The 288,358-nt window shown below is 42.4% G+C and overlaps 6 protein-coding genes, 1 long non-coding RNA gene and 2 pseudogenes across 17 annotated transcripts; 6 read left to right on the top strand and 3 right to left on the bottom strand.

Annotated features, from left to right (window-relative positions):
* Positions 1-16,375: 16,375 nt before the first annotated feature.
* LOC101976956 (ewing's tumor-associated antigen 1 pseudogene) lies at positions 16,376-17,997 on the top strand (annotated as a pseudogene).
* A 1,264-nt stretch (positions 17,998-19,261) lies between these two features.
* LOC144377929 (alpha-1-antitrypsin-like protein GS55-LT) lies at positions 19,262-26,710 on the bottom strand. Its single transcript, XM_078050781.1, has 5 exons — positions 26,583-26,710; positions 22,695-23,329; positions 21,730-22,000; positions 20,354-20,501; positions 19,262-19,537 (listed from the first exon to the last, which is right to left on the bottom strand). The coding sequence occupies exons 1-5, from the start codon at positions 26,693-26,695 to the stop codon at positions 19,346-19,348; spliced, it is 1,359 nt and encodes a 452-aa protein (XP_077906907.1). The 5' UTR covers positions 26,696-26,710; the 3' UTR covers positions 19,262-19,345.
* An 8,301-nt stretch (positions 26,711-35,011) lies between these two features.
* On the top strand, positions 35,012-38,171 carry LOC144377928 (alpha-1-antitrypsin-like protein GS55-LT; annotated as a pseudogene). Its single transcript, XR_013439244.1, has 2 exons — positions 35,012-35,647; positions 36,735-38,171. The product of XR_013439244.1 is annotated as an alpha-1-antitrypsin-like protein GS55-LT (transcript).
* A 12,805-nt stretch (positions 38,172-50,976) lies between these two features.
* On the top strand, positions 50,977-55,404 carry LOC144377571 (alpha-1-antitrypsin-related protein-like). Its single transcript, XM_078049003.1, has 4 exons — positions 50,977-51,732; positions 53,069-53,339; positions 54,260-54,407; positions 55,213-55,404. Exons 1-4 carry the CDS (start codon positions 51,063-51,065, stop codon positions 55,402-55,404), a joined length of 1,281 nt encoding a protein of 426 aa, XP_077905129.1. The 5' UTR covers positions 50,977-51,062.
* A 54,111-nt stretch (positions 55,405-109,515) lies between these two features.
* Positions 109,516-115,652, top strand: LOC101976399 (alpha-1-antitrypsin). Its single transcript, XM_013364685.3, has 4 exons — positions 109,516-110,134; positions 112,322-112,592; positions 114,431-114,581; positions 115,461-115,652. The coding sequence occupies exons 1-4, from the start codon at positions 109,516-109,518 to the stop codon at positions 115,650-115,652; spliced, it is 1,233 nt and encodes a 410-aa protein (XP_013220139.3).
* Positions 115,653-130,523: 14,871 nt separating this feature from the next.
* Positions 130,524-137,010, bottom strand: LOC144377927 (uncharacterized). Its single transcript, XR_013439243.1, has 2 exons — positions 132,032-137,010; positions 130,524-130,850 (listed from the first exon to the last, which is right to left on the bottom strand). It is a non-coding gene; the product is annotated as an uncharacterized LOC144377927 (long non-coding RNA).
* Serpina6 (serpin family A member 6) lies at positions 132,461-143,497 on the top strand. Of its 3 annotated transcripts, XM_078050780.1 has the most exons (7): positions 132,461-132,605; positions 132,707-132,735; positions 136,239-136,308; positions 136,696-137,324; positions 139,627-139,897; positions 141,693-141,840; positions 143,178-143,497. In XM_078050780.1, exons 4-7 carry the CDS (start codon positions 136,715-136,717, stop codon positions 143,358-143,360), a joined length of 1,212 nt encoding a protein of 403 aa, XP_077906906.1. In that variant the 5' UTR covers positions 132,461-132,605; positions 132,707-132,735; positions 136,239-136,308; positions 136,696-136,714; the 3' UTR covers positions 143,361-143,497. The 3 variants fall into 3 exon arrangements, with proteins under 3 accessions (XP_077906906.1, XP_021591533.1, XP_077906905.1); XM_021735858.3 differs by lacking the exon at positions 132,707-132,735; XM_078050779.1 differs by lacking the exon at positions 132,461-132,605 and having other exon boundaries at positions 132,707-132,773.
* Positions 143,498-154,862: 11,365 nt separating this feature from the next.
* Serpina10 (serpin family A member 10) lies at positions 154,863-163,160 on the top strand. Its single transcript, XM_078048917.1, is given in 10 exon segments — positions 154,863-154,913; positions 158,195-158,386; positions 158,546-158,576; positions 158,579-158,608; positions 158,611-158,758; positions 158,760-158,809; positions 158,812-158,845; positions 159,985-160,248; positions 162,719-162,790; positions 162,792-163,160. Coding segments are annotated over 10 exon segments (984 nt in total). The 3' UTR covers positions 162,904-163,160.
* A 2,047-nt stretch (positions 163,161-165,207) lies between these two features.
* On the bottom strand, positions 165,208-278,811 carry Ppp4r4 (protein phosphatase 4 regulatory subunit 4). Of its 8 annotated transcripts, XM_078050774.1 has the most exons (25): positions 278,513-278,805; positions 277,187-277,260; positions 243,285-243,387; positions 219,360-219,507; positions 218,805-218,878; positions 217,191-217,297; positions 216,289-216,396; positions 212,964-213,085; positions 211,721-211,843; positions 210,537-210,709; positions 210,104-210,223; positions 207,870-207,947; positions 206,887-206,970; positions 205,384-205,566; positions 189,768-189,873; positions 188,267-188,414; positions 184,808-184,952; positions 182,418-182,459; positions 182,257-182,331; positions 180,515-180,584; positions 180,114-180,200; positions 179,748-179,841; positions 178,577-178,647; positions 168,832-168,979; positions 165,208-166,616 (listed from the first exon to the last, which is right to left on the bottom strand). In XM_078050774.1, exons 1-25 carry the CDS (start codon positions 278,633-278,635, stop codon positions 166,592-166,594), a joined length of 2,631 nt encoding a protein of 876 aa, XP_077906900.1. In that variant the 5' UTR covers positions 278,636-278,805; the 3' UTR covers positions 165,208-166,591. The 8 variants fall into 8 exon arrangements, 7 of the variants coding, with proteins under 7 accessions (XP_077906900.1, XP_077906901.1, XP_021591532.1 ...); XM_078050775.1 differs by lacking the exons at positions 277,187-277,260; positions 278,513-278,805 and adding an exon at positions 265,187-265,327; XM_021735857.3 differs by lacking the exons at positions 243,285-243,387; positions 278,513-278,805 and having other exon boundaries at positions 277,187-277,249.
* Between the last annotated feature and the right edge of the window lie 9,547 nt (positions 278,812-288,358).

Genomic DNA, 288,358 nt, shown 5'->3' with positions numbered 1-288,358 from the left:
GGTAGAGAGTCCTCCTCCTCCTTGAGGCTTTGGGAAACAAAGCCAAGATGGAGGCGAGGAAGGACACATGGATGAGTCTCAGACCAAGGAAGATGACATTGAAATCCAGGAATTACCAGAAAATTTTAACAGATTACGTCTAGCAGGACCTGCTATAGCCATTCAAATCTGGCTACTTCCAGTTAGGAGGACAAATTTTAGCATGTACTCTGAGCTAGCAATGACTTTTCTCACACCATTACAATGTGGATTTAGGAAGGCTCAGGAAGCAGGGGAAAACTTTAGTGGATTTCAGTTTTCCCAGTTTTTGAACAGGTTAACAACCAAGACCAACATGTCTGCTTTTATACTCTAATTCTGTTTAACACTATTAAGGAGTCAAAAAATGCTTGTAATGTATATGGACTTAATTTGCCATTTGTGCAAAGCTTACTCTAAACAATCTGTCATCAGCCACTTCCTACCAGTGACTGGGTGTCTATCATGTGTTCTTGCTTAAGCAGTGGAGATTTTTGCTTTGGAGGTCATATTGGTCCAATTATTGTTCAGAGCAAGCAGAAAGAAATCAAAGGCAGGTTATTCAAACCTCCATGAACATGTTTTTGGGGACAGGTGAATTTGTGCATTTGTAAAGACAGTTGAAATACGAATTTGCAGTCTGTGTTCAAATAACTGCATGTGTTAAGCATGCATGGTGTCAAATTAACTCCGGGCACCAGTCTAGTTTAGTTCTACCTAAGGTTAAAAAATGTGTAGACGAGTTAAACTCAGACTTTATAGACAGACTATATCAAACGGATAACTGATCCATCCGAGACCCAGGTGCTTGTGAATTTATCGTTAAACAGTTAGCATTTGAAAATGCAAATAAGCTTTGTTAGGATGTTCTGAGACCCAGAGGAAAAAAAGGAACAGTTCAGAATTTATTCGCTTGTGTTCAGATATTGGCCCAGCTCAATTACAAGTTTTTACCCTTGCAGCTGCCTTAAAACAAGCATTTCAACTGCCATAGCCAGTACACTAATCCTTTGGACAGTGTTTTAATTCTGGGATAAATGGTCATTTTGGGCAAGACTTCAAAACCCAGCACTATAAGGCCAGGGCTCTTCCTGCTTCACATCATTGCCATTATAGGGCGAGAGACCATATGGCAGGGGAGGAAATCAACCAAGATGGTGTTGATCCACCTCCATTTTAGCCTTCAATGCATGATCAATGCATGGTGAAAGATCAATTTTCCACCAGGACTAATGGACTCTTTCAACCTCTAAGATAGTTCTTACACTCTAATGCATGGCCACCCCTTGCTTCTAATATATACACAGTTGTCTATTTTGTTTTTGCTACTGGTTTGATAATAGTATCTTTTACCAAGTGGACTCTATGTAAAAAATTTTGTTTATACTTATTTTTTATCTTGCTTAGATAAGTTTTCTAGGATTTGTTGGATGTTATTAGTTTGGATTTGTTAATTTATGCTGTTTAACCTATGCTAACCAAAATGGTATTCTATTACTCAGTTTGATTTCTTTTGAAAACCTTAAGGGGTTATGCCCTACTCCCATTCCATCCACGGAGATCATGTGAACCATGTGTCAAGCCAATCTACTGAAACAAAGTGGTGGTAAGTGTATAGGACGATGGAAAATCTCTGTAAACTCAACAAACCAAAACAACTTTACCTGTCTGAGATTTTATTAGCAGGACAGTAGCGGCCAGTTGCAGAAGAGAAGGGAGGAGAGAGAGAGAGAGAGAACAGGAGCAGGGTGTTGATTTTTATGGGCTTAACCCAGGATGAGGAGGAGCAAGGCAAGTGAGCTGTTACTTCCTCATTGGCCAAGAGTTCCAGCCACTTCAGGGATTGGCGATGAGCCATTCAAAGTTCACGCCATTCACAGGGATTAGAGGTGGTGGTTTGTACTTGGTGATTGAATAGGTCGGGACAGAAACCCAGGGCCCCGTCAATCCTCAGCTGCTAGGCCCAGCAAGTCACTGGCGGGTGACTGACCTCAGCTTCCCTCCGGGAATTAGGGCTTTCTGATCCCCAGTGGCCAGGATATCTACATCTGTGGCACGACCTTGGTGGTGCCCTGTCGTTAGGGCAAGCTCTAGTCCAATGTCCTTCATCACCACACTTAAAGCAGGGCCCAGGGGGTTCATGTTGGGGGGTTGTTGTCTCCCCCTTTCCATAGTTTGGAAGCAGGGGCCAGAGGGTCCTCATTGTGGGGGTTGTTTTCTCCCCCTTTCCATAGGTTGGAAGGAGCCCTGTAACACCTGGGCCAACATCTCGCATTTTTGGCATTTTGCTCTTTCATCTCTGTTGTGGTAGACCTTGAAGGCCATGGCCAACACCTCCGTCTGATGAGTCAAGGGTCCACTCTCTAATTTTTTTAGCTTTGCCCAGATGTTGGGGGAGCTTAGAAAATGCTGCAGTCTGGCTGGGCACAATTCAGGAGCCACTTGTCAAAAGAAATGAACATTATTTTTAGAACCACATACGCCAAACAAAAGAGCTCTTCAGGAAAAACCCTCAGAGCCCAACTACCACAACTGGCTTGCCACAAGCCTCTCTCCTCCACAAGCCTCTCCAGCTCCCACAATCCTCCTGCTCTTGAGGCCGATTGGCTGGGTTGTGTGGGCGGAACCAAAATAGTCCCCCAATGAGCAGCTCCGTGGTCTGAAAGGGCAGGGAAACAGCCCAATGAGCATCACCACAGAGGAACCAATCAGCTAGATGTTGCTGGGGCCGCTGTGAGCCAATCATCAGCTGGCAGTCTGAAAGGGCAGGGAAACAGCCCAATGAGCATCACCACAGAGGAGCCAATCAGCTAGATGTTACTGTGGCCGCTGTGAGCCAATCATCAGCTGGCAGTCTAAAAGTTTGCTGGGGCCCCTTCAGCTGAGGCTCTCAACATCTCCCCCTCTCAGTTTAAACAACATGTGGCTTAGGGACTGTGCCTGCCTTAGGTTGTCCAATAGTACATATGGTCCTTACCCATTATCGGATGAGCTGACCTCAAGGTGAGAGCCTCTTGTCTTAGGTTGGTACCACTGCAATTGGATCTTACCCATGACTGACTATCGGTCCAGTATACAGCCAACCTGTGGAGAGGTCTTTGTACCAGCAGGGGGTGAGGTTGTTTGCCTCACCTCTGTTGGCCCCCAAATTTTAGCTGAAGGATCATGACAAGCAAAAGGGAGGAAGATACACCAAGCCAATTGACGGCTCCTTTTGGGAAAATTGTACCACCGATAACATCATCAGCAAAAATACCCAACACTACCACAAGTCACTGCACCAACAGATAGTTCACAATGCATACAGGTGAGTTCACAATGCATACAAGTGATACATAGTCCAGGCTAGATCTGCAAGCAGTTCAGTGATGGCTATTGCAGAAGCTGTAGATTCGTTTTATCTTTGTCTTTGCCAGCACTGGGATGAAGATAGGAATTCTGGCAATAATGGATAAGGAAAAAATTATGTAACATTCCAGAAGGCACTAAACAAAAACAATTTTCTTAACAATTTACATTGTCTTGAAGAGAATTATTAAATATAATGAAAAGGAAAGGTGAAAGTAAACAAACAGATCTGTTAACCTCCTTTTTTGTTCACATATTAAAACAATCCTCAACAGCTGTTTACCCAATTTAAATTAAACCACTTAAATCACGTGAATAAAAAAAATATTTGGATCCATTTTTTCATGAGTGCTCATCATATATGATATATGGACATTCAAAGTACATTCAAACATGTAACAGAAAACACAAGTGTGCACACATAATATAATACATACAACACATAACATAATAGTAAAGGCCTTATAACTTTTTACAGGTGAAATCTCCATTGCAATGTTTAAAAACTCTATAGTCAAAAAAATAGAACTGATCAGCAAAACATTAACTTAGGTCTGTATGAGCTCAAAAAACAAAATAGAACTTCATGATATGGCAAAGGGCAATAATAAAATAGATATTGAAAAAAGCATCATGGTTCATCCAGATGTAAGGATAGCCAAACTGGAGTTTTGGATATCAGTTGTTATGGATTTGAGCCAAATCATCTTCTTTTTGGTCTGTAGAAATCGCTTTAGTTAATCTCTTGGGAATCCAAATCAGCTGCTGTTCTCCCTGTGGAAACACTAAACAGACCCCTGACTCCAGACAATCACTGAGTCAGGACCTTACCATTGTCCTCTTAGTATATCCTTCCAAAGTACCTTGGGCTTATGTACATTTTTTGGATACATATGCCTTTCCACAGCACTAAGCCCTGATGAATCCAAATTTAAAACTTTAGAGTAAAAAGGGTTATTTTAAGTTTATCTTTGGGGAATATATACCCCTTCCCAATTCCATCTTTTTGCTTTAATAAGTACATTTTAATAGTTTGATGAGCTCTTTCAACTATGCCTTGTCCCTGTGGATTGTATGGGATTCCTGTTATATGAGTAATGCCAAATGATGAGCAAAATTGTTTAAAAGAGGTAAAAGTATAACCAGGACCATTATCTGTTTTTAACTGTTTTGGAACAACCACAGTGGCAAAATTTTGTAAGCAATGAGCTATAACATCTTTAGTTTTTTCTCTAGCATGAAGGGAGCCCATCAAAAATCCAGAAGAAGTATCAACTGTAACATGCAAAATATTTTAATTTTCCAAATTCTGGCAAGTGTGTGATGTCCATCTGCCAAATATGGTTAGGTATCAATCCTCTAGGATTGACTCCAAGATTAACTTGTGGTAAAAAGGTCACACAATTTTGACATTGTTTTATTATTTGTCTAGCTTGTTCCTTAGTTATTTTAAAACGCTTTTGTAAAGTATTAGCATTGACATGGAACTTTCTATGAAAATTTATAGCTTCTTCTAGTGTAGAGAAAATATGTATGTCATGTGTAGTTTTATCTGCTAAATCATTGCCTAAACTAAAGGCAACCGTGTATGTGCCCCGATATGTCCTATAAAGAATGGATCTTTTCTGTCCCATATTAGACTTTGTATAGTGGAAAGCAAAGAGAAAACAGTAGAGGAAGGGGAAATCCTACCAGCATCTTCAAGGGATAGTATAGCATTAACTATATATTGACTATTGGAAAATAAATTAAATACAGAATCTTTAAACATCACAAAATCTTGTAATACTGCATTAAGCTCTACCTTTTGAGCTGATTGTTTGGGTACTAAAAATGTAAAAGTTTGATCAGGTGTAACTATTGCTGCTGTACCATTATTTGACTCATCAGTGAATGTATTTGGAGCATTCATAATAGGTGTTTTTCTTGTCATTTTTGGAAAAATTACAGGATGCAATGACCAAAAAGACAATAAAGGATTAGATGGTAAGTGGTTATCAAATGAAACATTAGACTTGCACATGATTATTGCTCAAGTATTTAACTCATTAGCTAATTCATCAATTTGATTCATAGTATATGGAGTAATAATTTTATTGGGAGAAATTCCAAACACTCCCTTTGCTGCTTTTATTCCTTTGAGTATTAATTGTCCTACAGCCTCAGGATACCTAGTAAGAATAGTGTTAGGAGAATAAGATACATGTATCCATAATAATGGACCTTCTTGCCAAAATACTCCTTTAGGAATATTTTTTGTTGGTAGTACAATAAATAATAAAGTCAAACTTATATCAATTCTATCCAAATGCATATTTTCCATATATGTTTCAATGATTTTTAATGCATTTCTTGCTTCAGGCGTTAACATGCGGGGTGAATTTGGATCTGATGGACCTTTTAGGATATTAAATAAAGGTCCCAACTCTCCTGTTGGTATACCTAGATAAGGCCTTATCCAATTTATGTCTCCTAATAACTTTTGAAAGGCATTAAGTAGTTTTAGTTGATCTACTCGTATTTGAATTTTTGGTGGATGGACCATGGTTGAGGATAATAGAACTCCTAAATAATTAATTGGAAAATCTAATTGTACTTTATCTATTGCTATCTCTAGATTATAATTTTTTAATAAGTTTGTAAGTGTGGCATACCATTCTAGCAATGTGATTTTAGCTTTGTGTGCTAATAATACATCATCCATATAGTGAAATATTTGTAGTTCAGGATTTTGATTTCTAAGTGGCTGGATTACTTTGTTAACATAAATTTGACACATAGTTGGGCTGTTAGCCATCCCTTGAGGGAGTACTTTCCATTCATATCTCTGATCAGGAACTTCATGATTCAGTGCAGGGATAGTAAATGCAAAACGTGGACTATCCTCAGGATGAATTGGAATTGAAAAAAAACACAATCTTTAATATCTATAACTAAAACAAACCACGTATTTGGCAAAGCAGACAATTGAGGAATCCCCGATTGAGCAGGTCCCATAATAACCATCTCATTATTAATGGCTCTTAAATCTTGCAATAATCTCCATTTACCAGATTTCTTTTTGATGATAAAAATGGGAGTATTATGGAGAGATACAGAAGGTTGTATATGTCCTTCCACTAATTGTTGTTTGACCAGATCATGGGCTGCTTGTATCTTCTCTTTAGTCAGGGGCCACTGAGGAACCCATACTGGTCTTTCTGATTTCCAAGTAATTTTTATTGTCTCAGTGGCCTTTCTGAAAATCCAACCCATGTCTGTATGTTCCTTGATCTATTTGTATTGGTGCTGCTATACCTTGTTCTTGTTTTTCTAATCTTTTCCCTTTCCTAAAACCTTGTCTAGTCATAATAGTGGGTGCATTTTGGTTGATGTTATTTGTTAATGTCAAACCTAATTGATCTAGGACATCTCCTCCCCATAAATTTTCAGGAAGATGATTCAATACATATGGCTGTATAGTTCCCTCACATCCTTCAGGATCCTTCCAAACTAATACCATTTCAAATCTAAGGGGACTAGTCACCCCTCCCAGGCCTCAAAGCTTTTGAGTGGCTTGTTGTAATGGCCAATGTTTTGGCCATTCTTGACGACAGATGATGCTAAATTCTGCACCTGTATCCAGTAGCCCATTAAATTCATGTCCTTGAATGTTTAGTTTTAGCATGGGTGAGAAACTATATTTAAAGAAAGCATAGCCCAATCTACACCTGTGTAGCCTAATCCCTTGGAACCTCTTTCTACAGTATGACTAGAAAATTTATCATGTAGTCTGGGTATTATTAGTAACTGTGCTATTCTATCTCCTGGTGAAATTACTGATATACCCTTTGGAGAACTGGCTATAATTTTTATTTCACCTTCATAATCGGGATCAATTATCCCAGGACTGATTAAAAGGCTGCAGTCTGGCTGGGCACAATTCAGAAGCCACATTTCAAAAGAAACAAACTTTATTTTTAGAACCACATGCCAAAAAAACAGCTCCTCAGGGAAAACCCTCAGTGCCCAACTGCCACAACCAGCTTGCCACAAGCCTCTCTCTTCCACAAGCCTCTCCACCTCCCACAATCCTCTTGCTCTTGAGGCCGATTGGCTGGTTCGTGTGGGCGGAGGCAAAATAGTCCCCCAATGAGCAGCTCTGTGGTCTGAAAGGGCAGGGAAACAGCCCAATGAGCATCACCGCAGAGGAGCCAATCAGCTAGATGTTGCTGGGGCCACTGTGAGCCAATCATCAGCTGGCAGTCTGAAATGGTGGGGAAACAGCCCAATGAGCATCACCGCAGAGGAACCAATCAGCTAGATGTTGCTGGGGCCGCTGTGAGCCAATCATCAGCTGGCAGTCTGAAAGTTGCTGGGGCCCCTTCGGTTGTGGCTCTCAACATCAAAAAATAGGTCATAAGAAGTTGCCTCCCGTAGATTGGAAGATGGCTGCGAATAGAGTGAGTCATCCCCATGTACCGCATCACTGGGCAGGTGATTAGGAAGTTTAGAATGGCCAGAAGCTATCTTGTTAGGAATTTCCAGCAAAACTGGGGTGCACTGAAACCTAGAGGAAGGATTTCCAACACCCAAGGATCAGTTTCTGCGGCTCAATCGCAAGTGAACTGTGCACCTGGAGATTCAGGCTGATTGATCAGTGGCCAGCCCTGCAGCCAGAGCCTTCGCACTGACGTGCCAGCAACTCAGAGAAATAGTGCTACAAATTCTGTGGGGTCCTGACAACTGTGCCCTCACAATGCTCCAGGCTGAGTTCTGGGTTTGAGACAGAGGGGAGAAACAGTCCAGATCTGTCCTCCACACCGGACACCCCACTGAGGAAGCCAGCGGCCACCATCTTGGAGAGCTGACGTCACCATCGCCAGTTTCCAACAGATATGACTGCATCATAGCAAGTTCAGCAACAGAACTGGTGTGTGACATTTAGCCCTTCTCCCATAGAGTGGGGAAATCGCATAAAATCTCTCCCCGGCTTTCTGGGGGCGTGATTATCAGAGTGAGCGTGAATAGAGGTGTGGGGAAAGGTAAAGGCACCTGACCTCCAACTCCCCCCTACCACCAGTGGCGAAACCAAAACCTGTCTCACCCGCTCGCGAAGGAGTGGCTATTGGAGGGAATCGAAAGAATAGGGGGCTGGTTCCTATTAGCCGTGCTCCACATCCAGGGAACTGCAGGCCCAGAGTGTAGCTTGAACTGCAGAGAGGTATCACATTGGGAAAGGCCTCTCTGGCGGGAGAAGCGAGGAGACTAGAGGCCAGGAATAAACCAAAATGAACAGGATGGAGAGACACCAGGTGGAGGAGGAGGGAGCGGCCTCATATGGATTGTTTCCTAGAGCCAGAGGGCAAAATCTTGGTCCGGAAGGCACAGCACCACCTACTGGAAGCAAAGAAAATAGAAGCCTAACATGCTTTTTTTTAAAAATTGTAATATTTATTTTACTTTATTTTATTATTTTTTATCATTTCTTCTTTTTTTCCATTTTGTCTCTTTCTTTCTTCTCTCCCTCTCTCTTTCTTGGTTTGCTTCCTTACCTTTTCCCTATCTCTCATCCCAAGCATGACCACTCCGATTACACGTAATTTACTAAATGTAAATATATGAATATTATGAGATGGTCATAGGTCGCCTAAGCCTTTAACTATCCCCAAGTACTCCTGTCTATTCTCTTGTTAATATTCACCTGCAATTGAGCAACCCCCCAAAGAAGCTAACATATACTAACCTCCATACCATCAAATCACCCGACCTTAACATAAAATCCTAAGTTCAAACCTCAATTATCTATATGTCATCAAAAGCTGTAGGACTTTAATGAAACTAATGAATTTACCTTAAATCACAATTAAATCCAACATCTCTAAACATTGTCTCCCAACACAAAGGAGAGATCTTGGAACTATACAAAACCAAAACAAATTTATAGGAGAAAACAAACACAGCAGTCAAACAGAGTTGGAAAGTAATGTGAGCACCATGAAAAAACAAGGGAAAAAAGGATTACAAACAATGCAAGACAACTTAAATTTACAGGAGACCTAGAGGTATCAGAAATATGGACAGAGAAAGAACTCAAGGCATACCTGACTCAGATGAAATGGAATCTTAAAGTCATTAGAGAGCAAGTCCAAACAATGAAAGAATACTTTGAAAATAAATTACAAAAGCAGAATCAAGTAGCAAAAAAAAAATGAACTCTACCAGGAGATAAAGATTTTTTAAAAAATCAAACAGTAATCCTAGAAATGCAGGAAACCATAAACCAAATCAAAAACTCAAATGAGAATATTACAAATAGACTAGATCAAATAGAAGTCAGAACATCAGATAATAAAGACAAAGTTTATCAAATCAAAAAGACTATAGCCAACACAGAAAGGCTGGTAAGAAACCACGAGCAAATCACCCAAGATATGGGATGTCATAAAAAAACAAACTTAAGAGTCATTGGGATAGAAGAAGGTATAGAGGGCCAAACCAAAGGAATGAGCAACCTATTGAATGAAATAATCTTAGAAAACTTTCCAGAAATGAAAGATGGAATGGATTGCCAAATTCTGGAAGCCTACAGGACCCCAAACATACAAAACCATAATATACCAACTCCAATACACATTATGATGAAGATATCCAATATACAGAACAAGGAAAGAATATTAAAAGCTACAAGAGAAAGGAGGCAGATTACATTCAGGGGTAAACTAATTAGTTTAAAAGCTGATTTTTCATCACAGACATTGAAAGCGAGAGGATCCTGGAACAACGTATTTCAAACGCTGAAAAATAATGGATTCCAACCAAGAATATTGCATCCAGCAAAATTAAGGTTCAGGTTTGACAATGAAATAAAAATGTTTCATGATGAACAAAAGTTAAATGAATTCACAGCCAGAAAACCAACACTGAAAACCATTTTGAGCAAAATACTACAAGAAGAGGAAACAAAAAACAGCACCCAAAACTAACAGTGGGAGGTAACTCAGTAAAGGGAGGGAAAAAAATAACAAAAGAGGAAAAACAAGCCAAATTAAAATAAGTAAACAAACAAACATGACTGGAAGTACAAATCATATATCAATAGGAACTCTAAACGTTAATGGCTTAAACTCACCAATCAAGCGACATAAGCTAGTAACTTGGATTAAAAAACAGACCCAACAATATGCTGCCTTCAGGAGACTCTTCTGACAGGAAAAGACATAAATTGGCTGAAGGTGAAAGGTTGGGAAAATCATACCACTCATATGCTCCTCAGAAGCAAGAAGTAGTGGACGTACTCATATCAAATAAAAGCAACTTCAAACCTAAGTTAATCAAAAGGGATGAAGAAGGACACTATATACTCTTAAAAGGAAACATTCACCAACAAGACATAACAATTATCAATATGTATGCACCAAATAATGGTGCTGCAACGTTCATAAAACAAACTCTCCTCAAGTTCAAGAGTCAAATAGACCACAACACAATAATTATGGGTGACTTCAACACAGCACTCTCACCATTGGACAGATCCTCCAAACAAAAGCTGAATAAAGAAACGATAGAACTCAATAACACAATCAATAACCTAGAGGTAACTGACATATATAGAATGTATCAACCATCATCAAGTGGGTATTCGTTCTTCTCAGCAGCACATGGATCCTTCTCAAAGATACACCATATATTATGCCATAGGGCAACCCTTAGTAAATATAAAGGTGTGGAGATAATACCATGCATCTTATCTGATCATAATGGAATGAAACTGGAAATCGATGATAAAAGAAGGAAGGAAAAATCCTGCATCACCTGGAAAATGAACAATATATTACTGAATGATCAATGGATTACAGAAGACATAAAGGAGGAAATAAAAAAATTCTTAGAGATAAATGAAAATACAGACACAACATATTGGAATCTATGGGACACAATGAAAGCAGTTTTAAGAGGGAAATTTATGGCCTGGAGTTCATTCCTCAAAAAGAAAAGACCAACAAATAAATGAGCTCACACTTCATCTCAAAGCCCTAGAAAAAGAAGAGCAAAACAACAGCAAAGGTAGCAGAAGGCAAGAAATAATTAAAATTAGAGCGGAAATCAATGAAATTGAAACAAAAGAAACCATAGGAAAAATTGACAAACCTAAAGTTGGTTCTTCGAAAAAATAAATAAGATCGACAGACACTTAGCCATGCTAACGAAGAGAAGAAGAGAGAGAACTCAAATTTACTAACTATGGGATGAAAAAGGCAATATAACAACAGACTACAGAAATACAGAAGATAATTAGAAATTATTTCGAAACCCTATATTCCAATAAAATAGAAGATAGTGAGGATATCAATAAATTTCTTAAGTCATATTATTTGCTCAGATTGAGTTAGGAGGATACACACAATTTAAACAGACCAATAACAAAGGAGGAAATAGAAGAAGCATCAAAAGACTATCAACTAAGAAAAGTCCAGGACCAGATGGGTATACAGCGGAGTTTTACAAAACCTTTAAAGAAGAATTAATACCAATATTTTTCAAGTCATTTCAGGAAATAGAAAAAGAGGGAGCTCTTCCAAATTCTTTCTATGAGGCCAACATCACCCTGATCCCTAAATCAGACACTTGAAAGAAAGAAAACTACAGACCAATATCTCTAATGAACCTAGATGCAAAAAAATCCTCAATTAAATTCTGGCGAATTGGATACAAAAGCATATCAAAAAAATTGTACACCATGATCAGGTAGGATTCATCCCTGGGATGCAAGGCTGGTTCAATATACAGAAATCAATAAATGTTATTCACCACATCAATAGACTTAAAAATAAGAATCACATGATCATCTCAATAGACGCAGAAAAAGCATTCCACAAAGTACAGCATCCCTTTATGTTCAAACACTAGAAAAACTAGGGAAAACAGGAACTTACCCCAACATTGTAAAAACCATCTATGCTAAGCCTCAGGCTAGCATCCTTCTAAATGGAGAAAAACTGAAGGCATTCCCTCTAAAATCTGGAACAAGACAGGGATGCCCTCTCACACCACTTCTATGCAATATAGTTCTCAAAATACTGTCCAGAGCAATTAGACAGACAAAAGAAATTAAAGGCATTAAGATAGGAAAAGAAGAACTTAAATTATCACTATTTGAGGATGATATGATCTTATACCTAGAGACCCAAAAGGATCTACAAAGAAATTACTAGAGCTAATAAATGAATTCAGCAAAGTGGCAGGATATAAAATCAACACGCATAAATCAAAGGCATTCCCTGTATATCAGCGACAAATCTTCTGAAATGGAAATGAGAAAAACCACCCCATTCACAATATCCTCAAAAAAAAAATACTTGAGAATCAGTGTAACAAAAGAGGTGAAAGATTTATACAATGAAAACTACAGAACCCTAAAGAGAGAAATAGAAGAAGATCTTAGAAGATGGAAAAATATACCCTAATCATGGATAGGCAGAACTAACATCATCAAAATGGCGATATTACCAAAAGTTCTCTATAGGTTCAATGCAATGTCAATCAAAATCCCAATGGCATTTCTTGTAGAAATAGATAAAGCAATCATGAAATTCATATGGGAAAATAAACGACCCAGAATGGCAAAAGCATTCTAAGCAGGAAGTGTGAATCAGGAGGTATAGCGTTACCAGATTTCAAACTGTACTATAGAGCAATAGTAACAAAAACAGCAAGTTACTGGTAGCAAAACAGGCAGGTGGACCAATGGTACAGAAGAGAGGACACAGAAACCAACCCACAAAAATACAACTTTCTTATATTTGATAAAGGGGCTAAAAGCATGCAATGGAGGAAGGATAGCATCTTCAACAAATGGTGCTGGGAAAACTGAAAATGCATATGCAACAAAATGAAACTGAATCACTTTCTCTCACCACGCACAAAAGTTAACTCAAATGGATCAAGGAGCTTGATATCAAATAAGAGACTCTGCATCTGATAGAAGAAAAAGTTGCCGGACACTCAACGGCCAATTCCCTCATTCTGGTGAGTTAGGGTTCAGGCGCTCATGGGATGGGGGAACTCACCAATCTGCACGCCGGTGGTGGATGTCAGGCAGGCAATCAGAGGAGTGGACTACCACAAGAATGGTTGGGCTCAGAGTTTGGGAACGGGGTTCCATCATGAGCGATGGGGATCCCCATCCCAGGTTTTGGCATCAATATAAAGGACTATGGAAAAACTCGGTAAACTCATCAAGCAAAAACAACCGTTTATCTGTCTGAGATTATTAGCAGGACCATAGCGGCCAGTCGCAGAAGAGAAAGGTGGAGAGAGAGAGAGAGAGAGAGAGAGAGAGAGAGAGAGAGAGAGAGAGAGAGAGAGAGAGAGAGAGAGAGAGAACAGGAGCAGGGTGTTGATTTTTATGGGCTTAACACAGGATGAGGAGGAGCAAGGCAATGAGGAGCTGTTACTTCCTCATTGGCCAAGAGTTGGAGCCACTTCAGGGATTGGAGATGAGCCATTCAAAGTTCATGCCTTTCACAGGGATTGGAGGTGATGGTTCATGTGCCATGCAGTGCATCATGGACCTGAGGTCTCGGAAGAGAAGCAGTCTGGGCACCATCTTTACCAATAGTAAGACATATATTTAGGACTTTCCTGCCAGAGGAATGCTATAGATGGATGACTATTTGGAAAGAACAAAGAGGTCCATTGGGAAGGAACTTGATTCAGAAGGTCACCAAACTTGAGGTGAAGGTAACTGGCCACCCCAGAGGAATATTGCCACTTATGGTCCTGCTACCTGGGCACAAAATGGCAGTTGGGGCTATGAAACTTCTATTTACATGCTAAACAGAATTACTCACTTACAAACTGCACTAGAAATTATTAGTAATCAGAATGCCACAGACTTGACCTCCTAACCACACAACAGACCCAGATGTGAGTGGCTAGCTATCAAAATTGCTTGACATTAATTACCTACTGGCTGAGAAAAAAATATATATATATATATAGAGAGAGAGAGAGAGAGTTCAACAGTGCAGATTGTTGCATCTAAATGATGACAATAGACAACAGTTAAGGATATACCCAACAACACAAGAAAACTAGCACACATGCTAGTTCATACCTAGAAGGGCATTAAAGTTTGGGTCCCAACCATGCTTTACCAGAGATGGTTTTCACTCTTGGTGGATTTAAAAGCTTAACTGGTGTAGTGGGTATTCTGCTGTTAACCTGTTTATTGCTCTCGTGTTTGGCTCCACTATTGGGTCCACTATAGAAGCTACTATTGAAAGGATGACCACAACTAAGGTTTTGGCATTATGTAAGTGTCTAAGCCAAGATAATGGTAATAATGCTCTGAATTTATTGGATTAAATTATGGGGAGCATCATTAAAAGGGGGAATTATAGTGGCACACCCTTTCTCCACAGAAAAGACTTAACTAGACTTCTCCAGAAGTCTTCACCATAGATGATGTTGGGACTCTTAGCAAAAGAGTCTCTGCAGAAGAGTTCAATGTAGATAAACTTCCTATTTTTGTGTCGCCCCGTTTTTCTTGGCCACTGCCTGGGAAGATAACCAGCACCCCGGGTGTTAGACTTCTGCTTTCTAGATTTCAAAAACATATCCAGTATAATAGTTTGTAGAAATGTGCAAACAAGGCCTCTGGCCTTGAGCTGGTCTTCACAGAGATGTCTACATTTTTAAGATAAGTTACAAATGGGCTCCATAGTAACAGCTGGCTGGGGGAGGAAAGAAAGAAGAGAAGACCTCCCCTTCTCAGGTATTGTCCTTGAAGGGTTAACTTGCTCAAAAAAGTTAAAGAAAAAGCGGCTTTTATGTGAACTTCTGCAGACTGTGAACTTCTGAGCCCCTCCCCTTACATGCTGGGTATAAAACTCTGAAACTCCCTGAACTCAGGGTTCAGGGGATTCATTCATTACAGCAAAGGCTGTGCCCTCTGAACCTGGCTGCAGCCAAATAAAAGGGTTTCCTGGTGTCTTCGGTGCCTTGCCTCATTTGTCCCTACAACAAGTCCATCAGCAAGAGACCACACCAACCCCAGCACCCAGCTGAGGACGCTTGCTGTCAACCTGGGTCAGTGTCCACAGGCCTCACAGCCCGTCCAGCGCACAGTCAGACATGCAGCCAGACACGCGGCCTCTATGGGGACCTGAGTGGCTTCCTGGGGTCGCTTGGTGGGTCTTCAGCACAGGAGTCAGAGGAAAGTGCTCTCCCCATGGGCAGCTCCCTGCCCAGCAAGGTCACAAGTTGCCAGAAGGCAGGTGACTATTGTAGTGTCACGTGGAACAGAAGGTAAAGGAGACTTTCAGTTTGACTTTGATGCCTCTGCCTAAAAGTCCTCATCAAAAACGGGAAATATCCATTCTGCTTTCTGGACCCCTGCTGTGCTGCAGGATCAGCTCCATGTCCCCAGGGATGGGGTGAGGCCCAGGGGCCTCTGCTGAGGCCATACTTGGACCCAGGCTCGGGGACCAGTCCCAGGCTGCCTTGTGCTTATTTCCCAGTGTGGATGCAGGGACCTCATGAGGGTTGGGTGGACCAAGTGTGGTGACATAGGTGCAGTTTTACCTGCATGTGAGTGTCACATGTGTCTGAAGTGTGCCTCCTGCACCAGCGCCCAGGGCTGGGCTCATTGAAGCGCAAGCATGCCCTGCTCTGTGCCACGTGCCCCAGCTGTGTGGCTCCTGGGTCCCAGTGAACCAGCTTGAGATGTGACAGAGAAATAGAGCCTGCAGAAATGTGCCCTGAGCTTCCAGTGCTGGCCCATTCCTATTCTGGGCCTTTCCACCAGAGTTCCCTCAACTCTGCTGTTCAAGTTCTAAGACCAAGATGAAATCATTCTCAGACCCAGAGAAAATTGGGGCTGGCAAGGGATGGAGATGGAGGGCTCCGGCCTGCTTCAGAAAGACCACAAGATGTTCCTCCCATCTTCACGGTACCTGTGGGCCTCTCATGGATGCACACACGAGACAGCACTGCCCCAAAGAACATGCCGCATAGAAAGGCGGCAACTGAGACTGCAGCTCTGTGGTAGAGCCAGGGAGCAGGCAGCTGAAGTCCACCCGTGGATTGGTTCTCCACTGGGCTTGAGAAGGCCCTCCCAGGCCGATGTGGCAGCAAGAGCAACGTCCAGCATCCGCTCGTGCATTAACAGTAACCCTGAGGAAACACATGAAGCACCAAATAGAGTGCTGAAAATGGATTTGTTATCATGTACCTTCAGTTCTCCAAATGATCCAGATGGACAGAAAGATATCTTTTGGGATCAGAATTCTCCCGTGACAAAACAGTTAGGTAAAGAAGAAAAAAACAGATTTACACCACAGGTAGTGATGAGATATCAGACGTCTTTAATCGTGTTGCTCCTCAGGATGAGAAGCCAACAAGATCTGGCAGATGCTTTTTTGAACACTAGAAACTCCCATGCTGGGCATGTGGATTGGTGCAGCTGCTATTCCTTATACTCTAAGTGTAGGCAAAGAACAATCAAGAGTAAAAATTAGCCATACAAAGTTAAAAACAAATATCGAGAAAAAGAACTTATGAAATTGGCTAAACAATTTGATAAAAATATGCAAGAGCTAGATGTGGCTCAAGAGCAAAACCAGAGGAATCATGATTTTATCCAGGAGGTTTCAGAAGCAGAGACTTCACATAATTGTAATGGTTATGTACAGATGCATCCCTTACATGACATAGTTCCAATTATAGATAATGCCTTAATAAAGAAACCAATGAAAGGATACACCAGAATATCTGTGCAAATGATCAAAGCAGCAGTCAGAAGCCATTTGACCAAAATGCTGAAGCAGCCTTTAATGCCCTTTTTGATGGTTCTACCCAGAAATGTAGTGAACGGCTAAGCCAAGATCTGGCAGATGCTCTTTTGAACACTAGAAAAAATGCTTTGAAAGAGGAGAAAATTTTTATTAATGGTACTCTGGTCACTGAAAAACTGCCAAGGAAAACCCAAGATTCGCTATATCTACAGGTAGATCCTCCCATAATGACAAAATCATGCGTGACTCCCTATAGTAAAGAGCCAGAAGCTTCTAGTAAGCCCATTGGTACATTTACCACCAGTGATTTTGAGGACGTTTGGGAAAAACTACTAAGAAATGAACCTTTTGTTATGCAAAAATGTTGAAGCTGAACTTTGCCCTTCTAAAACTGCCCAGGTGACTGATCATAAAGGAATTTATACCTTTGCTAGTGAAAATGGTAGAAGTACATCAAGAACAAATAACAGTCTCAATGCCAAGTTAGGCGATTTGGAAGTATTACAAAAACACATAACAGAGAACTAAAAGATGCTGGAAAAGACAGATTTTCATCAAATCCAAATGATAAATCAAGCAAATTATCATCCAGTAGAAATAAAATGAAATCTTCAAGTAAAATGGTTTTTCAAGACAAAACTCAAGATTGTGCAGTTACATCTAATCTGACAAAAGGAAAAGAAGATATCTGTATCAATTTTACTTCTAATGTAAATACTTTTGAAAAGAAGTCTGCTTTGAACACAAAGCATTCTAGTGAATATAAAATAAGCCCATTTTAATCAGTCTTTCAAAGCACCTGTTAATATTGATCCCTTTGGCTCTTCAACTTTGGACTGTGAAGCAGTTGTTAATAAACCAGATTGGACTAATGCATCAGAGTCAGGTTCTTTCTTTGATGATTGAAATGATCCATCACTTGCCAATGAAATTTTTGAAACATGTTATTGATTAGAGACTTCTTGGGAAGCAGATAATGTGGATGATGATTTGTTATATCAAGCATGTGATGATATTGGAAGACTAACTCAGCAACCGGACATTTTAAAGGACAATGAAACATCAGAAAGTTTACTTGAGATCAATGATAGTTCCAAACATGGGGACCCCGAGCCCTGGGCTCCACACTACTTCAGCCCAGCAGCCTTGAGGGTGGAAGGGGCCAGGGCACCCCATGGCAAGGCTGCTCCAGGACAGCCTGGGCCACCCTCCAGACCTCCTGCTGTCCTGAGGACCTGGGAGACCCTGCAGGAGGCACCAGGTGCACGTGCCCCAGTGAGAGCCCAGGCAGGGCAGGAGGGCTGGGGTCCCAGGGGGGCTGTCCTTGCCCTGCCACAGCCAACGCAGCCTGCCGTGACCTTTAGGAGCCATCCCTGGGGCCATGGCACAGGACTAGGGAGAGGGGACATAGGGTAAGTGGCCTGGGGCCTGGGGTCTGGGGCCTGGTGGGCTTGAGGGGGAGACAGTGACACAGAGCCCCTCCTGCTCACTGGGGACAGAGGCTCTTCCAAGAGGGGACGTGTGAGCCTCCTGGGCAGCTATGGAAAGACAAGGACAGAGGTCAGTGTCCTGGCCCTGCCCATTGAGGAAGGCTCCTCACCCCTCCTCCAACCCCCCTAGGACATGCCCTGGGAGGCCCAGCGGCCAGGTCTGGGGAGGGGACAGTGTGGTGAGATGGGCCATGGTCACCTCCCTGCTGTGGCTGTAGTCACAGCTACTCCAAGCCAGGGTGTGAGTGGCCAGGTCTGGGCACAGAGGGTCATGGTTGGATGTGAGGTGTCCCCAGAGCTCACGAGGGAGACACTGCAGAAGGTTCAGAGGAGAAGTGAGGGTTGTGGGGGCCTAAAGCCCATCAGTGAGTCCTCCCTGAGGGGTTCCCTGGGGGTCACTGAGGGAGGTGGGGTGGCTGGGGGGGAGGGCACTGGGGACATGGCCACTCCAAACAGGACAGCAGTTCTCAGCATGGACATGCCCAGGCCCACAGGACTTGGCCTCAGCCAGTCATCCTTGAGCAGCACCTGAACCTCGCACACATGACACAGTGTCACTGAGAGCTGCTGTGACCAGGAGCCCTCACAGACATTCAGGACACAGAGGGAGACACAGAGGCCACAGCGTCAGGGTTGGCCAGGCCACCCATTGTTTAATGTCATCTGGGAGGGGCCCAGCAGGGCAGGGACCAGGTCTGGCACCCGAGGTGGCTAATGTATTGTGGGGTTCACCACCCTCCCCACAAAGAGGAGGCTCTCGGTGGAGTGATCATAGAGGGTCACGAGGAAGGGCCTGTCGAATTTCACCTCAGGGGCAAGAGTCAGGGCCATGGGTCCCTTAACGGTGTCCCCTTCATCCTCTGTGCCTCTCTCATCGATGGTCAGCACAGCCTTATGCAGGGCCTGGAGGGCAGAGAAGCAGAGGGGCCCTGAGGTCCTGCTGCGCCACCCCAGGCTGCAGCCAGGCCCCACGTGGGAGCCTCCTACCAATATGACCTCACCAGGGCCTTCCTGCTGCACCAGCCTGTCCTGTCCTAGGCTCCATGTGGGTCACTCAGGTCCCCCCAACCCCATCTCAGCCTCTGCCTGACTCAGCCTGGTCCCCTCCTGTCCTTTCCTGACCTCCATCTTTTCTGCCCTGGGATAGGACCTTAGGAGCCCAAGAGGAAGACCATCGTCCTCCATGTCACCTGCACATGTATCCCCTCCCCCTGTAGGGCTACGAGGTCCTCAGCACAGGGACTCTGATGGTGACCTTCCCAGTGCCCAGACACCTATAGGAAGCCACCAACATGGACCTGCAATTGCCCTTGTCCCCTCCTGTTTTCCCCAGCATGTGGCCCACAGAACTGAGTAAGAATTCAGATTTGCTGGTTCACAATTATCTCTAAATGTCACAGATGGAAGATTCCAGAACATTCTATGAACATACTGAGCCTAAGCCTCTCAGTGTTAATGTGGGTAAACAGAAGCCCAAAGATTCCATGGCCCTGGGAAAGGAAAATGCAAAGGTCATTGGGCCACTCAGGGAGATTTTTGGAAGGACACAGTAGGCCACCTCCCTGGCTCTGTCCTCCTCCCTGTCAGAGCTGGTGAAGCTCTGCATCCTCAGGAGGACTCCTGGCACTTGCTGTGTCCCTTGGCACCTACCTCAGCCTTAGGCCTGAGCAGGCCCCCACCACCCTGGCCTGCAGACCCCTGGACCATGGCCATCCTCACCTGGGAGACCCTTAGGGGAGCGTCCTCCGTGATCCCAGACAGGTCAGCCTCATGGCTGAAGACCTTGGTGATGCCCAGACGTGTCAGGACAGACTTCAGATCCATGGTTCCAGAGATGATCAGTTTGGGGAAGTGAACTGTGGCTTTGCTGATATGAAGATAGGAAATGAGGGTGGTCACAGAGTCTCTGTGGTTCTGCTGGGCCACATGGTGCTCTGAAAGTGTTTTCTATCCTGATTGGTTATCTTGCTTCATGCCCTGACCCACCCACAGCCATCGAAGTCCTTTGACTTTTACCTTTAAAGTAAGAAGTCCCTTTACCTTTAGCTTCCTGGCTCTTGGCATGGAGAAGGTTCCCGTCACTGGGAACACCTTCTCCTGTGGCCCCTGCACACCCCTCCCCCAAGGAGCCTTCCAGGCAGTTTCCGGGGGTCCTCCCAGAAGCAGACGTCATCCTGTAGCCCGTGGTCACACCAGCCTGCCCAGCCAGAGCCTCCCCAGGGCCTGTGGCCCAGGGCATCATGGGTCAGTACAGCAGGACTGAGGGACACAGGCTCAGTGAGGGAGAGTTTTGTCACGTCTAAAACCCAAGGCTGCAGGCTCATCTGGTGTCCCCAGGGACCTGTGCGAAGCCCAGGGGCCTGTGCTGAGGCTGCACACTGGCACCAAGACTCAGGGACCAGTCCCAGGATGCATTGTTCTCTGTTCCCAGCCCGAGTGCGGGGACCTCAGGAGGGTGGTGGGCCAGCAATGGTGACCATCCAAGTGCACCTTAACCTGCACATGTGTGTCACATCTGTCTGCAGTGTGACTCCTCCACCAGTGGCCATGGCTGGGCTCAGGACAGTGCACCTGCTCTGTCACATACCCAGCTGTGTGAATCCTGGGACAAGTGAACCAGCCTGAGATGCGACAGAGAAACAGAGCCTGTGGGAGCGTGCCCTGAGCTCCCAGCGCTGCCTGTTCCTGTTCTGGGCCTTTCCATGCAGGTGCTTCCCCTGTGCACCTCGGCCGGTCCTACAGGAAGTCCTCCCTCTTGCTGCCCTAGCCTGCAGGACAGGACTTCGTCCTTGATTCTGCCACAACATGTGCTAGTGTCAGTGCCCCGGCGAGGCCCTGGATATTGATTGGGAGGGGACAATGTACTTTCTTGGAGGGAAGTCCACCCTCCAGCTGGATCTGTGTCCTACTCTTCAACCACTGTCCCTTCTCAAGTGCTACCTGAGCTGAGCCCTGGCATTTCCTGTAGCACAGGGTCATTCCCAGTAGCTGTGGCCCCAGGGATGGTCCCCCCTGCTGCCCATGCTGTCTTCTGACGCATTGGTCCTGAGGGACCTTGAGTTCTGTGCCTGTCCCGTCCCTCGGCCTTGACTCACCCGCTGTAATCTTTTTTCAGGAACTTGTCGAGGAATTCCTTTGTGAGGGTGTCCTCCACATACTCCATTCTCCCCACCTTGGGCATGATGAAGATGGCGGTGACATTGCCCAGGTATTTCATCTTTAGCACCATGCTGGACAGCGTGGGGCAGTAGTGCAGGTCAAACATGCCCAGGCGGTTCATCATGGGCACCCTCACGGTGGTGGCCTCGTCCACATGGAAGTCTTGCTCCATGGTGTGATCAGCCTTGAAGGGTTCCTCCAATGTGCCTGGACAGAGGGTACAGAGGCAAGGTGGATGGCAGCAGGTAGGATGGAGGCTTGGGTGTGAGAGGAGAGCAGAGGCGCCCTCAGCCTGCCTGGTGGGAAGCTCCTCACCCACCTCTGCTCCATCCTGGGTGATGGGGTGAGTGTACTTCAAGACTAGAAGATCAGGGGGGATTTCTAGATCCTGACAGCATTGTCCATGACAAGATAGGACAGTCACATCCCAAAGAGGTGAGATGGCTAGTCCTATGTCAAGGCCATGGAGTGGGGGAGGCAGGCTGTGGACCAGGTCCTGCACACACCCAGCTGCCACACTCCACATCAAGAGTTGTTCCAAGGCCTTTCCCTGGAAGGCCACTCCCTGCCACCACCTGCCACAATGTGCATTGGTGGCTCTCTACTCAGGAAACATTACACGTGCCCCTCCCTGCTGGGGTCCCCAGTGAGCAGGAGGACAGTTAGGACTCGGAATCATCCTGCAGAAACGTCAATGATTTTGAGGGTTTTACCAACTCTTCCCTAACTTAACTGATGGTGGAAGACATTTCAGGGCTTAGGCATGGAAGACTGAGGAGCCACTGTGAGAGGCCCTGCCACAGTGCAGACAGTGCTGCCAAGGAAAGTTCCAGAACTGGTGGAAGGAAAACAGCTTTGGGGTTTCCATGGGAACCCACTCAGGCTGATTGACTCATCTTACCTTTAAAGAAAATGTAGTTCACCAGGGCGAGACCTGAATCTCTGTCCAGATCTTTCACCAAATCCACAATTTTTCCTTGGGTCCCTTTCTCCACATAAGTGTTGATCTGCTTCTTGGCCTCTTCGGTGTTTGTGAAGTCGGTGGAGAAGGCCTCTGAGTGGTACAGGTTCTTGATATCCTCCAAGAACTTGTCCAGCAGCTTCAGATTGTGGTCAATGAAGAGGCCGTTGCCAGTGGTCAGCTGGAGCTGGCTGTTGGACTTGTTGAGGTTTTGGAGAAGATGCTGGAAGCCCTGGTGGATGTCAGCCTCTGAGATCTCTGTGAGGTTGAAGCCCAGGCCCTCCATGATCTGGGTGTGAGTGTCAGCCTTGGTGCCCAGCGAGAGCGAGGCCAAGGCCGTGGCGATGCTCACGGGGGATAAGAAGATGTTGGTGGTGTTGGACTCATGGGCCAGCACACGGTAGAGGCTAAAGGCAAACTCCGCCAGGTTCGCGGCGATCCTGTGGGAGGCTGAGTTCTCCTGGTCATGCTTGGGTGCATCTGACTCCTCAGAATCCTCAATCAGGCAGCCAGTGGCCAGGCAGCTGAGGCTGGCCAGCAGCAGGAGGCCCCACGAGATAGAGGACGGCATCATCCTTCAGGGCAAAGAGGTCAGAGGCCTGAGTTCGGCACAGAATGACTCTCTCTGACTTGGACGGACACCATGCAGAGCCACCAGGTGTAGTGAGCTCCAAGATGGCCCAGCCTGTGCCAAGCCCTTCCTCCAGCTGCATCACTGCAAACCCCCAGGGAGATGCAGAGCTGCCCTGAGCCCTAAAGGGTGTGAATTCTCTGCTTCCTTCAAAGTGCTGTTGGGACAACTGCTCTCCTCCAAAGCCTAGAGGGGTTCAGGTGCATGTCCAGGGTTGTACAGCAAGTGTTGTAGGGGAACAGCTCAGGCACTGGCAGGCACTGGCACTCCTTGACCCTGGACATCTTCCCAGCCCGCCTCTCCTTGGCTGTCCCTGTGCTGCCCGATTGGGCTTGGCTGAGCCCACACCATTTTTCAGAGCCTGAGGTCAGGAGATGGTGGGTCTCAGCAGGGTAGGGCCAAATGGTGAGTGGCCTCAGGGCCAGAGGATTTGGCTTCATGTCTCTGCAGGGCCACTGCTATACCCTTGGCCTTGAGCAAGGATCTGAGAAAGCACTGACCTAGGACATGACTCTTAATTTGAATGAAGGGGCGTTGAGAGAGACCCAAATGAAAGATGTCCTCTTTGCACAAACCTTGGACTGTACATTACAGGGGTGTCTGTCAGGAGGTGAGAGGATGCAGGGGGAGGTGGGGGAAGGTGTCCAGCCCAGGTGAGAACCTCCACCCACCTCACATGTCACATCACTTACTTGGATTTTTCCCTTTAGAGTGAGGGTTTGAGGCCCAAAGAGGGTCAGGGCCTGGCCAAGAGTGCACAGAGAAGCTGAGGCAAAGGTGGAAGAAGCCTTGGTTTCCTCCTCTGGGACCAGGGACTGACACACTCCTGCCCTTGGATTCCAGGATTCATGGATGTCAGACCCGGGCCCTGACAGTGACCCCAAGCTTCCTGCTGGGTTCACTCTATTTCCTGGTCTGTTCCTGAAAGCCTCGGGGGCCCAAGACCTGCTCCCCCTGGGCTGCTACTGCAGGCAGCATCCTGCACCCCAAAGCCTTGAGCTGGGCAGGCCAGCTGTAGAGGGTGGACTGGAGCCCTCAGGTACAGACATGGAGGCCAAGCCTTCAGGAAAGGACTGGAGGTGGCACCCTGATGGTTCTGGAAGGGGATGTGGGTGGGAGTGGTCAGTGTGAGGCAGGGAGAGGGAGATCCCCCAAACCCAGCTCATCTCAAACCATTTCTGCTCCTTCTTGTTGACTCAGAGCAACAAGGTGGGGTCCAGGAAGGAGCCCTGACCTGAGGTCACAACCCATGGAAAGCACTAAAGCCCAGCATGAGCCAGCCCTCCCTCTGGTGACACTGGCCTTGGTAAATGACTTCCCTTCTTTGAGTGTCACTTGCTGTCCTTACAGTGGGGAGGAGAACCTCTGAAGGAAGAAGTGAGGTTGACTAGCAGGTGGCACTTGCCCTGGGGAAGTGCCCACTCCTGCAGGGTGCCTGCAGGTGGCCACTTGCCCCAGGCCAGTCAGGGGCTCTGCTCAGCAGTGAGCTGCTTCTGAGGGGGCATTTCCTCCTGTCCCCACCTGTCTGCACATCACCTGCCTGCTCCTCACTCTATGCCAGAGAAGATTGAGGCCCAAACTGGTCAGGAAGCATACCGAAAACCACAGAATCAGTTGCTCACAGAACTGGGATTTGTTCCTAGATGTATTGACTCCAGAACTGGTGTTTTAACCCTTTCTCTTGTATAAAATTGAAACCAGAAGGAGGAACAGAAAACCTCAAGATATCATGGTCATGAAAACAGGAAGCTCCTTTGGCTAAAATGAGAGCCTCTGAGGCCAGATGCTAGAATTCTATTCTGTATTCACTATGTGACCTTGGACACGTTACTCACCTCTCTGAATCTCAGTTTCCTCCAGGTCATAAGGATGCACTTCTTTATAGCGCTATTGTGCAAATTAAACATGCATAAAATGCTAAGAAATACTGCTGCACAGTGAGCTCTGAAGGAGTCCTGTTTGGCAAGGTGTAGGGACACATGCCTATAATCCCAGTGGCTCAGGAGGCTGGGACAGGAGGATCACAAGTTCAAAGACAGATTCATCAACTTAAGCATCCTAGTGAGACCCAGTGTTAAAATAAATTTCTTTAGGAAAAAGGCTGGAGATATGGCTCAGTATTCCAGTGCCCTGGGTTCATTCCCGCAGAATTAAAAAAAAAAAAAAAAAAAAGGAGCAGCAAATTGATATGGTTTGGCTCCTTCCAAGGCATTGTATGGGAATCTGGCCTCTTTGGCCCAGGTCATTTTACAATCCCTCATCTGCAAAATCCAGTGCCTTAAAAATGTAACCAAACACGCCAGAATCCAGGCTGGTGATGATGAGGTAAGAGAAAGAAAAAGTTTTCTAGGCTTTGCTTAATGGTCCAGAGGCTGAGCTACAGTCCAAGGTCACAGAGCAGCTGAGAGGCCTCCAGGCCAGACCAGGCTTCCTATTCTCCAACTAGGGCCCGAGCCCCAAGAGAAGCATTCAACAGTAGGCCCAGGTCAGCAGCATGGGCTCTGGAGCCCAGTGCCCAAGTTTGAGTACTGGACACTGAGTGATCTGGAGCAAGTTTTCCACCTCTGGGTTCCCAGTTTCCCATCTGTAATGGGAGTGACCACAGAACCACCTCAGAGGGGCTGTGAGGCTGAAATGTGTTCTCATGTGCCCTGAGCTCAGCGGCGGCTGGCTCAGAGTGGTCACTGGGGAAGGTCAGCTCGAACCCCATGAAGGTGGCCTTCCCAGGGCTCCCCTTCCCCTGGGTGCACAAGGTGGGCTCAGAACCACGGCCCGTGGGGGGGTTGTTCTGGTTCTGTCCCTGGGCGCATCTGGAGTGTGGCCTTCTGTCCTCATCTGCAGAAGGGGAGGAAGGTCCTCACCCAGGCAAAGGGGATACAGAGGCTGCCAAGAGACACTGGCAGGAAAGGCCAGGCCACCAGAGCCAATGTCCCCATGACTTGCTGTGTCCACACATTAGGTCCCCAGGACTGTGAGTTAAATGCCCTCCCCCACTGCTCAGGAGGGCTGGTGACCCACCAGAGGTACTGCCAGGCTCTGGGGTGGCTGGGGGAGAAGAGGGGACCTCTGTGGCTATGTGGCTAAGACGACAGGAGGCCCAGCTGCAGCCTGCCCTGTCCAAGCTTCCTGCGTCCTGCCTGTACCTGCCCAGGACCCAGAGGCTCCCAGAGGCTGTCCCCAGGGAAAGGCATACTCACCACTCACTGTCCCAGGACCAGTGTGGTGAAGGGGGCTCATGAGGCAGAGCCCTGTCCTTGTCCGTATTTAAGCAGTGGCACAGAGGGGCGATGGGGGAGGCTGCAGTGGGCATTAGCCAAGGTCACCCTGGTTATCAGAGAAGCAAACAGACAGGGACTAAGTCCATCGGCCAGATCCCCAGCTGCCACCCATGCTACCATGGGTGCTGCCTAAGGGGTGCACAGCCTCTGCAGTGTGACCACCTCTTGGCCACAGTGCCATGAAACATGTCTCTCAGGCTCCTGAAGCAGAGAAGGGAGGTGACAGCCCAGACCAGGTGGAATGGGGGCCCATGGGTTCGACTGGGGAAGGATCAACTTTAGAGTCCCACAAATCCTCAGGAGATCCTGAGCCTCGTCGTTAATCTTACATCTGTTCCCAGTGTCCACCTAAAGACCGAACGGACACTCTTAGGAAACAATGAGTGTCCTGCAGTGCACGGGGCCTTGGAAAGGGGAACCGCCTTTCCTGGGGGCCACAGGAGCCTTGAGGCCCAGGACTTCAGGAGGACACAGAGGCTGTCAGATCCAGAGAAGGTTGTCTAAGGTCACGGCAGGGTCAGCAGCCGTGGTCACAGAGCCAGGGAAGAGCTCCAGTGCCCAGGACCCTGTCCCTGTTGACCCATGAAGTGAGATGTGCTTTGGAAAATATCTTGTGAAATTTCCAGTTGTCACTCAAATAAGGATTGAGAGCCTTGGGGCCTTCCTTGATTTGGTTCACACTTGTAAACCACACTTAGACACACACATGTGGAGACACACACAGGAACACGTAGACACACGACCCCAAAATCTGTCCTGTCTTACGAGCCCACACAAGCACCACGGGAGGCCACAGCTAATGGACTTCCGAGGCTGGGGCTGGACTGGAGAAGCCAGCCATGACCTGGGGAAGGGGTGCTCTGCACAGGGGGAAGAGGGAGATTCTCTCCTCATGTTGGTAGGGAGGGCTGCAAGGCTCAGGAGGGTGACTTGTCCTTCTTCCTGCAAGACCACAGCATCCAGCCTGCTTTCAGGCCCGGGTCAGTCCCTCCCTCAGAACTGACCCCAGTCTGCCCCTCCCAGCAGTCCCTGAGCTCCTGACCCTCTGTGTCTCTCTCTGAGCCCCAGGTTCCCACACATGAAGAAAGGATACTGCCTGCCCGGCCTCCCCTGCCGAGAGGGACCTGGTGAGTGGGGAAGAGTTATGAGCCTCAGCCCCTGTGCAGGGTCATTAGCACGGCCCTCTGCCTGCCTTGGGAGGGGCCCCATGGTGTCACATCAGCCTCCTGTACTTGGGCATGAGCAGGGTTCCAGCCCCTTTTGTGTGTCCAGAGAGGAGCCCACAGAGGAGAAGCCCAGGAAGCTGGGGTCAGGGGCAGGGAGAAGCCAGCTTAGAGCAGGTGGCTCTCAGTCAGTGCTTCCTGCTCTGGGACCCCAGGCCTCTCTCTGCTTGGAACAGACCTAGGAACCATGGCCAGTGTCCAAAGAGGGCCTGAAAGTGTCTGTGCGCCCACAGCCCAGGCCACTCTGAGACCACGTTTGATGCCGAATCTGCCTGTTGGCCAGGTCTGTGTACAGGTCTCTGGTCACCTGCCACCTGAGTCCCCCCACCTGTGTGGGCTCCTATGGGGAGTTGTACCTCTCAAGGAGGTGAACCTGCCCTCCAGGTCTAATGGCCCCTCTGTGCCCACTCCCAGAACAAAGACCGAGTCATTTCTCCCCGTCCCTGGAGACCAGGCTCCTCAGACACCCGCTCATCAGGTCAGTCAGGAGTGTGTGCAGCTCAGGGGGTTATTTCTGAGCTGGTTTGCTCCCGAGTGACCAGAGACAGGGAGCAGGCCAGGGCCAGAACTTTCCTAGGGACACCTCTGTCTAGATGTCAGTTTCGAGGTTGGCTAAGTGACAAGAAGACAGAGCACATTGAGGACACCTGACAGGTGGGTCTCCTGCTTCCATCCTGCCATTGGGAGGCTGGAGAGGGGAGGCTTGGGCTCCTCAGTGTCCTGGTCAGTGGGAGGCGGAGTTGGGGCTCTGGGGTCTCAGTCCTGTCACACCTCACTTAGTGACTTCCTCCTGAAAACATAATGCTCAAGGTCACCTTGGAAATCCAGGCAATTACATGAATAACTCTCAGGGTTTATTCTGAGAGGATGGCTGTGGACTCAGCAAGATGTTTTTACTTAATATGTGCCTCTAACTCCTGTTCACTGGGATCTTTGTTCCAGTAGCACAAAGAAATTTCTTAAAAAAAAAAAAAAAAAACTTTGTTATCTCTGATCATTATGTTGATTCACAGTGTTCCCAGATGACATTGAGTGAGTAGCAGCCCTGGAACTATTGGTCAAGGACAGGAGGGTGAGGGACATCCCCTGCTGGCCTTTCCTTCTCTGCACCTGTGTCCCCCACATCCTCCTGGTGAAGACTGAGTGACGTTCACGAACTCTGGCTGCACTGGTCAGAATGAGAGGGTCCTGCTTCAGCCACCAAGAATCCCCCAGCTTAATGGCTTGACCCATCCAAGGTGGACTCCTCCTCTCTCTGCGGCTCCTGTGGGAGGGAAAGGACCAACATGGAGGACTTCAGGTTTTATTGCAGTGTGGGCATGCGGTTATGCTCCAGGGGCTCAGGGATTCCAGTGCTGCACCCCCTCAACACAGGTGGGTGAGCCCCACCCCGCCTAGCTCAGGGCCCCAGGAGGCTGTCTGGGCTGGGCATGGCCAGCGAAAGGGCCCTGTCACTGTGTTTTCATGGAGGCACTGCAGAATAGAGATTTCCAGTGTCCTGGCCTCTTGTGACCTGGCTGGGCAGGGAGCTGCCCTGGGGAGAGCAGTTTCCTCTGACTCCTGTGCTGAAGACCCACCAAGCAGCCTCCAGGAAGCCACTCAGGTCCCCACAGAGGCCGCCCTGGCTGCGTGTCTGACTGTGCACTGGTCAGGCGGTGGGGACCCTGGACGCTGACCCAGGAGGACAGCAAGGTCCTCAGGTGGGTGCTGGGGTAGGTGTGTTCTCTTGGTGATGAGTCTCAGGGCTCTGGAGGGCTCTGTGATGCCCACTGATCCCGTTCCCGCCTCTTCACCTACCAACGTCCACCATCACCGAACAACACTCCCATGGTGACATTGTCCTCATGATCTGTGCCCAGATGGGCATGTGTGTGTTTGATGTTTCAACAGGCCCCCTAACCCTGGGCTTGAGGGGTGGACTATTGAACAACAAGTAAGGAGGGACTTGTTCTGGGCTGAGCTCCTGCACCGGGTCCCAGGAGGCCACAAAATGGTGTCACTCATGAGGGGGTTACCTGAGGGTCACTGAGGGAGGTGGTTGTGGCTGGAGGAGGAGGGCACTGGGGACATGGGGTGTGGCTGGAGGGGGATGGCACTGGGGACTGTAAAGTTGATCCTTCCCCAGTCGAATCCATGGATCCCTGTGCCACCTGGCCTGGGCTGTCACCTCCCTTCTCTGCTTCAGGAGCCTGAGAGACATGTTTCATGTCACTGTGGCCAAGATGTGGTCACACTGCAGAGGCTATGCACCCCCTAGGCAGCACCGTGGCAGCATGGGTGGCAGCTGGGGATCTGGCCAATGGACTTAGTCCCTATCTGTTTGCTTCTCTGATAACCAGGATGACCTTGACTCACATTCACTGCAGCCTCCCCCATCGCCCCTCTGTGTCCACTGTTTAAATATGGACAAGGACAGGGCTCTGTTTCGTCAGCCCCCATCACCACACTGGTCCTGGGACAGTGGGTGGTGATTATGCTTTTCCCTGGGGACAGCCTCTGGAGACTTATGTGTCCCAGGCTGGCAGAGCAGGATGCAGGCCAGGTGGACAGGGCAGGCTATAGCTGGGCCTCCTGTCATCTTAGCCACAATAACCTCAAATGTCCCCCTCCTTCTCCCCCAGCCACCCCAGAGCCTGGCAGTACCTCTGGTGGGTCACCAGCCCTCCTGAGCAGTGGCAGATGGCACGTAGCTCACAGCCCTGGGGAGCTGAGGTGCGGCCACAGCAGTCCGGGACATTGGCTCTTGTGGCCTGGCCTTTCCTGCCACTGTCTCTTGGCAGCCTCTGCAGCCCCTTTGCCTGGGTGAGGACAGAAGGCCACACTCCAGATGCGCCCAGGGACAGAACCGAACAACCCCCCCACGGGCCGTGGTTCTGAGCCCACCTTGTGCACCCAGGGGAAGGGGAGCCCTGGGAAGGCCACCTTCATGGGGTTCGAGCTGACCTTCCCCAGTGACCACTCTGAGCCAGCCGCCGCTGAGCTCAGGGCACATGAGAACACATTTCAGCCTCACAGCCCCTCTGAGGTGGTTCTGTGGTCACTCCCATTACAGATGGGAAACTGGGAACCCAGAGGTGGAAAACTTGCTCCAAATCACTCAGTGCCCAGTACTCAAACTTGGGCACTGGGCTCCAGAGCCCATGCTGCTGACCTGGGCCTACTATTGAATGCTTCTCTTGGGGCTCGGGCCCTAGTTGGAGATTAGGAAGCCTGGTCTGGCCTGGAGGCCTCTCAGTTGCTCTGTGACCTTGGACTGAAGCTCAGCCTCTGGACCATTAAGCAAAGCCTGGAAAACTTTTTCTTTCTCTTACCTCATCATCACCAGCCTGGATTCTGGAGTGTTGGGTTACATTTTTAAGGCACTGGATTTTGCAGATGAGGGATTGTAAAATGACCTGGGCCAAAGAGGTCAGATTCCCATACAATGCCTGGGAAGAAGCAAAACCAAATCAATTTGCTGCTCCTTTTTTTTTTTTTTTTTTTTTTTTTTTTTTTTTTTTTTAATTCTGCGGGAATGAACCCAGGGCACTGGAACACTGAGCCATATCTCCAACCTTTTTCCTAAAACAAATTTATTTTTACACTGGTTCTCACCAGGATGCTTAAGTTGATGAATCTGTCTTTGAACTTGTGATCCTCCTGTCCCAGCCTCCTGAGCCACTGGGATTATAGGCATGTGTCCCTACACCCTGCCAAACAGGACTCCTTCAGAGCTCACTGTGCAGCAGTATTTCTTAGCATTTTATGCATGTTTAATTTGCACAATAGCGCTATAAAGAAGTGCATCCTTATGACCTGGAGGAAACTGAGATTCAGAGAGGTGAGTAACGTGTCCAAGGTCACATAGTGAATACAGAATAGAATTCTAGCATGTGGCCTCAGAGGCTCTCATTTTAGCCAAAGGAGCTTCCTGTCTTCATGACCATGATATCTCGAGGTTTTCTGTTCCTCCTTCTGGTTTCAATTTACAAGAGAAAGGGTTAAAATACCAGGTCTGGGGTCAATACATCTAGGAACAAACCCCAGTTCTGTGAGCAACTGATTCTGTGGTTTTCGGTATGCTGCCTGACCAGTCTGGGCCTCAATCTTCTCTGGCATAGAGTGAGGAGCAGGCAGGTGATGTGCAGACAGGTGGGGACAGGAGGAAATGCCCCCTCAGAAGCAGCTCACTGCTGAGCAGAGCCCCTGACTGGCCTGGGGCAAGTGGCCACCTGCAGGCACCCTGCAGGAGTGGGCGCTTCCCAGGGCCAGTGCCACCTGCTGGTCACCTTGTTTGTGCCTCACTTCTTCCTTCAGAGGTTCTCCTCCCCACTGTAAGGACAGGAAGTGACAATCAAAGAGGGGAAGTCATTTACCAAGGCCACTGTCACCAGGGAGCAGGGCAGAAATGGTTTGAGATGAGCTGGGTTTGGGGGTCCTCCCTCTCTCTGCCTCCCACTGACTGCTCCTACCCACATCCCCTTCCAGAACCATCAGGGTGCCGCCTCCAGTCCTTTCCTGAAGGCTTGGCCTCCGTGTCTGTACCTGAGGGCTCCAGTCCACCCTCTACAGCTGGCCTGCCCAGCTCAAGGCTTTGGGGCTACAGGGTGCTGCCTCCAGTAGCAGCCCAGGGGGAGCAGGTCTTGGGCCCCCAAGGCTTTCAGGAACAGACCAGGAAATAGAGGGAACCCAGCAGGAAGCTTGGGGTCACTGTCAGGGCCCGGGTCTGACATCCATGAAGCCTGGAACCCATGGGCAGGACTGTGTCAGTCCCTGGTCCCAGAGGAGGAAACCAAGGCTTGTTCCACCTTTTCCTCAGCTTCTCTGTGCAGCCTTGGCCAGGCCCTGACCCTCTCTGTCCCTCAGACCCTCACTCTAAAGGGAAGAAATCCAAGGAGGTGATGTGACATGGGAGGTGGACGGAGGTGCTCACCTGGGCGGGAAACCTTCCCCCACGTCCCCCTGCAGCCTCTCACCTCCTGACAGACACCCCTGTAATGTACAGTCCAACGTTTGTGCACAGAGGACATCATTCATTTGTGTCTCTCCCAACTCCCCTTCATCCAACTTGAGAGTGGGGTCCAAGGTCAGTATTTGCTCAGACTCTTAGTCAAGGCCAAGGGTACAGTAGTGGCCCTGCCCAGGACAGAAGCCTCAGCCTCTGGCCCTGAGGCCACTCACCACATGTCCCTACCCTGCTGAGACCCACCCATCTCCTGACCTCAGGCTCTGATAGATAGTGACTTCCACCACCATGAAGGCTCAGCCAAGCCCAGCCAGGCAGCACAGGGACAGCCAGGGACATGTACAACCCCTTTTAGCTCCATCTATAGTGCTGACAGGCAGCTAGTTAAAGAAAAAGACAAAGGTGTGTTCCACAGTGTGTGGCTGGCTCTCTCTGGATTATTTAGACATGAAGGCCAGGAAAAGAGGTGGTGGAAACCAAGAGTTTTTCATTTCATTTTGATGTCTTGTTGGAAAGAAATATTTCCAAAGGTCACGGCAATGAGTGAAGCTCAGGGTTTCCTATTCCCTACTCCTTCCCACCAGTTTTTCCTGCATAAAGTCAGGGACACATGTTTCTCTCAACCCTGTTCAATGGCGACTTTAGTTAAGGGCTGCCCTTGGCTTCTCTGCAGCTCAGCCCTCGGGTTCCCCAACTGTATGGAGAGCAGGTTGAACTGAGGGCCTGCAGGAGGGCACTTCTCCCCACAGAGCTGGAGGGTCCTGGCCTGGGCAGGGCTGGGGCCTAGGGAGCTCTGGGGTCAGGGCTGGAGCCTAGGGAGCTCTGGGGTCAGGGCTCCATGGCTGTCCACGTGTGGCTGAGGGTGACACTGTCCTCCACCACCTCTAGCAGAGTCTCCTCCCCCTGTTCCAGCCACAGGCCCTGCCCGTCGCTATTGCCTCATCCTTAGCCATGAAACACAGACCCAGCAGGTCACTCGAAGGCTTAGAGTTGGCAACACACACCAGTGCTTCACTCAAGGGACACTCCCTCGGAGCCCTTCAATGCACTTTTGGGGTTGAGAATTCTTTAATTGTCCCAAGAACCCCCACTTTATATGTGGGGCCACACAAGGAGCAGAGAGTTCAAATAACCTGTCCTGGCTCACACAGCTGGGGAGGGACAGGGCCCTCTAGCTCCCCCAGTGTCAGGTCATGAGTGCAGCAGGATGGCAGGTGTCAGATCAGGCAAGGGCAGGCAGTGACCAAAGGAGGCAGATTTTAAAAGGCCACTGAATGAGGCTTTATTGAGATATCACTCCTGGTTGGAACTGGATCAGACCACAGAGTGCACAGCTAAGGGTTTGAGGAGAAACCGAGTGGGAGCTCAAAAACTCTGGACTTTCATGGGGCTTACAGAAGAAAAGAAAGACTTGGGACAGGAAAGGTATTTTTGGATCCCTTGTCCCATTGGAGTTGGTCAGGGTCGCTGGCTGAACTCCAGGATTGGTCAGGGGGTCCTGCTGTTTGACAAGTGTTAGTCAGGAGATCCGGCTGATTGACAGGTGTGTCTGTCAGCACCTGATTGATGTTCCTTTCCCGCGCTGGCTGCTTATTCTAAGTCACCACCACCAACATGACAGGGGTGAACCACACAGGATGCCCGCCCACCTTTGAGGCTGAGGTCACAGAGCAGCCTAGGTCTGCCCCTCTTCACTCAGGGCTAAGGCGCCCTCAGGGCCAGGTGGGGACAGACCCTGGGGGCTCTAGCACAGCTCCACCATGTCCTCAAGGAGTCCAAGTGCAAGATGCTTCCTCTGCAGGTAGCATGTTCCCGACAGGACACAGCTTCAAGGTGATTGCAGCTGCCAAGTGGAAGGGCCCAGGATGGGGGCTCAGGACCCCGCAGGCCAGTGCCTAAGCTGATCCCATACTCCACTTGGAGGCCAACGCTGTAAGAGCACCTGAACCCCTCTAGGCTTTGGAGGAGAGCAATTGTCCCCACAGGACTCTGAAGGAAGCTGAGAATTCACACCCTTTAGGGCTCAGGGCAGCTCTGCATCTCCCTGGGGGTTTGCAGTGATGCAGGTGGAGGAAGGGCTTGGCAAAGGTGGGCCATCTTGGAGCTCACTACACCCTGGTGGCTCTGCATGGTGTCCGTCCTAGCCAGAGAGAGTCACTCTGGGCTGAACTCAGGCCTCTGACCTCCTCTGCCTTGCAGGATGATGCCGTCTTCTATCTCGTGGGGCCTCCTGCTGCTGGCCAGCCTCAGCTGCCTGGCCACTGGCTGCCTGATTGAGGATTCTGAGGAGTCAGATGCATCCAAGCATGACCAGGAGAACTCAGCCTCCCACAGGATCGCCCCAAACCTGGCCGAGTTTGCCTTCTGCCTCTACCGTGTGCTGGCCCTTGAGACTGACACCACCAACATCTTCTTCTCCCCTGGAGCATAGCCACAGCCTTGGCCTTGTTCTTTCTGGGCACCAAGGCTGACACTCACACCCAGATCCTGGAGGGCCTGGGCTTCAACCTCACGGAGACTGCAGAGGCTGACATCCACCAGGGCTTCCAGCATCTTCTCCAACAGCCAGCTCCAGCTGACCACCGGCAACGGCCTCTTCATTGATCACAATCTGAAGCTGCTGGACAAGTTCTTGCAGGATGTCAAGAACCTGTACCACTCAGAGGCCTTCTCCACCGACTTCACAAACACCGAAGAGGCCAAGAAGCAGATCAACACTTATGTGGAGAAAGGGACCCAAGGAAAAATTGTGGATTTGGTGAAAGATCTGGACAGAGGCTCAGGTCTCGCCCTGGTGAACTACATTTTATTTAAAGGTAAGATGAGTCAATCAGCCTGAGTGGGTTCCCATGGAAACCCCAAAGCTGTTTTCCTTCCACCAGTTCTGGAACTTTCCTTGCCAGCCCTGTCTGCACTGTGGCAGGGCCTCTCACAGTGGCTCCTCAGTCTTCCACGTCTAGGCCCTGAAATGTCTTCCACCATCAGTTAAGTTAGGGAAGAGTTGAGAGCCACAGCCGAAGGGGCCCCAGCAAACTTCCAGCTGCCAGCAAATTTCCAGCTGCCAGCTGATGATTGGCTCACAGCGGCCCCAGCAACATCTAGCTGCCAACTGTTTGGCTCCTCTGTGGTGATGCTCTTTGGGCTGTTTCCCTGCCTTTTCAGACCACAGAGCTGCTCACTGGGGGATTTTTTGGCTCCACCCACGTGACCCAGCCATCGGCCTCAAGAGCAGGAGGAGGGGGGAGGTTGAGAGGCGAGTGGGAAGCCAGTGGTGGCCTTTGGGCTCTGAGGGAATTCCTGAAGAGTAGTGTTGCGTGTGTGTTCTAAAAATAAAGTTTGTTTCTTTTGACAAGTGGCTCCTGAATTGTGCCCAGCCAGACTGTGGCAGGAGGAGTTGGTAAAACCGTCAAAATCATTGACTTTTCTACAGGACACATCAGAGTCCTGACTGTCCTCATGCTCACTGGGGACCCCAGCAGGGAGGGGCACGTGTAATGTTTCCTGACTAGAGAGCCACCAATGCACATTATGTAGGTGGTGGCAGGGAGTGGCCTTCCAGGGAAAGGCCTTGGAACAACTCTTGATGTGGAGTGTGGCAGCTGGGTGTGTGCAGGACCTGGGTCCACATCCTGCCTCCCCCACTCCATGGCCTTGACATAGGACTAGCCATCTCACCTCTTTGGGATGTGACTGTCCTAACTTGTCATGGACAATACTGTCAGGATCTAGAAATCCCCCCTGATCTTCTAGTCTTGAAGTACACTCACCCCATCACCCAGGATGGAGCAGAGGTGGGTGAGGAGCTTCCCACCTGGCAGGCTGAGGGCGCCTCTGCTCTCCTCTCACACCCAAGCCTCCATCCTACCTGCTGCCATCCACCTTGCCTCTGTACCCTCTGTCCAGGCACATTGGAGGAACCCTTCAAGGCTGATCACACCATGGAGCAAGACTTCCATGTGGACGAGGCCACCACCGTGAGGGTGCCCATGATGAACCGCCTGGGCATGTTTGACCTGCACTACTGCCCCACGCTGTCCAGCATGGTGCTAAAGATGAAATACCTGGGCAATGTCACCGCCATCTTCATCATGCCCGAGGTGGGGAGAATGGAGTATGTGGAGGACACCATCACAAAGGAATTCCTCGACAAGTTCCTGAAAAAAGATTACAGCGGGTGAGTCAAGGCCGAGACCCACTGGATGGTACAGGCACAGAACTCAAGGTCCCTCAGGACCAATGCATCAGAAGACAGCATGGGCAGCAGGGGGGACCATCCCTGGGGTCACAGCTACAGTGAATGACCCTGTGCTACAGGAAATGCCAGGGCTCAGCTCAGGTAGCAGCTGAGAAGGGACAGTGCTCAAAGAGCAGGACACAGATCCAGCTGGAGGGAGGACTTCTCTCCAAGAATGTACATAGTCCCCTCCCAATATCCAGGGCCTCGACGGGGCACTGACACTAGCACATGTTGTGGCAGAATCAAGGAAAAAGTCCTGGCCTGCAGACTAGGGCAGCAAGAGGGAGGACTTCCTGTAGGACCGGCCGAGGTGCACAGGGGAATCACCTGCATGGAAAGGCCCAGAACAGGAACAGGCAGCGCTGGGAGCTCAGGGCACGCTCCCACAGGCTCTGTTTCTCTGTCGCATCTCAGGCTGGTTCACTTGTCCCAGGATTCACACAGCTGGGTATGTGACAGAGCAGGTGCACTGTCCTGAGCCCAGCCATGGCCACTGGTGGAGGAGGCACACTGCAGACAGATGTGACACACATGTGCAGGTTAAGGTGCACTTGAATGGTCACCATTGCTGTCCCACCCAGCCTCCTGAAGTCGCTGCACTCAGGCTGGGAACAGAGAACAATGTAACCTGGGACTGGTCCCTGAGACTTGGTGCCAGTGTGCAGCCTCAGCACAGGCCCCTGGGCTTCGCACAGGTCCCTGGGGACACCAGATGAGCCTGCAGCCTTGGGTTTTAGACGTGACAAAACTCTCCCTCACTGAGCCTGTGTCCCTCAGTCCTGCTGTACTGACCCATGATGCCCTGGGCCACAGTCCCCGGGGAGGCTCTGGCTGGGCAGGCTGGTGTGACCACGGGCTACAGGATGACACCTGCTTCCGGGAGGACCCCCTGAAACTGCCTGGAAGACTCTTTGGGGGAGGGGGTGTGCAGGGGCCACAGGACAAGATGTTCCCAGTGACGGGAACCTTCTCCATGCCAAGAGCCAGGAAGCTAAAGGTAAAGGGACTTCTTACTTTAAAGGTAAAAGTCAAAGGACTTCGATGGCTGGGCCCCTCCCAGATGACATTAAACAATGGTTGGCCTGGCCAACCCTGACGCTGTGGCCTCTGTGTCTCCCTCTGTGTCCTGAATGTCTATTAGGACTCCTGGTCACAGTACCTCTCAGTGACACTGCGTCATGTGTGCGAGGTTCAGGTGCTGCTCAAGGATGACTGGCTGAGGCCAAGTCCTGTGGGCCTGGGCATGTCCATGCTGAGAACTGCTGTCCTGTTTGGAGTGGCCATGTCCCCAGTGCCCTCCCCCCCAGCCACCCCACCTCCCTCAGTGACCCCCAGGGAACCCCTCAGGGAGGACTCACTGATGGGCTTTAGGCCCCCACAACCCTCACTTCTCCTCTGAACCTTCTGCAGTGTCTCCCTCGTGAGCTTTGGGGACACCTCACATCCAACCATGACCCTCTGTGCCCAGACCTGGCCACTCACACCCTGGGTTGGAGTAGATGTGACTACAGCCACAGCAGGGAGGTGACCATGACCCCTGTCACCCCACTGTCCCCTCCCCAGACCTGGCCGCTGGGCCTCCCAGGGCATGTCCTAGGGGGGTTGGAGGAGGGGTGAGGAGCCTTCCTCAATGGGCAGGGCCAGGACACTGACCTCTGACCTTGTCTTTCCATAGCTGCCCAGGAGGCTCACATGTCCCCTCTTGGAAGAGCCTCTGTCCCCAGTGAGCAGCAGGGGCTCTGTGTCACTGTCCCTCCCTCAAGCCCACCAGGCCCCCAGGTCCCCAGGCCACTTACCCTATGTCCCCTCTCCCTAGTCCTGTGTTATGGTACCAGGGATGGCTCCTAAAGGTCACGGCAGGCTGCGTTGGCTGTGGCAGGGCAAGGACAGCCCCCTGGGACCCCAGCCCTCCTGCCCTGCCTGGGCTCTCACTGGGGCGCGTGCACCTGGCCCCTCCTCCAGGGTCCCCCGGGTCCTCAGGACAGCAGGAGGTCTGGAGGGTGGCCCAGGCTGTCCTGGAGCAGCCCTGCCATGGGGCGCCCTGGCCCCTTCCACCCTCAAGGCTGCTGGGCTCAAGTAGCAGGGAGCCCAGGGCTCGGTGTCCCCTTCTCCTGTGGCCACACTGACACCCCAGGGCCATCTCAGCATCACCCCTCACCTCTCATGGAGGAGGGTGGACATGACGTCCTAGGTGGAGTCCTGACACAGGGTCCTCTTTACAGTCTGAACAGTCACATCTCTGCCATCACATGGCACCACCTATCAATGGGTCTGAACTCTCCCTGAAGAAGAAACAGGATCTCTAGGTTTCTACACAGGGACCTCCAACCTGCACATACACTTCCAACGATATGAATGTCATCAGTCACCCAGAATGAAGTGACACGTGAGTGTCCCAAGACCTGGATCTTAACACATAGCAGCTGTGTGACCTCAGTGAGCTTGTCAGACCTCTCTGAGCCCCTAACCTCATTGCTGATGGTTCAGCCCACATTGGAGGTGTCCTGAGAGTCACCTCAGACATGGCCTCAGGCCTCTCAGACCTGTGAATAGAGCAGGTGGGGACAAGGGCACTCCTTGGGAAGTGCTGTCCCAGTGTCTCTCCCCCTGAATCCTAGTGGCTGCACCGTGATGCCCTCAGCAGATATCTGTGCTTTCCAAGCCCCAAGGAGAAAACCAAGGTTCATGGTGGCTATCTGTCTCCTGTGTTGTCACTGTCCCATGGCCAGTGAGTGGCCACCTGACCTCACGGATCACCCTGTTCCTCCAACCCCTCACCCACTCTTCTGTCCCTCCCTGGGCTCATGAGCAGTAATTCTTCCTAAACCACAAGAATCGCTGGCACCTGTGCTTGGTGGCACCCAGGGCTTCCCTAGGAAGAGCCTGTGCCCTCATGGAGTGGACACACCCCACCCCCTGACACCTCAGCAGCCCACAGCCCTGGGAAGCCGCCCACAGATCTCAATGTGGCCTCGCCCTGGCATTGTGTGTGAGGGGACAGGAGAGGACCTGGCCAGCTGCCACCTGAGGAGTCAGGGGAGGGAAGGGGGGGAAGAAGCCAGAGCCTCTGACCTTTGACCCCATCTTTTGTATTCTAAACCTGCCTGTCACTAAAGGAGGCAGGACTCTACTTGGGAGAGTAAAGCCCCAGAGGGGTCTTCAGCAGCTTGATGGGAACCAGGAGGGACCTGCTGGGTGTGGGCAGAGCTTCTGGGCGGTCCTGCAGAGGAGCATGGTGGCCTCAGTCCTGGGCTCTGGCTCTGCCTGTCACAGACAACAGGGGCCTGAAGCCAGTGCTTGAAGGACTCAGGCTGGGACATTTTTCCAAATTGGGTGGATTTTGGAGATGGGAAATTGGGGAAACGAAGGAAATTTAATTTGAGCTCCAACTGGATACAAACTGGCTTGTGGTAGGAGGCTATGACTGGCTTGGAGATGTCCCAGACCTAGGGATCGAGTAGGTCGGGGGCAATGGCATGGGAGGTACTGTTCGGTTGTTAGAGAAAGTAAAGATGAGAAGCAGAAGAAGATGGGTGGTGGTATTCTTAGGGGGTAGTTGGAGGGTGGCTCAGTCCTCCAGCACATCCTGGCTCCTCATCCACCTGTCCTGCACCACAGCAGAGCCAGAGGCTCCTCCCAAGGCTCTCCCAGGAGAGTGCTGTCTGGGCCAGGGAGGCAGAGGTTGCTGTGCCCAGTTTCCTGCCAAGACCCCAAGTAATTGCATATTGGTTACCATGGATTTTGGCAGGTTCTTTGTCCCCGTGTCTTAGACATTATGTCCTCCAGGTGGTCAGCAGCCCCAGTGAGTTGTGTGGGGCCTCTGGCATGACCTCCAGTCCCCCAAGCTGGCCTCTGCCCCGCTTGGACTCTCTTTTTCTTCAACCGACCTTACAGGCCTTTGCCTTCCTTGGACTGAGATGTGGTTATAGGACCCATGATCCCACAGGAGAGGACACATGCAGGAGGCCAGGTGAAGGTGACCAGATGTGATCTAAGTCTTGTCCAGCTCTGAGTCACAAAACCTCAGACACTGACAGAAACTGCACCTCTACCCAGGACAGGCAGGGATGGTAAAGGGACACTGTTGCTCCAGGTGTCCATACATTCATTTTGAAATACTTATGGTGCGTGCCTTCTGCACCGTGGAGAACATGGGACAATCAGAGCCACTCCTGCTTGCAGACTGCTTTGTGCAGAGTGTTGGCATCTTCAAAATACTTCCAACCTGATTATCTACCTACTCAGCAGCCTCTACAAAAACCCCTCACCAAACAGACTGCTTCTCAGAGACCTGGGCTCTGCCTAGTAATTGGAGAATGCCACAGTCTGGCTGGGCACAAAATAACCGAGCCGCCAGGAGGCACTTGTAGGTTCAAACAGGAACTACTTTATTCCCCGAACTCCACCAGCACTCCACGCGCATACTTCCCAGAAACTCTCTCACCCTCCACCAGGCTCCAGGCAAACTCCACAGGAACCCTGCAAGAACTCAACGGGGAACTCCAAATTGGCGGGCACCCAGGGCAGCAGGAGCCGCCCTATGCATGGAGCTGCCCTGTTGCTGGAGTCACCCTATTGCTGGACAGCAGGGTCCATATACAACTCAATACACAGCCTGTTTCAATCCAGCATCATCCAGTCACAGCAATTATAAACTAATTATCATCATCTTAATGGCTCAGTGGTGTCACCTCTTAACCTCTCCTTCTGTCACCATCCCGACTCGGCTGTGGCTCTCAGCATCTCCCCCCTTCTGTTTAATTAAACAACAAGCATGTGGCTTACGGACTGTGCCTGTCTTAGGTTGTCCAATACTACACATGGCCCTTACCTGTCATCAGATGAGCTGACCTCAAGACGTCAGCCTCCTGTCTTAGGTTGGTACCATTGCAATTGGATCTTACCTGTCATTGACTACTGGCCCAGCATACAGCCACACCTGTGGATAGGCCTTTGCATCAGTGAGGTTCTTTGCCTCACCTCTGTTGGCCACCAAATTTTAGAGCATAGAGCCATACTTGTGGATAGGCCTTTGCACCAGTGTGGGGGTGAGGTTCTTTGCCTCACCTCTGTTGGCCCCCAAATTTTAAAGCATCACAAGCAGAAAGGAGGAGAATGCAAAATGCCATGACACCAAGCCAAATGATGGTTCCTTTTGGAAAAATTGTACCACCGTTGACACCATCAGCAAAGATACCCTGGCACTACCACAAGTCGCTGTACCAACAGATAGTTCACAATGTATACAAGTGATACATAGTCCAGGCAAGTTCTGCAAGCAGTTCAAAGCAAAGGAATCCATTAATGAGTCCATTTCCTCCCAAAGTAAATTGACTCCTTGATTGAGCATCACTTGTTGTGTTACATTATTCATTGATGCATCAGTTTAAACAGTTTGTTGTGATAGCTATCGCAGAAGCTGTAGTTTGTTTTTATCTTTGTCTTTACCAGCACTGGGATGAATATAGGAATTCTGGCAATGATGGCTAAAAAAATTATGTAACATTCCAGCAGGCACTAAAAAAAAAGCAATTTTCTAAACAATTTAGTATCCTGAATAGAATTAGATATAATGAAAAGGAAAAGTGAAAGTAAACAAATAGATTTATTAACCTCTTTTTTGTTCACATTTTAAAACAATCCTCAACAGCTGTTTACCAATTTAAATTAAACCATTTAATTCACTTGAATAATAAAAAAAATTTTGAATCCATTTTTTTAATGAACTCTCCTCATATATGATATATGGACATATGCACATACAAACATACAACACAAAACACAAGTGTGCACACGTAATACAATAACACAACACATAACATAATAGTAAAGGCCTTGTAGCTTTTCACAGGTGAAATCTCCATAGCAATGTTTAAAAACTCCACAGTCAAAAAATAGAACTGATCAGAAAAACATTAACCTAGGTCTGTATGAGCTCAAAAACAAAATAGAACTTCATGATGTGGGAAAGGGCAATAATAAAATAGATATTGAAAAAAGCATCCTGGTTTCATAAGCCTCCAGGTGTGGGAGAACCACTGTCGCAGATGTAAGGATAGCTAAACTGGAGTTCTGGATATCAGCTGTTATGGATTTGAGCCAAATCATCTTCTTTTTGGTCTGTAGAAATTGCTTTAGTTAATCTCTCTGGAATCCAAATCGGCTACTGTTCTCCCTGTGGAAACACACAAACAGACCCCGACTCCAGAAAATCACTGGATCAGTACCTTTCCATTTTCCTGTTAGAATATCCTTCAAAAGTACCTTTGGCTTAAGTAGATTTTTTGGACACATATGCCTTTCTGCAGCACTAAGCCCTGATGAATCCAAATTTTAAAAGTTTAGAGTAAAAAGGGTTATTTTAAGTTTATCTTTGGGGGATATATACCCCTTCCCAATTCCATCTTTTTGCTTTAATAAGTACATTTTAATAGTTTGATGAGCTCTTTCAACTAGGCCTTGTCCCTGTGGATTGTATGGGATTTCTGTTATATGAGTAATACCAAATGATGAGCAAAATTGTTTAAAAGAGGTAGAAGTATAGCCAGGACCATTATCTGTTTTTAACTGTTTTGGAACGCCCACAGTGGCAAAATTTTGTAAGCAATGAGCTGTAATATCTTTAGTTTTTTCTCCAGCATGAAGGGAGCCCAACAAAAATCTGGAAGAAGTATCAACTGTAACATGCAAATATTTTAATTTTCCAAATTCTGGCAAGTGTGTGATGTGCATCTGCCAAATATGGTTAGGTATCAGTCCTCTAGGATTGACTCCAAGATTAACTTGTAGTAAAAAGGTCACACAACTTTGAAATTGTTTTATTATTTGTCTAGCTTTTTCCTTAGTTATTTTAAAATGCTTTTTTAAAGTATTTGCATTGACATGGAACCTTTTATGAAAATTTGTAGCTTCTTCTAGTGTAGAGAAAATATGTATGTCATGTGTCCCATAATAATCACCTCATTATTAATGGTTCTTAAATCTTGCAATAATCTCCATTTACCAGATTTCTTTTTGATAACCAAAATGGGAGTATTATGGGGAGATACGGAAGGTTGTATATGTCCCTCTGCTAATTGTTGTTTGACCAGTTCATGGGCTGCTTGTATCTTTTCTTTAGTCAAGGGCCACAGAGGAACCCATACTGGTCTTTCTGATTTCCAAGTAATTTTTATTGTCTCAGTGGCCCTTTCTGAAAATCCAACCCATGTCTGTCTGTTCCTTGATCTATTTGTATTGGTGCTGCTATACCTTGTTCTTGTTCTCCTAATCTCTTTTCTTTCCTAAAACCTTGTCTAGCCCTAGTAGTGGGCGCATTAGGATTGATGTTATTTGTTAACATCAAACCAAATTGATCTAGGACATCTCGTCCCCATAAATTTATAGGAAGATGATCCAATACATATGGCTGTATAGTTCCTTCACATCCTTCAGGATCCTTCCAATCTAATACCATTGTGCTTCTATGAGGATTAGTCACCACTCCTAGGCCTCAAAACTTTTGAGTGGCTTGTTGTAAGAGCCAATGTTTTCGCCATTCTTTACGAGAGATGATGCTAAGGTCTGCTCCTGTATCCAGTAGCCCATTAAATCCGTGTCCTTGAATATTTAGTTTTAGCCTGGGATGAGATTCTAAATTTAAAGAAAGCATAGCCCAATCTACACCTGTGGAGCCTAATCCCCCTTGAACCTCTTTCTATAGTATGGCTGGAAAATTTATCATGCAGGCTGGGTATTCATGCAGGCTGGTACTATTCTATCCCCTGGTGAAATTACTGATATACCCCTTGGAGAACTGGCTATTACTTTTATTTCACCTTCATAATCAGGATCAATTACCCCAGGACTTATCATAAGTCCTTTTAGAGTAGAAGAACTGCATCTCAATAATAAGTCTACTGTTCCTTGGGGAAGAGGTCCTTTTGCCCCTGTGGGAATGATTTGAACTCCCATCTCTGGACTTAGTACTGGTCTGGCAGAGGCGCAGATGTCCAGCCCTGCACTCCCTCTGGTTTGTCTAATGAGGGATCTAATGGATAATGTGTCCTGGGCACTACCCTGATGGTGTTGCTGGGTTCCTTCAATGCCCTGTATATTTGTGGTCGTGGGCCCCGGAGCATTGGGCCCTCCTATCCGTTTTTTGGCAATGGAGCCCGATGCTTTTCTCCATGATATCGTGGGTAAACACCTGGTCCTTGTTCGTTTTTTGATAATGGAGTACCCTCTATGGTGGTTTGAGAATGGCATTCATTAGCCCAATGTCTCCCTCTATGGCATTGTGGGCAAATACCCGGTATTCTACCCCTTTGATACCTAGTTTTGTTAAACTCTCCTCCTATGGGGCAACTCCTTTTAAAATGTCCTGTTTGTTCACAATTGTAGCATGTTTTTGGCCTGGCATCTAAAGCCTGTTGTACTGCAGCTGCCAAGACTTGCCCCTGTTCATTAATGTCTCTACATAATTTAATGCATGTGTTTAAATCTTCATGTTTCCATGGTCTAATGGCCTCCTTGCACCATCGATTTGCTTGTTCAAAGGCTAGCTCATTAATTAATGGCATTGCTTGTTCAGTATCCCCCAAAACTCTCATAGCTGTTTGAATAAGCCTATCTACAAATTCAGCGTAAGTTTCATTAGCTCATTGTATTACCTTAGATAATTGACCTTGTAAATCTCCATGTCCTTGTAAAGTCTTCCATGCCCTAATTGCATCTGCAGCAATTTGTGAGTATATGGCAAGTTCATATGCAATTTGTTGCAGCTGACCCTCATAAGGTCCCTTTCCTAACAACATATCTAGATTTCTCTGAGGATAACTGGCTGCTGCATTTTACCTAGCCGTCTCCGTGCAAAATTCCTGATTGGCAACCTTCCATAACAAATATTATCCTCCATTTAGCACAGATTTACACATGCTAGCCCAATCTGCTGGCATCATGTCCAAGTTGGTAATGGATTCGACCATGCCTGCAGTGAAGGGTGCTTGAGGGCCATAGATTGCTACAGCCTCTTTTAGCTGCTTCACTGTTTTGAAATCTAGAGCATGGTGAATTCGCTGCCCTCCTGCCTGCTCAAATACAGGTCATGCTAATCTTTGAGGTCCTGTCTCAGGATCCCATCTATCAACTATGGGGGTTGGGGGCTCCCCAGCATATGTTGTCTCCATAGGTGGAGCTGTTGGTTGGACACTTACGCCCTCTGGCGATAGAACGGTGTTAGTAGCAGCCTCCTGTTGAAACTTTTCCCCTGATAGCCCTTCTTCCTTTAAATTTTCTTCCTCTGTCTGACTAGCTCGAGAGACCTTCTCTTTTACTTGATCTAAAATGTCTTCTCCTTGACTAAGCAAACAAGATTGTAGCAACGTCCATAACGGTAATGTGCCAACTGGCAGAATTCCTGGGCTGTCATTTTCTATCCTTTTAAAATCTTCACCATGATGGTTCCATTGTGATATATTTAACAACCCCTCTTTAATGAATCACGGGCTACATTTTTGTATTGTATCAATGTATGCCCTAACTGTTCTTGATTTTACTGGGGTGCCTCCTTCCTCTAACAATTTACTTAACACTCTTTCAGTTTGTTTTTTACTAATTTTTAATTCCATATTTCTGCTGTAAAAATAACGCAACCCAACAAGATAACACAAAACAAAACCGAAGCAAAACGAAACAAAAACTTGTTGTATCAGTTTTCTATTTTCTTAACATGTGCATTTGTGGTCTATCTCTATCTCTTCCTCAGGGGCGAACAACTTCAAACCTTGAGCCAACCATTTTCCTTAGTTTGCCTGAGAAAGTTCTAGGGACAGGCAGCTTGAAACAAAAAAAAAAATCAAAACAAGAATACATTGTTTTTTGAAATGGTCACCCATTCTTTCGCCCTCCCTCAGGGGCGAGCAATTTCACTTACCCCAAGCTTCAGGGTCCCCCACACAGGCCACCAAATGCCACAGTCTGGCTGGGCACAAAATAACCAAGCCACCACAAGGCACTTCTAGGTTCAAATAGGAACTACTTTATTCCCTGAACTCCACCAGCACTCCACATGCACACTTCCTGGGAACTCTCTCACCCTCCACAGGGCTCCACGCAAACTCCACAGGAACCCCGCGAGAATTCAACAGGAACTCCAAAGTAGTGCGTGCCAGGGCAGCAGGAGCCACCCTATTCCTGGAGCTGCCCTATTGCTGGAGCTGCCCTATTGCTGGACAGCAGGGTCCATATACAACTCAACACACAGTCTGTTTCAATCCAGCATCATCCAGTCACAGCAATTATAATTTAATTATCATCATCTTAATAGCTCGGTGGTGTCACCTCTTAACCTCTCCTTCTGGTGCCATCCCGACTGGCTGTGGCTCTCAGCAGGAGAACATCTCTGCCTAAGACTGGAACCATTCAGGATGACCAGAAAAGAGTGTGTGAAAGGATGTCCCTCCAGGGAACAGGCCAGCTTAGCAGTGCTGTTTGGGAAGGAGGTTTGCCATCAGTCCCCATAACCGAGACCTGGGAAGGAGACAGAGACCCAGGGTGGGCAGGCAAGACAGAATAGGTAATCCCCCATGTCCACAAGGAAGGTTATGGACTTACACGCTACCTGGAGCATTATCCTAGGCTCAGCAAGGGTTAAGGGGGTCCTCAAGTCTGGGCTTCTTCAGTCTTCTGTGAACCCCAATAGTTCAAGAGAAGGAACCTTCTGCTGGTCATGCCCCATGTGGAGACGCCAAGGAAGGGCCAGCCATGGGGCAGTCCTCTTCTAATGTCCTTCCTGCTTACAGGTGGGGCTCAGCCTGGAGGGGGGCGTGGGTTTGGGCATTGGAGAGCCCAGTGACCTTCTCATCCACATTTGAACCATCCCCTATTAGAGAGGGATGCTGGCTCCCCCTGTGAAACTCTTACTGGAGCCCTGGGCCTCAGGGCCACAGCCGAGGCCTGGGTTTGCAGTGTTACCTTTGTCTGCAATGGAGCCTGCCTGGCTGGTTCAGCCAATCCCTCCCGGGCATTACAGACTTTAGAGGCCATTTTCACCAGATCTTAGATAGGAGTTTGAGGGCCCTCCTCAGCTTGATTGAGCTTTGGGTTAGTTGGTAAGACGACCTGGTGGGACCAGGTGTGGGCACTGATAGGAGAAGAGAGGATTGAGTGGGGGGATGGATCCATTGAGGGGGAGGGGAAGGCTTGTATCAGTAGAAGAGGTGGGTAGAGGAGTCATGACTGCAGGAGAGGAGGAGGGAGAGCAGGGGGAGAGGGATGGAGGAGGGTTCTGCAGCAGGGGAGGAGGAGCTGTGGTAGCAGGAGGAGTGGGAGGGGAGGGTGCAGGCATGGGAGGGGAGGTTTGTTTCCTAAGAGTGTCCATGCAGCCTTTAGGTGGTCACTGGGAACAGATGTAGAGATTAGGGATGAGGGTTCAGGAACTCCTGAGGATTTGTGGGACTGTAAAGTTGATCCTTCCCCAGTTGAACACTGGGGCCTCTGTGCCACCTGGCACTGGGCTGCTACCTCCTCCTATGGCTTTAGAGCCTAGGACATAGGAAGCTGGGGCAGGAGCACTGCAAGGTCAAGGCCAGCCTCAGCATCTTAGTGAGACCCTGTCTCAAAATCAAAAATTAAAAGGACTGGGGATGTGGTTCAGTGATAGAACATCCTGGATTCAAACCCTGTACTAAAAAATAAGAAAGAGCCCTGTAACTTCAGGTAAGTAAATAGGTGAATGTCTACACATATCAGGTATAGGAAAACACTAATTTTTTTTTTCTTTTTTGGTACCAGGGATTGAGCCCAGAGGCATTTAACTACTGAGCCAAACCCCACCCCCACCTCAGCCTTTGTATATTTTATTTAGACACTGGGTATTGCTTAGTTGCTTACGGCCTTCCTATGTTGCTCAGACTGACTTTGAACTTGCAATCCTCAGCCTCTTTGGCTGCTGGGATTACAGGCTTGTGCCAGCGGCCCAGCAGGACATGGCTCTGAGCAGGACATATCTGCTGCTTTCCCACACCTCTGAGGTGTGTCTCAGCAGAGGGGACCCTCAGGTCAGGGAGGGCCACAAGGCTCCTCCCACCTCCCCCTCCTGATGGCCTGGCACCAGCTGGTTCCACTGCACTGCCCAGTCAGGGAGGACAGCAAGGCCTCAGGTGACAGGGGCACCTTGTAGGCAGACACCTGGCCAGCTTCAGGAGGTGCCCCAGGCTGATGTCCAGCACAGAAGGCTCCTCCTCCCACAGTAACTCAGTGTCCCCACACTCCTAAGGTGGACTATAAGTCCCCAAGGGGTGTGTGTGAGTGAGGGACAGCTCCTGGTGCAGGGCATCCAGTGAGTCTCCCTGTGGCTCCCGGGCTGCACAATAAGTCCTCCCCCATCACCTCCTGAGCTGACTCGGGAGGTGCTCGCGGACTCCTGCCTGCTCCAGCATCCGGGGTCCACCCAGGAGACGCCGAGTTGGGGACTGCTCAGGACCACAGGCAGGTCTCATCTGAGCCCAGGTGACTGGCCTTGGCTGTGCTGCTGGGAGACTCGGTGAGGGTGAGGGCCTGGCTCTGCCGCCCCTGCACACAGTGGGCCTTGGGGTGAATGCTGGGGCGGGAGCTGACGTGGTGACTTCTCCTGTGGCCCCTCCACACATGCACTGACTCTGAGCCTCCTGTCCTTGCTGGTCTCTGCCCTTAGAGGGTGGAGGAGGCGACCTGGGCATCCCTGCCCTCTTCTCCAGCTGGGCCTCTGCCCCGTCCTCTTACCCTGCTGCTTTGGGAATGCAGCCTGAGCCAGATGCCCAGAACGTGGCTCCTGCACTGCATGTCCCCCACCCCCTCATGGAGAAAGGGGCCCTTGGAGCTCAGCCTATCAACTGGCTTCTCAGGCTCCGAGGAGGTCCAGGGTCCTGTCACCTGCACTCACTGACCCACCCTCCTGCCCCAGTGGCCTCTGCCCTTCATCTCCTGCTGGAGACCCCAGGAGAGGTGTGTAACTAACTCCTTGGTGACCTGGCTGCCCGTTCAGCCCTCTCCTTGCTCTTTCTTACTAGGTTCATGGCTTTGTGCCCCATGAGCCATCCCCTCACCATTCTGAAGGCTGTGGGTTCACAAAGCCCACCACCTCTGCCCCCAGGAGCTGCCCTCCCAGGTCCTGTCTGGATGTAAGTTTGGTATCGACCTTTATTTCATTTAATTGTCCCGTCCTTTTTGAAAGATGAGGTTCAGAGAGGTTCCACTGTGCCCTGTGGGTGGCACAGCTGCTCTTGGCAACCTGGATTAGAACTTAGGTCTGTTTAAATCTCTTCCTTCCCCAAACTCTGATCTTCCAGAGAGAAAGTCTCATCATGTCCACAAAGGGTCTGGGACAATATTGGTGGCCAGGACAGAGCATTGGGCTGCTGATAGGACCTTGGCTATGTATATGCAGGGCCCTGACCCCTGGAGGCAGGTGCAGAACTGTGACAAGAAAGCCAAGCACAGGTGATACCTGCGCGGAGGTCACCAGAGGGACAGCATCATGTTCATTTTGATAATTTTCTGATTCTTTTCCGTGATGAGGACTGAGTGCATCCTGTGGTGGGTGGATCCTGGTGAGGAGAGGTTTACTGGGACTCATGGCTCAGGATCATGGCCAAGGGTCCATATCTGCTGAGGGCTCTCTTGATGGCCAGATGTCATGAGGCGGCACGGGGGTCAGGTGGGAAGACTCAGGGAGCAGGTGTGTGTCTCCTCTGGTCTCTCATCTAATTAGACCCCCAGATCAATCCTGGGGGTGCACCCTGGTGGCCTTATCTAGACCTGCTCACCTCCCCAGGGCCTGGTCCAGGCTCTACTCTCTTGATAGCTCACTGTGAGGTTAGACCCCGCTGTGCCTTTCAGGTGCACCATCATCACTGCTGATGAAGGGGTAGGCAGCACCTGCGTGGGCTGGGCACCTGGCACACGGTCAGTCAGCTGACTCTTTTGCTTGGTGTCCATCACTGGGCAGGGGAGTCGTCTTGGCCTGTGCTCAGGACATGGCCCTCCCTTCTCTGTCTTGCAGGACGATGCCATCCTCCGTCTCATGGGGCCTCCTCTTGCTGGTAGGCCTGTGCTGCCTGGCCCCAGGCTCCCAGGTTCAAGATCCCCAGGAGGCCCAGTCATCTGATCATGGCCATGAGCATGAGGAACATTCAACCTGCCACAATGTCTCCTCCAAGGTCATTGACATGGCCTTCACCTTATACAGGGAGCCAGCCACATGGTCAAGACACAGCAATATCTTATTCTCCCCAGTGAGCATCGCAATGGCCTTTGCCATGCTCTCCCTGGGGACCAAGGGTGACACTCACACCCAGATCCTGGAGGGCCTGAAGCTGAATCTCAGGGAGACTCCAGAGGCTAAGATCCATGAGTGCTTCCAGCATCTCCTCCAGACCTTCCAGCAGTCCAGCCAACAGCGCCAGCTGACCACGGGCAGCAGCCTCTTCATCCACGGCAGCCTAAAGCTCGTGGATCAGTTTGTCCAAGACACCAAGAATCTGTACCACTCAGAGATCGTCCCCGTTGACTTCAGGAACACCCACGAAGCCGAGAAACAGATCAACAGTCACGTGCAGCAGAAAACCCAAAGGACAGTGACGGGTCTGGTCACCCATCTGGAGAACGACACGGCTCTTGCCCTGCTGAACTACATTTCCTTCCATGGTGAGGTGCCTCCAGCCTGAGCTGGTTCTGGTGAAATGACCAAAGTGTCCTTCAGGCTCCCTCTTGTTAAACTCTCCTTCACGATGCAGAAAGGAATAGGGCAGGGCGTCTCCACTTGGCCTCCTTGGGTTTCCACTAGGTCACAATTCAATCCATTCTGTGAACCAAGGAGGCTCGGGAGGGAGGAGCTCAAGCTGCTCATGGGTCATCTTCTCTGCAGGACCTGTCAGAGCCCTGTCTGTCCTCGTGCTCACAGGGGATCCCCAAGAGGGAGGGACACATGTGATGGTTCCTAAGGAGAATGCCACAAATGCAAATTGTAGCACGTGGTGGGAGGGAGTGGCCTTTCATGGAAAGTCCTTGGAACAACTCGTTGTGGAGTTTGGCAGCTGGGGGTGTGCAAGACCTGGGTTCAAATCCTGCCTGCACCATTCATTGACTTTGACTATAGAGGAGCCATGTCGCCTCTTTGGGATGTGACTGTCTTATCATGTCATGAGTAAGACAATATTCTGTTGTTAAGTCACACAAAGCATGACACTGTGGGGACTCAACACAGATAAGTAGCTGGCATGGACCCTCAGCCTGCCCACCTGCCAGGACTCCAGGGCCCCAGGTCCTAAGACAGCTTCCACTGCCCCAGGGCAATGGTCAGGTGAGGCCAGCAGAGTCAAGGACAGGGTTGGCTTCCTCCCAACCTGGCTCCCTTGTTCCTAGGCGGAATCCTGTGCTGAGCCCCAGGACCTGGCGGCATAACTGAGGGGCCAGCTCTGCGGAGACTTAGGGCAGCTCTTGTCCTGCCAAGCACCACCTCCTCCTGCCCAATGAGATATTGGGGCTCAGGCTTCCCTGTGGCACCTGCCACTCTGCTGCTTGTGAGGGTCAGGCACTGTTGTCCAGCACAGGGGGAGCTCTGGGCTTCACATGGGTCCAGGACGAGGACTTAGGGGTGTCCTGAATACAGACAAAACCATCTATTCACTAGGGACAGGGAACCGCTGGGAAAGAAGCGCCCAGGGGCGATCCTGCCATTAGTGTTCTTAGCACCTCCGGGTACTATTAAATCCACATAAAATCCACCTAGAGCCATGTCGGTTTGGAGTTGGGTTTTCACATTAAGCCTGACTCTATCCAAATCCTAAAACCCCCTCTGGCTTTTCATTATTTCCACATAAACCTTCAGCAGCCTGTTTCCATCTTCATCCCATTTGACAGACACTGAAACTGAGGCTTAGAGAGGAGCTTCACAGGAAGGGGACTCAGGGCACCCTGGTGGCTGCCTAGCGCCCAACCTACATCTCACCCCCTCCCTCCCTGCCTCCCTCCCTCCCTCCAGGCAAATGGAACGAGGAGCCCAATGCTGAGCGGCACATCCTAGAGAACTTTCACGTGAACAGCAAGATGACCATCAAGGTGCCCATGATCCACTGCCTGGGCAACTTCTTCCTGCACCGGGACAAGGAGCTGTCCAGCTGGGTGCTGGTTCAGCACTACCTGGGTGACACCACCGCCTTCGCCATCCTGCCGGACCCAGGGAGGATGCTGCAGGTGGAGAAAAATCTGACCCCCAAGCACTTTGAAGATATCCTGAGAAAGATCGACATCAGGTAATGCCCCGTCCAGGTGCCCACACAGGAGCTGCCAGTGATGGCTGAGGAGGGACCTGTCCCCTGCACAGGGCCCTGTGCTACATGCTCAGCAGCTGTGCTTCCCATCAGTGTGAGCCAGGCTCAGGGGAGGGTGAGTGACAGGGGAGTGCGGACCCAGAGACTGGCCTGAGGACTTCAGTGCCCTCCAAGGTCAGTGCCCTGCCCTTCACCTGGGGGCATGAACAGCAATGCCAGCACATTGTGTCAGGACCAAGGACAAAGGCCTAGGCCTGCAGGCTAGGGCAGCACGAGAGAGGACTTCCCTGAGGACCAGCTATGGTGCATGGGGAAGTGCCTGCATGGAAAGGCCCAGAACAGGAATAGGCAGCACTAGCTGCTCAGGGCATGTTCCCCCAGGCTCTGTTTCTCTGTCGCATCTCAGGCTGCTTCACCAGCCCCAGAAGCCACAGAGCTGGGGCGTGAGGCACAGAGCAGGGCACAGGGGCATGGTAATGAGCCCAGCCCTGGCGCTGATGCAGGAGGCACTGCAGGCAGACGTGACACCCGAATCTGCAGGTTAACAGCCCCTGGGTGGTCACCACCACCATCCCACCCTGCCCTCCTGAAGCCACCACACCCAGGCTGGGAACAGAGCACAAGGCAGCCTGGCACTGGTCCCTGAGCTCAGGTGCCAGTGTGTGGCCTCAGCACAGTCCCTGGGCCTCACACCACCCCTGGGGACAGGAGCTGAGCCTGCAGCACAGCGGGGGTCCAGGAAGCTAAAGTACACAAGCCAGTGACTTCCTGTTCTGCTGAGGGTGGGGACAGGGCACTAAGTGGGAGAACCAATCAGGAGAGGAAACACTTTCACAGCATAGTGGGGCCCAGCAGAAGCCAGAAACCCTATGAAACGCCCTCATTTTCTACCTTCATACCAGGCCAGCCAATTTACACTTCCCCAAACTGTCCATCTCTGGAACCATCAATCTGAAGCCCGTCCTGAGAAGTCTGGGCATCACCAAGGTCTTTAGCAATGCAGCTGACCTGTCTGGGATCACGGAGGATGCACCCCTGAGGCTCTCCCAGGTGAGGATGGCCATGGTCTGCAGGCCAGAGTGGTGGGGGCCTGCTCTGGCCTGAGGCTGAGGAAGGGACCAAGGGACACAGCAAGTGCCAGGCAGGTCCTCCTGAGGATGCAGAGCTTCACCAGCTCTGACAGGGAGGAGGACAGACCCCAGGAGTTGGTCTCCAGTGCAGTTGACCTTGCAGGGTCCTCCCCTGAGGGTCCCACTGACCCTTGGCCTCTTCCTTTCCCAGGGCCATTGAGTCCTTGGGCTTCTGTTTACCCACATTTACTCAGAGAGGCTTAGGCTCAGTGACTTCAGGGAATGTTCTGGAATCTTCCATCTGTGACCTTTAGAGATACTTGTGAACCAGCAAATCTGAATTATTACTGAGTCCACTGAAATGGGCCACTTGCTGGGGAAAGCACGAAGGAGCAGAGCAACTATAGGTCCATGTGGGTGGCTCCCTCTTGGGGTCTGGGCACTGGGAAGGTCACCACCAATGTCCCTGTGCTGAAGAGTTCCTAGCCCTACATGTGGAGGTGACATAGAGGATGATGGTCTTCCTCTTGTGCCCCTGAGGTCACATTCAAGGGCAGAGAAATGGAGGTCAAAAAAGAAGGGGGAGGGGACCAGGCTGAGTCAGGCAGAGGCTGAGATGGGTGGGGGGACCTGAGTGACCCACAGGGAGCCTAGGACAGGACAGGCTGGTGCAGCAGGAAGGCCCTGGTGAGGTCCTGTTGGTAGGAGGCTCCCACGTGGGGCCTGGCTGCAGCCTGGGGTGGGGCAGCAGGACCTCAGGGCCCCTCTGCTTCTCTGCCCTCCAGGCCCTGCATAAGGCTGTGCTGACCTTCGACAAGGAAGAGACAGTGGCCACAGGGGATGCCAAATGGGAAGAAAACATTTTGTTTGAGGCCCCCACTGTCCAGTTCAACAGGCCCTTCTTGCTCATCATTAGGGATGAGTACACCAACTTTCCCCTCTTTGGTGGCAAAATAGTGAATCCCATAGAGAAATAGCTGGTCTCAGCCTTAAAACCCTCCCCTCCTGGCCAAGCCACCTACTTGGTGACATTAAACAGGTTGGTCTGTCCAATGTCTGCAGGTGCCCTGCAAATCCTACACCCTATGTCTCTGCGTCTCCCTGTGTCCTGAGGTCATGTGAAGATTCCATGTCACAGCACTTCTCAGTGGCACTGTGTCAGCTGTGTGGGCCTGACTGGCTGAGGCCATGACCTGTGAGTCCTGGGAATGTCCATGCCGGAGATCTCCAGGTCTGTCTGGGAATCCTGAGGGGGTCTGTGGCTCAACAGCAGCCCAAGGCCCAGGGTCCATCTAACACCCCTGACACCTCCCATTCTGTGGTGGCCACACACCCACCCAACAAGCCCCTCCCTGTTAGTTAGCCTTTGTGCTCCTCTGACTAAAACAATTTCAGAGGAGGAAACCTTTACCTGGGGCTCACGGTGGCAGAGGTCACAGTCCACACACAGCCAGGTCCATTCCTCAGGGCCCAAGGTGAGGCTGACCCCCATGGAGGAAGGGTGGGGGGAGGGAAGCGGTCACCTGGGGATCAGGAAGCACAGAGACTCCACTGAACAGATACAAATATAACCCCAGAGCCATGTCCCCATGCCCTCCCCCCCAGCCACCCCACCTCCCTCAGTGACCCCCAGGTAACCCCTCAGGGAGGACTCACTGATGGGCTTTAGGCCCCCACAACCCTCACTTCTCCTCTGAACCTTCTGCAGTGTCTCCCTCGTGAGTTCTGGGGACACTCACATCCAACCATGACCCTCTGTGCCCAGACCTGGCCGCTCACACCCTGGTGTGGAGTAGATGTGACTACAGCCACAGCAGGGAGGTGACCATGACGCCTCTCACCACACTGTCCCCTCCCCAGACCTGGCCACTGGCCTCCCAGGGCATGTCCTAGGGGGGTTGGAGGAGGGGTGAGGAGCCTTCCTCAATGGGCAGGGCCAGGACACTGACCTCTGTCCTTGTCTTTCCATAGCTGCCCAGGAGGCTCACACGTCCCCTCTTGGAAGAGCCTCTGTCCCCAGTGAGCAGGAGGGGCTCTGTGTCACTGTCTCCCCCTCAAGCCCACCAGGCCCCCAGGCCCCCAGGTCCCCAGGCCACTTACCCTATGTCCCCTCTCCCTATTTGCCACAGTCTGGCTGGGCACAATTCAGGAGCCACTTGTCAAAAGAATCGAACTTTATTTTTAGAACACACACACCACCCACATAGCTCCTCAGGAAAAACCCTCAGAGCCCAACTGCCACCACCGGCTTCCCACCAGCCTCTCCACCTCCCCCACTTCTACTCTTGAGGCTGATTGGCTGGGTCGTGTGGGCGGAGCCAAAAAAAGTCCCCCAATGAGCAGCTTTGTGGTCTGAAAGGGCGGGGAAACAGCCCAATGATCATCAACGCAGAGGAGCCAATCGGTTGGTAGCTAGAATTTTGCTGGGGCCCCTGTGAGCCAATCATCAGCTGGCAGCTGGAAGTTTGCTGGGGCCCCTTCGGGTGTGGCTCTCAACACTATGGCCCCAGGGATGGCTCCTAAAGGTCACAGCAGGCTGCCTTGGCTGTGGCAGGGCAAGGACAGCCCCCCTGGGACCCCAGCCCTCCTGCCCTGCCTGGGCTCTCACTGGGGCGCATGTACCTGGCCCCTCCTCCAGGGTCCCCTGGGTCCTCAGGACAGCAGGAGGTCTGGAGGGTGGCCCAGGCTGTCCTGGAGCAGCCCTGCCATGGGGCGCCCTGGCCCCTTCCACCCTCAAGGCTGCTGGGCTCAAGTAGCGGGGAGCCCACAGGTCCGTAGCCAAAGGCTCCTGTTGCCTGGGCTCTCCCAGGATGTACTTTTCCTGTGGACCCTCATCTTGGAATAATGTCCTGTCCACTCAGAGGATAAATCCAGACAGAAAACTCAAGGTTGAATCATATTTAATTGTTATATTTAATTCAAAATGGTGAGATACCATCAAGCTCACATAATCATTCTAATCAATGATTACACCTGGTCCCCAAACAAGTATTCAGTCTCCGATTGGCTCACAAGAAGACTTCCAGCCTCTTGAAATGCCACTGGCTAAGTGACTCTCATGGATCACAGAGGGTGACTTCAGAAGTCCTAAAGACCTGGCTGGAGGTCCACTCTCATCCTGTCCCTGCTGTGTGATCTGGGTACATGAGCAATGTTCTCTGAGCCACATGTCTTCATCTTGGTTCCTAAAAACTACTTAGAGTTGGTGTGAAGTTAAACCAGAGAGTGAAATCAGCTTTTCCATGGTGGCTGGGCAGCTGCCCGTGTAGAGATGTAGTACCTCACTGTGAGCTCTCCTCCGGGGTCCTGCACCAGGACATGCTGTCAATCACTCTCCCGCTTCCTCCCTGTGGAAGCTCTGTGCTGCTCCACCTGCAGCCACTCTGCTCTCACACCCTTGTTCTGCAAACAGACAGGTTCAGAGAAGGACCTGTCTTGCTCAAGATCACCTAACTAACAAGGGCCTGATCCTGCTTCAGGGGCCCTGTTTGAGTCCACACCTCACTCCTCTCCTCCTCCCAGAGGGCCATGCTGCACCAATGCATAATGCATTTCCTCCTTGGGTCACAAGGGATACTGCCCGTGTCCCTATGATTCCAGGGATGAGAACCACGAGGACACTGGCTCACCTGTATCAGATGAGGCCTACCAGCCAGGGCCTCTTGAGCCAGTTGTCCCTTGCAGTGAGTGCATCTGGGTAGTGTGAAGTCACAGACCTCCAACTCCACTCATGGTGTGTCCTGAGCCCTCTGGGTGTCTCAGCAGACTCTCCTCTCCCCTCAACTTTGGTTAATTGCACTCAGCTAGGGAAGACTGGGCACTTGCCTCTGCCAAACAGCACTGAAGTGGCTTCAGAGATGAATCAAATTCAAGAGTTAACTGAATTGGGTGCAGCTAAGGACGTCAGGTAAGTGTTCTGAGTCTTTCACTTTGGGTTTTGAACCCAGGTTTTCGTGTCATGAGGAAGCACACCTCCTGTGGTGCCACAACAGAAACAGAACTGAATCTTGTAGGAGGCCCAGTCAGAAGGGGTCAGACAGAACTGGACTTGGGCCAGAGGATAGGTGAGACTGTCCTTTGTTCCCTAGCAAAGGAAACCCAGAGTTACAGCAGCTATATTGGGAGGGTTTAATTGGGGTAAAAGTGCTTATTCAAGGGGTACATTGGAAAGATAGGGCTAAAGAGCCCACAAAAAGCAATACTAAGCAAACGGAGATACAATCTGTCAAAATCTCTCCAACAGTATGAAGGAAGTTCTAAGAAAAATGTTTATAGCACCAACAGCCTATGTTAAGAATATATAAAAATTCCAAATAAATCCTTTAATGTTATACCTCAAGTCCCTAGAAAAACAAGAACAAAAGACTTCCTAAACCACTAGAAGACAGGAAGTAAAATCAGAGCTGAAATTAATAAAAATTGAAAATGAGAAAACAATATAAAGGATCCATGCCAAAAGAACTAGTACTTTGAAAACATAAATGAGATTGATTTTTTTAAAATTAGCCAAACTAACAAACAAAAGAGCAGAACTAAATTAAAAGAGAGAGAGGGGGGTGGACAGATGATAAAGGAGATATCTCCACAGACCTTTATGAAATCCAGAAAATCATTAGGAAGTATTTTAAAATTTTATATTCCAATAAATTAGAAAATATAGAAGTCATTGATGAATTTCTAGATACATGTGACCTACCCAAATTGAACTGAGAAGTCATAGAAAGCCTAAACAGATCCATGTCAAGCAAGAAGACTGAAGCTGCCATTAAAAGTCTTCCAATGAAGGAAAGCTCAGGACGAGATGGAGTCTCAGCTGAATTTTACCTGAGTCTTTAAAGAAGAACTAATGTCAATCTTCTTCAAATTATCCCATGAATCAGAAAGGGAAGGAACACTCCCAGATTCATCCTATGAAGCCAGTTTCACTCTGACACTAAAGCCAGACAAAGAAAAATGACAGAAGGACACTACAGACCAATATCCCTGATGAACATAGATGCAAAAGTAATTTGGCTGTTTAGAGTTCCATTCTGAATTTTCCAGGAAAGTTGAAGAAGGAACTCTGAGCACCAGTTGGGATAGTTTCACTGGAGCCAGCTCATGTTGGTGGAACCACCTTATTATGGAAGGAGATGGAATTCACCAGGCAAGAAGCTGTGTCTTTCCCCAGACGTCTTGCATAAAGATTTTTCTTCCATGCTTTGGAGCATCAAAGGCCTGGGTCATCCTGCCTCCACTTCTTAGCTCTTGTATTGGACCTACCTTCTCACCTCCTTGAAGTGCTACTCCCTTTTCTAATTACAGAGAAAAAAATACCATATACCCAGGTTTGAAAGGCATACCCAACTTACACAGAGCTTGGGATTGTGGGGGCAAGTCACATCACAGCCAAGCAGAGGGTGTGGATACTCTGCCTGCCCATCTTCCAGGACTCTGCAGGTCCCAGGTCCTAAGGCAGCTTCCACTGCCCCAGGGCAATGGCCTGAGGGAGGGGAAGGGGAGTCAAGGCCAGGACCTGCTTCCTCCCCACCTTGGCTCTCTTTTTCCTGGGCAGAGTTCTGCAGTGCTGAGCCCCAGGCCACAGTCAGCACACCTGAGGGGCCAGCTCTGTGGGGACTTAGGATGGGTCTCATCCCTCCCTGCACCATTGAGAAATGTGTGCTCAGGGTTCCCTGTGGCACCTGCCCATTCTTCTGGCCAAGAGAGTAAGGAGCTGCTGTCCAGTGGAGAGGGGCGGCCCAGGCATCTGCTCTTCACATGCAGGTCCAGGACAAGGATTTAGGGGTGCCCAGAAGGTGTGTACAGTCTGAACTGCCATATGCCAAGGACAGGCCACCTTTAGTAAACAGATGCTTAGTTATGGCTTAGCAGCTTCCAATTTTTCATAAGAATCACCAGGAAAGGACTAAACGTACACCCCAGTGATGGAGCATGTTCTTATCGTGTGCGAGTCCCGGGGTTCAATCCCTAGCACCAAGGAGTAAATAAATAAATCACACAACTACTGAATCAGCCTGGTAGACATATCCAAGTACTTCCATGTTTCCACTAATATTCCTGAAACATAGATATCGCTTCCTGCAATCTCTGGGGCTTCTCACTCATGCTCCCTAGCAGCCTGATGCTCTCAGCCTCATCCCGTTTTGTAGATACTGAAGCTGAGACTCAGAAGGAGCCTTGAGGGACAGTTACTCAGCCTTACTTGCTTACTTACCTGAACCTTCACTTTGCCCCTGGCTGATGGGCCCCCTTCCCTCTCTGCAGGCCAATGGAATGAGGAATTCCAGGCCCAGCACTTGTTGGAGGACCCCTTCCAAATGCATGAGGAGACCCTTGAGGTCCCCATGATCTCTCGCCTGGGTGGACACGTGCACTGGGACAGCAGCTTTCCAGCTGGGTGCTGTGGGAGCACTATGTGAATGACATCATCGCCTTCTTCATCCTGCTGACCCAGAGAAGAGGCAGCAGCTGGAGGAACAACTGACCCACAAACACCCCAACAGCATCTAGAAGAGCATTGATGTAAGGAGATTCCTAGACCAGGACCCCCCCAGCAGCTGCCCAGATCTCTGAGCCAAATTAGGACTGAGGCTCTTCAGCACTGACCAATGTCTGGTGAGGGTGGACCCTATCCCTTGGGCCAGAGCTTCTGGTCATGACCTTGCATTTCCACAGAGTGCTCACTGCTCAGTTACTCTGGTATTGGCCAGGTCCTGTGAGGTCCTATATGCTCAGCCCAGCGAGGCAGAGACACTCCCTTGGAGACTTCCCTCTTCAGCACATTCTCTTCCATAGATAAGTGCCCAGGCAGGGACAGCCACACCAGCACTTCCTACTGCATGGCCAAGAATGAGGGCGTGGACTTTCAGGCAAAGAAGTTTCATGAGAGTTCAAGAACAGATTGTCCATGGATGAAGCCAGCTCAAATAACAACCCGAGATTCTCCAAAGAACAGTGGTAACTTGGGAATAGCACAACACTGAGCCACAGGTCACTGGACATGTTCATCTATGGGCTTCTTCAAGGAGGTTGAGGAAAGGGCATGTTTTCAAGGGTCAGAGCCTCCACTGACATAAGCTTCTTGGACACAGAAAATGGGGGAAGCCTGAGGCAGGTGTTGGCGGTGGATGCGTCCTTGCTGGGACAGTGTTCTGTGGAGAGCACCTTGTCTTGATTGTTATAGTCTTAGGAATGCTAAAGACCTTTGTTTCCACATGTGTGCATCCACGGGAGGCCCGCAGGCACCGTGGAGAGAGGAGAAACATCCTGTGGTCTTTCTGAAGCAGGCAGGAGCCCTCCCTCTCCATCCCTTGCCAGCCCCAATTTTCTCTGGGTCTGAGAAGAATGATTTCATCTTGGTCTCATGAACTTGAACAGTGGAGTTGAGGGAGCTCTGGTGGAAAGGCCCAGAATAGGAATGGGCCGGCACTGGAAGTTTAGGGCACATTCCCACAGGCTCCTTTTCTCTGTCACATCTCAAGCTGGTTCCCTGGGACCCAGGAGCCACACAGCTGGGACGTGTGGCACAGAGCAGGGGCACGCGTGCACTGTAATGGGCCCAGCCCTGGGCAATGGTGCAGGAGGCACACTGCAGACACATGTGACACTCACTTGCAGGTTAAACTGCACCTGTTTCACCACCCCTGGCCCACCCAGCCCTCATGAGATCCCTGCACCCGGGCTGGGAACAGAGCACAAGGCAGCCTGGGACTGGTCCCCAAGCATGGGTGCAAGTATGGCCTCAGCAGAGGCCCCTGGGCCTCACCCCATCCCTGGGGACATGGAGCTGAGCCTGCAGCACAGCAGGGGTCCAGGAAGCTAAAGTACAACAAGCCAAGGGACTTCCTGAACACCATGGATGGGGACAGGGCACTAAGTGGGAGAACCAATCAGGAGAGGAAATGAAAAACCAGCCTCTATCTCAGAGCAAAGCCTGTCCAAGGAAGGGACATGACTCTGGTCCTTGGAAAGACCCACAGAGCACTCCTAGGCACATTCCCACCCTGCTAAGTTGTTTATCTACAAATAACAGGAGAGATCTGCTGGGCCAGGTGTCCCTGACTCAGTCCAGCTAGGTGGGGACCTATAGCAACCCCCTAGCAGCCACCAATCAGCATGAGACAGGGAAATACCTGGGATGCCAGTGGTTTATGGTGGTTGACAACAAGTTGGGAAACCATGTAGTTCAGCACGTACACCCCTCTTGGCTCAAACCAATCAGTTCAAACGAATACCCCTTTTGTACTGACCAATCACCTCTACCCAACTTGTTCCCGCCAGTGAATATGCTAATCATGTTTTAGAGTTGTTATTTGATTTTCCTGCGGTGTGTGATGATTTGCTAATGGATGATATGATGTATGTGAAGTCCCTGCCCTCTCCAAAGAATGTATAAAACTGCTGCAAACCCTGGGCTCAGGGCCTCTCAGCGTCACCAGTTGCTGTGTGTGTGCGCGAGGAGGACCGAGCTAGCTCGCAATAAACACCTCTTTGCTGCTTGCATCGATCTTGGGTCTCTGGTGGTCTTTGGGGGTCCCGAATCTAAGCATAACAGAAACACTTTCACAGCACGGTGGGGCCCAGCAGAAACCCTGTGAAGCGCCCTCATTTTCTACCTTCATACCAGGCCAGCCAATTTACACTTCCCCAAACTGTCCATCTCTGCAACCTTTGATCCGAAGCCTGTCCTGAGAAGTCTGGGCATCACCAAGGTCTTCAGCAATGTGGCCGACCTGTCGGGGGTCATGAAGAAGGCTCCCCTGAGACTCTCCAAGGTGACAGCACCTGAGAATGGCTTGGTCCAGGGATCTGCAGGCCAGAGTGGTCAGGGCCTGCACAGACCTGAGGCTGAGGGAGGGGCCAAGGACACAGCAAGGGCCAGATGAGTCCTTCTGAGGATGTAGAGCTTCACTAGCAGTGACAGGGGAGGAGGACAGAGCCAGGGAGGTGGCCTCCTGTGCTAGTGACATTGGTGCCACCAGCACCAAAGCCAGGGAAACTACCTGGTTCCAGCTGGCTGGATCTGATTGCCCACCTGCATATAAAATGAAGGAAGAGTGTAAAGAGGAAAAATGAATTTAATGTAGTTTGGCCAAGATGGGAGAAATAGCTAGCCTCTCTCCACCTGTCCTGTGGAAGCTGTGACAAGGTACAGAAACAAAGGTGGAAATATGCATATGAAGATTTAGGAAATTTGCATATGTAAATTTAGGAAATATGCATATGTAGATTTAGGAAATATGCATATGTAGATTTAGCTGCACTGTTGCTAGTAGAAGTTTCAGTTCCCTTAGGCCCAATCCAGGGATAACCTCTCTTTCAGATCTCAGATGAGGAAACTCAGGAGCCAAATTTATAGCTTTTAAATTCAAGGGAGTTCTTAAAGTCATTCCTTGTCCAGCTCATCCCTTCCTCTGGAGGGAATGGTGGACTGTCAGGCACTCACAGTTGACACAGAGCGGGTCCAGATCCCCTCCCAAGCATATGGAGCCCAACACGGATGTCTGAAGGAGGTCAAGCCTGGCTGTTGACTGTGGTGGGGTTGACCAGTGACTCCAAAGTCCCCGATCTTCTATCACTGACCAATTTCCTCTAAAGATATTGCCTCCCCACAAAGCGGGAGTTTCACCCTATTCTTTGATCTGACTGTTTCCATGTTGGAGCGAAAGTGACAGTTCATGAGTCAGTGTCAAAACACCCTGTTGCAGCCAAATTTAAGCAGCAAGAGGTCTAGAAAGAGTAGCCCTTAGGCTGAGCTTAACTAGAAATTCAATGTTAAAAATCCTGACATCAATAGAGGCGAAGTATATCTAGATTACGTAGTAAACTTGAACTAATAATCACAATTTCTTTAGTGGTATCATTTTTATCTAATGTAGAAAATCAATCTACCTATAAAAGTTGCTGCGTCAGAAACTCATCAAAGATTGTCCAAAGTTAACCAAGGTTAATTGCCATTTGAGTAGTAAACTCATCATCACATTTTACAACATTTTTAGGATATTTTATGTATATTCCATAGAACTATAAAAGTGGTGAATACAACAATAAGAATCAATGTTTATTTACCAATTAAGAACATATATATACACATTATTATATATGTGCTTCACCAACTAAGTCATAATGTAAACAGTATAACTGAGAAAACTTTTAAAAATGGTCTTATCTCTTATATTAAATCTTCACATTCACCTTGAGATGGAAAATAAACAGAGTCTGTCTCTTTCTAACTCTGGAAGTGTGGCTCAAATTATCAACAATGACTACAAACAAAATATAAGGGGTTAGTACTGTATAGAGAGTTCAGAAACTCAGCTAAACAATCTATTTTCCTTTAATAAGTTAAGATAACAGTTATGATTTATAGCATGATATCAGCATTATCTGATTTTCAAGGCTTTATTAAATATTAGAATACCTGTAACAATCAAACATACTATATGGTTATTAAAATAGTTGTTCTTATAGCTAGAGTTGGACACCCAAAAGACACTTAAAACAAAGAGAGATTGGAATCAACCCTAACTTTTGTAGGACTTGGTTTCTCTTTTAAATAATCAAAAACCCAACAAAAGATGCAGAAAACAGGAAGTTACAAATTTGTTGTAATCAAATTATCTTGATTACAACATAAAACATTGTTCTTTTGAAAGGGTAAAGTTTCTAAGCTGGAAAACTTGAATGTAAAAGACTAGGTATTGTTAAGTTCCTCTGCTCCACCCAGAACCTGAAATTCTTGAGATAGTTAAGACAACGCCCTACTGGCCATTTAGCCTAGGGCCCTGTGCAGTTTGTCACAGGGCCCGAACCAATCAGTTTGAATGTGTAACCCTCTCAGGAATGACCAATCACCCCTGCCCGACCTGTTCCCGCCAATGAATGTGCTAATCATGTCTCAGAGTTGTTGTTCATTTTTCCCGCGCCTCATGATGATTTGTTCTGATGTATGCAAAGCCCACCGCCCTCTCCAGAAAGTGAACTTAAGCTCTGCTTGACCTCTGCTCTGGGCTCTGGGCTGCTCTCCCTTCTTGAGTGAGCAGGGAGCCCCGGCGCGCTGGAATGGATCCCCAGTAAATCCCCTTTTGCCAATTGCATGGAGTAAGTCTCTTGTGTGGTCTCTCCCTCTGACACTCCCCCGGACCCCTTTTACACTTTAAGTGAGTTCTTTATAAACTTTGTTAAAAGAAGATGAGTATTTTAAGACAGTCTTTTTAAATATAAAGAACTAGATTCTAGTTTCATTACATTTTGGTTTTAGAAAGCCTTATAAATAATATTTTATTTATGGTCAACTTACTTATAAATCTTATCTAGAATTCTTTTCATCTAAAATATTTTTCCTTAAGTCAGCTGGCCCTAACCAGAATATACTTAAATGTTTTCCATCAAAGACACACATATGAATGTCATGCTGTTTTACTAGTTCAGGATTCATCTTGGAGCAATATCAATTTTCTGCAATTATCCTAACCATAGATATAGACAAACTGCTGGATCCTACCTAGAAATGCATTTTAAACATTACTTTAAGTTTCTCTGCAATTTAAACATCAATCAAGCAAATCAGAAAAGTGAACAATATTTTCTATATCTCAATGAATATATATTCTTCATTCTCTCAATTTTTCTGTCAGAAATTTCCAAATCAAATATGTTCATTTGCAACCAAGTAGGCACATTCTGACCTCAGGGGCTTCCCAGTGGCATACAGCAGCTCTCATCTACTTTACCTTGCTTTGAAAAAAAACAGCAATCACTTAAACCCAATACTCATTATTTTTTAAGGCTCATTATTGCTAGGAGAGACATATATCAATCCTTAAAAATCTTTTTTTTTAATTTAACACAGGGGTACTTTACCATTGAGTCATATCCCCAGCTCTTTTTATTTTTTTTCTTTTGGACAGGGTCTCACTAAATTGCTTAGGGCCTCACTAAGTTGCTAAGGCTGGCCTTCCTTGACTTTGAGATCATATGAGTCACTGGGATTACAGACATGCACCACCACACCTGGCCTTAAAAATCTTTCAGGGTAAAATTCTAATTTATAAAGTCAAATCTCCTTTTTATCCTATATCTTTAGGTTATTTAAAATGGAGAAAATAAAAATACATTTAAAATAATATGAATCATGACCCCACAAAAAGGCACAATGATACATTAGAAAGACATGTCTACAATTACTGCCAAAAGAAAGAATCCTTTTTCTAGTTAAATGGGTTCTACAACATTTAACTGAAGCAAACTGAACTATTTGAAAGGGTAAAGTTTCTAAGCTGCAAAGCCTGAATTAAAATGTAAAAGACTAGGTATGTGTAAAAGACTAGGTATTGTTAAGTTCCTCTGCTACACCCAGAACCTGAAATTCCTGAGATAGTTAAGACAACTGGACCTACTGGCCATTTAGCCTAGGGCCCTGTGCAGTTTGTCACAGGGCCCCAACCAATCAGTTTGAATGTGTACCCCGCTTAGGAGTGACCAATCACCCCCACCCGACCTATTCCTGCCAATGAATGTGCTAATCATGTCTCAGAGTTGTTGTTCAATTTTTCCATGCCTCATGATGATTTGTTCTGATGTATGCAAAGCCCCCCCCCTCGCCCTCCCCCAAAAGTGTACTTAAGCTCTGCTTGACCTCTGCTCTGGGCTCTGGGCCGCTCTCCCTTCCTGAGTGAGACTTGAGCCTCAGCGCGCTGAATTAGGATCCTCTTCAATAAACTCCCTCCTGCTCATTGCATGAAGCTGGTCTCTGTGGTCTCTTCCTCCCATGTTTCACCGGACCCTTACACTATTGACACCAGACATAGCACAAAACCCATTTAATAGCTTTGAGGGACATTTAAAGGAGACAGAATAGCAACTTGCTCATTAGAAAAATAAAGCCCCAGCATTTGTACAGAAAACAAAACCAGAAGTGGAAAATGCCTGAGTTGTTCTATGAGCAGCATCATATGAATTCTTTTTTTTAAAGATGTGTATCTATTTATTTATTGTTGTAGTTGCACACAATAACTTTATTTATATGTGGTGCTGAGGATTGAACCCAGGGCCTCGCACATGCTAGGCACTCTACCACTAGGCCACAGCCCAAGCCCCTGAATTCGTTTTAACTCCAGGTTAGCACACAAACTGATGTCTGTTTGCAGGGAATTCTTTAGAAGAAACACCAGGATCAAATGAAAACAGGTTCTTGAATCTATTTTTACTGAAAGCTTATTAACATTGATTTCATTTTTAACAATCACATATTTAGGGCGCAAATATCAACATGAATCTTTTCTGTCAAGGAGGTGGTGAAAGTAAATGTGAAGAGGCAAACTTATCTCAAAAGCTGATGTCTAAACACTTATCAAGCATCAGATTTCTCTTCTATCTGACATGAAGAATATAACAACTGGAATCCTGGAAATGTATGTAACATTTAGGCTGCTCAGTAAAGACACAGATGGGCTGACAGTTGATTTTTGAAAGCACTACTAGGATTTATGATCAATGCACAATAACAACAAAGTTAGCTCATTATACAATGATGTCATTCCAGGAACCAGAAACAGAAACCATACATAGGTCTTTAACATTTTAAAAGCATTCCCTGTTTCCTTTGGCCCATCTCAGCTTGGAACTAGGAAAGACATACCAAATTAAATTTCTTGAGTTTAAGAATTTTAATGACATTTTAAAATAAGAATTATAATTTTTTTAGAACTGAGTCTATACCTACATTTAGTGTACAGTTTCATTTGTGAATTTCCAAATACTGTCAGACAATTAATATCCCAGATAAGCCTGAATGTCATATGTAGATATAAACATTACACATTTATTATCAAAATTCTTTGTGTGTGGGACTAGGGATGGATCCCAGGGGCTTTTTACCACTGAGCTATGTGCCAGTTCTTTTCTATTTTTCATTTTGAGTCTTCCATTTTGGGTCTTTCTAAAATGCCCAGGATGGCCTCAAACTTGCAATCCTCCAGCCTCAGCCTCTCGAGTCTCTGGAATTAGGTGTGCACAAAAAATAAATAAATAACACAACATAATTGAGGTGTGAAAAGCCTAAACTTTCTGCCTCTGAATTAAGGTTCCTTGTTAAAAAGAAAACAATTTCAAAAGCTTCATTTTTTTTAAAAAAAGGAGCAAATAATAGATAGGAAAATAGCAGTAGTTTACTTATTGAAAAGAATCAGGTCATCCCTGCCAGTTTTCTATTTTAAATAGCTTTAATTAATGGGCTATTAACAATAAAACAGAATATGGTTTTTTTTTAACTTTTTATACATTTATAAATCCCCACCTTATATATTTAACTTATTTTAACAATTATTTTTAGACATAAAGAATATATCAATTGGAATTCTGAAATAAAAATCAAGCATAATTAACATCTTAAAGTTTTCCTTTTTTTTGGAAAAAAAATTCTTAAAAGTCACTGTATGTTAGAAGCACTGAACATCATATCACAAATATCTAGAGACAAGTATTCATCCAATCGGTTAGCCAGTCAAAAAATATGCATTATCAAATTTCAAAGACATTCTTATAACCAAAAAGCTTGAATTAACTTATTTGTCAAATATTTACTTAAGTCATGTGAATCCATAGGAATTAAGGCTAACTTAACAGTTTATAAGTCAGTTTGGTGCCAGGCAAACAAAAAATACATAAACATGATCACATAGGTGCCTTTAAGAAGAGTTTTAAAAATAATAAGAAGTCCTAAATCTGCGTTTTTTGGAGTTTTTTTGTTTGTTTGTTTGTTTGTTTATTTGGTCTGGTTTGGTTTGGTACCTGAGATTGAACTCAGTGGCACTCCACCACTGAGCCACCTCCCCAGCCCTATTTTGTGGTTTATTTAGAGTCAGGGTCTCACTGAGTTGCTTAGTGTCTCACTTTTGCTGACGCTGGCTTTGAACTCACAATCCTCCTGCCTCAGCCTCCCAAGCTGCTGGGATTACTGAGCCACTGTGCCCAGCAAAAACTATGACTCTTAATTGAAGACAAAGTAGAAAATTTACATCCCGAATATTCAGCCCAGCAAACCAGAATAAACTAGAATAACCAGTTTTTTCCATTCTCTCTCCAAGCCACAAAAGCAGTCACTACTTGCTAAAGGGCAGCAGGGAGAGTCCCAGGGACACTCTCTACCAGCTCTCTTCCTCTCCCATTGGGTAGCCACAGGCAACATTCTGGACCCCCCAGAGTGGCCATTCTGTGACTGGTAGCCAAGCCAGGGAACCACTCAGACCCTGCCTGGCACAATTCAGTCACCCACTCACATAAGAAATAGAGAAATGGTGTGAAAAGGAGAATTGTAATGCCATTTGGCCGGAACGGGGGATAGCTAGCTAGACTATGTCCACCAGTCCAAACAAAGTGTTTACACATGATGGAAATGAAAGCCAGGAGATAGACACCTGCAGATTCTGTTTGACAGAAGAAGATGTGAAGATGTCAGTCTCCTGGGTGCCTGCCTGGGCCAGAGGGTAACTTCTTGGCTTTCATTCTCAATATGTGGAAGTTAAGGAGCAAAAATAGCTTGTAATTTTAAAAGGACTCCATTATGGGGACCTCTCCTGAGGTGCCCACCAACCCTCAGTCTCCTCTTTTCCCAGGACCTTTAAATCCTTGGGTCTCAGTTTACTCATATTTACACAGAGAGAGACTTAGGCTCAGGGACTTCATAGAATGTTCTGGAATCTTCCATTTAGAGCCACTGATGAACTGCCACTTGTGAGTTATGAGTGAGCTCAGCCAAAGAGAGCACTTTGATGGGAAATGAAAGAGGACTGAGGACAACTACAGGTCAGAATGGGTGGCTCCCTCTTGGGGCCTGGGCACGGTGAAGGTCACCACCAGAGTCCTTGTGCCGAGGTGCTCATAGCCATACACTGGAAAAGAAGCTGTGGAAGTACCCGGAGGCCCATGTTCTTACCCTTCTGCAGCTGAGGGGTGTCCAAGGACAGGAGAGATGGAGGTCAGGAAAGGAGAGGGGAGGGTAGCAGGCTGAGGCTGAGAGGACAGAGGGACCTGAGTGGCCAACAGGAGGCCCATGAGAAGCCCTAGTGTGCTGAGAGCCATTGCCAAGTAGGAATGACGCATCGAAATTTCCTTGCCAGTGTACCCCATGTTGCTTAGAGGAAGGACTCATGGAAATGGACATTTCAAGTGACATTGCATGTATGTTTGAGAAAGGTGACCCTGCTCAAGGACCAGGGTGGATCCGGGTTTAAGGAGGATCCTACTGGATTAGGGAGGATCAGGTTTTAGGGAGTATCCCGCTCTTTGGATTTAGGGCGGTTCCAGGTTTAAGGTGTACCCTGCCGGGATTAGGGTGTATCCTGCTGCCCCAGGCACGCCCGATCCTTGAGTTCCCATTGAATTCTCCTGGGATTCAGAAAGTATTTGGGATTCAAAGCCTGGTGGAGTACGTGAATTTTGCGGAAGAACGTGGATTTCCCCAGAACGTGTTTGTAGAGGGCCGGTGTGAGTTCGGGAATAAAGAATTGCTGTTTGAATCTACAAAGCTGTGAGTGGCTCGTGATCTTGTGCCCAGCCAGACTGCGGCACTAGTGCTGCCCTCACAGGATGAGGCTCCCTCCTGGGTCCTTGCTGCAGCCTGGGGGGGGGCAGCAGGACCTCAGAGCCCCTCTACTTCTCTCCCCTCTGGGCGCTGTGTAAGGCTGAGAAAGGGACAGAATCCAGTGGCATCACCGATGTACACAACAGCTGGACTGCGGACCTGACTCCTGTGTGCAGAGGGTCTTTCTCAGTCATTGTCAAGAGCAAGTTCACCAGCTTTGCCCTGTCGCGGGGGAGGGTGGTACATCCCACAGAAGGACAACTTCCCCTCCCCTCCTGTCCTGCCCAGGCCCCCAAACCCCAGTGACATTAAACAGGTAGATCTGGCCAGTGCCTGAGTGTGACCTGCCAATCCCTCACCCTGCAGCCTCTGTGTCCTGAGGTCATGAGAGGACTCCAAGTCACAGCACCTCTCAGTGACACTGTGTCAGGTGTGTGCTGGTCAATGGTGACAGGCTGAGGCCCGTCCTGTGAGCCCTGGGCACGTCCAACCTGAGATCTCCAGTCCTGTCTGGGAATCCTGAGGGGGTCTGTGGCCCAACAGCAGCCCGAGGCCCAGGGTCCACCCAGAAGCCCACTTCTGGGGAATCGTCCCCTCGGTGCCAGCTGTCCCATGCTGGAGTCCCTTCTGTCCTGCAGGGACACCCTCTCTTATCTGACCTTACCAAGTCTCAAGACCTGGCCCTTACCTCTCAGAGGGGACATCCTGAAAACAGCCTAGGGAGACGGTCCATGGGCCTCTTTCTCTGTGGGCTGCAGTAGGACACTGAGCTCCTTGTCACTCCATTGCTGCCATAAGAGACTCACACCTCTCTTAGAAGAAGCCCCCTACTCCCCATTTAGCAGGAGGGTCTGTCTCGGTCTCTGTCTCCTCCTCAAACCCACCAGAATGGTCAGGTCCCAAGCCTCTTTCCTGTGTCCTCTTCTCACTAGACATATGACCATGGTGCTGTGGATGTCTCCAGAAAATCTTGACCAGGATTCCCCTGCTCTGGGAGAGGGAGGGCATCTCCTGTGGAACCCACCCTTGGCTAAGTTCTTGCTGGGGCCTCACGTACCTGGCTATTCCTCCCAGTTTCATCCCCGAGGTCTTCCAGCGATAGCCCCAGGTCTGGTGTTCTTGATCTCTCCTGTGACTTGGATTCATGCTCAGGCCCTGCCATGCACCAGCTGTGTGACCTGAGTGAAGTTGTCCAACCTCTCTGAGCCTCAATATCCTCACTGTGCACAACAAAAGCTGTGGTTTGCACCATAGTAGAGCATTACCAACATAAGAAACGATGCTCATTCTAGTTCTGAGCTTCTGTGAGCCAGGCATGGCGGGCAGTGGTGTGCGACATTTCCTCACTGAGTACCAAGAGTGGCACTTTATGCACCTGGTATACAACTAGACAGCCACCAATGCACATGAGGGGACTGAGACTCTGGTTGGGGGGTGTTTTCCCATGGCCGCATAGCTAGCTGGCAGCTGAGCTGGTTTCATGGGCCCTACTCATTTCTCCAAAGCTCACCACCTTACCCTACCCTTCCTCCCAAAGGGCCACTCAGAGTCAGGCAGAATACAATTCCTCCCTGAGCCATGAAGAAACTTGGTGGTCCATGAAGATGTTCAGGATGTTTCCACAAGAAAAATACCCCCACCACTCGGCGGAGATGGAGGAGGTGGATCTGCCAGGCCTCCTCCTGCTCCGTATTTAAACAGGCTACACCCAGGGCACAACTATTTCTCCAGCTTGTCATTCCGTGGGAGGAGGGGAGAGAAGCTGAGGCTGGGAACAATCCAGGGAATGGAAATGGACCCAAGGAGCGGAGGGCACCACTGTGGTTTGAAGGCCCTGCTCAAACTCCTGTTGTGAGGAATTTATAGGTGAAATGATGAGGTCATAATTCATTCATGAGGGTCTGCCTTCATGAGTGAATCAATCCACTCCTGGATTAAAGTAATAAGGACCATCTCTGAGGCGTCTGTCATAGGAGCCAGTGGGTTCTGTCCCTTGTGTGGGCCCCTCTTGCCCTGTGATGACTTGAGTCTCTGCAGAGAGTCCCCACGAATAAGAAGGCTCTCCACAGAAGTAGCCCCTTGACCCTGGACCTTGCAGCCTCCAGAACTATAAGCTGGACAAACCTCTATAAATTGCCTAAATCTAAATTAAGTTACAGACATTGAAAGATAACAGACATGTGCCTCAGAAATTGGCATTTTTCTTATAAGGTTAATGTGTAATAAAATCCATCAGGAGTCTGGTTGGGACACACCCAATCTAAACTACCTGTAAATCCCTAGGGTAGGAGGAGGGGGAAAATGACAGATGAGAGGAAACCACCACATCATAGCTGCTGCACAAAACAAGATCTGAAATCGGCTTCTGGAATAGAAGGAGAATCAATATAGGAATAGAACAGCAGTCCCGGGGCGTGAGATACTAAGCACAGCAGGAGATGCTCCCTCCAGCAAGCAGAAGAAAGGCTCCCAGAGGGATTAGAAAAAAAGGTGCTGCAGTCCAGCAAAGGTCGACCTGAGCAGAACACATTCTCGGGTACTGTGAAGTAAGCCTGCAGGGGAGACAGCCCCGGGACTGGCCAGAGGGGCTAGTGACAGAGGGGAAGCAGGAACAGTTTAGAGACTGGGCTTCCCAAGGGGAGACTAGAAATTCCTGAAATTTGCCTTTGGTCTTCATTTTTTTGCTTCAATTTTTTAAATCTTCTTGGCACACTTCCTTGTGAGTACCCCAAGACCTAGTCCCCACTTAGGCTTTACTTCTTACTGGATCGGTGGTTTCCCAAGTCACAAGCCCATCTGCGTGCACGAATGAAACTGGAACTTGAGACACTGTAACTTAATGAGACTTGAGGAAGCTCTGGGCGGCAGTGGGAGCCATGACTTCTGGTCTAAAATCTGCAGAGCAGAGCAGAGAGACGGGGGCTTTCCTGGGAAACTGGCCGCCTGAACTCACTGATAAGGATGGTGGCTGACAGAGGTGGAACTGGGACAGATTAGGGTCAGGTGGAAAGTGGAGTGACCTTTAAAAATCCTATAATAGGACTGGTGCCACTTGCCCCGTGCCTAGAAGGGCTTGGAGGATAGGCTGCTGCATCCCGCACACCAAGGATCTCAGGAAGAGGATGCAGGGCAACCGGATGGTCCACGGGCTGTGGGGGTGAGAGGACTGCTCAGCAGCCCCACGAGAGCCACGCTTCTATCCTAGTCACAATCACAAAACCATTTTTGAGGGTGATTTCTACTTTTAAATGGATGACATTTCTCAAATAATTGCTGCCAGGAAAGAAGGGGAGGCGCAGAGCTCAGGGTGTGGACTCCCTATCACATTAAGCTGGTTTGGACCAGAGCTGAGAACAAACAAACAGCATGATATTTGTATTGTGTGAACATCTTCCTAGCTGCCAGATTTTAAAATTGAAACCCCAGAAAGAAATATATTCATCTCTAAAACCTCAGAAAGAAGAACATCCAATCTTTTTATGACTGCTGTTGCATTAGCTGCTTAGTGTGAACTGACTTGTGATGTCTTCCCACGTTCTGTGTTTTCTCAGAGGGCCAGTTTTGCATATTTTACCAAGCACTTGGTTTCTCTCCACACTTCTTCTCTTCCTTCTCGTCCCATGCCTTTCCCTTTCTTTCATCCTACTTTCTCTCCTGGTGGCTCCTCTTCCGCTGTCACTGGTGGTTATTCTCTCTTCTCAAAGTGGTACTGGTTGTTAAACTTAGAACTTTGATTACACTGATCAGGTGTATTTGAGCTAAGATAGACCCCAGCCCAAAGCTGCTCGCTGAAAGACCCTCACATAAAAAGGAAGAGGAATCCATCATAACAGAGGTGAAAATATAGGACCTCAAGAATCACGAGGAGAGAGGCCAACAAGATGCCTCCAAAAGTTCATAACTCCCCAACAACTAAACCCACAGACACCGAAGTCGATAAAATCCCACCCAAAGAATTCAAAGAGTTGATTGTTAAAATGATAAATACATATAAACAAATACATAATCAGTGTAGCAATGAACTACAGGAGAAAAGACAAGATGTAAAAGATCGTTTTAATAAAGAGATGGAGATTCTGGAAAAGAACTAAACAGAAATCTTGGAAATGAAAGATTCACTAAATCAAATAAAAAAATTTGTCAAATGTCTCTTAATAGATTAGATCGGGTAGAACACAGAATCTGAGAGGTAGAAAACAAGAATAATAATAATATTCCTTGAATAATCAGGGAGTGTTTTTTACAAAAGAAGAAATTACGATCAGAATATACTAGAACATTTGGACAACATTAAGAGACCAAACATGAGACTTGTTGGCATCAAAGAAGGAGCAGAGACACAAGCATTTGGTGTTGATATATTCAGAGAAATAATAGCAGGAAAACTTCCCAACCTTGGGAATGAGATGGATATTCACATTCAGAAGGCATCTGTAACTTCAAATAGACAAGACTAAAAAAGAACCCATTCATGACATATTATAATTAAAATGCCAAGTCTAAAGAATAAGGATAGAATTTACTTATTTATTTATTTTTAATTTTTTTCAAGAGAGAAAGAGAATTTTGATATTTATTTTTTAGTTATTGGTGGACACAACATCTTTGTTTGTATGTGGTGCTGAGGATCGAACCCGGGCCGCATGCATGCCAGGCGATCGCACTACCGCTTGAGCCACATCCCCAGCCCCAAGGATAGAATTTAAAAGAATCAAGATAGAAACACTAGGTCACACTTGAACGTAAATCAATCAGAATGACATCTGCTCTCTCAGAAGAAACCCTAAAACCCAGGAGGGCTTCAACAGATGTCTTTCAAACCCTGGAAGAAAATATCTTTCAACCAAGATGGCTATACCCACCAAAGCTATCCTTCAGAATAGAAGAAATGAAAATCTTCCAAGATGAGCATAACCCAAAAGGATTCATGACTACTAAGCAGAACACATTTTTTAAAAATCCTACACACAGAAGATAAAAATTAGACAACAGAGTTTAGGAAAGAATAAATCTCATTAGAAGAGTAGTTAATCAAAGGAAAGTTAAGATCAAAATAAGCATTAGAAATAAATCAAAATGTAGGAAATTATATATGCCTCTCTATAGTAACACTGAAGGTAAATGGTCTCAACTCTCTAATTAAAACATAGACTGACAGATTCAATTTAAAAACAAGACTGGACTACATGTGCTGCCTTAAAGAGATACACCTCACAGGCAAAGATATCCACAGGCTGAGAGAGAAATAATGGAAAATGATGTTCCATGCAAACGGATCCTAAAAGCAAGTAGGAGTTGCTACTCTCATATCCAACAAAGCAGACTCCAAGCCAAAATTAATCACAAGGAAAAAAATAAAGACACTACATACTGGTAAAGGGAATAATCCAACAGAGAGGATATAGTAATTTTAAGTATTTACACCCTCAACATTAGTGTAGCTAAGAACATAAAACTAACACAACCTGACATAAAGATGGATACTAATAAAATAATATTAACTAATTTCAACATACCTTACTCACTAATAGATAGGCTAACCAGATATAAAATAAGCAAATACACTTCAGACCTAAAAAGATACTATTAATCAAAGGGACTTAACAGACATTAAAATATCTTATCCAATGGCAGCTGAATATACTTTTTCTTAAGATTCTCATGGAACTTTCTCTCAAATAGATCATATTTGAGCCACAAAGCAAATCAGAGCAATTATGATCAGATGTGTTTTAAGTTCAATGTAATCCCTTGCATCTTATTAGATCATAATGGAATGAAATTAGAAGTCCACAAGAAAAAGTACTACAGAAATGAAATAAAGGCATGGAGGTTAGCAATAACTTTGAATTTTAATGGGTCATAAAAGAAATTAGGGGAGAAATTTAAAAATTCTTAGAATCAAATAAGAACAGAGATACCATATAGTATAATCTCTGGGAACACTACAAAGACAGTCCTAAGAGGAAATTTTTTAGCTATGAGTCCCTAGTACAATGATATTGACTGATTTCAACACATCTTACCACTAGATAGGCTAACCAGACATAAAATAAGCAAATAAACTACACACATTAAAAATACTATTAATCAAAATTTCTAATTAAATAATTAGAAAGATCCCAAATACCAAGCTAATGATATATCTCAAACCCTAGAAAAACAAGAATAAATTTCAAAACCAATGGAAGTAAGGAAATAATTAAGATCAGAGCCAAAATTCATGAGAGATCAAAAGGATCAATATAACAAAAAGTTTGTTCTTTGAAAGATAAACATGACTGATAAACTCTTAGCCAATCTAACCAAACTAAAGAGAAGACTCAAATTACTACTATTGGAGTTGAGAAAGGAGATATCACCACAGACATCTCTGAAATCCAGAGGATCATCAGGGGCTATTTTGAAAACCTATATTATCCAATAAATTGGAAAATGTAGTCAAAAGAAACAAAATTTCTAGACATATATAACCTACTAAAATTGAACTAAAAGGGCAGAAATCCTAAACAGATCAATCACAAGCAATGAGATTGAAGCAGTAATAAAAAGCCTTCCAACAAAGAAAGATTCAGGCCCATATTGATTCCAGCTGAATTCTATCTGATCTTTGAAGAAATAATGCCGATGCTTCTTGTGGGGAGCCACTCCAAATGCACACACCTTTAAGTCCTGATGCACCGTGGGGATCTGTAAGATCACTGTAGTCTGGCGAGGAAGTGCTGGACTCCTGACTCAGTCTTTTCCATTGCTCGGTAACAAGGCTAACAAGGCATGGCCCTAGATGTAGGCAGCACCCAGAGGAGTTGAGCTACCTGTTCCCTTGTATCCTACCCCTTGCCTCATTGGAATGGCTTCTTCCCAATAAAAGGGTTCAGCACGTGCTCCTCACTCTCTCTCTTTCCACAGACCTCTAAGGTCAGAGGAGCCATCACAGTTATTTTTCTGACTCTCTGTGGTTATTTTGAGCAGCCCAGTTCACCTGGAGTGACCTTGAGTGCTGAGTCGTGGAACGCCAAATTTGCTGTTCGTATGGGGACTCCAGCGTGAATTTTAGATATTAAGTGGGTTTAGAATTTCTCTTCAGAAGTTAAGCATGCTTAAGATTTCAGAGTATTGTAGAACGTGAATTAGGAGAAAAATCTGTGACATTAAACTTTTTTAATATCTGAGACTATTTCATCTTTAGATAGAGAAAAAATTCATTTTTGCAATTCTAGAGACTCTAAATAAATGTAAAGAATTATTAAGATGATTAATAGGATATACTGTTCAGTTCAGTCCTCTCCCATGGGAAAAGTGCTTTGTGGACTTTTTTTGGATTGTTTTTGTGAACCTTTATATCTTGAAACACTAGGTAAAGGTTTGGGGCGTTATGTACTAGAAGTCTGCACTTGGAGAGTGAGGAAAGGAAAGGATTTTGTGATGAGGCTTGATACAAGGATTCTTTACCTGTAGAGAGGTGGATTTTAATTTTCTATTGTTTTTGTGAATACTCAGATCATACTGAATCTCTTTGCTACATTCTTGTCCTACAGGTCAGAATGGCTGTAACTCAGCCGCTGCAGACAAGACTTGTTCCCTGTGGGGTCTGTAACTAGACCCACTGCCAGCAGTGCCTTTAACCCTTAAGCAACCTGGCCTGGGTGCCAAGCGCAGACCTCCTTAAGATCTGATAGTAACATTGGCATGGGCCATTAAAACTCACTTTTAAAGTGCCACGTGCTGCAAGGGAAAATACAAAGGACAGTGCTAACACCCGGGCAATTCTCAGAGACAAGGCAAGCCACTGCCGGCTGTAGGGTCCTGCCCAGGTGGGAGAATGAAGACCAATCAAGTGGAAGCAACCAACTCTGGGAGCCTTTGCCCTGGACAATGGGCAGCCAGCTCCAGGCTGTCTCCATCACCATGGTAACCGCCCAAAGCCTAGCCTACCAAGCAAGCTTCCTGGTCCCAATTTCCGCAGTTTTATGGGCTTCCCATGGATCCTTCCACTGTCACTCAGACAGGACTTCTGATCCTGCCCTCAGCCACTGTCACTCAGACAGGACTTCTGATCCTGCCTTCCAGCCACTAACCTGCACCTCCTGTTTCAGACCTGCTACCGGGAGCCGCACAGAGCCTGCATTTTTAAGAATGCCCACCTGTAAATGCTAAAGAAAGATGTTTTCAGGCAAAATCTAATTCCACAGGTTCCTATGTTGCAGCCCTGAGCTGAGCTTGTTTTCAAAGCTAAATAACCTAATGTTTTCTTTAGAGCTGTATAATTAAGAAAAATTGCATAAGTAATGTAACAGTTATAAGAAATACATATTCTTCTTTATATTTTGCTTTTAATTTTGAAGATTATGAGGACACCTTTGCTTGTTGCAGGAACAAAAGCCAGCAATGTTCCTGTGATAATCAAAAAATCCTTATTCTCATTCCTGACTATATAATTACAAGAAAAAAAAGTATACACAAGGATCTTATTACATGGCATCACAAATATAAAAACAATGAAAATTGAAATGGATCTAAATATCTTAAGAACCACATGGTTACATAAAGTTTATACAACTATAAGTTATGCTCTTATTCTTAATACATATTTTTTCTAGGTATTTAGATAACCTATAATTGTTAAACCATAAAATAATTAGCATATATGTCTAATTGTTTAGTTAATATATATTTATCTAATTGTTCTTTAACAGAAAACACATAATTTATATATTATACATGGATTTATCTAATGCTCTGCCTTTTAGTTACAGATATTTGAGATAAATGTATTTTACTATAAATTTACTTTCAAGAGATAATCAAGTAATCTCTAACACTATTGTACAAACTTTATAAGATGATAAACAGATATAATTCTTTCTACAGAAATATCCAAAGACTTTAACTATATTTTCATTGAGACATTTCTTCTTATCAAGGTATAATAATTTATTTAGATTCTAAGGTTTTCAGAAATTGTTCCAAAGTATAACCAGGAAGCATTCTAAAGGAAAAGAAGATACTTCCACAGAGACAAAACACACATTGGAGGTCCTAAGAAGAAGAAAGAAATCACCTTTGGGAAAACAAGGTCTTTATATTCTAGATTTTAATGATAAAAGTATTTTCCTATATAGGGGGATGTTTATATCCTTATCTAGACAGATGATATAGAAAGTTAAAACAATTGGGAAAGAGATTTATATGTACTGGACTGACTAAAAATTTTAACTGATTAACTCAAGGATATTTCAGGCTATTTCCCTGATTTTACTATGCTGATGTGAGCTAAGATTTTGTCCATATTTTGACATGATAAAGACCTATTAAAGTGTTAAGTTTTTTTCCTTTAAGAAAGGTTTTTTTATTGCCTGGTGATTCTTACTGTTTAAAACAAGGATTAATTTTTATGAATAATTTCACATCCTTAATTAAACACTAATTATGTTAAACTGCTGACTTAGATTCCAATTTTGATATTTCCTTAGAAACTAAATTTGATTAATTCAAAGACACTGATAATTCTTTTTTTTTAAGAGAGAGTGAGAGAGGAGAGAGAGAGAGAGAGAGAGAGAGAGAGAGAGAGAGAGAGAGAGAATTTTTAATATTTATTTTTTTAGTTCTCGGCGGACACAACATCTTTGCTGGTATGTGGTGCTGAGGATCGAACCCGGGCCGCACGCATGCCAGGCGAGTGCGCTACCGCTTGAGCCACATCCCCAGCCCGACACTGATAATTCTTACATGTTACTTTTGTTTGTTGGATAATTGTGAGATTTAGGAAAACATTTTATTAGGATTGATGCTCTCCAAATTAAAGTTGTACAATGGTTTTGAACAATAAAGGTTGCAAACCTTGTTGGAAATTCATTGGCATTATATAAGTTCTTCGACTGTACCTATTACCCATAAAAAATATGTTAAGATTTATATACTAATTCCTACACTGGGAAATAACCTTAATCATATTTTTTTTAAAAAAAAAAGACAATTAAGAGACACCTACTCAAAGGATAATACCCTGAGATATAGAGATATTTTGAGACCTTCTCTCAGTAAGAGATGGAAGGTTCTATTAAATTGTCCACTTACACATAATATCAAATGAATCAACTAATCTATATACTAAGAAAATCACAATGAGTAACATGTCTCATTTTCATGTCTAGCTCAATTAGTACTAATAATAGAAGGCCTTAGAAAATTGCCTGCTAGAAACTAAGATCAAAAGGGAACTTCTCAAACTTAATATAGACCAGAAAAAATTCAGGGAGATTTTCAAGAGATACAAATTCATGTATTATATTTTTCAAATTTTGTGCCAGATGTCTAACCTTATCTAGAGAGATATTATGCTACTACTTAGCTAAACTTTAAAATAGAGGGCCATCTTAAAAACAGTTTTAAAGGAAATCTGTCTTGGCCACATCCCCAAAATACAAATGGGAATGGGCCTAATGGTTTGTCAGGGACACAAACAATCCCCTAGGGACACATAGAATCCTACAGGTAAACACAATGCCTAAAAAATAATTTTAGTAAGCCTTTAGAAAGATCCTACTATTTTCATAGAGAGATTCAAAAAGGCTATATAGCACCCTAAATTTATAGGGAACCACACATTTTGAAAAGATGAGTTTATCATCCAGTTAACTCTAGTCATTCCAAGAGATTTACACAGGTTAATATAGTTCTAGCCAAATTTAGATGTTACACCATAGTTAAATGGAGCCCAAAGAAAAAGAAAGTCAAGCATACAGACAGAGAAAAACTAAAATGCTAATCTTACCCCAAGAAAAGTAAACTACCTAGTTAAAAAATTTTACTCCTCTTCTAAGTTATAAATAGATTTTAGAGGCCTCTAACATTAGAACAGGGCTTCACTTTGAGCCTCTGTCAACAGTTTATCACTAAAAAAAATGATTCTAGAAATAATTATCCCCAAAATATTAGACAGACAGCCATAAATAACCAGCTCAAGAGCCGATAGCTAATTTTAATAAGAAATTTAAGATGGTAGACCTTTCCTCAACTTTAATATATGAGGTAATGCCCTACATACAAGATGATATTTTTGAAATTAATAAAATCATAAATTATACATAGTGATTATAGCTAATTTTACTACATTAAATAAAGTATTAAGGATGCTCATATAACTATTTCATTATACATAAACATTGTTTTGACTATAATTCCTCAAGGAATCATTATTAGTTCAGTGTCATACAAATTCTAAATTAGATCATTGTCTTAAACAATACTATTAACTTGTTTTTACCCATTAATATTTAAAAATACTAACTCCCCCTACTTGGGTCAACACTAAGTTTGATAACAATAATGACAGTTTTTCATAGATTCATAGATAAAAGACTATCCATTTCTCTATTTCATTTTTATAAATGGTAAAAAGCAAAATATCTTCTCTAGGCTTATTTAGCATATGTGCTTCCTATTCTAGATAGATGTCTATCTATTTCTCATGCCCCTAGTAAAGGACACCATTTCCACTGTCTTTTGCTTCATTCCAAATTAAAATAATTGTTTAAGTTAAGCTAATTTCAAAATATAAATTTTATATACAACTTATTGTGTTCTTCATTCTTGGTAATTCTATTAAAGTCAAAATCAAGTCATACATTTAGTAAAGGCTAAATTTTTATTTACCATGATCCCTTTAAATGACTTTTGTCAAGTCTCATGACCAGTTAGAGATAATAAATCTTTTATTATTATTTAAATGCTTGTATTATTATCTAAAACTTAAACTGATGATACTATGGCTGATGCCAGGCCTTTCCTCTATTTTATTAAATAAAGAAAAGTGGGGGAAACAGAACCCCATAAGCACACACTAGATCTTATAAATATTTCAAAAATTTTCTTAACTATGATACTGAGAGTCTTACTGCTACTGAACGATTCAATAAATTAAATCAGATTTCAAAGGAGAGTTTAAACCTGTCATCATGATAATGACTAAAAAACCTGTCACAGGAAGATAAATCTCCCAACATATAGCCATGCAGCTTCTCGGGCTTATCAGTAAGTAAAAATCATGAACAAAGTTCTATGGACCCATTTCTCAGGTCCATCTTTAATATGCCTTCAGTGTGGACTGGAAAGTCCAACAATGAAACTAGATTAATTGTACTGACTGTAATGGTCAGCTGTATCTTGATCCTATGGTAAATAGGCTGTCTGGGAGTCTCTTTTGAGAAAAAGAGAGCATTTGAGAAACCTAAACCAGCCAATCATGCTGGTCCTTAGAGATTAAGACTATATTTACCTATCTGAACAATTGTCAGAAAGATAATTAAAATAGATTTTTCCTATATGGGCCAGTTATTTATTAAAATATCCACCAACGTATTATTGCCCTAATCATTCTACAATAGAAATATATTATTGTCCTAAGTGCATAGATTGTGCAAATGTCTTACCAGTGCAACATAAGGTATCTGGAAATAATGGGTATATTTTAGACTGGTCTCCCAGAATTGACAAAGATAATTACTCAAGGATACCATGACACCTGGAGGTTTATTGGTAATACCTTAACTCTTAGTGATATGGCACCCAAAAGGATGTTTTGATGTTTGACTTCTACCTTCAGAATATTTACATTCCTGACAGATCTAATAGGCTCCTTAAAAGTGAGAATTAAGAGACAGGATGATGAATACCTATAGCCTGTAAGAATACAAATTATCTTATTGTATCACTGGTTATTGCCAGCTAATATTTCAGAGCTATGATATGCTGAAGTTAATGTTCAGGCTTTGAAACAGGTGCATGCCAGTTAACCGAACCCAGGCAAGCTCCTGGTCTCATGATCCTTGAAGTGACTACCTTAAATATATTTCTTGCTTCTACAATTACAGCCTTTATGGCTATGTTTTAAACTTAATATTTGACTTGAATTACTTCCAAGATCCTTCATAGTCAGACAAGTGCTGATGGAAGGATTGGAAGTAAGTTAAAATGCTCTAGAAGACAACGCAATAAATAATGCGAATGAGCCCTCTGCTCTATGGTTTGTGGAAAGGCTTAAATGTCATGCAAATGCATCAGCACTTAAAGGCACGTTCATACAGGGCAGCTCCCGACAAAAGACCTCCCAAGTTCATGGATAGGCAGAATTAAAGCATTCAAATGGTCATATTACCAAAAGCAATCCAAAGTTAATTCAATCCTCATTAAAATACTAATGACTTTCTTCACAGAGCTGGAAAAAAAAAGTCCTAAAATTTATATGGAAGAATAAAAGACTCAGAATAGCCAGAGTGATGCTAAGCCAAAAGAGCAATCCTGTTGGCACCACAGTAATCAATTCCAAATTACACCACAAAGCCATAGTAACAAAACAGTATGGTATTGTCATATATGAATACCAATGGGATAGAGAGGGCCCAGAGACAAACCCACACATCTACAGTCATCTGATCCTTCAGGTGCTCAAAACCCACAGGAGAAAGGACAACCTTTTTAATACTAGGAAAACTTACTCCATATGTAGAAGAATGAAACCAGATCCCTATCTATCACCTGCAAAAGTCAACTGAAAATGGATAAAAAAAAATATGAGAATTAGGCAAGAAATACTGTAACTGCTAGAAGAAAATATAGGGGAAATACTCCAACATATAGGCAAGGCAACTACTTTCTGAATAGGACTCCCGAAGCTCAGGAAATAATGCCAAGAATCAATAAATGGGATGGCATCAAATTAAAAAGTTTCTGCACAGCACAAGAAGCAGTCAAGAGTGTAAAGAGAGAGCTAACAGAATAGAAGAATGTCTTTGCCATTTACTCTTCTGGCAGAGGATTAATATCCAGAATAAATAAAGAACTCAGACAACTAAATACATACACACACAAACAAAACCAATCATTAAATGGCCAAGAAGCTATTAGACATTTTTTTCCCAAAGAAAGAATACAAGTAGCAACAAATATATATAAAAAAAATATTCAGCATCTTTAGCAATTATGAAAATGAAATCAAAACTACACTGAGATTTCATCTCACTCCAGTGAGAATGGCAATCATCAAGAATACAAATGATAATAAATGCTGGAGAGGTTGTCGGGGGACAGAGACTCATGTACTGCTGGTGGGATTGTAAATTAGTACAACCACCATGGAGGTTCCTGAAAACACTAGCCATGGAACCACAGTGTGAGCCAGCTATTTATGCACTCCTCCGTATCTATCCTAAACACTTAAACTCAGAGTGCTGCAGTGTACCTACGTGCCCGTGTGTACAGCAGCACAATTCATAATGGCCAAATTATGAAACCTGCCCATGTGTTCATGAGCAGGACTGGATAGAGAAAATATAGCAGAAATAGAGTGGAGTTTTCTTCAGTCAGAAGAATGAAATTATGTCATTTGCAGGAAAATGGGTGGAACTGAAGGTCACTGGGTTGAGGGAAATAAGCCAGACTCGGAAAGCTGAGGGTCGTATTTTCTTCTCGTATGTGGAGACTGGAGAGGAAAAAAGGATCGAATGAAAATAGAAGAAAGACAAGTGAAATAGAGGAAGGGAATCAGGGCAGGGGAGCAGAGGGCAAGCGGAGCTGGTAAGGAATGAAACTGATGGAACTGTGTTTTGTGGGTGTACATATATGTCACGATGGGTGCCACAGTTACGAGTAGTTACAATGCCCCTATAAAAAATCTTAAATACCAGAGGGGAGTTATTAGCTCCACGAGAACCAATAGGGACCTGTGGGAGGAGGGCAGAGGGTCAGGGCAGCTTGGTTATGTGAAGGGTGACCACACCTCCCGGGACAGCAGCCACAGGCTTCAGCTTTTCTTGGTTCTAAATATTTTCAGGAGAAGAAGAAATCTGGAGGAGTCACACTTCCTGGTTTCAAAACTTAACTGCAAATCTACAGCAATCAGAACAGCGTGCTGCCAGCAGAAAACAGACTCATGGAACAACAGGAGACAACAGAGAGCCCCGGACAAACCCTCACCTACATGGTCGGTGATCTCTGTCAAGGGCCAAGACTGTCTGACCGAAAAAGGACGACTCTCTCATCCAATTCCACTGGGAAACTGGATGTTCACAAAAAAGCAAAGAATGAAGCTGGACTCTTTACCACCGAGAGCAAGGAGCTCAGGATGGATCGGAGGCCTGAATATGAGAATTCGGACTGTGAAAGCTTCCTGGCATTGAAGTTGGCCATGATTTCCTGGATCTGGACACTGAAGACATAGACAACCAACCCAAAAACAGGCAAAGGGGACTTCATGCAGAAAGTCACACACATCAGAAGTCACTGTCAACAGAGTAAAGAGACACCTCACAGAATGTGAGAAAATGTAATCAAATCAGATACTGGATCAAGGACTAACACCCAAAAAATACAGAGAACACCTAAACCTCAACAACCACACAACAAACAGAGCCATTAAGAAATGGACTCGTGACTCGAATAGGCATTTCCCCAAAAGAGAGGCACAATGTCCTCTAAAACATGAAAAGATGCTCAATAGTATTGATTATTAGGGAAATTAAAATCAAAATTAAAATGATACCACTTCACACATATTAGGATGATAATTGTAAATATATATATATATATATCCAATAGTAGCCAGGCACAGTGGTGCACACCTATAATTTCAGTTACTCAGGAGGCTGCTGCAGAAGGATCACAAATTCAAGGCCAGTCTGGACAAGTTAGTGACCATGTCTAACATATAATGAAATTGGGGCTGAGGTTATAGCTCAGAGGCAGAGCGCTTGCGTCACACATGTGAGGCACTGGGTTTGATCCTCAGCACCACATAAAAATAAATAAAGATATTGTGTCCATATTTTTAAAAATCTTTAAAAAATAAATATAATATAATATAATGAAATAAAATGAAGGCTGACGACGTAGCTCAGTGGTAGAGAACTTGCCTAGCATGTTCCAGGCCCTGGGTTCAACCCCAGTAAGGCAAAAGAGAAAAGCGCATGAATTGTTGGGGATGTGGAGAAACTGAAACCCATGTCACTGTCAGTGGGGACATCAAAAGGGACAGACACTGTGAAAAACAGCATAGCTATTCCTCAAAAAATCAAAAACAGAATCATTGCAATGAAATTCCATTTCTTGAATAGACCTAAAAAAATGTTTTAAAGACCTTAAGGAGAATAAGGAGATATTTGTAAACTCGCGTCCTGTGTTAGTCAGCTTTGGGTCACTGTAACCAAAACACCTGAAAAGAACATCTCAGAGGAGGAAAGGTGTATTGGGGGTGCATGGTTTCGGAGGTTCAGTCCATGGTCTGCCCACTCCATTGCCCTGGAACTGAGATAAAGCAGGTCACTGGGGAGAAGGGCATGGTGGAGGGACACTGCTCCTCTCCGGACACCAGGAGCGGGTGTTGTGGGTGTTGGACAAGCTGTGTGATCCCCAGGGACCATCTGCCTACAGTCACCACCCAGTTTTCTCTTCAGATTATTAACCCATTATACTGATTAATCATTAGGCTACAGCTTTCATAATCTGATTATTTCACCTCTCAGCACTCCTACTTGGTCCTATGAGCACCTCATATCCAAACCTCACATTGAAAACCCGCAAATTTCCAAGTATCCACTGACGCACAAACCAATAGGCAAAAGGCTTGACACATAGAAGGGAAAAATTTTCATCCATTAAAAACAATGGAAATTTTGACGCACACTAGAGTATAAATAAATGAACCGTGAGGACGGTACGCCAAGTGCAAAGATCCAGTGGTAAAAGCACAAAACCACCGAACTCACTTACATAGTGGAGCACTCAAGTGCAGACAGAGAAAGCCAGGGGATGGCCAGTGTCTGGGGAAGAGGGTACAGAAGATGATATGGGCTAGCAAGACGGATGGCTGTGAATGCTGCACATAATGAACACACTCCATCCCCCCGACTGCTCCAGAGCAAAGATCAAGGTGATATGACGTGTTCGATACCACAATGAAAAATGCTAAATATGTTTTCTGTGTAACCAGCTCTTCAATCATATCCTAAGGAATAAAGACGAGAAGTCCATATTTTAAGGGGAAATCGAGCCCCCCAACTCAACGGGCCTACCCAGCTGGACCTAGAGGGGCGGGCTTCTCCAGCGTGGCCTGGCCACCCCAAGGCTCACATGACCCAGTCCACAAAGCACCTCCCCACACTGCCACCCGTTACTGCACCAAAGGCCCTGCCCTGGCACAGCTGCTGGGTTCTGGGGGCTCCAGGGCAGGTTCCCTCTGCAGGCGGGGAGCCAACTCTGCTCCAGCACGGATCAGAGGGAGACACACAAAGCAGGTCCCCAGCTTAGCCAGGACATCAGAGCAGTGAGCTTCATGTGCCCTTGCCCTTTGCAGGGTGAGAGGTAGACCTGAGTAAGGGCAAGGCAGACCCCTCAGACCCCTGAGACTCCATCACCAAGAGACCAGCACCCCCGCCCTGCAGGGCTGAGGACTCTTGCTGTCGTCCTGGGTCAGCGTCCACAGGCCCCACAGCCAGCCAAGCACACAGCCGGACACACGGCGAGAACGGCCTCTGTGTGGACCTGAGCAGCTTCCTGGAGGCCACTTGGTGGCTCCTGAGTACAGCAGTCAGAGGAAACTGCTCTCCTCATGGCCAGTTCCCTGCCCAGCAAGGTCACAGGAGGGCAGGTGACTATTGCAGTATCACATTCGACAGGTGGAGAGGGCGCAGGCTGTGTGGCCTGGGTCAGTGTCCCCAACTCCTCTGTGTCCTATTGCCCCCTTCAGTTAAATATGGGTATTAATGTATACTCTCCAGTTCTCCGTGAGGATTCAGTAAAGTGGTTCCTTCCTCTGCAGCCTCCTGTCCTGGCCATGCCCAGCCCAGACAGCCTCCTGGGGCCTGTGCAGGAGGAGTGTGAGCCTGACTCAGTGGCCCAGAGGCGGGAGACCAGGCTCCCACAGACGATGGCCGCACACTCCCACCATGCTTATCAGAGATAGTCCATGCATTCGTCCTTTCCCTCTAGTGGCTGTCCCCAGGCAGGGCACAGGGCTGGTCAGGGGAGCTCAAAGGTGCCCACAGAGGCCCTAGATGTCTGGAGCTCCCGCAGCGCTTGTTGGCTTCACAGCAGTGACGGGTGCTGTGGCATCAGGAATGCCCAGAGGACCCACAGTGAGGAGGTCCCAGGCAGGGACGGAGCAGACGAACCTCTCTCAGCCTGGTCTGCGGGTCACCAGGACAACCGGGCCACTGTCCCACCCGCAGGAGCAGGCTGAGAGAGCAGAAGTCCACCTTGGATGGGTCGAGCCTTTAGCTGTGGGCTTGTTGGTGGCTGCAGCATGTCCCTCCCATTCTGACCTCCTGACTGGTGCAGCCAGAGTTCGTGAACGTCATTCAATCTGTCTTCACCTCCCACGCTGCTGGGAATGAGGCCTGGACCTGGGAGGCACAGAGGCGGGAGGGAATGCACCTGAGGGAACCTCATTAGAGAGCCTGGATGAGATGCTCAGCACAGATGCCCAGGGAAGGGGCCAGAGAAACAGGATGCAGGAGTCACGGGGGCGGATAAGAGCAGGGCAGGCCACAGGTCTCCCTGTGGCTGCCCAGGCTTGCACAGTAAGTCCTCCCCCATCTTGCAGCCTCCTGCCTGGCCCAGCATCCGGGGTCCACCCAGGAGAAGTCAAGGGCAGGTCTCATCTGAGCCCAGGTGCCTGGCCTTGGCCCTGCTGCTGGGAGACTCGGGGAGGGTGAGGGCCTGGCTCTGCCGCCCCTGCACACAGTGGGCCTCGGGGTGAACGCTGGGTGGGAGCTGACGTGGTGACTTCTCCTGTGTCCCCCCCCACACACACACACGTGCACTGGCTCTGAGCCTCCTGTCCTTGCTGGTCTCTGCCCTGCAGAGGGTAGAGGAGGTGACCTGGGCATCCCTGCCCTCTTCTCCAGCTGGGCCTCTGCCCCTGTCCTCTTACCCTGCTGCTTCGGGAATGCAGCCTGAGCCAGAGACCCAGACCGTGGCTCCTGCACTGCATGTCCCCCACCCCCTCATGGAGAAAGGGGCCCTTGGAGCTCAGCCCATCAAGCTGGCTCCTCAGACCCCGAGGAGGTCCAGGGTCCTGTCCCCTGCACTCACTGACCCACCCTCCTGCCCCAGTGGCCTCTGCCCTTCATCTACTGCTGGAGACCCCAGGAGAGGTGTGTTCATTAACTCCTCGGTGACCTGGCTGCCCTTTCAGCCCTCTCCTTGCTCTTTCTTATCTGGGTTCATGGCCCCATCATTCCCCCATTGGTGCCTCACCGCCCCCCTGACCTGGGTCCCTAGCTCCGCAGCTCACCTGATGTGAGAAGTCTTTACTCTCCAGTCGGAGACATGGTGTGTACAGGAACCAGCAATGACAGGAAAGTCAACTCGCTGGGGGGAAGCTGGGCTTCCCCATGGAGTGTTTGGAGATGTCGCTGGAAAAGCAAGGATGAGCATAGAGGGCCAAACAACAGGCGGACGCTCAGGAGTCAGCACCTGACGAGGACCTCTGTGTGCTCAGAGCGTCAAAGGCTGAAGATCAAGACCAATAGACATTTTTCCTGTCTCTGGGTGGACCAAACACTAAAACATAAAAACAAATATTCTAAAAGAAAGCATGTGTTGCCAGCGCAGGGTGCACGCCTGTAATCCCAGCAGCTCGGGAGGCTAAGGCAAGAGGATCGCAAGTTCAAAGCCAGCCTCAGCAACTTAGCAAGACACTCAGCAATTTAGTGAGACCCTCTCTCTAAATACAATATAAAAAAGATCTGGGGATGTGGCTCAGTGGTTAAGCACACCTGGATTCAATCCTCAATACTGAAAAAAAAATAAAGCAGGTGTTAATTGATTTTGTGATTTTTCAAATGGATAAGGCCTTTCTAAATGAGATCAGAAAAGAACCCAGACATCATAAAAGGAACAATTGTTATATATGACATATATATATTTGATTTATAAACAGAATAGGAAAAATGTGCCATTCAGTTCACCAAGAAGAAATAACAGTCATAAATACATGCACATGCAACATCAGAGGTCCTGAATGTAAGAAGCTAACAAACTGAATGGAATGCACAAACAATGAAGCAATGGTAGGAGGAGACCATTACTTCCACTTTCCATAACTGATAGATCAACCAGACAGAAGATCAATAAGGCTTCACCTCACTGTAGAGCAACTGGACCCTGAGATACATGCAGATCACTCCATCCAGCAACAGTGTCTCACAGGGTATTCTTCAGTGCATGTGGACCCTGTGTTAGTCCATGAATCGAGTCTTCATGAGTTTAAACAGATGGAAACATACAAAGTCTCTTCAAATCACAATGGAATAAAACTAAAACTGGGTGGCACAAAAATATTGGAAAATCAACAAAGACTTAGAAATGAAACAATATTCTCTTAAACAGCCAATGGTCTAAGGAAACACCACAAGGAGAATTAGAAAATGTCTTGAGACAAATGAAAATTAAAATACAACATAGCTAAATTAATTGGATGTAAGCAAAAACAGTGCTAAGAGGGAAAATTCTCTAAACACTTGTTCTCAAAGCAGCAACCTAACTTTCTACTTTTTAAAACTAGAAAACAAAAGGAGAACAGAGGAATAAAATTCAAGATCAGAGCAGAGATCTACAAAATAGATATTTTTTTAATAAATGGAGAACATCATTAATACGAGATAACAGAAGAACAATAAAGAATAGAGAAAATTGACAAAACCAAGAGTGATTCGTTACAAAGAAAATCAACCAACTTTTGCTAAATTGAGTCAGAAGCAGAGATTTATACCAATCCTCTTCAAACTCTTCCAAAAATTTGAAGAGTTGGTTACACTAACTTATTCTGTGGAGCCATAACCACCCTGATGGCAAAGACAAAGACAAAAGAAAATTGAAACTAATGTCACCTAGGAACAGTAACACAAAATACTATCAAATTATTGAATTCAGCAGCACCTTAAAAGGAGTCACATCATGACTGTGTTATGTTTGGATGTGAGGTGTCCGCCCAAAATTCATGTGTGAGACAATGCAAGAGAGCTTAGAGGTGACGCCACCGGGTTATGAGAGCCTTAGCCTGCTCAGTGCATTAATCCCCTGGTAGGGATCAACTGGGTGGTCACTGTGGCCAGGCACGGGGTAGCTGAGGGGGTGGATCCCTGAGGGGGTGCCTTTGGGGTACATATTTTGCCCCTGGAGAGTGGAGTTTTCTCGCTCTCCCCCACTTTCTTGTGGTGCCATGTCAACACTGAAGTCAGGTATCTATGGACGGAGACCTCTGAAACCATGAGCCCCCAAAATAAACTTTTCCTCCTCTAAATGTTCTTTTCAGGTCTTTTGGTCACAGCAGCAAAAATCTGACTAAAACACCAAGTAAGATTTATAACTAGAACATAAGCTTTGCTTAACAAGTAAAAATCAACCAATGCAGCAGACCGCATTAACAGACTGAAGGGAAAAACAGCCAATGATGAGCCAGGACGGGCCTGGAGTCCCACTTACTCAGGAGGCTGAGGTAGGAGGATTGCAAGTTCGAGGCCAGTCTGTGTAGCCTAATGAAACCCTGTATCAAAACAAAATATTAAGAGCTGGGGATGCAGCTCTGTGGTTGAATGTTTGCCTGGCAGTCACAAGGCCCTGGGTTAGATCCTCGGTGCCAAAACAATAATTAATTAATTAGTTAAAATGTGTTTTAGGCCCAGTAGTAGAGTGTTTGCCCAGCATGAGGCCCTGGGTTAGATCCCTCGTGCGGCAAAACCACAACAACAATAGCAGCAACGCACACACGATCATCTCAGTTGATGCAGAAAAAGCCTTTGACAAAATTCAACACCGTTATCATGATAAAAACCCTCAATCAAACAGGAATAGGGAAACTGTCTCAAGGCCATGTGTGAAAAATCCACTGCTAACAGCATATTCAATGGTGAAGGACTGAAAGCTCTTCTAAGACCAGGAACATAGAAAAGGAAGTTTGCTTTCATCACCCTGTTTAACAGAGATGGAAACTCCAGCCAGAGCTGGAGGAGAGGAGGTAAAACATTAGAAAGAAAGAAACAGCAGCATGGCTTCTACCTATAAAATGCTGAAGATCACACACACACTCGCGCACACACACACACACGCACACGCACGTGCACACACGCACACACACACAGGCACACACACACACAGTTAGACTCAATAAATAAATTCAACAAATTTGCAGGATTTAAAATCAATACACAAAATCAACAATAGGCAATTCTAAACAGAAATTGGAAGAAAACCCCAGAAATTTACAACTGCCTCAAAACAGAATAAAATACTTGGAAATATTGTGAAAGTTATGTACACTGAAAATCAGAAATCACATGGTTGGTGGGAATGGAAAGTGGTGGGTGCAGCCACTTTGAAAAACAGTGTGGGTGATCCTGAAAAAGTGGGAAAATTCTTCTCCATGGCTGAGTGAATTTCACCTCTATGCATTACTCTAAGTACCAACTTTAAAAAGCTATAACTAAACAGAAGACCAGTAAAGTAGAAGGAAGGGAAGGGAAGGAGGGTGGAGTGGGGAGAAGTAGGAAGTACTGGAGACTGAAGTGGAAGAAATTATGTTCCATGCATAGATAGTCAAGTCGAAATGAACCCTAGTATGTGTAACTATAATGCACTAATAAAAATATTAAAGATGAAAAATTGAAAGATTTACAATCTAGCCTTTTTACTCCCAATCCATAAGAACTGAAAAAATAATCTAAAGAGATATTTGTACACTCAGATTTATATCAGCATTATTCATAATAAATAAAAGGTGGAAGGATGGTCATCATTATACAAAACATATGTATGAAGATTTGAATTTGATGTCAATATACCTTATATACAAACAGAGGTATGAAAAACTGTGGTATTAAGAATTGTATATGTGTATTAAGAATTGTGATAATACAAAAAAATAAAGAGTACATGTATAATGGCATATACATGTTTTGGTGTGAACATACTTTATATACAGAGTTACAAAAAATTGTGTTGTAAATGGGTAATAATGAGTGTAAGGCATTCCACCATTGTCATGTATGTAAAAAAAAAAGATGGAAGGAATCCAGTGTTTCAACAACAGATAAATGAATGAACCAAATATAATATGGACCTACCATGAAATATTATTTGGGCTAAAAAAGGAATCACATTCTGTCACATACCATAATATGGATGAAACTTGAGGAAAGCATACCAGTAAAATAAGCAAAATACATACAAAAAAACCCAAATACTGTATGGTTCCACTTTCATAAGATACCTAGAGAAGTCAAATTCATAAAAACAGAAGGCAAATCAATAGTAGCCAGGTACCAGAGTGGGGGGATGGGTGGGTCGAAGAGTTGCTTAATGGATATGAGTTTGAGATTTGCAAAATAAAAAGAGTTCTGGAGATTGATTCAACAACAACGTGCATGGCCTTAACCCAATTGACCTGTATGCTTAAAAATGGTCAAGATGATAAACTTTGAATAAAATCAAGGGGAAGGATAGCTGGTCACATAGTGATTCCAAAAACTAAAATCAGCATACCACAGTGATACAGGCACATCAATGTTGATAGCAGCACAATTCAAAATGTCAAGTTATGGAAACAGCCTGGGTTTTGTTGGTTGGTTTGATTGTTTAAAATGTATATTCAGTTGCATAAAGATGTCATACAAATCCAAAGGACAAACTGAAAAGTTTTGTAACAGATAAGACAAAGGTAATTATTTTAATTTCAAAGAATTCTTTTAAATCTATAAAGAAAAAGTAACAATGGTAAGAATGTTTTTTTAAAAAAAAAAAAAAAAAAAGAAAGAGGAACAGGCTCAGTGGCCTGCAAAGTAGGCGGACCTGCGACCCACCAGCAGAGTAGGCCCAGCAATCCGCGGAGGGGCAGACCTGCCCCCTCCCCCAGCGCCAGCAAGGTAGGCGGAATGGTGACCACCAACAGAACAGGCTCTGTGGCCTGCGGAGGGGCAGAGCTGCCAACCACGCCTGCAAGATAGGCGGACCTGCGACCCAGCAGCAGATCAGGCCCAGCGGCCTGCTGAGGGGCAGAGCCGCCCCCTCCCCGCCCCCTGCACCTGCAAGGTAGGTGGACCTGCGACCCACCGGCAGGTCAGGCCCAGCAACCTGCGGAGTGGCAGAGCCGCCCCACGCGCCTGCAAGGTAGGCAGACCTGCGACCCACCAGCAGAACAGGCCCAGCGGCCTGCTGAGGGGCAGAGCTGCCCTCTCCCCCCGCGCCAGCAAGGTAGGCAGAGCTGTGACCGTCAACAGAACAGGCCTAGTGGCCCATGGAGGGGCAGAGCTGCCAACCACGCCTGCAAGGTAGGCAGACCTGCGACCCACCGGCAGAATAGGCCCAGGAACCCGCAGAGGAGCAGAGCCGCCCCACTTGCCTGCAAGGTAGGCAGACCTGCGACCCACCAACAGAACAGTCCCAGTGGCCTGCAGAAGGACAGAGCCGCCTCCCGCGCCTGCAAGGTAAGTGGACCTGCGACCCACCTGGAGAACAGGCCCAGCGGCCTTCAGAGGGGCAGAGCCACTGCCTGCGCCTGCAAGGTAGGCACACCTGCTACCAACTGGCAGAACAGGCCTGGCGGCGTGCCAGTGTGGTAGGCACATTGCCCCAATTGGAGGAGGAGCAGAGCCCCTGCCCACGCCTGTGCGGGAGACTTTGCAACTATACAAGAGTAATACAAATATATAGGAGGAAAATACAATAACACAACAGTTTCAGTAAGCAGAAAGAAACGCAAACAGTATGAAGAGACAAGGAAAGAAAGGACCACAAGCAATGCAGGTCAACTCAACGTTAGAAGAGGTTTTATCTGCAGCAGATGGAATGTCGGATAAAGAATTCAGGATATACATGTTTCAGATGATCTGGAGTCTCAAGGAAGACATTAGACAGCAAAATCAGTCAATGAAAGATCACTTCAACAATGAATTACATAAACAAGTCCAGGAAGCAAAAGATCAACTATACAGGGAGATAGAGGTTATAAAAAACAAACAAACAGAAATCCTAGAAATGCAGGAAACAATAAACCAACTTAAAAACTCAATTGAGAATACTACCAGCAGAGTAGAACACTTAGAAGATAGAACATCAGACAATGAAGACAAAGTATTTCAACTTGAAAAGAACATAGACAGCTCAGCAAGACTGTTAAGAAACCATAAGCAGAACATCCAAGAAATATGGGACAACATAAAGAGACCAAACTTAAGAGTCATTGGGATACAGGAAAGTATAGAGGCCCAAACCAAAGGAATGAGCAATTTAGTCAATGAAATAATTCAAGAAAACTTTCCAGACTTGAAGAACGAGACAGAATCCCAAATCCTAGAAGCCTACAGGACGCCGAATGTGGAAAATCATAAGAGATCCACACCTAGACACATTATAATGAAGATGCCCAACATACAGAATAAGGAGAGAATTTTAAAAGCTACAAGAGAAAGGAAGCAGATTACATTTAGGGGTAAACCAATCAGGATAACAGCTGATCTCTCAACACAGACCTTGAAAGCTAAAAGATCCTGGAATAACATATTTCAAACACTGAAGGAAAATGGGTTCCAACCAAGAATTGTGTATCCAGCGAAATTAAGCTTCAGGATGGAACATGAAATTAAAACCTTCCACGATAAACAAAAGTTAAAAGAATTTGCAGCTAGAAAACCATCTCTCCAAAAAATCCTCGGCAAAACATTACAGGAAGAGGAAATGGAAAATAACAATGAAAACCAACAGTGGGAGGTAGGACAGTAAAGGGAGGAAAATAATCAAAGAGGAAAACAAACCATGTTCAGTATCATAAATAAACAAATATGGCTGGAAGAACAACCCGTATCTCAATAATAACCCTAAATGTTAATGGCTTAAACTCACCAATTAAGAGACACAGGCTAGTAGAATGGATCACAAAACATGACCCAACAATATGCTGCCTACAGGAGACATATTTGATAGGAAAAGACATACATAGACTGAAGGTGAAAGGTTGGGAAAAATCATATCACTCATATGGACTTCGGAAACAAGCAGGAGTGTCCATACTCATATCAAATAAAATAGATTTCAAGCCAAAGTTAATCAAAAGGGATAAAGAGGGACACTACATACTGCTCAAGGGAACCATATACCAACAAGACATAACATTCATAAATATATATGCCCCAAATCATGGTGCAGCTATGTTCGTCAAACAAACTCTTCTCAAGTTCAAGAGTCTAATAGACCACCATACAATAATTATGGGAGACTTCAACACACCTCTCTCACCACTGGACAGATCTTCCAAACAAAAGTTAAACAAGGAAACTATAGAACTCAATAACACAATCAACAACCTAGACTTAATGGACATATATAGAATATACCACCCAACATCAAGCAGTTACACTTTTTTCTCAGCAGCACATGGGTCCTTCTCAAAAATAGATCTTATATTATGTCACAGGGCAACTATTAGACAATATAAAGGAGTAGAGATAATACCATGCTTCTTATTTGATCATAATGGAATGAAACTGAAAATCAATGATAAAAGAAGGAAGGAAAAATCATGCATCACTTGGAGAATGAACAATAGGTTACTGAATGATCAATGGGTTATAGAAGACATCAAGGAGGAAATTAAAAAATTCTTAGAGATAAATGAAAACACAGACACAACATATCGGAATCTATGGGACACATTGAAAGCAGTTCTAAGAGGAAAATTCATTGCTTGTAGTTCATTCCTTATAAAAAGAAAAAACCAACAAATAAATGATCTCATACTTCATCTCAAAATCCTAGAAAAAGAAGAGCAAAACAACAGCAAAAGAAATAGAAGGCAAGAAATAATTAAAATCAGAGCTGAAATTAATGAAATCAAAACAAAAGAAATAATTGAAAAAATTGATAAAACTAAAAGTTGGTTCTTTGAAAAAATAAATAAGATCGACAGACCCTTAGCCATGCTAACAAAGAGAAGAAGAGAGAGAACTCAAATTACTAGCATACAGGATGAAAAAGGCAATATCACAACAGACACTTCAGAAATAGAGAAGATAATCAGAAATTATTTTGAATCCTTATACTCCAATAAAATAGAAGATAGTGAAGGCATCGATAAATTTCTTAAGTCATATGATCTGCCCAGATTGAGTCAGGAGGCTATAGACAACCTAAACAGACCAATATCAATTGAGGAAATAGAAGAAACCATCAAAAGATTACCAACTATGAAAAGCCCAGGACCGGATGGGTATACAGCAGAGTTTTACAAAACCTTTAAAGAGGAACTAATACCAATACTTTTCAAGCTATTTCAGGAAATAGAAAAAGAGAGAGAACTTCCAAATTCATTCTACGAGGCCAACATCACCCTGATTCCTAAACCAGACAAAGACACTTCAAAAAAAGAAAACTACAGACCTATATCTCTAATGAACCTAGATGCAAAAGTCCTCAATAAAATTCTGGCGAATTGGATACAAAAACATATCAAAAAAATTGTGCACCATGATCAAGTAGGATTCACCCCTGGGATGCAAGGCTGGTTCAATATACGGAAATCAATAAATGTTATTCACCACATCAATAGACTTAAAAATATGAACCATATGATCATCTCAATAGATGCGGAAAAAGCATTCGACAAAGTACAGCATCCCTTTATGTTCAAACTCTCGAAAAACTAGGGATAACAGGAACTTACCTCAACATTGTAAAAGCAATCTATGCTAAGCCTCAGGCTAGCATCATTCTGAATGGAGAAAAATTGAAGGCATTCCCTCTAAAATCTGGAACAAGACAGGGATGCCCTCTCTCACCACTTCTGTTCAACATAGTCCTCGAAACACTGGCCAGAGCAATTAGACAGACAAAAGAAATTAAAGGCATAAAAATAGGAAAAGAAGAACTTAAATTATCACTATTTGCAGTTGACATGATTCTATACCTAGCAGACCCAAAAGGGTCCACAAAGAAACTATTAGAGCTAATAAATGAATTCAGCAAAGTGGCAGGATATAAAATCAACACGCGTAAATCAAAGGCATTTCTGTATATCAGCGACAAATCCTCTGAAAGGGAAATGAGGACAACCACTCCATTCACAATATCCTCAAAAAAAATAAAATACTTGGGAATCAACCTAACAAAAGAGGTGAAAGACTTATACAATGAAAACTACAGAACCCTAAAGAGAGAAATTGAAGAAGATCTTAGAAGATGGAAAAATATACCCTGTTCATGGATAGGCAGAACTAACATCATCAAAATGGCGATATTACCAAAAGTTCTCTGTAGGTTTAATGCAATGCCAATCAAAATCCCAATGGCATTTCTTGTAGAAATAGATAAAGCAATCATGAAATTCATATGGAAAAATAAAAGACCCAGAATAGCAAAAACAATGCTAAGCAGGAAGTGTGAATCAGGTGGTATAGCAATACCAGACTTCAAACTATACTACAGAGCAATAGTAACAAAAACAGCATGGTACTGGTACCAAAACAGGCGGGTGGACCAATGGTACAGAATAGAGGACACAGAAACCAACCCACAAAAATACAACTTTCTTATATTTGATAAAGGGGCTAAAAGCATGCAATGGAGGAAGGATAGCATCTTCAACAAATGGTGCTGGGAAAACTGGAAATCCATATGCAACAAAATGAAACTAAATCCCTTTCTCTCGCCATGCACAAAAGTTAACTCAAAATGGATCAAGGAGCTTGATATCAAATCAGAGACACGGCATCTGATAGAAGAAAAAGTTGGCTACGACCTACATACTGTGGGGTCGGGCTCCAAATTCCTCAATAGGAACCCATAGCACAAGAGTTAATATCTAGAATCAACAAATGGGACTTACTCAAACTAAAAAGTTTTTTCTCAGCAAAAGAAACAATAAGAGAGGTAAATAGGGAGCCTACATCCTGGGAACAAATCTTTACTCCTCACACTTCAGATAGAGCCCTAATATCCAGAGTATACAAAGAACTCAAAAAATTAGACAATAAGATAACAAATAACCCAATCAACAAATGGGCCAAGGACCTGAACAGACACTTCTCAGAGGAGGACATACAATCAATCAACAAGTACATGAAAAAATGCTCACCATCTCTAGCAGTCAGAGAAATGCAAATCAAAACCACCCTAAGATACCATCTCACTCCAGTAAGATTGGCAGCCATTAGGAAGTCAAACAACAACAAGTGCTGGCGAGGATGTGGGGAAAAGGGTGCACTTGTACTTTGTTGGTGGGACTGCAAATTGGTGCAGCCAATTTGGAAAGCAGTATGGAGATTTCTTGGAAAGCTGGGAATGGAACCACCATTTGACCCAGCTATTCCCCTTCTGGGTCTATTCCCTAAAGACCTAAAAAGAGCATGCTACAGGGACACTGCTACATCAATGTTCATATCAGCACAATTCACAATAGCAAGACTGTGGAAACAACCTAGATGCCCTTAAATAGACGAATGGATTAAAAAAATGTGGCATTTATACACAATGGAGTATTACTCTGCATTAAAAAATGACAAAATCATAGAATTTGGAGGGAAATGGATGGCATTAGAGCAGATTATGCTAAGTGAAGCTAGCCAATCCCTAAAAAACAAATGCCAAATGTCTTCTTTGATATAAGGAGAGTAACTAAGAACAGAGTAGGGAAGAAGAGCATGAGAAGAAGACTAACATTAAACAGGGATGAGAGGTGGGAGGGAAAGGGAGAGAGAAGGGAAATTGCATGGAAATGGAAGGATACCCTCAGGGTTATACAAAATTACATACAAGAGGAAGTGAGGGGAAAGGGAAAAATAATACAAGGGGGAGAAATGAATTACAGTAGAGGGGGTAGAGAGAGAAGAGGGGAGGGGAGGGGAGGGGAGGGGGGATAGTAGAGGATAGAAAAGGCAGCAGAATACAACAGACATGAGTATGTCAATATGTAAATCAATGGAAGTGCAACTGATGTGATTCTGCAATCTGTATACGAGGTAAAAATGGGAATTCATAACCCACTTGAATCAAAGTGTGAAATATGATATATCAAGAACTATGTAATGTTTTGAACAACCAATAAAAAATAAATAAATAAATAAATAATTTAAAAAATTTAAAAAAGAAAGAAAGAAAAACAGTAAATAATCCAACAGAAAAATTAGCAAAGAATGCAGGCAGACTAAAAAAAAAAAAAAAAAAAAAAAACAGAAATGGTCCCGTGGAAATTTGCAATAACTCAATAACTCTAAGTGTCATTCATAATTTTAAAAACACAAATGTATTTAAGAGGGTGCCATTTTCCACCCATTAGATTGGCACAAGCATACAAGGTTGGTGATACACAGCTTGTGAGCATGTAAGATGACAGACATTATCATATATTATATGAAGGAGGGGAAACTTGTGCAATCTCATCAGAAGATAATTTGGTAACATATATTGAAGTTAAACAAAAAAACAACCCCACTTTTTAACTTAGGAAGCCAATTACTGAAAATTTATTCCGTGGGAATATTAATATTTATAAATAATACAAATTTCAAAAAATATTCTTTTTTACATTTTGCAGCATTGTTTGAAGAGGGACAAAAATCTATAGGAAATCAGTTTTATAAATATAAGTACATCCTTACAATGAAAAGTCATGCAGCTTTTAAAAAGCATAAGGCTAGCTCTCTGTGAGCTAATAGAAAATCAACAATTTTCTATTAGCTGAGATCAAACAATATGCAAAAAAGCAAAGGACAGAACATAGCATAACTTCTTCCCTGAACACACATGTACACTATTAACAGCACACACATTGCAGGCTCGAGGACGTAAACATGAAAACTCATTTGAAGAGAGACCCTAGTGGGCGGGCGCCCTGTTCACACAGGGGGGCCTAGGAAGTTGTTTCACATGCTCAGCCACCCAGGTAAGTACTTAGCATCACTGTAGCCACGATAATCTCTTCAACAATCATATTATCCTGAACGCTGTGCTACCTTGAAATTTTCCCCACCAGATTTAATTAGTCTATCACCTTTAAATTAGCTTCACCCAACATCTCAAGACATGGGCAAAATGTAGACAAGTTCTTTATCAGAATATAACATGAATGAACTCTAGTCCAATCTGCATTAGAATCCTGCCTCCCCTCTGAAACCTTATGAGTACGGTTTTTCCTTCTCACATTCCTATTGGCATTCTGGTCTTCTGAGTTCCCACCATAATGTTGCATTAAATGCTTATAACATTCTAAGGCTTCTCCGGGCTGCATCTCCAAACTTTTCCAAATTCCTTCTGCACACTAGTTCCAAAGTCTTCTGAATCACGCAGTCAGGCTAGTGACCCTACTCCTGGTACCAAATTCTGTGTTAGATTTTCATTGCAGTCACCAAAATTCCTGATCAGAAAAACTTACAGGAGGAAAAGTTTATTTTGAACTCATGGTTTCAAAGGTTCCGTTCATGGTCAGCCTAAGGTGAGGCAGTGCTTCATGGCCAAAGGGCATGGGGTGGGGGGGGGGATGCTACTCAGCTCATGGCAGTCAGGAAGCAAGAGAGAAAGAGGGGGGGGCGGGGAAGCCAGGGAGACAAGATGTAATCCCAAGGCACACCCGCAGTGACCCACCTTCTCCAGCCACACCAGTCTGCTTACGGACACCACCCAGTACTGTAGTCCTTTCAAATTATTAATCCATCAAATGAATTAATATACATATTAAGTTACAACTTCTATAATATGGTCCTTTCACTTCTAAACATTCCTGAATTAACACAGGAGCTTTTGGGGGACACTTCATATCCAAATCATAATACATGGTTAAATGGGTTTAGAAAACTATGTTGTAAGTCTTTACTGAAGATATTCTTGGATCCTTTAAAATGTCACCACTAGATTAGGAGGAAAAGGATAGTGTCCCACAAACTGATTTGCCCATGAAACTCATTTATCACAAATCAATCTACATTCCATTGGTTACATTCTGCCAAATGCTGCTATAGGTGAAGAGGCTCTTAAGAAGAGTAGCGGTGAGGGCAGATTTGAAGTCCGAGTCTCTCTCAGGCAGTGGCAATATCAGGTGTAAGGAGATCCCAGACCTTACTATTCCATTGCCATCAGCTGCCCTTCTGGATTGACACGCCTTTGGGCTCAGAGAGTGACAGAGGCTTTCAGATGCCCCCATATTCCTGAGACCCAGAGATATCTGCTTGAAAAGATGCTGATGTGGTGGAACAATGTTCAACATTCCTGGTTCAGAGTGGCAGTGCCACAGCAGGTGGTTGGATTGCTGCCCAGAGTGCCGGCCCACTTTCTTCCTTGTTGGGCATCCTAAAAGGCAAGTGAGGTATAGGAGACGGGGTGAATGAACAGGTCTGCCTGCTGGGAAAGAGGAGGACAGGCCCTGGGCTTGTTAATATTAACCTCCTCTCCAGCCTGGGGAAGCAGCAGCCCACCCAAAGTCACTGCCCTGACAAATGTTGTCTTTCTCATCTTGTTGGCCAGTCCTTCAAGGCTTCTTGCTTGACCTCATCAACATGCAGCTATGATCTCTTTAGCCACATGTTGGAGGTTTCTTGCATGGAACAGGGAAAAAACTGGGGTGGGGGGAGGACTGAGTGGGAGCAGAAACCCTGCAGGAAAAAAAAAATTTGAATTGTCAATCCAAGTGGTTCCGGAGAGTCACCATCTTATCCATTATAATCGCTGTGCCATAAAAGTACTTCTTAGGACATATTTCTTCTTGGTGGACATTCCCAGTGTTTTGTGATTGCAGGTCAATGTTTACATTACTAAGCTAATGAGTTGGATTCAGTCAGTCCATCATTTATGCATTCAATCACCTGACTTTGAGTAAATCATTCATTCACTCAACCATCTCCTACAATGCACCTACCACATGCCAGTCCTGGGCTAGTCACTGTGCTGTGTGTGGATTCTATGTAAACTCAGTGAACATTTTTTTTGGGGGGGGTGCTGGGGATTGAACTCAGGGGTGCTCTGTCACTAAGCTAGATCCTTAATTAGTTTTTGCTTTTTGTTTTGAGTCAGGATGTCCCTGAAGTTCTCAAGCTGGCCTCAACACTGCAATCTTCCTTCCTCAGCCAGGATTACAGACATGAACCACTATGCCCAGCTTGGGGCACCACTTTGAATTACAAACCTCTTTGTAAAAAGAAGCAAGGGCTTTGTGGATGCTCTTCTCTCTTGTTCTGTTGCTTATTCAGAAGACTGTTCTTCAGGTCAGCGTGGACCATGGTGCAGGTTGTGCTTTGTAGGGATGCCTGGCAGGGGAAGTACAAGGCTGGAAGTCCATCCCACGTCCTTCTGACTAAGTGGTACCCCTGCTGTACGGCAACTTCGGTCTGGTAAAAATCAAGCAGCGGTTTCTTTGTGCAAGCTAGCATGTGATAAAAGAGGAGTAAAATGTGCATGGTAAAATCCAGGTGGGAGATTTAGGGTGTCCCCTGTAAAATCTTATCTTTATTTTGAAAATATGCATAATAAAATATAGTCATGGGCTAAGAGAGGCTGCTATGGGTTGAATTATGTCTCCCCCAAATTCATGTGTTGAATCTCTAGTCTCCGATATCTCAGAATGTGACTGTAATTCAGAGATAGTTTTTCTGGAGGTAATCAACTTAAAATGAGATTACTCGGTAATCCTTAATCCAGCATGACTGGTGTCCCTATGTAAAGGGGGGATTGAACAGGAGACATGCAAACAGAGGGGACATTACAAAGGCACAGAGAGGACACCGTGTGAACATAAGTTAGCCATCTGGAAGCCAAGGGAGAGGCCCGGAGCAGATCCTTCTCTCAGAACTCACTTCACTTCTCCGTAGAACGCCCTGCCCCAAGAACCATGGAACATTAGGTTTCAGTTGTTTAAGTCAGCAAACTCACAGAGACACTTCTTTCTGATGTTCACAACAGAAGGTATCTGCGAACTGGCAGCTGCCTGTTCACATCCTTGAACCTGAACTTGAATAATAATGAAAGCAGGACTTTGGGCAGCATTTTAGTAAAGAGAGTTCCTACCGTGGCATGTGAGGACTTGGGAACTGAGCACGGGCTAATGTTTGCCTTGGGAAGACGTGAGTCATAATGAAGAGGGGTCATTGTCCACTGGGGTCTGAAGGCCAACTGATGCCCAATAATGGGGCTATATGCATGGAGGTTTTGCCCTGGTTGACTTTTGACACCCAATGCTGTTCTACAAATAAAGACATCAGATAAGGTTGTTTCAAAACCCACAGGAACCCAAGAAGTCTTGGCATAGCATGGGAGGGGTTGGAGCTGGGATTCCACTCCTGGGACTAACCATGAAAAGGCCACACCCCCTTGGGCAAGCCACTTGACCCCACGCTCTCATTCACAAAGATGAGGGTAATAGTAGCTTCCTTCTAAGGTCACTGAAAGGATTGGATAGGGTGTTAACATGTAAGGCTCCAGGTACACAGTAGGTGCTCAAGAAGTGGGTGCCAATATCCTGAAATAGGATTGAGATAAGCCTCATGAGGATTCGTAAACAGGCTCAAAGGCTTGTTTGTTGAATAAACAAGAGGCTACTGGTGAAGGTCAGCAGGACCATGGAGGTCAAAATCAATACTCAGCTGATATCAGGTGTTTATCACCGTCGGACGCCGCGAGAATCAGCCAAAATTTCTTACCAGTCCTAAGTTAATGTACGGTAGGATAGAACGAATGCTTGCTTATGGGGAACAGAAGACAGGATTGGAATTCTCACTTGTTCTCAGCATGTAGCTCTTGGTGAGTCCCTGTCACTTCTCCCAACCTCTTCTTCTTCATCTACAAGAACTTTGTGCTCTACCAAAATTGACAAGCATGTGGCCAGGGTGCCATTCCCTCTTCTCTCACACCCAAGACAGATGTCCATAATCATCGGTGGCTCATTTCCATCTTTGCTCAGAGATGTCGCTTCCATAAGACTCCAGGAACATTGGAAAGAAATCCAAAATGGCAGTCTCCATGGAAACCATTCACCATCCTGTCCCAAATGACCTCTAAAATGTTTTCCAGTGGCTAGGTTTTCTCATTCTGAACTTTTCCTTGGCGAGAGACTGGCGTCATTTTGCATCTTTCAAGGTTTTCATGGAGTGACTATTTGGGATATCTTACTGTATGAGGTCCCCTCCTGTTCCATGTTCTCCTTTCCCAGACCAGTTATCTATTGTCCTCACTAGGACCCCAGGGTTTTAGATTTTGGTCCTGGATTTAGGTAACCTAGTTCCTAGGAACTGCTCTCTCCATTCTTTTTGGAACTCCTAGATGTCTGGTGTGGTTTGAATATGGTTCCCCCCACATACACATTTACGCATATGTTAATAGTATTAATAGAAAACGAAATCCAACTATGGGGTTTCCAAGTGGAGCCTTTGGAAAGTGATTAGGTTTAAATAAAGTCATTAAGGTGGAGCCCGATGACTGAGTTCTTTTTTTGGATTGAACCCAGGGCTTCATGCATGCTAAGCAAGCACATCTCCAGCCCCCACCCCATGATTGAATACTGATGGCTTCATAAAAAAGAGGGAATGTAAGCAGACACTCAGGCATGGACACGTGTGCTCTCTGTATCTTGCCATGTGATATCATGGGTCACCTCAGGACTTTGCCAGCACAAAGGCCATCACCTGAATTAGCCAAGCCAGCGCCATGCCCGTGAATCTCCAAAACTGTAAGCTAAATAAATAAATCTCTTCTTTATTAAGTCGCCTCAGGTCTCACATTGCCATTCTTAAAAGATGACTAGGACAATATCCCAGCTCAGGGTTAGTTCATTTCACATATGAGTCAACTCACCATTTCCTCTCCCCATTCCCAGGATGGAGGAAGATGCTCCCCCATGAAGAGACAGGGTCCCAAATGCTTCCCCAATCCGCACTCTCAGGCAGCCCCGGCAACTGCTGGACATCGATGTATCAGATAAAAACTATTAACCATTTCCTCCCACGACAGTGTGCCCAGAGAAACTGGGGAGGAAATTATGAACCAGAAAAACCCAAGTTGTGTGTTTGCATGTGTGTTCATAGATGGCAGGCCCTTTGACAACGACTTTTAGTATTCGAAAGCCTCACCAAGTCACCTCTGCAGCAACCGTAGAATGTAACTTCCAAAGAAGTCACCTGGGTTGAGTGGAATGTGGATCTGGGTATCACAGAACTCTGCATGCTAAATGTGCTTCAGTCTTGGGTTTTTTTCTTAATAGGCATATTTTTTAAATTGTCAATAGACTTTTATTTTATTTATTTATATTTGGTGCTGAGAAAAGAACCCAGGGTCTCACATGTGCTAGGCAAGCGCTCTACCCCTGAGCCCCAGCCCCAGCCCTCAGTCTTGTTTTTGAGCAATTGACTCCACCTTTTCTGAGCTTGTCTGCAAAACATGACTAATGTTTCCTTATGGGGTCATTTTAGCAAATTCTGTATCCCCTCTCGGCCAGAGGACCTTCGGCAGGTAAGCAAGAGCAGCTGCTGTCCCTGCACATGTTATTACTATCGCTGGGGTACTCTCCCATATTTACCTTGGGCTTTTCCATAGAGAAGTAAATTACTGCTCATGCCCGGAGACAGTAAAAGGGAAGAGTGCGGAGGCGCTAGGCTCCGAGTCTCCTGCCTTCCTGTGAGCATCCTGTTCCTTCTCCAGAACCAGCTCCGGGCCATATGCCCACAGGAGCCTCTCTCAGTTCCCTGGTGGAGGCCTCATATTAGTGAATTCTAGTGGAATTCTGTTTGTTCCACAGAAACTTTGTCAACTCAGGGATTTTTAATCAATTTAGGATCAGAGTTTCTCCTACACCCTCACCCACTACCCCAAAGGTATTTGAGGATAGACACAAGAGGCATTGAGGGCCTCAAGCAAGAAATGGCTCTGAAGGCCCTGACTAGATGTCCTCTTCCCTATTCCCCCTTCAATGCCCACCCATGGTCAGACATATAGCAGGTGCTTCAGAAGTGGGTGGGTGGATGGATGCATGCATGCATGCATGGATGCATGGATGGATGGATGCATGGATGGATACATAGATGGATGATAGATGGATGGATAGATGGATGGATGAACAGGTGGATGGATGGATGAACAAGAGAGAGGGACAATGAGAAAGCAGTTCCCTGGTAGAGGATATGTCTGTCCTTCCTCCTGAGTACAGGGTGAACCTCCTCCTTCCACTGCTAGTGAAGCTCAGGAGTCTCTGTCCCTCGAGTTCCCTATGCCCCATTAAGCACCACCCAGTGTAGCTGGAACATTTGCCTGAGGAAGGTACAAGCTGAGCTTCCCATATGACTGTCACCACCAGGATTGGCAAATGATATTTGCTACCCACACAGCCCAGGACAGCTGCCCAGATAGGCCAGATCCAAGGGCACTGTGGATGCATCAGACTCCCAGTACACAATCTGTAAGTAAAAGTTGCTTTCACTCTGACCCCTGGGGCTCCCGGTTTGCCCCTGGGGAGAGAACTCCCTGCATGGCTGGGGCAGTAGCTGGGGTGCAGTCTTACAGAGCTGTGGGTACAACAGGACCTGGAGGGTTCATGAGCTTGCAAATCTTATTGCAGACGAACCCCTGACTTTCAAATAGGGGGCCAGTAAAGAACAAAAGAAGCCCCACCCTCTGGAGGCAGTAGACCTGGGCCCATGTCGACCTTGGCCCATGTCGACCTTGCATAGGACCCTTGACCTCCCTGGGGTCACTGTTTTGCAGAGGTTGCATGAAGATGGAATGGAGCCACCCCGTGGTTCGGGGTACATGCCTTTAATGAAGAGAAGGTTAAAGGAAAGGGAGGCACCAGAGGTGGGTGAAGGCGGGGGCTGCTCTGAGCTGGAGGAGCTCAGAGGAAACAGAGAGGGCTGGAGCCACAGGGGAGGGAGGCAAGAGCCGCTGGCTGCCTGCAGCTGAGGCAGCAAGGGAGCTGGATGGACACCAGGTCCCCTGCTCTTGCCAGGCCTCCCACACCATGGGCAGGAGAGCCTAGCCCTCTCCAGACACAAAGGGCTGAGAAGGGCCCAGGAAGGAATGGGTTTGGCCAACAGAGTTAGGAGGGTGATGCGATTTGGCTGTATGTCACACACACTGAGGACATACTATACACAGGGCACGCTATTCCAACTAGAATCCAAAGAAGTCTGCAAGCCCAGCAAGGGCTCCTTGTCCCTAGCACCTATATTTCCCCGAACACCTGCTGTTCACACCTCAAGCCTCGCACAGGTCCACGCGGCAGGTGTACAGGAGACCCCTGGTCTCCACGAGGGAGGGACAGGAAGTTGTCTGTGACGACACTGCAGAGCAAGCCAGAGTCGGGCTTCAAGAACCAGTCTGTCCACAAAGCCCAAGCTGCACCCGAGGACTCCCTGTTCCCCGGGAGTCACCACTGAGGTTGATCCTATGGGCCCTGGAGGGAAGGGCAGAGCAGCAGGGGCCTTTTTGGACGACATGCCCTGATGGACTGTGTGGCCTAGCTGGGTGACGACGGTGCTGTGTCTCTTTGTCTAGGATGGCATACCCTATTCTGTCTCTCTGGCTGCTGGTGACCAGGCTGGGTCCTCATGCCTATGGCCAAAGTGCACCTGCCCAGGAAAATCATACAACCCCGGTGGACGGGCCAACCTCCTCCCCCCTCCTGGACAATTCCCACTTTGCCTTCAGCCTGTACCAACAGTTGGTGGCCCCAGACCCAGACAGGAATGTGCTCTTCTCCCCACTGAGCCTTTCCGCTCCCCTCACGCTGCTAGCCCTCCAGGCCAAGCCAAAAGCCCGCCCCCAGATTCTGCAAGATCTGGGGTTTCATCTCGCTGGGGTCCCAGAGAGCAGGTTGCATGAACACCCCAGTCAGCTCCTGGAAGCCCTCCTGTCACCCCCGGGGGCGTGCCGGATGGATACCGGCAGCATGCTCTTTCTGGGTCAGGGTCGAAACCCAAGGCGGAAGTTTGCCCAAAGAGCCCGGAGTCTGTACCGCACGGAGATCCACGCCACGTCCTTCAAGAACTACCGGGTGGCCAGGCATCAGATGGACCTGGCCATGGAGAAGAAGACCGGGGGCAAAATCAAGACCTTTTTTGAGGGGATGAAGATGCACTCGGTTTTGATTCTGGCAAATTATATATTCTTTAAAGGTAAGTGACCTCTACTGACCTCCCTGCAGGTTATTGCAAAGTTAAGCCCTGTCCTGTCCAAGGAGGAAATGTCCCCTGCCCCTGCCTGGAGCTGCCGTTCCTCTGACTTCGGCCTCCCTCCTCTGGGGTCTTTTCTGCATAGCTGCGACCCCCTCTTCCCTCCCTGTCCTAAGCAGAGCGTTAGAAAGGGACACCTTCCCGCGGGACCAACTGCATCATCTGTAGGGCTGAGTGACAAAAGAATATGAGGGACCCTTTGTTCCAAAGGCATCTGTCAAGATGGTGACCGCTACATGGTGAACTGCCTGTAGGGGTCTGTGGACAGACTTGAGACGACAACCCGCCCTTCAAATCCTTTGATCAAACTGCCTCTCGCCAACCACCAAAGAAACCACTGCCTCTTGCCAACCACCAAAGAGCCAGGGAACCTCGCCCCCCTGCCCCCCTCCCGCCACCTTGCTGGCTGCATGGGCTGTTTTACCTCCCCCCGCCCCCCCTGGGGGGGCTGAGTGGCTCTCCTGGCCCTCCCGTGCCCTCTGGCTCAGTGCACCTGCCCGTCACGTGCAGCCCTGTGCATTGCTGGCTCTGCTGAGAGTCCCCTCAGCCACCCCCTCCTCTCGGTCGGCAGTCTCCTCAGGTGGGCTGAGCCAAAGCTGCAGCCTCTGACCCTCCCACACACTGAAGACCCCCAGCTCTCTACACCCAGACCCCCATCCCCACAGCCGCCTGGTCACCTCCTTCTGAGAGCAGCACCCCAAGCGAGGCATGCTCCAAACAGAAAGCACGTCTTGCCATCACCTCCTCCGCCCTCTAAGTCCCCCTCTTCCTACTCCTTTCCTCCAAATCTCAGTAGATGGCCCCAACTCCTGCCCCAAGCCAGGACCCTGAGGTCCCCTCACAGGGTCTCTCTTCTCTCCTGCACCACGTACCTGAGCCACCACGGCACTCTGTGGACTTTCCCTCTCCGTGGCTCTTCCACGGGACCGTGGCCCCCTCCGTGGCCACTGTTCTCACTCAGGTTACTCTGCCGTCCACTCAAATCACTGCAACGGCTTCCTAACGGGTCCTCTGTGTCCTTGGCTTTCCTGCCCACAGACTCCCCGATCCAGTGTCCACCCTGGAACGGTCATCCTTCTAGAAGCCAAATCTGACCTTGAGCTTCACTGCCTCATCCTTTCAGTGCCCAGCCCAGTTGGGACCCTCAGGATGATGCTTCATCCTGCAGGAGGGACAGTCCCCCAGTGACCTTCCTACCCCAGGCTAGGGAGAATGGCACCCCCCCCCCGAAGAGCACTATCTCTCTTGCTTGAGGGTCTTTTTGTGGCCACCTGTTACTGCCGCCTCCCTGCCTCTTCCTGCCAGTGGGCACACCCTTCAGGACTCAGCCTGGGAGCCACTGCCCTGGGGAAGGCTCCTGGACAGCTTTAGGGACCGACTGCCAGCTTTGGGAACAAACCAGCCGCGTCGGAGCGGGGCTCTCACTTAACAATGCTCACTTCCTGAAATTCCCATTTGACTGGGCATCCCATATGTGATCTGGTGACCCTTCCCATCACCGCCAAAGTGGGGGGTGTTGTTTGTGCTTTGAGCACGAAGACTTTGGGGTCTGAGCAGCTGCTGTGTGCCAGGAGTCACACTCAGGACTTTGCTTTCACAAGTGTCCTTTAAGGAAGCTACACCACCCCCAGTTCCTCCAGTTGTCACAGGAGGAAATTGACAGACCCGTCTCTCCCTGGCCTCACCTCCCACACCCTCTCTCACTCCTTCTGCTCCATGACAGGACCACTCCTGCCACTGGGCCTTTGCACAGGTAATTTCCTTTCTTGGGGGTTCTTGCCCAGGTATTCCATGGCTCAGTCCCTCGGCCTCTTAAGTCTTCACTCCATGCCACACTCTCAGGAAAGCTTTGTGTGCGATTGTAACTGCCCTTCCCTGACATCTCATGTTTTCCCCGACTTTATTTCTCTCATCACCATCGGGCACACCTATTTTCTTATTCGTCTTGTTCCTTGTGAGCCCTGGGGTGTAAGATCCATGTGGACAGGGACCTCTCCTGTGTGCCTGTATCTTCTGCCACAAGGACAGTGCCTGGCACATAGCAGCTCCTCCCAAAGTATCTCCAAATGAATGGCATCATGCCCGTGGACACTGCCGGTCCCCTCTGACACCCACCTGCTCTCTCATCAGGGAAATGGAAGTACCGCTTTGACCCGAAGGACACTAGGATCATGCCCTTCTCGGTGAGCAAGGAGCTCAGCGTCCCGGTGCCCATGATGCAGAGGCTGGGCTGGTTCCAGCTGCAGTACTTCCGCCACCTCCACAGCCACGCCCTCCAGGTGCCCTGCGTCTGCAACACCACTGCTCTCTTCATTCTTCCTGAGAAGGGGACGCTCGCCCAGGTGGAGGAGGCGCTGATGAAGGACAATTTGGACAAGTGGACTGAGCCCTTCCCACTGAAGTAAGTCCCCAGATGTGTCCGCCCCCCAGTAGCACAAGGCTCTCCCGGGAGCCACCGCTAACCCTCTGCAGCGGGGAGTGAGGCCCTGCTGCTCTTGGGGCCAGGACATGAGGGTTTGGAACTAGGTCACACCCTGATTGTCACGCAGGACTCAGCCCTCCACTTCTCTGAGAGAAGGGAACAGGGCTTCAAAATCATCACCATCCACGTCATCGTATGTCACCACCTGCCTCCCTTCAGATTACAGATCACCTTGGCATTTGGAAGCCACGAGAACCTGTAAAGAAATGAGGGATGTTTAACTTAGCGCTTCCTGGACAGGATCTGCACGTGACGTGCAGCTCCTCATAGGACCCATAGACAGCCACAGTCCCGTGGAGCCCACAGCCTGTGGCTGCCAAGGGTCTTCCCTCCTGGCTCAGCTGCTTCATCTACTGGGTATCAGTGCCACACCCCACTCCCAGTTAGGACAGCCAAATGCGTCCCCAGTCATTGCAGACTGGCATCATCTGGGAGTCCAAGTGGCTCTTGTTCTAGACCATAAATCATGCGGGTCAGTGGGTTCTGGAAGGTGGGGCCTGGGCACCGCTGCAGCCCCGAGTCTTCGTTCACCTCCAGATACCCCGCAGGTCCCAGCGTGAGCCCCACTGAGCTCCTCCTGGCAGGGCCTTCTCATCTCCCCCAGGCCCTTCCCCTGGAGATAGCAGGGAGCCTCCAACACAGCTCCTTATTACATGGTCCCCCAAGGACACCCCTGGGTTGTCAGGAGGCTCCAGCTAGCCGAGGCTGCCTGAGAGTCACAGTGGGGGAGGAGACACACTTTCTTGGGGCTGAAGCAGAGACACTAAAGCTGGGAAGACACATTCTCAGCGCACAGTCATCCCCGAGCCTATGCGCACAGAGCCGCTCTGTGACCGCCATGCAGGGACAGTCCCCACAGGGGCTAGTCTTTGTTTTCTGATTTTTGTGATTTTCTTTCCCCCTCCTAACCATATTGCTGTCCTTAAAAAACAACAATTGTCTATAGTTTCGAGGCCACCAATGTCTCAAGGTACACGGACATGGTGAACTGTTTAGGACAATCCAGCTTGTTAGTTATCCATCACCTCACTCCGGTGCCTTTCTTTGTGTGTCTGGTGAGAACACGTAAGAGCTGCTCTCGGCCAAGTTCAAGCATGCAGCCCATGGCTGCACAAGAGAAATCCAGAACCGTTCATTCTGCGTGACTGGCACTTAGCCCAACCTCTCCCATCCCCCTCCCAGCCCAGGCGACCACCCCTCCGCTCTCGGCTTCTGGGAGAGTGACTTCTCCACCTGTGAGTGAGATCATCTCCCCTCCTGTGGTTTTGACGTGCAGACGTGGAAAGGTGAACCTGGGAGGTGGCAGGAAGGGGGGGCTCAGCCCTGCCCCAGCACGCAGGGCCCCCGAGGTTGGACCTTCACAGGAAGGAAGTGGGATGAAGCAACCTGTTGAGCCAAAGATAGACAGATGCACGAACAGGAGAATCTCTCGTTCCACTGGACCCCGGGGGGCCACAGCCAGCAGGCTCCAGAAATACCCGTGCTTTGGGGTCAATGCCAGCTTTTTAGAAACCGTGTGACTCTGGGCAAACTCCGAACCTCTTCAACCACCCCCATTTTCTCATTTGTGAAGTGGATACTCTGGGCACCTAGCCCCAGGAGCACCATGAGGATAAAATGGAACGTTCTGGAGGCTGCCCGGTAAACGTGGCTGAAACGAGTCTTTCTCCACTATTCTGAAGTGAGGCTGCGGGCGGGGGACAGTGTATTAAGGATGTTATTTAAGTTTGGTTTTCTTCTCTCATTCTCCCGAGTAGCAGGAGGAAGTTGTATTTTCCCAAATTATCCCTGACTGGGAATTATGACCTGGACAAGCTGGTGCTCTCACCCAGCGGCCTGGATATGTTTGGTTACGGCATAGGCCTCTCGGGAATCTCTGTGCAAACCATCCCCATAAAGGTCTCTAAGGTAAGTTACAGCCTGGAGTCCAGGGTTTTTACACCAGTGCGCAGGTTTGCCTGCTTCCTCGTTCACTGAGCAGCACCCGTGGGGCTCACAGGGCTGTTCTGGCTCCTGGGGAGGTTGGAGGCAGAAATGGAGAACTGCAGCACCCAGTGGTGTTGAGGATGGCTGTTCCTTGGAGAGGGCTGACCCTGGGGAGGAGGGTGCTCCTGAGCTCACCACCTGCTCTGTTGGGAGAAGGAGCTCTGGGGGCCTCAAAGCCGGATGTGTGTTTGCAATGCTGACACCTCCTAGAGACAGGGAGGTTATGTAAACATGGGGAGAGGGAGTTACGCAAGGAGGGTCCGGCTGCAGAAGGAGGTTACAAACGGATGTGCGGTGGGGATGGACATCGTTCCCCAGGGAAGGGGCAGCAGAGTGAGATCCCCAGAGACGGGTCCTGAGGATACAACACACTATGGGACACTCCAAGGAACAGGAAGAGGAAATGCCCAGAAATACTGGCTAACCTTGGGAAAAGGAAGTTGGGGAGAAGAGGGATGAGCCCATGGGGCATGGGAAGGGCTGTGGGTGCAGCTCTTGGAACCAGTTACTAAAGGATCCTGTTCACCAGACGACGATGCTCTGAGGTCACTCAGTGAGGGGGGAGGGGGCCACAGGGGCTTCCAGCAGGAAGTGGCTGGCTGGATCTGCGCTTTAGGGAGCCCTGGCCCATGCAAGTGGACGGCTGCAGAGCCTCCTGGAGGCCTGGAGATGGTAGACAGGACAGACCAGGTCGTGCCTCTAGTTTTCTGGGCCCAGCTCAGACTGAGGGTCAGGGTGGTGCCTCCTGGGGGAAGGGGCTGTTCCTGCTCAGGTTGACACTGTGAACCTTGGTCCCCAAAGGCAGTGCACAGGGTGGAGCTGACCATGGATGAGGAAGGGACAGATAAGGAAAACGTCGCCAGCTTCAGGTACTTTCCCAAGCACCAGATCCCGGCCGTTCACTTCAACAAGCCCTTCCTGCTGCTCGTGTATCAGGAAGGCAGCCACAACATTCTCTTCATGGGGAAAGTGATAAATCCCAATGCATCCTAGAGTCAGGTGACAGGAAGGCCTGCCTGCTCCTCCTCCCACCCAGCCCCCGTCTTCCCAGTGGCTCCAAGAGAAAATGGAAAACCAGGACCGGCGTTCATTGGCACAAACGCACGACTATGGTTCCATCTTCTGGGTCTTTGCACAAATCCCCCTGAGTGATTGTCCTCATTTCACAGACTAGCAAATCAAGGTCCAGGGCACAACTTTGCACACTCCAAGGCCAAATTCCCAGGCCCAACACCCACCTTCCTGTGAGGATCCTAGACCTGGTCCCTCTCCTGGCCTCTCCCTAGCTTCATTTCCTCTGCTGATTACTGGACTTTTCCCGCTCTTCCGATTTCCTCCAACCCTCACCACCTGGAGTACAGTAAAGCTGTGTTTCTCTGTTGAATTGGTTAAATAAACCGGTAAATGACAACGTTGCAGGTGGTGTTCTGGTGTTACTGGGAAGGCTGTCTCCCTGGAAGGACCTGGAGGTTGCTGGGAGTGTCCTGGGAACACGTTTGTGAGACCCAGAGAGGCAGGACCATCCTTGTCATTGCTGCCTGTGGCATCTGACAGCTCCAGGAATCCGCTGAGCCCCTCTCCTTCACAAGTGACTGAGAAGGAGAGCATGCCTGGGACTTCCCGGGGTCTCTCTGATGAGAGCTGCGCAACGCTGTGTCACATTCGAAGGCCATCTGCCTGTCTCAGCTTGGTTCCTGCAAGGGACGACCCAGCACAAACCCTCCCTGAGCCCATCCAACCCATTCTCCCCAAGAGGAACCCTCTTCCCTGAGAGGACAGTGCAGGGCAGGCAGTCTGTCCACCAGAGTCTCCCTCTGACCTTCCGTCCTCCACAAATCACTGGAGTCAGTGGCCATCGGGCACCAACTGCATGCAAGGTTGAAGGAGACCAAGACCGTCATCTCCAAGATGCAGGTGTGAGTGACACCCGGGGTACAGGGGCAAATGTTCACAGCGTGATATATTCTCTTGCTCTACACATAGGAACCCTGTTCTTACGGGCAGGTGTGTCCCATGGAGCTTTAAGCAGAGTGGGCGAGCAGCCCGACACTGGCCGAGTTGGCCTCACTGGGGGAGGGGAGGAAGGATGCGGCTTAAATGACGCCAAGGGGCAGGTGCAGCCAGTCGATGGGAACCCGTCGAGCCTGGACTGCCATGGCGGTCTCTCCACAGACACCATCCTGTAAGCCACCTCTACACTCTCAGTTGTTCCACTGTGACCTCAGCCTCCTCTCTTTCCAGCACATTCCTCTCATAACCAACTCCAAGGATCCTTCAGTCCCACTGGGATGCATGACCCAGGGACTCGTCTGGTTGTCCCTTTGCTTTCTTCCCTCGGGTCCTCACTTGCTCCAGGATCAATCCCATCCTGAGATCCTCTGTTCTTCTCTGGTTTTCTCAAAGTCACTCGGCAAAGCCTCCCGACCCTCTCCCTGTTCCAGCTCCAGCCATTGGATGTGGCGAGTGAATGGCACACACTGACTGCTCCATCTCACCTCAAGATCCCTAATCTCAAAGACAGCTGGGGTCCCGGAGGGCAGCGACTCTGCAGCCCTCTCATGCCCCACTGTCTGTGCCTCTGCCTCCCAGTCCTGTGGTCCCAAATCCCTCTCAGCTGATGACATCACTGCCTCTGCACTGGCAAAATACAGGGGTTCCCCTGCCGGCCCACCCACCACTCAGGGCCCTGCTGACCCTCCCGTTGCACAGGTGGCCTGCCCTGTCCTCACGGAGGCCAGCCCATGCAGGACTGTGTTCATCTCGCTCACTCAGACACTCCCCAGCTCTCCCCTCTCTCCTCTCCCCCCACCCACATCTTCCCCGTCTCTGGGCTTTTTCTATCAGGATATGAATGCACTAGGGTGGCTTTCTTATGAAAACAGAGATCGACGGGCTGGTGGATTCATAGATGACAGATGGACAGATACATAGATGGATAGACAGATAATCATTTTCCCTTCCAGCTAACACACCACTGCTTGAGAAAGTTATAGGTTCTTCTTTATCTAAATTAGAGTACCTGGCCACCCCAGTCTTCCTGAGACTGCAAGGGTCCCAAGACATAGGAGTTTGAGTTTTATAACTGGAAGTCACAAGATGCAGACTTCCCTGCTAGAATGAAGGACATTTCCAGATCACAGGTTGTTCAACCCACAAAATCCTCTTTTGGGGCAGGGGTGCAGCTCAGTGGTAGAACACTTATCTAACAAGCACATGGGCCTGAGTTCAAGCCCCAGCACTGCAAAAAGAGAAGAGAAGAAAAGAAAAATCTCTTTTCCTTGTTTTGAACATACTCCTCTGTAGGGTTCCCTCCCTGTCCCCAAAATGATAAACTGGACTTCACTAAACTAAAATGTTTATGTCAGGGCCAGGCTTATGGACAATGAGCAAACAGACTCCATTTTACCCTGAGACTCCACGCCATGTAAGCACTGCTTCTCCCGTGGGAAAGCCCCACCTTTGCACCCACTAATAGTCACCTAGCATGACATACTTGGCAACGCAAAATAGCAACTCTTACTCAAGGTAAAATTATTCTCTTTGGCTTCCATTTTTCTTGGGCAATGTACCTTGTCGGAGATTGATTGTCTAGATGTTAGTAGCCATTCTCTAACTTGTGCTCAACTAGGGTCATCTTGACCCACTTCCCTTCTGCTGGTTTGCTGCTATTCCAACCTGGAAAGTCTCATGGGAAACACTAATGCCACCCATTGCATTATCTCGCTAACTACCCGATTCCACTTCTGTACCTGCTTGCTTGCAGCTATGTCACCTCAGATGTGGTTTTTGCCTTTAAATATCCTAAAATGCTCAGTCTCGGGGCTGTTTCTTGCAGAGACAGTTATGGGTCCTGCGGGGGGCAGTCCCTGGCCGACGGGCTAAATAAAGACTCTTCCATTTGGACAAACTGGGACTTGGTGTGTTTTCTGAGCGACCTGCCCCACAACAATTACACTTCAAAGATACTATTGGGAAGACGAAGGGACAAGCCACAGTTTCTTACAGAGTGAAACAGTCTTGTATCCATTAATAATCATCCTAGATTTACTCAGCCCACTTGAAAACGTCACCCACGCAAAAGCCCCAATTTTTGCACCAGTTTTATTTATAATCACTAAAAACTGGGAGCAACCAAGGTTTCCTTCAACAGGTGAATGGTTAAACAAATTGTGGTACATGCAAACAAAGAAATGTCATTCAGCAATCAAGGTAAAGTGATAAGAAAGGACCTGTGAGATCAGAGAGATACCCAGGGGGCTTAAATACAAGGTGCTAAGTGAAAGAAGCTAGTCTTAAAATTAGCATATTACAGTAACTCAGCCACATCCATGTTTGTAGCAGCTGAATTCACAATAGCTAAGCTATGGAGCCAGCCTTGGTGCCCTTCCAGCAGATGAATGGATAAAGAAAATGTGATGCAATGAAGTATTAGTCAGCCATGAAGAAGAATGACCTTAAGGCATCTGACAGTAAATGGATGGATCTGGAGACCATCGTGCTAAGTGAAATAAGCCAATCCCAAAAAGCCAAAAGTCAAATGTTTCCCCTGATCCATGAAAGCTAACACACAAGGGGGCAAGGGAAGAATAGAAGTTCAATAGATTAAATAATGGGGAAAGGAGAGGAGGGGATAGGAAGAGAAAGACAATGGACTGAAACTGACATAACTTCCCCTCGTCCTTAGATGAAATCGACACAGTGAATCTCACAATCACGAATGTCCACAAGAATGGGATCTTAACTAGAAAAAGACCTTCTCTGTGCTTGTATAATTCTATCAAAATGGATTCTGCTGTCCTGGGTAACTAAAAAGAACCGATACATTTTTAAAAATTAAAAAATAAAAAAGAAGCTCATCTGAAAGGTCACGTACTGTGTGATTCCAGCTGTGGGGCCTTCTGGAAAAGACGAAACGAATGTGACAGCAAAAAGACCAGCCCTTGTCAGGAGTGCCCAGGGCCAAGGGAAGGGCCAGACGGGGGGACGCAGGGGCATGGGGTAAAGTGGTTTGTGATGCTGGCCTTAGTCAAAACCTGTAAGACTTTACAGCACAAAATATGAATCTGAAAATACAAGCAAAAACAAAATCATTTAGGAGCTGGAGGATCTCAGGATGGAAAATAAAGTGTGGCAAAACAACCCCATCGTATTACAAAGTATGAAGCGACTTCACTGAGGGGTGGGGTTGCTGACCTAGAACCCCTGGGAGAGAGCGAGTGTGCAAGGCCAGAGGTAAGCAGGTGGCCGCTGAGCAGTGCCTTCTAGTCACTACAGCTGTTCCCCACAGCGGGACAGGTTGACCATGCAGATTCCACAGCACCTGTGTCCAGGAACTCAACATAGCCAAAGTACATGGAGTGGGGAGGGTGATTCTAGACAAGAAAGAGGAAATCAAGATGATCCGTGGCGTAGACTGGAGATTCCAGTGTGAACTTGAGCATTAATGTAGAGAGAGATGATGGCCCAGGTAAATGCTTGTAGATATGTGTAGGGAAGCAAGTGTGTGTTCACGCATGTACACAAATGAAGAGGGTCTATGGGCAAGGGTGCCTCAGTAGCAGTGAGCACACACAGCACCAAGATCTTGCTCTCCAAGACCATTCGTCAACAAAAGCAACCAGGACTCCTTGGAGAAACCGCCGATCCTAGGACCAGGGTGGGAAGTACCTAAGATGGCCCCGGAGCACCCTACATTGCTAGAAAATAATGAGCACTTTGCACCAGGGATTGAACACAGGGGCACTTCAGCACTGAGCCGCATCCCCAGCCCTTTTTTATATGTTATTTAGGAGACAGGGTCTCACTGAGTTGATCAGGGCCTTGCTAAGTTGCTGAGGCTGGCTTTGAACTCTCTCGATCCTCCTGCCCCAGCCTGCCAAGCCATTGGGATTACAGGTGTGCACCACTACATGGGCAACAAGGAAGTAGTTTAAAAACCCTGTCCATGCTGGGATATGTCAGTGGAACAGACAGTCAACAGAAGGCAATCCTGGTATCCAAAGTTGGATATATTTGAACAAAAAATAAAGTAGTACTATAAATTAAAGTGGTGTGTACACACAGACACACACTAGATTATAATTCAAATGATTAAATAAATATCCACAAGTCCATACAGACATAAATCGATTATTGAATAAATTAAAAGGGGAAGAATAAAGAAACCCTTCTTGCAGAAGAATTTCAAATAATTTATGTAAATACTCAGCCTTTAGGAGGTGTAGCTTATTTCCCCATCTTTAAGCGTGGGCTACACAAACTGACATCATTCCAAAGGCACAGAATGGAAAAAGGGGGAGGAAATAATAAATTTACAGTGAAGCAACTTGATAAACATCACCTTTGCCAAGGGATCAAGGTCAGCGTCAACAGTGATGAGTCAGGCTAACACTACCTGCCTTCTACATGATGTGGTCAGGACAGACTTGACCTCTGTGGTCACTCTCTGAAGAACCCACAACCTCAGCTGAATCAGGAGAAAAACACATAAATTCCAGAAGCCAGGTGTCCTACAAAATATTTGACCACCTGGTAATAAAAAACAAGGACGGTCAGAGAAACTGTCCCTCCCAAGAGAACATGGAGGTGACATAACTTGGAAATGGATGGGATGGCAGGGCAGAAAAGAGAACATTAGGTAAAAATACTCACGTGGAAATGTAAGTACATTCTTTAATTAATAATACTGTATTGATATTGGTTCAGTGATTGTAACAAATGTGTCATACAAAGTCAAGTAAGGTGTTAAGAATGTGGTCAACTGAGCCAAGGGTGTATGGGAACTTTCCGTAATATCTTTGCAATTTTCCTGTGCATCTACACGCGTGTGTGTGTGCACACATGCTATAAATAAGAAAAATATTTGTAAATCATATATCTGGTAAAGAATTTGAATCCAGAATACATAAGGAATTCTTACAATTTAATACTTAAACAAATTAGTTACCCCATTTTCACAATGACAAAAGGCTTGAATGAGCATTCACCAAAGAAGACAGGGAGATGGCTAAAAAGCACGTGAAAAGTTGCTCCATTTAGTTATTAGACAAGTGCAAATTAAAACCAACCCTGGAATGGCTCTAATCAAAGAAGCAGACAATATCAAGTGCTGACAAAGACAGAGAACATGGGACCCTCACACCTTGCGGGAGGCAGTACACAACGGTGTTGCCACTGTGTAAAGCAATTTGGCAGTCTTATTGAAAGTTGAGCATAAACTTACCACATGGCCCAGCAATTCTAGTCCTAGGAATTTACCACAAAGAAACAAAAACTATGTCCACACAAAGCCAGACCTGCACACGAATGCAAGTTCATAAAAATAATGCAAATTCACAAACTAAAATATGTGAACATAGGAATATAATGACATATAAATAATATAAATTCTTACAGAAATCATAGCCTCAAACTGGAAATAATGCAAATGCCCATCAACAGGTGAGCAGATCAATGAAATCCTATTCAATGGAATGCTCCTCAGCAATACAGAGGAATGATCTGCTGGAAAATGCTGACGCAACATGGATGCACCTTGGAAACTTACTCCAAGTGGAAGAAGGCCAGACCCAGAGCACACAGAGGAACTATCTGGAGAAGGCAAGTGTGTGGGGCCAGAAAGCAGATCAGCGGTGGCCTGCGGGTAGAGCTAGGAGTGACAGTTGAGTACAAAAGATTGAGAAACGACCTAAACTGGATTATGGAGGGCACAACTCCACAACTAAAAATCATTGAATCATACACTGACCATTGTGTTTAGGTTACATCTCAATTAAACTGTCAAAAATTTTAGAGACACATCTAGTACTATGTTTAGCAGGAAATTTTGCTGTTTCTAATGCATATATTAGCATCTAAAAGTTTCAAAATCTTTGAGGTATCATAATTACAATGTTAGGAAAAAAAAGTTCAAGTCAGGTGGCACGTGCCTGTGATCCCAGCTACTCAGGAGGCTGAGGCAGGAGGATCACTAGTCTGGGAAATTTAGTGAGATCCGGTCTCAAAATAAACTTTTTAAAGGAATGAGGGGTGGATCTGTGGAAGAGCTCTTGCCTAGCATGTGTGAGGCCCTGGGTTCAGTTTGCAGTACATGAAGAACAAGGAGGAGAAAGAGGAGGAGGAGGGGGAGGAGAAGGAAGAACCAACCAGAACAATAGAGTCGAAAGGAAACAGTAAACATAACAGAAATCAATGAAATGGAAAGCACACATAAAACAAGACAGATCAAGAAATCCAAAAGTCAGTCTTTTGAATATATATTTAATGACTCCTTGATTGAATGTAACTTTGATGGCTCAGTGAGATTCATCAAGAAAAAAATGAAGAAAAAACACAAATAACATGTCAGGAAGAATAAGGGCCATTACTATGAATCCAGAAAGAACATGGTAAACAGGTAATAACAGGATGTAAAAACTTTGCATAAATAAACTTAAAAATCAGATGACATGGACAGATTTCTTTTTAAAAAATACTATTTAAAGACACAGCAGAAGCAGTTCAAGAGGCTGTGGCAAGAGATTCATGAGTTCAAAGACAGCCTCAGCAACTTTGCAAGGCCCTAAGCAACTCAGTGAGACCCTGTCTCTGTAAAAAAAATATATATATTTTTTTAAAGGGCTGGGCTTGGCTGGGCTGGAGTCGTGGCTCAGTGGTGGAGAGCTTGCCTGGCATGTATGAGGCCCTGGGTTCGATCCTCAGCACCACATATAAATAAATAAAAGATCCACTGACAACTAAAAAAATACTTTTTAAAAACTTTTTTTAAAAAGGCTGGGCTAATGTTTTCTGTGATATGTGGATACTAATTCACAATAAGGAGGAGGAAGACCAGAAATATTTTGGACTAGAGAAAGGGAAGTGAAGGGAAGGGAGGGAGCATGGGGTAGAAATAAATTTAACCAAGAAGGCGAAAGACCTATACACTGCAAACTATAAATTGATGAGAAAAATTTTAAATGTCACAAATAAATGGAAAGATACCCCTTGTGCATGAATTGAGTCACTATTGTTACATATAATACTCAAAACAATGCACAGATTAAATGCAATCTTTATCAAAATCTGAAAGGCATTTTTCATAGAAATAGAAAAAAATCCAAAATTCATGAAACCACAAATCACCTGGACTAGCCAAGGGAATTGTGAACACGAATAATAAAATTAGAGACATCAGATGACCAGATTTCAAACTATATTACAAATCTATTATATTCAAAGCAGCTTGGTACAGTCACACAGATCAATGGAACAGAATTAAGCCCTGAAATAAACCCACGTATTTACAGCTGACTAATTTTAAAGAAAGGTGCCAAGAACACAAAAGGGAAAAGGACAGTCTGATCAATAAATGGTGACAGAAACTGGAGAGCCACATACAGAAGGATTAAACCCTTACTTCACACCATATACAAAGTCATCTCAAAGTGGATTAAACACTGAAGTGGAAGGTCTGAGGCAGTAAGATGACTAGAAGGAAACATAAAGGAAAACTACATGATATTGGTCTGGGCAATGATTTTTTATTTTTCAGATTTGATCTTAGAATCTCCCAAAGAAATGGTAATTTTTTTTCTCTTGTAAAATATTTTTTAAAAAAAGAAACACAGGCAATGAATTTATAAACAATAAATGGGATTGCATCAAGCTTAAAAGCTCTGGATCACAAAGGAAATGACAGGATGAAGAAACAACCTATGGATTTGGAGAAAATATCTACAAACTGTACAGGAGGATAGCAAGTTCCAGGACAGCCTTAGCAACTTAGCAAGACTCCGTTTCAAAATTTTTTTAAATTGTCCAGGAATGTACCTCAGTGACAGAGAGCTTGCCTTACATGTGCAAAGCCCTTGATTTGATACCTAAAATTGAAAAACAAAAAAAGTAAAAAATTAAAATTAGAAATAATTTTTACAAAGAATCTGAGTGTTGTGGTTTGGGTATGCCTTGTCCCACCAAGATCCCATGGTGGGGGCGCTTGGGATCTTGCTCAGTATGATGCTGTTGGGGCAATGGGACATCAAGAGGTGAGGTCCAGTGGAAGTTTCTTCAGCAGTTGGTCTGTGCCCTCAAACAGCTTAATGTAGCTCTTGTGGGACACCATTTAGTGTCCAGTCACTTCCATGCCATCTCTCCCTTCCGTGTGCTCTCACCATTGTGACACCTCCACCATGAGGTTCTGACCAGAGCCAAGCTGATGCCAGTGATGTGCCCTTCAGCCTCCAAAACTGTGAGCAAAATAACCCTCTTTTTTGTTTTTATGAAGTCACCCAGTCTCAGGTATTTCAGGCTACCATCAACTTGTATAGTCATGGACTACCCCCAGATCAGCGGGGAGCATTCCCATCCCCACTGCACACTCCAGCCAACCCCCTGATCTAGACCCTGGGGCCGGAATCTGCGCTGCAGAGTTCCTTGGGATTAAGCTTGGAATCCCATAACCTCTGCCTCAAGGTGGCATTAGGCAGAGAAGACTGGACAAAGATAGAACTCTGAGCATGGACTTTAGCTAGGGCCCCTGGGGTCAAATCCTGACTCTTGTACTTAGTTGTGTGACTTAAGCAAGTCTTCTAACTTTTGTGAGCCACAGAATCCTGATCTGCTAAATGGAAGGAACAATAATCATCAACTTCCTTTGTTAAATACGCTTAAAATACACCAGAGCCTATCCTGTGTTCTTTCCACATATTTCCTGTGTAATCTTTACAGCAATCCAAAGAGACCATAGGTGCTACAGTGACCCCGGAACTCCAGGTCACATAGTAAAGTGCGAGACCTGGATTCAAACCCAGAGCTCTTGCTTTTGACTCTTATGCTGTCCCCACGGGATTCTTACAGGATCAAATAGGTCAATACACACTCAACAGCAAGAAGGTACCTGGTAAGGACTTCAGCTCTCTCAAGAGGTGACAGGCGCTGTGCTCAGTGCTTTATATTCTGCTGGGAGACCAGAGTAGAGCAGGAACTGAAGGTGGGAAGGAAGAAAGCAGGTAAAAGAGGTGACCCAGCTAATGAAGACGCCTTATCAGGAAAGCCCTGGGAAATAATACCAAATTAATGGCATCTCCAGGCTGTTTTTCTGCCTGTCCAAAAGGATGAAGGTGAGAGAGGATGATAGTCCTACTTGGTTCAGGAACTGCCCCAAGCCTGTGCCTGAGGATAGGACAGGTGGATCCAGAGGTGAAGACAGGTAGGAGAAGGATCCAGGAAGTTCTCTTGATACTCAAGAATGAAAAGGCAGGCCCTAGTATCAGTAACAAACAACCAGGTTCATCCTCAGAGGCCCAAGCTTCAAGAGAGATCTTGGAAGCCCTCTGGAGCACACCCAGCCTGCCCATCCCACCCCCAGCCTGGCTACCAGTTGGCACCCTTCTTTGCCAACATAGGTCATGATTCCCTGAATAAACAGCCAGCCAGGGCTCTGGAAGGCCAGCCAATACCCTTCCCTGGAAAATCTCATCACTGTTCTCTGGCTTGGCATGACCTGACCCACGCCAGGTAAAGCTTGGGCCATGTTTTCCTGGAGATGAGATTCCAAAGAGCACTGATGAATTACATACCTGGTGTTTTCAGAAACCCTGAACAACCCTCTGGTTCCAGGTTTTGTGGTCAGCAGAGTTGGCACAGTGCAACTCAGAGTAGCACATCAATATTTGTGTCATCTCAGAGGAGACATGGTCATTCATGGAAGGCTCCAGCCACAAGTTCCTGCCAGGATTTGGGGTGACCCTCTGAAAGACCAGCAAATCATTCTCTAGTGAGACCCAGATGCAATCGTGTCTGGCTCAGTCCATGAAAAGGACATCTGGGGCAGATATAGCTCTGCCTGAGTGGCCAGCTGGTAAACTGGAAGCAGGTCTCACTCACTGAAGGTCCCCAGCCAGCACCTGATGGGCATAGACCAGTGACTCAAGGAACACGTGGTGGATGACCAAAGGTGTTTGTGAAGAATGTTCTTATATTTTAAAAGAAAATATTTTTCTATTTTAAGAAGCTAAGAAGTTACAATCAAAGAAAGTTCTTGTCTGGCACAGTTCCTGCAGGATCCAGTATTAAAATAATAATTTTAGCAAAGTTCTCTTGATTGATGCCTTAAGATGTGTCAGCTCCTATGCTGGGCCCTCAGTATCATCCAGCTCTCCTGCTCACTCCATGAGGCAGGGACTCTCATAGTTCTGAGGGAGGTGAGTGAATGCTCTCAGAGAAGAAAAGTAACAAGGCCAAAAACTCACACTGGCAGAGAAAGAGCCAGAATCCAACCCCATTTTTTAAGCTTCATGTTTGGAAATAATTCCTAACTTACAGAAAAGTTGCAAGAACAAAAATAGTACAAACACCCATATGCCCCTCCTCTTGTCCCATAAACACTCCCCTCCCAACACACACACATATGTGCATATGTATTTGCATCTTTTCATAATATGTTGAATAAACTTACATCATACTCCTTTACCCTTAAATACCTCCCAAACTTTTAAGATATTATTTTTTCAGTAAAGCTACCAACTTCAGGAAATTTGTCATGAATACAATATTTTTTTCTAATATACTATCCATATTCCAATTTTTTCAATTGTCTCGATAATGTCTCCATAGCACAGCTCATGCTTCCTCCGTAACAGGCTTAGGTTCTGCATTTCATAAGTCATCAAGGGTGATTTGCTGGACTTTCAGTGGGTCTCCCCAATCCCTGGGAGGAGCTTCTTGACAAAGCCCTTTAAAAGGACCACCTCCTTCTCAGAAATCACAGCATCACAAATGTCGCGTCTCTTTAGTCTCCTCTTACAGGGTAACATATTATCTTCTTTTATGATACTAACATTCTTTGTAGAGGAAGGAAAATTTCATTTTGAACTCATGTTTTCAGAGATTTAGTCCATGGTCAGCTGACTCCATTGATCTGGGCCAAAGGTGGGCAGAACATTATGGCAGAAGGGCATGGTAGAGGATCTCTGCTCAGTTCATGGCAGCCAGGAAGAGAGAGAGAGAGAGAGAGAGAGAGAGAGAGAGAGAGAGAGAGAGAGAGAGGAGCCATATTCAAGATATAATCCCCCAGGGCATGCTCACAGTGACCCACTTCCTCCAGGTATGCCTACAGTTACCACCCAGAAGTCCATTCAAATAATAAATCCATAAAGTGGATTAATCCACTGATGAGGTTACACTTCTCATAATCTAATCATTTATCTTCTGAAAATTTTTTCATTATCTAACACATGAGCTTTTGGGGGAACACCTCACATCCAAACCATAGCATTCCACCCTGGTCCCCAAAAAACACATGCCCATCTTATGACACAAAAGGCATTCCGTCTCCAAGAATCACCATAGTCTTAACAATCCCACTATTGCTCAAGTCTAAGTCCAAAGTATCATTTGAGACTCAAGACAAACCCTTGGCTGTGAACCCCTGTAAAAAATTAAAAGCAAGTTACATACATCCAATATACAATGGCAAAGAGTAAACATTCCCGTTTCAAAAGGGTGGAATATGGACAGAGACAGAAGGGGTAGGACTAAAACAAGACTAAAACCCAGGTGGGCAAACAAATGCAGTCGAATCACACCAAGCATCTGCAAAACATGGTGGTGAAATGCAGTCCCCAAAGGGCGTATGCAGCCCTGGTCTGATGGCCTTTCCAGCTGCATCCCACATGGCCTCTCTCTGGGCCTGGCTCTACTCCCCTGCTGCAGCTTTCTTCAGCAGATGTCTCACCTTCCTGGCATCTCTTAAGACCTGTGGTCTCCATTTCAGCTTTGGCTTCATTTTCAGCTTCATGCATTGCTCCCTCGGGGGCTGCACGCAGGTACTGCAACCCTCATGCACACTACCTGACCTTCTAGGCCTTCCTTTGGAATATTGGGAGAGAGCTTCCATAACCCCATAACTCCAACATCCTGCATTCCTGCAGAACCCGTGTCCTGTGAACAATGTCAAGGTCAGCCACCAAACTGAACACGAGACATATTACCTTGGACCATAGCTGCAACAGCCTCTGAGTGCCCAGGAAGCTAAGCATCATGAGACAAATATTGGAAAACAACCTCCTGGGCACCTCTGCACAAGCAGGGTATCCCCATTGTCTCTCCTCAAATGAATTTTCACATTTACACCCTTGAGCCTGCAATAGTATGATCTTACTTAGTCTAGAGATTCCTTCAAGGCAACTTTCCTATGTCTCTGGGCAAAATGCTTAGCTTCTCTTTAATGGTGGTAATCTCTTTAGCAGCAACATCCCTAGCCCCAGTTTTACATGCATTTTTCTGACCAAACTTTGAGTTTTTAAAATCTTTCTTTTCTGCTTTCTGCTCCCAATTGCCACAGTAAATCTGTCTAAAAGCTGATAGCTACATCCATGCCATTGCCTGAGTGCTATTCTGCCTTGAATTTGTCCTTACCAGATTAATCCATTACCTTTAAACTTGGCCTCAACAAAGTCGTCTCAGAACACGGACAAAATGTAGACAAGTTCTTTGCCAGAATGTATCACAAATGGCCACTTGTTCAATTTCCAACAAAGTCCCCATTCCCCAGTCTTTACTGTCCACATTCACATCAGCATTCTGGTCTTCTGAGCTTACACCAGAATCTCCCATTAAGCTCTGCATATAGCACTAAGGCTTCTCTAACCTGCATCTCCAAATTGTTCCAAACTCTTCCTGCAAACCTGTACTAAAGTCTTTTGAACCACATGGTCAGGTATTGTCATAGCTACAAACCCGATTTTTAGAACCAATTTCTGTGTTGGTCAGTTTTTCATTGATGTGACCAAAATATCTATCAAGAACAACTTAGAGGAGAAAAAGTTGACTTTGGTCTCATAGTTTCAGAGGTTCAGTCCATGATCAACCAACTCCATTGTTCTGGGCCCAAGGCGAGGCAGAACATGGTGGAAAGGCATGAGAAATAAAGCTGCTCAGCTCATGGAAGCCAGGAATCAGATAGTGACATGTGTTGTGTGTGTGTGTGTGTGTGTGTGTGTGTGTGTGTGTGGTGCTGGGGATTGAACCCAGGGCCTCGTGCATGCAAGGGAAGCATTACCAACTGAGCTACATCCCCAGTCTGATAGTGACATTTTTAAAGAACACAATTTCTATTTTCATTAAATGGTGCCAACATACATTTGGAGAGAGATATATTTCAACTCTACTTCACACCATATTTAAAAATCAAGTCTAGATAAGTTGAAATTTAAATCTATAATGCCTTTAAAAGAAAATATAAGAGAATCCTTCTCAATATTAAAGTAGGCAAATATTTCTTAAAAACGACAAAAGTGGCATTAACTATAAAAGAAAAATGGATGAATTAGACTTCACTGAAGCTATGAACTATTTTTATCAAAATATTCCAGTAAGAGAGTGAAAAGATAAGCCACAAACTTAGAGAAGGTATTTTTGCTTTCCACATACATTCTCATGTACACAATAATATTCATAACACCGTTTTGGTCAATGGTAGATCATATATACAATAGTGATCCCATAAGATTGTATTGCCTAGGACATCACAGCTACCTACATTTGCATTAGTCATGCTCCTATGTTCACATAACAATGAAGTCACTAACAACATATTTCACAGAATGTTCCCCTTTCATGAGTGATGCCTATACCTCTATCTGGAAAAGCGTTGTTAAAGAACACCTCCAATGGACAAGGGAAATTAGTAAAAGGTAACCAATCTCATTCGTCATCAAATAAACACAATCTGAAACTTTCATGTGATACTACTACACACCAAAATGGCTAAATTGAAAATATGGCAGCATTAATTGTCAGCAAGACTGTGAAGCAATTATATCTCTCACACCCTTTTGTTAGATGCATAAATCTGTTTAATCATTTTGAAGAACCCGCAAACTATGCAATCTAAAAATTTTATTTTGGTTATCTGTTGCTATGTAACAATGATTCCAAACTTCAGTGGCTTAAAGAACAATTTTGCTATTACTCATAATTTTTAGGTCAGGAATTTGGTACTGAGTGATTCTTCTAGACCACATGATATCAACCGGGACCACTCAAAAGTACTCAGTGGGGCTGTCGGGTCTGACTTCTCCAAGATGACTTCACTCCTCTGTGGCACGCTGGCAGGAACCTGGAAGGTAAGACTCAGCTGCTCTCCTCTCCCTCTTCATGTTGTCTCATGGTGTCCCCACATAGTCCTAACAGAACCATCACATGGGTCACCTGGGATCAAAAGAAAGAGTTTCAAGAGACCAAATCAGAAGCTTCAAGATTCTTATTAATTATCCTTGCAAATCCCAAAACATCACTCCTTCCATATTTTGGGGTGGAGGGAGTACTGGGATTTGAACCCAGGGGTGCTTTACCACTGAGTCACATCCCCAGCTCTTTTTATTTTTTATTTTGAGCCAGGGTCTCACTAAGTTCCTTAGGATCTTGCTAAGTAGCTGAGGCTGGCCTCAGACTTGTGATCTTTCTGCCTCGCTTCCCAAGTCAATGGGATTATAGGCCACTGTGTCTAGTATCCCACATTTTATTGATCAAAAAAGTTGCTAGGACATGCCAAGATTTGTAAAGAGAAGAACAGACTCCATCTCTTGAGGAGGGTGTGACATACGGACAGATGGAAAAGGAATAGGGGGCAGATATGTTGGGGAACAGGGACTATGGCACAGAACTCTGGCTGGACACTCACAATACTCCATCCTTCTGGACCTCATGATTAGTCCCAGGATGGGAAATCATGCCCGGAGTACTCTATGGGACTTACATGAGCTAAGAAAATAAGAATTTCTCTCCTTCTGCAAACAAACAACCAGTTAGAACCAAATAACCCAGAGACACTGTGGCCACCTTTGTTCCTACTGTAGACAATAAAGTAGGAAAGTAGAAGACAGCCCAACTAAGAATCTAAAACAAGAAAGGGAGAGAGCCCAGTATGGTGGTGCACAGCTGCAATCCCATCGGCTTGGGAGGCTGAGACAAAGATCACAAGTTGGAGGCCAGCCTCAGCAACTTAGGCTCTAAACAACTTAGTGACACCCTGTCTCTGAATAAAAAAATATATATAAACAAACAAATAGATAAATAAATGGCAGAGGATACAGCTCAGTGGTAAAGTGAGTTAAATCCCCAGTTCCAAAAACAGACAAAGAAAAGAAAGGGAGACCTCTAATGAGGAATTTGGGACCCCTGGATCCCGCCATGCCTGAAGTTCTTTCCACTTTGGGGGACTCTTATTCATAAAACCCAATCAACATTCTTTCTTTCTTTCAAATAATTTGAGTTTGATGTCTGTCCCCTGCAATCAAACTAATGGATACAAGTGTGGGTCAGAGAGACAGAGCTAGACTTGTGGGTTGAATGGGGGTGTTAGATTTGAATGTGCAGGCAGATCACCTCACCTCCATGCACCTCATTTTCCTCATCTGAAGAAGGATGACAACAGCACTTCATTCACAGGAGCTCTGTGAATATCAAGAGAGGTCACCTGCAGGGGCCCTTGGAGATGTCACACATCTGTCTCTCCCACCAAACTGAGGCCCCTGGAGGACAGGGCTCCCCTGCTTTATCCCCAGCTGCAGCCGCATGTCGGGTTTTCCACCGGTATCCGTGGCTTGGCTCTTTATTAAGGGCACTGTGACTTCTCTGCCAGCTGCCACAGGGTGACCACAAACACTGTTGCAACCCCAGCCACATTTTGATATTAAAAAATAAAACTTCAGAAGAAAGTTGATTTGTACATTGCTGTGTTTACTTAAATTTCTTGAACAGCCTCCCATTGGCTAACGACTGGGGGGTGGGGACCACCGAACGGTAAAGGCCACTGTCCCCCCTCTAACCATTAACCAGCAGGGAAACTGGCAAACAAGATTTAGAGGACTGAGCGGGCAGCTTCCCACCAGCTTACTGTACACGTGCTGGGGTCCCCAGCGGCAGGCGCGAGCGAGCAAGCACAGCCCGAGCCCAGAGCCAACTGTGAGTGACTGCCCAGAACGCTCCATCCTCCTGCCCTGGCCCTCCTCTAGCACTAAGCAATGTTTGCAGTTTGCTTGCTTGTTTTGATTTTTTTTCAACAGGGCATTGAACACTAGGGCAGCCAGCAATGGTAAGAGGCAGCCCCGCGGAGAACTTCCCAGCTCCCAGGTCTGTGGGTTGCCCACGGGGCTCTTAACATCCCTGGGCTCTTGCCTTGCAGGGGGCTGTCGCTGAAGCTGTGCTAAGCTGCATCCCCACCCATCCCAGCTGAGGCTCCCACACCTGGCTGCAGAAGAGTTGGAGATCTGGGGATGGGGATGGCTGAGTGCCAGGCAGAGCCCTGGTGGGAGATGCCAGCCTGGGAGGGAGCCAGGGAGGGGTGCATGGCCAGCACAGTCAGGGGAATTCTACAGAGTCCCACACCCCCTCCCCAGTCCTCCCTCAGTGACCCGGGAACATCTGCGTTAACTCTGCATTAACCCACCCGTGAGGAGCCCTAGACCAGTGCCTGACCCAGGAGCCCGTTTGTGAAAGCAGGGAACACGGTGGCTCTTTACACTGGCGGTGAAGACCAGGAGGACATTCCTAAGATGCAGGCATGGCTAATGTCGGTCCTCTGCCCTTTTTATGGCTGAGTACTCTGGGGAGCTGTTTTGTTGTCCTCTGGCTCTCTGCAGAGAATGTCGGGGCACCTGGGCTTAGACCCCAGGCCTGCACGGGTTGCTCTGCCTCCTTGGCCTGTTTTCCCATCTGTAAATGGGTCCAGGACAAACCATGAAGTGAGGTCACCTAGGCCAAGCACAGCTGGGGGCTGTGACTGGTTCTCTCACCCATCTGGAGAGATGGGGAGAGTTTTAATCTCCATCTTGGAGAATTCTTACAGGAGGGGTCAGGCCCACAGTCTCCCCAGAGACAGGGAAAACCTGTGCCACCCAGGGTCCTCTCCCAAGGGGGTTGCAGACGGGAGAGCAGTGACCGGTGCCGAAGCAAAGGCTCCCCTCTATGTGACACAGAGGCTAGGACAGAGAGCACGGGGCGGGGGCGGGGGAAGGGCTTCCTGGAGGCAGCAGCCCAGCACCACCGAGTCTCTAAGACTGAGAAGGAGAGAGACAGACAGCAGGGAGGCTGGGACCTGGAGTGGGGCCACATGGGGCAGGGCTGGGACAGGTCCATGTTCATCTCCAGTTCTCCTCCCAGAGCAGGGTTCAGCAAGCACTGGGGCACTGAGATGACCTGCCCTGCCCTGCCCTGCCTTCCCCAGTCCTGCAGCCGGACAAAAGCCTGGTGGGTATCAGGAGAAGCCCCTGATACCCACCTAAGACATTAAGGGCACATATCTAAGGCTAGGGAAGTCCCAGGGAGCCCCTGGGCCACGTCAGTGAGACCAGCCTCATCTGTGGGCAACAGGGAGTTACTGAAAGCTTTAGCAAGAGGCATTTGACTGAAGAGGGGAGAAGGGGTTGGAAGGGGCTGATCAGGAGGCAGATCGGGGAGATTAGAGAGGGAGAGAAGCTGAGCGGCCACCTTGGGCCACTCACTGGGACTGGAGAAGAGAAGACAAAATCATAAACTCAGGCAAGGCTGAAGGGAGAGTTGCCATCGGCTCTGTTTCATGCTGAGAAAACAGGCAGAGCCTAACTAGCCCACCCCACATCACCTAGCTCAGAAACAGAAGCCCTGGGATCCTCCCTAATCCAGCTTGATCTGTCACGTGACCCAAGGAAATCAAGAACTCTGCTGCCATTTAGGTCAGAAACCAAATCTGGGGAAACATGAAACCCTCAATTTTGTGGTTCTCTTTCAAGATCATTTTGTCTATGCAGGGCCCCTTGAGATTCCATATGAATTAAAGGATGGATTTTTCTATCCCTGCAAACCTTATCATTGGGATTGATGGGGACTGCATTGAATCAGGGGTTGCTTTGGAGAGTAGTGTCACTTAACGGTGTTGCCTTCCAATCCATCAACATAAGAGATGTTCCATCTTTATGTCTTCTTTCTTTCCTCACTTTCTGATGTGTGGGGTGGAGGGGAGGATACGATGAGAATTGGCTCATGTGATTGTGGAGACCGAGAGTCCCATATTCTGCATGCCAGAGACCTTGGAAAGTGTGTGGTTAATTCAGTTTTGAATCTGATGTTCTGACAATCAAGGGAGCGAATTCTGTAACTCCCAGCATTAAGTTGAAGGCTCAAGAATGGACAGGGGGCTGCTGGTATAACTCCCAGAGTCCAAAGATCTAAGAACCAGGAGCTCCCATGCCCAAGGGCAAGAGAAAATGGATGATTCAGCTCAAGGACAGAGAGAATTTCCCTCCATCACCCTTTCATTTTGGCTTCTCAACTGAATGATACATACCCACATTGATGAAGTTGGATTTTCTTACTCAATCTACTCACTCAAACTCCTGGAAGTGCTCTCACAGACACACCCAGAAATGTTCTATCAGCTGCTATGGCCTGAGTATTTGTGCCTGACCAAATTCCTATGTTGAAAGCTAATTTCAACTGCAGTAGTGCGATAAGGTGAGGTCTTTGGAAGATGATCAGGTCATGAGGAGTTCATCCTCATGAATGGTACTAATGCCCTTAGGGAAAAAAAAAAAGCTGAGGGGACTCATCACTCTTTCTACCATGTGAGGAAGCAGAAATACAGCACCTCCTATGAAGCAAAGAGCTAGTCCTCTCAGACTGTGGATCTGCAGGCACCTTGACCCTGGGCTCTCCAGCCTCCAGACCTGGGAGCAGCCTGAACGGACAAAGACCCAGTCAACCTGATACATAAAATTAACCATTATATCCATCCTGTCAATCTCTGTCTTTTGACTGTAGATTTTGATCCATTTACACTTAATCGTAATTACTGAAGTAATACTGAAAAGGAAGAATTTACTTCTGACATTTTGCTATTTGTTTTCTATATGCCTTATAGCTTTTTTTGGTTTGCTTCTTGTCTTCTATGTTACTGACTTCTTTTGGTCTTAGTCGATTTTTGAAGTGAAACATTTTAATTCTTTTCCCCTTTTTGTTCATATTCTTTAGATGTTTTCTTTGTTACCATGGGAATTTCCATTAATGTCCAAAATTATAACACTCTAATTTGAATCTATAACAGCTTAACTTAAATAATATACAAAACTTGCTTTCTTCATACTTTTGACCCCTCTCTCTGATATTAATGCCACAAATTATCTTTATGCATTGTGTACTCAAAAACAGACTAATTGTTGTTTTTATGCATAAGCCTAGTATTATGATAATACTAATAATTGCCCTGCTATTTACTTTTACCAGAGATCTTTATTTCCCCATCCAGTTTCAAGTTACAATCCAGTAACTTTTCTACATTTCTTGCAAGGCAGGTATGTGGTAATGAGCTTTCTCAGCTTTCTCAAGAATGCTTTAATTTTGTCCTAATTTATTTTTTTCAAATATATTTTTAGTAGTAGTTGAACATAATACCTTTATTTTATTTATGTGGTGCTGAGGATTGAACCCAGGGTCTCGCACGTGCTAGGCGAGCACTCTACCACTGAGCCACAACCCCAGCATCAATTTTGTCCTAATTTCTAAAGGATAGTTCTGCAGATTCAGAATTCTTTGTTGACAGTTTTTGTTTTGTTTTTCTTTCAGCGCTTTGAATATATCAGCTAGATGGATATTCAACCTTTCTGAGCATCTGCTTCCAGCTGCCTAAAATCAGGTTAATAATGTTTACTTCATGAGTGTTTGGGTGAAGGTTAGATGGGAGAATATAAGCAAAATACCTAAATCAGTGGTGGGAACCTACTAGCCCTTGATCAATCACAGTGAATATAACTCATGTCTTCAAATAAGAAAACTGAAGCCCAAGTGAGTGTGGTGGTACACACCTGTAATTCCAGTGACTCAGGAGGCTAAGAAGGAGGATCACAAGTTTGAGGCCAGCCTCAACTACTTAGCAAGATCTCTCAAAATTAAAAAAAAAAAAATTAAAGACTTGGGGACGTAACTCAGTGGTCAAGTGCCTCTTTAGTCTGCCTCCTATGGCACCATGGTCTGCTGACCCAGAGGCCACCATAACATCTAACAAGCATTCTTGATTTGGCAGATCCTGGCCATACTGAACAATGTCACTTGCCCTGTATACCTGTCTTCTCTGGCTGTCCACCAGTGGCCTCTGGACCATCCAGGCTGAGGACCCCAATGCTGCTATAAGCACGAAAAGCCCTCACCGGGACCTGGCTCCAATCAATACTGATTTTGCCTTCAGCCTGTATAAGCACCTGGTGGCCTCGGCTCCTGACAGGAACACCTTCATCTCCCCAGTGAGCATCTCCATAGCCCTAGCTATGCTGTCCCTGGGTGCTGGTGGCCACACACGGGCCCAGCTTCTGCAGGGCCTGGGCTTCAACCTCACAGAGACATCTGAAGGTGAAATACACCAGAGCTTCCGGCACCTCCAGCACCTCCTCCGGGAGTCAGACACCGGCTTGGAAATCACTATGGGCAGCACCTTGTTCCTTGACCACAGCCTGGAGCTGCTCAACTCGTTCTTGGAAGATATCAAACACTACTATGGGTCAGAAGACTTGTCTGTGGATTCCCAGGAGTGGGCTGGGACCAGCAGACAGATCAACAAGTACATCAAGAATAAGACCCCGGGGAAAACGGCAGACGCATTCTTAGACCCGGACAGACCGGCCATCCCCGCCCTGGTCAGCTACATCTTCGCCAAAGGTACCGCCTCCTCATCCCCTCTGACAAACCCTATACCCAGGGCCAAGAACAGCAGCAGCCATCAAAATCCACTTTGGGGCAGAGCCTTTGAATTCCCAAGTTCACACCTGGGTCTCCATCTTCACCGCAGGTGGCTGGGAAGATGGGATTATATCATTTGGCAAAAATCAAAGTGACAGAAAAGCGGAGTGATTAGCCCAGATTCCGGGAGGCTGGTTCAAGCCCAGACTGTAACCGGGGACAGAGTGTCCACCCCAATGTCTGGGCAGAGCCCTGGTAGTGAGGTACCCCCTGGGCTAGAAACCCCTGGGCCTTGCAGACACAGGCTTCCCTCAGGTCCCCTGATGCTCCCAGAGCCATCCTGCCCACACAGAGCTCTCAGCCAGCTCTGACAAGGCCCACCTGGGCCACACCTCCGTCCCCACCAGTTCAGAGCTGGGTCTTCCAACATGCTATTCATAAAAATCTCCAGGGAGACTTGTTAAGATCAGACTCCAGAGCCCTTGCCAGGCCTGCTGAAGTAACAGGCTTCCACAGGGAAACCCTAGAGTTGGTGGCTGTAGTAATGTGTCCCCTCCAGCATGCCCAGCTGATTTCTGTGATTAGAGCATTCGGACACGTTATGACTGAGAATAAAATCAACTTCGTGCCCTTGCCATCTCTCCTCTCGAGAACAGCTAATGAGCAGCTCTAATTCCATCTGCAACCTTATTCTGCTGGACGTGTGACCTAGCATATTCATAGGCTCTAGGGATTAGGTCGTGGGCTTATAGGGGGGAGTCATATTCTATCTGCACCAAAACCCATGGCTCTTGTGGGCCCTTCCTCAATTTATCTGACAGCCTAACACATCTTCCTACCCTTCAGGTCTTAGCTAAAAAAGTCACCTCTTCTGGGAAGCCTCCCCTGATTCCCTTCAAAAACCCTTAGCTTCTTTGTAACCAGGACTTATTTTAGCAATCGACTTTTTATAACATGTAACTGGGACCCCCATGGCCCAGTTTCACTGAAGCAGTCATAGTCAAAGAAATGCAGGTGAAACCGGTGAGAGGAACAAATGGAACCGGTAAGTTCAGTATTCAACTCGCTTTCCAGATCCGAGGCCCTCGGGCTTCCTTTGGAGGCTGGTTTGAGAACCTCAAGTAATCTCACTTAAAACCTGAGAGGATTAGATGAAGAGTTTACCCTGAATCAGTGTCTGCAGCCGCAGAGCTTAGAGAAGGCATTCAGGATGGACCAGGCATGGTCCCAGGGTCTCTAGGCTGTGCCCACCCTCTCTCCATTGTCTCCACCCAAACCCATGAATTTTGGCCATGCAATCCAAGGTCTGTCGTGGGATGGAGAAAGGTCTGCCTGGAGCTATGCTCTGGCCACCTTGAAACAGCCTCAGCTGGAAGTAGTGGTCTCACAGGTCTTCAGAGCCTGAGGTCCAGGGCAGCCAGGACACCTGGGACCTGCTGAGCTCAGGTCCTCGGTGCTTTTATGGATCCCCAACTAAAGCCAAGAGGTCCTGGGGAGATTTAACCTGTGACTTTAAACATCCTGCAAGAAAACTCAGGGTTTGGGAATAAGTTCAGAAAGTCTGGAGAGGCTCACAGGGAGCCTCTGCGGTCAGGCAGGCTTTGGCTCAGCCTGAGCACCAACCGTCTTCCTGCCAGAGCTGACCAGATCTGCAAAGCCCCATCTGTGAGGGTGTGGGTTCCCCATTCTGAGGGGAAAAGCAGTCTAGATGGGGACATCATAGTAGAGGGGACCCAAGGTCCAACTGGGGGGAGGTTGGAAATCTGTGACCCCACAAGTCTTCTCACACTGGCTATGCATCCAGAAATGTGGTCTGGAGCGAGGAGCCAGTGGGCAGTGGCAGAAGCCTCCTACATGGACTGGCCAGGCTATCAGGGCGGGATGGAATGGATGGTCTATTTTCCCAAATCAGCCCCTTCGTCCCCATCTTGAGTCAAAGACTTGAATTCTGGCACCACTTCCAGAACTCTCAGAGCAGGGACCCACTCTGGTCCTACCCCCAAGTTTAAGACCCAGAAGAAGCCTCTCCCTCCTTCCTTGTTTGGAAGCCAATTTCAGAGAGTTCTTCCTCCACCCATTTCAAGGGCAAGAGGTTGAAACAGGCTTTAAACCTCTGAGAATGACCAGATCTTTGAGAACCTTCTGGCAGCTGGAATGGGGCCAACCCAGGCACGTGACAGGCGGCAGTGTGGCTGGTGTCGGGCACACCTGGTGCTATGGGGCTGCACTTCCTCACTGCCCCACAGGCCTAGCCCACATGCACTCTCCCACTTCTTCCCAGGCACATGGACACAGCCCTCCAACCCGGAGAGAACCGTGGAGAAGAACTTCTATGTGAATGAGACAACCACCGTGAAGGTGCCCATGATATTCCAGTCGAGCTCCATCAAGCACCTTCTCGACCCAGAGCTCCCCTGCCAGGTGGTGCAGCTGGACCACTCGGGCAACCAGACCATCTTCTTTGTCCTTCCCAATCTGGGGCAGATGGACACAGTCATTGCCGCACTGAGCAGGGACATGATGAAGAGATGGTCCATGTCCCTGGCCAGGAGGTGAGCCCTCCACCAGCATGTGGGTGTCTGCAGTGCCCACGTTCCCAGGCAGAAAGGGGTGCATTTGGTCAACCTTCTTCCCCGGACTCACTCTCCAGGGCTCCCCATTTTCCTGTCTGCTGGGTCCCCACAGTCTGTGACATTTTCCATCTATCAATCAGCACCTAGGTACTTTGGGGAATTCCACAAAGTGAGGTTTTTTGCATCAATTTCTTAAAGTGAGCTCACCAACCACCCAGGCCCCCACTTATCTGTTTTGCCATCTCTGTATCCGTCATGGACGGTTCTTAGGTCGTTCAGGGGATCTAACCTTTCTTCAATCAATCAATCACCCTGCCAATCAATCAGTCAGTAAATAAGAAAGTGAGACCACAGTAGGTAACAAAGGAATAAGTAGCAGAGGACAAGGGTGTGCATGCTGGCAAGCAGTGGTCGGGAGAACCCCCAATGGGTCCCTTCTGTCTCTCACCGGTAATTTAGATATTGCACCCGGTGCTGAGAATACAACATGATTAAAACAATAAATTTCGGATCCTATTCTGTTGAAAATGAGGGGAAGGTAATCTTTCTCTTTCCACCAAAAGAAATGTCCTTGTGAAAACTCATCACTCCTGGAGCCCTGGGGCCTCCCGGGTGCCCTTGGAGAGCCGCCCCCATCAGCAGGAGGCAGAAGCACCAGGATGGTCCTGGTTTCTTCCGGGCTCTGCTGCTACCAATTGTGTAGCTTTGGGGGGAATCCCCCAGGGCAAGGGGACCTCTCTGGGTTTCGGTCTCAATTTGGAATTGAAGGTGTGGCTTGCAGCTTCCTGGGGTTTCAGGTGGATGATGAGTTGAGAGGGAAGGTCACCTGCCCAGACCAGATGTGGTGTGTTTCATGGGTGTTTCCCGTCCACGGGGAAAGTCACTTGTCCCAGTCGTCTCAGATTCGTCCTCAACTCCTTTTGAACAGGGCAGCTCAAACATCACACTGGCTGGTGGCCCGTCCCCAGGCCTCTAGGGCTGCTTTTGCTCAGAGAACAGAGGGACGGCACCTCCCCTGCACCTGCCAGGGAGCAGGTGTGCTTTTGCTGACCCACCTGGCTTCAGGCCTTGGGCATCTTCTCTCCCTCTAGAGAACAGGAAAAGGAAGGACTAAGCCTTGATATGACAGAGTACAGATGCCCAGCTCAGCCCCAGGCCCCTCCCGCCCCAGTGCATCCAGCACCTTTGCACCTAGCTTCTCCACACCAGCACCATCGTCCAGTTCTTGCAGAATCTCGGAGTTTCAGCACCTAGGGCCCCAGTGGGACATCTGCTCACCATAGGTAGATGAGGACCCTAGCAGGACCTGGCTAAATTCACACAGCATTAGTAGCACAGCCACAGCTCCAGGTGGGTGCTTTCTCAACTCCCTGTATCTAGCAGGGTGTTCTTTAGGGACCAAAAGGATATCTCAAGGGGCCATTGTCTTCAATGGCCAGTAGTCCAGCTGTATCACAAGTGGAATCAGCTCAAAGGAATCTTGACAAGGAGAGGATTGCGCAGGTCAGATGAGATCAAGCATGTTCAAGGTGGAATGGCCTTAGACAGAACCAAGCAGTTCAGAGACCAAAGAAGAGGCTGCACATGTGGGAGAGGACAAGGCAGGGCTTGCTCTTTCCCTGTCCTTTCCCCTGGCCCCAGTGAGCAGGTCAGAGTGGGACGCAGGGGCCGGAGGAATCCCATGAGGAAGTAGCATCTTGGTGGGGGAGGTTGTGAGGCTATCTCCAGAGGCGGAGCCCTGGAACATCTAACCTCATCTGCTTACCCCGACCAGCCAGGTGCACCTGTACATCCCCAAAGTCTCCATCTCTGGCACCTATGACCTCAGGGGCGTGCTGGAAGACATGGGTATTGAAGACATGTTCACCAACCGGGCAAACTTCTCAGGTATCAGCCATGCAGAGCAGCTGAAGGTATCAAAGGTAAGTGTCTCAGGAAGCTGAGTTTTTCCCTCCAAATTTCACAATAAAAATAATAGCAATGAGTCACACTGAGCCTGTTCATCAACGGGCCTTTAGGTCCCAAGCTGAGAGCTACAGGTCTGGTCCAGGCGCTTCTATCCATGGCAGGAAAACACAACCATCCCAAGACCTCACAGGAAGCTGGTGACAGGGGAGAGCCACAACCCGCAAGCCTACCCCTCCCACCAGATCACACAGAGAGGACACTGGGAAACTAAGTCGTCATGGCAGAACTCTGAGCAGCAAAAAGAAACAGGGAGTGTGATGTCTAATTGGGGTCACATTGAGCCTTCTATCTGGGTATATTCATTATCCTTACACTTGATGGTTTGTATTCATTCATTGGTTCAGATTTTTTTTTTTTTTACTTGAACATGTACTATGTGCTCCACACTGTGCGAGGCTCTGGGGATGACTTCTTCACTCAGACACGGCTCCTGCCCTCAGAGCACAGGGCTTTGTGACCACAGTGGTAACTGCTCAGGACAGTGGATGCTGGGGGAAGGGTGCAGTCCATGCAGCTCTGGGCATGCCCTCCCTCCCAAGTTCTCAGAGTATCTAACACAGGGAGGGTGAAGACTTGCCACAGTCACAGAGCCAGTAAATCATGGTCTGACATTTGACCTTAGCTTTGTCAACTCAAAAATCTATTCTCCAGACCCACTGCAGGGATCTCAATCCCAGCTCAGCCTCTTCCTAGCTGGAGTCCTTGCTGGAAAGCAGACTGGATTAGAGCTCCCTTTCCAGAGGCTGCTGCGTGCATTAAATGTCACTTGCTGTTTGACTTACCAGATTATGATCTGTCAAAGGCTTTCAGTGTAAGCTCATCAAACATTTTAAGGATTTCAGAATTCCTCCTAATTTTGATCACAAGGAGCATATCAACAATCAAAGATTGACATTTTAGCTTCTGCCTGGGCTTTGCCCACAGGGTGGGTACCAGTGCTTCATGTAACTTCCACCTGGTATTTACCTAGCAAGGTGGACAGAGAGTGAGGTCTTCCTCCCCCAGCCTGGGACTGGTAAGGAACACCTGATATGGACACGGAAGCCCAGCTGTACCAGGCTGTGTGACAGCTCGGTTGGCACCCCTCCTAGGGAGGAAGCATAGCTGGGCCCAAGCCCAGGAACTCTAGTCCTGGAGCTGCCACTTACATGAGGATCCAGCAAGTGACCCCTTCAGAGTCTCAGTTTCACCTTCCACAAAGCAAAGGAAACAAGAACTAACAGTGATGGGGTGTGGAAGTGCCTAACACACAGTAGGACCTCACCTCCTGCCTTGGGTGCATTCTTAACAGGTGATTCATAAGGCCATGCTGCATCTGGACGAGGAGGATATGAAGCCAGCTGCCACCAAGGGCACCCTGGAGCTGGAGTCCGAGCCACTCACCATCAACTTCAACCGGCCCTTCCTTGTCATGGTCTTCGACCACTTCACGTGGAGCAGCCTGTTCCTGGGCAAGGTGGTGAATCCAACCTGAGAGCAATGACCCGGGAGCCACAGGACCACCTGACTTTGGGGGAGTGGGAGATTTCCCCTATCTTCTCCAGTTTCTCCTCCACCCAACCACAGTTATTCCTACCTTTAGCATCTTGTAATAAATAGCTGTCATTGCAACTCTCAGGACAAGTGTGTTTGAGAGGGGAGGCAACAGAAGTGATACCCTTATGAAGGAGTGTTTGCAACCCCCAGGCCTGAGGTCTCAGTCCATTTGGGCAGCCTGGGGTCTCCGATGAGTGCGCTAATCCCATTCAATCCTTGAAAGAAAGTAACTGCCAACCTAGACTACTAATCCAGCAAAGTTATCAAAGGTGAATTAAAGAGCATCCAAGATACACAGAAACTGAAGGAACTCATGACTGCTAAGTCAGAATTACTGAAAATACTTAAAGGATTCCTACCCTAGAAGAGGAAACAAGACAAACACACTCATGAGAACACAGGGGGGGGAAAGGTAAGAATTATTAGAGGAACTCATGAGCACAAGTAAAGAATAAAAAAAGTAAAGAATAAAAAAGTAAAGAATCAAACATGATTAATTCAGTGAAGATGAAAAATGGGAAAAGATAAATAAGAAAGAAACAGACAAACATAGATCCTTCAAAATAATCAGAAAAATACAGCAAAATGACAGGAACTAGTACATATCTTTCAAAAATAACCTTGAATGTAAACAGTCTGAATTCTTTAATTAAAAGACAGTCTAGCTAATTGGATCTAAAAACAAAACCCAACTCCTTGCTGTCTAAAGAAATTTATCTTACCAGAAAAGGCAAATATAGAATGATAGTGAAAGGATGGAGAATGGTATTCCAATCCAATGGAACCCCAAATTAAGCAGGATTAACTATGTTCATGTCTGACAAAAGAGACTTCAAAACCAAAATCAGTCAAAAGAGACAAATAGGATCACAACATATTGATAAAGGAAGCAATACAACAAGAAATATAATGATTGTAAATATAGTTACACTCACACACACATATGCACTAAGCATCAGAGCATCCAATTTTATAAAACAATCACTATAGGACTTACAGTAGGAGATAAGCCTCAATACAGCAACAGGGGCTGAGTTGAGTACTGGCTCTCACCAACAGACACACCTTCAGATTAAAGCAATCAGCAAAGCAACATCAGAGTTAAATTACACTATAGGTCGGACCAACTTTGAAGGATATGGGAAATGACAGCTCCCCAAGACTGTGTGACCCGGGAAGAGGAAAAGAGGAAGAAGGCAAAACACTGATCCTTCCCCCACAATAAATCCTTTCCCAGTGACAAGACAATCCCTGAAAAAGAGGCAAACATCAATCCAACAATGACAGTCCCCGGAACAGTAAATTCTTTCCCAGTGACAATAGACACCAGAGGAAGAAGCCAAACGTTAATCCTTTCCCGGTGACAGTACAATGGACCCAAAGGGAAAAGATAAGCTCTGGGTGCTGAGCAAAGGACCCTCCATCCTTGTCCAGTAAAAACAAGTTTCAAATTTTTACAACCTTTTTCCTGAATGCCCAAACTAACACATTCTGTTGGAATGATTAAGTCACCTCTCAGCATAGCCTATAAAAACCCAGACACCTCCTGTAACCCACAGCCATTTTCTATAAAGAAAGTGAGCCCTTTTGATGCCCAACTCTGCTGCTGAATAAAAGGCATTGCTGATCCACGAAGTCTGCTCCCATCCCCATTATTTGTGCTTTCATTATGGTGCCCAAACCATTTTTGCTTACAAACATGACAGACATCTACAAACTATTTCTTCTAACAACTGTAGAATACATATTTTTTTCATTAGCATATAGAATTTTCTCCAAAATAAGAGCCAAGTAATAGGATTAGCTTAGATACCCATCAATGTATGAAAGAATAAAGACAATGTGGTATATATACACAATGGAGTATTATTCAGCCATAAAGAAAAACAAAATCATGCCATTCACAGGAAAAATGAAAGCAACTAGAGTTTAAGTAATTAAGTAAATTAAGCCAGACTCAGAAAAACTGCATTACATGTTTTCTCTAATTTGTGAAATCTAGGGGGAAAACAAAGACTACATGAAACTTGAAGATGGACTATTATGGAAGGGAAAGGGAATCACAGAAAAGAGATGTTTTTTTAAAAAGGGTCATAGAGCATATGATCAAAGTATCAAAGTACATTATGAGCAGATATGAAAATGTCACAATGAAGCCCACTGTGTTTGTACAGTTCATATGTGCTCTAGTTACAATATAAAGGAAAAATAAACATAATCAGATTTAAAAGGAAAATTACAAATTGACAAAAACATTGAAAGAGCTTATTTATCTGACAAGTCAATTATTATTTTTAAAATATTGAAATGAAGTTGTGTTTGGCTCTGGGAGACTGATGGCTGCACAAACATTCACGTTTTATGCATCCCCCCCCCAGCCTTCCATAGACTCAGTAGAAGCACAAGTGAGACCATGCACAACCTGACCCTTCAACATCACGTCAGTACCTGAAATCGGAACCCCAGGGAAGGACAGGCACAGGGGAGCAAAACATTTGAAAAAATAATGGCAACATTTTTTCCCCAGATTTGATGAAAGGTGTAAATACACAGGCCCAAGAAATTCAACAAACCCAAAGCAGAAGGAACACAAAACACCAGCCAAGGTACCACATAATCAAATTGCTTAGAACCAAGGATCAAGAGAAAAAAAATTAAACCAACCAGAAAACAAACAAACAAAAAAGACACGTTGCATCCAGAACACAAGATAAAGACGAGTCTCGATTTCTCATCAGAGATCTTGTCAGAGGCTGGAGGGAGGCACCGCCCTGAGAGGTACACTTACTTCTATGGTCCTTCCTGGGACATGAAGCCTGAAGTGGCCAGGAGAAAATATCAGAGAAGTACAACTAGAGGACATTCTATAAAATACATAGCCAGTACTCTCCCAAAGGACCTAGGCAGAGAAAAAAATAACCCAGAGGTTCTGGCCCAGATGGACAGAGAATAAGAGGGCCTGAGAGTCAAATACTACAGGTGCTCCCGTGTTGACTCAGGACTGGAGAGAGGACACTGGTGGGACAGTGGGGGAAACTGAGCAATATCAATACAATATAGTATTCCTGTAATTTCCTGGTTTGATCATTGTACAGTGGTTTGTAATATAGCTGTTTAATGTCCTCATACTTGTAAGCCGGGAGAAGGGTACATGGAGACACTATTATTTTTGCAAATTTTTATAAGTCTATAGTTATTTCTAAATACAAAGTTTAAAAAAAAACAAGAAAGCAAGCAAGTCATAACACCATGAAAAGGCATCTTTAAAGTTCTGAAGGGGAAAAAAATGTCATAATATATTAAAAAAAATGATCCTTCAAAACTGAAGACTAAAATTTTTTTCAAGAGAAAATGTGGGGCCTTCATGAAAAAAAGTTTTAAAATCAGTTCTTCAGACAGAAACATGATTCTATTTGGAAACCTGGACCAACACAAAATAATAAAAGGATAAATATGTGGAAAAAATATATAAAATATTTCAAAAATATATTTGAAATATATTTAACCACTTAAAGCAAAAATAACAATATATGTATTTTTGCTCATTATTGGTTTATTGCTTCTCAGCTGCAAATGTTCCCATCACCATTGCTCTGCAGAAATCAGTCTGCAGGTTTCCAGCTGTTTTTTCTTTATAAATGAGCATGGTGTCAAGCTTTGTCAGTAGAAGGCGCTAGAGAGACATTGCAAGAGAAATAGTCTTCACGTTTCTGGTCAAGGCCAAAAACATTAAATAAGACAAAAAACTAGGTAATTGGTAAAGAGATAGATAGATAGATAGATAGATAGATAGATAGATAGATAGATAGATAGATAGATAGACAGACACAGAAATGATAAAAATAATATAGCATGCACCTTGAGAAATAATGGCTGAAAGATACTTCCTTAAATACACATATTTATACAGATATCTAATGGACACACACACACACACACACACACACACATACACACACACACACACACACACACACACACCCTGGTATCTTACTTAAATAAAAAAAAAATACTAAATGTATTCTCACTAAAGTTAAAATTAAGACAAAACTATTCATTATACCCAGTACCATCTCACATTGTACTGTGGGTATTTATTAAACAATTCAATTGCACAAAAGCAGAGACATAAGAATTGGGAAAAACAAAACACAATTCTCTCTCTCTTTGCATAGGGCATGGCAATATACCTGCATAACTAACTAGACACTCAAGTCTGCATAGAAAGATGAATATACAAATCAACAGCACAAACTCAAACACTAAAAGAATGCAACGAGATATCAGGATAGAATTAACATGCACAAACAATAGCCAGTTAGAAAGAGAAACCCTGACAGCAACAGAGACACAACACGTAGGAATAAATGTCACAAGATCTACACTGAGAAAATTATAAAACACTCTTTAAAAAAGTAATCTCGAACTACTTTTTTGTTTTATTTTTTATTTTATTTTTATTTTTTATTTCACAAACATGGAATAAGATTATTCAACATCATCTGCATATCGGCTTTCCCTAATCTAATTTGTCAGTTTGTTAAGATTTCAATAAAAATGCCAACAATTGGGCTGGGGAGGTAGCTCTGTGGTCCAGCACTTGCCTAGCATGCATGAGGCTCTGGGTTCCAACCCCAGAACCTTAAAAAAAAAATGCTTTTTCTTGAAGTTAGACAAGATGATTCTAAAATCTACATAGAAAAGTAAACACACAAGAATAGCCAGGAAAACACTGGAAAAGCCATAGGGGTGGACCGTGGGGAGAGGGAAGCCCGTCTTGACAGATACCATGGCATATGACACAGATTCCTTAATTAAACCAGGGTACTGGTACATGAATAGATAGATAGGCAGACCTGCGAAATAGGTGAGAAAGTCTGGAAATAGTCCCAGCTACAAATGGAAACTTTGAATTTGAGAAAGAAAGGCTTTTAAAAAAGTAATATTGGGACAGCTGGGTGGCCATTGGAGAAAACAGAAAAAGGTAAAATCCAAACCATTCCTTGTGCCAGGAGGCAACGTGGGTAAATTCCTCATCCTTTAGGAGGAGGACAAGGCTATCTAACCTCATCTTTAGATCCACAAGAAATTAGAAGCTGATAAACTTGACTATAGAAGAGAATTGCATAAGCAAGTCCCAAGACAAATGGAAACGTCAAAGAAATGTTTACAAATTGTAAATTGTATCATCCATAGGAAATAATATAACAAATACATAAGGAATGTCTTTCAAAATTAAGGACTTTTTTTTTTACTAGGGGGTCAAACTCAGGGACTCTCAACCCCTGAGCCACATCCCCAGCCCTATTTTGTATTTTATTTAGAGACAGGGTCTCACTGAGCTGCTTAGTGCCTTGCCATTGTTGAGGCTGGCTATGAACTCGAGATCCTCCTGTCTCAGCCTCCCGAGCCGCTGGGATTACAGGCATGTGCCACTGCAACTGGCAAGGACAAGAATTTTTAAATCTTACATAAAAACAAACAAAATACAGGAGCAGACATACATAGATACACTGATTAAACATGAGAAATATGTTCAACTTCATTTAAAAAACACCTACTAAAACTATGCTAAAATACTGTTTCCTCTCTGCTGAGTTGGCAAAGGTGTGGGAGCTGGATGGACCACCCCCCAAGCCCCCCACCCCCATCAACTGCATAGACACTGCCCTTCCCATGCACAGCTGGAGGAGGCAGAAGGCCCCGTGGGAGGGGATTGGGCAACATACACGCATGTGTTTCCTAAGACCTGATGAAACAAATCACCACCAGCGGGGGCAGCTTCCAACAGCAGAAATAAATCCATGCCCAGTTCCGGAGGGCAGAGTCCATGGGCCAGGTGTTGCCCAGTTCGATCCTGCCAAGGCTCTGAGAGCATTCGATCCAGCCTCTGGCTAGCCCCTGGGTGCTGTCGGCAGTCCTCGGTGCTCCTGGGCTGTGGGCCCATCACTCCCCTCTCTACCTCTGTCTGCACGAGGTTTCCCCAGAATCCCTCTGTACTTCCAAGCTCCCTCTGCCTACCTGTGCAGAGAATACCTGTCTTTAGAGAAGGCCCTCCCCTCCCTAAGTCCAAGACGATCTCATCTGGTGACCCTTAACTTATTTGTACCTACAAAGGCCTTTTTTCTAAATAAGGTCACATTCACAGGTCCCCAGTGTTAGTTCTCAGAATATCTTTTGGGGGCCACTGTTAAGCCCAATGCATTTTTTTAATACAGATATATTCACCTTCCATCCAGAAATCCCACTTCTAAGAATTATTAGCCTAAAGACACACCACTGACAATTTTTAAAATAATATGTACAAAGTTATTAATTGGAGCATTCTTTGTAATTACAAAATAATGGGAAATTCTTAGAATCCCAAACATAGGAAATTAGTTCAATGGGAGTATTACGTAGCTGTAAAAACAAACAAGCAAACCAAGGAGGATATCTACAAACTGTTTGGAAGAAAAAGAAATCATGAATCTTTACTCTTTACATAAAGAAATACAGGAAAAATAAACCAGAAAGTCATTAAATGATTCCCTAAAGCAGACTAGGGAAGGGGACTAGACCAGAGAGGACGAAGTGGGGAGGGAATGGCACTTCTCTTGTGGATCTATTGATGCAATGTACACTTTTGGAATAATGTTGATATTCAATATATTAAAAAGAGCAGTTAAATTAACAAGACAATAAAAGTCCTGAAACAGAATAAAAAGAAAAACAGGTCTGTATAATATTTTAAAATGCATTCTACTGTCATGTATAACTAAAAAGAACAAATTTAAAGAAGAATGAGGAGGAGGAGGAGGAAAGAGTCTCATTATCTAAGTGCAGGACTGGGACCATTCATCCCCAAGAGTAAGACCCTGCAGGCAGATCTTGGTGCCCTCCTTTCAGATTTGCTTTTCATGCAACGAGTGTAGCAGACACGATGTTATTTATGTGACCTGAGCAGAGAAGGGGACAGCAGTATGGAAGAGAGAAGCAACGAAGCCCCCTGCAGCGTTGGTATGAATTAGAGCTATAAACTCGTGGTTTCTAGTCCATTTCTGTTATATAATTATATCTAGGGTAATTTTAATATCTCAATAAAAATATAGAGATAGAGATAAGAACAGTTATGTGTTAAAAAAAATTAAGAGTTCATGAGCCTGTATTGTTAATGCTGATAAATACACCTATATTCACCTGTACCAAAGTTGGGTGGACATATGTTAAACATGACAAATACAAAACGGAAATTGTTGGGGAAATGTGTGAGGTGGCCAGGAGTGGTGGTGCACACCTGTAATCCCAGCAGTTCAGGAGGCTGAGGCAGGAGGATCTCAGGTTCGAGATGAGCCTGGGCAATTTAGTGAGACCCTCTCTCAAAAATAAATATATAAATAGGACCAGGGATGTAGCTCAGTGGTAAAGCTCTCCTGGGTTCAATCTTGAGTACCCCACCCAAAAAAATTGTGGGGTAATAAACAAAGTGATGTGTGCCCTACAATGATGAGGCCCTTCATGACGTCTATGTGGATTCAACTGACGTGACTGTGGCCATCTTGAGTCGCAACCACAGTTATGGCGAAGATTGTAATAAATCACTGAGTCAAACTTAAAGCAGAAGACGAACCATCTTTACTCGCCAGCTGGTGATCGGATTCACCAGGGGCAGGCTGCAAGTCTACACCTCTGACCCCCTGCAGTGGTTTGAGTGCACCTTTTATACCATAAGTAAAACATGCCAGTACATGAGTCATAAGTGGCTGTTGCTATGATTCAAGACCACAAACAGCATGAGATCTCAAATCATAAACAGAAGGGGAAGTGGGTCAAAATGACCCTAGTTGAGTACAAGTTAAAGAATGGTTACTAACATCTTCACAGCCATTCTCTGACAGGGTACATTGTCCAAGGAAAATGGGAACCAAAGAGAGAACAATTTTACATTGTATAAGAATTGCCATCTTGTGTCCCTAACATTCTATGCTAAGCGCCTATTGATGGGTACAGAGTGGGTGTTCCCATGGGAGAAGCATTTCTCACATGACATGGAGTCTAGGGCAAAATGGAGTCTGTTGGGTCATTGCTCATATAGCCTGGTCCATAACACCACCACCCTTGTCCCCGCCAGTCTTCCTGCACAGTTTCCCAGCATGCTATAAATAGATCAAACCACGAGAGGTATGTGGAGCTTTACAACTGAACTCTGGCGCCAGCAATGTGCCCAGCCCTCGGATATTAGCTTAAGAGAAATCGGCTACCTTCCGTCTGGGATAGAGCTACTTTTGTCCTTCCCAGGATGCACAGCTCTCCTTCTGACTCGACCACCCACTTGGAACCCACTTGGTATCGCTGCCACCCAAGAACCACACCACACTTCAGTCATTAAGTGGCCAATAAATGGCATTCTGTGCAAACCTGGATCTGCCTGCCCATCTCAGGTCTCCTGGCAATTGGAGCTGGTTCTCGTATACTGGGACTGGGTTGTTCTGGAACCATCTTTCAGCTCCTTCTACTGCTTTTCCTTAGTCCATTTCGGCTTAGTGTCCCTGAGAACAGAACTCTGTGATCAAGACAGGAGTTTCTCAGGAAATCGGAGCTTGCTGCTGTTCGTGGTTCTCTTAATTTGTAATAAATATTCCCCAGAAGATCATACAGGTAGGAGGGGAAATGAGGAGCAACCGTAATGCTTTACCTCCCCCAAGTGGAGCTGTTCCACCAGCTGTGGCCAAAGCTTGGATTTAACACAACAGCCAGTTCTATTTGGGTTTATTATTTGTTCGGGAGGAACATCTTCAAGACAGAGTGAGAAATCGGGCTCCTGTTTATCCAACAGGGTCACCTCTGCTTGCTCTTTTGAAAGGGATTGGACAAGAACGTGCAGCAGAGCCCCGTGGCAGCTGCCCACCCTGGCCAAGCCCTGCCTTCCCTCACAGGATGTCGGAGTCTATGGCAGCTGGAGCCCTGGTGACTGCAACATGACGAGTCATTAAAGACCTCTGAAGGCAGCGACCCTGGAGAAACCTGAAGTTAGAAGAAACAACCAAGCCAACCCCTCCCCACAGGCCAACAACTGGGAATCAGCTGGAAGATGGATGTGAATGAGAACGGACTTCTCTTTTCTCCCTCTCTCCATCTGACCACCGAGTGCATGAAGGCTGGCCAGACCAAGCCAGCTCCCACCCAGGAGTTCGGGAAATCGCCACCCTACAGCTTTCCCAGGTGTGAGGTTTAGCAGTTGCCAGCCGCTGTTCAGAGCTCAAAGGTTCAGGTCACCTTCCTTTCTGTATTTTTTATTTGTTCTTTTTAGATACACATGACACTAGAGAGTATTTTGACATATCATTCAGACATGGGGAATAACTTTCCATTCTTGTGGAGCCACATAATGTGGAGCTTCGTATGTCTTCATATAGGAAAGGTATAGTTCACTTCACTGTCTTTCCTATTCCCATCCCTCCTCCCTTCCCTTCATTCCTCTTTGTCTAATCTAGTGAATTTCTATTCTTCTTTCACCCACCTATCCCCCTCATTGTGACTCAGCATCTACAGATCAGAAAGAACATTTGGCCTTTGGTTTTTTGGGACTGGCTTATTTCACTTAGCATGATGTTCTCCAGTTCCATCCATTTACTGGCAAATGCCATCATTTCATTCTTCTTTATGGCTGAGTAATATTCCACTGTATATATGTACCATATTTTCTTTATTCGTTCATCTGTTAAAGGGCACCTGAGTTGGTTCCATATTTGGCTATTGTGAATTGAGCTACCATGAACATTGATCTGGTCTGGTGACCTTTCTTTAAGACAGTCTCAGAGATGTATGGTCTTCATAGCCACTTAAGTCTTCATGACCTCATCTCAACCATTTGTGCCCCCAAAAGGGAATGAAAAGTGAATTAATCAACAGAAAGAAAGATCCAGAGCAGCCTTTCAGTGCCATCACTGCAAACACTCAAAGTTGGTGCCTTGGAAAGGCCTCATTTGTGTTTTCACTCTAAAGGGACACATGAGCTTCTCAGGTCTTACAGACTTTGAACTGAGCCTCTCTAGTTAAGTGTGTGGTCCGAAGGTGGCCAGAGAGTGTTGACCTGTGTCACAATTCCCATGATCAGCCTGCAGGGAGCTCAGTCCCTCTCGTTTCTGCCTGGGGAGTTTGGAGCCAGAGCAGGTGGGGAGCAGTGTCTGGGTGTCGCTGATCTGCAGGCGCCTGGGCTGAGCGCGCCCCTGTCCTGCGGCCGGTGGAGCTGCGCTGTGGAGTGGCGGGGGCGGTTGCTGGCCGACTCACCCGACTCCTTAAACCACTTGCTTCCGTGTGATCTGCACACTTCTGCAAAGACACTGAGCTCCTTTAAAGAGGTTGGAGTCACGGTGGCTGCTCTTTGGGCCTGTGTGCAGCGAGGGTGTCCCTTCAGAGGGCCAGCAAGCCCCCGGGCCTTTTCTGTCCAACTAGAAACCTCAGTTTCCCCCTGGCCGCCCACCTGCCATGGCCTTACACAGCTGCCTGCCTTTCTAGAGTCTCTGCCTCCAGCCTCCCGCTCCTCAGTGGATTGTGTCCGCGCCAAAAGGCATTCCACCCAAGAGGCTTCCCCAGCTAGGGACAGCAAAGGAGCTGGGCGGCTGAAGGACGCCTCTTCAGATGGCCCTCTGGGGGCAGTGCAGTCAGCCTGACCAGGGAGCAGCCGCTAAGTGCCCTTTTCCTCAGAGCTGCTAGTGCCAAAGATTGTGCGGCCACCTGACCCTTGGGCCCCGGCCGAGACTCACAGCGGGGACAAAGGCCGTAAGGCCACCTGCTCAGCCATTGGCTTTGGGTTCTGATTGCTGGGTGCCCTTCTGCACTAGAAGTAAAATCCTTGCCTTATGGACAGAGCTGACTGTCTCTGAGTGTTTATTTCGGCTCCTGGGGGGCCCAGGACCCCTGATATTTCCAACAGGAGGTGAAATGATCAGGTTAGGAGAGCCTTCAACTAGTCAGTGTGCTAACCCACCAGTGGGGCTAACTGGGTGGTGACTACAGGCAGCTAGGGAGTGGCTGAGAGAGGCGGGCCACCACACTCCTTTAGAGATATATTTTGTCCCCTGTGAGGAACCTTCTCTCTGCTTCCTGATTGTCAGGTCACACCCCTCCGCCATGATGCTCTGCCTCACCTCAGGCTCAGAGCCACGCAGCTGGTTGTCTATGGACTGAGATTTCCAGAACTGTGAGCACCAAGTAAACGTTCCCTCCTCTAAAGTGAGTCTTTTTGGGTCTTTCGGTCATAGCAACAAAAAAAGTTGATTGAAACATTTGGTGTGCCTAAATAAGCCTTTTAAAATTTGCTAATGACTGATCATCTTACATGCATGAACATTTTACATTAATTGGATGTGCTTTTCTATGTGACTTTAATAAAGGATGTCATTAGCCCTTTAAAAAAAGATAGCATATGTGAGTGTATGTGCTGATGTGCAACGTAGGGATGGCTAAACAGAGAAGAGAAGAAGGAAAAAGCGAATCTGGAGAGAGGGATGTAGGTGTTCTCAGTGCTATTCTTTTGAGATAATTCAAAAACTAAAAAACTGCCAATGAAAACAAAAATAAATAATGGCCAGAAGCACACAAGAAAAGAATAGATAAATAAAATAACAGCGCATAGTCCAGGACAGGAGCACTCGTGTATATATTGGGTGTGTGTTGTGTGTGCATGCATGTTGCTTAGAGCCTCACAAAGTTGCTCAGGCTGGCCTTGAACTTGCCATCCTCCCCCGCATCAGCCTCCAGAGCTGTTGGGATTATAGGCGTGCACCACTGTGCCTGGTTTATAATTGTATTTTGCCTTCATCTTAGAACACTATTTTTTTTTAATTTGTGGGTAGGTTATATTATAAATTTTGATTCAGGGGTGGTAAGGAACACATAAACAAATATTTATATTATAAAAAAGGAAGTCAGTAGGTCTGAGAAGTTGGGCTTAAAGGGTCTCCACCAGCCTTGACATTGAGGGCTTGAGGGTCTGTCCAGTTTCAATGCTGAGAGTTGTAAATTCACCTTGAAACAGGCTTTGTGATCTAGCTGTCTGTCTCACACTGGATTGGCGGGTCCTTGGGGTGGGAGAGCACCTGCCCCACCCTGGCTGAAGCAGGGGGGGCCACCATTGTCTTCTCCCTCACCAGGTGTTCTGTCCCCAGAGGCACTCAACAGAAAGGCCCTGGCCCTGTCCAGGCAGAGCTCAGGGTCAGGGCACAGCCTTAGTCCCGCCTGGAGTGTGGTTTCCAGAAGCCCCACCACCTCTGGGCAGAATGTTAATCAGTAACAGCCCCCAGGGGATCACACTTTGGAATAGCAAATATTTACTGAAGGCTTTGGCTACAACACCTAAGCCTTCATCCTTCCTCTGGATCTTCCCTGGCACCAGGGGCCCTTCGTGGGTATGAGGCAGTGACCACAGAGAGACCTTCAGAGTCCAACCCGAGGGGAGAGAAGGAGAGATGCCCTTGTCAGCTCTGGGTGGGCTCCAATGTGAGGGGTCAGTGGCCAAGCAGTGCAGAGTCCTCACCCTAGACTCCATAGGGACTGTGAATCCAGGCTGGGGCTGGGGAAGGGGTGGGCTCCCCTGCAGGAAGGGGGCCCAGAGAGTGGTGTGAGTCTCGGCCTTTCATTGGCCCTGACTAACGGCCCAGGGGCAGAGTCGGGAGTGGAGGTTACTGCAGCTCTAGGCAATTGCCCCAGGCTGAGTGGCAGGTGCCAGGGGTCTCCTACCATCAGATGCTATCTGGGAAGGTGTGTCCTCACTGAGCTTGCCGGCTCCTAGTCCAAGGAGTGGCCCAGCACTTAGGTCCTCACCATTTGGCTGAGAACAGAGGCCTGAGATGACAGGGGGGACGGTTCCATTAGCAGGTGCAGGAGCCACCTGCTGTCAAGGACTCTCACCCCACAGGAGAAGGGGGAGCTTTAGGAGCAGTACGGTGACACTTAGCATTTGGAAGGGGTGACATCTATCTGATCAGCTGGCTTAGCTTTCTGATAACCATGAGAGAGCTGACCAAATTCAAGAGTGTCCTGCCGAGGGCTTAACCTATAAAGTAGAGCTGAATATTGTCACGTGGCTGTCTTAGTCGGGACTGGCTCTAACAAAATATCATGGGCTGGGGGCCTGAGCCATATTTGTCTCAGTCCTGGAGGCTCAGAGCCCAAGATCAGGGTGCTAGCACAGTTGGACTGTGGCAAGGACCCTCTCCCTGGTTTGCAGATGCTCACCTTTCATGCTGTGTCCTTCATGGGGAGAGGAGGTTCTCGGCTCTTGTCCTCTTATCATGAGGACACTAATCCCAACACAGGACCCCCACCATGACCTCATCTCAACCTAGTCACCTCCCAAGGCCCCACTTCCTCACACCATCGTTGTGTGGGTGAGGGCTTGAACTTATGAATTTCGAAGGGGCACAAATATTCAGTTCATAACCACAGTGAAGGCCTGGAATGGGGGGATTGGCACATGGAAGGAGGGACTTACCCAACAGTGACAGTGACGGTGTGACCTGCAATCCTGGGCTTGCCACTGGGGATTGGAGAGGACTTCTGAAGCATGACCCTGGGAAAACATGGCTGATGACTTCACTGAGTGTGAGCGCCTCTCAGGCCGCAGCAGGGGGCCCTGATTCCGTGGTGCTGTCAGCAGGGCGAGGGGCAGCAGGAGGAATCCCAGGGCTGGACGTGGCTTGGCTCGGGATGCGGCAGCCTGGGAGGTTTGCCTCGGCATTCCCCCTTGACACAGGGACCCTGGGCCAGAGCCAGGGTCTCCCTGAAGGGAACTGCCAAGAGGCCTGTGAGACCCCACACCACTGGCCTGGACATCCTGCCCCACCAGGCCCTCCTGGACCCAGAACAGAGCAAGGGTGAGGGAGAGGGGTCTCTTGGTGGCCTGTGCAGCCAGGCCTGGTGTATGGCCAAACTCCAGGATCCAGAACATGTGGTCACAGACAGGGGCACAGCCCAGGAGCCATCCTGTGTGCCAAGGTACACAGAGGGACCTGGGAGAGGTGGTAGTAGGGGACAGGTACCAGACTGGGGCAGCAAAGCCAGCACACCCCAGGCTGCTGTGGGAGAGATGGGATTAAGCCCAGGCCAGTGCTGAAAGCCCCGGCTGTGCCAGCTCCCGCCATCCTGGGAGTCCAGCTAGAGGAGCAGGGAAGACCCGCGGGCACTGTGCAGGGCAGGGGCAGGCGCAGGAGGATGTGCGTCAAAAACCAGCGTGGCAGGCTTTCTCTTTTCCTTGCCGGATGGCCTCTCTCGGACCCTCCAAATCCCCAGACAAATGTGTCACATCCCAAGGGCCCGTGGCCCAGCGTACATTGGCTGCCTTATGGCTGAGCAATCGAAGGCCATGCCTGAAGCCATTCTGTAAAGGGTTTGTGAGGCCCCTGATGGCACCTGGCCCTGCTCTGATACTGGCACTTGTCCCCGGAGAAGGGGAGGAAAGAGAAAGAAGAGGGAAAAGGAGTTGGAGAATGGGAGCTTGCCGAGGGCCCCACAGGGGAGGGGAGCAGGAGGGGTTCTGCGCTGACATTTTGCTCCCTCCTTGGAGAATGGGTGCCACACTGGCTGCTCCAGGACTCCCCGGGGCAGGACTCCCTGAGCCAGAGTTGAGCCCCTGTGGGATCCTCCCAGAGGAGGCAAGGCTGCTGGAGGGATGGTCACCCCTCACTCAGGGCATGTTACTTGGGGCATTAAAGCAATCCCTGCCCCTTTCCTATGCAGGGAGTCTTCTGTGGAAGGGAAGCAGTCCTTGGCCTCCACAGTTGACCACATGAGGTGGCCCCAAGCCTCCTGCTCTCTGTCCTCCTGGCGGAGATGAGGCTGGTGCCTGGCCTGGCCCTTAGTCCTGGGTCACCAGAAGCCCAGGCAGAGATGGACACTCTGGAGCCTCAGCCTCCTCAGAACCAGACTCGGGTGGCGGGAGTGCAGGCTCCTACTGATGGGGAAGATGAGCTGGGGACAGAGGGGGCCTAGCTGATGACCAGCCAGCAGCTGTCTGGGCTCAACCTCCTGTGAAAGATGCCCATGAGGGATAGGGCAATGCGGTCTACTCCCCTTGGCCATGGTAGGCCTGATGCTGGGGTCAGAGTGCAGAGAGCCAGGTGGAAAGCAGCCTCCTGAGCACAGGCCCTGAGCCACACCACGCCCCTGCTCCTGCCTCCCTCTTTAAGCTGATCAGAGAGACCCTCTCCACCAGCTGGGCCTTGCCCAGGGGAGTTTTGCTTTCATCCACAAGGATTTTGATTGCAAAGAGACCTTCCCCAATTCACCCAAGAGGTCCCTTGATAAAGCATATGCCTGTGAATTTTCACAGTGCCCTCAGGCCCAGGGGCTCATGAATATTACACAAAGAGCCTCAGGGGGAAGTTCTCCAGCTATTTGATGAGATTAATATCAAACCAAATTGATTCTTGTGGATCACATCTTGTTCTGAGGGACTTGGATCATGTTCTGCTCTCCCAAGCCAAAGCGCCCATAGCTGTCCATTGCTCCCCTGTCCTGCTCAGAGAGTGGCTCTTGCTGGAGGAGCTCCTGTGAACCTGCTCTCCGGCTGCACAGCCAGCTGGAGCAGTGAAAGATGGTGCCAGACAGGTCCAGGTGCTCCCTGGTCTTCCCACAGCCTCCACTTCTTACTATGTTCCTAGCACCTCTACCCAGTGCCCGAGAAATTTACGGTTGTATTTTCTCTTCGTCCTTCTCTGCTTTTGTGACCTGGAGTAAGTGACAAAACCTCTGTCCTCCAATTTTGATTATAGAAAAACAAGGACACTCCCACCTGCTCTGATGTCACGAGGGCACATGAGATAATGAGTGAGTGCCCAGCTGTGCTTGGCACAGGCAAGGCACTACATATACATGGGCTTTTAGAAATCTTTGTCTCCCTGGCTGCCGACGAATAGGGCAGAGCAGGAGCTGAAAGCAGAGCCCGAGAGGTGAACCTGCTCAGTCCACATAAGTGCCCAGGCCAGGCACAACAAGGATCTTCTGACACCCTGATCCCAGGTTCTCTGGGGGCATAGGACAGGGTATGGACGCACGGGAACAAAGAGCCAGCCCAGGAGATGAGCGAAGCCCCAGGAGGGGAAGCCACTTTGCAGCCAGCCAGGCCACGACCCAGGACAGGCTCGGGTACAGAGGGTTGTGCAGAGGGGAGCTGGGGTTTTCCCTGTACTGGGAGTGCATGGGCCAGAAATGCTGTCACTTTATGGGGGTGCTGCACAGATGGTGGCCAGGGCCATGTAAAGGCCCCAAGTCTTCTCCAGACTTAAGCTAACCAGGGACTGAGAGTGAGTTTTGTCCAGGTCCAGAAAGAAGGGGAACAGGGACCAGGAGACATTCCCTTGCTTCTGTGTGTGACTCCAGCTTGGCTTGTGGGTAGAGGGCATTTTGCCCAAAAGAGCTGAGGCCTCTGGGTAATCCATTGGCCTGCTTGAGCTGTGGCCCTGGCAAACTTCATGAGGGGAGATGGCTCCTTGCTAGATGGAAGGCAGCAGAGCCCTCCCTCTGTGAGAATCTTGCTTTGGCAGAGGCTGCTTTCTGCACGCACTCTCTTCTTACTCGTTCAGGGAAGCGGCTGGCCTCATGTGGCCCACCTTCACCAAAGCTGACACTTTCCACCTGGACAAGTCCAAGGCAGTCAAGGTGCCGGTGATGTACAGGGCAGGCAAGTCTGCCTCCACCTTTGATAAGAAGGTTCACTGCCATGTCCTCCCACTGCCCTACTGAGGAAACGCCACCATGCTGGTGGTCCTCATGGGGAACACAGGTGACCACCTGGCCCTGGAAGGTGGTCTGACCACAGAGCTGGTGGAGACATGGCTCAGGAACAGGTAACATGCACAATCTCAGCCTATCTGTCCTTGTGACACTCACCACGGTTTCATCCCAGGCACCGTGGCTCCGGCCGTCTGCCCCTTGAGCTCTGAGCTCCCAAGGGCAGGGGCAGCTGTCTCCTTCTTTCCCACTCTCCCCCAGCATTGATCGATGGATGGCAGGCCTGGCTCATCCAGCCAGTTATTCAGCAAGTACTTACAGGGCTCCTCCTACCGTGATCCCTGCCCAGTGCTAGGATGCAGCAGGGAGGAAAAGAGGCTAAGTCCCTGGCCCAGGAGCTTGTTTTCCAGGGCAGGGAAATGACCAGGAGCATCAGCAGGGGAGAGGGGCTCAGGAAAGGCCCAAGGAAGTGGCAGGCCGACATCTGAGCTAAAGGGTGAGTTGTGGGCTATCTTGATGGAGAAGCGCATCAGGGCACAATGTTCTGGGATGGGAGTGTGCCCACTGGGCTGAGGAGCAGCAGGGAGCCTGGCCACCTCACCAAGCAAGCCCCAGAAAAGACTTGGGCTTTGTCTGAGGAGACGGAAGGGCCCTGGGGGGTCTGGGCAGGGGTGCGATGGCCTGTGTGGTGAAGACACCAGGAGGATGAGCATGAAAGCAGGAGACCTGTTCAAGGTTAGGTCAAACCCCGATGGATGCTGCTGCTTGGATAGTGGGGTTGACAGTGGTGGTGACAAGGAGCGGTTGGATTCTGGATCTACCTAAGGAAGCAAGAGTTGGCAAAATCTGTGAGTGGACTGGATGGGAGTGAGAGAAAGGAAGAGATCTGTCAGTCAAAGGTGACTGTAGCTTCTAGCCTTCGCAACTAGAAGGATCAACCCACCCTTTAGTGAAATGGGGGGAAAATGTGGGAAGCATACATCTAGGGTGGATTGTTCCGCCAATCTCTCTTCAGCAGAGTCCTGTCCTCTTCCTCTGGATGCTCGAGGAGCCACCTAACCCTGATGTGGACTGGCTTGCAAAGTCACAAGTCTGTCGAATCCTCAAGGAGCCCACGGAATCCCACCCACTCCAGGGTGAAGGAAACCCTGACTTTACAAGGCCCCACCACCCACCTGCCTTGGACAGCTCCTCTAGAAAACCCCTCTGGTGCCAGTCTCCTGTTGTGACTGAGATTTATTTCATCCCTTCCTTGAGAAGCAGCCCGATCCACAAATGGCTATTTAAAAAAAAAAAAAATATATATATATATATATATATAATACACACACACACACACACACACACACACACACACACACCTGTAGCTTCTCCCTAACTCCTATTTTTTGGGCCCGACTTTTAGGTCTAAACTGCTAAGAACAGGTTTAATCAGTCCACAGAATGCCCTCAGCCAACTGGTTTCTCAGGGGAGGTGCTCTTGGTTCAGAGGACAATCAGAACCACCTGTGGTCCAGAGCAGTTCTGTGCCTTGTTGGGGACTGGGTGGCCTTCCGGGCCTGTGTTCACTGAGGACAGCAGTAGCCCCCTCTGCCCTCCCCTATCCCCATGATCCTTATGACAAAGAAAATGCCCCCACACATCTCCACGTGGGGGCCACATCTCGTCACCTTCTTCCTTGGCTGTGGAGTTGGCTCATATTTTCTCATACAATTGTAACTTTCAACTCCAAGAGGGAGGACAAATTGAATCCACCTTAGCAGGACTCAGTAGAAAACTCTGGCCTGCCATCAGGCCTTAGCATGCCAGGGAAGGCAAGACAATTAGACAAGTCTGCTGGAAACACAAGGAAAATTGAAGACATGTGCTGTTTTACAAGGATGGCATCTCCATGAAGCTTAAACTGTAAACTATTAAATACCCTGTATTTGCTCTTGGGAGTAAACTTTCACCCCAGAAAATAGAGCATTTCTAGGAATTATTAGGTTGATAAAATAATTATAAAGACACATCATTCATACTCCATTAGGTTCCTGGACAAAAGACTTTCATAAACAGGCTGAGTATAAACAGAGTTTAGGAAGTTTTCAAGGACCTCGGGCTTGCCCCAGGGAGTGCCCCAGAACAGGACCAGGCACTGGGGAGCTCCCACCAGAGTCACCACACCCTGTCCCCACCCTGCCACAGGGAAAGTCAAAGGATGCAGGAGACCCAGGCAGCTCAAAGCCTTCCACGGGCACTGGTTCAACACAAGAATCAACAGCACAGAATATGGGCTCCACAAATAATAGCTACGTATGCGTAAATGTGCCAGTCAGGGTCCCTGGCTCCAATCACAGAACTTATTTTACATATTACACAATCACACTGGGTTCCTGAGGTCTCTTGGAAAAACCCCTCTTAGGTTTCTAAGGGAGTCCCTGGTATATCCCCAAACTGTGACTCTTGACATAGATGGGCCCTGTACCACTGAATCCCAGGAGTGTGGCCAAGTGGGTAGGACCACCATCAAGAATTTTAAGGGCTTAATTCATTCTCTCTCTCCACTGCCACATGAATGGTCTTCCACACTATTCCCTTTTCTAGGTTTTTTCACTCAGTGATTGAAGCTGATGAGAAAGGCACTGAGGCAGTTGCAGGAACCCCGTCAGAAATCACTGTATTTCCTGCCTCCGGTCACCAAGGTGCCCTGGCCATTCCATTTGAGGGTCTACAAGGAAACCTCGAGGGTGCTCCTATTCCTGCAGGGCGGTGAATCCAATCTCCTGTGACCCACAACCGGCATGAGCTCTCAGTGTGACAGCAGGTGCTCAATCAGGCATCTGAACCCACATGGGACATCAGCACTGGATGGCACAGTGTGTGTCCCCTCTGTCCTCAGCTTCTTCAGGCTGTTCTCAGATGAACACAAGGATTAAATTGATGACATTTTAAGATGTTGCTGCAATTTGTCCAGTGTTTTCAACCTGTGCTGGGTTGGAGAGCTGGGGCTATCTACCTTTCTCTGTTGCTCACACACTGAACTTTAAGAACAGTCGTTACAGTCACAACACTATTTTGAGATAAAGCCTTAGGGGAAACACATGTACATAATCTCCTTGAGCCCTGTTTCTCTCTGGACTTCTTTCTGGTACAAATAAGTCCAGCACAACACCTTCATTTCACAAAGAAACAGGTATCCACAAACAGGGTCACACTGTCACTTTCATGAGCACCAGGCATTTTTGCCTTCATGGGCCTCCTGATAAGAAAGGGGGAAAAAATAAGAATATGTGTGTGTGTGTGTATGTGTGTGTGTGTGTGTGTGTGTGTACATATATCTCCCCACACGTATTCATACATACATATTAAAATTATACTTTATAACTGCATTGATATGAAGATGAACATATTCTGGATTATATTTACCATTCTATCAAAGCATATATCTTGCTTATTGCTAGAAGTAAAGCATCTTTATGGGCCCTTTCAGCATGGGGGCCTTTGGCCCAGTGCCTCTGCACCTAGGGAATAAGCCACACCTGTATCTCTGGAAGGGAAAGATCTGTCCCAGGCCACTGTGCAGCAACGGCAAGCCAGAAGCCTCCTCTCTTGCATCCCGTCACAAGCCTTTCTACTCCTCCTTCCCTCTACCTAAAGCATCTGATGGGATCCTGCTAAATAGTCAGGGCGTGCTCAAATCAAAGTTTTCCTCTAAATAAAAAAGAAAACAGAAAATATCCCTGTAGCTTCCTCCAGCAGTCATCTTCTGACATAGAAACAAGGAACTAGGAATGACCGCAGAGCTAACTAATTTTGTAATGTCAACTGTGTTGACAAATGCCTAATTAATTTCTATCTGTTGCTACATAATGTTGAAACATACCTAAAATTACTGGTTAGTTCTTTCAATTATTAATATAAATTAGAGTAAAGCTGAATAGGTGATAAGAGGCATTTTAAGGACTGACTTCATCATTCTCAAATATGAACATTAATTCATTCCTGGAGTCCAAGTCCTGATATTCCTTTAGGACCAGGAAATTCCAGGAAGATGGCTAACTCCAAGAGCCACTCCTAAGCGACTTATTTATGTTCAGTTAGGTTTATTTGTGTCGAAATATGATCTGTAAAAATAGCAGAGATTTCATAAAAATTTCTCACTTTTAAGAGATGAAAATGAGAAAAGGTCTTTGAGAACATAATGCTCTGAAATAAACAGGGCTGAGCCAGTACAGGAAGGGTCACTGTCAAGGGCCACAGGAGGAGAGAGTGCTTTCTTTACACCTGGTGATGGGATCTACCTAGTAAGTTGTTAAACACAACTTTTATAAGAATATTGGTCTTATTTCTGGTGTCAGTGGAGATCTGTGTGGATATTCATAACTATCGACATTTTTTATTGTGTCTACAATCTGTGCTTTTAAGTATTAATGTGACAAAATTTCAAAAACTTTAGAAGTTATCATGTTAATGAAAAAAAAATTTTCCAAAAGTAATTGTGATTGACTGATTGATTGTTTTTGTTTATTTGGTACCAGGGATTAAACCCAGGGGCTCTTAACAATTGAGACACATCCCCAGCCCCATCCCAACTTTTTTTTTTTAATTTTGAGACAGTGTCTTGCTAAGTTGCTTAGGGCCTCGCAAAGTTGTTGAAGCTGAATTTGAACTCACAATCCTCCTGCCTCAGCTTCCCAAGCCACTGGGATTACAGGTCTGTGCCACCACATCCTGCATGATTGACTGTTATAACTCAGAATTTAATGCCTAGGAGTAAGACTGCAATTAATTTCTCTACATTCTTAAACTTTACAAGTAGTGATGATTTTTCTCTTCACTTTCCCCTTTTCCCACATCCATGATGGGGAAAAAAAGCTAGTAACTCACCTAAATTATTTTTTAACAAGTAAATTGAAATTATCCATTTTATTTAAAGTAACCGAGTCAAGGTGACTGAATTGAAGTACTGGAAAAAGCAATGCAGCCTTGATATGTACCATTATGACCACAAAGTCTCTAGATCATAAATGTTCAATCCACATTATTGATGATAGTAGGAGACATAATTAAAATAGTTAAATGAAATCCACAAAAACCATACTGAATTCCTTTAATTAGTGTTCTCAAATTTCTCACACTTACTGGAACTATGCTGATAAAATGAACAGTTAAACAGTTCTGTTTTATCCTCTGATGCAGGACATAACACATCACTAAACATGGACAAAAAGAGGCTTTGTGGAAGGAAAGGAAACAAATGGCACGAAAAAGACACTGAATGACTGTCCCCTGAGTAATTTACAGTTGACATAGATGTGCTTCTATTATTCATTACTTGAAAATGAACTGTCTTGCTCTTTAATGATAGAATAAAAATTGCAGGAAAGTATTCAAAACTTTTTTCACAAACACAGGTACCTCATTAACCTATGTTTTATTTTGAGTCAATTCATTATCCATTTCACATTATAAAAAGTAACCACACACGCATATGCATTCACAAATTAGATCATCTTTATCATACATCAATATATTTTAAAAAACAAATATTTTCTAATATAATATAGTTATATGCTGATTGCATTTGAAATAGAGAAGCTGACAATAGCTTCATACAGTATATCTCAAGAACTGACGTTTTAAACTTAAGAACGGTACACGTTCCACAGGCAACTCTGATGGAAATAATAGGACAAATAAATGCTGTTGACAAAGCTTAAGCATGATAGCTTGGAATAACAGCTGATTCAAACCAGATTCATCATTTTAAATTAAGTAAGGACTAATACAATCTAAAAAGTAAACAAAGTATGTATAAAAGAAATTCTAGGAAATAAAGGAAATCATCAATCTATTATTTTAAAGGTATCTGTAACTCAAAGTTATCAGAAGTCTTTATAGAATTTTCAATGCCAAATTGAAATTTGGGGATGTCCTGGAATCATGGAACTGATAAAACTATGGACAGCTGTTCAGTTTGTCCTTTCATCTTGGCTTGGAGAGCCGTAAGAGGGTGCAGTAACTTCCTTAATTCCCAAGCTCCTGTCTCTGTGATGACCCAGCAAGGGCAAGGTCCGAGGACTTGCACTGTCTTATCCTGTCTGAACACTACCCTCTAGGGCAATGGGAGAGCTGGGTTCCTGCACAAAGAAAGGCAGGCTTGTCTCACCGCAGCAGTCACTAACGCACACGCCTAGTTATTTTTCATTACATTGCACTATTACATTGGAATTCTATAACCACATTATTATTATTATTTAAGAAATATCTATTAATTATACCTCCGAGGGGTCTAATTCCAAATATGGTAAGTTTAACATCAGCTGCCATTCTGTGTCTTTTTCCATTCATTAAAAACAGAAACAAAAACAAAAACAAAAAAACACCTTAAAGAGGTCCCAGCCACTGCTTCCGCTTTTGCCCACTGATATGTCACCTCTAGTGGTCTCTGTCTGCCTCCTTCATTATGCAGTTGATTTAAGGGTTGGATTTTCTAGATTTCCTGAAGGAAAGAAGGAAGGAAGGAGGGAAGGGAGAATGGAGACAGAGAGAGGAGAAAAGAAAACACAAAAAAATTTTATCCATATAATGCTTACTAAGTAAATAAAGAAAAGCTACTTTGGATAAACCTAATATATGAGAACCTGATAAAACACACCTTAAAAATTACTCAGAACTACCTTTAATGACCAAAAAACCAAGTATGCACTTAACATAGCATTCAATTTAGTTCATACAAGTTTTGCTTCTTTTTAAATTTCATATAACCACAGTGGAAATTACACAGAACTAAATATATAAACTGACCTTAAAAGACACAATGCACACCTTTACTTCAAGTCATCACTATTTCTTAATACCAGATATGTCATTTTATAAAGTGAGGGAATGTTCTGCACAGAATTTTCTTGAGAAATAAGAATTCAAATAATACTTTCTGAAATCACTTCATAGACTTATTTTAAATAAAAAGGACATATTTTCATTTGGATACAACATGGTTCTGAATTGTGAATAATACTTCACAGAAATGAGAGCAGGGGAGACATCAGCCACCTGACCCAGGTAAGTGGTAGTACACACTTCTGAGAGTCCACCCAAGACCCTCGTTATAGGAAGTGTGGCCAGGCACTTGGACATCCAGGCGTGTGGTCAGGAAACAGCTGTGGAGCCCAGCATTCCTTTCTTCAGAACATTCAGAAAAGAAGAAACAAACCTGATGTGATTTCTTATCAGTCGTCGTTTTTGGACTCATTTTTGTAACCACCAATTAATTATATAAAAAGGAAAAATGAGCTGGACAATGAAAGATCAGATATAGAAATCTGAAGTAAAGGAGGGCTGGCATGAATATATTAGGTATTAATGGTCTTTACTTTTAAAAAATGCTGATGACATTTAGAAAAATAAGTGGAGAAGGGAATGTGCCATTACTAAATATGTCCACATAGGAGAAGTCCAGTGCAACCCTGTGAGAAGAAGAGAGCCTAGGGGGAGAGAGAGGCAGGATGTCAGGATACAGAACAGAAAGGCCCTTTCAAGACCAGGCATGAGTCAGCACAGACAACAGTGAGGCCTGAGAAGCACAGGGCTGAACTGAGCCCTGCTGCTTGCTTGACAGGAGCTCACCACCCGGTTCCACCTCTGCTTGCATGGCTTCTAAATGGAACTCCCACAGGTTCACCACCAGGGCAGTAACATATGGGTGGAGTATTTTCATTAGTCAGAGTGTTCTCCACATTAACAATGCTAATCTGTAATATCAATATCACTTTTTCCTATCTCTATTACTTTTTGTAGTACAGAGTCCTAACCCTTCTGTGAGCTCCATTGAATAAACTGATTTCTAAATTCTGAATGAAGTTGGGTATAGACCCACTGGCCAAATAAAATTTAAAATGAATTATAATATAATTTAAGTCCTAAAAAAGAACTCTGGCATGGAGTTTTTATAAAAGGATTTACATGAAAAACTTACTTTGAAACTGTCCATGAATTTAAAAGAAAGTCTGAATCTTGTCTAAGTTTGGTTCTAATCACAAGGATTGGGAGTTCTATTTGAAAGAGCAAATCTGCAGCCCGGCTGAATCATGTGTACCTTGCTATGGTCTCTTATGATTATATATTTTTTTTTATGAGACTACGCTCTTGAATGTTTAAGCTAAAAGAAACACAGTCTTTAGCAATTCAAACAAGGTACAATCAGCATGTAAAACAGCATGGGGCAAGGAGAATAGAGAGAGGCCCTTTATAATTTCAAGGCCCAAGTATAGTCTGCAAATATCAGTTTTCTAAACTTGCAACTCTGGTTTGTGCTAGAATAGTATTTCTTATGTGGCATTTGTTATACTCATCTTTCTGAGCAATGAGGGATTAGATCCCACAGCTGGCTGTTTAAAGGGATACAACTATACCATCTAACACCTTCTCAAAGAGAATTCCCCAGAAAGTAAAACTTTTATAGAAGAAAAGCAGATTTCAGATGCTATTGGAGGTCATTTAAATGGTCTTTGTTGATTTCCTAAGGTTACAAGGTATTTGCCATATATTGCTTACTCACCTAACACCCAAGTCTCCCACGATTATAATCCCCTTTGGCTTGAAACAATTCCTCATTATGGACATTTCCTATGCTCTGGAAAGTATGTAAGTAAGAAGGAAAATGAACTGAGGAAAGGGTGGGACAATAAACTCAGCATGTATCACTGACGACTTACGACATGGCCTTCCGGGGTTGTGGATCTTTATTCCCACTGTTCTTCGAATCAGCTGTGCTACTCGTCCCACGGGAGGTACTTGGTAAGGCAGGATTGGGAGAATAGGAAGGTGGAACATTACTGGCACTACGAGCCCGGAATGAATCATCTGAAAGTAACAAACAGAGTTAGACAGTGAACACACTAGAAAAATGTTCATTCAGAATTTAAAAGGGGGCCTTTTTCTATTTTTTAAAGAATAGCTGACTTTTTCTCTTATTAAAGAAATTTAGTGAATTTACATACAATAAATTTCACAAAGTTAATATTTTAGCATATATATCTCCCTGGGAAGCCATCACTACAATTAAGATGTGGAACACCCGAATGTCCCTTCCCGCCTCACTGCAATCCCTCCTTCTCTTCCTGCATCCTTCCTCTCTAAACCATTGATCTGCTTCCTGTCATTACAAATAAGCTTGCATTTTCTAGAATGTTATGTAAATGGAACCCTGCAATATGTAATTATCTGTTTTATCTGGCTTCTTTCATTCAGAACAATTATTCTAAGATTCACCCATGTTGTATATATTGATACTTCATTTTTATTTCTGACTATGTATTTTATGGGTATGTAAAATTTGTTTAAATATAATGTGTGTTGATAATACCAGGATTTTTTCCAGTTTTTGACTATTTCAAACAAAGCTGCTTGGAACATTCATGTACAAGCTGGTGTGTGTGCGTTTTAGTACTCTCTGGTAAATACCTAGGAGTAGAATTGCTGGATCATATAGAGAGTGTGTATTTATCATCAAAAGAAACTGCCAAAGTGTTGTCCAGAGTTTATTCTCTGCGTCTGTCACTTCCAGCAGTGATGTCTGAGAGTTCTGGAGAGGTGTTCCATATCCTCACACTTTGAATATTGGCAGCCTTTTAAATTTTTGACATTCTAGTGAGTGTCAAGTGTTATCTTCTTGTGTGCTTAATATCCTCATTTGCATTTCCCTAATGATTAGTGATTTTAAGTATCTTTTCATGCACCTCTATGTATATGTTCTTTTGTAAAGTTCAGGTTCAAATCTTTTGCCCATTTTAGTAACAGTTGCTTTATTAAAGACTTTTTTTTTGTATGTTATAAGTGCAAGTCTTCTGTCAAGTATATATGATGTGAATATTTTCTCCCAATCCATGCCCTTTTACTCTTTTTTTTTTTTCAAAATCCAAAGGTAGAAAATTTTGATCAAGTCTAATATGCTGACAGGAGAAATCTATGTCTCAAAATTATAAAGGCTTTTTTCTATTATCTTCTTCAGAAAATACAGTGTTAGCTTTTATGCTTAGATATACATTTTTAATTAATTTTATATAAAATGTGAGATAAAAGCTGAGATTCAGTTTTGTTTAGTGGTGGCAGGGTTTCTTTTGTTTGTTTGCTTTTTGGCTTTGATCTTTTTAATGTGGATACCCAATAGTTCTGGCACCATTTTAAAAAATAGATTTACTTTTTAAGAGAAGTTTTAGGTTAACCACAAAAGTAAGAGGAAGGTACAGATTTCCCATAACCCTGTACCACTCATACACAGCTCTTCATTTTTTACATCTCCCACCAGAGTTGTGTGTTGGTTGTAACTGAAGAAGCTTCATTGACATCTTATCATCAGCTGCTATAAATTCTGTGTGCAGGTTTTTGTATAGACATAAGTTTTCAACTCCTGTAGGTAAATACCAAGGAGGATGACTGCTGAGTCATCTGATGAGTACATCTAGTATTTTAACAAACAACCAAATTGATGAAAGGGTTCCCATCAGCAAAGAATCAGAATTCCTGCTGACCCACATCCTCAACATTTGGCGTTGTCAATGTTTTGGAATTTTTTTTTTTTTTTGGTGGAGGCAATGATGTTTTTATTTTTTTACTTGTTCTTTTTAGATATACATAGTAGTAGAGTGTATTTGACATACTATTTGGATCTTGATCATTCTAGTAAGTGGGCAGTGATATCTTGTGGCTTTAATTTATAGTTATTTAGTGACATACTGTTAGGGTTCCAATATGAGGTGTCCCCTGAAAGCTCCTGTGTTGATGCAGGAATATTCAGAGGTAAATGATCACATTAGAACTATAACCTAATCAGCCCATCCTACTTTAAATGGACTAACCGAGTGGAACACTAGGCAAGTGGAGTGTGGCTGGAGGCAGTGGGTCACAGCAGATATGCCCTGGAAGGGTTCATCTTCCCTGTAGTCTCCACCCCACCCCCTGCCCTGCTTCTTGGATGCTATACAGTGAAAGTTTTCCTCCACCACACCCTTCTGCCATGATATTCTTGTATCACCTCAGGCCCACAGCAATGAAACTGTCTGACCATGAACTGAACCTTTGAAATCATGAGCCCAAATAAACTCTTCCTCCTCTAAGTTGATCTTGTCTAGTATTTTGGTCACAACAACAAAAACCTGCCTAACAAAGAAATTGGTACCAGGAGTGGAGATATTGCTGTAAGTAACCTAACTACGCCTTTGAAGCAGGTTTGCAGGAGGCATATGGAAAAGTTTAGAGATGCATACTAGAGAAGATTAAAAATGTTCTAAGTGGAGCTTAATGGGTAATTCTGGTGGAAGCTCAGAAGATGAGAAACCTGACAGATACGCAGACAGTCAAGCCTGTGCTCATGAGGTTTCTGAGGAGAATGGGATTCTATTGGGAATTGGATGAGGGTACTCATATTATATTCTGGCAAAGAACTTACCTACATTTTGTCCATGTTCTAAGACTTTGTCTGAGGCCAATTTTAAGGGTGGTTAATCTGACAGAGAAAACTATAAAACAGCACAGCATCTATGGCATGGGTACATGGTTTAGCCAGGTTTACAGTGAGAATTGGGAGCAGAAGAGAAGGAGGATTCTTAAAACTTGCAGTTTGGCCAGAAAAGTGCTATAAAATTGGAGCCAACATGTGATTGTTGAAGATATACCCACCACTAAAGAGAAGTTAATGCTTTGTACAGAGATAACAAGAAAGATGTCTTAAGGGCATCCAAGAATTAGCAAGCCCAACCCCACTGCAAGCTCTAGAGTATAAAACTAAAAATTCATTTGAGAAGAAACTCTAGGGGCACCCTGCTTACAAGCCATGCCTAGAAAGCTCTTTCCTCAGGATTCAGTTCACTGTACTCAGCCACCCACATACTCAGAAGCTGCTACAACCAAGGTTCAGGGGAGCCACCAACTGCTCAAGACAGCATCAGACCTTGGTGGAATCCACTTGGTACTGGTTCTGCAATAATGCTGGATACTGGAGTTAAGGGGTCATGGAGGCTTCCATTGGGATTTCAAAGGAAGGCAATATTCCTGTCAGTTGCCTCTGAGAACGTGATGTGTGAAGGTGAAGCCAAAGCTGGAAGGGAGACCCCAGGGATTAAGAGATGCTAGGAATGTGGAACATCTGCAAGGAAACTTGCAGGCTACCGACAGCCAGGCTAACAGAGAGGCCATATGGGCTGTGACTGGCCAGGCCAAACTTGACAAGATATCACATCTCACTGCCATTTGCCCCAGACACCAGATATGGAGCTACAGGGCTTATTTTCCCAGCTGGGGTTTTTGTCTTGTTGAAGTCCTTTCCTTTCTATGCCCCATTCCTCATTTTTGGAATAGGAATGTTTATTGTACACCATTATATATTTGATATTTGTAATTTGCTTTTGACTTTTTTAAAGGGGCTCACAATCAAGAATTTGCCTTGACTATAGAGGAGAATTTGGACTTGGACTTTTGGGCAATGCTGGAACTGTAAAGACTATGGGGGTGCTGGGGTTGTGGCTCAGTGGTAGAGCACTTGCCTCACGTGTGAGACACTGGGTTCAATTCTCAGCACCGCATATAAATAAATGAATAAAATAAAGATCCATTAACAACTAGAAGTATTTTTAAAATACTATGAAGACTCTTGGAGATGGACTAAATGCATTTTGTACTGTTACAAGCAGGAGTTTTAGGGGCCGGAGGTTGAATGTTATAGTTTAGATATGAGGTGTTCCCCCAAAAGCTCCTGGGTTGATGCAGGGATATTCAGAGGTAAAATGATTAGATTATGAGCACTGTAACCTACTCAGTACATTTGAATTTGGACTAACTGGGTGTTAACTGTATGTAGATGGATGTGGCTGGAAGAGATACATCATTGGAGATGCACCCTGGTGGGGTGCATCTTCCTGTGGCCCCTTCCCTCCCTCTGCCTCCCCATCTCTCTCTCCTTCCAGGCTGTTACCCAATGAATAGCTTTCCTTCACTATATCTTTTTGTCTCACTGTAGACCCACAGCCCTGGAGTCAGCCAGCCATGGACTGAACTTGTAAAACTGTGAGCCCAAATAAACTTTTCCTCCTCTAAGTTGTTCTTTTCTGGTTCTTTTGGTCACTGTAACAAAAAGCTAACACACATGATATTGAACATCTTTTTATATCCTTGTCATCTACATATCGTCTCTGGAGAGGTATCTGTTCAAGTCTTTGTCAACTTTTAAATCAGGTTTTTAGTTTTCTCTTTGATAAGTTTTAAGAGTTGTTATTGTTATTAATTTTGGATAATAGAACTTCACCAGACGTATCTTTGCAAAATTCTCCCGTTCTGTCTCTAATCACCTCACTCTCCTACTAGTTTTCATTTTAAGGAAATCTAACTTATCAATTGTTTCTTTCACAGGTCATGCCTTTGATGTTATTGCCAAAAAAAAAAAGCACTGCTATACCTAAGGTCATCTTTATTTTTCTCCTATATTATCTTCTAGGAACTTCATAACTTTGCATTTCATATTTAGATCTGTAATTAACTTAATTTTTGTGAAGGGTATTAATCTATACTTATTTTTGAATATTGGTTTCTAGTTATTCTAGCACCATTTGTTGAAAAGACCATCTTTCCTCCATTGCATTGGCTTTGCTCCCTTGTCAAAGATCACTTGACTATATTTATGTGGACCTATTTCTGGATATCTATTTGATTCCATTAATATGTCTTCTTTTGCAAATACCACACTGTTTTGGTTGCTGTGGTTTTACAATAAGTCTTGAAGTCAGGTATGTCTTTATATTTTTGTCACATATATCATAAGTGTTTCATTTATTTTGGTGCTAATATAAATAGTATTGTACCAAATTCCTCTTATTCATTGCTGAAATATAAGTAATTGGCTTTTTTCTATTAACCTTGTATCCTGAAATCTTGCTATAATTATAAGTTGGGGGTTTGTCAGGTTTTTTTTTTTTTAGATATTTTACACAAATACTCATGTCATCTGTGAACAAAGACAGTTTTATTTCTTTCCTCCAAATCAGTATACCTTTTATTTCCTCTTCTAGGACTTCCAGTATGATGTTGAAAGGGGAGGTTAGAGGAGAAATCCTTGTCTTATCCTGATCTTAGTGGAAGGCTTCTAGTTTGTTTTTTTTTTTTTTTTTTTTTTTTTGCCATTGAGTAGATGTTAACTGTTGGTTTTTCCTTATTACTGAGAATTTTTGCCACGAATAAGTGATGGATTTTGTCAAATGCCTTCAATGCATCTATTGATAAGAATGTGTGACTTCTCTTCTTCCTCTTGTCTATGTGATGGACTTCTTTGGTTAACATTTAATATTGAGTCAATCTTGCACACCCAGCGTGACATCCACTTGGTTGTGGTATATAATTATCTTAATGAATTGTTAGGTCTGATTTGGTAATGTTTTGTTGAGGATCTTTGAAACTATGTAGTTTTCTTATTAACATCTTTGTCTGGTTTTGGTATTAGGGTATACATAAGATATATTCTCAATTGTTTTAATGAAATAGAGAATTGGTATAATTTCTTCCTTAAACGTTTGGTAGAGTTCACCTGTAAACCAGTCTGGGTCTGGTGCTTCCTGTTTTGTAATGTTATTATTTATTGATTCAATTTCCTTAGCAGATAAAGTGTGTTCATATTGGCTATTTCTTTTTGGGTATATTTTGGGAGATTGTGTCCTTCAAAGAATTGGGCCATCCAGCACCATTTTTTGAAAGGTAATTACTTATCACTGCTGATTTATCTCAGTTGTTGAAAACCAACTGACCACATATGGCAGCATAGGCCACAGTGTATTGATTTCCCCTACCCGCCCCCGCCCCCATTTACCAGCTTCCACAAGGCAAATAGTTTTTGCTTTTTGCTTTGCCATACCTTTCCACCATTATGTACCACCTCACCACAGGCCCATAGTGATGGGGACAACCAACCACAAACTAAACTTCTGAAACTATGGGTTTAGGTAAATCTTTTCTCCTTTTCTTTCGGTTGAGGGAAAGTACTGGAGATTGAACCCAGAGGTTTGCTACTATTACCAAGCTATACCCCAAGTCCTTTTTTATTTTTGTTTTTGAGACAGGGTCTCTCTAAAGTTGCTAAGGCTGGCCTCAAACTTGTGATCTTCCTACCTCATCCTCGCAAGTTACTGAGATTACAGGCACACACCAATGTAACCAGCTTCTTTCCTCCTTTTAAGTTGTTTTCTCAGGTATTCTGTCAAAAAGTTAACACTGACCTTGTCAGTTTTGAGAAGTACTGTGATGCCCCTCTATTAGTATTTGCCTGATGTTTTTCTTAAGATTAAACTAGGGTTTATGGTTTTAGAGGAGAATGACAAGTGAAGTGTCATTTGTATTACATCATATCAAAGACTCATAACATATTGACCACATTTTTATGTGCTTTATTGCTTCATGACATCACTAGAAATGAGATTTTTTTAGTCAGATTATATTTTTAAAAACTAGGATTCTTAATAAATTTTGATTATTGATAAATTTTATCAAAACTGCTTTTCAAAGGGGTTTTATTGATTTTGACACCCACTAACAACAGATATTGCGATTTGTTTTCCTGAATCTTCACTAGCATTCTTTTTTTTTTTTTTTCTCCCACAGTCTGCTGTGTCCACATAATCTTGGGCAGAATGTTGTAACTAATGAAAGGAAAAGTCACCACACAATTAATGGTGAGTTCACATTAAGTAAAAAATATCCAAGCCAACCTTCCAAATTTTGATTTCAACTTTTCCTTTTAGTTCTATCTTATAACATTCCTTCACACACAATCCACATTCTAGCCATACTGGCTGGCAGGTGCTTCCTGAAGACGTCAACAATCCAAGGATGTGGGGGGAAAGGTTCACTCATATATTGCTGGTAGGACTGCAAATTGATGCAACCATTCTGGGAAGCAGTATGGAGATTCCTTAGAAAACTTGGAATGGAACCACAATTTGACTCAGCTATCCCATTCCTCAGTTTATACCCAAAGGACTTAAAATCAGCATACTACACTGACACAGCCAATGTTTACAGCAGTTCAATTCACAATAGCTAAACTATGGAACCAACCTAAATGCCCTTCAATAGATGAATGGATAAAGAAAAGGTGGTATATATACACAATGAAATATTACTCGGTCTTAAAGAAGAAGGAAATTATGGCATTTGCATGTAAATGGATGGAGTTGGAGAATATCATGCTAAGCAAAATAAGCCAATCCAAAAAAGACAAAGGTCAAATGTTTTCTCTGATATGTGGATGCTGATCCATAATGAGGGGTGGGGGGGCTAGGGAAGAATGGAGGAACTTTGGATTGGGCAGAGGGGAGTGAAGGGAGGGGAGGGGAGGGGAAGAAGTATGGAGGGTGGGAAGGATGATGAAATGAGATAGACATTGTGTACATGTATTATTGCATGAATGGTGTGACTCTGCATCATGTACAGCCAGAGAAATAAGAAGTTATGCTCCATTTGTGTACAATGAGTTGAGATGCATTATGCTGTCATGTATAACCAACTAGAACAACAACAAAAAGATGCCAACGACCAGCCTTTGTGTATGTCTGGTACTATGCCTGGGTGTTATTCCATAACCGCCTCTGTTTTGAAAATCTTAGCACACTTTAAGGGTTATCTCAACTGACACACTCAACAGAAAGCCCACTCTGAGTCCCGCAACTAACTACAATCCTCTCTGTGAACATCTCATATACTTGCTAAAAGACACTTGCTTCCATTTTCTCTTTACTGCTAAGATGTGTGATTATACACTGACTTTTTCTTCAATATGTATTTCATTAAGTAATACATATTGATAGACAATAAGCTCATTAACCTTACGAGATATTTCACTCAACTTATAGGCTCCCTTAAAAATACGTGAGTCCTTAAGATAGAATTTTTTTCAAATATTTGTAAGAGATTTACCCTTATAAAGTACATGCTTTTATTTAAGACATTGAAGGTAAGTTTTAGGGTCTATAAACCATATCCACTTTCTTGATTCTCAGTGTACTTCAGAATTAGTAGAGTAAAAACTAAAGAAATTAACACACATAATTTTAAAAATCAGTTCTACATCAATATTCTTGGTGATTTGGGTAGAGATATTTATTGGGGAATATTGCTACAATTTATGGATAAAGATGCGTATTTGCAGCAGAATGAAGGAATCTCCAAAACATCCATGTCTGAAGAACCCTTAAAGACACCTATAATCATTTGTACCATTAACTATAAGTTGAGCTAATTTAAACTGGCTTTCATTTGCATCTAAAATTTTTAAAGGCATTCTGTATTGTAAATAAATTCTTGAACACTAAATGTTCCTTAGTACTTCCTAAGGACACTGCTTTGCTGAAATAAAAGGAACCAACAGTTTTATTACTTACAAGCCTGACTTCAAGATATGATGATAACTGATTTGACAACTGTCTACTTTCAAAGTATTTCAGGTTTCCTAAAATAGCCACAGTCCACCTTGTGAAACCATACCATATACTATATGTGGATGGCAATGATTTAATTTTAGAATGATTTTCTGTTCTAAAAATGAAAAACTGTTTATAAAACAGCCAATGAGTATACATATTCTTCATTAGAATAAAAAAACACAGTAAGAGGAAGACAGAATATTCAAAATGGAAACTAAAACGGAAATATAACGAGGCCCATAAAAATTTCAGAGCTTTGGGCAGGATCAGCATTATTTACACTAAAAAATTATCACCAATCAGTATCACAACTTTCACCTAATATCACCAAGACAGAAAGTTAAAAATACACACAGCTTCAGTAATGTTTAGCATAATACTCCAGCGTGTTCATCACTTAACTCTACCTTCCTAGCATATAAGCCAGAGGTCAGCAACCACAGCCTTCAGGTAAATCTTCCCTGCTGCCTGTTTTTATAAGTTAAGTTTTACTGGAACACAGCCACACTAAATCATTAGGTGTCAACTGTGATTATTTTTATACTACAACATCAGAGTTGAGTAACTGTGACAAGATACCAATCTGAAATATTTGTGATCTGCCCTTTACAGAAGCCTGTCAACACTGGGAACAAACAGCTGCACATGAGTGACAGTGAATCCCTACTGCCTTCAACTCCCTTCAAATTATTGGAAAGCCTCTGGTCTGAGCCTCGGTAGGCCCTGAGACCACAGTGCAGCCATCCTATCCCATCATACCTTTTTCAAGTATTAAATTCTGAGTCTTGACACGATAAAAACAAGAGATTATAGTCAAGTATTTTTCTTAATTGCTAGGGATTTTTCTTGATTCTTTTTCAAGTATTTTTCTTAATTTCTCAGGGACTTAATAAATAAATAAATTTAGGGAAAACTATTTAGAAATAAAGCGCTAAGTCATTGAAAGAAAATAATATTTTATTAAGTTTAGGAAATTTTTTGAAGAGCTTAGATGGCTACTTACCACTTAGTGAAAGCACTGCAGTCTTTGCTAACCCTGAGACAGAGGGCGCATATGCTGCTGTGGAACTCTTACTGGAAAAGAACACGATTCCATTAAAATACAGGAATATGCTTCTCAGCCTTGGATCCCTACACTTCAGCTATTAATCTTGTTTTGTAAATTCTTTCCTCTATTACTTATAAAATATGCTTTCTGCTTTTATTTCTCATTTGTTTCAAATTCCATGCCTTAGGACACTTAGTCTATAAATTAAAGGCTTTTCCTTAAACTTTCATTTCATCAGAACCAGTTTTTCTTTTGATGTTCAGGAAACCCAGGTAAGATAGGTAAAATTTTCATAAAAATTACTTTTCTTTAGTCATAATCTCTTCTCTCCATGCATCCTAACGTTGCCCTATTGACCACGAACTCTAGTTGGATCTACTTCCCCAAACTACAGTTGAAACTCTGGAATGTTATCTTTAATAAAAGAAAAATATGTTTTTTCTGTAACATGTTATTTATCTTGAGACATGAATGCTTTTAAAGACATTTATATTTTCTTAAGATTACTATGCTTAAAGCATGGCAATTTAATTTGTGCTACTTCTCTCCTAATCTTAACTGTAATTTTGTCTCTTTGACTGAAAAAAATAAAACCAGACATTTACCTATTTGTCAGAATTCTCTTGTGACCACCTTCCTATAGCAACATTCCAGTGGCTTCTTTATATGTAGGAAAATAGCATTAACAGCAAATGGGTGTCCACACCCACTTAGCACTGAGGCTAAATAGGCCATCCAAAATGGCTCATGAGATAGTGCCACCCTCTCATAAATACATGGATTCCATGATGTTCTTACTCAGTGTCCTGCCAATATTCTTCCTCAAATGTCAAGATACCTACGTCTATGCAAATTGGGACACTTCCTTTTTTTTTTTTTTTTTTTTGACAGTTCTAAGGATTGAACTCAGGGCCCCTGAGCATGACAGCCAAGTGCTCTGCTACTAAGCTATATCCACAGCCCCAATTTTAAGTGTAATAATCTTTATAAATGAGAATATTTGACAGTCTTATTAAAAAAGCACACAAGATTAATTCTGAGTTTTATAATAATGTTAATGTTTCACAAAATATATACATGTGACTATAAAATCAAAAGTTAAAAATGAATAGCTAACAGGTCATACCTAGCACTTTTCTCTAAGTTGCCATATTTTGCATGAAAAGCTTGATTATTAAAAGACTGGCTTCGAATCAATTTGGATTTCTTGATTTCTTTGCCTAGAGTAATAAGCAGAAAAAAGGAAAATGCAATTGTTCAGTCCAGCCTAGTTGCCCCTCCCCCATTTCCTCCCCAAGCCCATAATTTTCAGTAAAACACAAATGGACTGAGTGTTCTTCCTAATTTGATCTGAATGGAGAAGAATCTCTTACCCACACTACCACTAAGAACCACCAAATGATTAACAGTAAAAGGCAAAAGATGTTTCAGGATAACATAGCTCATTTAGCAGTAAATTTTTCAAAAAAGACATAAAAAAATCACTTCTTACTTGTTGATGGGGTGCTAGAAGAGGGTCCAGGAACAGAGATGGGGATGCTCTTGGGCAGACTTTGCGTCAGTGTCTTAGTGTCTCTGCCTAAAACAAACTCTGTTTTAAACTTTATAATTTCCTCTAGTCCTTATGAATCTCCACAAATGTAAAATACAGAAAACAGGAACCCTAATTAAGCAGCACTCTTTTCCAAATATTTTATATATATCTCCATGTTTTCTTTGCTATTTAGTGACTAATTTCACAATCTCACAGCTTTTAACACCACCCCAAACTTTCCTCTGGAAGGATCTGAATCTTACACTGGCTGCTGCCATTTATTCATGTATCCCCAGTCTCTGTGCTACACCAAGCAAACGATTTTCACAAACAACTTACGATTTTCACAAACAACTTACGTTTCTTATCAAAGATCTTGTCACTCAGGGGCCTTCCATCATTCTGTTGCTTCTCCTTCTCTAATTGCTCCTGTTAGGAGAACAGAATCTCCATGTTAAAGGAAAAGCTGAAACAGAGTTAGGAAGTCATTCTGGTAAGAATTAAGCTTCTGAAATACAATTAGTTTGGAAAACTATCTTTAAAAGTGGGGTTTTTCCATATTTGTGTCTAAAGAATTTGCTGTCCTTTCAAATTTGTGCTCTTTTACAAATCTACAGTTTTGGGTTTACCCAGATTTAAAAAAAAAAAAAAAAACATTGAGTTTTGCATCACTGTTATGATGAGCCTTTATTTTCTAGAAGGTATTTACTGATGTTCATAAGCAAAACATGTTACTATTGGCTATTTCAATTTCTTCCTTTTTTTTCAAAACCAAAAAGAACAATCTCCATTTAGCTATTTCAATTTCTAATTTAAAAGGTTAAGAGGAAAGAAAATGGTCTATACAGAATTTTTCAGAAAATAGAGGAGGCAGGAATACTACCCATCTTGTTTTATAAGGCCAGAATAATTCTAATACCAAATATAACCCAAAAAGTTATTTAAAAATAAAATTATAAACCTATTTCACTAGGAAATCCATTAATACAGATGTAAAATTCCTTAATAAAAACATTAGCCAAAATAGAGAAAGGAAAGGATAACATGTCATCACCAAGTAGGTTTTGCCTCCAACACAAAATTGGTTTGCTATTTGAAAAATCAGTGTAATTCAATATATTAACAGAATAAAAGAGGAAAAAACTGATAAATTGGACTTTATAAAAATTAAAAATTTATGTTCTTCAAAAGAACATACTGTTAAGTAAATGAAAAGATAAACCACAGACTCCAAGAAAATATTTATAATATATATAATATGTAACTAACGATTGTATTTATAAAGCACAAAGAAATCTGACATCTCAATAATAATAAGAAACCATCCACTTTAAATTTTGAAATCAAATTTCATCAAGAGGCCAATAAATAAAAAGGATAGATGCTCAAAATCTTTAGGCACCAGGTATATACAATTTAAAACCATAATGAGATACCATTACATACCCACTAGTACAGCTACAGAAGCTTTACTGTAATATCCCCAAACTAGAAGTAACCCAAGTATCTGTTAAAATGTAAATACACAAGCATATGCATAATATAGAATACTACCCCAAAATAAAGAGGAATGACTTATTGATACATATAATATGGATAAATCTGAAAAACCATTACACTGATAGAAAGAAGAATGACAAATGATTCAATTTATATAAATTCTAGAATGCAACTATATAGTGTTAGAAACTAGATCAGTGGATTCTAGAGACTAGAAGAGATGATTCGAATTACCAAGAGGCATCTGAAAACATGGGAGAATGAAAATGCTTGGTGCTTTGATGGTGGTAATGGGGTCAAGGTTAGGTCCACATGTTAAAACTCATCAAACTATGTATTTTAAATATACGCAGTTAATTTTAATGTCAGTTTTACTGCTATATAGTAAGGTTTTTTTTAAGGCTCTCAAATGTAGTTTTTTTTTTTTTTTTGCCAGTTCATGAAAGAATAGATTTCAGAAAACCAAGACCCTTCTTAAGACACTAGGAAGAAAAGAAGTAATATGATAAAAGAAAATATTTTTAAGTTTAATAAGAAAGCACAGTTAACACTTCTCAAAAAAGAGCACGTGTGTATGTTTGTTAAAAACAATAAAGCATACCATTTCCAAAAGAAGTAGTTCTTCTCTTTCCTTCTCTTGATCCAACAAATCTTTTTCATAAAACTTTTTCTGAAACTGTAACAACATGGCCAACATTCATGGTGACTTTGCGCCTGTGTTTAAACCTTTCTTTCCATATAAGGTAAAGAGAGTTCACTTACAGCATCCATAGACATTTCCATTCTGTCCAATTCTAGTACAGTCTGGAAAGGAAGTTTTTAGAATTATTCAATAGTAACTAAACTCAAGCAATCAACCGTTCCTCAGAGACTCCTTTCCTAGGAGGTTCAATGGGAAGACTACCACACTGCAGGAGAGCTGAAGAGAAAACTCTGCAGTTCTACCCAGTTCTACAGTTTCAATCAACCTCTGTGTATTAGCACCAGGATCCACTTTAACTTTCTGAAGTGTTTAACATTAAGAGGAACAAGTCTAGAGGCTTTAAACACTAAATTCAATTTAATTAATTCCTAACTCCCAGTGCCAATCTTTTCTGAACTTCAAGAAATAGAACACAGTTTTTGAAATATTAAAAAGTTTCTTAGCTAAATATACATGGAGCACGCTCTCAGTTGGATTAAAATCCTTAGGTCCTTTCCACAGAGACTGTTTATCATTTCAGGAGTCTGACCAATAGAAAAGGCTTTGCTCTGAAAGTTCTTTCTTAAATAGAGATATCTTTCAGGATACACCAGTCTGAAAACATAATTCTAATCAAATAATGGTCAATCTAATCCATGGTTCTATTTCTGACAGAGAACAGTTCTCCTAAAATTTATTCTACAAAAGTAACCCTAATGACCAAAGTAAATTTATACATTCATAAACTTAAAGCTATCTATTGTCAACATATAAGATTTAGTTGATACTCTATTTGATCAAATTTATAAAAAATGTATGTTTCATTACATGAAATATCCCTTTTTAGACAAAATTACTTTCCATATTAAAAACCTAGTTACAGTAAGCTATTCCATTTTTATCCCCAAGCTTGGTGCAGCTCCCTCAGTTTCCCGAATTAATGATACCTCAGTTTGATCAGTGTTAACTACAGAATTTCATGAGACAGATTAACCTCATTATGAAAAATATGCTTAAAATAAAAGCTTCACTCCAGAATAATCCATTGTGGATTAACAATCCACTAATTTAATTACATTATTATTGTACCTACTTTTGGAGGTAGCTTATAACATCTCTCTTTTTTTCCAGGTTCAAAATATTTTGTACATATTGATAGGATTTGTTGTTACATATTCATTCATGCATACAATATAGCAATATAATATGGCCAATATCACTCCCCAGCATTTCCTCCCTCCTTTCCTCTCTCCCTCCCTGCTTCCTATCATAGTCTCTTTCCTCTACTGATCTCCCTTTGATTTTTAGGAGATCCACCCCACCTTATAATATCTCTTGAATTAATAACTTCTTTTGGAAAAGTAACTCTCTCACGTTTATTATTTTGACAAGTTAAAATAATTATACTTAAATAGTAAAGACAGACGTGTCTGGCAGAACCAAATGTGCATGCATGTGTGTGTTTAAATCTAGCTGCATGTCTAACTTCAGGTGTTGCTGGTTATTTCTATTGAGGAAAGAGGAATTCACATTTCAGTAAATTATTCTACTAATTAATAACTGAGTTATCAAATCACTTTATTAAAAAGTTCCTTATGACACCTGGCAACAATCTTTAGAATAAAAGGGGGAAAAAAATCACAGGATTTTCTTTTTTTCTTATCAATGATGCTAATCTATTTAAAACATTAACAAATTAATTTCTCACACAAAAAATAAATGCACAAAAACTGTTCTAAATGTCACATTCAGCTTCATAAAAGTAACTACTTTAATTCAGTTTGATCTTATAACAGATAAAAGTCATAACTCTCATTTCATGAGTTTCCAGTTATATATTCAGCAAAAAGGTTTTGAAAACTACAAAGTATTTTAAGGTTTGAGTTTACTAACCCAAATACTAATTGTTTTAGTTTTCCAATATTCCCAAACAATCCACATAATAAGACCTCATACTGAAACAAAACAACACAAAACAAAAATAATAAATGTCACACTATTTTAAAAGAAATATGGTTGAGGGGGTCAATACCAGCCCTTGGTTCAAGTCTTGGCTCTGCCACTTACTAACACCATCTGCAGCAGAAGCAGAATTTCCAGATCAAGGACTTTTGAAAAGTCAAGCTATCCACTGAAGTAATCCAGAGGCCCTTCCAAGTCTGTTTCTATAAGATGTGACTTTCTTAATTTTACCAAAATTTTACTGGAATATAATCACTTATAAGAAAAATTTATAAGCTCCTCTGGAGATTATACACTATAAATAAAAGCGCAATATCTCACAGCCCTTCAGAAGGAACTTTCATATCCAGTTGTGTAGCACACACCAACCAAATCATTTACTAATTACTACTTTAGCAAGGGTATAAATATCATAACATACTGCTCTCCTGTCAAGCTAAAGTAGTAAAACTATGCTTAATACTATGTGAATGCAAAAAACAAAGACTGTGGCAAAAAGAACACTCACTCTCTTCACAATAGCCAGGACATCTTTGTCTTTTTCCTGGCACAGCAGTTTTCGCACACACATTTCTAGCTGCTGAAGTAGATGCTTATCTGCAGGAATCTTCAGAGTTGACTTGACTTTGGGTAACAGATAGCAAAGTTTCATTCTGTAATAAATTAATATTTATAATGAATGGTTCAATGAAGAATAATAGTAACATAGAACAAAGAAAATCCGAGTTTGAGATAACCTGAGAATCATTTATTCATGCAATAAATGTTTATGAAGTATGTTTTATGTGTCTGAAATTCATTATTCTGATACTGAGATATGAAAAGGAATAAAACCAATAATATTCTTTCCTCTTGAGGAATTCACATCCCAGTATGAGGATATGAAAGAGAGAATAAACAAATGTGCACAATTTTTTCTGATAGTTGCTTAAGTGCTACAGAGAAACAAATGAGGGAAACAAGAAGAGGAGGGTGGTTCAACTTTAAAGCAGGCGGTGAGAGAGGAGATCAATGAGGATTTCACTGCAGATATAGCATTTAACCAAAGACTTAAAAAGTAGCAGAATATGAGCCATGTAAGTATCTGGAGAAGAGCATTACAGGGACCTTGCCTCTGGTGTTGCCCCAATTAGTAAGCGGTCCACCTGAGCAAACAGGCTTTGTGTAGAAACAGTCAAAGAGAGATTAGCAGGAGACCTCACAGCAGTGACAAGAGGCCAGCTTGTGGCTCTTCAGGTCACTGTAGACAGACTACCTTCTATTTTGAGTGCAGTAAGAAATATCATATCATCTGGCTGCTGTTTTGAGATTAGACTGTAGGTGGTAAAGGAGAAAAGAGAAATGAGAGGCCTTTGTAAGAGCTGCTGGTCTAATGCACCAGACAGGCAGCAGCAGAGGGGTTAGAAGTAGCTGGATTCTATATATATTTTGCAAGCAGCGGGATATGCTGAGATACTTCATGTAAAAAAAAAAAAAAAAAAAAAAAAAAGGAGTTAAAATTTTGACCTGAGCAAGTAAAAAGATGAACCGGTTATTTACTGAGATGAAAAAGACTGCAGAAGGAGCAAAGCAAGTAAGAAAGATCAGGACTGAATTCTGAACAGATTCAATCTGAGAAGCCTATTAGATAAGCAATGGAAATGCCACATGGGCTGTTGTCCAGGTAGATGTCCTTGCAGGAGATAAAGTCATACATCCTCAGCAGGTGATGGTCACACCCTGAGATCTGAGAGATTACCAAGGTGCTAAGTGCTGTGAGAGAAAAGAGAGATGAAAGAAAGCACACCCAGTCTAGACTAGATTTACGAGAAAGACCCAGGAGGCTGAAGAATGCTGAGGAGGAGGAGGTAACCTGGGAAGACTGCCTTCCCAGGAGGAGATGGCTCAGAGGAAACCCTCTCTTTGCAGAACTCCATCTCCTCAGCCAGAGCCTATCTGGGGCAGGGATGCTGGGCCACTGTCTCTCTCACAGCTGCTGGATTCACTCATTCATCTGTGAATGAATTTATTTCTACTGCAAGCTTTGAGACAGCTAAATCTCATTTTGAGAGTTTCTAGGATGCTTTCTCAGCAGAATCTTCAGTTGAGAAGTCTTCAGATATGACAAAATTTTCTGTTCATGACTCAAAAAAGGTAATGTAGGTCTTTCTTTAGAATGCTCAGCATGGCAGCAATACTAATCTGTGACAAGTTTATTTAAACCCATAATTTGTTTAGCAAATCCAAGAGATAAAAGAAAAAAAATCACATTATATTCCCCAGATTTGCAGACTCTAAAATTATTGACACCTCACTCAGCACTCACCACGGATGCTAGTGACACAAAACCAAGGAGTCCCAGGGCCCCAGGAGAAGGCATTTCATTTCTGGCAGCTGAGGAGAGGCTTCTTTGAATACCAACAGGGTTTTCCTAGCCTTAATATTATCTAAACTCAGTTAATTTAGGTAAACATTTAAACATTCACTTATGGAAGGATAAAAACACTCAATAGTCTATGCATGCTTTATTGTTTTTTTTTCCCAAGGAATGTCTAGAAACATATTCAGCAGAAGCTACGAAAGGCTCAGTAATGGTTATCTCTGTAAGAATCCTGGGCCCATAAGTTTATCAAATTCTTGAGATTAAGAACCACACATTTCTGGTAAGCAAAGTTCTTTGTGTAAATTATTAAAATTCCCAATTCCTTCCTATGAATTAGGTACTCAGAAAATCAATGCACAAAGATGCCTTCTAATTTGCCCAAAGACACCCAGCCAGTATAGAGGGGCAATCTCAGCTCAGGCATGTGGCTCCAGAAACAATCCTCCTAACCTACACAATCCTACCACTCTGGGCTGTGATAGCCTTCACTCTATCTGCACATCTCTACAGCACTGGGTAAAGGCTTTGGTACCCAAAAGCCAGGTAACTGGACCCATCTTTGACTGACAGCTGCCCAGGCAGAAGAGTGAGGACCAAGACAAATTCCTATGCAATGATCTCCTACTTCCCCAAATTGATGAAGTGATATTTGATTAAGCACTTGATTTCTGAACTGGCAGATGGCTCTTAAGAGTCTGCACTGCTGTTAGTCATACTGACCAAAGTACAGATGACTCATTTTCTTTTGAATTATTTTTGTCAACTGCTTTTATAAGTGATGATTTATCACATGCAAAATTTATCTGTTTTTCTAACTCAAAAAACAGATATGAAATATTTAGAAATTAATCTAACAAAAGAGGTGATAGATCTACAATGAAAATTATAGAACACTGAAAAAAAATTGAAGATGACTTCAGATGGAAAGACTCCCTAACATTCTTGGACAGGCAGAATTAATATTGTCAAATGGCTATGTTACCAAAAGCAATATATGGATTCAATGCAATCTCCATCAAAATACCAATGATATTCTTCACAGAACTAAAAAAGAGTCCTAAAATTTATTTGGAAGAATAAAAGACTCAAAATAGCCAAAACAAAAAGAGCAATACAGGAGGCATCAAAATATCTGATCTCAAATTATACTACATAGCCATAGTAACAAAACCAGCATGGCATTGGCATCAAAACAGACACAAAGACCACTGAAATAGTACAGAAAACACAAAGGCAAACCCACACACATAGAGCCATCTGATACTTGACTAAGGTGCCAAAAACTATATGTTGGAGAAAAGATACCTTTTTAACTAATGGTGCTGGGAAAACTATATCCTTATGTAGAAGAAGAACTTTGATCCTTATCTCTCTCACCTTGCACAAAAATCAACAAAATGGATTAAAGACTCACAATTGTTAGAAGAAAACATAAGGTCAATACTCCATTGCTTTGTATAAGCAACAACTTCTTTAATAAGACCCCTAAGCTTAAGAAATAAAACTAAGCATCAATAAGTAGGAAGGCAGTATATAAAAAGCTTCTGAACAGCACAGGAAATAGAACGTGAAGAGAGAGCCTACAGAAAGGGAATGGCAACATACCTTACATTTGCTACTGGATCATGTGTCAGTTCAATAGCAGGCAGAAAGAAATATTTACAGAAAAATGATTTGGAAAAGATTTCTATGATAAATTCACAGGTGTCCAAAAATCGAAGCCTATTCCAGTAACTTTTTCCTTGACCAAGTTCTAAAACAACAAAAAAAGTAAGTTAATTTTTCCTACATGAAATTATGCATGACAATGTTAAACACACAAAATCTGTGTCAAGTTTATTTAAACCCATAATTTGTTTAGCAAATCCAAGAGATAAAAGAAAAAAAATCACATTATATTCTCCAGATTTGTAGATTCCAAAATTATTGACACCTCAAAAATCAGCAAAATGTTTTATTCATATTGTATTAAATGCCACAAATATTAATTATTAAAAGACCAGGTCTACTATTTTTTGATCATTCACTATATCCTAAGTACTTAACACAAGATATCTCATCTAACCCTGAAAAACTATCCAATGGGATGCACATACTTACCCCTCCTAAAATATACGAATGTTAGTGCTAGCTAACATTCAGAGAGGCTAAAATCTGCTAGAATTAAATATAGGATTATATAACTTCAAATCTTTTAATAATCCATAACATATTCTTATTTCCTTAAACATGCTTTGAGAAGATCAAGTTCTACTTTTTGTATAAATGTTCAGAAGAAAAGTTCTTAATATTAAAACCAAATAGAATCTTCTTGCAAACTAAAACATTCTGAATGAAAACTGAGTTACAACAGGCCTCAAGAAGAAAGATTAAAGAGTACTGAAAATAATTTTTCTCAAATGGAATTTTATAAAAGTACTCTTTTTTTTTGAAAAATAGCAATGCTTAAAATGGCAAGTTCCAATAACGAGAAAATCCCATTACTGTTCAATAAGTAAGAGTCAAATATTCAATGAATAGCAAATTCACTAAGCTTTTGTAGGTATGTGCCATTATTTTTAGAATTAACACTTTAACTAAAGGTTTATGCCTTCACTTTAGCCCTTAACAAATTAAAATGAATTTGCATTTGTTATATGACTTAGTTTTTTAAGACAGTAAAACCATCTAAACTCACTAGACGCATATTTATTCAAGGGGAAAAATATTTTCTACTAATTCTACTAATATTGAAAACAAATTACAAAATAAGTGATTAGGTTAATAAATATTTTATTCATATTTTAGTACCAAATAATGTTTCATCAAGGAAAGAACAAGCATTTCAACATAAATTTACATATTTTGACTTCTTAAATGTTGAAATTCACAAGAAGGCTCCAAGTAATTACTATTTTCATTCATCGCAGATCTGATCCTGCCATAAAGATTTTCAAAATAAACACAAATTAATCGACAAAACTAAAATGAATGCACACACTAGACAATTACCAACATTTGCCTATTGGTGAAACAATACTTAACACAATTCATATTTAATTAAAGCCCATTGATTTGGTTACTTTCTGTTTTTTTGTTTTCAAAATAAGTGACAATCATCACTTACGTTCAATTAATTTTTGAATGACCTCATGTCTCTGTTCTTGCTTACGGTTATATCGTAGAAAAACACATAGAGTTCGTGAAGCTGCCTTTTGGACAGGTAAGACATTCTTAAAGAAATAAATAAGAAATATAATTACACTATAACCTAATACATTTTCTTAATAATTTGCCCCCACCAAATCAATTCTAAGTTAGTAACTAAAAGAGGAGTCTTCACTCGCTTTTCAAATCACTGAATTTACATCCTTCTAGAAGAGTCTTCCTAATTTAATGTTAAAATCACTCAGGCAAATCAACTAATACAACACAGTGCAAAGTTATGGTAACACAGTCATGTTCAATCATCTAAGTTTGACTCTCATTTCCTTGTTACATCATCTTAGATGACATGTTCCTCAGATATGGCTCAGTTCCCCATTTCCTAGATTCTGTCACTCATTCATTCAACAAACATTTGCTAAAACATTTGTCAGATATATCACCCAAAATGTCCCACTCATTCTAAAACAAAAAGGTAGAGACCCAAAGGTCAGGTCCACTCTTCCATCTTTCTGGTTCTTCAACCTCAGCATCATTCACTACAATCTCCGGCCCATGGGACAAAGCTTAAAATCCAAAGGGCCCATGTCAATCACTCTTACCAGTATTCCAACACCTCTGTCCTTTGAATTCCTCCTCACATCACTGAAGAGAACCTTAACTCTAAATGAATTCAATCACTTATTTAGTGGGTTTTATTCAAACCACATATTAGAGAAAAATCTCTCAACCAGATATAAATTCAAAATCACCATCCTGAATTATACATAAAATATCACAATATTCAATGATTGAATATTGAGACAATTACAGTGGGAATCCTTGAAATTCAAGCAGAATCAAGTGCCCCACTGCTGAGACACCAATGCCTGCCAGTCCAATCCCCTTCACACATGCCATTCCACTCTACTAGGTACCATTTCATGCTGAATGTAAAAAGAAGATACCTGCTATGACTTAGAACAGAAATCTTGAAAAAGATAAATAATCAGAAACATAAGTGGCTTAAAATGAATTTTACATAAATAGGGAACTAAATAAAAGCACATTATTCTTTTGGGTATAATGAAATAATTTCAAGTGCATATACACTAGTCACATGAAAATATATACACTTTACAACTCATACATAATATATACCTTATAATATAAGGTAAATATCCTTAGGGGTCAGAAATCAAAGACAAACATAATATCATGTCAAAAAAACATAAAAGCCATCTTGAAGTTGTGACAATTTAAACATGAAGAATAATGACTGCAACAAAGATATCATTTAATGTTTAAAAAAGAGTCTGAAGAGAGAAACTCAGAGAGAGAAAACCAAAATCAAAATTGACTTATCACCTTTACAAGTGGTCACTGCACCAAGTCTTAGTTCTGAAATTTGAAAATTAGATGGGACGAATTCAGATTCCATCCTGATTTTACCTGTTTTCTCAGGGTAACCAAATACCCATGTGGATGAGGGAAAGCACTTCTTCATAGAAGAATACCATTAATGAGGCCTAAGAAACGATGGAATTTTTAAAAATCACTCATTTGCAAGTTCTAATAAAGTAATTCAAGCAAGGGTGATCAATGGGTGCTAAAATTATTGAGTCAAGACTGATGAGAAACTGGGTATTCAGAGGGTTGAAGAATCAGTTGCAGACTGCAGTACAGACCACAGTGGTAGAAAAAACTAGCTTTGCATAACCACTCTTAGCTCACCAACAGTGGAACAATCACCCAGACTTAATCTAATGTAAAATATACAATAGCACCTCTAAAGTTTCCTTGCCAAAAAATGCTTAACCTGAATCACAGCAAGCCCTCAGGTCTAACTCGTGGTTTACAAGGAACACAGATAAGCAGCAATCCAACAGATAATAAGCTAGAATATTCTACAGCACAACCACCCAGTCCCTTCTACAATCTATGTCATGAGCAAGTGGAGAGGGACAGGGAGACTCTTCTAGATGAAATGATAATTCAGAGGGCAGAGAATGTAGCTCTGTGGGAGAGCACTTGCATAGAATGGATAAGGATGTGGGTTCTATCCCAAGCACCCCCACCAGCCCCCCCCAAAAAAAAAGAGAGAGAGAAGGAAAATTGAGAGATATAACAATCAAAGGCAAGGTACAGATCTTAACTGGATCCTATATGAAATAAAATAATCAAAAAGTTCACTTGGGAGATATTTGCTAAGCTATTAATATGCTGAGAGCCATAGCCCAGTCAATTTTGCCAGTGGTTGAGAGGTGACCAGCAAGCCATTGAGATGATAATGGTTATGTTAAGCTGTGTATTCAATTGTATATTAGACCCCTGCTGTCCACCTGCTACTTTGGAGTTCTCTCGAGGATTCCCGGAGAGTTCCCATTGGTTGGGGAAGTATGGGAGGAGGGATTTCTGGTTGGTGTGTAGTGTGTCCCCAGAGAAGGCCATGTGCCTGGCGTTCACCGGAGTGCGGAGAATAAAGGAGTTCCTGTTTTGAACCTACAAGGTTGTGTGGCGGCTAGGTTATTTTGTGCCCAGCCAAACTGTGGCATTAATATACATTAAATATTAAGTAATATTAAAGAATAATTATGAATGTTGTCAGATGTCCTCAGTAGAATGTAAATTGAATAAGAATAGGTCCTTTGCTTTTTTGTTCACTATATTATATTCCTGGCACCTAGAATAATGCTTGTCACATAGTAAGGACACTATAAATTTTGTTGAATGAATGAATAGATGAATGAGTATTATAAGTATGGTACTAAAAATATAAATGTCTTTATGTATCCTGTTTGAGCACAGAAAACATGCTAAAATAATTGTGTATTTGCTTTAAGTGTGGAATTATCTCCTTGTAAAGGAGAACAGTAAAACATATCTCTCAGCCAGGAATGGTAGTGCATGCCTGTAATCCCACTGACTAGAGAGACTGAGGCAGGAGGACTGTGAGTTCAAAGCCAGCCTCAGCAACTTAGTAAGTCCCTAAGCAACTTAGCGAAACCCTGTCTCTAAATAAAATATAAAAAAAGGCTGGGGATGTAGCTCATTGATTAAGCCCCGCTGGTTTCAATGCTTGATACCTAAAAATATATATTCATTATATATATATAATACATATATATAATATATAAATTAATTAATTATGTATATCACCCTTAAAAGCACTCATTCACATTCTACATTGTAAGTTATTTCTCTTTCCTGAAGCTAACAATTCAGAATATTTATATATTCTTTTCACATCCTAAACACAAACATGCCAACTGTATAATTAGGTTGAAACCAACAATTAAAATCAAGCTTCATTTTACTTATAATCTCCTATTAATGTACTTATTTATATTTGATTACTTCTTCTACCATCCCTGTATTAGAGTTGCTTTATTACCTAAAATATTGTATATTTTGAGAAGAAAGTGTATTCTCTGTTGTTGTATGAAATATTCTATAGAGGTCTATTATGTCCATTTGATTTCTGTTATTTTTCAGGTCCAAAGAGTTTTTACTGAGTTTATAGCTGCATGACCTACTTAATGTTGAGAGACATGTATTGAAATCACCCCATATTATTGTACTGGGGCCTATGTGAGGCTTCAAGTGGTGTCTCTTTTATATAATCAGAGGTACCCATGTTCGAGGCATAAATATTTGTTATTGCTACATCTTCTTGGTGGATTGTTCCCTTTCCACTATGAAGTGATCTTCTTCATCTCTTCTCATTAATCTTGGTGTCAGATCTGCTTTCTCAGATGAGAGTAGCTATTCCTTTTTGTTTTCTATTTCCATTTGCATTGTATATCAATTTTTATCCTTTCACTTTCAACCTGTGGCTGCCTTTGCCTATAAAGTGCATCTCTTGCTATCAACATAGTTGGTCTTGTTTTTTAATCCATTCTGCCAGCCTATGTCTTTTAACTGGAGAATTGAGACCATTTACTGTCAATGTTATTACAGAGAAATGCTTATTAATTCCTGCCATTTTGATGTATTTGTAATGTTTAATTTGGTCCAGCTTCTCATTTGCTTAGTAACTCTTCAAATAATATTTGTTCCTTTGAGAATTCTGGGGTTCTTCTGTGTGGAGTATTTGATCCTTTGAGAACTCTGGGGTTCTTCTGTGTGGAGTATTTTGTTAAGTAAATTCTCTAGTATCAGCTTTCTTCTCGTGAATTCTTTTCATTTATACTTATTTGGAAGGTTTTTTCCTTCTTCAGATCTGAAGGAGAGTCTTGCTTGACATAGCCATCTTGACTGACAGTTATTTTTGTTTAGGACTTGGAACACAACATTCCAAACCATTCTGGCTTTTAGAGTTTGTGCTGAGCAATCAGAAGTGATTCTGATAGGCTTGCCTATAAAACTATCTGATATTTTTTCTTCTGAGGCTTTTAGAATTTTAGCCTTATTCTGCATGTTATGCATTTAATTATAATGTGTCAGGGAGAGGTTGTTTTTTGACCTTGTCTATCTGGGGTTCTGAATGCCTCCTGTATCTGGATGTCCATCTCATTCTCAAGGTTTATTTGGAATATGTTCTGTTATTATTTCCCTGAAGAGGTTATCAATTCCCTTAACTTGCACCTTGAAAACTGCTTTAATTCCAATGATTTTTAAATTTGTGCTCTAAGTGCCCCAGAGTTCCTGAATACCCAGATCATAGTTACTTATTTTCTTGTTTTTTAATGCATCTGAATGTTCAGGGTGGCCACATTATCTTCCACATGGTCTACTCTATTAGAGGCACTTACCACTGAACATTTTTATTTATTGTATTTTTCATTCCCAAAATTTCTGTTCAGTTCTTTTTTGAAAAAAATTATTTTTTTAGATATATATGATGGTATATTTTGACATATTATACACATAATACATAACTTATTCTAATTAGAATCCCACTTTTATGGTTGTACATGATATGGAGTTTCACTGGTCATATTCATATATGAACATAGGAAAGTTATGTCTGATTCATTCTACTGTCTTCCCTCTTCCCATCTCCCCTCCCTTTCTCCCCTTTATCAAATCCAATGAACTTCTATTCTTCTCTCTCTTACCCTTATTGTGAGTCAGCATCCACATACCAGATAAAATATTCAGCCTTGGGTTTGGGGGGGATTGGCTTATTTCACTTAGCATAATAGTCTCCAGTTTCATCCATTTACTGGCAAATGCCATAATTTCATTCTTCTTTATGGATGAGTAATATTCCATTTTGTGTGTGTGTGTATGATTGTGTGTGTGTGTATATATATATATATAAATGTGGTACACACACACACACACACAATTTTCTTTATCCATTCATCTGTTGAAAGGCACCTAAATTGGTTCCATAGCTTGGCTATTGTGAATTGAGCTGCTATAAACATTGATGTGGCTGTGTGACTGTAGTATGCTGATGCTAAGTCCTCTAGGTATATGCCAAAGAGTGAGATAACTGGGTCAAATGGTAGTTTCATTCCAAGTTTTCTGAGGAATCTCTTATACTGCTTTCTGGAGTGGCAATTTTCAGGCCCACCAACAATGTATGAGTGAACCTTTTCCCCCACATCTCCACCAACATTTATTGTTACTTGTATTCCTATAATTGCCATTCTGACTGGAGTAAGGTGGAATTTCAGTATAGTTTTATTTGCATTTCTCTGATTGCTGGATATGTTGAACATTTTTTCATATATTTGTTGGTCATCTGTATTTTTTCTTTTGTGTAGATCCTGTTCGGTTCTTTTGCCCATTTATTGATTGGATAACTATTTTGGGGTTTTTTGGGGAGGGGTTGGAGGGTTTTTTTGGGGGTGGGGGTTAAGGGTTTTTTTTATTATTCTTTGTATATCCTGGAGATTAATGCTTTATCTGAGGTACAGGCGGCAAAGATTTTGTCCCATTCTGTAGGCTCTGTCTTCGCACTCTTGTTTCATTTGCTGTAAGGAAGCTTTTTAGTTTGATACTATCCCATTTATTGATTCTTGATTTTACTTCTTGTGCTTTAGGATTTTTACTGAGGAAGCTGGTTACTAACCTGACATAATGGAGAATTGGGCCTACATTTTCTTCTAGTGGTGCAGGGTCTAATAGTGTAAGATGAGAGATAGGGATTAAATTTCATTCTATCATATATGGATTTATAGTTTTTCTAGCACCATTTGTTGAAGAGACTATCTTATCACCAATGTATTTTATGGCACTTCTGTCTAGGATGAGATAGCTGTATGTATGTGGGTTTGTCTCTGTCTTGTATTCTGTTCATTATTCTTCATGTCTGTTTTTGTACTATCACCCTATAATATAAATTAAGGTCTGGTATTGTGATGCCTCCAGCTTCAATTTTCTCACTAAGAATTTCTTTGGCAATTCTGGGCCTCTATTTTTTCCAAATAAATTTCATGGCTGATTTTCTATTTATATGAGGAACATCATTGGAATTTTAATAGGAATTGCATTAAATCCATATAGTGCTTTTGGTAGTATGCTCATTTTGATTATATTAATTCTGCTTAACCAAGAACATGGGAGATCTTTCCAAATTCTATGGTCTTTTTCAATTTCTTTCTCTGTTTTTTTGCAGTTTTTACATTGTAGAGATCTTTCACGTCTGATTTTTAGGTTGATTCCCAATTTTTTTTTTTAGGCTATTGTGAATGGGATAGAAATACAATTGATTTATGGGTGTTAATTTTGTATCCTGCTACTTGCAGAATTCATTTGAGGTCTAGTAGCTTTCTGGTGAAGTTACTTGAGTCTTCTAAATATAGAATCATGTCAGCAACTAGGGATAGTTTAAGCTCTTCTTTTCCTATTTGTATCCATTTAATTTCTGTCTTTTGCTTAATTTCTCTGGTTAGGGTTTCAAAAATTATGTTGAATAGAAATGGTGAAAGGGGACATCCTTCTCTTACTATGGTTTTTAGAGGAAATGCTTTCAGTTTTTCTTCATTTAGAATGATGTTGGCTTTGGGTTTGTCATATATTGCTTTTACAATGCTGAGGTATGTTCCTATTATCCCTAGTTTTTCTAGTGTTTTGACCATGGATGGATGCTGTATTTTGTCAAATCCTTTTTCTGCATCTACTTAGATAATCATGTGAGCCTTGTCTTTAAGTCTGTTGATGTGATGAACTACATCTATTGATTTCTATATGGTGAAACAACCTTGCATCTCTGGGATGAACCCCATTTGATCATGGTACACTCTCTTTTTTAAAATGTGTTTTTTGTGTGCAGTTCACCAGAATTTTAATAAGAACTATTGCATCTATGTTCATTAGGAATATTGGTCTGAAGTTTTCTTTCCTTATGTGTCTTCATCTGGTTCTGGTATAGGATGATACTAGCTTCATAGAATGAGTTTGGAAGGGTTCTCTCTTTTTCTGTTTCACAGAATAATTTGAGGAGAACAGGTGTAAGTTGTTCTTTGAAGGTCTCATAGAACTCAGCTGAGAATCCATTCAGTCCTGGGCTTTTCTTTGTTGGTAGCTTTTGATGGCATATTCAATTTCATTGCTTGAAATCGATCTGTTTAGATTTTCTACGATTCTGATTCAGTGTGATCATGATTCAATTTGTGTAAGTCATATGTCCCTAGAAATTTGTCAATGTCTTCATGATTTTCTATTTCTTTGGGAATATAGATTTTCAAAATAGTTTCTGACTATTCTCTGTATTTCAGTAGTGTCTGTGGTGATATTTCCTTTTTCATAATAAATTTTAGAAATTTGAGTCTTTTTTCATAAGCTTGGCTAAGGGCTTATCAATTTTAATTATCTTTCAAAGAAACAACTTTTTGTTTCATTGATTTTTTAAAATTTTGTTTGTTTCAATATCATTGATTTCAGCTCTGGTTTTAATAATTTCCTGTCTTCTACTGTTTTGGATGTTGATTTGTTCTTCTTTTCATAGGGCTTTGAGGTGTACTGTTAATTATTTGGTGACTCTCTATTCTTTTGAAGAATGCACTCAGTGCAATGAACTTTCCTCTTAGAACTACCTTTGCTAATGTACCAAAGATTTTGGTATATTGTGTAGCTAATCTCATTTACATGTATTTTTTTATTTCATCCCTGATTTCTTCTGCTATCCATCATTCATTCAATACTGTGTTATTTAGTCTCCAAAGTTAGAGTAACATTTTTTATTTTATTGTTGATTTCTAATTTCATTCCATTATGATCTTATAGGATACAAGGTATTATCTCTATTTTTTGTGTTTACTAAAAGTTGTTTTGTGGCCTAAGATATGCTCTATTTTAGAGAAGGATCCATGTGCTGCTGAGAAGAAAGTATATTCTGTCATCGATGGATAAAATATTCTGTATATCCTCTTAAGTCTAAACTATTAATTCTATTTTTTAGTTCTATAGCTTCTTTATTTAGTTTTTGTTTGGAAGATCTTTCCAGTGATGAGAGGCATGTAAAGTCACCCCGTATTATTGTGTTGTAATTCTTGAAATAGAGAAAGTTTGTTTGATGTATGCAGATGCTCCACTGTTTGGGGAATAAAGGTTTACAATTATTGTGTCTTGATGATATATAATTCACTTAAGAGTATGTTATGGCCTCTTTTTTTGTCTCTTCTGATTAATTTTGGCTTGAAGTTCACTTTATCTGATATTAGAATAGAAACCCCTGCTTGTTTATGAGACCCATATGAATGATATGATTTTCCCCTTCCTTTTACCTTCAGTCTGTGGATATATTTGCCTATGAGATGAGTCTCTTGGAGACAGCAAATTGTTGGGTCTTGTTTTTTATTCCAATCTACCAGTCTATGTCTTTTGATTGATGAATTTAAGCTATTTACATTCATTGTTATTATTGAGATATGATTTTTATTCCTGTCATTTTGATTTATTTCTGGTTTTTATTTGAGCTAGATTCTCCTTTGATTGACTATTCTTCTAGAGTAGCTCCTCCCTTTGCTGGTTTTTCACTTTTATTCTTCATTTTTTCTTCATGAAATATCTTATGTTTTATACTTCAGGCTTTCTAGTTATAAACTCTTTTAACTTTTGTTTCTCATGGAAGGTTTTTATCACATTGTCAATTCTGAAGCTTAATTTTACTGGTTATAGTATTCTTGGTTGGCACCATTTTTCTCTCAGAGCTTGGTATATATTATTCCAAGACCTCCTAGCTTTGAGGGTCTGAGTTTAGAGACCAGCTGAGATCTGTATTGGTTTCCCTCTAAATGTTACCTGTTTTTTTTCTCCTATAGCCTTTACAATTCTATCCTTATTCTGTATGTTAGGTTTTTTTCATAATAATGTGTCTTGGGGTGGGTCTGTTATAATTTTGTATATTTGGGGTTCTCTATGCCTCCTGTATTTGATTTCCTATTTCATTGTTAAGATTTGGGAAATTTTCAGATATTATTGCATTGAAAACATTGTACATTCCTTTAGTTTGTTTCTACAAGGTTTTTTCATGTTATCCCATATTTCCTGGAAGTTCTGTTCATGGCCTCTTAACATCTTTTCTCCATGGTCAACTCTATTTTCAAGATTATATATTTGGTCTTCATTGCCTGTACCTCTTTCTTCCAAGTGGACCAGTCTGCTGGTGATGCTTTCCTTTCCAGTGAATTTTTAATTTGTTTTACAGATTTCTTCATTTTGAGTATTTATGCTTGATTTTTTTTCAGAATTTCTATCTCTTTAATGAAGTGACCTTTCAGTTCCTTTATTTTCTCCCTGTAGTCACTTCTTAATTCATCTTCATCTCCTACCTCACAGATCAATTTAACTGTGAACATTCTAAACTCCTTCTCTGACACTTCTTCCACTGTGGTGTTCATGATTTCTGTTATTTAATTATTTTGGTTTATTTGAGGTGATTTGTTTCCTTGCTTTTTCATGTTGTTGGTGGGTCTACCCATTTAACAGTATGAATTGGAGGCAGTAGATTTTCTACCCTGTGGACTTATAGTGTCCCTGAAGGTTTCTAGTACCTCACAGTTTAGGGGGATACAGATAACAAAAACCAATGCAAACAACTACAGCATTAAACCAAAGAGTTCCTGCTTTGGCATCTATAGTGTTATCACACTAAACAGAAATGACATGATCAGTTATTGCTTATGGTAAAAGCAGTAAGTTTACATAAAGGTTTGCAATTTTAAGTAGTGAACAGGGATAGAAAAGAAGTGATGTAGGATGTAATGATTGTGAGGGAGGAGGAGAGAAAATAGAAGCAAAAAATAAAGGAAGAGTGAAAGAAACATCAAAAAAGACTGGTTGTTATCAGTGTAAAAGAAAGAGGCAATCAAGGGAAACAGATAATTGAGAGATAAATGTATAAAATAAAAATGTTAAAAATAATAAAAAATAAAAATATAAGAACAAAACTGATATAGTTAAATCAAACATCTTTATACTCAAAATACTGACCCCTGAAAAATAACTGCCTTCAAAAAATACTAGGAATGAGAAAAAAGAAGCAGATATGTATAAGTGTCCATGAACCATTCAGGTCACAATTAACAGAAGAAAAAAGACAGAAAAAGGATCTTGATGAAAAGTTAACAAATTATTTCTATTGGGGCTGAAAAGATTCTCAGCTTCCCTTCTCAGGTGTCTTAGGTGGGGTTGATGAAGTATGAAAGTATACAGACGGGACTCCTGGGGGTGGGGTTAGGTGTAGGGAGCCTCTAGGTTCTTCCTTGAATGGCGATTTGTTTGAAGACTTTAAATCAGTGCACTTCCCAGGCTGAGCAGTTCCCAAACCACTCTGAGAGACTGGACCCCAGGAAAAACCTCCAGGTTTCACTCAGACAGTGGAGGGGCCAATGCTTGCTCGCCTCAGTCACTTGTGAACTTCATGTTTTCTGGACTCTTGGGTTCCAACTTGGAACTCATTCTATTCCTACCCAGCCCTTTCAAATTCTAGCTAGGTGCATCTCTCCCAGCAGATCTTTCAAGCAACCAGGCTGGAGGGGTTGGGGGAAGCTGGGTATGTTTTCCTGACCAGTACTCCTTTGTTTGATATTCTCCTGGTTACTTAAGACATACTCTATGCCATCCCACATGGGTTTTCAGACCTATACTTTGGGCCCAGCACAGTTGCAAGGATTCAGTTCCCCCAGCTACTATTCCCCAGCACTGGAGCTGCAAAATGGTTCCCTTCTCTGTTCTTCTTGGTAGCTGAGAGAGATGTAGCTTCTTTCAGGTGACTTGGGCAGTGTCTTTGATCTCTGATTTCTATGTACCCAGATACCCCAAACTTCCTAAGAATGTGGGTTCCTTTAATTGATGTATGCCTCTACTATTTTAGTGCAAGGGGAATCACACTGGCAGGTGCCACCAGCAGCAGCAGCAGTGCTAGGGATTTCTTATTTATTTTGTTATATCCAACCTCCTGAGTCCTTTTTGCTTTTAATGTCAAAAATTAATTCCCAGTAATGTTCCCCCTTCTGACCTTGCTGAGAAGCTGCTTGTCTGATTTCTCGGTTTCACACCACAGGCAACCAAGTAGGTGACCTTCTCTAATCCATCATTTTGAATCCTCCAGTTTGGTTTTTTATCAATATTTCTATCTCATTAAATTTCTCATTTATATCCTATACTGACTTCCTTAATTCATTCAGTTGTTCTGTGTTCTGTTGGAATTCATGTTTCAGGTCACAAAGCAACTCTTGACAAATACAAAAAATTGGAATAATTCCCTGCATCTTATCAGATCATAATGGTATGAAATTAAAAAAACAACACAACAAAACCTACAGAAACCACATAAATATATGGAGATTAAATAAGACAGTTTTGAATGATGCATGGGTGATAGAAGAAATCAAGGGATATAATTTAAAAATTCTTAGACTCAAATGAGAATACTGACACAATCTATCAGAACCTCTGCAACACTATGAAGGCAATTCTGAGAGGAAAGTTTATAGCTATGAGTGCCTACACAAGAAAATTTAAAAGGTTCCAATAAACAACCTAATGATGCATCTCAAGGCCCTTGAAAAAGAACAAACAATTCCAAAAATTATTTAAGATCAAAGCTAAAATTAATGAAATAGAGAACTTTAAAAAATACAAAGGATCAATGAAACAAAGAGGTGGTTCTTTGAAAAGACAAACAAGATTGATAAGGCCTTAGCCAAACTAACCAAAAGAAAAAGAAAGAAAACCCAAGTTAATAAAATTAGAGATTAAAAAAGAGAAATCACCATAAACATCATAGAAATCCAGTGGATCATTAGGGACTATTTTAAAATTTGTACTTCAATAAATTGGAAAACCTAGAAGAAATGGATACAGTTCTAGACAAATATAATCTGCCAAACTGAATCAAGAAGACACAGGAAACCTAAAGAGATCAATGACTAGCCATGAAATAGAAGCAGTAACCAAAAGCCTTCCAACAGAGAAAAGTCCAGGACCAGAAGGATTCTCAGCTGAATTCCTGTTTAATATAGCGCTAGAAATTCTAGCCAGAGCAATTATTCAAGAAAAAAAATTAAATGGATAAAATAGAAAAGGAAGAATGATATGTTCCTATGCCTAGAAGATTTAAAGAACTCCACCAAAAGACTATTAGTGCTAATAAACAAATTTGGCAAAGCAGCAGTTTACAAAAATCAACAGCTTTCCTATAAACCAACAACCAATCTTCTGAGAAAGAAGTTGGGAAAACAACTCCATTCAGAATAGCTTCACAAGGGAAAAAAAAAAAACTTAAAACATAACCAAGAAGGTGAAAGACAACTACAATGAACACTATAAAACATTGAAAAAAGAAGACCTCAGAAGATGAAAATACTAACCAAGTTCATGGATAGGAGAATTAATACTGTTAAAATGGCCATACTACCAAAAGCAATATGCAGATTCAACACAATCCCCACCAATGACATTCTTCACAGAACTAGAAAACACAGTCTAAAATTCATTTGGAAGCAGCCAAAGCAATTCTAAGCCAAAAAATATCACTGAATGCATCACAATACCTGACTTCAAATTATACTTCAAAGCTATAATAACAAAAAGTGCATGTTACTGGTATAAAAACAGACACACAGACCAAAGGAACACAAATAGAAGACAGTGACAAACCCATACATCAAGACTCATCCGATCTTTCACAAAGGTGTCAAAAACATACATAGAGAAAAGTCTTTTCTACAAATGGGGCTGGGAAAATTGGTTATCTACATGTAGAAGAATGAAACTAGATCCTTATCTCTTACCCTGTACAAAAAAATCAACTCAGAATGGATCAAAGACCTAGGGATTAGAACAGAAACTATGCAATTCCTAGAAGAAAACAGGGTCAACACTCCAGCATGTAGGTGCAGGCAAAAACTTTCTCAAAAGGACCTCTTAAGCTCAGGAAATAATGCCACGAATTTATAAATGGGACAGCATCAAAGTAAGAAGCTTCTGAACAGCAAAGGAAACAATTAGGAATGTGAAGCAAGAACTTACAGAGTAGGAGAAAATCTCTGATACCTACTCTTCTACAGAGGATTAATATCTAGAATATATAAAGAACACAAAAATCTTTATACCAAAAAAATCAAATAACCCAATTAATAAATGGGAACACTACAGACACTTCTTCTTAAAAGAAGAAATACAAACAGCCAACAAATATAAATATATATATATAAATGTTCAATATCATTAGAAGTCAGGGAAATGCAAGATTTAACTGAGATTTCAGTCGGAATGGCAGTCATCAAGAATACAAATAATAATAAATGCTGAAGAAGATATGGAGAAAAAGAAACACTTTTATAACATTGGTGAGACTATAAATTAGTATAACCACTATGCAAATAGTATGGAGACTCCTTAAAAGACTAGGAAAGGAACCACAATATGACCCAGTGTCACCACTCCTTAGTACTTAACTTGAAGAATTAAAATCATCTTACTGTAATGATACATGTACAACCATGTTTATAGCAGCATAATTCACAATAAACAAACTATGAAATTGTCCTAGGTGTCCATCAATGGATGAGAATGAATAAAGAAAATGTGGTGTATAAACACATGGAGTTTTATTCAGCCATAAAGAAAAAAGAAAGTATATCATCTGGGGGGAAATGGATGAAACTAAAGACCACTGTGTTAAGTAAAATAAGTCAAACTCAGAAGGTTAAAGGTTATATACTCTCTTATGTGGAAGCTAGAGAGGAAAAAGGAAAAGAAAGGTGCTAGGGGTGGGGAAACTCATGAAAATCAGAGAGAGATCAATAAAGGAAAGGATCCAAGGAGTGGGAGATGGGGAGGGAGATGCAGGAAGAGCTAGAGAGTGATATTGACCAAATTATGTTGTTTTATTGTATATTGTGTATATGTATAAATATTTAATAACAAATCCCCTTAGTAATGTATAACTCTAACACACCAATAAAAAAAAAAGTGGGGAAAAAATAGAGTACAAGCTCCATTAGAACAGGAGTCTGTTCATCTATGTTGTCATTGCTATAACTTCAGCTCTTAGACAAGTAAGGCATATATAGAACACACTTAAATAAATTACTGCTGAATAAAATTAACTTAATAAATTCTGCTCATTTTATGAGAAATGTCCAATGTGGTACATTCATGCTATTAAATGTGAAACTTATAAGGATGTATCATTGTCAGAATCACTCTTTAAGATTGTTATACTGCAATACAAATTTTAATTTCTCAGCTAGGCTTTGATGTGTGAAATAAGCTAGTAGGGTGGTAGTTAATACAATGTGTGCCAAGTACTTTTTATGTTTTCCTAAGCTGCAAATAATGCTAACATATTTTTTCTCATTTTTAAATCTTTGAAGCTAAAGTTGATTCTCGATTTTTGAGATGACTGTTAACTTTCAGCATCTCCCTTTCATTGAAAATAAATAATACAAATTAAAAATACTTTTTTTCAAAAAATTTCCAAAACAGAACATTATCTGGAGCTTTTAAAACTTTCACAAAATGGAACTGGAATATCATATTAAATATACAGTAATCTGAGGATTAAAACAATCCTCTCTGAAAATTTTTTATGAAAAAAGCAAACAACTAACTTCATAAGGAGGTTTAAGTATAACCCTATTTCAAGGGTCAGGTGTTTGTTCCTTAACTCTAAAAGGTCATGTGCAGTAAGACATACAGTTTTCAGTATAAACTTTATCAGTCACATAGCCACCCCATTAGACACTATAACCCAAACTAATATTAAGGAGCTTAAGGGAAGCCTTGGGAAAATGGCCTCCTAGGGTGAGACAGTGAGGTTGTGGGTACATCAGAGGAGCACATGAGAGCAGAAGGTCCTTTGTGGTCAAGTTGCTGAGTCCTGTCAACTTTCTTCACAAGAACTGTATCAAATGTAAAGTGAGTTGGGCACAGTGACTCCTACAGTGTATAAACAAAGGGTAAGTGCAAGTCCTACCTGTTCCTGCCCCCTGCAACTAGGTGGAAGGTGATCAAACACAGAGAAGTAAAGGGAAACCAAGCTGCCTCCTCAGGGACCTGGGAGGATGACACCCTCCCAGACCCTCCCAGCAGAATGGAAAGAATTGAGTTTATTGCATTATTTTGATAATGTGAAGAATTTGGAAATGCCAAAATCAACCATGAGTTCAAAATAATAAAGATGCTGGGCTCACATTTGTCATCATGATGGTGAACATTCTTTGCAAGAAACGGTAATAAATCTGATCACTTGATATGATCTGAGGCAGACAGGCATATTTCTGCAGCAGCTTCTCATGGGTTCTCCATTTCAGAGAGGCTGCAGCTCGCTGCTCAGCGGCTGTGAGTGCTGGAATCAAGTCAGGCAGAGAGGACAACTGAAAAGGAATGCAGAGACAGAATCCATGGTACCTTAGTTGTCACAGGGAACATTATCTGGTGAAATCAAATACTTTTTTAAAAAAAAATCCCTAAGTAAAATTCAGTTACTAAAAATCAAATTTTGAAATAGACATTGGACTCCTTATTTTCCCAGGCGGGTGGATTACCATAGCGATTCTACATTTTGCTTTATATTACTATGGGCCAGTTTCACCTTCTAAGTTCCTACCCCTTTGTCCTATTGGTTATTCTTGGAGTAATCAGTTATGCTGAAAATATAAACACAAATGCAAAAGATAATAAATAAGAATCACAGTAGTATTAAAATTGCTAATGTAAGAATTACAGAGGAAATTTAATCAATTACCAACAGACCTTTGCAAGCAAGTACCGTGTGGCAGGAACTATTTCATTTATGTATTCATTTATTTGTTATAAAAATAGTAAATTAACTGGTTAAAAAAGCTATACTTGAAAAGTACTTTGAGATATTTTCAAAGAAACTGTATATTTCACCCACACAGCAGAGACACTGGAAATGAGAAAACAGAAGAGCACGTGGCTTTTTGTACTTAGCACTAGGACACAGCCTTGAAACCAGCCTGGCACTGTGGGCTCTGCGAGGCAGGGGAGCCACTGGCAGGAAGGCGGCACTTCCAGCATAACAGACCCGGGGGAGAGCTCCAGGTGGGTGCCTATGGCTTGGGCCATGTATTCCTCAGGGACAAGAAAGAAATTCAAGAAGGAAGCTTACAATGTCTCACATAATTGTCAATATTCAATGGTGACTCTCTCAAATAATGCTAAGAGACCCGAGATTAATCTGTTGTTCTTTCTTCTTTTACACACAAAGGCCTCGTGTAATATGTAAACTGATTACGGATCCTCTACCCTGCCTCTGAGGGATCCTGCCAGCAAGCTGAGTGCTCTCCACTCCGGGGTGGGAGATGGGTGGGCAAGTGCTATTCCCAGATCCTAATGTTTCCAAACATCCTTTCACTGAATGAAACAAATCTCATAACAACTATGCAGAGTAGAATAATACTTGGAAAGTTCAGAAATTTTTTTTGGCCATTGGGGGTGTGGGGGTACCAGGGATTGAACTCAGGAGCACTGGACCACTAAGCCACATCCCTAGCCCTATTTCCCTGTTTATTTTATTTAGAGTCAGGGTCTCACTGAGTTGCTGAATGCCTCACATTTGCTGAGGCTGGCTTTGAACTTGTGATACTCCTGCCTTAGCCTCCTGAGCTGCTGGGATGACAGGTATGCACCACTGCGCCAGCTCAGACACTTTTTTGACAGATGGGATTTACCTTATTTTCTTGAACACTGCTTTCTCCACCAGTAGACATAAGTTCCAAGATTTCTGGAAGATGTTCTACAAGAGCATCTAGTACCTTTTAATAGGAATATTTGTTATTCTTAGGGTGATTGCTATGTTTTTCTAGAATAGTTAACTTTACACATCAATTTCTACACAGAAATGATGTTATTTAACAAACATTTTGGGGGCTTCTATTTTCTTACTCTGGTATCTTCTTACTTCAAAGTCCTACAAAGATTTTTGCCTTGGTCAATCTCTTTCATAAGAGAGATTAATATAGGCATCTCTCAATATTGTTCAAAAAGTCTGAACTGGAGTTGGTTACTTCTACACAGCTGACATGCTCAAAACTGCCTCCCAACTTTTCAAAGGGAGTCTAAATCAGAAACTAGCCTCAGTGATATCAAAATATTGATCAGTAGAGCTCTCCATGTTAGTACCACTTAGTGAATGGAATGTACTAAACAGAACATCAAAGTGAAATATTACAAAATCCTCATAGGTAAGTATAAGAAGGTTAAAAAAAAAACTCCATCAAAACAATGCTAAAAGAAAACGTACACAAAATGTAACATATGATAATAACTGTGTAAAATAAAAATCATAATATAGAAAATACAGTAATAATTATATAGAAAAAATATAAATGCAAAAAAATATTGAGTTAGAATATATAATAATTAAAATAAATAATTAATTAAAAGTATTAAGAGTTAAGTTAGAATTAAAGGTACACTTTTTGTCTATTTTTGGCACTTCCTAAATTTTTCTACTTTAAAGCAATATTTCCATTTTAAAGCTAAATATATTTTAAATCCTAATATTTTTTAAAGATCTCCATTCTCAGTCTATGATATAGTTGTTATGTTGACATGAAGCTTTGGAGCTAATGCAACTCTCAGAAAATGGGGAAAAGGCACTGATATACTCGACTTTACATGAAAGAATATAAACCAAATAGTAAAGTATTACCTCCAGTGATTCATCTTGTAATAATGTTATCAGTTCTTTCTGTATTAAATATATACCAGAATTCAGAAGTTTAGACACCTAAAATATAGCAACAAAGTCTCTCAGATTTGATATAAAGATTAAAATAATATTTTTTAAAACTTACATTCTTGTTAGATGCTTCCTCTAAAATAAAAAGATTAAAATAAAAATATAAAATTAGATTTCTAGAAAACTCAGTTACATACATAACCAGCTTTTGCAGGGCTGGAGATGGAACTCGGGGGTGCTCTGCCACTGGGCTACATCTCTAGCCCTTCTTAGTTTTTGTTTTGAGACAGCATCTCACTAAGTTGCCAAGATTGACCTCTAACTTGTAATCCTACTACCTCAGCCTCCTGAGAAGCAGGGAATACAGATGTGCACCACTGCACCCAGCTTCCATAATCAGCTTTTAAAATCTATTTCATAGAATGTTGGATTGTGTGGACAATAGAGAGGCAGGCATGCATACAGCACGTGGGGAAATACAGTGGATAGGATTTCCGGAGCCATGACTTCCACATCAAAGCAGTAACAAGCCACAGGTCCCTCTAGCTGACAAACTGAAGTCTCAAAACAGCCAACAGTCTTAAAGGACATCCCAAGCACACAAGTGTTATAGCAGCTCCAAGTTTTCCAGAGAAAGTAGCTCCTGCTGAGGGCCTGTGGTGACATCAACTGGGTAGTACTAATGAGGAGAAACAACTTTCCTTTTTCTCAACAAAGACTCTAATCAGCCTGAGCACAGTTGGGGGAGTCAGAATACTCTGGTTCCTCTTGTAAACAGTGGGTTTATTTCTCCAAAGAAACTCAAGAGCCTCCGACGGTAGATTTAACAGTTTCTATTTTACATTTTTTAAAAATTGTGCTTGAGAAAATTTTATTTGGGGAAAAAAAATTATTACTGGATAACCCAAACTTTCCTTGTGCTGTTTTTAACTTGTTGAAATTATTATTGAAAAATAATATTTTTCTGAAAAATAAGAATATAATACAATAAACCAATTATCAAAATCCAGCAATAATACTGAATTACAAAATTTAAGTCCACCAGTGGATTTTTATTATTTAAAAAGACAAACCAAACTTAGTCCTTCATTTAAAGATGTGAACATCATTCTTAGCCTACTTTACATGATATGACTGTGAGAATATGGAACCTAGCCACCCAGATCATAAGTTGATCAACAATCTCTAAACTTTCTTTTACCAATGAAATATTTTTATTATACCCATACATTTCAATGTGCCTAATTACACGGTGCAATATTATGTTTACTATCAAATAGGATGAGATAAAAATCAACATGAGAAGAAAGTCTAATATTAGTAGCATAAACACTGCATTCTTGGACTCCAATCTTGTGCCAACTTCCCTGGAGACCACTGATCTAACAAACACACATGTACACAGTAACCAATCCTAAATAGCTGCTTATCCTGGAGGCTCAGCTGGAGTGCCCTCTGCCCTTTTCCATTCCCTAAAACAGATTTCTGTAGCTGCCAAAGATGATAGAATTGTGTAATGTTGGAATTATTTTAAATAACTATACCATTTAAGGGGAGAATTCCTAAATTTTGAACAGTGAACTCCTATTTCATCTAGGCCAGAAAGTGTCACTTTAAGGAAGCAAAGGATACCACTCAATAGTTAAAAGAATTTTAAGTACCATTTATAAAGGCTATGAGCATCCTGCACACTTTGAGCTACTCTAACAGTGCAAGGACAATAAAATATTCTCAATGAGAATAAGAACTTATTATACTACTTACAAAGAAAGGAAATATTTTACTATGCCACATACAATGAGGTTTTTTCTAATGTGAGTTACAGCTCATGCATGTTTACTGCAACGATAGCATAGGTGTGTTTCTTGCCATCATCTAAGAAATAGGACCCAAATTTTAACTTAATGGTTAAAAAGCTAATTACACTCATTGTAAAAATTTACACTCACTTTTTCTTATATTTTATGGGAAGCTATAATAGCTGAATCTAAATCTATGCTTAGGAAGCGCCATTCATTCATTTTCAGTAAAAATAATAAATGAAAATAATCTATCTATCAATTTTCCATTTGTACTAAAGAGATCTAAGTTTAGATGCAAAGCAAAAACATTATAAAGCATATTAAAAACTGATTTTACTTCCATATCTACTACAACTGCCTAGATTAATGTAATGTTCAGCAGTATAAATTTTTTAGACTTACTTCATAAAAGCAAATAGCAATAGTGTATCTGACTGGTACCTCAGGGTCATGACAAAGGCAGAAGAATGTAGAATAGAGTTCCATGTGAAAGTTCTTAGGATCAACAAAAACAATCATGGCCTGGTGGAGGTGGGAGGGGGAGATGAATAGGAAGGAGAGAAAAATATTCATTGGTACCTGGTATTATAATGAAATCACATTCTCTGAACCATAATTTAATTGGAAATCATATTTGAAAGATCCAAATGCATGCACATAATTCTAATTTATACATAGAAATATAAATTCCACAAATATTTATTCAGTGCCTGCTATACCACACATAATGCTAAGCAGCAAGTGTCAAATATGGCAATATTTCTTAATGCCATCTGTTCACATATTTTAGAGCTATAATTAAAATGCTCAGTAAATATAAATATATTGTTATTACCGGAAAGTTATAGGCACAATTCTTTCGTACTGAAGTATATTTCTTCTCCTGCTCTAGGACTTGGGGTGGACTCTGGTTTTCCAGATTGTGTCCATTTTCTTGTTGCAAACCCAATGTACAAAGTTTCTTATAAAACTCCAAAAATCTCAAGTGTTGATCTGGAGTAAGAATTCCTAAAACAAATGTAAAATCTGTGTTCAGCATTTCAATTGAAACAAAAATTAAAAAGAAAAACTCAAAATACAATAAAAACAAATTTGGAACCTAATCTTTAAATATATGGTTATAGACAGTTCATGAATCAAAAGTAATGAGGAAAGATAAACTATTATGAAGAAACCTAGCAGGTCATATTGTTTCATCTTATGTTCATTTTAATAATATTTTAACTTCAATTTCACAAGTGTGAACTATGTCATGCAGGAATTATTTCTATGTTAATTTCTTCAGCTTGTAGAAAACAAGTCAGAATAATAGGAATAATGTTATGACTATTTATACATATTGTTATTTTATTTATGGTAAATATTCTAAAATTTCCTCTAAAAACACAGGGGTGTTTTTGGAGCTTAAAGATCGAATCTAAAAAAAGAGAAGTGAATTCAAAATATTTTTGATATACGGAATGCTTCCACATTCAATCATTATTCACTATCAGGGAGCCAGGGATTCATTATGGATTGCAATGTATTTTTTCAATCATCTACTAAATGTCTGCAACTCACATAAAGAAAATGTGTTACTATGCCAAAAGATTTTAACTTAATTCTCATGATTATCATAAACTAAAAACTGAGCAATATGTTCAAAATACCAAGACTTAAAGGTATTATTCTATGTTCTATGTAAAACTACTTACAAGATACATTTATTATTCAACAAAAGATGAATATTCTTCCTATGCAGCAATAGTTCACATACCTGAGCTTCTGTTGTCACAAACCTAATACTATATAAGCATAAAACATTCCAAAGTCATTATTCTTTGAAATAGGTTCTACTAGTGAAAAGGTCTTTTCTAAATGTGCTTGAAATTAGTTTATCAAAATTCTAAGAGCTCATCAAATTTTACACACTTAAAGGATAGGTTTTACAACTGAAGAATTACTCAAGTTAATTGGCTAAGGTAGAAGAAAACAGGAAAAAGTTATCTATACTTTTGAAATTCTTAGAATATACCATACCATATAGTCCATGGCATAGTTTTCCTAAATGAAACGATAATGAAATAAGAATTGATTCATCTGCTTTGAAAGATTTTTCACAAAACGATTTCACTAAGGGAAGGATAGTTTGACTTCTGTCATCTGTAAAACAAAACAAAACAATGTATAATTTAGACCCAGTTGCCCACACTGTACATGTGGCAACTAATACACATACAAATTACAAGGGGTGGGGGGACTCTTGTTAGTCCCAGAATAATAGAAAATATCTGAAAATGATGATGACAAGGGTGGGTGGTAATGGAACGAGATGACCTTAGTGGGACTGGAGTGTCAACACAGGAGAAATGGGAAATAAAGAATGGGCAGGGATAAAGCCAGTTCTATGCTGATCCAGTGAAGGCAAGAGAACAAAAACAATACCAGGCTTTCTAGTTTGGAGCCTGGAGGATGATTCATTAACAGGAACAACGAAATTTGTTCAAATATCATATAATTTTTACTCTTTTGGTTTGTCCTGTTACCTAAACGATTATTCTGTAATTTTCACATAAATTATTGTCTACATTGCAATAATCCTAAAGAAACTCTCCTAGTTCAGATAAAAAGCTGGTAATCCCAGAGGATCTTAATCTTACAATTATACAATTAGGCTTCACACCTAAGTCTTGTCATTTACCCTTCCAAATTCCACCCTATCAAAATGGTTAATGTTTACTAATAAACTCATTGTCTAGAGTTAGAGATCTTAGTCATACTCTAGTAGAGCAACTAGTGATTTTTATTTCTTGATCTTCACAACACTAAGAAGTTCCTCCTTACTGATTAACACTCATATGCCCCATCCCATAATACTGCTCACACAGACACGATTTCTGGCATTAAAATATTTTTAAGAAGGGAAACTCACCTAGTAAGGATTTAAGTTTAAGAAGGGAAACTCATTGTTATAGTAAGGATCTGTCTTAATGTGAATTAGTGGAAAAAGTTAAGGTTACTTCCCAAGCCACAGTCTTGCTCTCTGCACAAGTCAGTTAAATTCTGAAGACAGAAATGACAGAGTGTGAAATATGCAGCAATACTGGATGCCATGAGGGTAACCATGGAAGTAGAGAAGACACCAAAAGAAAGAGTCGAGGAGAGGCTAAATATTTATCATAAAACTTAAAAATTCTGAATCTACATTTACACTTTATTTGTGACACAAAACATGAGACAGCACTGTTTTCAGATGCAAAGATGTATCCGGGTGAAGATTTACCTGTATCGAATATGTCAAGTAAATTAACCAAAGTTTCAAAAGCTGCAAGTCGCACACTGCTGCCTTCATCCCTAGAGAGTTCTATTAATTCAGGGAGCACCACATTTTTTGTGAGTTCTGTCCTGCACAATAATCAACAGAAGAAAATAAATCAAATCAACAAACTTGCAGCAAGAATTTACTGAAAACAAGTAGATGGGGTAGGTGTACAGAAAATAAGAAAAACCATAAAGATGCTCCTGTTCTCTGAAGCTTGCGTCTGGCTAGAAGAGCAAATGTGGACACAAGAAATCCCAACAGTGCTCTCATACTGATTAAGTCAGCTCCACTCCCCCCTGCGCAACACTGCTACCTGTAGAAATTGTAATTACTAGCAGTTTATATTAAACTTCATAAGTATATAATTTTCCATTCTAAGCAACTTCAGGAAGCAATCTAGACTAATAAGAAAAACTTATCAGTAGTAATTATAGAGACCAAGCAAAATCTTTTTAATTTATTTTTCCATTCACCTAAAACATGACGTTACAAAAACTAACTTCTATATAGAAGAATGGCACTAGATAGATATTCTACCTAAAAGAATGAAACACAACGCAAAGGCTTTTAGAGAATGTATAATATTTATATGTCAGATAGTTCTTTTTTATTTTTTGGGTACTAGGGATTGAACTCAGGGGCACTCAACCACTGAGCCACACCCCCAGCCCTATTTTGTATTTCACTTAGAGACAGGGTCTCATTGAGTTGCTTAGCACATTGCTTTTGCTGAGGCTAGCTTTGAACCCACGATCCTCCTGCCTCAGCCTCCCAAGCTGCTGGGATTATAGGCATGCACCACCACACCCAGCTGTCAGATAGTTCTTATTCAACATAACTTGTTTCCATTTATTCCTCATAAGATACCATTACAATGCCACACGCCTTGATAAAGTGAAGGTTTAAGTGTAGACTGCTTTCTCGAGTGTAAGACAGAAGATGGGGTATGAATTATAATTGACATAAATATTTATAGTGCACAAGAGAGTCAGCAATGGATTATTCTTTCAATATTCAGACTCAGGCCTTGAAGGAACTTTTCTTTTCTGTTGTCTATAATTTTTCATCTCTGTTGTATGCTGACTATCAGCTATTCTCAAGGTAGATCATTCTTCCCTTCATTGCTCATCTAAGACTTGTCTCTGAAAACTTTTATACATGTATCTTTTTCTTCTGAATTGAAACAGCTAATTCATCTTCTAAGTACTGATTGACTAAAGTTTTTAACCAGTCCTGGCCTATTTACTGTTCACATAAATTTTTCTATTCCATTTTTACTTTTTTTTAAAAAAATTAACTAGATCTAAATTATTCTTCCCTGAAGCTTTTTCACCTCAGTAGTCACATCATAACATTCGTAGTCTCATTTTATACCAGGGAAATTTTAAAGAATTTTTGAAAAATAAGCAGGAGGTTTATTAACTTTCTTTATTAGAACAAATTTTTAGGGTTTTTTTTTTTTCTTGACTGTTATTAGGAGATGATATAACCTGTAGAAGAGGAGGTCTTCTGGTCACTGGGGACATGCCTTGATGGGAATGTGGAACCTCACCCTTTCCTTTTTCTCATTTTCACTTTCTGGCCATGAGAGATGTGCTTTACCACATGCTTCACACCATGGTGTGTTGCCTTGACACAGGCCCAAAAGCAACAAGGTCAATTGATCATGGACCAGAACCTACAAAACTGTGAGCCAAAAGAAACCTTTTCTCCTTTTGGGGGGGGGGGGCAGGGGGTAGGTACCAGGTACTGTACTCAGGGGCACTCAACCACTGAGCCACATCCCCAGCCCTGTTTTGTATTTTATTTAGAGACAGGGTCTCACTGAGTTGCTTAGCACCTTTATTTTGCTGAGGCTCGCTTTGAACTCATGATCTTCTTGCCTCAGCCTCATGAGCTGCTGGAATTATAAGTGTGCATCTCCATACCCAGAGAAACCTTTTCTGTTATTAGAGTGCTTACCTCAGGTATTTGTTGCAGAACAGAAAGCTAACCATCACAGTAGAAATCACATATTAGATAGTTTCTGCTATCATAACATGAAAATCCTATGATTATGTCATTAATACGTCAAATGAATTCACAATTAAATAAATACACATATGATTAAGCAAATTAGTTTCTTAAGGGGACTCTAACTTAATAAGCTAGGTAGATTATTTCTAGTTTTACTTTTATAAATTAATCCTTAAGCAATAATCTTAGATTAATTTAAAAACACTTGACCCTCCAATTTTTAACAAAATGTCAGATGAGAAAAAAAATTGATAAATCATATTCTACATCTTCATAAAGTGATTAAGGTAACAGTTTGTTCTCCTCCCAGGTTGTGATCCTGACTGATATACATAGATTGGGTAAGACTGAATTCATTATGGTCTACAATGACCCAAAAAGAGACATCTAGACTTAGAAGACCTATTAGAAAGAAGTTGGTTTTGAGATTAAAACAAGGGAATTGGTTACTCTAGTATAAACTGTCAAGCTTACTAAATCCAAGAGTAGACATAGAACAGTATAGTTCAACGCTCTGAGTTTGTGTGACACCATAAAGCTTTCCCAAGGCCTTAAATAAAATTAAAAATTATATAAAGACCATAAATTGACTTTCCTTGTTGTGAATCAAAGAACCAGATAAAACCAGTGCAACTTCTAGAAAAATAAGAGACTCCAATATTTGGTAACAATTTAGATCCTTTAAAAGAAAAATCTGTTAAAACAAAGTTACCCAAGATGGTTTTAGATAAGATTGCCTTTAATATCATGCTTACAGCTTGGTAAGAGATTTGATTTAGAGGAGAAAAGAATAAACTAGTTGTCCTATGCCTTTCTTCCCTGAGCTTCATGCACCCAAAGGGCAAGGAAAGCAGAGCTGGGAGTGGACGTCTGGACTGTACAGGGACAGAGAGAGAGGCTGCCACGACAGCATCTCGTTGGAAACAAGCCTCCATCAGCCAGAGAATAATCAGCCAAAAGAAATGCCCCTACTACATTCCAAGCACGGTTTATACTAGGACATTTCCCTTTCTTGGATCTAAGCCTTTGGAACAAAAACTAAATAACTAAAGTAAAAAGAAAAGAAATTAACATTAATTGAATGCCTACACCTTGCTCAGCACATTCCCTTTAACCTCTTTTAATCCAGACACACCAAGAGGTGCTTGTCATGATCACTTTGAAAGATCACATACAGTGAACCTTTTTAACAGCACACTTTCATGGAATACAGGGTTTGACAATCCAGAAATAAGACAACAGCAGCATAAGGAACTAAAAGTGCACTTACCCAATGCCCTGAGCTATATTTTCTAGCTGCCGACACATACAAGATCGAACTTCATATTCTACATCTTGACAGAGTGATTTTACCAGGGGAAGTATTTCTCTTTTAATACTGAGGGAGAAGAGCAAAGAAACATGTAATGGGTGAATGTTTAAGAATAATTAAGATTTTCAAGCAATTACCATCAAACTCTTAAATCACTTTTAATAACTATTATATAAGTCTTTTGGTTTACAAATCATTTTTACATGTTATTAAATTTGGATGTTATAATCATCTACTTGTAAATTATGTAAAATATGACAGTATCAGCTAAAAATAATGGTTAATTGTGGATTGGCAGATGACTGTCTGTAGCTTAGCAAAAGGCTATAGTAATGAAATAGCTCATTCTGTTATCCTTCAACTTCATGTTTTACTCTCATATCATAATTACATAGCATCCCATTATTTCCACTTGGTATTTGTCATCTTGACAGAGAGCAGCATATGAATTATGAACATATCTCATAAAACTTCAACATAAGATTTATTCAAAATAACAAATTCAGAACCAACACATAAGAAAGCAGGAAAACCACCTTTATGTCATGTTCACCAAATTTGGAAGTCCTAATATAATGCTATTTGATCCTCAAAAGTACACTAGGTGAGGGATATGAAGATCACATGGGAAGCAGAAAATAAGTTAATCTTACTGATCTTGAAATTGAAAAGCCATGAGATCAAGCAGAAACACTTCTTGATAAGAAAATTTCTGTCTGGGAATTCTATAAAGTTAAAATATCTAAATTTGCATGTAATGTGAAATAATATAAATTGAACATAATTATTAATCATACAAATCATTATACATTTTAAATCAATTTCTTAAAAGAGATAAAAAATTATATTCAAATACTCACGTATGGGCATCAAATTTGTTGGCCAATTTTCCTAAAATTTTACAACTAACTAAACGAGACTGGACTGTTTGAGAAAGTTGTGCCTTGGAAACAAGTGGATTCAAAATCTAAAGAGACAAGATTTAGAAAACAAATTCACAAAATTTTATACATACTTGTCACTAATGTCAGATATTTTCTTCAAAGAGTATTTTATTATTTTAAATGTTTTTAAAGAACCCGATTTATATTTTGAGGTACCTGGCTCATTACCTGGATCACTTTGTCTGTCTTCTGAGATAAAGTAAAATGATGATAAATCATGCAATTAAAAACAATTAGAAGCAAAAAAAATGAAATAAATTTTATGGTAAATTCTGCAATGATCTAAATGCACTCAAATACAGAAATATATAGAATGTACACAAATATAGAAATATATAGAAATATAGAATATATAGATTATCCCTCATATATATAAACACACTCTCTCTCTCTCTCTCTCTCTCTCTCTCTATATATATATATATATATATATATATATATATATATATGAGAAATACATAGATTAACGTGTATATGTATGTGTGTGTGTGTGTGTGTGTGTGTGTGTGTGTGTGTGTGTGTGTCAGGGATAATCTTCAAAGAATGTAAAAATCATTTCACTAGAGGATAAGTTTTCTATTTTTGCTATTCTCTTAAATTTACTTAAAACTTTTCAAGAAAGATATACTAATATTAAAAAAGACCAACCACAAATTGACAATAATATTTATAATAATATTTTCAAGTATAACAAAGAATTGACAACACAGATAGATGACATATATAAATAGTACTTGAAAATCAGACAACTCCAAAAGAATAAATAAAATTGATGTTAATATAACATATGGGAAAATAGAAGCATATTTTTTAATTCTAATTAAGATTTAATTCTATATTTAACACATTAAATTTAATGAAAATAACACTGTTGATAAAAATCTAGAAAAACTAAATTTTTACATATTGTTAGTCAAGAGCTTAAGAATGTTAATGCCCTCTGACCCAATAACTTCCACTTTTCTGGAAGCTACAGGTAAAGAAATTATCTGAAAAACAGGAAAAACTCTACAGAGATGTTCCTTAATGCCTTATTTTGATTGTAAAGCTTAAACCTGAAAACAACCTTAAATGTTTAACGAGTAGTACAACTACTACCAAATAAATTTAAAATAATGTAGAAAACCCATGCTAAGTGGAAAACAATCATACACAGGTTCAACATGATTACTAATATGGCAAAGACCAAGCATGTATAGGGAAATCTAAAGAGAAATATATCAGAATCTTATAAGTAGCCACGTATCAGAACCATGAATTATTTTTCTTCCATTTATTTTCTGTCTTTACTCAAATTTTCTACAGTGATCATGTGTTGCTTTCCAAATGGGAAACAATTTTATTCCTTTGAAAAAAAAATTTTGACCAAAATTTAAAAACTTACTATGAGCCAAGGTTATAGCTCAGTGGTAGAACAGTTGCCTAGTACATATGAAGCACCGGGTTTGATTCTCAGCACAACATAAAATAAAAGTATTAAAAACAAACTTACTTATTACAAGCAACAACATCAACAAAAACCAGTGTTACCTCGTGCCTTAGAGTTTCCTTTGGCAATACTTCTATCACAGCCAGGAGAGTTTCCAGCCATGCGTTGCTGACACCTGATGGACACACATGTAACATGCTAAATTAAGCGTCTCACTTACCACTGCTATTTCAACCCAGCCATCAATAGTTACAATAACATTCAATAGAAAGTATCCTATTCAAAGAGATTTTTCTATTTTTTCCTCTTAGGCAATATTTAGAAAATAGTTAATATTTTTAAAAAATTTGGGAGATTATCTTAAACCCAAGATATGTTATTTTGCTATATAATAATACTGTAAACATATGTCAAATAATAAGGTCTAAAAGGAAAGTATAAATCACAAGATGAACTAATGGGTCTTCAGCTTTCAAGAATACTAAATTTTGTGGATTTTGTATGGCGACAGCCACAGCTGTTTTAAGTCATACCATCACTCAACTATTAGCCTGGCCTTATTCTGTTATCCTCATCAGGTTCACAGAATTCAAATAACACCATGGCCATTTACAAGAAACATCAAAGAAACATCATTAAGCATGCCAGGCCCTGACCTGTGTCCCTTTGCTCCAGATGCAGGAGAATGACTTGGAGAAAGGAGTGGGCATACGTATGGACTGACACTGACTCTTCTTGCAGAATGGTCAGAAATGCTACCGCAGCCGTTAACTGCATTTCCACTCCTGCAACATGCAGGGCTTCCTGTGTAATCAGAGAGAGTTTGCTATTTACAGAGATGAGCGATCAGCAGTTACAATATTTAAAAACCCAAGATCACAGAAACCAAACACAGTCATATTCGACAAAATACTACATATGACATGTAAGGATATGTACTTGGTATTATTACTTTATATGAGAACTAAATCTGTTCCTAATCATTTAATTCAGTGGGCTACAGAAACCATAACTGTCTTAGGACTTTTATAAAATCAATAACATTCCATTATTTTACTGAATAAAAATTATAAATAGTATAAAACCTTTAAACAAAAGAATAGGCATATTTGATGGGTTTGAATTTCTATTTTGCTACTGCTATTGTACAGATGTCATTCTACCTAGAAAAATAACATCAATGCTTAATCACACATGTTTTCATTACTTGTATTTCTATTTCAAAATAAAGATTATGCACTCTATGAAAAGGAATACACTTAAGAATGTACCAATGTATTCTCCCTTTAAAACACCTGGCAAGAACATAAATTACCATGAAGTAAACATTTTATAAGAACTTCTTAAATATAAAAATGTTTTTTAAAGAAATCACTTATATTGAAACCATCTCTATTTACCATTTCAATAATATTAAAGTGCATATTCAAACCTAAAGCCTACATTAGAATATGAATTTTCAACACATAAAAGAGTTTTTTAAAAAATGCTTCATAAACTACATCAAACATATTACCTGTACTTCTCTAGAAGTTTGAAAGAGACACAGGTCAAAGGGAGTTGTGCGTGTGATGTAAAAGCAGTTGAAGGTGTTTTTGTTCAATCACATTTGGAAATTATATAACTATTTTCTTACTAATAAATTTACTAGAACATCATGGGACTCACAGTCATAAAATAAAATTTCATTTCTGTGATTTTAGGAATACTGATCTTTCTACATCAGTCCCTCATATATATATATATGTGAATTACAGCATAATCTTTATAGGCATTTAAATCATTTAAACAGCTTTTCTTTACAACTTACCAATTTATTTTTCAAAATGAGCATTTTAAAAATGACCACTGTACATTCAACTAACTTTCTGTATACTCCCCTTGAGAATTTAAGTAGAAATCTCACCTGGTCCAAACCTTAACTGAGCTCTTGTTCCTCTATCAATCTTCCTCTTCAACTTCTAGCTGCTCATCCCCACAACTCCAGGGTCATCCCCTCACTCATCCCAATCAAAGATCAATAAACCCTGAAGACTCTCCCTTCAAAACAGATCCAGAATCTGACCACTTCTCACTTCTACCACTACCACCCTAGCCCAAGCCACCATAGTCTCCAGCCTGAATTAGTCTAATCACCCTTAATCAGTCCCTGATTCCACCATCGACCCTCTGCTATCTATTCTCTATAAAGCAGCCAGAGAGATGCTTTCAAGAAATATATCAGTTTACACCACATTTCTGCTCAAAATTCTCCAACAGCTTTCCTCCTCAAAGTCAAAGTCCCTTTAGTGACTTCAGGATCTGTCAGTTCCGTTCTTTGCTCAGATTTCCACATGGTGCACCTCTGACCTCTTTCAAGCCTTGACACAACACCATCTTTTCAACAAGTCCTTCCCTGATGATCCTATTTTAAACTAAAAGTGTCCCCTTCCCAGCTTACACCACCATCAGCCCATGTGACATTGGTTCACGTTCTCTGTCCTCCAAATAGAACATAATCTACTTAACCATCAGAATTTTTGTCCATTTGATTACTAATGCATCCCCAACTCCTAGCACACAGCAGGCACTCAGTAAGCAACTGCTGGATGACTAAATGTCTTTTGCTCTTTCACTTAAACTTTCTGCTCCCATTACTTTCTCCTTTCACACATAGTTTCCACATCTCCTAAAAGGTGGCTTCAAGAGATTCTGAGGTGAGTTATAAAGACTAAGGATTTGGTAGAATTTGGCCAAAGGTAAAGCAAAAATGGATCACATAGATCCTCACTCCTTTTTTCATGTCCCATAAGGAGTGGTCCATGCCATCTTCTGCCCCAACAGCTCTGTGACGATGGTTTACATTCTATACCCAGATTCCTTGATTCAGCACAGTGGGACCACCACCAGTCACCATATGAGAGGTAACATACATGGTTTTACAGCAGAAAAAACATTCAGGGCAGAGAAGTATTTTGCTGAAGGCCAGTGAGCTAGTAACTGGCAACTCTATGACTTACCCCTTGCCTGCCAGAAGCCAAAGACCCCTAAGTACTGACTTCTTCCTCACTGATCCTGCACATCCATTTGTCATTGATTAAGGCAAGGCTTAAACCAACTCTAAGCCTTCATATGGCAGTGAGGGACATCTGGCAGTAGCATCTGCCACAGCAAATCCTTCTGTGCAATCTATCACACATTCAGGTGGCTGGGTTTGGTTTTATTTTGTTCTAAGCTTTTATAACACAAAAATGTTGTTTTACAAGTTTTTTCAACCAAAAATCCATCACACATCTATCTTAAGAGTTCTTGGCTGAGAGAAAAAGAGAAGGAATATTAAGGCATAAAGCAGAAGTGGTAACTGGTCTCTGAAACCAATCCTCCCATCTCCCTTGTTTTAACTATTTCCAAAACAAACATTTGTTTCACACTAACAGTTTTGAATTTGGAAAACATTTTTGAAAGATCTGATGTGGCCAGTGTGCATCATCGTTACAGATTTCAGAAGGCATAGACTTTATTTAGAAACAGAAGGACTTTGCAAAGAAATATTTAAATAGTGAGGGCCACAGTGCACATTCCAGTTCAGGTGAGTCTGCTGTTTTAAGTTCCAAGAGCTGAATTCTGCCCCCTAAAGTCATTAAGTCCAGGGTTTGCACATATGCAAACTGTGTGCAGAGAAGAACATGTGGAGCTCTCCGGCTTCATTCTTCTTACTGAGTGACTTAGTCTTGACTCCTGCAGCAACATTTGCCCCAACTATTTTGCAATGAATTTTCGAAAAATCCTCAAGTCTTATCAGGATTTGGGTTTTTCTCTTGTTGTGCTGACTTCAACATCTGGAACTGTCCACTGTTAAGAAACCAGCACAGACTAAGAGATTTTATCACTGCTAAAAAATCAAATGATTTCTAAACATATGTTTCTGATACATAGTACAATGAGAGCATGATACTTACCCCAAAGCGTTCTCCTCCACAGAGTCACACTCTCTGGACAAATATATGTGAGATCCATACTCTCTGGATATGTAAGTGTGTATCCTCATGGACCTTGGAATACACTGAAAAGTAAATTTCTCTATTGCTTAAGTGCATGCCTTAAGGCCAGTTACCATTCCTGTTATATATTATCGCATGGCTGCCAGCCCAATTTGAATTCCTCAAAAATGAAATGAGACAGTTGATAAATGAGAAAATTATACATTTCCAAATTTAAAAAACTATTCCCACTCAAGGAAGGAAATTCACCAGACACTTATATGTTTAAAATTTGTTCTTGAGTTAGCATGAAGGTGCAAGAAAGCGTTTTGTAAAACAATGTGATATCTTCCTTCCATGCAGAGAGGGAAATAGCCCTATCTCCAATGAACCTACATTATATCCATCAAAAGATATATCTCAGGCTGGGGTTGTGGCTCAATGGTAGAGCACTCACCTAGCATATGCAAAGCACTGGATTCAATCCTCAGCACCACATAAAAACATAAAAATAAAGGTATTATGTCCACCTACAACTAAAAAAAAAATGTTATAGATATATCTATTTACAATACATATATAGGGAAGTATTATATAAATCATTAGTCCAAAAGAACAAATATTTTAGATCTATATGTTTTGAAACTAATATTATTTAATAAAACTGGAAAGCACATTTTCAGAGAATGGTGCTTGAATAAGGTAAGGAACTGGAAAATTACAAAATATCTTTGTGTATTTTTAGAGATAACATCCTGGATTTTTTTGAAAAATTAATACGGATCTAAACATGTGGGGTATTGAAGGTAATAAATGTGGGAATTTTCAATAATTAAAAATGACAGTGAATATCTCTTTTCATTATAAAATTGCAATATTTGTAACAGACTTTAAAACTGAGTTTAAATGTGAATAATTGGAACACGCTAACTCTAAAATACCTTTACAATTCACTATAATACCTCATTCTTTTCACTATCACTGATTTTCACATTCTGCACCAAAATAAAGGATGGAAAGAAGTGACTGAGAGCACAGAAAGTCAGTCTGAACTGGGAAATAAAGTGTAGACAGTAGACAGAATAACATTTCAGGGATTAAACACAAGGTTCATGAGAAGGTCCACATAAAAATTCCCTCAAAGGCCCTTTCTATAAAGGAAATACCAGTAACAACAGCAACTATCATGTGACTCCTATGATGTACAGTGACATGTTCTGCCATGCAAAATCTTAAGACCAACAAAATATATGTCAGGGCCATGGTTTCAAAATTTAACCTCCAGCTGAAATATTCTGCAAAGTCATTTTTACATATAATAAATTAGAATCATGGATAATTTTATGACTTAGGATAAAAATGTAAGGCAGCAATGTCAAACTTTGCCAACAAAAGTATGTGCTTATGAAGGTAATATCTACTTAATGAACGTGATCACTGTAAATAACCATTTTAAATAACTCATAGCAATATTTAATTAGTTAAATCTTTTTGAAAAAATTACAAACTCTTTTCTTGGTGAAAAAGTAGCAATTGCAAATTTGGTAATTTCTATAAGCAAATAGAAATGGGGCTTTTTTTCTAGTCAGTCACTAAAAATCTAATTCTGAAGAGAATGTAGTTTCAATTTCATCCACAGTATTTATTAAGTACCAGTATCATGCTAAGGTTCCAAGAACTTGGCAAAAAGTCCAAAGATAGGGTCATCTGCCTTAGAGTGACTTCTGCTGGCTGTATACATTCACACTCAAAAAAAAAAAAAAACCTCATTTAGTGACTTCTGCTGGCTGTATACATTCACACTCAAAAAAAAAAAAAAAACCTCATTTAGTGACTTCTGCTGGCTGTATACATTCACACTCAAAAAAAAACTCATGCTAGGTGCTAGAGACCTAGCAATCGGTAAGCAGGGCTAGCAGTGCACCTTACATCCTGACAACACTGCTAATTTGTCATTAAATCTCTGAAAGGGCTAAGGATAAGAAGTACAATATGCCATAAGAAAGGTGACCTGTGAGGAGTCCGAGAGGGCTTTACTGAGAAGTGACAACTGACATATGTGAATAAAAATAAATACTAGACAAAAAAAGTGGGAAAGAGAGAGAGGAAACAGCAAGGGTGGGAAAGAAGGCACTCCCAGCACTGAGAAGTAAGGAGAAGCATGCAGATGAAAAGAACTGAAAGAAGACCCATTAGCGAGCCTGGAGCAGAGTGAGAGGGTTTGTCGAGGTGGTGATATAGTGCCAATTATGCACAGCCTTAGAAGCATTAGGCAAGAGAATATGCAAATTATAGCTTTAAATGCTTTGAAATATCAAGCTGATTATAAAGTTGGAAATGAATCAAAAAGGAGAGAGGTGGGATGGAATGGGAGGGAGACAGAGGGTGAAGATCCCTTGCAAAGCTATGACACGAACCTGCAACGGCCCTCATAAGAGCCTGGCTAGGGTGGAGGCAGTGCAGTGGGAGAGAGTGAGCAGAGCCAAGAAATAGTAAGTCATGGAAGAAACAGGATTACTTAATTCATCAGTAAAAGAACCAACCAATGGTACCAAGGATGAGTCCCAAAACTCTGGCTTATAAACCAGGAAGAGAGTATGAGGACATATTAGGATGGAGGACAGTGCAGGAAGCTTGGGTACTGGGGCAACTGCTAACTCTGAGATGCCTCTGAGACTTATAAAAAGAGATGACAAGCAGAAAGTCATACAGACAGATCTGATACTCAGGAAAGGTCTGCTGATAAGGAAGTGGTCTGCATGGATGGTATTTAAAGGCATGGGGTCTCCTGTGGAGGGAACAGAGACAACAGTGGAGAGCTCCTGCTGTGAACGTGATTCCACCTCAACAGAGGGAAGCTGAGAGCATGACGTGTAAATGAGGAGGCTGCCACAGCGTTTGGGCAGAATATTTAATTTTAAGTTCTAAAGTATTACTACCATATCCCTAGAAAATTACCAACTGAGCAGAGTGGACGTAGGGGTGATGACAGGGCACAGTAGGGGACATAGGTATACAGAACCTGCGCAGGTTGCAAACAGAAACATTTGGGTTAATGTCATTCTGAAATTAAACCAAGAAGGAGTAATAAAGGAAAGGAATCTTCCTCTTCTAAACTTAAGTAATCCCAGTCAACTGTCTAATAATGATAATTTTTTAAAGCTGGACAAAACAGAAATCCTCTGCATAAGGGCACATGGAAACTAACAATGATCCAAGAAATGCCAGAAATCAAGAAAAGAGAACATGTAAGTCTAGGCCTGCTTCCTCCCCAAGATACCTGCTAATTATATATAGAAGAGTCTAAGAGACTGAAAGCCTCAGAGACTTCACTGGCTGCCTTGCAGAGGCCCTGGCAGCCCCTCCTGCCATAGGTGGCCTGGCAGGGAGAGAAGCCCCATACTAAAAGGGGACCGAGAGACTTTATGGCTAGTGCAGTGTTGGCCAGAAGAAGGATGAGATTCCCCTAGGTCCCAAACCATTTCCACAAATAATCTGTCACATACTAGGTCAAGCACACAATCAATACCACCCAGACACAGGAGAAGATGACATGAATGAGAACCAGCAAACACCAGAAAACAGAAACACTGGTGTTCCCTGTTACATACCTGGTGCAAGAGATAAAAGACACAACTAAGAATTTCAACAGGGGATTCTAATGTATATTTTTAAAACTTACAGCATATTTATTAAAAAGTTAAATAAAAATTCTATGCCAGAAAAAGTACAATAATCAAAATCAAAATCTGGTTAGACATAGAAGAATTAGTAAACTGGATGACAGGTCCGGAAAAAAAAAAAAAAAAAAAAACAAATCACAATGAGAAAAAAGGCTGGGAAATAAAATAAGGTTAAAGATATAGGTGATACCATGAAAACATCTAGCATAAGTGAAACGGGAGTCTGAGAAAAATAGAGAAGATTAGGTAGAACCACATTTGAAAAAAAAAGAACTTTTCCAAAACTGACAAAATAAGTCTGATTCAAGAAGCTGTACATAATCCCCCAAAGAAATTTACATATTGGCACTGTAAAATCCTAGGCTAATAAAAAAATCTACTTAAAATGTGTGTAAAATGCATTTCAGATCAACAAACAGAGAATTTATACTAACGGGTGTTCTTCATGAAGGAAAAAAAATGATACCAAATGGAAATACTATAGGCAATAAGAATTGATAAATATGTAGAAAATCTAAATAAATATTGATTACATAAAATAATAACTATAACAATATCTGTGAGGTTTAAAGTACATAAATAATTAAAGTGCTTGAAAGCATTAATATATAAGTCAGAAGATGATTAAATGGAATTAAAGAGTTGTAAGGATCATGTATCAGACAGAAAGAGGGCAAAAATACTGAGGAACATTAAAATTTGCTTAGTCTTTGTTGCAGTGTCTAAGGTTAGTAACAAAAGCGAAGGAAAAAACATATATAACTTCCCAGCCAACAGAAGGCAGAGAAAGTAGAATAAAACTGTATATTTTTAAAAAGGAAATAAATAAGGGAAAAAGGAACATAGAAAAGTGGGCAAAAAGAAAAAGCAAATGCAATGTAAGATGACATGTGATTACATTAAATGCAAATAGATTTAAATGGTATTTTTAATAGGATGATTTTTCTTTTTTTCTCATGTTTTGGATCAAATGTTTTAATTAAAATTGTGTCAGATTGAATTGAAAAATAAAACCCAATCCTGTTTGCAAAATAAACTTTAAGACATGTGGATAAATCACAGATTAGAAGATATTTAAACACGTAACCAACAAAGAGCTTGGAACCGGAATATAGAAAAGGTATTATCCCATTAGAATGCTGCACCACACTCGTAGATGGATATTTGGGTAGTTTTCAGCTTTGGCTATTATAAACAAAGCTGCAGTGAACATTCTTGCCAATACTTGGTATGGTCAGAGCTTTTTAAATAGGTATATACTAGATCTACTTGCATTTCTGTAATGACTAATGATGTTCAATATCTTATGCTTATTGGTCATCCACAAATCTCCTTTGGTGAATGTCTTTCAAATTTTCAACTGAATTGTTTTCTTATTATTGAGTTTTGAGATTCATTTACATATTCTAAACATAAGTCATCTATAAGATACGTAATTTACAATATTTTTCCCACTCTGACTTGTCTCATCAATTCTCTTAACATTAATTGTCTTCTGAAGAACATTCACATTTGTCAAATTCTTCTTCCATGGATCCAACTGTAATCATTATACTAAAAAATCTTTGCCTACCTCACCAAGGTCACAAAGATTTTTTCTTATGTTTTCTTCTAGATGTTTTATGATTTTAGTTTTTAACACGTAGGTATATGATCTGTCGTTGTTGTTGTTCTTCGGTTTGGTGCATCATGCAGACTTTCTTCAATTGTTCCAATGCCATTTGTTTAAAAGCCTGCCCTGTCGGTACTGAATTGCTGCTGTACCTATGTTAAAAATGAACTTACAATTTTAAGATTTTAAGGGTACATGTGGGTTGGCTGGTCTGTTTGTTTAACTCTCTGTGCCATTTTTCTTCGACTGCAGTTTCTGAACAATCCTCACCTTTGTCTCACCTTTGTTCTTCAGTATGTAACATTTCCTTTGATTCTGGCTGCTCCCAAGACAGACTTTTTTTTTTTTTTTTAATGTTAGCAGTTTTATTTTGCTGTAGCTGGGGGCAGGGGTATGTATCCTGCTTGGTGCCTTCTGAGATTCATGGGTCATGCTTTGTTCTTTCATTAATTTCAGAAAAGTCTTAGACATTATTTCTTCAAATGATTTTCTTCCCTGTCCTCTTTTCTCATTCTGAGACTCTCTAGGCATTAGAGCACTTTACACTGTCTCAAAACCACTGGACACTCTAGACTATCATTCTGCACTATTTTATCTTTGTGTTTTGGTTTGAACAATGTCTATTTTCATGTTCCCTGACTTTTCTCCAATTGTGTCCAAATTCCTGATAAGCCTACTGAAGAAATCTGATAGCATCTTTTTATTTCTAGCATTTGATATAGTATCATCACTGTTGAAACCCCCTATACGTCCATGTATTTTATTTTTCTACCATATTTTTAACATATTTTAAAAACATTATTTTAAATTTCCTAATACCTCTAATATTTGGGTCATTGCTAATACTAGACCTGTTGTTTGCTTTATGTCTTGGTCATTAATCCCCCTTATTTTGTGTACCTAGAAATTTTTGACTGAAAGGTGGATTTTCAGTGAAGATGGAGGTAACAGTATCTGTGCTCTGAAATGGACAAGCCTCCTCTGCTAGGCTCTCTATATGGGGGATGAATAAGTCTATCTAGTAGTTAAGCTGGGTTTGAGCTCTGCTATTGCTAACTTTCACAACATCACAGTTTCAAACTCCCCCCAGCAGCAGATCACTGCTACCTTGGGTTCAATGGGCAGCCTGAAATATTTTCCTCAGTGTTCCTGTTCCACTCTCAGCAGGAGTCTCTCTCCATACTTTGGTCAGGGACCACTGTTGTTTATTACCATATGCTAAGCTAATAGTGAAGGTAAAGGATTCCCGACTATCATAATCCGACCTCATCTCAGATCCAGGCCTTTCAGCTTGAGCCTCGGCACTGGAGCTTTATCAGTGCTCCTCTCCTATGACCTTGTATCTTGGGGAAGGAAGATCTTTGTCAGGGTTGTTTCCTGCCCATTCCACATTGGTAGCAGACCTCTGCTTTCTATCAGTTCAGGGTCTTAGGTCTAATATCTCCCACCCTTCTCCCAAAGGAAAGAGGCTCAAGTTTCCACCCTTTTTCCAAAAACATTATCCAAGAGACTTGGCTGAATTTGCTTCTACCACAGCCACAGAAGCAGGCCCTAAAAGCAGGAAAGTTCACTGCACCTTTTCCCAGGAGAGCAGGCCTTTGCTTCACAAGAGAGAAGGTTCTGAGGCAATAGACAGAGTTTGTTTCGGACCCTCAGCAGCAGCTAATCACCATCACACCTGCTCTGCCTCCCAATTTCATGAGCCAACAGTGGAGACCTGGGGCTAGAGCTTGCAAGTGGGTGAGTGCAAGGCTTTCTTGGGTCTGGAGCTCCAAGTTATCAAAATGTAATGGATTCTGCTGGCCTAGAGTCAGCCCATAAAAATCTGCTAGAAGTTTAAATGAGGATTCCAACATGGCGGCGGGCGCGGAGAGATCAAGTCTCTGACCTCTTCAGCTGTGCGGGCATAGGGAGTCATAAACAATCTAAATTCTGTTTGCTCAGGATCACTAGGCAATGCTGAACTGACGTGGATCTGGGGCGATCAGTCTGGGCCTTTCAGAACACACACTGAGCCCAGATCGGCTGAATTCAAGCTCCAGTTCGCCTGCTTCCCGCAGAAAAACAGCTGTGACTCAGCACTAATCCATCCGGCTAAAACAACTGGTCAGCCCTTCTGATCCTACGGAGGTAAATGCAAACTGAGCCTTCATAGGTAGTGGCCACAGGTTTGAAACGGGGCTTGGGAGAGACAGTAAGGACCGACCCGTTGCATTGGTCACCCGGCAAAGGGAAACGAACTGTCGCCATTTGCAAGAGATACCACCATGGCAGAGAACTGATGTCACCAGACTGCGGAAGAGGAGATAACTTCATTGAAACCTGCGGCTACAATGACTTCTTCCCTTCCCTTCTAACACCTTTCCTCCCAAGTATCAAATCTATAGGAGTAAACAGTAACTCAGCAGTCAAACAGAACAAGAAGTAACATGAGCAGTTTGAAAAAGCAAGGAAGAAAAGAAGTACAAACAATGCAGGACAGCCTAAATATTCAGGAGAACCTAGAGTCATCAGAAAAATGGTCATATAAACAACTCAAGGAATACCTTAGACAGATGGAATGGAACCTTAAAGAGGATACGAGACACCAAATTCAAGACGCGAAAGAACACATCGAGAATGAATTACATAAACAGATAAAAGAAGAAGTTAAGCATCTTTATCAGGAGATAGAGATTATAAAAAATAATCAAACAATAATTCTAGAAATGAACGAAATGATAAACCAAATTAAAAACTCAATTGAGAGTATCACTAACAGAGTGGAGCAAGTAGAAGCCAGAACGTAAGATAATGAAGACAAAATATATCATCTTGAAAAGAGTCTAGCCAACTCAGAAAGGCTGGTAAAAAATCACGAGAAAAACATCCAAGAGTTATGGGATAACATAAAAAACCAAACTTACGAGTCATCGGAATAGAAGAAGGTACAGAGATTCAAACCAAGGGAATGAGTAACCTGCTGAATGAAATAATTACAGAAAACTTTCCAGAAATAAAAAAGGAAACAGATATACAAATTGAAGATGCACACAGGACACCGAGCATACAAAATCACACTAGACCAACGCCAAGACACATTGTTATGAAGATATCCAATATACAGAACAAAGAGAAAATATTAAAAGCTACAAGAGAAAGGAGGCAGATTACATTCAGGGGTAAAACAATAAGGTTAACAACGGATTTTTCATCACAGACACTGAAAGCAAGAAGGTCATGGAACAATGTATTTCAAACACTGAAAGACAATGGATGCCAACCAAGAATTCTGTATCCAGCAAAATTAAGCTTCAGGTATGACAATGAAATAAAAATCTTTCATGATAAACAAAAGTTAAAAGAATTTGCAGTCAGAAAACCAGCATTGCAAAGCATTTTGAGCAAAACACTACACGAGGAAGAAATGAAAAACAATAACCAAAACCATCAGTGAGAAGTGCCTTGGTAAAGACAGAGGGCGAGGGGAAAAATAATCATGGAGAAACAAACTAAATTTTTTTTAAAAAGGATAAATAATCAAACATGGCTGGAAGTACAAACCATATATCAATAGTAACTCTGAATGTTAATGGCTTAAACTCTCCAATAAAGCGACATAGGCTGGTATCATGGATTAAAAAACAAATCCAACAATATGCTGCCTCCAGGAGACACATCTGATTGGAAAAGACATTCACAGGCTGAAGGTGAAAGGATGGGAAAAAATATACCACGCACACGGTCCTCGTAAGCAAGCAGGGGTGGCCATCCTCATATCGAATAAAATCGACTTCAAGACTAAGTTAATCAAAGGGATAAGGAAGGACATTATATACTGTTAAAAGGAACCATTCACCAACAAGACATAACAATTATCAATATTTATGCACCAAATAATGGTGCCGCAACATTCATAAAACAAATTCTCCTCAAGTTCAAGAATCAAATAGACCACAACACAATAACTATGGGTGACTTCAACACACCTCTCTCACCACTGGACGATCCTCCAAACAAAAGTTGAATAAAGAAACTATAGAACTCAATACCATAATCAATAACCTAGACTTAACTGACATATATAGAATATATCAACCATCATCAAATGGATATACTTTTTTCTCAGCAGCACATGGATCCTTTTCAAAAATAGACCATATATTATGCCATAGGGCAACCCTCAGTAAATATAAAGGGGTGGAGATAATACCATGCATTTTATCTGATCATAATGGAATGAAACTGGAAATCAATGATAAAAGAAGGAAGGAAAAATCCTACATCACATGGAAAATGAACAATATGTTACTGAATGATCAATGGGTTACAGAAGACATAAAGGAGGAAATCAAAAAATTCTTAGAGATAAATGAAAATACAGACACAACATATCGGAATCTATGGGACACAATGAAAGCAGTTTTAAGAGGGAAATACATCACCTGGAGGTCATTCCTCAAAAAAAGAAAAAACCAACAAATAAATGAGCTCACACTTCATCTCAAAGCCCTAGAAAAGGAAGAGCAAAACAACAGCAAATGTAGCAGAAGGCAAGAAATAATTAAAATCAGAGCGGAAATCAATGAAATTGAAACAAAAGAAACTATTGAAAAAATTAACAAAACTAAAAGTTAGTTCTTCAAAAAAATAAATAAGATCGACAGACCTTTAGCCATGCTAACAAAGAGAAGAAGAGAGAGAACTCAAATTACTAACATACAGGATGAAAAAGGCAATATCACAACAGATGCTACAGAAATACAGAAGACAATTAGAAATTATTTTGAAAACCTATATTCCAATAAAATAGAAGATAATGAAGACATTGATAAATTTCTTAAGTCATATGATTTGCCCAGACTGAGTCAGGAGGATACACACAATTTGAACAGACCAATATCAATGGATGAAATTGAAGAAGCAATCAAAAGACTACCAACCAAGAAAAGCCCAGGACCGGATGGATATACAGCGGAGTTTTACAAAACCTTTCAAGAAGAATTAATACCAATACTTTTCAAGTTATTTCAGGAAATAGAAAAAGAGGGAGCTCTTCCAAATTCATTCTATGAGGCCAACATCACCCTGATTCCGAAACCAGACAAAGACACCTCAAAGAAAGAAAACTACAGACCAATATCTCTAATGAACCTAGATGCAAAAATCCTCAATAAAATTCTGGCGAATCGAATACAAAAACACATCAAAAAAATTGTGCACCATGATCAAGTAGGATTCATCCCTGGGATGCAAGGATGGTTCAATATACAGAAATCAATAAATGTTATTCACCACATCAATAGACTTAAAGATAAGAACCATATGATCATCTCAATAGACACAGAGAAAGCATTCGACAAAGTACAGCATCCCTTTATGTTCAAAACTTTAGAAAAACTAGGGATAACAGGAACTTACCTTGTCATTATAAAAGCTATCTATGCTAAGTCTCAGGCTAGCATCATTCTGAATGGAGAAAAGTTGAAGGCATTCCCTCTAAAATCTGGAACAAGACAGGGATGCCCTCTCTCACCACTTCTATTTAATATAGTCCTTGAAATACTAGCCAGAGCAATTAGACAGACAAAAGAAATTAAAGGCATAAAAATAGGAAAAGAAGAACTTAAATTATCACAATTTGCGGATGACATGATTCTATACCTAGAAGACCCAAAAGGGTCTACAAAGAAACTACTAGAACTAATAAATGAATTCAGCAAAGTGGCAGGATATAAAATCAACACGCATAAATCAAAGGTATTTCTGTATATCAGCGACAAAACTTCTGAAACGGAAATGAGAAAAAACACTCCATTCATAATATCATCAAAAAAAATAAAATACTTGGGAATCAACCTAACAAAAGAGGTGAAAGATTTATACAATGAAAACTACAGAACCCTAAAGAGAGAAGTAGAAGAAGATCTTAGAAGATGGAAAAATATACCCTGTTCATGGATAGATAGAACTAACATTATCAAAATGGTGATATTACCAAAAGTTCTCTATAGGTTTAATGCAATGCCAATCAAAATCCCAAAGGCATTTCTTGTAGAAATAGATAAAGCAATCATGAAATTCATATGGAAAAATAAAAGACCCAGAATAGCAAAAGCAATTCTAAGCAGGAAGTGTGAATCAGGCGGTATAGCAATACCAGATTTCAAACTATATTACAGAGCAATAGTGACAAAAACAGCATGGTACTGGTACCAAAACAGGCGGGTGGACCAATGGTATAGAATAGAGGACACAGAGACTAATCCACAAAGTTACAACTATCTTATATTTGATAAAGGGGCTAAAAGCATGCAATGGAGGAAGGATAGCATCTTCAACAAATCGTGTTGGGAAAACTGGAAATCCATATGCAACAAAATGAAACTGAATCCCTTTCTCTCGCCATGCACAAAAGTTAACTCAAAATGGATCAAGGACCTTGATATCAAATCAGAGACTCTGCGTCTGGTAGAAGAAAAAGTTGGCTCCGATCTACATATTGTGGGGTCGGGCTCCAAATTCCTTAATAGGATACCCATAGCACAAGAGTTAATAACAAGAATCAACAAATGGGACTTACTTAAACTAAAAAGTTTTTTTCTCAGCAAGAGAAACAACAAGAGAGATAAATAGGGAGCCTACATCCTGGGAACAAATTTTTACTCCTCACACTTTAGATAGAGCCCTAATATCCAGAGTATACAAAGAACTCAAAAAATTAGACAATAAGATAACAAATAACCCAATCAACAAATGGGCCAAGGATCTGAACAGACACTTCTCAGAGGAGGATATACAATCAATCAACAAGTACATGAAAAAATGCTCACCATCTCTAGCAGTCAGAGAAATGCAAATCAAAACCACCCTAAGATACCATCTCACTCCAGTAAGAATGGCAGCCATTATGAAGTCAAACAACAAGTGCTGGCGAGGATGTGGAGAAAAGGGTACACTTGTACATTGCTGGTGGGACTGCAAATTGGTGAGGCCAATTTGGAAAGCAGTATGGATATTCCTGGGGAAGCTGGGAATGGAACCACCATTTGACCCTGCTATTGCCCTTCTTGGACTATTCCCTGAAGACCTTAAAAGAGCATGCTACAGGGATACTGCCACATCGATGTTCATAGCAGCACAATTCACAATAGCTAGACTGTGGAACCAACCCAGATGCCCTTCAATAGATGGATAAAAAAAATGTGGCATGTATACACCATGGAATATTATGAAGCACTAAAAAATGACAAAATCATGGAATTTGCAGGGAAATGGATGGCACTAGAGCAGATTATGCTTAGTAAAGCTAGCCAATCCCTAAAAAACAAATACCAAATGTCTTCTTTGATATAATGAGAGCAACTATGAACAGAGTAGGGAGGAAAAGCAGGAAGAAAAGATTAACTTTAAACAGAGACATGAGATGGGAGGGAAAGGGAGAGAAAAGGGAAATAGCATGGAAATGAAGGGAGACTCTCACTGCTATACAAAATTACATATAAGAGGTTGTGAGGGGAATGGGAAAATAAACAAGGAGAGAAATGAATTACAGTAGATGGGGTAGAGAGAGAAGATGTGAGGGAAGGGGAGGGAGGATAGTAGGGGATAGGAAAGGTAGCAGAATACAACAATTACTAATAGGGCATTATGTAAAAATGTGGATGTGTAACCGACGTGATTCTGCAATCTGCATTTGGGGTAAAATTAGGAGTTCATAAACCACTTCAATCTAATGTATGAAATATGATATGTCAAGAGCTTTGTAATGTTGTGAACAACCAATAAAAAAAGAATTGAAAAAAAAAGAAAGTTTAAATGATTTTTTGTGATCCCCTATGTAATGGCTACCTTTTTCTCCTATATTCTGCCAAAGGTTGGTGCCGCTGCATCTCATTCTTCCTTAGAAGGTTTCTTTATCTTTAGAGGTAAGTTCACTTGGTTTCCTTGTGACCAGCTCTGATAAAGCTCAAGAAAAGTTATGATCCTGTGGGTTTTGTGGATAACCTACTAGTGTCAGAACAAGAATGACGGCTTCTTGCTGCTTTCTATACCCTAAGTAGGAGTGGAACTGACTGCTTTGTTTTTGAGCCCTGGAACTTTTCCTTATTTTCTTATAAGCTTAGCTACACATTTAGAAAAATTTCAAAAATTTTAGTTCATTTTTATTGCAGACAGGTTAAAAAAATTACTGAATGACTAAGAAACACATGTGAAAACCCTGTTCTCCACTAGAATTTCTGAAAGGTAAATTTTAGATGTATCAGAAATGTTAGCTTACATAACTCTATATGTCCAAAAAAACTATATACTCAGTAAACATTTCCATCAAACTTTAATTATCATTGTAATTAGTAATGTCAATCAATTTTGTCCTTCAATACAAATAGAAAAAAAGAAAAAAATACAATGCAAATATTATCCTCCAAATACACTGTGGTGAAGTACTTTTATTTTTGAGCTGTAAATAAAGAAAGAGGAATTTGTGTCATCTGTTCATGCCAATCTCTTTGATTAATACTTTTCTCTTTTTACTCAGTAAACTATAAGAAAAAAATAGATAATTTTATGCCTCTCTGACCATAAAACTGCCCCAGGGGGTCAATCCTCCCCCAATGATCACCTTCCCGCAAACTTACATTACAGAAGTAATATTTCACTGTCTTCTAAACGTTTGGCCTGTCAAAAGAGTACTCCACTGTGGGTTTTTGATGGTCTGCAGGGGATTTGGAACAACATGTTCTGTTTATGATGTATAATTTTGTTTTTTTCACAAAATCCTTTTGCTTTCCTGAGAACTTAACTTTTGCTTTATTTCAAGAAAACATCATCTACAGTGAGAAAGACAGGCATATGTTTTGAGCTGCAAACCAAAGAAGAATGTGACTTGTATCATTTGTCAGTATTCGTCCATTCCTTAGTTCAGACTACTTCTTTTGGGGGAAGAAGTGTCAAACCAAATTATATTATGTCATGCTTCCTAGAAACAACCCCAAGATATTAATACTCAAACACTAAACTTTTAAGCCTATGTTTTCTCAACTGTAAATGAGTATAAATACATCATGTGCAGTTATGATAATGCTGAAGAGGGTGTTTCTAAGGCCCTAAGCACAGTGCCTGACCCACAGGAAGTGCTCAACATATTATTATCTTTTGTCCATGTAACTGTGCTCTGCTGCTTGAAACAACACTTTTTAAAAATAAGGAAAGCTTCTTATTCCAAATATTTCTATTAAAAAATCCAAGTAAGATCACTTTTTAAAATCTACCTATATTCAGTAGATAGAAAATATTGGAAGAAATTGGTGAAATTTTTCTCCTATTTCTACATATGAAAATAAAGTCATGTAAAATTAATAAAAGTATAACTAATTAATCTTTCAGAATATTGCCATATCACATCCACCAATTTTAAAGAATCAACTTTCATAATGATTTATTATATCTCTTTTTTCCTTAGTCTATTATATAACACTATCATCTCCCTTTCCCATATACCACTAATACTCCATTTTTATTTCTCATTCAAGAATGCCATCAGCAAATTGGGCCAATGCATTGCTGGTTTTTCGGGGAAAGACTTTCATCTCAGAATACTAACCCATTAAGTCCCAAGTTTTCAATTCTGTGAATGTTTCAGTGAAACTAACACAGGTTAGTTTCTAACATAGGTTAGAAATCATAATATTTACGTTTTAATGCTCTAATCATTCACCTATTACTTTTCTCAAAAGAACAGACCTCTAAAAACAGTAATTATTTCAAAGTTATCATAAGTGGTATATTTGTTGCTCAATTTAAGCTTTTGATAGGTGTTCCACATCTGGGATGGGACAAAATAGGTTAAGTTCAATCATCACTTTTTTAGAATTGTTTTTGAGTACTTACTATTTGCTAGGCATTATCCAGATTCTGGAGATATAGTGATAAACCAGACTGACAAAGATTCTGCAAAGGGGAAACAAAGGGGAAAGACTGGCAGGTGTTGAGTCAGAAAAGACATGGAAAGAAGTTTTACTCTATCTGAAATGAGAAGCTACTTGTACTCATTTTCCTATGGCTGCTGTAACAAGTTAGGTTAAACTAAATGGCTTAAACAGTGGACATTGAATCTCTCCCAGTTCAGGAATGTGAGAAGTCCTAAATCAGCATCACTCTGTCAAAATCAAAGAGAGAGTTGGGAAGGTGCCCTCCAGAGACTAGGTAAAATCTTCTTCCTTGGCTCTTCCAGTTTTCCAGTTTCTGGTGGTGGCTGGCATTCCTTGACTTGTAGTTGCATCACTCTAATCTGTCTTCAACTGACTTCTTCTCCATGTTTGTGTCAAATCTTCCTCTGCCTTCTCCTTTAAGTGCACATGTGATGGCATTTGGACCCTACTCAAATAATTCAGGATCACCAAAATCCTCAATTTAGCCATACCTGAAAAGACCCTTTTTCCAAATAAGGTAATATTCATAGTTTCTGGGGAGTATGGTCTCCTATCTTGGGGATGTAAGAGCATTATAACTACTTACCACACCCTGTTAATAATTCATACAAGATGGTGATATGGTCGGGTTGATTCCATAACAGATCTCTCTGGGGGAATAGGCTATAGGAGGTAAGGGGCACGCTACTGCAGCAATCAGATGAGAGACGGCAAAGCTTTTAGAAGTGAAATCAAACACAGATCTGCCTCAGTCACAATTCACTAATGAGGAGGCTGAACACTAGTTAAGAGGAGGATTCAGGAGCCAGGCTTCCGGTTGTGGCACTTGCTAGCTTTTTGCTTTTGGCAAGTCATTTCTTCCTCTGTCAAGTACCTGCTCTAGATCCACTGCTAGGCATTTCGTCAGCTTTTTCACTGCTGTGACTAAAAGAACTGCCCAGGGCAATTTTAAAGGAGAAAAAGTTTATTTGAGGACTCACAGTTTCAGAGTCTTAGTTCACAGAAGGCTGGCTCCGTTCTTCCTGGCTTGAGGTGAGGCAGGACATTATGGCAAAACAGTGTTGCAGAGGGACACAGCTCACATGGTGGTCAGAAAGCAGAGACAGACTCCACTTTCCAGAATCAAAATATAGACCCCAAAGCCACACCCCCAATTCCCACCTCCTCCTGCCACACCCCACCAATTCAGTTACCACTCAGTTAATCAGTGATTAATTCACTGATTAGGTTAAGGGTATGACTTAATCATTTCTCCAAACCTTCTTGCATTGTCTCACATTTGAGCTTTTGGGGGATACCACTCTAAACCATAACACTAGGATTCAGAGAAAATGTATAGCAAGTTTTACAGAGCCCAGTCAAAAGAAAACTCAATAACTATTTGCTATTGTTATTTTATTTATACCTGACATTGCACATTTCCATTGTATTGACTTATGACATATAGATTGGAAACTAAAACCCAAGTGGAAAATTAAATGAATTTAAAAACTCCAACAGGTAGAAACTTGCTTTCGTATGCATTATAAAGAAGTCACTTATACTATGTGGTATAAAGATTTTATAAAGGACTACAGTATTTTAGAAGTTTATCTTGACAATCGAATTCTTTAAACTTCCAGATGTCAGAAGTTCAAATCACATATTAAAATCTAACAACTAAAACTTCAATTTAATATGCTGTGGGGAAATAATTAAAACAATCAAAGACCACAGAAAAATTATTCCTTTTTCAAAAGATACACTAGGATTAAATTATGTGACATGTATATAACAGCTATATTTTAAAGTGTTCCCAAGTTAAGAACTTAAATTAGAGGTGAAAATATTTCTCCTCTAGATTCTTACTTAAATTTAACCTCAAGATGAATGGCCTAACTGCAGTACCACTCATCGTCCACTTTGGACACAATTTAGAAAGTAAACTTCAAAAATATAATGGAATTAGTTCAATTCCAATCCTAACTCTGTTTCTGCCATTTTATTTTTAATGTTAAATTATTGCATCTCTAAAACTGAAAACCACAGTTTATTTTTTAAAATCCATTTTCAGTTAAGACATTATTGTAAGGATGAAAGTCAAATTCAAGAAAACAAAAATACAAGTGGTGAAATTTTGTAACACAAAAAGCAAGCAAAATCTCCAGTGCTATTTTATCTGATATCTTTAAGTTAAAGACAAAGTAAGGGTTAGTTCTAAAAACTGCATATATTTATGTCACAAATGAACCATGGAATGATTACTTCTTGCATAAAAAAATGTTTGTCATTGATATTTTTATATTCTTTCAAAGTAAATCATTTATAGAAAAAACAATTAGTAAATAGTTAGATTATTTTTCCTCATGGACTTAACAGATCATCAACTAAGATACTGAAAACTATCAGGATCATAGTATACTCAAGCCAGAAATCTGGAAGCCATCCCTCACTTCCTGAATCCAATCCATTATGAAGTTCTCGTCACTCAACCTCAAATAAATGTATCTCAGGTATTACCTCACACTCTACTGTCTGAACAAGTCATCTCAACCAAGCTACCATAAAATATCATAAGGACCAGTGATGAAGCTTCCTACTTGTCCCATTCCAATCCACTCTCCATAAAGTAACCAAAATGATCACTATAAACTATAAGTGGGATCAAATCACTGTCCTGCATGAAGCCTTCAATGGCCTTACACCGCCTAAGAATAAAACTAACTATGAAATGCTATGACCTCTTCTGCAGTCAGAGCCCACCCCCACCCACTAGTTCCAGCCACACCTTCCTCTCTGTTTCACCAAGCTGTTGAACCTCAGGTTACCTGCTACTCTCCGGAGACTCTTAAATGGCTGTCCTCCACATCCCTTCAGTTTTCAGCTCATCAAAGAGGCTTTCCAAGACCTCCCAGCACAGCAGGTTGCCCTGCTACTTTATATCATTTTCTCCTGTTCTTTACACTCAAAGCCCTTAACAAAAATGACAGTTATACCTTTTGCCTATTTGTTGAAAGTCTCTTTCCCCTCTGTACTACAGCCTTCCTGGGGACAAGTTCCTCATCTGTGTTTTATTCCTCTCTATTTCCCCAGCACTTAGAACAACACAGTGCCTGTCCCCTTGAATGAATGAATGAATGAATGAGAAAGAATGTCATTATTACAAAATGCTCACTTTGGGATACAAGATTGATTTTTTTTCATAAAATTAACTAAGAAATTTTGGTCATGGCAAAATGAATAAAGTGGCTATAGGATTTCTGTCATGGCTTCTTCACTGGAAAGCAAGCACTCACAGAAACAGGGCCCATCTGAAAAGGGTGCTAACCAGGAAAGCAATAAGTCTTCACAATCTCTCAATGCAATGATTTTAAAATGACTAGTACATAAGCAGAGGTTCCATCATTTGAAATGGGGCTGATTAAATGTCTGGCCACCTACATTACATATTAAACACTCAATAAAAGTATTTTTGGAGTTGCCCCTATAAAGCCTCCCTCATTTGTTTCATTCTTCGGCATTTTTCCATAAAGCCAGAATCACACAATGCTCTCTTCTATATCCTTATTCTTTTTCATAGTTTTTAGGACCTTCTGATCCAGAATATAATTTGAGACCTCTTTTAACTTTTTTAAAAAAAAAAAATCTCTTCAAACTTAGTTTAGGGAAAGTTAAAGGAGGATACTAACAAACTGTTGTTATGATTAACTAAAGAAACAAAGACAAACTTTTAACAATAAAGATTTCTTAATACAAAAGTAGTGTAAATTTTATTTGCATGCATTTAATCAGTTAATCCTCTGTATTATGGATCAATTTTAATGATTTTAGGAGCTTAATAAAATAATATATTTCATAACTCAAGCAGGCCTTACAGTTTCAGAAGATATAGCAGATACTTCCTATAAATATAACATAGTAAGTGTATATTCTTTTGTTTTATTTTTTGGTGCTGGGGGTTTAAACCAGGGCTCACATATTCAAGTGTATGTTCTTTATACATTCTCATAAAATTAATGCTTTTCTGAGAGTTCTTATGTACTTGCTTTATTGTGGGGCCATAAGCCAAAGAATTTTGGCAAAATAATTTAGAGACTGCTAACGGTCACTACTCTTTATCTTTCATCTTTTATTCCTGCTTTATACAGCACTGGAGTTTCAACATGCTCTCTTGCAACAGATTAGCCAGCTCAACACAGAGTATGCAGCTTACTTAATATTTCTGGCTTTAAATCTTATTTGCTTATTTATATTAACTCCATTATCAAGAGGATCTAAACATCTATTCCTCTTTACAATTGTTTAACTAGCATTTCCAAGTTCCCTGCTATCAGGCTTAGGTCAGTTAATATCATTGAAAATCAAATAGGAAAATGAACATGGTCTGAGTAGATGGCATTCTTCTGGGAAAGAAAAACAGATATGAAAAAAGCTTGATTCACATGTGAATTACATGCAATACCAAACTAAACATTATCTCAATTCACCACTCTAACCAGTAAAAAAAAAATCATATTGCATCTGTATACAGATGTAGGTAGCTTATAAAAATGGCACAGTTCATCCCTCATCTAAACCCAGGAACCAAAACCATGCCAGATCTGCCTAAAAAGAAAACACGGGGACACACACACAATAACAGTATTTTAAACATATATAGATCAATTTTTAAAACTAAGAAAAAATATAAAACCAAATAAAAAGCCAAAGCAAAGTGTACAAAACTTGCCATAAGCAAAGCATTATCTCCACTGCCATGTAACCTCCCTGATCCTATGAGCAAGTAAGCTTCTGAAGAACACAGACTGCTGTCTGCTTTATTCTTTCAAGTTCTTTAAAGAAGAGACCGCTCATAGGTGCCATTAAATCATAAGTGCTAAAAATTAAATATTTAACATAACAATCAATAAATATGTAATCAGAAGAAAAAAGTATAATAGTAGAGAAACATTTTATGTTCATAGCAAGAAAGCAAATTCTGAAGGAATTTAGGAAGCAATAAAATAAAATAAAACCAAAATTTTGGTCTTGATGGCCATAATTCAACCTTCATTTGATGATTCTTCAGTTACCATAGGACGTTTATTAGGACAATCATTAAATTACAGTATCAATGCTATATAAATATAGATTAACATCTTAATATAGGTTTAGTCAATAAAACAAAATATTTATGATTTAAAGAGAATTAGATTTTCGAGCAATTAAAAAGCTGACTCTAAAATGTTTCTAAAGAAAAAATGGCTTGTGAAGAAATCATTATAACAAATCTCCCTAAATGTTTTCCTGTAATTCAAAATGTATAAAGTAATCCTTCCTCTCCTCACTTACTAGATATGAAATATCAGCCACAAAGCACCAAAACTTTCTCCCAAGAATGACAACAAGCTACTGGGGAAAAAATGAGAAATTGAAAGCTTATTTCATACCAACTTACTCTGACTTTTGGCAAGACTCTCCGAAGCGTCTCAGTAGGATTCTGTCGCATCAAAAATGGAAGATTTGCAATCACACTTGTTCCTTGAATATCCTGACCAGCACTTACAAAGAAAACACCAATGTTAAATTTATAATTATAAGCTGACTTCTTGATTTAAATTATAAAAGAGCAGATTCATTTGAAAACTGACACTTTTAATGACTTCCTACAAAGTTTTAAACACATCATTGAAATTTTAAAATAACATCAGAAATAAAATTTCATTAAGTAAATATTATAACAAATACATGAAGATATTAATTATGATTATACTAAGGTAATATTCTCTGTTTATAAACATGTTTTAAGTCTTAAAGTCTTGAGTCTACTATTAAAATTCACTTTAAAATTCTACCTCCTTTTACCCTACCAGTTGACTTACTTTATAAAAATACATATGCAAAAGACAAATTTTTATTTTGGTAAGATAATAATCATAGGAACAAGAGTGACAGGCAATTAAAATCAACTACAGCAAAGTACACAACTTTCTTTTAGCATAATGAAATTACTTGTTACACTAGACTGGCTCCATGAGTTTCTAGAAACTTCTTAAAAATACACTTAATATTCTTAATGGTCAGTAGGGTCTGATTATACAATACTTTTTTGACAAAACATTCATTAAGGTTTTACCAAAATAATCAAAATGAAACCCCAGTGGCCTAAATGCCTTCAAAAAATATTCAGATCTTCTGAAAAACCATCTCTATGTACTGCAAAAAAAAATTATTTTTAAGATACCACTAAGTGACAAATGTTCTGCAAGTTGTTTAAATGTTTATCAAACAGATGCTAGTAAATGGCCTCAGAGGGAAATTCTATCTATCCATAACTGATGCCAATTTAAATATTAATTATTAATGATACAACATTTGCTTATTTAAAATTTGTTGGGTTTTTTTTACTTCTCTTGAAATGGAATATTTATAGTTATGAGAGGTACATAAGACTTTAATACGTTTTTTAAAATAGTTTCTTAAAGTAATGTTTCTGGCTCAAAGTTTTTAAGATCTGTTTATAAGAAATATGTTCTGATTCTAAGTGAAGCCACCCTGCTGTAAAAAAGTCTTTTTTCCTATTGCAATATGATGGGATATGAAATATAGGACACCATAATCTTTTCACTGTTCTCACCATTTTCTAAGAAAATATTTTAATGACAAAATTAAGAAGGAAAAATAGAAGGCATGAAATCAGGAACCATACCAAGATGGGGAGAGGATCAAAAAAGGGAACTTAAAGTGGCATGTAAACATGCTACTTGTAGTAGGTCAAACCATGGCCCTCTAAAAGATGTCTGCTCCTAATCTCAGAGCCTGTGAATGTTTTCTTAATTTTGGAAATGATCTTGAGATGAAGAGATCATCCTGGATTAACTGGGTCAGCCCTAAATTCAATAACACAAGTATCCTTAAAAGAGTCACTCAGATGGGACTGGTGATGTGGCTCAATGGTAGAGTACTTACCTAGTATACACAAGGCCCTGGGTTCAATCCCCAACACCACAAAATAAAAAGTCACTCAAAGAAGACAGAAGAGGGGAATGGAGTCTGATCACAGACCCAGAGATGGGAGGTATAGAGCCATATGTCAAGGGTTGCTGACACCCACCAGGAACCAGGGAGGCCAAGAACAGATTCTCCCCAAAGGCTCAGTTGATTTCTTATTTTCAGACTTCTTATCTACATAACTATGAGAAAATATATTTTGTTGTTTTAGGCTACCCAGTCTGTGGTAATTTGTTACAGTAATGACAAGAATTAAATACACTACTAAAGAACTAAAAGAGAAGTATCTGGGGAAAAAAATTATCTCAATGTAACAATGCCTGACCCAAGGTGCAGGTTTAATATATATCTCTTGAAAGAATGGGTAAATAGATGGCTAACTAGACAAACAGATATCAGAAATATTTAATATTGAATATTCAGTAAATTTTATTCACTAACTTCTTAAGTAGAAAAAAAAGGAATGTGATCTTTAATTCATCGTAAATGAGAAGATAAATCATTTCACAGGAAGAACAATAAGGAAAACCAAAAGAAGAAGAGGAAATCATAAACATAACAAAGTGAACAGAAACAAAAAATAAAATGGCAGATTTTAGCCATAAAATATCAACAATTACATTCAATATAAATGGGTGATACACATAAATTAAAAGTCAGTGTGTTGATTTTAAAACATAACAGTATGCAGCCTATAAGAAGCTCATTTCAAATAATATCAGCAAGTAAAGAATGGAAAATTATACATTATGGAAATGTGAATCAAAAGAAAGGAGGCTATGTCAATAGCACATAAAAAAATCCTTTGAGACAAGAAAAGCACCAGGAACAGACAGGGCCAAGACATAATAATAAAAAAGATGATCCACCAAGAGACACAGCAATCTTAAATGTAGATACACCAAAGAGGGTGGCAAAATGTGTGAAGCAAAAAGTGATGGAACAGGAAGGAGGAACAGACAAATAAACAAGCATAGGTGGAGACTTTAACACCCATCTCTCTGGGTAGAAAAACTGCATAGAAATGAGCAAGGACACCTGAGGACCCAATAATCCCACCAACCAACAAGATCTAACAGACATTAACAGAACACCTAACAACAGAAAACACATTCGATTTAAAAATCCAAAGGAATCATATCAAGAAAAAACACATTTTAGACCATAAAACAAACTTCAACAGATTTTTAAAAATTAAAATCATGCAGTTTTCTCTTAGGATAATGAAATCAAACTAGAAATCAATAACAGATAACATAAAACTCTTGGAAATGAAACAACATACCTCTACATGCTCCAAGAGGGTTAAAGGAGTCTCAAGAGAAATTTTTAAAATGTTGACATAAATGAAAATGAAAATAGAACATATCAAAATTTGTGGGATATAGCTAATGCAGTGCAGAGAAGAGATTTTATAGCACTAAGTACACACGTTACAAAACAGGAGAACTCTCATATCAATAATCTACCTTTCCACCTCAAAAACCTAAAAGAGTAAATAATCACAAGTTAAAAAGAAAGAAAATCAATAAAGAGCAGAAATTAATGAGGATAAGGACAGATAATAATAGAGAAAAGGAGTAAAACAAAGAAAGACCTGGTTGTTTTAAAATATCAAGAAAATTGACTGTCCTCTAGCAAGAATGACAAAACAAGAATGGCAGAAACAAGAGAAGACACAAATCACCAATATCAGGATTGAACCAGGAGACAACACCACAGATCCTGCAGACAACAAGGGGTAAGAAGTGAACACTACAAAATATTCTGCACATGAAAATTTGATGACAGAAAATGAACTAGTTTCTTAAAAAAAAAAAAAAAGATTTTCCACAATTCATCCAATATAAAAGAGATAATTGAATAGTCCTACAATTGTTCTGAAAACAGAATTCATATTTTCAAACTCCTAAAGAAAAAAAAAACCTTCAGGTCTAGATAATTTTACTGGAAATTTAACCAAATACTTATTGAAGAATTAACACCATTCTACATTCTTTTCCAGAAAACAGAAGAGGAGGGAACACTTTCTAAATCATTTAAAGAAGCTAGTATGACACCCAAACCAGGCAAAGCAACAACAAAATATAGAGCACTATCTCTCATGAATATAAAGGGAAAAAATCTTTAACAAAATATTACCACATAAAATACAGTAATATATAAAAGAAATAATTATACACCGTGATAAAATAGGAGTTATTTGAGATTCAAAATTAATGTAGTCCATCATATTAATCGGCTAAAGAAGAAAAAAACACATCATCATTTCAATGCAGAAAAATATTTGCCAAAATTCAATACATGTACACTGAAATTACAATTCATTATCATTTACAGTCACTCAAAAAAATACCAACAAACTGAGTACTTGTGTGCTGAAAATTACACAACACTGATGAAAGAAATCAATGGTTATTTTAAACAATGACAGACATGCTCTGTTAATAGATTAGGAAATTCAGCATAGTAAATATGTCAATGCTCCCTTAACTAGTATATTTTGGGGAGACATAGATAATATTTTTCTAAACTGTATACAGAAAGTCAAAGTAAGAATAGTTAAAACTATTTTGAAAAAGAAGAATGAAATGAGAGGAATCTGTCCTCCCAAGCTGTATTCTTTGTATACAAAGACAGTATTGCATTGGTGGGGGGACAGACTCTTAAGTCAATGGGAAGGTAAATCAATGGAGAAAAGACAATCTGTTCAATAAGTGGGTATCTACACGCATAAAAATTTAAAAATATATAGTCAAATTAATGCAAACAAAAAACTCTGAATTAAAAAAAAAACAGGAGAAAATCACCTAGATCTAGAACTAGGTGAAGAGTTCTTAAACTTCCATATGATCTATTGAAAGAAAAACTGTTAAGTTGAACTTTACCAAAATTTAAAATTTTTGCAGTGAAAGACCCTGTAAGAGAATGAAAAGACACACAACAGGTTGAGAGAAAATATTTGCAAATTGCATGTTTGACAAAGGACTAGTATCTAACCTATATATAAACCTCTCAAAAACCAACAGTAATAAAACACAATTCAATTAAGAAATGGACAAAAAACACAAAAGAGAGATTTCACTGAAGATGATATAAAGAGTACAAATAAACACAGTAAAGTATGTTAAATATAATTAACCATTAGGCATACACAAATAAAACCACAATGAAATATCACTACAAACCTACTAGACTGACTAAAATAAAAAAGAATGATATTACCAAAAGCAAAGGAATCAGGATCACTAAATTCATTGCTAAAGAGAATGTAAACTGACACAGCCACTTTAGAAAACAGTTTGGCAGTTTCTTAAAAAAACTAAAAACATATAGCATATAACCAGCAATTTGTACTCTTGGGCATTTATCCCAAAGAAAGGAAAACTTATGTTCCATAAAAATATGTGGATGAGTGCTTACAGTTCCTTTATTTTAATAACAATAAAAAATGAAAACAACCATATGTCCTTAAATGGGAGAAATGGCACATCCATACCAAGGAATGCTACTCAGCATTAAAAAAGATCAAACTATTAATATATGCAATGATCTGGATGGATCTCTAAAGAATAATGCTCAGTGAAGAAAACAATAACAATCACAAAAGGTTACATATTGTATAATTCCATTTATAGAATATTCTTGAAATTACAAAATTATACAAATGGTTTCTAGGGGCTAATGAGGGGTACAAGGTCAAGAGGGAAGTAGGTGTGACTATAAAAATGAAACATGAGAGGTCCTGTGGTCATGGAAATCTTACATGTAAGTATCCTGAATGTGATATTGTACTGCAGGTTTTTGAGATGTCACAAAAGGGGGAAACTTGCTAAGGGTACATGGACTTCTCTATATTACCTCTCCCTACTGTATATAATTATCTCGAAGTCAAAAGTTTAAATTTTTAGAAAATCAACCAATGTTAATAAAAATTTTAAAAAGACATGTGACTATCTCAACAGATAAATTTGATAAATCCAACATTTATTCGTGATTTAAAACTATCAGCAAAACAGAAATAGATGAGAACTTCTTAAATCATATAAAAAAGCATCTATGAAAAACTTATCGCTTAATATTATGCTTAATGGAAAAGAATAAATTCATTTCTCCTATCAAGAACAAGGTTGTTCACCATTTATCTCTTCTATTCCACATTGTATTGGAGGTCTCAGTCAATGCAATAAAGCAAGGAAAAGAGATAAAATGCTTATCTTACTAGAAACGAAGAGTTAAATTGTCTGTATTCATAGGAAATATAGTTGTCTTTAACAAAAAGCCTAAGTAACTTACAAAACAGCTAGTAGAACTAAGAAGTAAATTGAGCAGTGCAGCAGAATACAACATCAATATGTAAAAGTTAACTGTAATTCTATATAGTAGAAAAAAATCATAAATTATAATTTTAAAATAATCTAGTTTGTATTAACATACAAATATGAAACATTTGAAAATTAGGAGAAATATCTGCAATATCTATAGACCTAAAATTATGGAACATTAGACAGAAATAAAAAGACATAAATAAATAGAGATATCAAACACTCAGGATTAAAACCATAATACCATTATAATGTCAATCTCCCAAAGTGAAATAAAGATTAATGTGACCCCAATCTGAATCCCAGCAGACTTTTTATAGAAATGAATAAGCTTATTCTAAAATTTATATGTAAATGCAAAGGATAAATAATAAGCAAAACAAAATTAAAGAAGAATGAAGGGGGACTAAAAATATTTAATTTAAAGACCTATGACAGAGTTACAATAAACAAAATAGTTTGGCACTGGCATACAGATCAGTGGAAAACAACAGAGTCCAGAAATAGATCCTACTGTAAAGGGCATTCGAATTTTGACAATGATGAGGAAACAATTCAATAAGAAAGTGATCTTTTCAACAAGTGGTGGGGAACAACTGAATAGCCATATACAAATACAATGACTCTCTCCCTGACATGAAACAAAGAACCAATACTACAAAACTTCTAGAGGGGGCTGGGGTGGTGGCTCAGTGGTAGAATGCTCGCCTAGCATGCATGAGACACTGAGTTCCATCCTGGGCATCACATAAAAACAAACTAATGTATCCACTTAAAACTAAAGACACATAAATAAATACTTTTTAAAAACTTCTAGAGGAAAACTTTGCAAAAATCCTAATGAGTTTGGGTTTGACAAAGATTTCTTAAAACAGATGTAAAAACCATAAGTAAAAAAAAAAAATCAACCAAACTTTATGAGGATTTAAATTGTGTGCTGTTTTACAAAAATGGAAAGGCAAGCCACAGACTGGTAGACTACATAAAGCATTCTTAGACTTAATAAGGAGATCCAATAAAAAATAGGACAAAAGATTTTATATTTCATCAAAAAACACAAATGGTATCTGATATCACTAGAATGTAACAGTGGTCTACTTTATGCTTTGAATATAATAATCCTTGCTGCACTGCCAAAAAAAAAAAAATACAAATGGTAAATAAACAAATAAAAAATGCTCAACAAAATTTATAAGGGGATTCAAATTACAACTAAAATAAGGTACCACAGCACATCCACTAGAATAAATAAAATCGTAAAGACTAAATATACCAATGCTGGCAGGAACAATGAGAAACTACCTCTCTCATATACTACTAATGAATAAAAAAAGTGTGACGATTTCTTAAAAGGTTATATATACACCTTCCAAACAACCCAGACCTTCTACTCTTGGACATTACCCAAGGGAAAGGAAAGTGAATACCCACATGTACACCTGAACACAAAAGGCTCATAGCAGCTTTGCTTGTATTAGACAAAAACTACAAACAACCCAAATGTTTATCAGCAAGTGGACAGTTGATCAGATTGTAATAACTCCTTGATGAGTGCTGCCAGCAATAAAAAGAAATTAAATATTTATACATGCAAAAACATGAATGACTTTCAAATAATTACAATAAATGAAAGATGCCCTACTAAAAAGATACATACAACTGTATGATTCATTTGTGTAAAATTTCAGAAATTGAAAACTGCTGGGGACCAAACATTGAGAGTTACCATGGATAGGGTTGCCAAAAAATAAAATAAAATAAAATAAAAAAAGAAGAGCCTGAGGAACCGGGCTACACGAATGAAGTGAACCGAGTAAACAGCAACAGTTTGCCCAAATGAAGTAGAAGGTCCATCTGGTACTGAACAGCAGGTGCTCACTGCTTCTGTCTGTCCTAGCAATAGGGCTCTTCTTCATAATAATGATGTCAAGTCATGGCAAAGGAAAGCAAAGAGCCAGGTGCAGTGTATATGCCTGTAATCCCAGCAGCTTAGGAGGCTGAAGCAGGAGGATCTCACATTCAAAGCAAGCCTCAGCAACTAGCAAGGCCCTAAGCAACTCAGTAAGACCCTGTCTCTAAATAAATCATAAAAAGGGGCCAGGGATGTGGCTCAGTGGTAAAGCACACCTGGGTTCAATCCCTGGTATCCCAAAAAATTAAAACAAAACAAACAAAAAATAAAAACCAGGAGAGGTGGAACAATCTATAGACTACTTAAATGTACAATAGTGAAAAGTGTGAAGCAGTCTGGGAAAGAGCTATATATCATTCAAAAGAGACACTGAGAAGAGTAGACCTGGCTGTGCAAAGAAGCGGGTACTACACTTGAACACCTGGGAATTCCTTGAGGCTAGGAACAGCTGTTATCTCCTGCTGACTTTGATCATAGTCCACATAAAAAAAAAATGTATTTATAGTTAGTATGTGTCTATGCTACCATCATTGAATGGAAGGAGCCTAAAAAACAATCAAATAGAGGAGTCAAGCATAAAATATATTACTATTTGATATGAAATGTGCAATTTTTAAATAAATGATTCATCAATGTTAGACTCTTTTTTAAATACCAAGCTTCAAAGACTTCAAAACCTACAACTTCCAACTGGAAGGCAAGCTCCAGGAACAAGCATCATGATTGCACCTTGAGCTGCTCCTGTGTGGCCCAAGCGCTACTCTATGGGGCAACCTCCTTTTCTAGGATACTCACTCAGAAACAAAAGGACACAAGCCACTCAGCAAACCAACCTTCTACAATCAAAAAGAACTGGGTTAATCATCATCTGAACACTGGCTAAAAAGGGAAGAGAGAAAAAAATAAGACTAGTTAAATAAATGAATTTAGGACAGCTATCTTTTAAGTTCTAAATTAGTGTTACTAATTATTTAATTCCCAGGGGGAGATACACCTATTTTAAAGATCCATTTTTAGTAATATATTAAACCAATGAAAAACAAGTCAGTGCACTCAAGCATTCTTGATATAATAATAATAATACAAAAGTTTAGCAGTCTTTATTGTCATAACTTCTGCCACTGTCATGGTAAACATCTTTCAGACCAATGCTAATTTTATACATCCTGTAATCCAAGGATGTTTGCCCAAATTATGCCTTCCCCCTTGCCTAGCAAAGTAGCACATAATAAGGGCTTCATAAATTGTTTCTGATTTAAACTATCTCCACCCCACATCAGCGGCCCACTCCTCCTGTCAGAGGCATGATCCTACAACCTGGAAATGTTTCATCTCTGAAGTCTGATCTTGCTTGTTGGCCATGTCTTTCCATTTTTCGTTGCTAAACCAAATTTTCTTCTCATCACATTTCCATTCCCTGAATTCCTCCCTATGCTCCAGGTTCTAACTTCCTCCTGGTTTCACTTTCTTCTTAGCAAACCTTAATCTCACCACTACTTAGGGTTGACTCTTACAACCTTACTTCTTCAATTCTTTTCCTCATAATAATAAGAAAAACAGAGCATCCAATAGACTGTCAGGCACTGTGCTGATAAACACCTTACTTGCATTCATCTTAATTCTTACAAAAATCTTATAAAATAAGTAGCTACTACTGCCGCAGTCTGCTGGGCACAATTCAGGAGCCACTTGTCAAAAGAAACGAACTTTATTTTTAGAACCACACACGCCAAACAAAACAGCTCCTCAGGAAAAACCTTCAGAGCCCAACTGCCACCACTGGCTTCCCACAAGCCTCTCAACCTCCCCCACTCCTCCTGCTCTTTAGGCCGATTGGCTGGGTCGTGTGGGCGGAGCCAAAAAAGTCCCCCAATGAGCAGCTCCATGGTCTGAAAGGGCGGGGAAATAGCCCAATGAGCATCACCGCAGAGGAGCCAATCAGTTGGCAGCTGGAAGTTGCTGAGGCCGCTGTGAGCCAATCATCAGCTGGCAGCTAAAAGTTTGCTGGCAGCTGAAAGTTTGCTGGGGCCCCTTCTGGCTGTGGCTCTCAACATCTCCCCCTCTCTGTTTAAACAACAAGCATGTGGCTTAGGGACCGTGCCTGCCTTAGGTTGTCCAATAGTACATATGGTCCTTACCCGTTATCCAATGAGCTGACCTCAAGGCATCAGCCTACTGTCTTAGGTTGGTACCATTGCAATTGGATCTTACCCATCACTGACTACCAGTCCAGTATACAGCCACACCTGTGGATAGGTCTTTGTACCAGCGGGGGGGGGGGCAGTGAGGTTCTTTGCCTCACCTCTGTTGGCCCCCAAATTTTAGCTGAACAACCATGACAAGCAGAAGGGAGGAAGATACACCAAGCCAACTGACAGCTCCTTTTGGAAAAATTGTACCACCGATGACACCATCAGCAAAAATACCCCAACACTACCACAAGTCGCTGCACCAACAGATAGTTCACAATGCATACAAGTGAGTTCACAATGCATACAAGTGATACATAGACCAGGCAAGTTCTGCAAGCAGTTCAGTGATGGCTATTGCAGAAGCTGTAGATTGGTTTTATCTTTGTCTTCACCGGCACTGGGATGAAGATAGGAAGTCTGGCAATAATGGCTAAAGAAAAAATTACGTAACATTCCAGAAGGCATTAAAAGAAAACAATTTTCTTAACAATTTATATTGTCTTCACCAGCACTGGGATGAAGATAGGAAGTCTGGCAATAATGGTTAAAGAAAAATTTATGTAACATTCTAGAAGGCACTAAAAGAAAACAATTTTCTTAACAATTTACATTATCTTGAACAGAATTATTAAATATAATGAAAAGGAAAGGTGAAAGTAAACAAACAGATCTGTTAACCTCCTTTTTTGTTCACATATTAAAACAATCCTCAACAGCTGTTTACCCAACTTAAATTAAACCATTTAAATCATGTGAATAAAAAAAAATATTTGGATCCATTTTTTCATGAGCACTCATCATATATGATATATGGACATATGTACATTCAAACATATAACACAAAACACAAGTGTGCACACATAATATAATACATACAGCACATAACATAATAGTAAAGGCCTTATAACTTTTAACAGGTGAAATCTCCATTGCAATGTTTAAAAACTCTATAGTCAAAAAATAGAACTGATTAGCAAAATATTAACCTAGGTCTGTATGAGCTCAAAAAACAAAATAGAAATTCATGATGTGGGAAAGGGTAATAATAAAATAGATATTGAAAAATAAGCATCCTGGTTCTGTTGCAGATGTAAGAATAGCCAAACTGGAGTTTTGGATATCAGTTGTTATGGATTTGAGCCAAATCATCTTCTTTTTGGTCTGTAGAAATCGTTTTAGTTAATCTTTCTGGAATCCAAATCAGCTGCTGTTCTCCCTGTGGAAACACATAAACAGACCCCCGACTCCAGACAATTACTGGGTCAGAACCTTTCCATTGGGCTGTTAGAATATTCTTCCAAAGTACCTTGGGATTATGCACATTTTTTGGACACATATGCCTTTCCCCAGCACTAAGTCCTGATGAATCCAAATTTAAAAAGTTTAGAGTAAAAAGGGTTATTTTAAGTTTATCTTGGGGGAATATATACCCCTTCCCAATTCCCTCTTATTGCTTTAATAGGTAAATTTTAATAGTTTGATGAGCTCTTTCAACTAGGCCTTGTCCCTGTGGATTGTATGGGAATCCTGTTATATGAGTAATGCCAAATGATGAGCAAAATTGTTTAAAAGAGGTAGAAGTATAACCAGGGGCATTATCTGTTTTTAACTGTTTTGGAACAACCACAGTGGCAAAATTTTGTAAGCAATGAGCTATAACATCTTTAGTTTTTTCTCTGGCATGAAGGGAGCCCATCAAAAATCCAGAAGAAGTATCAACTGTAACATGCAAATATTTTAATTTTCCAAATTCTGGCAAGTGTGTGATGTCCATCTGCCAAATATGGTTAGGTATCAGTCCTCTAGGATTGACTCCAAGATTAACTTGTGGTAAAAAGGTCACACAATTTTGACATTGTTTTATTATTTGTCTAGCTTGTTCCTTGGTTATTTTAAAATGCTTTTGTAAAGTATTAGCATTGACATGGAACTTTTTATGAAAATTTGTAGCTTCTTCTAGTGTAAAGAAAATATGTATGTCATGTGTAGTTTTATCTGCTAAATCATTGCCCAAACTATGGTCTCTAGGCAATCCTGTATGTGCCCTGATATGTCCTATAAAGAACGGACCTTTTCTGTCCCAGATTAGACTTTGTATAGTGGAAAGCAAAGAGAAAACAGTAGAGAAAGGGGAAATCCTACCAGCATCTTCAAGGGATACAATAGCATTAACTATATACTGACTATCGGAAAATAAATTAAATACAGAATCTTTAAACATCACAAAAGCTTGTAATACTGCATTAAGCTCTACCTTTTGAGCTGATTGTTTGAGTACTAAAAATGTAAAAGTTTGATCAGGGGTAACTATTGCTGCTATACCATTATTTGACCCATCAGGGAATATATTTGGAGCATTCATGATAGGTGTTTTTCTTGTCATTTTTGGAAAAATTACAGAATGCGATGACCAAAAAGACAATAAAGGATTAGATGGTAAGTGGTTTTCAAATGAAACATTAGATTTGCACATGATTATTGCCCAAGTATTTAACTCATTAGCTAACTCATCAATTTGATTCATAGTATATGGAGTAATAATTTTATTGGGAGAAATTCCAAACACTCCCTTTGCTGCTTTTATTCCTTTGAGTATTAATTGTCCTACAGCCTCAGGATACCTAGTAAGAAGAGTATTAGGAGAATAAGATAAATGTATCCATAATAATGGACCTTCTTGCCAAAATACTCCTGTAGGAATATTTTTTGTTGGTAGTACAATAAATAATAAAGGCAAACTTATATCAACTCTATCCAAATGCATATTTTTCATATATGTTTCAATGATTTTTAATGCCTTTCTTGTTTCAGGCATTAACATTCGGGGTGAATTTGGATCTGATGGACCTTTTAGGATATCAAGTAAAGGCCCCAACTCTCCTGTTGGTATACCTAGATAAGGCCTTATCCAATTTATGTCTCCTAATAACTTTTGAAACTCATTAAGTGATTTGAGTTGATCTACTCGTATTTGAATTTTTGGTAGACGGACCATGGTTGAGGATAATAGAACTCCTAAATAATTAATTGGAAGATTTAATTGTACTTTATCTATTGCTATCTCTAGATTATAATTTTTTAATAAGTTTGTAAGTGTGGCATAACATTCTAGCAATGTGTTTTCAGCTTTGTGTGCTAATAATACATCAATCATATAGTGAAATATTTGTAGTTCAGGATTTTGATTTCTAAGTGGCTGGATTACTTTGTTAACATAAATTTGACACATAGTTGGGCTGTTAGCCATCCCTTGAGGGAGTACTTTCCATTCATATCTCTGATCAGGACCTTCATGATTCAGTGCAGGGATAGTAAATGCAAAACGTGGACTATCCTCAGGATGAATTGAAATTGAAAAAAAACAATCTTTAATATCTATAACTAAAACATACCATGTTTTTGGCAAAGCAGACAATTGGGGAATCCCCGATTGAGCAGGTCCCATAAAAACCGTCTCATTATTAATGGCTCTTAAATCTTGCAGTAATCTCCATTTATCAGATTTCTTTTTTTTTCTTTTTAATAAAGGGAGCAGGTAATACAGAGCATTCTCTCCATTTCTTTCTTTCTTTCTTTCTTTCTTTTTTTTTTAAGTTCTCAGCAGACACAACATCCTTGTTGGTATGTGGTACTGAGGATTGAACCCGGGCCGCACGCATGCCAGGCGAGCACGTTACCGCTTGAGCTACATCCCCAGCCCCCCAGATTTCTTTTTGATGACAAAAAATGGGAGTATTATGGGGAGATACAGAAGGTTGTATATGTCCTTCTGCTAATTGTTGTTTGACCAGGTCATGGGCTGCTTGTATCTTTTCTTTAGTCAGGGGCCACTGAGGAACCCATACTGGTCTTTCTGATTTCCAAGTAATTTTGATTGTCTCAGTGGCCCAAAAAGGGCCAGAAATAAAATCCAACCCATGTCTGCCTGTTCCTTGATCTATTTGTATTGGTGCTGCTATACCTTGTTCTTGCTTTTCTAATCTTTTTCCTTTCCTAAAACCTGGTCTAGCCATAATAGTGGGTGCATTTTGATTGATGTTATTTGTTAATGTCAACCTTAATTGACCTAGGACATCTCATCTCCAAAAATTTACGGGAAGATGATCCATTAAATATGGCTGTTTAGTTCCTTCACATCCTTCAGGATTCTTCCAATCTAATACCATTGCACTTCTATGGGGATTAGTCGCCACTCCTAGGCCTGGAAGCATTTGAGTGGCTTGTTGTAATGGCCAATGTTTTGGCCATTCTTGATGAGAGATGATGCTAAGGTCTGCACCTGTATCCAGTAGCCCATTAAATTCATGTCCTTGAATATTTAGTTTTAGCATGGGGCGAGAATCTAAATTTAAAGAAAGCATCGCCCAATCTACACCTGTGGAGCCTAATCCCTTGGAACCTCTTTCTACAGTATGACTGGAAAATTTATCATGTACGCTGGGTATTATTAGTAACTGTGCTATTCTATCTCCTGGTGAAATTACAGATATACCCTTTGGAGAAGTGGCTATAATTTTTATTTCACCTTCATAATCGGGATCAATTACCCCAGGACTTATCATAAGTCCTTTTAGAGTAGAAGAGCCACGTCCCAATAATAAGCCTATTGTTCCTTTGGGAAGAGGTCCTTTAACCCCTGTGGGAATGATTTGAACTCCCATCTCTGGAGTTAGTACTGCTCTGGCGGAGGTGCAGATGTCCAACCCTGCACTCCCTCTGGTTTGTCTGATGAGGAATCTGATGGACTATGTGTCCTGGGCACTACCCTGATGGGGTTGCTGGGTTCCTCCAGTGCTCCATATATTTGTGGTTTTGGGCCCCGGAGCATTGGGCCCCCTGTCCATTTTTTGGCAACGGAGCCCGATGCCTTTCTCCACGATATAGTGGATAAACACTTGGTCCTTGTTCGTTTTTTGATAATGGAGTACCCTCTATGGTGGTTTGAGAACGGCATTCATTAGCCCAATGTCTCCCTCTATGGCATCGTGGGCAAATACCCAGTATTCTACCCCTTTGATACCTAGTTTTGTTAAACCCTCCTCCTATGGGGCAATTCCTTTTAAAATGTCCTGTTTGTTCACAATTGTAGCATGTTCTTGGCCTGGCATCTAAAGCCTGTTTTACTGCAGTTGCCACGACTTGCTCTTGTTCTAAAGCCTGTTTTACTGCAGCTGCCACGACTTGCTCTTGTTCATTTATGTCTCTACATAATTTAATATATGTGTTTAAATCTCCATGTTTCCATGGTCTAATGACTTCTCTGCACCAACGATTCGCTTGTTCATAAGCCAGTTGTTTTAGTAATGGCATTGCTTGTTCTGTATTCCCAAAAACTCTGGTAGCTGTTTGAATAAGCCTATCTACAAATTCAGCATAAGGTTCATTAGCTCCTTGTATTACCTTAGATAACTGACCTTGTAAACCTCCATGTCCTTAAAACTCTTCCATGCCTTAACTGCAATTAATTAATTAATTAATCAATCAATCTACAGCAATTTGTGTGTATACACCAAGATCATATGCAATTTGTTGCTGCTGATCCTCATAAGGTCCCTTTCCTAACAACATATCTAGATTTCTCTGAGGATAACCAGCTGCTGCATTTCACCTAGCCGTCTCCTTGCAAAATTCCTCATTGGCAACCTTCCATAATAGGTATTGTCCTCCATTTAGCACAGCTTTACACATATTAGCCCAGTCTGCTGGTGTCATGTTCAAGTTGTTAATGGATTCGACCATGCTTTTCCCCTGATGGCTTTTTCTGCTCTAAGCTTTCTTCCTCTATCTGACTAGCTCGAAAGACCTTCTCTTTTACTTGAATCTTTTCCTCTTTCTGACTAACTTGAGAGACCTTTTCTTTTACTTGAATCAATATGTCTTCTCCTTCCTCTACCTTTGTCTGAACTGAAGGCTTTGGACTAAGCAAACAAGATACCAACATCCACAATGGAAATGTGCCAACTGGCAGAGTCCCTGAGCTTTTCTTTTCTATTCTTTTTAAATCTTCACCATGATGGTTCCATTGTGATATATTTAACAACTCCTCCTCAAAAAGCCATGGGCTACATTTTTGTATTGTATCAACGTATGCCCTAACTGCTCTTGATTTTACTGATATGCCTCCTTCCTCTAACAATTTACTTACACTCTTTCAGTTTGTTTTTTACTAATTTCTGATCCCATATTTCTACTATAATACAACCCAACAAGATAACGCCTAACAAAACTGAAACAGAGTGAAACAAAATTGGAACAACACAAAATCATTATAATAGCCTCCTGAAATGTCCATCCATCCTTTCTCCCTATCTGTTCCTCAGATGTGAGCGGTTTTTCTTCCATCTTACACATCTCCAGGGACAGGCAACTTAATACAAAAGTGAAGCAAAACAAAAGAAGAATCTTAAAATGGCTACCCACCTCTTGCCCTGCCCTCAGGGGCGAGCAGTTTACCTTATCACTTACCCTCAGTCGTTACCCGTGCGACCCAACAAATGCCGCAGACTGGCTGGGCACAATTCAGGAGTCACTTGTCAAAAGAAACAAACTTTATTTTTAGAATCACACACACCAAACAAAACAGCTCCTCAGGAAAAACCTTCAGAGCCCAACTCCCACCACCGGCTTCCCACAAGCCTCTCAACCTCCCCCACTCCTCCTGCTCTTGTGGCCAATTGGCTGGGTCGTGTGGGCGAAGCCAAAAAAGTCCCCCAATGAGCAGCTCCGTGGTCTGAAAGGGCGGGGAAACAGCCCAATGAGCATCACCGCAGAGGAGCCAATCAGTTGGCAGCTAGAAGTTGCTGAGGCCGCTGTGAGCCAATCATCAGCTAGCAGCTGGAAGTTTGCTGGCAGCTGGAAGTTTGCTGGCAGCTGGAAGTTTGCTGGCAGCTGGAAGTTTGCTTGGGCCCCTTCTGGCCGTGGTTCTCAACATATTACTGTTGGCTTCACTTTATTTTACTTTTAGAAAGATAAAGGCACTTGCCCAAGTTATCCAGTCTGTACAATTCCAAAACCCATGCTACCAACATTACTGCCTTCCTTCCAAACTGTGCATCCAGCCAACATCAAAACATCCACCTGCTCCTGCTCCTCCTGAACTATGTAGCATTATTACAGAAAACTGTACAATTGTGCTGCTTAATGCTTTTAAAAACAAGGTTACAATAAAAGAAAGAAAAGGAAAAAAAGCCAGTCTCTGAAGTCAGAAAGAAATACAAAATAACCAATTTGCAGCAACGAAGAAAAGGACCAGAAATCCTTAATGTATGATATTGCCTAAAGCACTTTCAGAAACATTATCTTGGGTCTCTCAAAACAAGACTATATGTGCTATTTTCTAAATCTCATGCCTTCCCCCAAAAAAGCAGCCACAAGCTAGAATAGATGGAGACAGGGCTGGGGATGTGGCTCAGTGATCCAGCACTTGCCTAACATGTATGAGGTTCTGTGTTCCATCCCCAGCACCACCAAAAAATAAAAGAATGACTCTAGATCTTAACAATATTATCTTTCTCTATCCTAGTACAGTACTCCTATCATCTAGGAACTCAAAATCTAATGAGGAAGATAAATTGACACACTAAGAATTTTGAGTATATAGCAAAAAGTCCCATCCCTTCCTAGCCTGAACAAAGGGCCTGCTTTATTTAGTCCTAACCCAATTGAGAAAGGGAGAGGAGAAGGAGATCCCTCCCCAAAAAGATGACATGACATTGTCAGTCACAATCATATCTGAGAACCCCAGCCTTGCTACTGTCTGACTATGTGCAGGACATTAAACAATCTGTATTCCCAGAGGCAGTGATCCTAATCCTAGCAGCTTTCATTTAGATCCAAAATACAACACAAAGCCACCAATACTGTGCTCAACTTTCTAACAATGAAGTGAATAACATGCAAGCCTTGCTCCAAGCTCACAATGAAAACTAAACTTTACATAGTTGGTATTTAGTCATTTCTTTACTCACATTAATTAAGCAGTTAGTTTTAATGTTTTAATGAATAGATCAAAATAAATTAAGTAATTTACCTTTGGAGAATTAACTTCCAAAAAAGACAAAATCCACTGCTAAGGCAAAGATAAAGAATCTAAAGCAGAAGACACTGAATACTATAATCCATAACATCAATAATTGTCAAATATGGCATATTTCCACATGAGAGTACTAAACTAAGATTAAATCTTCAAAGCATTGTTTATAAAGTCAGAGAAGCATCACAGAGAAACAAATTGCTTATTTTTCCATATTAGGGCCAAAGGAAGAGTAAAAGGAAAATTAACATTTAAGGGCCTACTATGTGCCAGGCAAGACACTATACATACATTTTTCCCATTATTCTTTACAATATAAAACCAATGTGGTTTTATCCTTACTTTACATCTGAAGAAACTCATGCCCAGAAAAATGATGCAATTCAGCCCAGGTCACTCAACTAGTAAAGACACAGCTAGGATTCTAACCTGTGAGTCTTTAAATCCATAACTGACAGACATGATATGGCTTCTGATCACAGTTCCATCACAAGAAGTAGCTTAACTGTCAGCCTGTTGACAAGGTTCTCTAAATTGACAATTCTGCAAGAGTTATCACATGATTCATTTGATAACATTTGTGCTACAGTAAATATCTTTACTGGTAATTTCTGCTACTTATCCACTGCTATTACAATGCCATGTTAACCCTGTATGCAGAAGTTTCAACCAAAGTCCAGCTATACAGAAAGCACTGGCTGCTGAGCTTACAACAGTATACAGGTGAGCACAATTGTCACCTGTCCTGGAATGGAATGAACTTATTAAGGTTCAAGCTTACCAGAGGCATTAATAAATCTTTTCTTATTTTTTTATGTTGCTTACTTTGTATTTTTTCCGTATTATAGTTGAACATTAACAAGATTATATTTGCTGTTAACTTTTATATGTTTACACTTTATTAGACACAGAATGATAATTATTCTTAAATTCTAGTTTCAGTAATATGCAGAGAAACATGCACGTGATCTGCTGGTTCACAATTTAAAATGTATTCCTTACTATGGGTCATAGTTAAAAAAAAAAAAAAAGTTGAACAAGCACTGTTCTGCAGTACTTTATAGAAGAGGGAAAAATATCAAGGTCTGTCCTAAATACATGAGCTATAGCAGGAGTATTATAAAATATGAGTTTAGGAATAACTACATAAGCTTGGGAGATTTCTGGAAACACTAGAGGCTCCTCCCTGCTATTTTTTTTAACCATTGTTTCTATTTCCCCATCAACAAACAATGGTAAAAAAAAAATCTCCTTAAAAAACACTTTTTTAAAATATATAAATATGTTATGACATAGTAGGGGAAAAAGACTAGCTAAGAGGTACTACCAACCCAGGAAGAAACTCAGGAGGGAAGATACAGTAGCTGCCAACAGTTATAAGAAGAGATAAACGCAGGCTCAAATTTCCAGCACTTCCAGAAAGACGGGATGATAAACAGCTATCACATTAAGGGGAAGAGACCTCTATAGAAGACAGGGAACACTGATATAGGTTCAACCGTTCAACTGTTCAGAAAGTACTTAAATGTTTCGGATTATCCAACACAATCTAATAATGCTTTATGGTTGCACAGAATTTGTTGACAATAAATATTGACTGAATAGTTAAGAGTATTGAGAAGAAAAGAAAGAATACAAAATTACTCCCAGGTTTCCCTCCAGAATGAATTAAAAGATGGTCAAGTCTCAATCAAGCAGAGGCATATTTAGACAAAAAAGTGATGAATTCAGTTTCAGGCACAGTGAGTTTGAAAAACCAGCAGGACATTCTGGTGGAGACACCTTGGTGGAAAAATTGGTCAGGTTGCCAGCAAGTCCAAAGTCCAGGAGAAACAGTCAAGGCCACAGTTTCAAGGCCACAGTCACAGATTCATAAGTCCTGGCATGGAGACAATACTGGAATTTTTTTTTTCCCCTATGTGGACACCATGACCCAGAAAGAGTCCCAAATAACACATAACGATTCCCGTCTGCTCCTCTAACTGATATTAGGGTAAATGAAGCACTGAAACACAAGAATTGTAATGCAAACAAATCAATTGTAATATTTAAAAGCTCATCAGTCAACCAAAAATCAATCTGTAAAAGCTGTGTGAAATAATGATCCCTTTTCTCTACTGCTAAGGACAAAATAAAATAGTATATAATATGATACTGGAGTTAAAGAAAACTTCAGAAATCCAACCCCCATCTTCCCATCTTCACACTGTGAAAGTGAAGACTCCTAGGCCGGCAGAGTTGATGGGACTTGTGCAAGGTCGACCAGTTCGTCTCTGTCAGGGTCAAAATATCACTCCACAAAGCAAGAATCTGCTGTTTTAAAAACTATCTGTCCTTTAAGATCTTTCATGGTTCCTAAATAACTATTCATTTAAATTAATTTCACACATGTATATTTTCTTCTTTAAAAGAAAGACAATTTTCTCCCTGTTATCCCTTATAAATAAGAACTATTTTAGACAGCCAAATATTTCTTTTAGCAATATATGAATTACCAGTTCTATAATTATCCTAAATTAAAAAAATTCTTTTTCAGCTTTACTGAGGTATAGTTGACAAATAAAAATTGTGTGCATTCAGGGTGTACAACATGATGAGGTTTTTTTTACCCTTTTATGATAAATTGATAAATTGTAATTGTATATATTTATGTGGTACAAAGTGATCATGACAATTTGACAAATGTTTACATTGTGAAGTGTAACCACTATCACCAGAAGCAAGCTAATTAGTATATCCACCATCTCACATATTTATCTTTTTGGTGGTGAAAATACAGTAGCACACTGCATAAAGACATTTCAGTCGATAATGGACCAGATATATGATGGAGGTCCCATGTACAGTGCCTATCACAGTAGGCATTTTAGTTTGTGTAGGTACATATACTCCATGAGGTTCATACAAAATGGAATCCCCTAATGATGAAGTCTCAGAATGTGTCCCTGACATTAAGCAATATGTGTCTAGTTAAGATCTACTCTTGTGGAAAACTTCAAATATACAAATTTCAAAAATATGATTGTTATTAATATCACATGCAATTTGATGTATGAATAATTCAGATAAGTTTTCTATACAGTTATCTCTATATATACATATACAAATATATATACATGTACATATATTTTTAAAGTAGAATATGTGTTTAGTCAACTTTTTTGCTGCTGTGACCAAAAGACCTGACAAGAACAATTAGAGAAGGAAAAGTTTATTTGGGGGGCTCAAGGTTTCAGAGTCTTAGTCCATAGAGGGCTGGCTCCATTCTTCGGGATCAGAGGTAAGATAGAGAACATCATGGCAAAAGTGTGTGGAGGAAAGCAACTGGGGACCTGGCACCAGGAAACAAAGAGAGACTAAGCTCAGCCCACAAAATATAGACCCGAAAGGCACACCCCCAGGGACTCACCTCCTCCAGCCACACCCTACAAGCCTCAGTCACCACATAGTTACTCCCTATCAGGGGATTAATGCACCAATTAGGTTAAGGCCCTTTCACCTCCACACTTCCTGGCATTGTTTTACACACGAGCTTTCAGGGGAACCTAATCTCTATAAATTATAACAATATGTATATCCTAAATATCAGGATTTTTATATGTGATCCAAATGCTATGTATGTGAGAATCATGAAGAAACTAAAGGATATAACAGGATTTTTAAATTCAAAATAGATATTGATACAAAATATAATTTCACAAAGCAATAAGTTATTTCATTCTTATACACAGTCTACCTGAACAAAATGAAGAATTAAAACAACACATGTTAATTTTAAAAAATACTAGTCAAAAGTATCAGAACTGACTAGCATACCTTGAGCTCTATTTTTTTTTCTTAACTAGATAGTTGATATTTTTGAAGGAGTAGAGAAATACATGGACTTACCACTCGAGATAAGTTCATAACTGGATAAGCAGTAAGTTTCATTTACAAAGTCACAGCACAATGAAGAATCTTAACAGCTTGACTAATAAATCTCCCTCACTTCAATGACAGAACACAGAGAAGCTAGATTATATCCTCAAGGTCATACAGCTGGTCAGTGGCTGCACTCCATGTTTCTTAGCAACAAAGATTAAAAGAAAAACACAAGTTATACATCTATGGCTGCTTAAAAAAAGAAACAAAAATTAGCCTAAAGACCTATTGTGAGTTTTTTCTTGGATAATTAGAGACTAGAGGTAAACTAAAAAATGTGTGATATTTTGGAACATTAAGAAATATTTTCCTGAAAAAAAAAAAGCCACATTTATTTGTCTACTTGTATGCCAAAAGATGAAATATATGTTTTCCAAAATAAAAACACTGGGCTGGGGTGCAGCTGAGTGGTAGAGCACTTGCCAAACATGTGCAACGCCCTGCAGTGGAATGGAGATTTTGAAGACCACCACACCCAAGCAGGTACTATCTTAACTAAATAAAAGTTTATTTTTAGTGTATGTACCAGAAATCTTGTGAGCATTCTTAATTTTTAAAAGAAAGATTTAATCTGCTTAAGTATCAGAGACGAGAACAGGAAAAAGATCAGATACTCCCAGGTTTTTCGCCTCTGACATTACATAAGATGGTGCCATTATCTGAGATAAGAAAGCAACCCATGTTTGAGTAAAGAACTGAAGGAAATGGAGCTAGCAATGCAGAAAAAGTACTAACAGCAGAGGGAACACTAAAAGCACGTATGTCCTTGGTGTCTTTGGGGAACAGCAAGGATACTGGAGAGGGAGGAAGGAACAGTAGGAAATGAAATAAGAGCAATAATGAGGAGATCAAAGAAATCAGACAGAGCCGTTCTCAGATCTTTATGCAACTAGATACAGAAATCTATAACCAAGAAAAAAAAAACTCACAGGAAATAAAATACCCAAACTACCAAATACCAAACTACCCAAATTCAGGTAAAAAGGAAGGAAACAGCCCAAATAGCCCTGCATCTATTAAAGAAGCTGAATTTTGTACTAAAAACCTCTGAACAAAGAAATTCCAGACCCAGATACCTTCATTAGTGAAATTTACCTAACATTTAAGGTAGAAATTAATACCAATTCTACACAACCTTCCCCACAAAATAGGAGACTTTTCAAGTCATCTTATGAGCATTTTTTACTAAAACAAAAACTAAGCAAAGACAGCACAAGAAAAAGAAACAAAACCAATAGACCAATACTTCTCATTAACATAGATTAAAAGTCTTTTTCTACTCTTAATGTACATGTACACACGTGCTTCAGGCCTTCTGCACCTCCTGTTCCCTCTGCTTTTAGTGCTTTTTCTCAGATACCTGCATTGTTAGCTCCATTTCCTTCAGCTCTTACTTTTATGTGAGTAGCTTCCTTATCTCAAATAATGGCACCATCTAAGTAATGTCAGAGGCTAAAAACTGGGAGTATCTGATATTTACATCATGATTAAGTAGAACCTTCCATCCATAGGTATAAATCATCTCCTTCCCCTAATCAGAGCCAGAGGAGAGGTGTTCTCTCCCCAGCAGGCTGTCCTTCTGTGAAGCCTTCCCTCTTCAAGATCGTCCTCTTTTCAAACAAATAGAGTTCACAGCTGTATTTTTAAGCAAATTTTGTTTACAAACCCTACCAAAAAAAAAAAAAACTTATAACCTTATTGTCAAGTAAATTCAGCTTATAAACACTACCAAAAGAACCTACCAAATGAGAATTCTCAGTCTCATTTTTCATAATTAAATATATAAGCATTTTTATGCTAAACATGGAACTTATTCTGCCAAAAACATTTTCAAGCAAAATCTACAATGTACAAAACTCTTTAAAGAAAAGAAATATTAACTACAATTTTTTTCAGTACTGCAAAATGAAAGGTTTGGGTTTGATTATATTATTACTGCAAATAATATTATACATTATAATGTTGTTTATTTAGTCCTTAATAAAACACAGGCAATTTCTGAATTATAAATACTTTATTTAGGACCCTTCTTAAAAAGGCTCTGAAACTATGCAAACAGTTTCTGCCCTGCAGGCATCTCCATCAGCACTGAAATTTTAAATTCTATCAGGCTGAGCCCATCATTTTGCCCACCAATGGGAGAAATTGGAAAATGGTAGTGTTAAGTAGTAGACTGGACAGGGGAAGGGATGATCCCTTAGGGCTGTCAGCCCCCACCCAACACTCGACCTGAAGCCTCTTCCTCTGAGGGGATACTGGGTCATTCTGTGGTTAAAGGGAAGAAACTAGACTATCACAGGGAAATTCAAGCCCCTAAAAGTAAAGTCCCCAATCTAGGGCATACTCAATAGCCTGAGGGACTGACCTAAAGTTAACTTGTTGCTAGTTAACATATCTTTAGCACTTCAGTTTGCTCCTCCTCTGCACATTTGGGGGGGGGGGGGGGAAGCAAAATGGAATCCCCTAATGATGAAGTCTCAGAATGTGTCCCTGACATTAAGCAATATGTGTCTAGTTAAGATCTACTCTTGTGGAAAAGAGTAAAAGAATGACAAAGTGATGCAAAGTAACTTTCCTGGCTGATGGAAATGTTCCTTATCTGATCATGTTTCCACAGGTTTATGCATATGGAAATCTACTTAATCATGTATAAATAATTAGATGTCAAGTATACCTCAACAAAACCATTTTAAAAAGAAAAAACTGCATTTCATTCTAAGGTACTTATCCAAGAGATATAAAAACAGTCTAGAACAGGCAAAATTGATCAACAGGAACAAAAAGCAAATCAGTAGTTGCCTAGGAACAGGGTAGGGTGCTATCTACAAAAGGACACCAGTGGGTTTTTAGGGGCAAAGAAAATGCTCTATATTTTCACTGGAATGCTGGTCATGTAAGCCATATCCATTTGTCAAAACTCAACAAACTATGCACTTATTTTATTTCAATTATACCTCAGTAGAAGTTATTTTTAAAATATTAGAGGTGGGATTAGATTTCCCAATTTATCATATGGTGAGAAAACTATAACTACATGAAGTTTCTGCACAGGGAATTTCCTTTATATCCAAAGTGAAATACATTCTGAACTGCAAACGATGATTTAAAATAACAGTAACAACTCTCCTCCACCAATACTTAACTCTGGACCACACCTTCTGCCCGCTGCTTATACTTCTTCCAATCTTCTCAGAAATTCTACAATGTAGGTATTAGTACTACAACTTTAGAAAGGACACTTGGGCTCAGAGAAGATGAGCAATTTACCCAAGGTCTGTCAAAGAAATGAGTGGGTCTCAGTCCTCCAGAATACATCTGGGTCCATCTTCATATAAAGTATTTCCAACACAACACATTATTGCTTCTCAATGCCCAAAAGACTTGCTAATTGGGGATGACCCTATGCCGCAGAAATTTGAGGAAAATGCATTTGCTTCTTTAAACAAGCACTTCCTTGAATACAGCATCTATTAGTACAGTGCCACTCATTCCCTAGAGGTGTCTACACATCAGTATTTAATAAGCACTGCAAAGAACTATTATTTGCATTATGAGTCTTTTCCATTATTAAATCTCTGATTGGAGGGAAAATTACATTATAGGGCACATCATACACAAAGGTATAATAGATTTCACAATTATTTCTGACCTGATTATTATATACAAGCGAGGACAGTGGTGACTCTGAAGAACTCTGAACACTTTCCCCATGCTTCCTATGTCCAAGCCAGTCCACCAATGATATGTAACAACCAAAATATCCAAGTTGAAAGATACAGATTTAAAAGGTCAGTAGATCTTATTTGATGGTTTAATTTCTTTCATGTAACCCTGATAAAAGGAGAGCTGTGATATTTACCACTTGGTACTGTTAACACTTTAATTTCTAAGAAATTCAACCTAAAGCTGTGAGCCAACCAAAGTAAGTCCAGCTTTTTACTGGCAACAAATTAGCTATGATTTAAAATAAAGTTCAGTCTTCCTGTGTCTCACTTAGCTACTTCCCAAGAGTGTTGGTATGAATTAGTTACTCATCAAAATAAATATACACACACACATATATGCATACACTGAAACACATATATGATACAGCTCTATTGTAGCTAAATAATAACACATACTTTATTCAAATATGTATAATCACTCATTTTAATGGTTTTATTGTAGAAATATATATATATATTAAATAAGTAATCAAACAGCTCTATTTACAAAATGAAAATTCTGCTCAGCTCTCTCATAATCATATCATGTTATTAAACTCTAGGCCTCTGCAGTGGCATTATATGGGTCACTTTTACATTGATGAAAATAGTGCACTTTTTATTTTTAAGCTTTTCCTGCAGTTCCCATGAGAGCATTCTGCTTTCTACTGATGCACAAAGAGGGCCTTCTGAAGCTTCAGCCAGTACGAAAAAGGAACAGATGCCTCCCATGGTTGTTCTCAGAACAAAAGACATAGAAAAGGAGGCAGAAAACAATCCCCAAACCCCCTATATTCAGACATAGTATTTTACCAAAACTGGGGATTCGGAGTTTGCCAAGAACTGAAAATAACTCAGCCTTAATAATAATGAAAGATATACCACAGAAATCCATTACATCCGCCTCTCAGCATGTGAAACAGTGGTCCCTCTGTCCAAGCAAAATGAAAATGAAGATACCTGCAATTTCTAGGTAGAAAGGCAAGTATTTCCTTCACAGAGGATGACAATTTGGGCAGTTAAAAAAAAAAAAAAAAAACTCTTGAAATCATTAAAGTTCAGGAACTGGAGGTGGTACTTCTGGAAATGGGTAAAGGACTCCAACATCCACTTTGTTGCGGTTTCTTATCCTAAAAGACAACCTTATAACCTAGAATCCTCTAGCCAATGGTCTAGCAGTATAAATAGTAATTATAAAAGCTTATAGAAACTCCATTTCTTTTAGAAAAGGGAAAAAAAGTGACAATGTAAGAAAATTATGCCTCAAACACAAAAACTCCCAAAGGCTATTTAGTAGGAAGTTCATTACTGTACACCAGAAAGCATGTCACTTTAGTTTCCTAGAAAATATCTGCAGGGACCACTCATATGCTACTGGCTGACGTAGAAATTGGTAAAAGCATTTTGGAAAACTGCTTGGCAGTATTTTTTTTTAACTAGGCATATAAATATGCTATCACCAATAATTCTACCTCTAGGAAAATAATGAAAATAAACCTTTATATGTATTTGATAAGAGACTTATGCAAAAAAGTTTATAACACTGTTCAGAAAAGCCCAAAACTGGAAAAAGCTAAATACCCATCAACAGTAGAAGAACAAAGAAATTATGGCATATTTATAAAACAGAATACAATATAGCAATGAAAATAATCTATTATTTCATGCAACAATAAGAATAAATCTCTTTTTTTACATATTGAGCAAAAGAAGCTAGGCACAAAAGAGTACAGACTATGGTTCCTACTAGATAAAGCTCAAAGTCAATCTATAGTGTCAGATGTCAGGAGAGTCATCACCCTGTACAAGGAGTTGGAAGGACTCAAACAGGAGTACAAGGGAGGTTACTAGGTGAACACAGTAGGTAATGTCTATTTCATAATCTGGATGCTAGTTACATAGATGTGTTCACTTTTGAAAATTCAACAAGCGGTATATTTATGATTTGTGCACATTTCTGCATATGCTCAAAGCTTGCTTTTTATAAACAGAAAATAATATGCTCATGAAAGTACCTCTTTAACTGAAATTCCAAACTTCTCTTTTAAGTTTATGGGGGAGGGGAGGGGACAGACTAGATGTTAGGACCAATTTCACTGGAGAGTAAGGAAGGAATATCAAGGATGAAGCAAGGGCATCACAGAGCATGTTCTGAGGAAAAGGGGCAACAAGGTATTGAAAGACTCATCCCATTAGCAGCTCTCTCCAACCCCTTGCTAGTGGCAGCTACCACTCCCCTGCTGGCGGCTAAGAGGCTGCACACTTTCTAGAATGTCCACAGACTTCTGCTCTCACTAGTTAAGTTTAAATGATAGTTGTGTTTGTTCCTCAACTAGTTCTTCTCAATTTCACTCGAATTTTCAGATGCATAATTAAATACTACCTATATATATATGAATACTTAGTTTTCTATGAAAACTAAGTTGAAATTTTTTTAAAAAACTCAGTAAGTTATCAGAGAAATCCACTAATAAGAAAGAAGTTGTCTTAACCTGTAAGACAAGCAAAAAAATTATAAAAACAGTACCGTACTTTCAGATTTTTTCATAAGCATCTTTAAATTCTCACTCAACTTTACAGAAACCTGAACCTGGCATTGTAAATGCCATCTAGGGGTGATTTATGCAAGAAAGATGATTCTGAACTGTAATCTCCAGAGCCACACTCAAAAGGAAAGGTCAAGGCTCTACATCAAAAAGACGAGCAAAAAAGTTAAGAATTTATGTTTTACGTTAAAATGAAATGTTGAAGATATGTGTCATTTATATTATTCCCCACTTTAAAAAAAAATTTTTTTGGATTAACTAACCAACTGTCCATCTCAATTGTGAAGTATTCAAATGGGGTTTCTCTCATACATCACTAAAGAGAACTAAGCAGGCAATGGTGACACTTAAGACCACACACACACACTCTCTCACACTTTCAGACCACATACATACACACTCATACCCCATACCTCACTGAAACATTACAAAAAGGCAGAAGGAATGAAAACAGAAATTAAGATCATAATGAAAATAAAAGAAACGTGAGAAAAGAGACAATTTCAAAATGGTGCACATACAAAAAGAGTTCTTTCTACAAATGTTTACTTTGGGATAGAAAGAGGGATAGGCATTTTTAAAGATAAAGCAATCAAAAGCTAAACAAGTAGAAAGTTGCCCATTGGCATTCCCTGGATGCCTCACTGATGGCTCAGTGAGGCAACTTCAGTTAAAATACTTTACTTGCCTTTTTGAAACAATCATGCTGGCCTCAGATACACCCCAAAGGGACAGCAGATGTAATGAGGCTTAACTCCAGTTTACACACTGCATTTATGTCCACTGATCTGGTGGCAGAAAGCTTACTCTGCCATATCACTAGGGGGAGCACTTATGCCTTAAAAAAAAAAAAAAGAAAGATAAAAATAGGAAAAAAAAAAGTTCTCAAACGTTACTACACCTGACTGACCATGGGAGACAAAGGAAAAATGTTTGGAAAATTCACAGGATGAAGTGAAAAACAGTTTAAAACTCAGCAACTTTTAAAGTAAGCAACATGAAACATGGGTTAGATAAGGTATGTTAATCAATCAACATTTAATGTACAATATAAATGGCAAATATTGCTTAAGATAGGGTCTTTTACAAGAATATATAAATTGTAAAACAGGCTGACCTTACCATCACTCTGTTAAAAATGCTCCATTATAACTTGTGAAGATTCTAGTTTCTGATAAATACTATTAGCAAAGGAAGTTAATGGACATACATGACAAACTTCAGTTAAAATACTTTACTTGCCTATTATTTTATTAAATTGTTGAGGGAAATATTAGTGCCATCATCCTATTTAAGAGTTTGAAACATACCTTGAACACATAAGTAACAAAAAAAAAAAAAGCAGGGAAAGAAGACAGAAGGGAATTAACTTTAATTGGGTATGCACTGTATGCCAGATGATCTACAATTAATACAACTACTCATGGAGGATTATCATTTCCATTTTATAGATGACAAAACCAGGCTCACAAAGATAATGAATAAAAGAGTAGGTAAGACTTTAATCTGTCTGATTCTACTGCCCACAATTTTTAAAAAAATCAGAAATTGTTTAATTCAAGTTGGTTAACTTAAATACATTTCATTTTGTTAACAGCTACCTTTACATCACAGTAAGAAAAAAAAGAACTAACAACGTACAAAAATATGGATTATATCCCAAGAGTTTGCAATCTATTAAAGCAAATGGACATATACACATGAGTTAAGGAATGTGAAGCAATGATTAATTGCTGGCTGAGGGATGCAGTCACTAAAGTGATATGGAAGCTGAAAGAAGCTTGGCATCCATGTGGCTTCCTTATGGCAGTACAGGATTGTGGCTGCATCCCAAGGATGGTAAACATTGGCAGGTATAATGAAACAGTCCAGGATGCAGAAGGCAGAGTTGAGGATGACCACAGTGTATCTGAGGCCAGCATGACTGTTTCAAAAAGAGCCAGTCTGATTAGAAACAAGCCACATGTCCACCACTGAAGAATGCTTAAGCAAAATGTCCCTTCTTACCCCAGGTTTTGCTTTCCAGGGCTTCAGTTACTTATGGACAACCATAATCTGAAAATATTAAATGGAAAATTCCAGCAATAAACAATCCATAAGATTTAAATAGTGTGCCACCTCAATGAAATCTTTCATCGTCCAGGGCTCTCTTGCAGTATAGCAATGCTTAATTTTGCTTAATAATGGACCCAAAGCACAAGAGTAATGACGTTGGCAATTCAGATATCCCAAGGAGAAGACAAAAAGTGCTTCCTTTAAGTGAAAAGGTGAAAGTTCTTGTTAATAAAAATAATCATGCACTAAAGTTAAGAAGGAATCTTCTACACATGAAATTGTAAAGAAGGAAAAGGAAATTTGAGCTAGTTTTATGGTTGTACCTCAAATTGAGTCTTGTAAGTACTTAATTAAGACGAAGATGGAAAAAGTATGAAATTATAGAGCTCTGTACTACTTGCTATTTCAAGTATCCAAAGGTCTTGAAATATCCTTTGCAGATAAAGGGGATCTACCACATACCCATACAACAGAATACTATTTAGCAATAAAGAGGAATATAGTAGTGACACATACTATGACATGGATGAACCTTGAAAACAAAATGCTAAGAAAAAGAAGTCTGTCACCTATTATAATTCATTTACAGGAATGGCCAGAATAGGAAGATCTACAGAAACAGAAAGCAGATTAGTGGTTCCCAAAAGCTGGCAGTTGGGAAGTAAGGCTGGATTTCTTTTGGGGTGACAAAAAGGTTCAAAAATTGATTGTGGTAATGCCTGTACAATTCTGTAAAATACACCAAAAACCACTAAACTGCATACTTCAAATGAGTGAACTATATGGAATGTGAATCACATTTCAATGTAATCATTTTAAAAAGTGAGGGACTACTGGAACTTCACATTGCACATCTAAGATGGAATCATTTATGGAGTATTCTGAAAGCCAGGCTTAAGGGTCTGGAATTTATCTGATAGACAATTAAGAGATACATGAATAAAGACGTACACTAATACAATTATTCGCATATTGTGAGTGCACTCCTAAAATATATGCTGAAATCACACAGAAGAGAGAGAACAGGAAAAAGATGCTGTAACATGATTTTGACTAAGACACAAGCTGTGACTATTAGGGAAGTTGTTTTGCTTCCGTGCTAAAAGCCACAGATGGGTATATCAGCACCATCAGCACCATAATTATGCAAAACCACAAATTCATCTGTTTCAAATCTTCAAATACCGTAATGTTCTAAACTTCATTGTGAAAATGGCATTAATAACTGACCTATCATATTTTAGGGTAAGATAATGAACAGTGTCATTTGTTTTTCATTAGATGGCAGTACTCTGTACATAATTGTTTTTAGATATTGGACTCAGTTTAAGTGCTATCAGACTCTTGACTGTTATAAAGCATTTCTCCTGCTGATGTTTAAACATTTGACTCTAAGTTCTAATTTAATATAATATTCCTAAAGAGTTTTAATATGCAAAATAAGAGAACTAAAGAAACAATCTGACACAAAAGCAGAGAGCAAATACATACATATACAATGTTCACATATATATGAATATTAAATATCTAATACAAGGGAAAGGTAAAGCACTCAAAAATGAGCCTAAAAAAAGTAGGAGTCAGTTTTAGGTTCTATAGCATTGGAAAGAACAAACGATTTAAATGGAATAAATTACATTTAAAATAGAAAGCTATCAATACAGAGTGGATGAGAAGGCTGTGACAGAGGCAGTTTGGAACACATCTGTTTGGAACCCCCTCCCCTGAATCCCAAGGAAGAAAGAACCTTTCAGGCAGTCTGGCAGGAGAGTGAAATCCCACTTTCCCCAGGAGGTGATGAGATGCTGGAAATGCCAAAGAAGAACCCAGCAAGAGAACCCAGACAACCAATCTAGTGTTCCCCTACCCAGGCACCCTGAACCCTCCTCACAGGAAGGTGAGCCACAAGAAACTAAAGTAGACATTGGATCTCTTTTAAAATTCTCTTCTCTAAGAATCAGAGGACCCATCTGTCTCTGTAAGGGCTTTGTAAGTTTCAAAACTAAGTGAAACTTATGTTCTATGTCTGAAAAATAAAACCTAGACAACCTAGTTCTCTAACCAACAAGAAAAGCAAAGAGAAAACAAGTAAGCTTTCCTAAAACAGAAAACTTATCACTGATATCTAGAATAAGGTATCTGCTATCACAAGTAAGGAGAGCAAGACACTCCATTTCCTAACAGCAAGCCAGTGTTTATACTAAAGAAAAGGATTCAGGAGGAGTAAGTAGAGGTTATTTCAAATCATTAACTGCTGTGTATTAAATTTATCCAAACTTTCACCAGTTGTACTTCAATTAAAAAAAGAAAACCTGTGAGAAAAGACAAATGTTGACAACTATCACTCACCATTTTAATCATGTTCATTATAAGGAATAAAGTACTTCAAATATGATACAATCAAATATCAAAATGATTAAAAGTTGCATTAGTCTCCAAGTTAATGCAAAAGCACAAACTGAGAATTCATAATATAGGCACAAGTTTTCTTTTAAATAAGTAGGAATGATGAGACCATGCTACCATAGATGACCAAAAAGCAGGGAGTGAGGGGTAACAGTATCAAGATGAAGCTTGAGATCCAGAGGCACTGCTAAAGGCTGGAATGTCGGTGGGCACTGCCTACATGGTAAGCACACTGAGGCTCTGACTACAGTAAGACCAGAAACTCAAGAAGCCTCCAGTAGGATAAAGAATAATTTAAAAAATGGAAGTCCTGGAAAGGGAATTTTTTTTATAGAGTTATCCAACGAATAGCATGGGTTTGAAAACACAATCTAAAACAAAAACAGAGACAAGAAACTGGCCAGCACCTGAAACTGGCAAAACAGATCGAAATTAAAAATGCAAGGATAACAAATATCCAAAGAGTAAATAACACCAGTTTTCAAAATCTGATTCTGCAAAACAAAAGTAAAGATTAAATTGCCAAAAGAGAAAAAAAATGTGCAAATTAAGGAAAATTTTTAAATAAGTATTCATAAAATGCCTTAGGAAAATTTCCATTTCTGAAGAATGCTCATCAATATGTTAATTAATGTTCACTATCAGTTTTTAAGAAGCTAAATCTGTAACACAATTTTAAAATAATTCAGAAAAATATTATGAATATTTGCAGTAACTATTTGCCTTTAAAAAATTCTGTAAAGCCTGTGAGATGGTTTGAAACTTAAAGACAGTAGGCTCAATTAAATTAAAAAAAAAACTGACAAGATTATAACGTTCACATAGCAAAAGTAATATAGACAGGATATCCTAAGCAGAAAATCCATATTTGGAAATTGTTTTCTATATGGTAAATGATACATAATATTTAACTTCTACAGTGAACTTAAAAATTAATCACTGTATATTCTTAAGTCTCATCTAAACTTACTGTATCTTATGTGAGCAAAACCAAAGCTGGAAAAGAAAGAAGAATGAGGTTCAAATTAACCCATTAGTGGTTCTCCTCCAAAGCAATATTGCATAAATTAGAAAACTTACTTGATTTCAGTTTCCATACCTAATACAATTCATAACATAATTGTCACGCATGTGAAAGTACTCTTTTCAAGTGAGTAAGTAAATCTGAACACAAGAGAAACATGACATTTCAGAAAGCATTCATCTATGCCACCACAAGGAAAGAACAGCAATTTCACTGAAAGACTAGGAAATACCTGAGCAGATAAACAGCCCTTTCAATGTCACTGAGGTCTTCATCAACTGTCAATCTTTCTATTTCTTCTGGTGTCTGTCAAGGGTAAAATACAAATTAGGCACATAAACACTGGTCAATCTTGCCCACCTCCAAGTGACCCTCTACAGACTACAGACTAATGAAAAAGTTTCCCAACTAAGCATTGAATACTAGATAAGGGTCTGATGATTCTTGGCAACATTAACCACAAAGAACTCTAATTGGGTGCTCTCATGGGGAGGGGGTATTTGGTTTATTCTGCATTTACTCTTCTAGGTTCTAGACTGCAGCTTAATCACATCGTAGCTTCAGAACCTTGCTGAAATCAATTTCATATACATATGATATTTATGCATATATCACATGCATATTTATAAACACAGTTCATCTCTAATACCAAGATTCTACCCCCCAGGAAAAGCTAAAGGGGGGAGGGGTGAATGAAGACTGCAGCCCCGTGGGAATATAAGGGACGAGATATTGGGGGTGGGAGGGAATACACTCTGGAGCTGGAAGAAAATCAAAGGTTCCAGACATTGCGGCAGGTGGGAGTGAGAAGCGCTAACCGAGCTATTAAGAGACTGGCCCGGAGGGAGGAGGGTCCCCGAACAAGGTTTCCAGCAGTGGGGGTTGGAACCTCGGGAGGCTGGGAGGAAGATGACTGTGCGGGGCGGGGGACCGCGTGGGGGTGGAGGGAGCAGGCGGAAGGTTGACTCCCTCCGGGGCTGGGGAGCGGGGTCCCGGCTGGAGTCCTGGAGAGGCTGGGAGGAGAGGATGAGCAGTGACTCAGGACGGGAGCGAAGGGTTGGGAGGACTCCGGGAACCGGTGCTGACTGGGACGTGAAGAGAGGAAGGGCTGCCCTGGGGACAGGGGACCCAGCTTGAGCTCGCCTGGAGTGAGGGTCCTGAGCGGATGGGCGTCGGGGGACAGGAGGAGTTGGGGCTCGGGGACCGGGGCCAGAACCTGGGCGGCACTGCCAGGTCGCGGGGAGGAGGCTGCGGCCGCCCGGACCGCGCGGGCCGCGGGGCAGCCCCTGCAGGGCGGGGGCGGGGCGCCCCGAGGGCCGCGGCGGCCGCGGGGAACGCCGCGGGGGGAGGCCGGGGCCAGGGCTCAGTGGTTGGCGGGGAGGGCCAGGGCCCGTCCCCGGGCTGAGGGTCCGACTGAAGAGCCGGGCCGCGTCGAGGAAGGGCCTGGGAAGAGCGGCTTAGGGTGACACAGCGACGGCGCTGAGGAGGACTGAGGGCAGCGGGCTGCTCGGGCCGGCTGGCCGGGCGCCTAGGGGCAGTTTCTCTCGGCGGGGCGCACCTTGAGGCTCCGGCGGACCGGCCTCTCGATGATGGTGAGCTCCTGCAGGTCCTCCATGTAGCCGAACAGGCTGTTCTGACCGAAATCCATCGCGACGCCGGCAGCGGGCGGCAGCGGATGCATGGACCGCCCGGACCCCTCGCCGCCCGGGCCGAAGCGGCCCCGGGATGCCGGACGCGCGCAGTCCCGCGCCGCCCACCAGCAGGACTTTCTCCCGCTCTCGACCGCGGGAACCGAGCGTGCGGCTGGCGGGCGGCGGGAGCCTGAGCGCGGCCCGCCGAGGGGGCGGGGCGGGACGGTCTAGGGGGCGGGGCGGTGTGGGAGGGGCGGGGCCAGGGGCGGCGAGTCTCCACGGAGCCCGCCTCGGGCCCGCCCCCTGCCGGGCTCCGGGCGAAGCGCGCGCGCGCGGCCGGAAGCAACTGCCGCTTAACGTCGCTCTCTGAGTCCGCACCTCTTTGCCCTCCCGGGCCGTCCCCCGCCCCCCACCGAGCGCCCCACCCCGCGGCGCGTGCGCCGAGCGCAGCTGGCGGAGGCGGGCTGGGGGCGGGAGCTGGGCGCGGGCGGCTGAGCCAATGAGAAGAGGACAGGGGAGAGGGGGCGGGCTGGGTTCTGGCTTCACCTGCGAGAATAACTTTCCAACTCTCGCTAGGGCTGCACCGCAGTTAACGGGCGGCCGACGCTGGGCCCACCCTAGCTCAGCTGCAATCCTGGTGGAGGGATGCGTACCCAAAATAAGCAGTTAGGACCCGGTGCGTGCCCAGGAAATGGGGGAGGTATGTGAGAGTACAGTCCTGGAGGGGCGACGTTTGGGGAAGGGCAGCGTCCGGAAAGGACCTCCTGGAAGGAACACCTAAGCTGATCAATAAGACTTCACCAAGAGAAATATGAGTCAGCCCCGGGGTGAAGCCTGGGCATGTTTGGAAAGTGCGGTCGGTTTGAGCAGAGCCTGGGGAGCTGGAAACTAATGCTTGCCAGGTGGGGCGAAGAGAGGCGCCCAGGTCCCTTACGGAGATGGGCACTTCTCTCCGCAGACATTTTGAGTCACACTTGCTGCGATGAGAATAGGAGGCCATTAAAGGGAGGCTGGGGCAAGTTTTGGACCTTGGGACAAGAGTTATGTTGTTCATACTCCTCATCTCATTAGTCAACAAGAGCTCTCTCTTTTATTTTGTACTCTTTCCCTCTCCATTCCTCTACCCCCACAAGAACCCTCCCTCGCATAAGGTATGTCAAAAGAGTTATTTATCTGTTTTTAATGAAAATAAATGATATGTGCTAAAACATTCTGGTTTTTTCCCACAGCCCAATATCTTAGGAATTGTGTTAGCTTTCCATCACTGTGACAAAATACCTGAGGAAATCTACTTAAGGAAGAATTTATTGTGACTCATGGTTTCAGAGGTTTCAGTCCATCCTCACTGGGCCCAGTTGCTCTGGGATGTGGCCCACCCAGTACATTATGATGGCAGAAGTATGTTCCAAAGCAAGACTTTTCACTTTATCAACACAGGGAAGCAAAGAGGGAGAGAGGAAGGAATAAGAGTCCCAATACCTTCTTCAAGGACTCACTTCAATAACCTAACTTCCTTCCACTAGACCCCACCCCCTAAAGGTTCTGCAATATCCTAGTAGCCCTCAGATTGGCAACCCAGACTTTAACACATGGCCTTTGGGAACCCTAAAGCCATAAACTCCAACAGAGACTTAGCTAATCAGTGGCTTTATACACCAAGAGTCCATCAATTTACTGATGGTGTTCCATTTGTATACCTGACACATTTTACTTATCATTTCCTCAAAAATGGCAGTTAGGTTGCCAGCTGTTCTCTGCTGTCACAGACAGTGCTAAAGGGGTTCTAGATATGTCTCTTATGGACCATAAGCAAGAAAAAGAATTGCTGGGTCATGAAGTCTACAGGGCTTAGGTTCACTGTCACCTTGCCCTCCAGGATGACTTTGCCAATTTACATTCCAACAGCACATCCTGTAGCTAATAATGTGCTAGCATAGTAATCTAACATCAAAGCAGTATTACATAATTTTCATTTGTATTTTCTGATAATTGGTATGTTAACTATTTTTCCATGTACTTAATCATTGAGATTTTTTTCCTTCTGTGAATCACCTATTTTATATCCTTTGCCTATTTTTCTTACTGGATTTCTATCATTTTTTCTGAATGGATGAATGGATGTTTTTATAGATTCTAAATACTAATCCCTTGTCAGCTTCCACACTACAAATATTTCCTACAGTTCCTTGCACCTCCTGTTAACTGGGTCTTTGCTCTCCCATAATGAATGAGAAATATTTAATTTTGATCTAGCCAGATACTTTGTAACTCTTCTGAAGTGTACCTTTCCAGTCTTATTTAATAATTCACTCTCAGTCATAAAATATCTATATTTCCCTTCCTGTTGCAGTGGGTCTGGAGTCTGGAGCTCACCTTGGGTATATATTTTCTCCATGCTGTGAGCCAGTTTTCCAGCCGCACCACCTAGCTGCCCATCCCCCCACCCCATGTGCAGTCTCAGATCTATCAAGCACCATGTTCCCACAGACACACCTCTCTGTTCCTGGGCTCTTGTTGCTATTCTGTTGATCTGGGTCAATTCTTGTGCCAGTGCTGTGCTGGTTGCCACTGTGGCTAAGTTGTATAGTAGTCCCCACTCCCATATCACTTTCTCATGACATCTCTGGTGTCACTTTCTATGGTTTCAGTTACCTACAGTCAGTTGTAATGTGAAAAATGTTAATTGGAAAATCCCAAGTGCTCCATTCTGGGTAGTAATGACATCAGATGCCTTTCTGTTCCATCCCACCTGGGGCGGAATACACAGAATACACAGGATCATCCACTCACCCAGAATACACAGGCCAGATAAATGTTGCCTACCCACTGGTCACTTAGTAGCCATACTGCTAAGGTAAACACATAGCATCATGGTGCTTGTGTTTACCTTATTTTACTTAATACAGTGATTGTTCTATTTTTATTATTAGTTGTTATTGTTCGTCTCTTACCCTAATTTATAAATTAAACTTTGTCATAAGCACATGTATGTGTGCTTATGTATGAGAAAACGCATGGTATATAGAGAGTTGGATACTTTCCAGGGTTTCCAGCCTCCACTGAGGGTCTGGAAATGCATCCCCTATGGATAAGGGGAGACCAGTGTGTGTCCTGAGGTCTGCTGGAGTGAATCTCTCTGCTCTTTGCTCTTTTTTGGGGAGTGCCTTACAAGTTCAAAGTGAAAATGGTCAGTGGTGAGCCCCACAGCTAAAAATTCAGGCTTTTAGATCCCTGCTGTACTAAAGAGTAGGGACACAGGAGGGGAGCAGAAATATGACAGGATAAGGATAGAGAAGAGGCGAGTCCCAGGGGGGTGGTTCTCCTGAGCACATGCCATGTGGGTTCCCTTTTCTGTCAGTTTCTGAAGTCTCCCTCCTTTTCTCCTTCATCTGAAATTGATACCAAATATTACTTGTAAACTTCACCCTGTGACAGTGGAGAAGTATTCTCTCACCTCTGATTTTGTAGCAGGATCATCTGAGATTCAGTGGCACTCTTAGTACAGGGCTGGTTGAACCCTCAGATGGAGCTTTCATGTTGACCGTCAGGGAGCAGGAGGTTGGTGAGGGGAAGGTGCCCACTTTGATGACTGGAATATGTAACTGCTCTCATTACTGCCCTAGGATGCAAGTAGCCTGCCCAGCCTGGCTGCCAGGAACCTGACCCCCAGTCCTGTTTCTGCTGGTGACGAGTGGTAAACTGACTCTCAGAGCCCTCTTTTTCTCATTTGCATTGCTTTCTTACATGTCATCTCAGTGCTCCCTCACAACAGGCCTGTGAAGTGTGAAAAGATGCTTCACTAATCCAGTTTGGCAGGTAATGAATGGGGGCTCAGACATGTTATACAACCCAGGCATGAATGAACACACAGCAAAGGAAAGCTAGATTTACCTACCTCATTTATTCTTTCAACAACATCATGGTGCTAAAGCACATGGAGTTCGGAGCCCAACTATCTAGGTTTGAATCCAGGCTCTGCCACTTCTGACCTTCCTACTTAGCTACTCTGTTCCTCGATTTACTCTTCACAAAGTAATAGTGATAGTATTTAACACCAAGTGCTATTGGGAGAATTAAATGAGATAATTTGCATACAATACTTAGAAAAATTCCTGGCACAAGTGTTTGCTATTACTATTATTATTGCCACCAGACCAGCATCCTTCTGGACTCAGGTTCAGAAAAGATACCAAAAATTGTGCTGAATTAATTGATTATTGTGGGATGCGAAATAATGCTTCCCCAAAGATGTCCCTGTCCCAATCCTCTAAGCCTGTGGATATTATCTGACATGGTGAAAGGGACTTTGATGTAGCTAATTTAAGGTGTAAGCTGATCTTGATATGCATAGATAATCGTGGATTATCCAAGTTGGCCCTAATCACAGGGACCTTATACATGGAAGAGGGAGGCAGATGCGTCACCGTCAAAGTGATTCGATGCAAGTAATTGACGGGGCGCTGTTGGCTTTCAAGACAGAAAAGGTCATGAGCCTGCAGCCTGTAGAAGTTAAAGTTGGGGGAGATTCCAAAATCTTGAAAATTTTCCCAGAGAATCTCCAGAAGAGAACATAGCATTACTGCCACCTTGAATTTAGCCCTGTGATAATCATTTCAGACTCTGACTTCCAGAACTACAAAATAATAAGTTTGTGTTATTTTGCGCCATGGGGTGGGTGGTAATTTGTTACAGCAGCATGGGAAACAGTGCAATTATCTATATGAGAAAAAGTATTCACATTTAATCTCTTTCTTAGATCACACATGAAAAAACAATTTCAGGTGGATAAAAAGTCAAAACACAAAGACAACTCTTTCAAACATATGAAGAAAACATTATATGTTTATGACACATGAGGACAAAAAAGTCTTAAGCAAAAGAAAAAGTGTACATATGAAATCAAAGACTGAGAAGTCTAGCTACTTTAAAATTAAGAACTTGTATTCATCAGGGGCAAATCATAGGCAGGGAAACAATATTTGCAACAAATTAATTATAGAAGGATTACTATCCAGAATCAAGAAATTTTTAAAAAATCTATAAAAAAAGACAATTAACTGGAAATATGGGGAAAATATATCAACAACCTTTTTACAGAAGAATCATCAATAGACCTATGAAAAGGAGTTCAAGATCAATTCTTCATTAAGTGTGAGTAATAAAACCTTAATACTAATTAAGCTCAACTCTCATTGATAAAAAAGGCATAAGCAAATGTATACGCCCACTGGACAGGCAAACTTTTAAAGGTCCGACCCCATGAGTGTTTTACAGATGGCAAACAAGAACGCTTGACATTACTGTGGAAGTACAAATTGGTGCAACCTGCTTGGATAATAATTTGGCCTTAACTTTAAAATTAAATATACCTGCTCTTTGAGGTATATACTTTTTCAGAGCAAGATACCCTGGAGAAATTCTTGCTCCTTTGCAGAGAGAGGTTGGGGGTACAAGAAAGTTTATATAGAGTACAAATTATAATAGCAAAAACCTGGGGAAAACCCCAAATGTCCATCCACAGGAAAGGATCAGTTAATTTCATTAATTAATTACAGTTACTTATCATCATCATGATGCTATCTACATAATGTTCAAAAACAATAATACATGGAATATTCATATGGTTAAAAAGACTGAAAATATACATAAAGGAAGCAGGATGAAGGCGCAAGATGCAATGTGTTGTTTAACTTCTAGAATTGAGGTGTGACAAGGGAGGGACCCACTGAGGACATTGGTTGGTGTTTTATTGAATAAGCTAGTGAGATATGAGTGTTTATTTTATCTTTATGCTTAAAACATACATCTGTAGGGGCTGGGATTGTAGCTCAGTGTTAGATCACCTGTCTTGTCTAGCCTTTTCGAGGCCCTGGCTTCAATCCCCAGCATCCCCTACCCCCATCCCCATAACCAAAATGTACTCAGGTATCATACATGATTTTTATGCATGAAGTAATATTTCTGTATTTTTTCAGATTGGAGTTTGGCCCACCTCATTCATTTTTCCATCCATTCATTCACGTATTCCAAAATACTCCCAGAGTTCTCATGATATCGTAGACATTGTTCCAGGTCTAGAGATACATAGTAAGACAAACAGGTATGGGCCCTACCCCAAGGAGTACTTATTACAGTGGGAATAATGAAAATGAGTCCAATAGCTGTGCCGTTAAATATATAATCACAAACTGAAACAGCTGCTCTGGAAAAGCTGCAGGGGCTTCTGAGTCATTGAGAAGGGCCACCGCACTACTCTGGCATGAATGAAAAGTGAAACTTCATTGTGTCAAGCTTCTGAGATTTCATGCTGGTTCTGCAGCCTTGGCCATGTATCCTAATGAAAGACCATAAGGCTGTGGAGTGACAACAGGGACCCCGTGGGAACGAACAGTATCTTGGACTCTGAACAGATTCAGGAGAAGTCTGGGTGGAGTCGAGGTGGAGGAGCCATTAGGGAGACAGAGGCACTCAGGGTGACTCCGAGATTTTTGGCTTGTGCAACTGGAAGGATGGGGACATGACCACCCAGTGCTCATCCTGAGCTTCCCTCCGTGTCTGAGCAGATGGCACCTACCGACAACCCCCTCAGCGCTCTAACCACAGCCACAGGCCAACTTCATCTTTTCAGCAACTGCCCCCTACAGCTCCCCATTCTTCACATTGGACCTTGTGTGAACCAGGCAAGGTTCCCAGTGGGCCACAGCTGTTGGAACCGCCCAGCGCCCGATGTCATGGTAGCATGCTGGGGGGGCTCTGTTCGTGTTTATTGAGAAGGGAGAGGAGAGAGAGGGAAGAAGTGGGGAGGAAACGCTGGCATATTAGGAGAACTTCTACCAACCTGGTCCAACCACCAAGATGTCTCACTGGATTAATGGCACATCTGCTCTACCGCTCTTCTCTAAAGTCATTTCCTATGTAGTCAGAGTGAACCTCCTGCGGGGGGGGGCAGCTGGTGATTGCCAGGAGAGGGAGGAAATGCTGTTCTGCACATCTCAGGATGCCCAGCGGGTCCCGGACCTCTTCCCACTAGATGCCAGCACCATAGCCCTCCTAAGGGTGCCCCACAACTGTGACAATGAAAAAATGTCTTTAAACACCACCAAACACCCTCCTTCCCACCCCAAGCCCTGCAATACCGTTGTCTCCTGGGGAGAAACTCGCTCCACATGCCCTGGCCTCTCCCATCAGGTGCCCTCCTATCTGCTCCCTCCCCATGCTGTCCCCCAGAAGGTCACTTAGGCTGTGGTGGCCCCATCTGAGCCTCTTGGTCTGCACTCCCTCTGCCCGGTATGCTCTTCTCTGAGATTTTCTTTCTTCTTATTTTCTTTTTAAAGTTTTTATATATTTTTTTAATTGATTTTTTTTCAAATACATGACAGCGGAATACATAACAATTCTTATTACACACATAGAGTACGATTTTTCATATCTCTGGTTGTTTATAAAGTGTATTCACACCAATTCATGTCTTCATACATGTACTTTGGATAATGTTGTCGATCACATTCCACCATCCTTGCTAACCCCCTGCCCCCTCTCTTCCCCCAAAACACCCGCTCTGTCACCCTCTTGGGATTTCTGCTCAGACACCACCTTGTTGGTAAGGCCAACTCGGATGCCTTTTGGGGAATTAAAATCCCACTGGGTTGGTTTGCTAGGGCCTGTGTAACAAGACACCACCTGCTGGGCGGCTTGACCCACAGAAGTGTATTCCTCACAGTTCTGGAGGCTGAAGTCCAAGAGGAAGGCGGCAGCAGTTTGGTCTGTCCTGAGGCCTGTCTCCTTGGTATGCAGGTGGCCGCCGCCTTCTCTCCAGGCCTCACGTGGCTTCTTCTTTGGGTACAGGCATTCTTGGATGTGTGCCAAATGTCCTCCTCTTACAAGGACACTAGTCAGCTTGAATGTGGACCAATTTAACTTAATTGCCTTTTTAAGGGCTCTCCAAATACAGTCAGAAGTACCAGGGATTAAGGCTTCAGGATACCAATTAGGGAAGGAGGTAACCCACTTTTTCCACCATCACCAGAACCAGGATTTTCAGTCTGGCTTACTGAATATTTATTAAATATGGTCTTTTTCTCTTTCTGCTCCCCCAGAATGCTGTATTCTGTAAAGATTTCCATCCATTTGCAGTGGTCACCATTGCATTTGCAGGGCCTAGAATGGTGCCTGGCCCAGCATCCCCCACCCTCGCACCCACAACCAAAGTGTACTTAGGTTTCATACATAATTTTTATGCATGAAGTAATATTTTTGTATTTTTTTCAGATTGGGGTTTGGTCCACTTCATTCATTCATCCATCCATTCACTCACACATTCCAAAATATTGTCCATTGTTACTGGTGGTAATAAGTAAGCATAGCTTCCCCACTAACACTTGGGAAAAGCACTTCCTTTCCCTGGGCCTCAGCTCCCTCTGTCAAATGAGCGAGCGAGTCAGGTTTGCAAACATAGAACAAGAGTTCTCTGCTATTGGAGTCTGAGTGCCAGCTTACCCTGCTTCCCTTGAAAGCAGTCTGAGGCAAAGCTGAGTTGGGACTGCTTCACCCAGAGGTTCAATCCCAGTGAACGCAGACAAGCCAGCCCCACCTCATTCAGGACCAGCACACAGGGCACTCTGGACAGAGGACCCAAACCCCAGGCCTGAGACCTGTTTGAGGAAAGGTGACAAGCGAAGCCCCTCCCACCCTTGGCCTCCACTTACAATGACAGTGGCCAGAACCCACTCCTTGAGGAGTTAATGCCCTTGCAGTTCAATGGGCTTGGCTGGCTCTTAAGCAGCCTCTGCAGGGAGGCATCCCCAGCCTTGACAAGGGGGACTTCTTCCCAGTCAGGAAGCAAGGAGGAGCGAGAGGGGGCTGGCCACAGGCTGCAGGGAACTGAGGTTGGATGCTCAAGACTTCTGTCCCTGCAGGGTGTGGTGGTGCATGCCAGTAATCCCAGGAGGCTGAGGCAGGAGGACTGCAAGTTCAAAGCTTGCCTCAGCAATTTAGCAAGGCCCTAAGCAACTCAGTGAGACTCTGTCTCTGAAATAAAATACAAAATGGGCTGGGGATGTGGTTCAGTGGTTAAGCGCCCCTGGGTTCAATCCCTGGTACCAAAAATAATAATAATAATAATCTGTGATCCTTGCTCCCAAGAGAGCATGGGGGATAAGTGAGTGAAACATCTGGAGCATCCAGAGCAGAGGTAGAGATGGAGCTGCTGGTCGGAAGCAGCAGGGCTCCAGGGGTTGAGGAAGGAACTCTGGCAGGCACTTGGGTGGACTCCCTGAGGCCTGAGAAACTGGATGGAATAGGTGCTTTGCAAGTCCTGAGAGAGTGTTTCTGTCCCCCACAGACTGGTCTCATGAAACTGCTCTACCAGGGACCTTGACCTGGACAAGGGAACACACTCATTACCTGCCAGGTCCTGCTCCAGGTGTCTGTGGCCGGGGAAGGACTCTGGTCCTGGCAGAGAGAACCAGGGCTGGGCAGGCAGCTGGAGCCATTTCGTTAGCAACAGGCAGTGGGTGCCCACTCCCTCCACCCCCTTGTCTGGGCAGCCCAGCCTCACTTGTGCAAACTCTTCCAAAACTCCAGCCGCCCCCTCAGCAGTCGCTGCAGGGGAGAGGGCGTTGGCTGCCACTGGTCCTCTTCTCTGAGAGTGTGTGTCTTCTCCCGTGTGGGCCCTGTGTGTTGGGTTGGCCGATCCCTCCCTCCAGAGGTGATGATACACGCAGAGAGCAGATTGCACACTTGTCTCCTGGGAGGCAGTGGGCGAGGGAAGCAGA

The sequence above is a fragment of the Ictidomys tridecemlineatus genome, chromosome 5 (genome assembly GCF_052094955.1).
Source record: "Ictidomys tridecemlineatus isolate mIctTri1 chromosome 5, mIctTri1.hap1, whole genome shotgun sequence".
In the NCBI taxonomy this organism is placed as follows: domain Eukaryota; kingdom Metazoa; phylum Chordata; class Mammalia; order Rodentia; family Sciuridae; genus Ictidomys; species Ictidomys tridecemlineatus.
Note: the sequence above shows the minus strand (reverse complement) of the source record. Positions and strands in the feature narration are given on the sequence as shown.

What these genes read in the sequence shown, in the direction of transcription:
- Ppp4r4 (XM_078050774.1), bottom strand. Translation starts at nt 278,635, where the DNA reads ATGCATCCGCTGCCGCCCGCTGCCGGCGTCGCGATGGATTTCGGTCAG. An exon ending in AACAAATTTGATGCCCATAC is followed by an intron (nt 216,397 to 217,190) that starts GTGAGTATTTGA and finishes CTTCTCCCTCAG; the next exon opens with TATTAAAAGAGAAATACTTC. An exon ending in TTCTAGCACCCCATCAACAA is followed by an intron (nt 179,842 to 180,113) that starts GTAAGAAGTGAT and finishes TTATTACTCTAG; the next exon opens with GCAAAGAAATCAAGAAATCC.
- LOC144377929 (XM_078050781.1), bottom strand. Translation starts at nt 26,695, where the DNA reads ATGCCCACTGCAGCCTCCCCCATCGCCCCTCTGTGCCACTGCTTAAAT. An exon ending in GAACTACATTTTCTTTAAAG is followed by an intron (nt 22,001 to 22,694) that starts GTAAGATGAGTC and finishes CCCTCTGTCCAG; the next exon opens with GCACATTGGAGGAACCCTTC. An exon ending in CTCCCCTAAGGGTCTCCCAG is followed by an intron (nt 19,538 to 20,353) that starts GTGAGGATGGCC and finishes TCTGCCCTCCAG; the next exon opens with GCCCTGCATAAGGCTGTGCT.
- LOC144377571 (XM_078049003.1), top strand. Translation starts at nt 51,063, where the DNA reads ATGGCCCTCCCTTCTCTGTCTTGCAGGACGATGCCATCCTCCGTCTCA. An exon ending in CTGAGAAAGATCGACATCAG is followed by an intron (nt 53,340 to 54,259) that starts GTAATGCCCCGT and finishes CCTTCATACCAG; the next exon opens with GCCAGCCAATTTACACTTCC. An exon ending in CACCCCTGAGGCTCTCCCAG is followed by an intron (nt 54,408 to 55,212) that starts GTGAGGATGGCC and finishes TCTGCCCTCCAG; the next exon opens with GCCCTGCATAAGGCTGTGCT.
- LOC101976399 (XM_013364685.3), top strand. Translation starts at nt 109,516, where the DNA reads ATGGCATACCCTATTCTGTCTCTCTGGCTGCTGGTGACCAGGCTGGGT. An exon ending in ACTGAGCCCTTCCCACTGAA is followed by an intron (nt 112,593 to 114,430) that starts GTAAGTCCCCAG and finishes TCTCCCGAGTAG; the next exon opens with CAGGAGGAAGTTGTATTTTC. An exon ending in TCCCCATAAAGGTCTCTAAG is followed by an intron (nt 114,582 to 115,460) that starts GTAAGTTACAGC and finishes TGGTCCCCAAAG; the next exon opens with GCAGTGCACAGGGTGGAGCT.
- Serpina6 (XM_021735858.3), top strand. Translation starts at nt 136,715, where the DNA reads ATGTCACTTGCCCTGTATACCTGTCTTCTCTGGCTGTCCACCAGTGGC. An exon ending in CAGCTACATCTTCGCCAAAG is followed by an intron (nt 137,325 to 139,626) that starts GTACCGCCTCCT and finishes ACTTCTTCCCAG; the next exon opens with GCACATGGACACAGCCCTCC. An exon ending in AGCAGCTGAAGGTATCAAAG is followed by an intron (nt 141,841 to 143,177) that starts GTAAGTGTCTCA and finishes CATTCTTAACAG; the next exon opens with GTGATTCATAAGGCCATGCT.